Source organism: Haemaphysalis longicornis, unplaced genomic scaffold (assembly GCF_048455015.1).
Source record: "Haemaphysalis longicornis isolate Haplotype H1 unplaced genomic scaffold, Haemaphysalis longicornis Haplotype H1 scaffold_1, whole genome shotgun sequence".
Classification (NCBI taxonomy): Eukaryota; Metazoa; Arthropoda; class Arachnida; order Ixodida; family Ixodidae; genus Haemaphysalis; species Haemaphysalis longicornis.
In genome coordinates, this window is record NW_027526203.1 from 98,610,937 (window position 1) to 98,899,294 (window position 288,358).

The 288,358-nt window shown below is 50.0% G+C and overlaps 3 protein-coding genes across 16 annotated transcripts in view; 1 reads left to right on the forward strand and 2 right to left on the reverse strand.

The window, feature by feature from the left end:
* Positions 1-55,211: 55,211 nt before the first annotated feature.
* Positions 55,212-158,561, reverse strand: LOC144178361 (glycerophosphocholine phosphodiesterase GPCPD1-like). 5 transcript variants are annotated; one of them, XM_077706145.1, is made up of 16 exons: positions 158,248-158,561; positions 147,662-147,701; positions 135,237-135,399; positions 133,189-133,379; positions 121,066-121,223; positions 120,608-120,691; positions 115,156-115,266; positions 94,979-95,141; positions 93,897-94,032; positions 93,056-93,110; positions 81,106-81,198; positions 80,443-80,679; positions 79,143-79,273; positions 77,453-77,588; positions 70,874-71,034; positions 55,212-59,515 (listed from the first exon to the last, which is right to left on the reverse strand). In XM_077706145.1, exons 1-16 carry the CDS (start codon positions 158,263-158,265, stop codon positions 59,338-59,340), a joined length of 2,055 nt encoding a protein of 684 aa, XP_077562271.1. In that variant the 5' UTR covers positions 158,266-158,561; the 3' UTR covers positions 55,212-59,337. The 5 variants fall into 5 exon arrangements, with proteins under 5 accessions (XP_077562271.1, XP_077562294.1, XP_077562285.1 ...); XM_077706168.1 differs by lacking the exon at positions 133,189-133,379 and adding an exon at positions 153,643-153,698 and having other exon boundaries at positions 147,662-147,703; XM_077706159.1 differs by lacking the exon at positions 133,189-133,379.
* On the forward strand, positions 95,467-101,672 carry LOC144174196 (uncharacterized). The gene is made up of 2 exons (XM_077702736.1): positions 95,467-97,173; positions 101,222-101,672. Exons 1-2 carry the CDS (start codon positions 96,521-96,523, stop codon positions 101,670-101,672), a joined length of 1,104 nt encoding a protein of 367 aa, XP_077558862.1. The 5' UTR covers positions 95,467-96,520.
* A 96,295-nt stretch (positions 158,562-254,856) lies between the features above and the next one.
* LOC144178386 (uncharacterized) overlaps positions 254,857-288,358 on the reverse strand; it is a 201,449-nt gene continuing 167,947 nt past the window's right edge. For 2 of the 10 annotated variants that reach the window (XM_077706261.1, XM_077706244.1), the window contains exons 15-17: positions 284,579-284,652; positions 256,377-256,496; positions 254,857-255,204 (exon numbers count right to left, since the gene is read on the reverse strand). In XM_077706261.1, the coding sequence (XP_077562387.1) occupies positions 255,096-255,204; positions 256,377-256,496; positions 284,579-284,652 (303 nt within the window). In that variant the 3' untranslated portion in view covers positions 254,857-255,095. Of the gene's footprint in view, positions 255,205-256,376; positions 256,497-274,553; positions 281,512-284,578; positions 284,653-288,358 lie in introns of those variants that run through there. The other 8 variants (XM_077706236.1, XM_077706227.1, XM_077706209.1 and 5 more) reach the window with 6 other exon arrangements.

Consider the following 288,358-nt stretch of genomic DNA (forward strand, 5'->3'; position numbering starts at 1 on the left):
ACGCCCCACGCCCCCGATACGGCCAGCGCCCTGCTGAGATCGAAGAATACCTCTCCAACACCAACCGAGGACCAGCCCGCTTCAACCGTTCACCGTCGCCCTACCCGTCTCAGTCACCAAACCGCCGCAGCACTGCTGACTTCTCACGTGGAAGGTCCCCCAGCCCACGCGGGGGAAACTAAAAGCAGCAACTTCGGGAGGTAAAGTTGCACAACGGCGGAAAAATGAAAACCCTCCAACGACGCAGCGACTCGCTGAAGACCATCATTCACGACATGCCCTCATCCCGACGACCCGACCTAGCCCTAACGAGACTCCTGAACACGACGACAGCTACACGGCGCGACGCGTACCCGACCTGACCAAGACGTCCGTTGAGAAGACGACGACAACGACGATGCACAGTGCCCGACCATCAACACGTACAAGCAGAGATACGACGCCCCGACGAACCCGCAACTCGAGGACGACTGCATCTGACGTCAAGGTGTCCATCGACGGCTTTGACGTAGTCGCCCTCGTAGACACGGGAGCTGACTATTCGGTAATGAGCGGACCATTTGCGTCTAAACTGAAGAAAGTTATGACCAGATGGGACGGTCCGCACATACGCACAGCAGGAGGCCACCTCGTGACGCCAAGTGGAACGTGCACATCGCGCGTCACCATAGACGGCACAACGTACCCTGCGGCGTTCGTCGTTCTGCCTAACTGCTCCCGCGACGTGATTCTCGGAATGGACTTTTTGACGGACAACGGCGCAATAATTGATCTGCAGACCAAGTCGATAACATTTTCCTCCAATCACTCCACGACGCCGCAGCCGAACCCCGATCACCGTGCTGCTGTCAGGATCGCCGACGATCACATCACCCTGCCACCCCGCGCAAGCTTGATGATCGCCGTCTACTGTGAGGATGCTGCTTCTGACATCGACGCTATCGTAGAGAGTGATCGAAGGTTGCTTCTCGACCGCGGTGTCTCCGTCGCAAGAGGCATTGCGCACTTTAAGCAACGCCAATCTCACGTTTTGGTCACTAATTTCACCGAAGAGTACCAGCATTTAAACAAGGGAGCTGCAATTGCGTTCCTCGAAGAAACGCAAGAAGCAAATGATGTGATCGCAGTCGCCGACTTTGAACGCACACCCGTAGAAACATTCAAGCTCCCGCAGCCATTCGACGTGAATCCGGCGCTACCGCAAGAACAACGGAAAAAATTATTGGCTTTGCTGCGTCGCTATAGCGAATGTTTTTCGTCGAGCGCAAAACTACGTCAGACCCCTCTAGCGAAGCACCGAATAATAACCGAAGATGGAGCCCGACCTACCCGACAGTCACCGTACCGCGTCTCTTCACACGAACGGGAAGCCATCCGGACTCAAGTCGACGACATGCTGAGCGATGACATTATACAGCCATCGAAAAGCCCCTGGGCTGCGCCCGTCGTACTCGTAAAGAAAAAAGACGGCACATTAAGGTTTTGCGTTGACTACCGGCGACTGAACAAAATCACGAAAAAGGACGTGTACCCCCTCCCCCGAATCGACGACGCCCTCGACCACCTCTGCCACGCGAAGTACTTCTCATCGATGGACCTGAAGACCGGCTACTGGCAAATTGAAGTGGACGAGAGAGACCGAGAGAAGACTGCATTTATAACCCCAGACGGCCTATACGAGTTCAAGGTGATGCCGTTTGGGCTGTGCACAGCACCAGCGACGTTTCAAAGAGTCATGGACACTGTGCTAGCTGGCCTTAAGTGGCACACCTGCCTCGTATACCTCGACGACGTAGTGGTATTCGCCCGGACTTTCGACGAACACCTTGCAAGGTTGGAGTCTGTACTCGAGGCCATTCGTACGTCGGGGTTGACGCTGAAGCCTGAAAAGTGCCGTTTCGCATACGGGGAACTCAAGTTCTTGGGCCACGTCGTCAACGCCGCGGGAGTCCTACCTGACCCGGCAAAAACTTCAGCCATTGCGAACTTCCCAAGGCCAAAAGACAAGAAGGGCGTGCGGAGATTTCTGGGCTGTGCGCATACTACCGGCGCTTCGTCGCAAACTTCGCACGCATTGCAGAGCCACTCACGCGCTTGACGAAAGATAGCACCCCTTTCAGCTGGGAAAACGACCAAGAAAAAGCATTCGGCGAGCTGCAAAAACGCCTGCAAAGCCCGCCCGTGCTCGCTCATTTCGACGGAAATGCCGAAACGGAAATGCATACGGACGCCAGTGATATAGGCTTGGGTGCCGTCCTTGTCCAAAAGCAAAGCGGCTGCGAAAGGGTAATCGCCTATGCTAGCCGTGGTCTGTCGAAGGAGGAGAAAAACTATTCTGCCTCTGAGAAAGAGTGCCTGGCTATTATATGGGCGATTTCAAAATTTCGCCCATACGTGTATGGAAGGCCATTCAAGGTTGTAACAGACCACCATGCGCTGTGTTGGCTCGCCAATTTGAAGGACCCCTCTGGCCGTCTTGGGCGGTGGAGCTTGCGCCTGCAGGAGTTCGACGTTACAGTCGTTTATAAATCCGGCAGGAAACACTCCGACGCCGACTGCCTGTCCCGCGCCCCCGTCGAACCACCACCACAAGACTCTGATGAAGACAGCGCGTTCTTCGGGATCGTGACGGAGAGCGACCTAGCCGCCCAGCAGCGTGCCGACCCCGACTTACGCGTCATAATCGAGTGCCTCGAGGGATGCAACGTTGCCGTTCCTAGGACCTTCAAACGCAGTTTACCAGCATTCAGCCTGAGAAACTCCGTCCTTGTGAAGAAGAATTTCAGCCCCGGAACAAGAGCGAATTACCTTCTCGTCATCCCCGCGGACCTTCGTGACGAAATATTGGAAGCGTGCCACGACGACCCGTCTTCCGGACATCTGGGCACAGCCCGCACTATCGGAAAAATCAAGGCGAGGTACTACTGGCCCGGCCTTACCTCTGACGTCACCCACTACGTCCGGAGCTGCCGTGACTGCCAGCGACGAAAAACGCCGCCGACAAGACCCGCCGGACTTCTGCAACCGATCGCCGTCCCATCGAGACCATTTCAACAGATTGGAATGGACCTTTTAGGCCCGTTCCCTACGTCACGATCACAGAACAAGTGGATTGTCGTAGCGACAGACTACATGACGCGCTACGCAGAGACCGCCGCTCTTCCGAGGGGGACTGCACAAGAAGTGGCGAAGTTCTTTATAAGCCAGGTTGTGCTGCGACATGGAGCCCCGGAAGTCCTAATCACAGACCGCGGAACGGCATTTACTGCGGAGCTGATGCAAGGAGTATTACGCTACAGCAACACGGATCACCGAAGAACGACGGCGTACCACCCCCAAACGAACGGACTAACAGAACGTCTGAACAAGACAATCGCAGATATGCTGTCAATGTACGTTGACGTTGAACATAAGACTTGGGACGAAGTGCTCCCGTATGTCACGTTTGCGTACAACACGGCTATCCAGGAGACGACACAGCTGACGCCGTTCGAGCTTGTCTACGGTAGAAGGCCGACTACGATGCTCGACGCCATGCTTCCGCACGTAGAAGACGACGACCTCAACGCCGACGTCCACGGATATCTTCAACGTGCGGAGGAGGCCCGCCAGCTCGCTCGAGTTCGTATAACGGACCAGCAGCTGGTGGATGCGGGCCGCTACAACCTCCGACGCCGAGACGCCGAGTACCAACCAGGGGATCGTGTGTGGGTTTGGACTCCCATCCGACGACGCGGACTCAGTGAGAAGCTCCTGCGACGGTATTTCGGACCCTACCAGATTCTACGACGTGTTGGCCAACTTACCTACGAAGTGATCCCCGATGGTGACTCCGGCACATCACGACGACGCACGCGGCCTGAAGTCGTCCACGTGGTTCGCTTAAAACCTTTCTACGGACGATGACGAACTTTTATTTTCATTTGTTCGGACTGTCGCTTATGTTAGCATCGGGTCGATGCACTCTTAGAGGGGGGGGTAATGCCGCGAACCATACATTGGGTTTGTTTATTTGTGTTTTGCTTTTACCGCCCGGCTGCGCCGGTCTGTGTTATCTCTGCGCCAAGGGAAGCGCGTGTTCCATTCTTTCTTTCTGTGCCGCATGTGTTATCTGTTGTGATAGGGAGAGCATTCCGATCTAACGTGAACAGCCCAGAATAATCTTCTTGGATCTACTATGTTCTCGATGCGAATCGACGTTTCGAGAACCACGCGCGCCAAAAGATAAAAAGCCTGCAGTGCGGACGCCGGGGCATTCGATTCGACGTCACTCGCCTGTGCAAGTCACTTTGTTGACCGCTGCTTCGCCGCCTCTGTATTCTTTTGAGTTGTTAGGGGAGCACAAGTTCGCTCCAATAAACGTGTTTCTCATTCAACACCACTGCATCGTCCTTGTCTTCGTGACAATATTAATGCTGAACTGTAAATGCAATGGGAAAAGTTTGCATTTGAGTACTGCAGTGCTCAATCTCGATGACAAAAAATTAAATTGCTACATCTTCAACTACGGTGATCAGTTTTTCACATTTACACAAAGACGTACGAAGAGTGAAAAAGTACGTGGGTACACTTGCATAAAGCAGCATTTCCTCCTGAGTAGGAAAATAAACTAATTCACTCTGCCAATTAATACAGCGCTTTTCATTGTAATTGGCACCACAGATCTTTTCTCACCACTGGTCTTCACACCATGCACAGGTCTTTTCTTTGCGTTTGGGGTTATCAGCAAATTAACTAACCCTTTTCGCCAAATCCTTTGCACGGTATCAGGTAGCTTCCACAAGCAGCTCTTGCGCCACTGCACTGTTAGTGACCTCTAAGGTACTCACAAGTGTGGCTTGAAACACTGCACTCGATTGCAGTGAATGTATGGGACTCGTTAATAGGGTTCCACCCCGTACGCCTTCGAGCGTCACCTGAAATGGGCTCAATAAAAGTTATCGTTTCTCTCTCTCTCGATTGTAGTGAATACGACAACGACTTTTTCAAATGCAAGGTTCTGGTGACCCATATGGTACAAACTGTAAATGAACATCGTCACATCAGCAATCTCGTGCTTTCGTCTCCAGCGTCGGTAGCGTCGTGCGATCGACGACGCTTTTATGGGGTGGTTTCTCTGATAAATACTCACGACATTGGGATAAATAGTAGGGATCGCAACACTCGTAATTTTAGGTCGGTAACGAGAATTTTTTACGCAGAGCAGTGCGTCGGCGACGCTTCCCGCGTTTACTCCAGAGCTCATTGAGCTCTGGATTACCGCTTTCAATGAGCTCTGGATTACCGCTTTCAGTACTAACAGAAAATTAGTTTTCAAAAAGTGACAACCTCCACCTACAAGGCACAAATAAACACGTGTGCGAACGACGGAATGTAAAGCGCATTTCAAACAAAGTGTACTCGCCTGGTCATGCGCCAACCCCGCTCGTTGCCCGCGCCTCGCTTTCAACAGGCATCGATGATGATGATGATGATTGCTATTGGTTTCCCCTTTGAAGCGGGGTGATGACATGTCATCTTACCAAATAGGCGGGCCCTACCCCACTCTGGTGATTTTCTCGTTCTTCACGAGTTTTAACGAACTCTCATTGCTTCGAGATTTACAAGAGACCATCTGGCACCTAAGCTTCACGTTCGGAGGGCGCTGCGGCGCCCCCCGGCCTCTCCGGTGAGCATCTTGCCAAGTGCACGGCGGTTAGGCTTCGGCCGCCGCGACCGCCTCCGTGCCCAACATCGGGCGAAGATGGAAGCCGGCGCAGCATCAACAGCAGCTACGTCGCTGCCAACAATTGCTATGTCAACTTCAGTGCCTCTCCACCTCTCACCTCTCCACTCCACCTCTCTCCACCTCTCCACTACTTGGAAGTGATCAGATGGACACTATGGCGCAGTCCTCCGAACAGCGGCTAACCTCGGCGCCCCAGGTGATGACTGTGCCGCCTTCTGATCATTGCCCGATGAAAGTAACAGTACAGACACCACGGTCACCGTCAGAGTCTGGGACATCAACCGCTTCCAAAAGGCTACCAGACCCTCCATCTCAGGATGGCAAAAACATCGCCGTCTCACCGGGAGGGAAACGACCTCGTACCAATCCTCGTCCGCCAGAGTCCATATCATCCCAGTCATCATACAAGATGATAATCAAGCCCAAGTGCAACTTCGACATGTCCAGGCTCCCTAATCGCATCATTCAGCGTACCTTGGACGCATACCTTCATGTCAGTGAATTCAAGGGCTTTGCCCTACACCGCCCCACGAACACCATTTCCGTCTGGGTGCACAGTATGGAAGATGTCAGCCTTCTACAACCTCTGCAAACAATTGAGGTCTCTAAAGATCTGACTGTACCGGTGCAGGCCTACCTGTCTTCAGGAACAGACCTCCGACGGTACGTTGTTTCTGGCGTGGATGCTGGAGAAGACCCGGCCACCCTTTTACAAGACCTGAAGTGCTCTACGCACCGCGTGGTTGCTGCCCGTTACCTTGGGAAAGGGCGCTCTTGTCTTGTAACACTAAGTGGACCCTCCGATTCACCGCCTCGCATGTACTACTATGGATGCGTCCTTCACGTTCGCCAGTACCGTCCATCTGCAGTGTACTGTTACAAATGCCTCCGCCCCGGACATATGAAGGCTTCATGCCCGTATACACTGCTGCAGAAGTGGCGGAGACGACGACATCGCAGTTCACTTGTGGACTTTGCAAGACCAACGATCATCCGATTACCTCTCCACTGTGCTCCACCAAGCGCAAGGCTACAGAGCAGATGCGACAACGCCAGACCCTACAACTCGCTACTTCACGTCACCAACAGAATGTCCCCGCAATTGAAGTATCAAATCGTTACGCAGCGCTGTCGACCGACATTACAGAAGAACAATCGTATGAAATTGAGGAACCTCCCAGTCGAAAAACACAACAGGAATTTCTGTCGCACAACAGAAATTTCTGTCGCACAACAGGGATTTCTGTCGCACAACAGGGATTTCTGTTGGGACTACAGGATGGTCTGTCGTGCGACAGAAATTTCTGTAGTACAACTACAGAAAATCTGTCGTACGACAGGCATTTCTGTCGCACGACAGGGATTTCTGTTGGGACTACAGGATGGTCAGTCGTGCGACAGGAATTTCTGTAGTACAACTACAGAAAATCTGTCGTACGACAGGCATTTCTGTCGCACAACAGGAATTTCTGTTGGGAATGCAGGATGGTCTGTTGTGAGACAGGAATCTCTGTAGTAGGACGACAGAATGTCTGTCGTACGACAGAAGTTTATGTAGTACAACACACATATCTATCATGCGACAGGCAATGTGTAGCCCCACTACAAAAACCTTTGTAGTAGAACTACAAAATGTCGGTCGCATGAGAAATTTCTGTTGTACTACAGAAACTTCTGTTGTGCAACACCCTGTAGGCACTACACAAATTTCTGTTGCACCACAGACTGTCCTTCAGCCACTACGACTGGATTCCGTAATTACTATTATTATCTTGCATGCGACCGAACATTTTGTAGTCCCTGCAAATTTTTACAGTCTGAAAGAGAATTTTAGATTCATTGCAAAAGTGTCACACGACAGACCGTTCAGTATTGCTACAAAATCTCTTGCTTACCCTGTCGGCAAACCCCGCGTTTTCCAGCATTAGGAGAGCGGTGGAATACGCCGGAAAGAACGGATTACACTGGAAAACGCAGAGCTGGACAACATCAACGCGGGGACCACATTTTCCATCGAGAGAACGATGTAATACGCTGGAGACAACAGAAAACAGAAAACGCCGCGCTGAACGAGCGGGGTGGTTGCTGGAGAGCATCGAATAACACGGGGCCATGGCCTTTGAGGACAGAGCTTCAGACAGGCCAAACGGGATAGCACGAAGAGGATAGTTAGTGTGGTACCGCTGCTTGGCTGGACACGGGAATGCCGCGCGCCGCTTAAGGGGTGAACTGGTTGTAATCCAGCGCCGCGATCGACGCAGATGCTCCGAAACTTGGTGTTTTCGGCCTGTGCGGTGCAGCGAATTCCCACTTTTATAGCGTGCGCTGCACGAAAACAATGGTGCGTGCGAGTGACGGTCATCTCGTTTAATTGCATCGCAAGCGTCTGTTGTAATGAACGTTTGTTGCATTACTGCCATTAGCATTCCGGTCGTGTTTGAAAAAACCTCGCTACAAATTTGCAATTAACAACGCAACTTAGCACAAATCACTGTAATGTTGCAACATCTAAGCGTAGCCCCATAACCAAAGAAATGGATACATAAAGAACTTGCAAATTCTTTTAATTCTTTGTGGGAATTGCAATTGCATATATTGTACTGCGGACAATCTTTGATAAAAGAATAAGGCAATAAGGGTAGCCCGTCGGCAAAGCGGACGCATAAAGGACAAGCAAGACATGCTTTTTGAAGACGTGGTGTAATAATTGCAGCGCACATTATGACACGTATTTCTGGGTGTAGAGAGCCCCATTGTTTCAATCTGCGTGCTGTTGTTTTATTTTTTTAGCACGCAATTTGTTTATTTCAACGCGAAACATGTGTCCAATCAAGCCTAAATAGTTAAAATACGATTTTAAAAACAGCGAACCAGTTGCCGCTACCTGTGTGAAAAAAAAAAAAAAGAAACGGCGCCAGTGAACTCGTTGCATTACTGAGATGTGTTAAAAAAATAAATGCAGAAAGAAAGAAAACGCGCGCCTTCCCTCTAGCCCGGCCCTTCGGAAGAAGTTCGGGGAAGCATCGTCACCACTGAAGGCATGTCGCGGCGCGACAGCACTCGCGGGACGGGGAGACCCCAATACGAAGAATCGAGAGGGGTGAGGAGGGGTCGCGAAACAACTTCTCGTGATCGGCCGGTTCCCTCCTTACCCTTCCTTTGTTCCCTCCTGCTTTTCGTCTTTCGGTCAAAATTTGGCGGTGGCAGCGTGGCCGAGTGGCTCGTTCACATTTAACATCGGCGCTTTGCCTAGCTGAAGTTACGCCTAACTTTTTGTAAAAACGTGCATCTTATGTCTCCGCGAAGTATCAGCCGCAACATTTGAAGCTTCGGAAGCTGTGCTAAAAGCAAGATCAGTGGTCCGGATTTCAAGCATCTCGAAGTGAGGACTCCTCTAGCCACGACTAACCGTGGTGCTTGGGATTATCGGCACACTGATGTGAGTGAATACGACGAATTTCGCAGGCAGTGTGATCTCGAATGCGTGCGATGTGCTTCGACAATCGACTGAACTTGCAATGACCCCTGCGTGACTTCGGCAGGTATCGGGCGTGCATACTCTTCGAGATAGTGCATCACCACAGAGACGTGTGCTTTTCGCCACAGGATACCCCTCCACGTTTTGCTGTGCGAATGCATTGTCAACGGATCAAGGTTCACCAAGGCAAGCATTCCAGCTAAATATTGACTTTCCATTTTAATTATCTCACGTTCTCTCGAGTTTTGCTGTTTAAATAAATCAGGTTCAAGAAATATTTGTTTGCTTGTGTTTTAATGGTCCTAACTAGTATAAGGAACGAATTTTCGAACGGTTATTGTCCATGCTCGTTTAATAGTTTTTTTTTTCTGTCCGGGAGAATAAATTTGCTTTCATGAACAGATTGAGCGTCATTGACGGAACGCGATGATGGGACGCGATTTGGCCCTGCTTCAGGAGCACGGCCAAATCAGCTGAAAAGTGCCCAAATGAGTCTAGCTAAATTTTGTAGCGCTACTTAGGTGTTCCTGAAGGAAAGACTTCTGTATTTCTTCTTAACAGCTACGCGGGTTTGTAATTACACGGCTATTAAAGAAAAAAGGCCTAGCGCGAGCATCGGCCTCGCTATTCGCTGGAGGCCGCGTTGTCTCCGGCGTGTTCCAGCGTTACGTTCTGCGGCTGCCGCATCCACGAGTTTCCGCGTGTGCAGTGTGCGTGTCTACGAGTTTCCGCGACTATGCATGCATCAGGCATGTGCAATCTGCGTAACATCAAACTTTTGTATTGCATGCATGAATGTACCACTTGTTGCATTGCTTACATTGCCTTTTGGAACAGCTTTCTGAAATCAGTTATTCACTGAAAACAATTTTAAGCTTGTTCCAGAAAGGCAAGAATTCCCCCAAATGCTTATGTTTGTTGGTCATATTTTTATTGAAATTGTTATGCATATCCTGCATACTTCAGGTACTTAATATAAAAAACATCACGGGAAGTAAATTTATTATTCAAAACAAGTTGAAATTCGAGACATGACCCGATTTACTACGAAAACAGACATGACAGGATTTACTACAGACTACAGAACAGGATTTACTACAGACTACATGACAGGATTTACTACAGAATACATGACAGGATTTACGACAAACTACAGGACAGGATTTACTACAGACTACAGGACAGGATTTACTACAGACTACAGGACAGGATTTACTACAGACTACAGGACAGGGTTTACTACAGACTACAGGACAGGATTTACTACAGACTACAGAATGTCCCATTCCCTCACAGGATCATTCTGTCGTATTTTTCTGTTGTGTTTTTCGACTGGGCTGACCCACAGTTCAAACCGACTTACAGTGAAGTCACTCGTACTAAGAGTCGCCCTTCACGCACCCGTATGGACGCGACCCTGACCAAAGAGACTGAAACACTGGACGCGTTAGATCAACGCCTGGCAACACTGAAGGCCGAAATTCAGCGCATCCCGAGAAGACGTGCCATACTGTCTCAGCGACACAACCAGCAGCGCTTACCAACTCCACCTGCCCCACATTCGTCTTTCACGACTTCACCTGCCACACCACCGTCTTTCCCGGTGCACACAAGAGAGACGCCGATGACACCACAGCAGCTCCTGATGTTCGTGTCGAAGCAGCTACAGCATTTGGCTTCGGTGCTCGCGGCTCATCTCTCGCTATGACTAGCACCGCAGGGCCTACACACCTGTCTTGTGTTCTCCAGTGGAACTGTAGGGGCTTAACGGGTAAGCTCGGTGAACTGAAATACCGCATGCGCACTGGCCAATTATCTGCATGGGCCCTCCTGCTACAAGAAACAAACTGAGCTCCGCAATTATCGGAGTTCAATGTACATACGTCGCCAAGCATTCGGGACCGCCGGGGTGTGCGTCCGGACATCCCCCCTGGCAAAGCAATTGTATACTTACGTTCCCACTTGCCACAAGCCCAGGTCCCTCTTCCCGCGTGGTGCACAGCTTGGCAAGAGGTAGCAGCTGTGCGAGTTCGCCTATCCCACTCAGAGGTGATTCTCGTATCATTCACGGCGTCCCAGCTGGAACCTCTCCACAAGAACTACTATCCCATCTCATCTCCACTGGGGCTCCCATCATCAAGGCTCGCATGATGGGCAGCACGGAAACAGCCCTCATCACTTTCGAAGGATCCTTCGTCCCCCGCTACGTTCTGTACTACCAGGCCGAATACCGATGCCACCCAGAACGCCCAAAAGCTCAATTCTGCCAACGGTGCCATAAGATAGGCCACCGCAAGGACGTGTGCACTTTGCCCCCTTCTACAGAGCTCTGCCAGACGTGCTCCGAAGACCTTACCAAGCTTCCGCCCGGCCAAGAGCACGACTGCTACGCCACCTGCCGCAACTGCAAAGGCTCTCATTCCAGCACCTGGGCAGAGTGCCCCGAGAAACTTAAAGCCGACGCCAAGGTCACCCAACAAGCCTACCGCCGCCGACTCGCTACCCGCAAAACAGATAACCAATCACCTCCTGCTTCGCAAGCACCGGACAACCACCGTTCCAGATCCCAGTCTCGCCATCGCCATCCAAACACCATGGTCAGAATCCACCATCAACGACAAAATTCGAAGCACAACGAGACCAGGCCTACCGAACGTCAAGACGCATCGCACTCACCAGCAGCACAGGCCTCGCGACATCAAACCGTGAGCCAGCCACTCTCCCCCTCCCCTTCTCCGCGAGGCCTGAAGCCTGCCTCTACACCTATCACTGCCTCAGCTTCATACCGCGATGCACTTGCCCCAAATGTAGTTACAAATGCAACTGACCAACCCCCTGTACCTATCCCCACCACCATCCAAGATCTCTTCCTCTACATAAGCGCCAAATTTGATGCTCTCGAACGGCGAGTTGGCGCCTTAGAAGAAGCACTAGGTCACTCCTTCCGCAACCCTAACAAACGCGCCCGTTCCCTATCAGCTAGGCCCCGCCCTCGAAATGCAAGCTCCCCCCGTACTGCTCACAAACCATGAACTCGCGGAATCCTTTAATAATCTGGCAATGGAACTGTCGCGGCCTCCGCAAGAAACTTAACTCCCTCAAAGCGTATATCAAAGCTCACGATAACCCCCCCGAAATCATCCTCCTTCAAGAAGCCTATCACGTCCCAGCTGTATCGGGTTACAACACGTATCACACAGGTGACCCCGAAGACCCCCATTCCATTAATCTTGTCACCTTAATAGCGAAACACCTCACGTACACGGCACTTGACAACTCACAGTTTAACACACCCTATTTTCACACTCATGGCATTCTTGTGAAACCGAATCTTCAATCATCTGCTACCCTCAGAGTTGTCAACGTATACCATCACCCGCGGAAACCAACACCTCCTCTTAAATCACTCTTCACCCGCTCTCGCGATCCCCACCAGGACTCACTCATCCTTGGCGACTTCAACTGTCATCATACCATGTGGGGCTATTCATCCATACTTCCACAGGGTCGAAAGCTCGTAGATGCATTTCTCCAAGGCCGTTACTCTCTCCTCAACGACACTTCCTATCCTACGCGTATAGGCAACTCTGTCGAGCGAGATACGAACCCTGACCTTGCATTTTACCAGGGCACTCTCACACCCCTATGGGGGCACCTACAGGAAAACCTCGGGAGCGACCACGCAATCATTTCAATCACTCTCCCCTCTCATAAGTCAGCCCCGAGGTCACAAGCCCGCATTTCGCTCACTAATTGGACAAGGTTTCGCGACGAAAACACTCCCACTCTGGACCCCAGAAATCCTGACGCTTGGCTATCCTCCCTTCGTGAAAACTATAAAAAACACACCAAACTCATTGCTCCCACACTCGCAGCCTCGTACGTAGACCCACATTTGCTTCACATATGGGACGCTCGCCGATCTCTTATGCGGCGCTGGCGCAGAAATAAATCTAACCGCCGTCTTCGGCGCCGCATAAACCTACTCACTCAGGAAGCAGAAGAATATGCCAATCGATTGGCCAGCACGAACTGGTGGACACTCTGCGATTCACTAAACTCCCATATGAGCACAAAGCGCGCTTGGTCCCTCCTTAAAACTCTCATTCAGCCAACACAACGCATGGATCCGATTCCGAAGCTCTTACTTACCACACAAGAGTCCCCTACCGACCTCGCCAAATCTATCCGCAGCTTACTGTTCCCTAATAGCGCAGACCACCCTACAAGCAAACTTCGCGAGCAGTCGTTTCCAGCGTCGCCCATGGACACCGCCTTCACTTTTCAGGAACTACAACGAGCACTGGACTCCCTACACCGCAACACCACCCCCGGCCCGGATAAAATCACGTATAAAATCCTGCGAAATCTTAGCTCAGACTCTCAACAATCTCTCCTCACTCTTTTTAACCATGTCTGGGAGACTGGCACGATCCCTTCATCCTGGAAACATTCTGACATCGTTCTTATCCCCAAACCCGGAAAACCTGCTTCTAAAGACAATCTTAGACCCATTTCGCTTACCTCGTGCGTAGGCAAACTTCTCGAACGCATGGTGCTTACCCGCCTCGAATGGCACATGGAACACAACTGCCCCCTCCCCTACACCCAAACCGGCTTCCGTCACGACATTTCGACACAGGACACACTGCTCCGCATCTCTCAAGATCTTTACGAATTCCCAAGCTCCTCCCAACTTCGCGGCCTCCTAGCCCTCGACATTCACAAAGCATTTGACACAGTTTCACACCAGGCCATCCTCGCTAACCTTGCCCGAACAAACTGCGGGAGCCGAATGTATAACTATATCAAATCCTTTCTCTCAGACCGCACAGCCTCTTTAAGCATCCCGGGATCGTCGGCTCCATCTTTTTATTTAACCTCTGGCACCCCACAGGGCTCAATCCTGTCTCCAACCCTTTTCAACCTGGCACTAGCCCAACTGCCTCCCCTCCTAGACTCTATCCCTCACCTCTCCTACTCCATCTATGCCGATGATATTACCCTCTGGTCCTCCCATGGTAGCCCAGCCCAACTCGAAGAAACCCTCCAAGAAGCATGTGTCGTAATAAACAGCTATGTTCGCACCTTAGGTCTCGCTATCTCCCCTTCCAAATCGGCTCTCATGATCATAACGAACAAGAAAGGCAGAGCCCCTGACCGTGACCTCATCAACATCTCCATTGATAACACCCCAATTCCCAAAACAGACTCACTAAAAATTCTAGGTCTTACTTATCACTACTCCGGTAGTTCCTACCCTACACTTCGAACTATACACTCTCAGATCGAGCAAATGATTCATCTGCTGCACCGCGTCACAAATCGCCACTCTGGCTTACACGAACAACACCTCCTACGTATTATAGATGCTTTTACCATGTCCCGCATACTGTACACAGTGCCATACCTGCATCCCACACCCACCCAACTAACCAAACTAGAGGCAGCTCTCCGTAAGCTCTACCGCATAGCCCTCGGCGTGCCCCGCTACGCTCCTACTAACAATCTTATCGCGACCGGCACATATAACACTATAGAAGAACGTATTCAGATACACAAACAAGCCCAACTTCAGCGCCTTCAGACATCTCACCAGGGTCGGGCACTGTTGCAGACGATGGCCTACCCTACTTCTTCGCTTCCTCCAATCCCCACAACTTCCCCTCCTTGGGCCACGTTCCCTCGCATCCGCATAGAACCCCTACCTAAGAATATGAACCCCTCCAGGCATGCCACCCGCCGCTTTCTACGCTGTAAAGCCCTCGCCAAACGTGTCTCCTTTCTAGAAAAGCAAGGATCAGCGGTATATTTTACAGACGCCAGTCATTTTCCCTCTACGCAAATAGGAACCGCAGCCTTTTTACGCCACTCGTCGTTGGTTTCCGCACAAACGCCTTTTTTCTGCCCGCCAAATGCCACCTCCCTAGAAGAGCACTCCATCGCTCTTGCCATAGAGCATGCTGCTCTCACAACCTCCACCGAACACCCCACTTATATCTTCACAGATTCGCAATCCGCCATCCGAAATTATTTACGCTATACCGTCAACCCCTTTTCTTCTAACTTAGTGACTGACACTCTCAACAGACATCCTTCTCACCTCTTTGTCCTGGTATGGGTACCTGGCCACGCTAACATGGACGGCAACGCAAGAGTAAACGCGCTTTCCCGAGATCTATCCCCGGGTCCGTCTATGATCTGGCCAACCTCATACCATCCTCCTTCCACTCGTCTTCATGATCGCGAGACCCGTAAATTCACTTTACTTTCCTATCGCCTCGCCCGCCAAGTCTACCCTTCTCCAGACCCGCGCCTCACTCGCGCCCAAACCGTTCTTCTCCGCCAGGCTCATACCCGCTCCCTCCCATCTCACCACATTCTACATCGCATTCGCAAGTGCTCCGGTCCCCCAACCTGCCCTTCTTGCGGCGCATACCCCTCTATTCCCCACTCCTACTGGGACTGCCACCCCCCGAAGCTTCCCCCCTCCCTCTCCCGCATCACCTCGTGGGACACTTGGCTGGCTCCCCCGCCCGGAACAGACGTTCGGGCCGCCCAGGAGGCTCTCTGCCTTCATATCCAGAAGATCTCCAAGGGCATTCTGGACTACTATGAAGACAGTGACGTCTCAGGATCCGTCGTTTAGCTGACCTGGACTTAGGTCGGTGACTGGGCAATAAATGTTTTTTCTCTCTCTCTCTCTCGTATCTTATTACGCTCGACCGAGCAGTGGTAATGCCAGTCGAATTCGGTTAGGCTGGCTTTCACATCTCCGCCACAACTTCCCAGGAGTCCCGATTCTGGTGTGTGGAGACTTTAATGCCCCGCATGGATCCTGGGGCTACCCGAGGAACAGCTCTAAGGGTCAGCTGGTTGAAGACACATTTAGGGGGCGAACTTTCAACTCCTAAATGATGTTCTCAGCCCCACTCGTCGGCAAACACACCCTCGCGCACCGTCTTACTCTCCGTACCTTACTTGGTGGCTTGGGCACGGCACGCCCTCATGGCACTTGGAGCTCGACTGCTGGGCGAGTGATCACCATCCAATTTATATTAGGCTTGCTGCAGGACCGGTGCCACAAATTCCTCGACGCTGCCGGGTCATCGATTGGGATGAGTTCAGATTTATTTATTTATTTATTTATTTACATACCCTAAAGGCCCGAATGGGCATTACATAGGGGGGGATACAGTGGGGTTATGATCAAAAGTACAGTACATTTTTCCAGCAGAACATAAATGAAGGCAGAGATGGTGTACATGACTATTGCAAAGTACAATCCAGAAACAACGCCAAACAAAAATACATTACATTGAATGAAAAAAGGGCTTCACGCGAAATACACTTAAAAGAGTAAGCAAAAACAAAAGAGCGCAAACAGTACACTTTACTGGGGGCAAAAAAGATACAGAGAAAAAAAAAAAACACAGCTCTCCCTCGGATCACAGCTCTCCCCCCTCGAACAAGAGACTGATGACCCGATTTCTATCTTACAAAGCGCAGTGCACGCATCAACGCACATCTCTTGGGTAGATGAAGCCCGACCTACGCCTGACCTTCATCTGCTCCGATTGTGGGCCGCCCGCCGTCGCGCGGAACTGACTGCGGCCCGCCAACCGTCATCTGAGAGTGCCAAGATCCACCTTAATCACCTGACAGCCCAAGCGCGAAGACATGAACGACGCCTTTCCAGGGCTCGCTGGATGAATTGGTGTGCTTCACTCGGTCCCTCAACAAACACAGCCTCGATATGGCGCACGTTTCAGGCAATGGAACGAGGCCGCAAGCCGCAGAACCCCTTGGACAATGCTTACCTTGCATCGGGTCTCTCCTTGCAAGAATTTGCGGAGGAGGCAATGAAGGCTTTTTTCCCCAATTATGACACGCCTCCTCCGTCCTTTGGGGGACCTTCACCCCTTCCCCCTGAGGCAGGCCGACCCCTTACCATGGAAGAGGCAGCTGGTCTTGTTTCCCCCTTCACCATGGCGGAATTGTTGGCAGCTATCGACTCAGCAGGAGCACATAAGGCACCGGGCCCCGATGGTATACAGTACGAAGTGTATAAGAACTGCACAGAGAAGTATCTTCAGGTCATACTGACCACTATAAACGAAGCTTGGGCCTCTGGATGCGTACCCACTTTCTGGAAGCACGCAGGAATCATAGGCGTCCCGAAAGCAGTAAAACCACCGGATAGGCTCAGTAATCTACGGCCGATTGCTCTGACGTGTACCTTATGCAAGCTGGCTGAGCGTATGCTAGCATCAAGGCTCACATGGTAGCTTGAGGGCATGGGTTGGTACCATACCTCTCAGATCGGCTTTCGGCCCCACATCGGCGCAGAGGACGGCCTTGAAGCGTTCTCTACTTCCGTACTCATAGGAGGACGCACTTGTCGTATTCGTTCTATTCTTGCCCTAGATGTGAAGAAAGCGTACGACAATCTGTAGGATTGCTTGGTACCAAGCAATCTTACAGATACTGCGATGGCTTGGGTGCCCGGCGCCTGTGGTGTTCTTTATAGAGTCGTTTTTAACACACCGCACATTTTCAATTAGAGTCTCAGGACAGGCGGTTGGCTCCTTTTCAACATGCCGCGGGGTACCACAAGGCTCGGTCCTGGCACCCATACTGTTCAACCTTGCCCTTCTCCCGCTCGCTTGGACAGTAGGGGCATTGAAAGATCTAAAATGCCTCATCTATGCGGATGATATCACGCTCTGGTCGACACTTGCAGACATTGCGGATCAACAACACGCTCTTCAGAGTACTTCAAATACGGTTGACACGTGGTGCAAACGCGTGGGACTCATGCTATCCCGAGATAAGACCATGTTACTTATCGTCGCCAATCGAAGGGCTCGACAAAAACTGCAAAACCGACCCATTTTACTAAATCTTGATGGCGAGCCAGTGACGAAAGTTACTTGTCACCGCATCCTTGGCCTGGACGTTGCGGCCTCCGGCTCGGCTACGCCATGACTCCGGGAAGCTCGCCGGCGCGCCCTTCAACTGCTACATCTAGTTCGCCGGATTTCCAAGAAATCGGGAGGAGCTCGCACAGAGATGGCTCGGCTTCTCGTACGTGCAATCCTGCAGCCACGTATCACGTACCAGGCTCAGTTTCAGTACATGACAAGGGCGGAATGGGATCGTCTAGAGGCCATCAATAGAGAAGCCATGAGGACTATTACCTGCCTTCCTCGCTTAACGCGCATCTCCACACTACAGGAAGAAGCTGGCCTTAACACGATAGATGAGTTGGTTCACCAGCGGCGACAGGCACGATCTCTGAAAACGCAGGTGTACACATCTGTGGCTGCTTTAAGGTGGTATATGGGCCTCCAAACTAACACGCCGCCAGATCCCTCTCCAGAACCCCCTCCTTGGACCCGAATATTAATTACTGACTGCAAGCCTCTGGGTCGGTCAAGCCGTGTTGCGCCGCAACTCTCATCCAGTGCTGGCCAAGATACGTTTTACGTCGACGCCAGTATTTCAGGAAGCCTTATTACCACAGCCGTCGTAAACCCAGCCATGCAGTTTTGTCAAACCTGCCATTACTGCGCCCCTCAGAGGCCCCCGTCAACACTTGCTGAGCTCAAAGCGATTTTCAACGCCTTGACGACTATAGAGCTGCTGAGGCCAGACCAATCGCAACCTGTCAACATCTTTACAGATTCAATGCAAGCAGTCCGAGACCTCCGGAAAGTACTTCATCAAGCGCCCATGTCCCAAACCATCCACGCGAAGGCTGCGGCCCTAAGTTTCAGAGTGAAGATTACTTGGGCCCAGAGGACATCGACCCCTGGACAGCAACAGGCGGATGCGGCGACTCGTATACCTCCAACGACGCATCCACTGTCCTTATTTCCAGTTGACGCAATGTCAAAGTTGGCCACCGACAAAGAAGACCTTCGGCGCTCCACACGTGCACTATTCCACCGTGTGGATCAAACCTCCCTGGTGGGCTCACCCGCCGTGAGGAGGTCGCGCTACGAAGGATTCGCGTCGGGGCTGCTCTTACACCAGCGGTCACCCACACCTGGCCCCCGGATCGACGGGCTCCGTTTGGCCGGACATGTCCATTTTGCACCACGTCGGCATCGACCGCAGACATTCACCATCTTCTGTGGACTTGCCGTGGCCTCTAACGGTCCCGACAGCAAGTACTACATAGTGTGGGACCCAACCCAGGCCGGCCTCCCGACTACAGACGCTGGCTCTTTGGGCCGTACCACCGGAGCCTTTTAGACTTTCTCAGTGAAAACTTCCTGTTTACGTACATTTAAACACACTCGCCTCCACCGTTTTATGCTGCAGAGCAAACTTTCGCCATTAAAAAAAAACTAACATAACCATGCTTTACACTCTTGGTGTAGCGCTGCTTAGGGCAGGCACTAAAGCTTATTACGCCCGAAATACTTTTTTCCCCTGTTACAGGTGGTAACTGTCCTAGGAAATATTCCCCTCTCTGCTTTTCGTCCACCAGCATTCTAATCTTCCCGTCCCCTCGACAGCCTTGAAGTTAACTTCCCCTCTGATACTCTTAAATCCTAGGGCTTCTGGAAGCCCAATATTCCCTTCATGTAGATTTGGATGGATACCCTCACATTCTAACACTATGTGCCGCATAGTTTCTGTTTCTTTTCCGCAGACCACGCATACCCCATCATTTTGTGAATACTTCCCCACAAAACTCTTAGTTCGCAGGCAACCTGCCCTAGCCTCAAAAAGCAAAGCACTGCCCTGGGAATTATCGTAGAAATTTTCCTTTCTGATGTTCAATTTCTCAGACCTGTACATATCTAACGACGTTTTAGCTTCCATTTTTTCCCTCCATTTATTCGTTTCAATCTGCCTTGCCTCTTTTTTGGTTACATTGGCTGTTTTGGATTCTCCACTGTTCTTTCCGTATTTCATCGTTAGCCTTCTGGTCTTTCTTAACCACTGCGTGTCCACGCTTTTCAAGTATAGGTACCTAAAAACCTTTGCAGCCCACCTTCGTTGATCCATTGCCCTCAACCTCATCTCAAAGCCTATTTTACTCTGTGCTTCTCTAACTTCAAACGACGCCCAGCCCATACCTCCCTGAACTGCTTCGTTAGTTGTTTTTCCATGCGCGCCTAAGGCCAAACGTCCTACCGTTCTCTGGTTTACTTCAAGGCCTGATAGAACATCTGATTTTAAGCAGAGTACAGCATTCGCAAACGTGAGACCCGGAACCATTACTCCTTTCCACATTCCTCTTACTACTTCATATCTGTTATACCCCCACAGAGCTCTATGCTTCATTATAGCTGCGTTTCCTTTCCATTACACTTAGTTGCTCCTCGTGGGTTCTTAAGTAGTTATCCCCTTCGTTTATCCACACTCCCAAATATTTATGTTCCTTCACTCTGGGTAATTCGCCATGCTGGATAGACACTGCGTGAGTGGTAGCGTCATTGAAAACCATTATTCCCGATTTTTCTGCACTAAAATTTAACCCGAGGTCGGTGGCTTCCTGGCCGCTAATATTTATTAGCCGCTGCATATCGGTTTGGTTATCAGCTAAAAGAACAATGTCGTCTGCATATAACATTCCCGGAATATGCTGTTGTACCACTTCGCCTTGCAGCATATGGGTTAGGCTAAACCCTACTTGACTTTCCTCCAGTTTCTTTTCTAACCCTGCCATGTAAAGCATGAACAGTATTGGGCTCAAAGGGCATCCCTGTTTCAGTCCCCGATGGATGTTGACCTGCTGGGCGCATTTCTGTCCTTCCCAAGTAAGGTGCACTCTACTGTCTTTATAGATTGCTATAAGGAACTGTACTAACTCGTCATCTAATCCCTGGAGTTCCAGCGTTCTCCACAGCCGTTCTCTGTTTACGTTGTCATATGCCCCTTTAATGTCCAAGAACGTAATCCATAGTGGTCTATTCTCTGCTTTCGCAATTTCAATGCATTGCGTTATCACGAACAAAATGTCATCCAGTCGCCTGTCTTGCCTAAATCCATTCTGCAGTTCCCCAAGTATATCATTTTCTTCCATCCATGCTTGAATTCCTGATTTTATCGCCTGCATTACGAATCTGTACACCACTGACGTTACTGTGAGTGATCTGTATGAATCAATACTGGCTTTGTCTCCTATGCCTTTATATATTAAATTCATCCTACTTTCTAACCAGTCCTCTGGTATTTGTTTGGTTTCTATCACCTTATCTATTGCCCTCATAAACGATTCCTTACTTTTAGGTCCAAGCAGGTTTATCAGTTGCATTGGTATTCCGTCCGGGCCTACTGCTGTCTGGGGGGAAACCTTTTGCTCTGCTTTTTTCCAATCAAGGTTGCTCAAACTTATTTCCCTTTCCGCAGTCTTCTGTGGCGCTGATGTTATCGATGCTGGTTTCCCTATTGTCCTAAACTTCTCACTAATCACTCGATGAATATGCGCCAACGCGTGCTCTCCTTCTAAATGTTCCCCCTCCTCATCAATCAGGAATTTTTGATGGTTATCGTTTTTTGAGCTTAGTGATTTTACATGTTTCCAAAACTTCTTGGATGCGCTTTTGTCCTTCTTCCGTATTTCTGCCATCCATTGTTCGCTTTTCTACTTGATCTTTGCTTGCACCATTTTCTGCACTTCTAGTTTTTTCCCACGGTAGATATCCCATTTCTCCTTCACTACCTTCGGTTCCATACCAGTTCTTTTTGCTTCTCTATGTTCTCTCGACACCTTTCTTCGCTGGTCAATAGCCTCTTTTATTTCCTTATTCCACCAGCTTCTCGGCTTTCTCTTCCCTTTCCATCGGTTTCGTTGCTTTGCTTCATTCATCTTACCCTTTATGAACGCAATCATTTCGTCGTAATCCCAATTTTTGCCTGGGTATTTATTGATGTCATCTTCCACTCTATCAGCGATGATCTTTAACTGCTCATTATTCAAATTAGTTCCTCCTATTGTACCTATTTCTACATTTGTCCGGGTTGCGCCTCCAAAGTGCAAGCTAAACCGCTTGTGGTCTCTTCCTAAGCTGTCCCATTTTCATCTATCCTCATTTTCCGCAGCCTTCCGTATACTGTCTCGGATACTAAACTGTAGTCTATGCTGGACTGTCTGTTACCGCTTTCCCAAGTTATTTGTCCGTCACACTTGCTTTCCGTGTTTACTATTACAAGCCGGTTTTCCTGACATAGATCTATCACTAGAGGACCGTTGTGGTCTGTGTATCCATCCAAACCTTCTATATGGGCATTCATATCTCCAACTATGATTATTTCGCCCGAACCTTTGAACTCGTTTATATCTCTTCTCCAACAGTTTACCATTTACTCATTTTCCTCCCTAGCACTACTTCCGGTCCACAGATACACTACTCCTAACCATGTATTTTTCCCCTCTATGGTGCCTCTAACCCATAGATGCTCTTTACAGCTTTCATGCACTCTCTGCCAGTCGGTCCCTTGTTTAATGAGCATGCCAGCACCTCCCCCTTTCTTCATTCCTGTGGTCCTGTTGCAACCTTCTTAGACATAATTGTCCATGATAGGTGGGGCTTCTAGGTCCCGGAGGTGAGTCTCGGCTAAAGCGTACACGTCTATTCCTTCCCGTTCAAGTTGCTTTTGAATTTCCACCCACTTATCTGGCTTTCTGCCTCTCTGCATATTTATGTAGCTGATTAAATATTTATTGCATTTGTTTTTCCCTTTCCGCTTACGGGGTCTGTTTTTGTCTTTTACAAAATTGTTTGCTCCATTGTTTCCACTTAAATGGCTTCCGTCAACGCTCTCAGTTACGTCTGTAGGTTCTCCGTTTAGCTCTAGGCCTGGCTGCCTCCCAGCGTTGAGTGTGCATGTGTCCCTTGCTTCCCCTTTGTCTCCTAGTTTGCCTTGCTTAGCTGCGCGGGGCCCCCTAAAAAAGCTACCGCTTTCCCACCTAAGCGCCAGCCCACCTGGTTTCCTAGCCTGGGGCCGAAGTGAATCCCGTCCCGCTGAAAAGCTTGCCTATGTCCGATGCTGCTGTTCACGTCTATCACTTCACGCCCAAGTTCCCTGCCGCACCTCACGATCTCGCTGTTAGCAGCGAGCACTGCCCGTTCGGTGTGTACGCCCTGCTTCATCACCTCCGGCACGGTGCAGACTGCAATGAGCACATTTGGGGCTGTCGCCCGCAGGTCTTTTACCCCCTTCGCTATCTCCTGGCCAAGTTTTCCCTCCTCTCCATTTAGAACATCGTTCAGCCCCGCGGCAATCACCACAAGGTTTTTAGCTTTTCTAGACAAGGCCAGCTGCCCCTTCGCTGCAGCCATCACCGTCTGCATCGTTTGACCTGGGAAACACCCCACCAATTCACACGCTTATCCCCCTTTACCCTTTCCACTATGGCAGCGCTGTTCCTCTTCATGTTAGAGTCACCCGCAATGATTACCACTCTATCATCTGCCACGTGCCGCTCTTTACTGGTACCCCGGATATCGACTGGTTTTGCTGTCCTATCTCTCAGCACGTGGGAGTAGCTGTTGCCTTTCGTTGCTTCCACCCCCGGTGTCACCTCGGTGCATGCCTCCGCTTCGCTGCATGGGCCGAGGTGTTCGTCATTTGTTGACGCTCCTTTCTAGCTTCATCTCAGCTGCTTCTAACTTTCCCTCAACGGCCCTCCGTTCATCGCGTTCGTTACTTAGCGCTGCCTCCAGTTCTGCAACCCGCTTAGCTAACCCCGAGTTATCCGCTTCTATGCGCTCTAGCCGCGACACCACTACGCATAACCGACACGTACTTGCCCCTTCGTCTGCCTCGCCGCCATCCCGCTGAAACTCCTCTGCGTCTACGTGCCGCGGACAGCTACCACACTGTACCAGCTTTTTACGCATCATCTCGGCTGAAGAACCCGACACAACGAGGAAGAACCGTGCAGGTAAATACTCAGCTTCGGCTGTCCTCCGCTGTCTCTGCCGTTTCGCTGTCCTTCACTGTAGAAGCACGCTGTTGTCGGAGCCCCGGAAAAGCACGTCCGAACAGGTCGAATGCGCACTGCGCATCGAAGTGCTGACCGGAGCGCCACCCCGGCCACCGCTGCCATGCATGAAACGAAGAATCGCTTTCCCGTCGGCGGCGCAAGCGCGCTGACGCCACCTTCCCCTTCTAGCCATTTAATCCCATTTATTTCCTGTCCTCTAATGTACACACTAAAAAAAAACTAAAAAAAAATCGAGGACAAAACCCGCACCAACAAAGCTATCGCAGGTTTAAACCAATTCAAAATAAATAAAATAGGCACTAGGCCAAAATACTTTTAGAAAAAAGCCGATTCGATGTTGATAAAAAGAAAAAAAAAATCACACTCCACATCCAAAGGCGCTACTGTCTACATCCACACTAAAATAATCCTATACATCACAGCTACTTTTTTAAATCTAACAATATGACAGTGAAGATGCGAAAAAAGTTGAAAAGCGTTATAAAATGAGAACACACAAAAAAATGCGGGCAAAACAGTCCACTATAGCAATGTCATTACAGTGAGTTCCAGAACTATGCAAAATTAGTTGGTACATCAATGACCCTTTTTTCACCACATGGAGACCCATGGACACAACGATCACTCTAAAACAAATCAACCAGAAATAAACCGGCTAGAAGTGACACAAAACCACATAGTTCAAATAAACAGTACTCGGCGGTAAAGTAAAGACTATCGTGCACTACAGTTTGCACCGCTTTTCACATTGTACAGTCATTCACTTTAAATACACTTCACTGCGCTGTCGTGTCTGCATCACTGTGGTCCAAAACTAAAGTTCATCATTCACCAAACCGCACTTAGGTGACGTATGAGCTACTACTAACGCGTATTAGGCCCATGGTACAGTCTCCACAGATCACCGCACTGCCGTATTACACTGCGCAACACATCACCACACAAGTCACGTGACGGCTTATGACTTCGTATCTTGTTGAAGTTTGCTTCCAAAAAGACAGGCGAGGCAGTCAAACTTCAGGTACAGACCTAGCCACGTAGTCCACAAGGTCTGTAAGGATTTTGATTGCAGCGTTGTCATTTAGTAGAGATCTCAGGTGTGGTGGTTCAAGGGAGTGCCTTGTGAGCCTCTGCAATTTGTGGATGTAGGGTCTTGTTTTAACGCAGTCCAGTAAGTAATGAGCCACAGATGAGGCACTGCGTCCACAAAAACACAGGCAATTGTTCTGTAATTGCAGGCGGTAAAAGTAGTGCGGGAAACGTCCATGGCCTGTTAACAATGTAGTCAGTTTCCTGGGGGGCGGGAAACACCTCGGTATATCCAAAACACTCGGGGTCCATCGATACAGTTCTGTACTGCAGTGATTGGTCGACCAGGAGTTCTGCCACACTAAGCGACCAGCTTTTAGTAAAGCAGAACGCACCATGTGCTTAGTGATTTTGCCGTGCACATCTACACCTCGCGTTGCGGCGTGAGTTGCTATTATGTCAACAAGTTCATTTCCCCAGACTCCAGAGTGACTGGGGACGTGGTATATATGTACTGGTACGATGGATGCAAGAGAGCTGATGTTGTCCTTGAGGATTTGGATGCTACTTGAAATGGTGAAAGAGTTGTTCAGGGTCATGAGAAGGGAGAGGCAGTCTGTATATATGTGCAACGGGGAAGTGGGTGTGTTACAGAAGAAATACTGGATTAGTTGGTGCAGGGCTATTGTTTCAGCATTGAAAGAACTAGTGGGGGAAACCAAGCGGAATCTTTGGACGGCTTGTATGGTGTCAAGGTCTGAAAAAACGACAAATGCAGCACCAGCAGACGTGGAAGTGTGGGAGCCATCTGTATACGCATGCAGTCCCGGTCGTGACATGATGTGAGGTACCTGTTGGACGCTCAAGCGCTGGAAGGGAATGCTAGTTCGTCGTGCCGGATGAATTGAAGATAAGTCAATGGGAAAGTCAATTTCAGACGGGTTAACTGTAAGTGTGTGAAACGTAATGGTTTGCTGCCGGTGGAACAGAAGGAATAATCGAGTTTGAATATCCAGGTGAATGCTCAGCGGCAGAACATTTGCAATCACCTCGAGGGCAGCAGTGCGAGTGGTGGTGTATGCTCCTGTAACGGCAAATAAAGGAGATCTCATTAGAGAATGCACACGAGCCTTCAAGCTGTCGTGCTGGTGTGCGTACCACCACGCAGGAGCTGCATATGTTGCCACAGGCAGTACAACGTGTAGATAAAGTTGTCGCAAATGATCTCTGTTCACGTAAGTATGCATTCGGGCAAATTTTGTTAAGGCCGCCGTCATTTTTTCCATACGTTCTTTCAAATAATTTGTATGAGCCACAAATGTCAAGTGACGATCAAACATGACACCTAATATTTTTAGTTCGGTGACGTGCTTAATACTGACCCCGCCCAGTCTCACGGTAGGCTTACGTATTGCTCCTCGCTCACCACGGGATACGAGCAGACAGGCACATTTTGCGGGATTCAGTACCAACTTGACACCTTGACACCATCGATGTACTCTCTTCAACGCCTCCTCCGCAATGCCTTCCAATTGTCTTCTCGTACGACCCTTTATTAGAATTATGGTGTCATCAGCGTATGCCTGTATGTACGCATCTTCTGGCATTTCCAATTTGAGTAAATCATACAGACAGGCATTCCACAGCAAAGGACTCAGTGGAGATCCTTGAGGGCTGCCTTTTGTTGTCATTACCTGTATCTCTCCCGAAAACGTCTTGTAATGAACTGTACGGCCTTTCAAAAACGACGACAGAAGATTGTAAATGTTGGAAGGGCAGTTATGAGTTCGAAAGAAATAAAGCAGAGCAGGATGCCAGATGGAATCAAAAGCCCCTTCAAAGTCGAGAGAGAGGATTAACGCAAGACTTCCCTCATCTCTACACTGCTGCAGCTGTAATCGAAGCGCATATAGAGCAGAAGTGGAGCTTTGTCCTTGAGTAAATCCGTATTGATTGGGGTGGAGGAGTTGCGCCCGGTGCATGAAAAAATAAAGACGTGCATTTAGCATCCGTTCCAAGACTTTGCCAAAAATGGAGGTGATGCAAATTGTCCTATATGATTTTGGTTCTTGCGGAGGACGACCAGGCTTCAGGAGAAAGGTAACCCTGGCTTTCTTCCAGTGCGGTGGAAAGTGGCCGAGGTGTAAAACACCATTAAATATCAAAAGCAAAAACGGAGATGCAAAAAGAAATAACAGTTGCATCATGTAGGTCGTGATACAATCAAGTCCTGCAGCAGCGTTAGGGTTCAAATCTCTGATTGCCTTTTGAAGTTCCGTAATGGTGAAATCATCATCGTGGGTCGGCGTTGCATACGTGTTTCTGGTAACGAATATTCTTAAGGCACGATGAGCGAGCGTGTCATTCTGAGTTAAGTCAGTTGGCAGGAGGCGCTCCAGAAGAAGACCTGCAGACTCCAATGTGTTGGTAGTTAGGTCGTCGTTGGAAGTCAAGAGGGCCGGAAGTGCCGATCGGGAGGAGCATTTTTGAAAAGCAGTGGTGAAAGGGAGGCCGAAGATATTTTTTGTTGAGGCCATTGTGCAATTTCTTCGAATGGCAATTTCTTTAGCTTGCTCTATTCTGCATCTATATCTGGCCAGAGACCTATAATAGATAAAACGGAGATCATTCCTCAATAGCGGATCGCGGCATCTTTGATATCTTCGGCGTAAGTGTGCGAACAGTAGATCTTTCTTTGGCTAGTTCATCAGTCCACCAAATATTGCCGTTAAATTTTGTAGGTGCACGTTCATGTTTTTGTTTTAACCTAAGAAATTTTTTATAGAAACACTCTAAAGTATTGTCGAGTAAGTCCGGGGACGCCACGTGGTGCGGGTTCAAGTCGTTAAGCCAAGGGTCCTCAACAAGCTCTTCCACGAGTCGTCTTGCTCCAGTCTTGGTCAGGCGTTTCTGTCGGGAAAGAGAAGACGATCGAAGGCCAAACTCGATATATCTGTGTTCCGAAAGTGTAGGGGTGTCTCGAACCTTCCAGAAGGTTTCCCTTGTCCAGATAGGTCCAGCAACTAAAGTGATGTCAATCCAGGTATCAGCATATGGCGTTGCGTATGTCGGTATGGAGCTGGAGTCGTTCAAAAGCAGTAAATGCCGAGCGTGAATAAATTTCGCTAGCTCATCTCCACGGCTGTTCAAAACAGTGCCACCCCATAGTGGATTTCTTGAGTTAAAGTCTCCGGCGATTGCAACGTTTACCATAGGATGACTGTCTAAAATTCCTTCTACTGATGTTAATATATAAGAAAGGGGCACCGATGGTGCTGCATAAACTCCTATCAATAGCAACGCCAGCTTGTCAGTTTGCAGCTGCAGAGCCACGATGTATGGTGAGATGGAAATAGGGAACACGTCGAACCTGGGCCGTGGAATAACCACCACACAACGGGGTGTGTGTGGGTGACAAAACATATGCCAGCTTTCTGGTATTCCTGGAATCGTAGATCCACGAGCATATGGATCACACATCACTGTGACGTCAACGTCATTCGATTTTATAAAATCTACAAGATGACCGGTGGCGGCACGGGTGTGGTCAAGGTTCGCTTGAAGGAATATCAATGAAGCCATTTCACAATTTTGAAGGTCCGGGCGTTAAAACAGGAGATAATTAAATGGAAAACTGAAACAGCAATAGCACATTCACAGTGCTTAGTAGGCGAAAAATAACAATACAGAAGGTTTTTGTTATAGGTAAGTGAGTGCAGTTAAATGAGTAATATAATTCCATTGTGATCTTTACGAAGTTGCGGAAGGAGAGTGAGTGGGCGTGGCGTCCTCATAAATTGTTTTTGCACGCAGTCTTGTAATGCGCGAGGCAATAGTAGAACAGCACGGCGCGTTGAACGTGTGATCATGGCGTCTACCCGCCGCGCGGCACTCACGGCATACCACCTTATTTTTATCTGTGAGCGTGCATTCTGCTGCAGAGTGGTTTTCAGCGCAGTAAGGGCAACAGACATGATCCGAAGTACAACGGGTATATACATGACCATACGAACAGCACCGGTTGCAAGCAGCAACATAGAAGTTTTCTTTTATAGAGCAGGAGGTCCAGCCAATAAGGAGACGGTCTCGGTCTTTCAGTAGTTTGTACACAGAAGGGGAAACCTCGATAATGTGTACATTATTGCCAGAACGATCTTTGAAGTAGGTGCGATGTCTAAAGCCTTCTTCAGGTATGTCCAGACCATTGCGAGCGTTAATGTTCGCTCTCAAAATTCCAGGAATGATACTCGGATCCACTCCAGATATTTTGAACTGAGGCATACGGCGGGGCGGGCGAGAAATTCTGAGCGCTGTTTTTAACTGCAAGTGATTCTCGAGTGCCTTTTCCAAGTTATCTATGGAGGTGCGGTCGGCAGACACGACGGTGAGCCCCGATCTTGTAGGGATTAATTTAACTTGTTTTACCCCAATTCCGGAGGGGTCATTACCAAACGTGGACTTGAGGAGTGATATTGTATCAGGCCCGGGATGACCAGACGGCAGAACCGGAGAAAGAAAAAGAACATGACTGGGGTCGTTCATGAATGCGGCGGTCTGCTGCATGTTGCTGGACTGACGAGTGCTGTTTGCCTCTGGAAAGTTAGGACCAACAGACCCACTGCTCCGAGCCGTTTGATCATTTCTGAGAACGTCCACATATGAAACGTGCGGTGGTGTTGGCAAGTGTGAATCCTGGGTCCCACTTTGTTTTGCGTCTGCCACCTGAGTACGTAGTTCTTCAATTCTACCCTCGGCACGAAAGAGCTGTGTAGAGAGAGCGATGACCAAGCTCTGCATATCAAAAAACATTTCCATCACTTTTTCTCGTACCGAGACATTGATCTTATTCCGAGAGTCAGACAAAATGTTCATTAGAATTTTCCCCACTTCGGTGATCTTGTTGATGTGTTCACTGGAAAATTCGGCACCATCGGTGACCAATCTCCCCAGCAGTTGATTGCAGGAAACACGAGAACATGATTGCTCGATGTCAACAGGCGGGGGATTGTCCACAGCATCCTGATGTAGATCATGACTGGGATTGTCCACAGTTAAAAGAGAGTGGTTGGAGTCACGGTCAGCGATTGCAGCTACCGTTGCACTACTCTCTTGGGAATTGACAGAACTTCGGGATGGCACGGATCGAGCCGTCTCCTGTCGCAGAGATTGCATCGTCCGATTCAGATACTCCATGAAGGGTGAACTCTAAAAGAGGGGGCGGAGCAATACTCCTTCGGCGACCAACGACTGTTAAGCCTAACCGGGCCGCACAGCCCTTGCAAACCTAACACGTCTCCAGAATCAGTAGCAAGCGCTCACCCTCTTGTCTCCAGATGTTCATGATCCCGATGCAATGGTCGGAGAAGGTCAGGAACCAGTGGAATGACTTCAAAAGGTCATGACAGCACAGAACGCAAAATTCCGCACCTCTTCTTCATCTGCCTCGGGCCGAAGTCCCTTCTAGCCACCTTAACTTTACCCTAGGCTCTGAAAGGGCGCTCTGGTCGCGAGTTGCGCTGTGTCGGTGGCTGCGGGCGGGACGCTCTGTCCGGCCAACAACAAATCGAGGTCATGACGTCACAGTCAAAAGTCACGTGGCAAAGACGTTTTCGTCACTTCCTGGGACGTGGGCTTTTTTTTTGTTTTTACTTTGATCACGAAGGCATGCACTGCGGTAAGGAGTTTCCCCTGCCGATTAAGGGACTGTAGTTTCACCAGAGTCTTTAATTTTTCAAATTCCTCCAGCGCACACTCTGTCGTTGGAGCAGAGAAAGTCAGGAGAACCGGATGCAGTTTTGACCCATTCTTCGGCTCTTCCGGCTCTTCCGCTCAGTTACTGAACCGAAGAGCCGAAGAACGGCTGCCGCTCTTTTCGAGAGCCACTCTCAGCGAAGCGGATCTTCTGAGGCGCCATTAGGGAACCGCGGCGGCGGCGGCGGTGAATGACAGATCGGGAGGCCGCAATGGCAGCAGTGAACGAACTGCGTCTGTATTTTCAAAGTAAAAGGAAAATACACTCCTGTGACCATATGATTCACCAGTTACATTTGTACGTGCAGCTGTTGTCCCAGTCAGGAACGAGCCGGATCTTCTCAACCGCTCAGTTCCGCGGCGATTCTCGGCTCCCGGCGGTTCTTTGGCAGAGCGGCTCTCCTAAGAACCGACGTTCAGCGGCTGCTCGCTCGATTAGAGAATCGTGCTAGCATGGCTCTGAATGAGTTGTGTCGGCACGTTCCGGTAGAGTTATTATAGGTGTATTCGCCGACCCAGCTGGGTCTTGTGTGCAACTTTCGTGTCATCTATTATCGCTGTCAAAAAGCGGACCCGTCTCGCTTCGAATAAACTGAACAAAGTGCTGTTCACCACCACAATATTAAAATTAGTTTCTTGTACCATGTTTTCCAGAATCATTTTTTCTGGCGTCACAGCTCACTAGTAGAGATCATATTTGTGGGGTTATAAAGTTGACAAAAAATTGCATTTTTTAAATGCAGAGCATTTCTTAGCCTCGCCTCTTCCTGCGTCGGACGGCGTCCACAGCTCCGCGTCCGCAGCAGGTGCGCCTCTCCTCCTTCCCTCCTCTCTCTCAACAGCAGCTGGCGCGCGCATGCGTCGTAGTCAGCCCGTTCGCTCCGTCGCGGTCTCGGCGTAACAGGTGCGTGATAGCAGCGCGGTGGGGTGTGGAAGGGCGCGCGCTGCTTGCGCATGCGCGCTCTCCCCCCCCCGTACTGCTCTCCCTCTACTGCGCGCGCTGCAAATATAAAGCGGCTAGCGGTCGCTCGTGCTTCAGTCACGGCGTTGCTCCTTCCTTCCTTGGTTGACGCTCGCTCCACCCTAACGCGACTTCACTCTTTTCTCTCTACCCCAAACCAACACCAACGCAACTACGACCCAACTACCCACCCTAACGCGACTTTACGCGGCGTTAACGACCCCCAATGCTCTGCATTTGCTCGTGTTCCCCTCGCGGGAAGGCGCGGGAATTTTTTTCTTTATATATCGACCGAGAGTGATTCTGAAATACCACTGACACACAAAAACTTTTGTAATGATGGCAAGGCCAATTCTTTTCAGTACAAATACACTGGATGTTGTTACAAAATTAAGTAATAATTTAGATTATGCATGCTTAACACAGGTTACAGACCTAAATGAACCGCTGAACCGTTCAAATGAACCTGTTCACTTGAGTGAACTGAGCCGTTCTGAGCCGCTCACTGAAGTGAGCCGTTTTGCCCATCTCTAAGTGGAATGCTAGGGTGGAGGAGTTGGAGGGTTATCTGAGGGAGGAGAGAGAAGCGCGGATGGCTCTCGAGGCGCGGGTTGCCGAGCTTGACAAGGCGGGGCAGGCGAAGACTGCTCAGTTGGTGCGCACGGTGGCCGAGCTGGACGAAGTGCGAGAAAAGCAGGCCCAGCTAGAAAAGCGGGTGGAAGAGCTCGCGACTCCGGCGGTAGGAGACGACGCGAGTGCGCGGGCTCAGCACGACGAGCGGCACGCCGGCGAGAACGAAGAGCCACAGGGGGCGAATGATGCTGCGCGCACGAGCGGTGGCCATCAACACAGAGCGGACTCAGGTAGCAAAGAAAGCACCGAGGCGGCGCCGGGAAGTGGTAGATCGCCAGCCAGGTCATTTGCTGCCGTGGCCAACCAGAACAGACACCGAACACCTGCTAAAGAACCGGCTAAAGACGAGACGAGGCGCCAAGTCATTGTTGTTGGTGACTCCAACATGGGCAGGGTGGAGAGGTGATCAAGGGGAGGGTGGGAGACGACGAACGCGTGAAGGTGAGCAAGCTTCCCGGAAAAAGAGTAGGGGAAGTGATGGAACAAGCAAAGGGGCAACTGTGAAGCAGATTGCGAAGGGGGTCAACGAGCTGAGGGCGGTCTCGGAGGATGTGCAGATTGCGGTCTGCACGGTGCCCGAGGTTCAGAGACAAGGGATCCACGTAGAAAGGGCGGTGGTTGCGGCAAACAGGGAGCTTTGGACCCTGGGTAAAACGATGAATTTTGCGGTGGTCAACCTGAACCGCGACCTGTACCGTGCAGGCTGCAACGGGGTGTTTGTGTTCGACGGCATAAACTGCAGTGGCCGTCTAGCTGAGCCTGTAGGGCACCGACTGGCAGCCCGCGCAGTGGCTTTTTTAGGGGGGGGCCCCGAAAGTTGCAAGAAGAAGGCGGACTGAGTGGAGGAGGTAGCGAAAGGCAGGAAGGAGGGGGCACTGATGCACGGCGGCGGATACGTAAAGAAAAGAAAAGGAAAATAAACCGCGGCCAAAACTAAAATTAGTTATATAAACATGCAAGGCGGCCGCAAGCAGGAAAAATGGATTTAGAACAAACCCAACTCGAGAAAAAAGAAATTGACGTGTACGCCGGCCCTGACTGAAACCCACCTGAGTGATATGGAGGAGCCACCAGTGATGGATGACTACGTGTGGGTGGGGTGCAACAGAGCAGCGGGAGAGAGGAAAGATGGGGGCGTGGGCATGTTGATTAGGTGAGGAGGGAATTGGCAAAGGGAGAATCAGGGCAGTAAAGAGCACTTATGGGTTTGTGGAACGGTGGGTGGAAAAAAGACACGGCTGGGAGTGGCCTATCTGTGGACGCCAGATAGAATGACGCCAGAGTACAAAATAAAGAGTGCGTGGACTGCCTATTCAAAGACTTAAATGCCCACGTTGAGGATCTAGATGGATAAACGGACTGCACGGCGCCCTAGTTCTAGATGTGTGTGAAGAACAGCAACTGGCGGGAACATAAATGCGACGGGCAGATAACGTGGCAAAGCGGCAATAGACAGTCTTGCATAGACTCCGAGCACACGTCTCCTGGTCTCAGAGCACACGTACGAGCGACTGAACCAAATGACGATAGATGAAGAAGGAGAAAACAGCCCGGGCAGCGACCACAGACGTATAATCCTGAAATTTGACAGTGGAGGGGCTAGGCAGGAAACACTGGAGGTTGGGCTCCCGAAATTAAGAAAAAAACAGATAGCAGACATCGTCAATAGCATCGAAAATGAATTAGAGGCCCAGCCCACGAAGGTGTGGAAATATGACGAGATTGTACAAAGTAAGAAAAAAAAAACCACTGGAGGGGTAAAAGGAAACCACGACGCTGGTGGGACAAGGAAATTAAACTGGCTATTGAAGGGCGACAACGGGCTTCTAGATTGCACAGAAAGGCAAAACAAATGGGATATCAGGATGAAGAGGTGAAGTTACGGTGGAGCCGGTACCGAGAAAAGAAATTTGAGGTGCAATAACTAGTACAAGCAAAGATTAAAAGTGCGAGTGAGAAATGGGTATAATCGAGGTATACGCAAGAAGGATAAGAGCGCCCCCCCAAAATTCTGGAATCATCTAAACGCATTGGGAACGACGACTAAAGAGGTGCAGACTCAGATACAGGACGGGGACGGTAACGTTCTCCTGGGGGACAGCGCATTAAAATACCTACATCGAGTCATAGCAAATACTTTCGGCCAAACACGCGAGATATCGGCTACCCGGACACATGGGGCCAATAGAAGAGCGACAGATAAATTTAATAACGAGTTTCTGGACTGGAAAAAGGCAGAACACAATGTTCCCAAAAATACGGCAACAGGACTGGATGGAATCCCAATAGAGATTATCAACCATTCGGGACCAGCGGGAAAGGCGCACTTGTATACAGCCGTCGAGCGCGCTATAAAATCAGAGAATTCCCACGCAATAGCACGAAAGCAGAATGAGTTTGATCTATAAGGCAAGGGAGAGAAGGACAAGGCGAGCTCATACCGGCCAATTACAGTCACGTCAGTGCTCTACAGATTAGCTATACAAGCCATCAAATCCGTGTTGTTGAAGTGGGTGGAAAGTAACGGTATTTTAGGGGAACTGCAAAATGGATTTGGGCCGGGTCGGCGCTTATAAGACAATATTTTCGTAATAACCCAGACCATCGAAATTTCGGTAGCACAGGGCAGATCAACATGGCTACTGTTTCTGGACATAAAGGGAGCCTATGACAACGTAGATAGGGGATTGCTGTGGCATATACTGGAAGAAGAGGGGATTGGGTCAGAATTTGTGGGGCTGCTAAGGGCAATATATGAGGATAACAAGGCGCATATTACATGGGAAGGGCGTACAGGCACAGAGCCCGTGTACATTCGAAGAGGTTTAAAACAGGGGTGCCCCCTTTCGCCATTGCTGTTCACACTGTACATTAGAGGAATGGAAAGACGATTGGAGGAGAGTGGAGGCTTTGACTTGTCGTACCGAAGCAATGGAGAGTTAGTGGAGCAACGGATTCCGGGATTGATGTACGCGGACGATATAGTGTTGCTGGCAGATAATGCGGAAGACCTTCAAAAACTGGCCGACATTTGTGGTAATGAGGCAACGTACCTAGGCCTACATTTTAACCCACAGAAATCTGGAGTCATGGTGTTTAACGAGGTAGCTCATACAGCACCACTAAGGATTCAACAGGAAGCCATACCATTAGTAAATAAGTACAAATACTTGGGGATCTGGTGTAATGAAGGAAAAGGCTACCTGAATGCCCATGAATTAAGAACACCTCAAACTGAAAGGGAGACGAAACGCAGCAGTAATGAAACAGAGCACTTTGGGGATATAATAAGTATGAGGTAGTGCGAGGCATCTGGAAAGGGGTAATGGTGCCGGCGCTCATGTTCTCGAATGCCGTATTATGCTTAAAGTCAGATATCCTGTCGGGACTGGAGGTTAACCAAAAGGCAGTCGGCAGATTAGCACTGGGAGCTCACAGTAAGACTACAAATGAGGCGGTACAAGGCGATATGGGTTGGGCTTCATTTGAGGCGAGGGAAGCGCAAAGTAAAATACGTTTTGAGGAGCGGCTTAGACATTTAGACAAGAAGAACTGGGCAGCCAGAGTGCACAGGTACCTGTACCTTAAAAGTGTGGACACCCAATGGCGGAAGAGGACGCGAAAGCTGGCGACTAAATATAACTTGACCGCAGCGAATAAACAAGGGGGGGGCAGTTAAAAAGCAGGTGAAGGAAACAGAGACGCTCATGCGGACAGAGAGGATGGAAAAGAAGGGATCACTGGGAATCGGCAAAGCAAGCAAACAAGAGATCCGGAAAGAGAACTTTTATGACAACAGTAAAGTAGGGGTGTGCGAATATCAAATTTTTCGAATACGAATCAAATACGAATATATATCTTCGAATATAGAATCGATATCGAATATTTAATGCGCTACGTGTCTTTCAAAACCAATTTTTTATTTATTTGTGGACTTTGATGATAATTCTGAATTTATTGCTGGCTTCATTTGAGCGTCTGTGTTTTCCTGCCGTTCGTGCATCTGAATGAACGAAGATAAAAGAAATGGCCGGGACCGGAAAGAGGATCGCTTAGCCGATCCAATGGTACAAAAATGGCCGCGCCCGCTGGCTGGCACCGTTGCGGAGATACAGCGCTCCGAAAATTGCCGTTTTTTCGCCCTTTTGCGCTGACATTTTGACACTGGAGTCAGGAAAAGTATTTTTATGCCACTTTTCGATGGTTTTAGGAGGGAAAACTAATATGTTCCTTTCAAAAATACGATGTTTTGTCGTTTTTTCTGAAGTTGAAAGCCACGTCCCCCCCATTCAAATCAATCCAAATATTCGATAATAGACGATTATTCGAACCCTTTCGAATATTCCAAATGTTTCGAATACATAGTTTTTGAAGCGAATACGAATATGACATATTTAATATTCGAGTAATATTCGAAATTTTCGAATATTCGCACACTCCTACAATAAAGGTAGTGCGTTGCTCTTTGAGGTGCGGGCTGGCTGCTTGAGAACGCGACCTTACATAAGCAAATATTCGTCACAGGATGAGACGTGTGTGGGATGTGCCAGGGATAAACAACCGACCCCATAGTAATAGAATGCCAAAAGATTCAGCCGGATAGAATTGGGGGGAAAGTTCTACTTCCTGAGGCAGTGGGCTTCGCAGTTGATGGAAGCATTAACTGGTCAGCAGTAGGTATCCCCAGAGTCCTTCAATGCTTTACTGGTCACGAAACTGCTCCGTAACTCAATGGGAGAGCTTCATATGCTGCGTTTAGCCGCCGCACGGTGGCGCCACCATCTCACTGAGGTCACTCCTCGGGCGGCGTTGCGCAGGCTCGAACGGCGGACACGCGGCCAGTTGTGTTTGTTTTGTGCGGGAAAAAATGTAACGTGCATCTCGCGCTGTTGTGATGCGACTTAAGTAGTGCAACGACGATGCCGAACACGTGTTGCGTCCCGGGATGTCGTTCCTTGTACAACGATACAACAGAAAATGTTTCCTTGTTCTGTTGACCGAGCGACGGGGAGCTGCGTGAGAAACGGAAGCTCGCCATTCCAAGGCAAGAAACGGGAGATTTCAGCTTCTATTCTAAGTATGTGAGAGTGTGTGATAATGCAATGTGGGTTAGAATGAAAAAGACGACGTACCCTTTTGAGAGCCTCCTGGACAAGGATTGTGCAAGGTTAACTTAACGCCGGATTTTTGTCAGATCAGTCAGGTAGTAGCTGTGCTTTATTACGTGTTTCCAAATTTGTATGACCATTGCGCTCAGGCTCGCATGTAAAAAAAGCTTTGTGATGTCCGTGTGCCTTTACTTTTCATATTTCTACGAACTACCGCTTAGGATTCATTTTGTTTGTTTTGCAACCGCGCGTGGCCGCTTCTGGTTTTTTATCTGGTGTTTCAACCGGAGAGCTCGTTTGCTCTTTTTGACACGCAATATTGTTTGATATAAAAATTGTGTCACCTTCTCACTCTCACTAACTTGATTTTTTGTTTCTTCGACATTGTTCTCGATCCTATTTCCATGGAACTGAAATTATTAACGTTCCGAGAGTAATGCATGCATAGCAAGCGCCACGCAACTCACTTTATCGACGTTCATCTGTGCACGTCACACTGCGGACTGCTTCTTCGACGTTTGTGTTTAATTCTAGTCTTCTGTAGAGCAGGAGCTCGCTTTAATAAACTTCGTTCAGAAAAGCTTTGCGTCGTTCTTGGCTACGTGGCAATATTCTGTTTCCTCCGTGTGCTGGACATCGCAGCGCGAAAAAATAATTTTTTGTACGCTGGACCACGGTCTTTTGTCTCCCTTCGTACTATTGAAATTTTTTGTTGCGTGTGATAAAATCAGTTTTATTGTTCTTTTTTCGCTTCCTTTTTTGCAAGGATTGAAAAGCGTGGAAGCGGATAGACACACGGTGCAACATATATCTCTTCGTGTTTTGATCCCTCGCGTTTCTTCAGCGTTTTTAGATGTTCTCAAGTATGTACCAACTCATCGAAACGGCAATACAATTGGACTATCTCTTTTGGCGTTCTGTGCATTCCAGAGCAATCAACGGATTCATTAAGCGTAGTCTGAACGACGCGTACTTGGTTTCTTTTAGTTTTTTTATTGTATTATCAATATGCCCGCAGTAGTCCGTGAATACGGAGCTACCGTATGTGTGGTATTTGCAACTTTTGCTTTAAGAAAAGAAGCAATAGAGATTTAAAAATCCGTAAACACGACGGCGCAGCGCTTGTGCCAGAGGACGCAGAAGCCGTTGCCGTTCGCGGCCGAAGTCTACGGTAATTTACTTCGAAAAATAAAACCCCATTGAAGGAAGGTGATATACACAATGACTGGACTATTCATCGCTAACTACTACGAAAAAAAGCACACTTAAGCAGCACGCAGACACCAGAAGCAGCGAGCGTTTGCATGCCAAGAGCTGGCCAATATGCCGCACGCGCGGCGGCTGGATGCCCTTCGTGCGGCGGTGGCGCCTGTAGTGGCACCCGCGGTCCCCATATGAAACGAGCGCCGAAGTTTCGTGACCAGTAAAGCATTGAAGGACTCTGGTATCACTAAGCAGCGGCTAGAGTATTGGTGGAAAAAAAGCAGGGAAGTCGATAAAGTGTCATCCCAGCCAGGGGTAGCGGCAGGGCAGAATCAAAATAAATTTAAATTACTAAGATAGGCTAGATGGCGCATGCCGTCACCCTGATTCAAAGGGGAGGCCTTTAATCATTATCATCATCATTAGCAATGTTGGTAGTGCAGCTATCGCCCAGCCTTGCAGTCATGGAGGGAAAAAAAGCTTAGGAGAGGCCCCCAGCTAGAGTGTACTAGAAGTAGAGTGAACTGGCCCGGAGCGGTGCTCCTTTCGCGCAGAAAATACCGGCGGCGCTGTAGTCAACGACAACTGAAAGCGGCGGCTGGCCGCGCGCCCGGCCGCGCGCCCGGCCGTATTGTCCAAGTATTGTCGGCGGCCAGGAAACGCTGCTGCTGTACGCGCGGAGCGCTTGAAGCTTGTTTCGAGGCAACGTTCTTAGACTAAGTAGTCAAAGAACGTTGTTTCGAGGGACGTCCGACTGTTTAAATATACTGTAGATGCAGTGGAATGTGGGTAGCGAAATGAGAAATAAAGGCTGCGGCGCATTTTCCGTTAATTTTGCCTTTTCAGATCGACAACAACAACAAAAAAATACGGTTTTATCGATCCTTTGGTGCAGTATTCGTAGCGGATTGTAAATTAAGTAATTGCAGCGACATTTTCGCTATTACAAATTCCCCAATAAATCTTTTTTGCGTGAAACGGCCTAGTATGGACGAGTTCATGATTGCTTTATGATCCTGTCCTTGTTATGCTGCTGGATGGACATAATTCGTTCACACAAAAAAATGAAAAAAAAAAAAATGAATATGAGGCCTGGAATGATGGCTTTCCAGAAGGTTTTTTCATTGTGGTGTAATTTACGTGAGCTGTTGTTAAGCCGTGAGCAGTGGTCCACTTGTAATAATTTAGGATCAGCGTGGTGTTAATGCATGCTGTCGCCTGACCCAGCAGAAAATGACACACGCAAGCGAATAATTGTTTTAACTTAAGGATTATCTTCGCTGTTAGCCCAGTTGTCCCCGAAAGCTTTTTCTTTGCAACTAATCTCCCAACATTCTATTTTTCGTACCACCTTTAACCTGGTTCAGTCATTGATTGATTGATTGATTGATTGATTGATTGATTGATTGATTGATTGATTGATTGATTGATTGATTGATTGATTTTGATTGATTGATTGATTTATTGATTATGGGGTTTAACGCGCCGACGCTGCACAGAAGATGAGCCGGGCTGTAGTGGAGGGCTCCACGTTAATTTTTTCGACCACCTGAAGATCTTTAACTTGCGCCGAAATCTTGAGCAAAAGGGGATTCCGCGTTTCTCCTCCATCAGAAAAGCGGCTGCCGCAGCCGGGAATCGAAGCCGCGTCCGTGAATTCAACAGCGTAATTCAGCTAAGAAAAGTCGAATCAAAGAAACAGAAATTTTATTCACAAGTATACTCAGAGAACAACTACACGCACATAAAACCAAAGCAAGACATAGATAAGATCATTAGCAAATATATTCATCGCGACAAAAATGAAATATAACGCGGGAAACTATACACAGTCTATTATAAAAGAAAGTTCAAAGTTCAAATAAACGGAACTGGTACTAAATACACATTTCTATTGCATTTTCGACGGCAACGAAAATGAAATGTAACGCAAATAATCATACACAAAATCTATTCAACAAAGAAAAGTACAAGAACGCTAGCATAGAGATTTACCTGGGACAAAAATACTTAGCTTGCATTTTGGGGCAAACCATTTTCAGAACTTCGCATGTAATCACAGGACTTGTTTAGACTTTTTATATAGAAATGCATCCGGGTCATGACGTAGAACCCAACCAAGTTTGCAGTCAAGGTCTCACTGTGCTGGCCGCAACCATACCGTCGAAGGGGAAAACTTCCCCGATACCGAACGTGAAAGATTAACTCGATTTTGGAATCTCGAAATATCTGTCAAATCGAAACTTTTTTCTCTCCGTGCATAATTACCTCCCATAGGCGTTACGCAATTGCCCCCATTTCTCTCGAAACGTTTTTTTTTTTCCTAGGACCACCGATATCTTGAAATCTTGACAGAGAGGACACAAGGCAAAGTTAGCACAGGCAGCTGATAATGTCCCTGTTCGAACGCTTAGCTCCCACTACTACGCGCCAAACGCGGTCGTGAATGGCAAATTTACGCGAAGTACGCGCTGTGCAAAACCGACCTCCCCGTTACCCGAGTGCTGTCTCGCTTACATCGTTTTGAGATAGCTACATGTGGACAACGCAGCTGATCAGGCGGACGACGAGGAGCCTCCAGAGGTGCCTACAACAGAAGAAACAGCAAACATGCAACGTCTGCTTCACAACAAGATAGAAAGTAGCGTTGGCGACCAACAACCGATGTGATGCATTGAGCAGCTTGAGAACGCTTTTTTTGGGATGCAGATGCGAACGCAAAAAAGGCGAGGATCATATAAGTTCTTTCTTTTGCAATATTAAAATTTGTTTTCCCCGCGAAATATTTTCCCTTTATTAGGAAAGCACCTATTTGCAGTGGAGCTATAAGGAGCACCAGCTGTTATTTCAGTGACCTGGCCACAAATTTTTGGGATTCCCCATATCTTAAAATTTTCAGACAATTTTACGACTTTGAGTTAACGGGAGCTGTATATCAAAGCGTTTTCAGAATACGCATCAGGAAATGTGAAAGTATCGTTAGGTGGAAGGCGTCGATAATTTGATGTTGGGTCGTACTAGTTTAAAATTTTCACAAGCGGAATTACAACGTACGACGTTTACTCTATAGCTGCCCAAAGGCGTGGATTCGATTTCCTGCCGCGGCGGCCGCTTTTCTGATGGAAAAGAAAAGCTAGAAACGGCCGTGTGTTCAAGATTTCGGCGCAGGCTAGATATTCCCAGGTGGTCAAAATTAATCCTTAACCCTCCACAACGGCGCCCCTCATCGCCTGTGTAGCGTCGGTGCGTTGAACTTCATAATCGATCAATAAATCAGCTGCCCAGGCGCCGAACACCGCAGCTAACAGCTCAAATCTTGCCGCGCGCAGGCTAGGAGCTGAAGCGGGGAAGCGGCGGCTGTTCAGTGGTTGAGGACAGCAGCGCCGCCGCTATACAGGTTTATTTTCTGCGCGAAAGTCGACCCGGCGGAGCAATGGAGGCCGCCGCTCGGGCCCAGTGTACTAGAAGGGGCAGTGTAGCGGGCGGAGGCGGCGGCGCATACGTACGCCGGCACCGCTGGTGGCGAACGGAGCGGCGGCGCTGCAGTCGTCCAATCTTCCGTTTCGCCCGATCTTCCGAACCGGCGTTTCGCAGCCTTGCTTGTGAATGTGAGCTACTACGGCTCACAAATGGCGCAGAAGCAACGCCTGAATCAGTGATTCGCACCTAGATGCAACACAGGGTACTCCCGAATCAAGCAAGCGCAGAAATTGTGGTTTAAAGCACCCGCTGACTCGGGGAGAAGAAGCGTATGAGAACGCAACCTGCGCAGAAGCGACAGGAGGCTCACGCCGGATTGTGCTATTTGTGAGTTACACTTTGAGAAGGAGTATGTTAATTATCAAGGACTATTGTATGTTCATTGTCAAAGACTGTTCATCATATTAACGGCACAGAGGCGCGTATTGAGCGCGGGAGCCCGACCCTCGCACCGGGCGCTGTTCCAACGATTCTACCGAATGTTCCTCCATGTTTAAGTAAACGCTTGCCTTCAAAAAGAAACGACAAAAAGAGGAAACCCGAAGAGGATGTCCTGCCGTGAAAAAAAAAGGCACTACTGGGTTCTGCAGACGAGCATATGTTGACAAGCCGGCGACAAGTGACGGAGCCGCTGTGACAGGTGCGTCATTGAGTGGAGCGGATTGCCCAACCAGTACGGGACTTTTCATGAGATGCAAGGTGCCCAGGGAGCGTGTTTTACGTCTTGCTCTCACTGGACGCCGGCACAAGGGATGTGACTGTAGAAGAGGCAGTATTTCTTACTGTAAACAGCGACGGTGTTACCACTAGAGAACATTTGTACTACGGAAACTTGCAGCAGAAGCGGCAGTGGTTACGATGCGGGATGTAGAAGCTGCATTAATCAAGCGGACGCACCGCACTTGTGTACAGGTGCAGCTACTGAAGCTTTAAACTGTTAACTAATGGAAGTGAACATTGATTGATTGATTGTGGGGTTTAACGCGCCGACGCAACGCAGGCGATGAGGCGCGCCGTAGTGGAGGGCTCCGGATTAATTTTTACCACCTGGGGATCTTTAACGTGCGCCAAAATCTCGTACGCACGGGCGTTTTTGCTTTTTGCCTCCATCAGAAAAGCGGCTGCCGCGGCCGGGAATCGAACCCGCGACCTCGTGCTCAGCAGCGCAACGCCTTAGCCACTGAGCCACCGCGGCGGGACTGGAAGTGAACATGTTTCGTATCTATTTTCTGTAATTGTAATATGTATGTGAACATTTTTTTTACTATGCATTGTTAACATAACAGTACTATACACAACTTTCGTGATTATTGTGGTGTAAAATTGCGAACATCCTGTCTAAGACATGATTTTTGAATGGAGTATACATATAGTCACTTTGCTATTTGTTTCATTTTGCCAAGCATACTTTCTGCTTCAGTGTTTGTGTTAAATACTTTTTTCTGCCAAGCTCTTGAGAATAAAATGATTTTGTGGATTCATGCAAGACTAACTTCCTTATTCCGTGAATACATGTCCCACGCCCTCATGTGCATAATTGACGATTTCCTGCAGGTCTTACCACTAATTCTTCTGTGCTTTTATCCACGCAATGTTTGGATTCTCCAGGCTGGCCTTAAAAATATGCAACAAACTGTGGGTAGCTTGCGCTGTAAGTGTTTCATTTGATGAAAGAATTAGAATTGCGGGGCTATTATTTGCTTCCAATTTTACGGCTTTTATTACGGCGGATGCAGCTTGGCGCGCTCGGCGCCGTGAATGTTTCAGCGAGCGCTGTGGCTCTCCGGTAGAGGTATATAATTTTTTCGTCGTTGTAACCAGAGAATATAAATAAAACTGTTGAAAGCGGTAATTTTGGAGCGCGCGAAAGCATCGCACGGGCGCGCTCCGCCGTGCACCGCGAATGCTTCGCCCGCCCCATGGCCCGCCCGCTAGGAAGATTGGTTGACCGCAGCGCCGCCGCTACTGGCGACGTTGCGGGAGTCGGGCGGGGAGCGGCGGCCGCTGCACTGCCCCTTCTATACAGCGCCTAGAATATTCCAGGCACTATACCTTCTAGTACACTGTACCCCGGAGCGGTTTTTCGCACTTGACCTCATCCCCACTGCTCTCTGCGCATGCGCCGCGTTGCTATGGCAATGGAGGCGCGTCGCCTGCGTCGTCTGCTTCCTCTCCGCCGCGGCTGCGCTCCGCGGCGCCGAAGTCAAACGGGAGCGCGCGGCACGCCGCTCGTCGATGCGCGCCGTCGGCAACGAGAAGCGTGTAGCCGCGTATGCGATCACGATGGAAACAAAAACAAAAGCAAAACAAAGAAAGAAAAGAAGAAGATTCGAACGCGGAGATCGAGGCATTGGGCACATTTTTCTCAGCCTAGCAATGAACAGCTGATCTCACGATCTCAGTGCTTTCGTCAACTGCAATAGAGAATGCTTCAAACTCGTGGCATCGGTTGATTAATCCTTTTTCAATGTCTCCACTGATCTCGTTAATTCTCTGGGAGACGGTGTTTGGAGAGAGGCTTATTTTCTCGAATGTCTTTTTCATGCTGGGACAGGTAGCATCAGCGACTCCGAGCAGGCACTGCTTCACGAACAGACCTTCAGTGAAGGACTTGGATGATTTGGCGATAAGCTCAGAAATGACGAAGCTTGCCCTTACCGTTTCGTCGCTTGCTTTGGCAGCCTTTTTGAACAGGTTTTGCTGCTTTCCCAACGCCGCCTTCAGTTGAGTCACGGTGTGCTCGCGAACGTTGCCAGTAAGAGCACCATACTTCTCGTGATGGCAAGACATGAAGTGGCGTCGAACATTGTACTCCTTCGGCACAGCCACAGTCTGGTGGCAGACTAAGCACAACACCTTGTCTCTTGATTCCGTGAAGAAATAAGAAAGTTCCCATCGCTCCTGAAAGCACCTCTTCTCGTCTTCCACTTTGCGTTTTGAAGACTGCTTGGACAACGACATTGTGACCCGTTAGACTTCCACAGCAGAAACCTTCGTCGTTTGCAGATCTTTCAAAAAACAACAGGTCAGAAAGACACCTGTCACATTTACGGAGGCGACAGGCGCGTAGGAGCACAATTATGTAGTGCGCTCTATCATGAATGATCTTTAGTAATGATCTCAGGATCAACACCGACAAAACAAAGGCAATTCTATTTCACCCCCGACATAAAAATTTCACATTGCTTCCCATTTATATAGATAATACCGAAATCGAAATAGTAGCGCATTTCCAAACTTTAGGTGTATACTTTTCAGAGCATATGTCCTGGTAAACACATCAGTTACCTAAACGGGAAATTATCAGTTGTGCCTGGCTGTATGCGGAAACAGTACTTTTATTTTCCCATATCTGTTAATATCATTTTATACAATGGTCTCTTTTCATCTCTATTGAATTATGGCGTATTAGTGTGGGGCACTACCACTCTTCAAAACATAGGAAAACTACCCCTTATGCAGAAACGAGTTATCCGAATTGTAAATAAAGTACCTCCGCTATCCCATACAAGTAGTCTGTTTCATGACCTTAAAATTATCAATGTAAAATCCATGTAAGTTATCTCCGAACTGTAATTCAGAAACAGCCAGAAACGTTGGTACAATGGCCGAACTTGCGAAACTACGAAAAAACGTCATTTCTTATGCAACCCGCAGTCCTAGAGCAATGGCAAGTTGACATGTGCCGCACAAATTATGGAAAGCAAATGCTGAAATTTTGCCTCCCTTCAATGCTCAATCGACTTTATTGCGAACATGGAACTGATATTTTTACAGTCTCTTTTAAAGATCTGCGTAACGCGTTTTTGTAGTTGTCTCAGACCTCCCGTATATTTTTTTTTATTGTATTCTGTTTCTCCTTTGTTATCACTGACATTTATATGTTGCTGCAATCCCGGATTAACTATTGTTCTTAGCGTCACACATTATGGAATGCCTTACTGACCTCCTGGTGCACACAAAAATCCTTTCCCTTATCTAGTCACTATAGTACGGTCTCTGTTCTTTGTTGTAGTTTTTTTTTGTTTTACAAAAGTGGCGCTCTGCTTCTGTACGCGAAAAAACATGTAATTGCTTTGTTGCCAATATGAACACGGCCTCCCGTTACTCTCCACTGTGTGCCATGTAGGGGGCACGGACCTCTGTCAAGCCTTTGTATGGCTTTTTGTCTGTGCCTCCAAACATCCTTGATGTTAAAATAAACTGAATTGAATTGAATTGAATTGAATGATTGACTTGGGGCGCCGCTACCTTTCCCAGAACAAGAGTACTGAAAATGTGCTTGGCTGGAAACAGTGGGCGGCGTAGCCTGCGAGGCCTTCTTCAAGCGCTAGTAGAAAAATTCTTCCCTGAAAAACAGGCGCAGCTCATTCAGGCAAACATCAGCTTCTCATCGAGCTACCGCCTCTATCATGAAAGCGTGCCTAGTTACCTGCATGGAAGGCCACCTGCTGTAATAAAGCACGTCATGGAGCGCTTAACAAGGGCGTCAGAGTATAGCAGTGAGGATGTAACATCTGGGACTAAGGAGGGAACTTTTCAGATTAGGTCTGAACGGGGAGAACGTGGTTTCCATGAGGTGGACTTCAACCTCCCAAGTTGTTCCTGCTTGGACTTTAAAAAGTCCAAGCAACCGTGCAAGCATTTCGGCGCAGTATTTTTGTTCGTCGATGGATGGACCTTTCCTCGTCTCCCGGCGGCTTACAGGGACGGACCGTATTTAACTTCCCTCTGTGCCATCAGTACGACATTGTCTGAAATGAACTCGGAAGCTGACTCGCCAAAGGACGGCGAGCAGCAAGTAGCATCAGCTGATGCTGACGGAGGAGATGCTGCCAAAGGCTGTGCATCAGAGTTGCCCAGGGCTTCTCAGAAAACGACGCACCACCTAAAGTCGCAGATAAGAGCTAAGAGCTCCCAAGTTCTGTCCTCTCTTTACTACGTTCACGACCAGACAGCGCTACAGCGCATACTTTCTCTGCTCGGTGAAGCCGAAAACATTGCCAAGGAAAATGTGGCCACAAGCAGTGGAATTGCTATTAGAGGTTCACCTACAAAGGGGTGCTCAGGATTCAAACGGAAGAAAAGAACGGAAGTGTCAGTAGATGGAATGGAAGTGATGGATCTGGCCATGAAGAAGAAGTCCTTGCCTCTCAAGGAACACTGGCTTTCTCGTGGCCGGGTAGGGCAGAAAGCAGAATGTTGAGGGGAGCGTATAAAGCACCCGGTTTGATCCATACCGTTGTTTCAGAGCCAAGAGAAAAAAATTATTTGAATCCTACAGCCCAAGAGAGCCAGAGTTAGGTATATTTTTTCACAGCTTCTAGTAACATACTCCATGTATGCGCATCTGGTCATGGGACGCATTTTTGTCTTTAGCAAAGAATGTATGCTTTGTTTTGCCTGTCCTGTTTTTATTTGATGAATATATTGTTTCTGGGACACGTGTAATCACTCTCATAGATTTACTAGAGGACACAATCTACGCTCTCATTCTGGTTTAGTACACTCTGTTCTGGTTTAGCAATTTCGATTCAGGAGCAGTTTCCTATTTTGATATGTTTTCCTACACTGTGTACCCCATACGTGTATATTCAACAAAACTGGTGTTAATTGTCGCATGTAATAAATATGTCCTGTGTTTTTTTAAATAAATGAATGATTCATGGATCCTGTGCTATAACCAGCCTCCCTTTGTCATTGAAGCATGGCATAATCCATCTCAAACGATCAGGGCCCGAACAAAAGAAATGCTTAAGGGGCCTTGCCGTTTTCTACGCAATGACGGCACGTGTATTATATTTTTTATTATTGCGTAATTTTTGGCACCTTTAAATTCACGATGTAAACACGCCTTGTGCGGTGCATGAACGCGTCTGCTTGAGAGCGTTCGCGTTACTTGCTGCCGAATTCTGCTTTGTGGGGTCTATGAAAGAACCGAAAAACAAACACGGGATGAAGCTTCTTTCATTACGTGGTTCATCTTTCCCGGCCTAATGAAAAAAAAAAAAAAAAACACTGCGCGCGCGGAAGGCTTTCAACCCTGCAGTTGCGCGTAACCTTTGCCCTTTTCATTCGGGTTTTTCATACATAGTTAGTAATGAAAATATTATTTATTTATTTATTTATTTATTTATTTATTTGCTTGTTTGTACAGCAAGCCTCTATTTAGGCCCAGCACAGGAGGGTGAACAGAACAACTTCGACAACAACAAAAAGACTGATCAACACGTACGAGACTAGCATTGTCCCGGACAAAGGAAGCACATCAAATACACAGCTTACAAAAGTTGATAATTTGAGTAAGAAGTTCTGAAACAGGCGCTACAAGGATGGGATGCACAGACAAGGGTGCCGATTGTATCAAGTGACCATCGCAATGAAACCCCATGCTAGCGCCGATTTAGCTTAGCCACAACCAGCGCATTTCGAAATACGACACGAATCGTGAGATCAGCTGTTCATCGCTGGGCTGAGCAAAATGTGCCCAATGCCTAGATCTCCGCGTTCGAATCTTCTTCTTTTCTTTCTGTTCTATTTTTGGTTTGTTTTTGTTTCCATCGCGATCGCATACGCGGCTACACGCTTCTCGTTGCCGACGGCGCGCATCGACGAGCGGCGTGCCGCGCGCTCCCGTTTGACTTCGGCGCCGCGGAGCGCAGCCGCGGCGGAGAGGAAGCAGACATGGAAGCAGACGACGCAGGCGACGCGCCTCCGTTGCCATAGCAACGCAGCGCATGCGCAGAGAGCAGTGGGGGTGAGATCAAGTGCGAAAAAACCGCTCATTGGCAAAAGTGTGGAGGAAGTCACGTGTTTTCGGCGGCCATTGGAAGTGTAACCACCTAGAAAGAATTCCTGCACCTTCGCGAGTTCTCGACATTTGGCAGCCGTGGAAAGTAGGCAAGGCCGATGAAAAAAGGCGCTTTTAAACGGCCCGCCCGCCGTCCGCCAGTCATGGAGGAAAGGCAGCGCCTGCCTTGTCGTCCGATTGCGAAGATGTCTGCTTCGCTTTGCTGCGCTGTGGTCTTGCGGAACTCTAAAAGGATGCTGCGAGTTGCGACAGCTGCGCCGATGTGAATATGTCATTTAATTTCTACTTGCAAGTGCACCTTGTACCGCGTCAAGCTTTTGCTCCGGTCGCGCCGTCCCGTTGTACGCGCGGACACCCGTCAAGTAGATTTTCGGAAAGTGATACACGGTGTGCAGTGCGTAGGCGACTTGCAACCGAACGATTCGCAACTTGCAGTGCGTAGGCGACTTGCAACCGAACGATTCGCAACTGATTTTTTTGGTTATCGCCGGTGCATGTAGTTTGCTAGGCCGGCGATGCGCGGCAGTGCATTTGCAATTGTTACAAGGTAGATTCCCGGTTGATATAATTCCATCGTCCTATTACCTTGGTAGGTGTCCGTCTGTTGACTGGAAGGGTGCTGGATCTGGGATCTGTATCTTTTTTGTGGTCTCGTCTGGATTTCGCTTTTCAACGCTAGTTAGTGTATGAACGTTTTCAGCGCATGAACGTTTTAGTGTATGAACGTTTTCAGCTTATATCACCTTGAATTTATTGACACTGAGACAAGTTGAAACTTGGCGAAAAAAAGTTTATTGACGCCACCCACCCTCTTCTTTTTTTTTTTTTTGCTCGATAAAACGTTTTGCCTCCTCCTCCCCCTCCTTCGCAAAAAGTCTATCGAAGGCACGCGAACAACGGTAAAAACATTCCACATTTTTTTAGCTTGAAATCTGCATGAAGTGCTGCTTACCTATATATATAGAACGGCCGTTTAATTGAATAATCATCTCTGGGATTGCCAGTGAAACTGCAACGCAAACTTGGGCACTCTCCAGTGCGGTAGCCGCACGGCGTTCGCCCACTGTTTGCGGCGTTCTCCATCGCTTGGGAACCTATAAACGGCGGCGATTGCAAACAAAGGATGAATGCACACCAATGTACAGCAATACTAGTCAGCGGAATGATGCATTCACCGGTGGAAAGTGACGCCCAATTCCTTGGGTACCGATCGCGACTTGCAGCCTGGCACCGAGCATTGCGGCATTGTTCGAGCGAGCCGCTTCACAAAACTGCTGCGGCCACACTGAAGGCCGCGTAACCGCGCGTTTAGGTTCACGGTCACGCGCTGCAAAACGGCCTTCTACCTGCCTATCAGCTGATTTCCGCCGGCTCGGCGCTGGCAGATGCAGACGACAAGAGAGGCGATACAGGACGGAGGAGGCGGAAAAGGTGCACCAGGTGCACCGAGAGAGATTCTTCCTCCATGGAGAGAGAGGGAAAAAGAGTCCGCCATTCGACTTACAAAAATGGCGTTTCCGGCTGCGCTGGGTGTGACGTCAGGGCCTCTCCTAAGCTTTTTTTTCCTCCATGCTTTCAGTCCAGTTTTCACCGCCTTGCGCGGGATTTTTTATTTTCCGGTATGGCTTCGATGACGGACGTTCTACGGCATGTTCTATGGACACCTCTAGAACAGCATTGGCGAGTGTCTGCAGCATACTATCCCAGAAAGACACCGTGGCCAGGCAGTAGGCATAGCCTAGGTGCGGCGCCGCGAATCGAGGAGCACTGCATTTGGGGAGCCGGCCGGCTTTCTCCCAAAACCAGTCCTCGCCGTCCCCCCGCAAACCTGTTTCCTGTGCCGCCGTCTCCGTGCACCTGCGGATCGGCGCACTCGTAGAAATGGTGAAAACTACGACGCGGCGAGAGGATGACGACGCGCTGCAGGTGCAGTGCGACCAGTGCCGTAGGTGGGCGTACCTGGATGAAACGGACTTCAGGACTCTCCGGGATGCCCGAGCGCCAGGAAGCTTCGTCTGCAACATGTGCTCCTCCAGCGCTGCTCTGGCCCGTAAAGTGGAGGCCGCGGAGAAGGAGGCAACCGAGCTCAGGAGAGTGGTATATCTGCAAGAACAAGTTCTGCAGTTGGCCGCCCAGCCCCGCCTCTCCGTGGACGCCTCTCCGTTCTGAGGCGGAGGCCGCGATTTCCGAAGAAGGGGACCCGAGTCACAAGGCACCGGATATCCTACAGTCACCGGATCACACATTACGCAGTGGTCGTGCCGATCGGGGGGTGCAACAGGGTGAAGTGACGCCTATGGAAGCTCCCGGCACTCTTGACATCTCTGCTGGGCCTTCTCCTGCGCCGGCCGCAGAAAAACCTGATGGAGATGTAGCGGAAACCCCAGTCGTCGAGCAGCCTGTTCCCCTTGTTCTCCCTGCGCAAGACGACTCGGATACTAGATGCCTGCACTGTTCACAGATAGGCGGCCAAGAGTCGCTGAGCCACAATGATGCCGGTACAAAAATCGATACAGCTCTGTGTCACCCCTGTCACCGGCATCCAAGCAACAGCTGCTGGGAGGAACGCCCTCTTCCCAACAACATCGAGCATCGAGGTCTCATCCAGGCCCTGGCGACAAATGCATCTTCCCTGCTCAGAGTGTCGACCGTGAGGTCATCATTGTCGGGGATGGAAACGTGGGCGCGATTGCGACATCCGTGCAAAGAGTGATCGAGCTGCCTGAAGTGGTGGGGTGTATGTACCGGAAAGGGTACAGCTCAGTGGCAACAGCCATGGAATCCATTGTTAGGTACGACCACAAAGCTCGACCAATCCAGCGACGCTACGTTGTACGTCGGGCTCACCGAAGTGATGAAAGGCCAGCCCGGGCAGGTGACGCGTGCGCTGGATGGCGGCACAGACCGCTCGACCAGGTTGCTGGTATGCTCCATACCTGATGTCACCAATCAGGGCAAAGAGGTACGGGCCGCCGTTCTGCTTCTTGCGCAATGGTGCAAGCGAGCCCGACGTAGGACGTAGGTTCGTCAACCTGAACAAAGGCTGTGGGAAAAAGAGGGCGTGCGCTACAGTCCTCAAGGAATCAGTTTTGTCGATGAAAGGATCTGTGAAGCTACTCAAGGTTTTTTAGGCCATCGACTCCACCGTGGCCACACGACGGCTCAGAAACTGCACTCTTCGCAAGACTCCAAAACGCCGAGGAAGCATCGCAAGTCCCTTGCGTCACCAGTGCAGAGGGCAACGCAAAACGGCCACAGCGTCAACGCACCACCCCACCCACAACATAAGCTGCAGTGAACCCACCGCCGTCGTCGTCGACGCGCACATCGTAGGTGTGTAAAAGCAGGCTTCCTGAATATGAACGGTGCCCGGTGTACCCAGAAATGGGCAGAACTGTATCGCGCTCTTGAGGAGGAAGGCATGTCTGTTTACGCAGTAGCAGAAATGCACCTCCGTGATGAAGAGCAACCACCCATTCAAAAGGACTGGTGCTTGACAGGCCAGAATAGGTCGGGAAATGATCGCAAAGGTAGAGGTGTGGGCTTGCTTGGGCGACGCAGCCTCTGGTGGAAACGTCAAAAGGGGGAGTGCCGTGACCGCCTGTGGGCCTTCGGCGAACTTTTGGGTGTACCTACGGCAGTGTGCGTCCTGTAACTGTCTGTTGTATCAACGCCCCATGCAGCTAACGCGGAACTGCTCGCCTGCGTTTTAAATGATGCAAGAAAATGGGCCAAGAATCAAGAAATAATGATTATAGGCGATTTCAATGGTCACGTAACTGAACTGGATGGATTCACCGATGCAAATGGCAGGTTGCTGCTTCAGTTGGCGGACGACTTGCAGTTAGCAATCGCCAACCTTGGTCAACGCTGTCAAGGGCAACTCACCTGGTGTGCGCATGGCAGTGCTACAACCATTGATTATGCGTTGGTGTCTCCCCGTCTCACTGGCCTTCTCCAAATGTTCTGTATTGACGATCCTGGCGTCAAAGTGGCGTACACAGCCTGGGGAGCGACCACAACCGCCTGCTGCTTCACTTCACACATGGTGGCCAGAGGAGGCGTGACAGCTTTCCACGGGAAACCGTGGGAACTTACCTGCCAGACCGGGCCATCGATACAGTTGCCGCAGAGTTTGAGAACAGCCACAGAAGAAGCGAGGCAGTTACATATGATGACTTTGTGACAGTCCTCCGCTCCATTATGCAGCGGCACATGAGCAGAGTACGCGGATCCAACCAACCAAAGCTGAATCGCTGGTAGGACTGCGAGGTGGAAACCGCGTGGCCAGCGTGTCGCGCTGCAAACCGTGGTTTCACCAGGGTGCAGTCAAAGCAGGCGACAATAACGACTTGGCAACCCTACCTAACGCTCAAACGCGGGGTGCATGCATTAGTGCAGACTAAGCTTGCCGAGAATAACCTGTGCCTGCTGCACCTATGCGGGAAGAGGGAAAGGCTACTTGCCAAAAGTTCTGGCGCTATGTCAAGAGCTTAGACCGAAAAGACGAGCCCCCGCAGCAACTCAGGGCGGGACAACAAGTCCCCAATATCAAAGAGCACTTGAATCAGCACTTCACTCGCTTGTTCGGCTCCATGGATGCTGATTCCACCATTGCCTCACCAAATGAAGCAGCCATGAGTACCGGCCCCTTGTTACCTCTGCAGGAGGTTGTTGATTTAGAAGCATCGCAACTCCGCTGGGCATTCTCCAGCATAACAGTCGACCGTGTCTTGGCTCGACACGGCTCTCGTACGGCCACCGGACCGGATTGTTTGCCAGCGCGACTCTTGAAGTGCTTTGGGCCAGCGACACGAAAACAGCTGGCGGTGCTGTTTACCGGCATTCTGGAGGGTGGACCCATTCCTGAAGAGTGGCATCACGGTCGGCTGACGCTTATACCTAAGCAAGGCGGTCAAGCCGATAACCTGGAGGACTGTCGACCCCTCACAGTAACCAGCGCGATGTACCGCATCTTCATGGGCGCCCTCAAGAAATGGCTGAGCAGGTGGGCCGAGTCCAAACGGCTCCTGACCGAACTTCTGAACGGGTTTCGCCCACGCCATCGTCCAGACGATATCCTGTTCATACTGACGCAGTGTGCCGAAATCGCGATCAACGAGCAGCGCTCTTTAATGTGCTGCTTTTTGGACGTGGAAAAGGTGTACGACACTGTCCCCCATGCCCCTCTTTTCCAGAAACTCAGTCGTCTCGGGCTTCCGGAAACGCTGCTGCGGACGGTCCGACTACTTTACGAGGGTAACACCGGGACAGCGCACTTTGGTCAGACTCAGTCAGACTACACCCCTGTCACAAGGGGCCTCCGTCAAGGCTGTCCGCTCTCTCCGCTTTTGTATGTCCTGTATGCCTCGAGTATTGAGCGGAAACTGCTCCAATGTGGTCTCGGTTTTCGGCTCAGACGCAGCACCACTGGGGCGGACGAGCAATACCGCCTGCCAGGGCTCGCATTTGCCGATGGATTGCAGACCCTGCTGGACATCTGCTTCGCTGAGGTAACACAGCTTGGACTCCGGTTCAGTGCCCAGAAGTCTGCAGTTTTTACCCTCGCGGAAACCAGCGGAGACGCAGCAGTTCCCTCGGTGGGGAAGAAATGAGCATGTGTTCGTCTTACAAATACCTGGGCGTAGTGCTTTCTGCCAGTGCTGCCATGTACTCGCACCATAAGGCAAAGGTTCGCCAGTCTGCCGTTCGTGGCCAGTGCATTCTTTGCCGCCAAAGCCTGTGGGGCTGCAACCGTCTCCTGACAAAAATGGGACGGTGCACTCAACAGACCTCCCCGCTTTTCCTTCTGTGCCATGCAGGCTGATGATAACGGACTGGCACAGAAATGCTCGCACACCAAGCCCTTTGCAGCACTACACATTTCCTTGCCAACTGAGCATTACAAAGCTCAGAAGAAACCTGGACATAGTGAAACTTGAAATTGCAAAACACAGATTCATTTCCCACACATTGCTTTCTTCTTTCTTTTTTTTTTTTTTTGCTGTTGAGCCACAATAATGATAAAGGCTAAGAAAAGCAAAACAAAAAAAATTAGCACTTGTTCAATATTACAATTTATTTACACACCCAGGTATTCCGCAAAAGAAGTACGCTTGGCACACAAACAAGCAGCAAGAGAGCACGAGCTATTTAGGATTAAGAGGATCAAGCTCAGCGTAGCTGAACTACAGGGCTGTTAGCACGTGGTTCCCAATTCTCGGCTAGCACCAACGATTCTGGCCCACTGCCCTCGGAGTACGTCAACCTTGGCCAGTGCTGCAAACGGCCTTGCACAGCCCTGGTTGGACACATGCCAGCAGGAGATCGCAACCTAAACTTGGTGTAGCGCCATCACGCGGTGGCACTGCTGCTGCGGCAGTGTGCATCCCTGCCTTGGTGGCAATGCACTGGGGCACTCCAAAACGGAAGTGCACAGGCAGGCACTAGAGTGCACTTGAGCTGTTGAGCAGGCAGGCACTGGTGCAGCCTTGCTCATTCAGTCCACACAGGAGGGAAGCCCAGGCCTACTGCCAATTGGCGGTGAGATGTTTGAGTGGCTCGGACCCTGGCTCTGACGTCGGCTTAGGGACTCCCTCCCCTGTCGTCTGCTACACCCCGCTTCTGAGGGGTGTAGCACAGTGCCCGTGCTAGAAATCGCCCGCTTTAGTGCATCAAAAAGCGTATTTCTAGCAATTCAGGCATTTTCACTAGCTCCTGACACACATAAATAATTTAAAGCTGTATCCCCCACAAGTTTGCAACATACGAGGAGAGAGAGAACAATTTTCTTAACAGCATCGGTCAGAAGGTCGTGTGTAACTTGTCCTTTCTAGCTTATACGCGAGGTTCAGCGCTCAGAGCTCCTAGATAAGTATTCAAAATGCGTAGGCTTCCATCCAGTATTTTGGGGATGCTCTTATGAAGACTGAACAGTCTCATGCTATGTACCAAGCAGAGGGCCCCTACACGCGCATCGCATAAGCAGGAAATAAAGCGGCTGTCTTCTATTTCTTTCGTTGTTGACTTGTATCAGGGTGATGTTTTTTTTTTTTGCTGTGCCTAACACATTAATTTTTCCACACTCACAAATCTCTTATTAGTAGGTTTTGGGATGTTTGGGAGGATCACAAATATCGTGTGGATAGTTTCTTCAGGCTGTACGGCATCCATTCCCGTCTTCACAAATTCGCTTTCATTATGGCTGCGTGCAAGAAGATGCATATTTTGAGCGCACATTGTTTATTCACACGCAAATAGAATGAGAAGGTTTGTGCTACACCACCGCGATCGCGCTCCAGACAACGTACGTTGTCACTCGAAGGCGGCTTTTGTGCTCCGAATTTCTACCGTAACCATCGTTATCATAACGAGCTGACTCTCAACCAAAACAATTATGACATGATTACGGTGTTGAAGGTGTGATATACTAGCTAACGAACGCAATAAATACTATACGTGCATCGAAATCGAATATTTCCAAACGGCTCTTTATTGGCTTCCACCCCTTCCAGGCGTAAAGAACAAATCCTAGTCTACTCGGGATGGTGTTCTATGATCGAAGAAAATTACTCTTACTCTCTTGTCCTGGACGGAGGACCCTGCCCATTAATCAGTTCGATTTTACTGTTATATGCTCCTCTTGAGCGGAGTTTTCCTATGATGCATACCTGCATATTGGGGAGATAGGGGTGTGGGAAATGTATCGAATTTCCCTCCAGGTCGGAACAAACATAGTGTTACTGCATCTTTACCGTAGACGTTACTCGTTTTGCTCAATAAACCTCCAAACTGGTTAGAAGCCTGGTATAAAACCAGCACGTGCCTATACCAGGGGTGAGACAGCTAAATCAGTTTTGGGAGCAGTTTTTGGAGCAGCAAAATTTCGATTTTGGAGCAGATGAACCTTGATTTGGAGCAGAAGAACGACGTTAATTATGTCACCTTAGGAGCCTAAAAAATCAAATTTTTGGCAACGTGGAGGAGAAAACTGCACTTTGTAATCGGTTTCGAACATGCATAACATTGAAACAACCTTTCAATAAAGTTTTTTCTACCGGTGCATCACAAGGTACGAACTGCACTACCTTTTTACAAACCATTTTTTTTTACTTCTTAGGCTCTGTGCATAGATAGCATGGAGTGCCGTCGAAGATATCGAATTCAAAAACTAAGCAATCGTAAGGCATTTTTATTATCATGTGGATGCCGAAATTATTATTTTTGTAATCCCATACTCGGCCTTAAGCACAAGAGTAGAGAGCCCCGGCAAAACTTGCGCAAAGCGAGGGTCACTGACAGTCGTCGCACCCCACCAGCCCTCCCATTTCGATCCCCAAGGTACACGTTCCCTACGATCGTAATTTGAGTAACGTTGGTGTGTTTAGCCACCTCCCATTGGCAGTAAATTTCACTTCAGATGGAGGAACCATTGGCACTAGCGTGCAACAATAGCTCGTCCCGCTATCGGACACTGCTTGAACATTTTGCGGCGATGTAGCCTGCGCCTCCACTTCGGCAGTGTCGATCGCCCCATTCCTGCGGCTCGCGATCTCGCTGTCACAGGCAGCAATAACTCAGCGTTTTATAACACTGCAATGAGCCCGAAATATCATTTCAAGCACGCAGCGCTCCTCACACTCAAGGCTGAAACATGGCGAATTCGGGGGCACCACATTGTTTTTGGTGAACTCCCGTCTTTCGAGTCGCGCAACTTCCCGCAACAACTCAGACTAAATGCAAACCCAGCCACCTCCATAACCAAAACCACGCCAGAAATCAGCGAAGAGCACTCTTCCTGAACCCCGAGCCACTGCTTCGCCAGGCGGCCACGTTTTCCAATATTCACCACACCAAGATGGCGGTGCCCAGTAATGTCGTTCCGGAGATACGGCGCTCCGAAAATTGCTGTTTTTTCATCAACTTGCACAAGCAGTTTGTCGCCTCCGTACACAGAAGTATTTTTTCAGCAGGAATTTGCAATGGTTTTCGATGGGAAACTTTAAAAATGCACAAAATATTTTAACATGTGCAACCTGACATTGTCATTTTTGAAAAACTGTCTCGGGGACAATTTTATGCCGTTTTTTTATTGAATGATCAATCAATTAAACCTTTACAAACAGCATGACCTTGGGGGTGCTGGAAAATTATGCCACCAGTAAGCATTTTCCCCACTAAAACTCACGGGAGCGTTAAAATCCTTGGCCCTCGGGCTGTTTTGGAGCAGTTTGGCGCAATTTTTGCAATTTTCAAGCTTTTGGAGCAGCATGGCGCAAGAAAACGAATTTGTATCAAAACTGCGCAATATGCGCAGCTGTCTCACCCCTGCTATACACACAGTGGGCTATTGGAACTCAACCTACAGTTTTTGCGGCCCATAGTGCATGTCGGCATACTTTCATGCCATGACAACATAAAGTGATGTGATTCGCAATACTTTCGATCATTCGGCGAGGTTGCAAAAACTTGTTTTCCTTACATATGATTACCGGGAATCGTAATGCCCGCTGCCTACGGTCCCGAAGGCCTGGTATTTGTTTTGGTCTTGCATTTTCGCTGTTGTCGGTTATTAGCAGCTGGCGGCTCCCTTTGTACCAAAGATTGCTGAACACTGAAGCTGACGCTTACTCCGGCTCTTCGCGCTCCGCACAGGGCCAGCTTCACAAAAACTGCAGCGGCCCTGGAAATGTTTTTTCCGGAACAGTATCAAAAACTACACTTTAAATAACGCCTTCAGCTGGTGTATGCGATTTTGAGGCTATCATCATGATAAAAAGTTGCGCACACGCAAAATCTGGTACGAACAAGCATCAGACGTCAACCGAGCGCAAAGACACAGCAGGGAGAGCAAGCCCGAGTGAAGCAGACGACAAAGGCGAGGGTCCCTAAGCCGACGTCACGGAGGCGCTCACCGCCAATCCCCACAGCTTCTGCAAGGCCACCAAACCAGTGCTTGCCTTGCTACAACAAGGAGCAGCCAGCATGGGAGCAATGCTGTGCACAGACAGGCACTGATGGGTGTCAAGCACATGCTGCCACCTCCGCTGCACGGCGATTCAGCAGGGGCAGCGCTGTTCGCAAAAGCCACGACCAGCAGGGGACAAGCAAATGCCAACAGTGGCCACCAGAAGAGGCCTTCGAGACTGATCCGTGGCACTGCCGGTGCGAGCAGCACAGGCCGGCTAGGAGCCCCCCACGCTGCACTGGGCGGCCGCCGGGGAGGCCACCGTGTTCTCGGGCAGGGTCACCCGGGAGCAGCAGCTGTGGCTGGCCTCGAGCAGACCTGCCGCCGAGCCGGGCGGCATGTGGAACACGCTCTCGCTCTCGCTGGGAGTGCCCCGCATGATCAGCACGTCCAGCCTGCAACCAGGTGGCATGCTCAGCTGCACTCGGAGCCCCAGGCTTAGCCCAAGGGAGCCCGGGGCTCCGCAATGTTGTTGGGAGTGCAAGCACTGCGGTCTGTGGATGTTGGTTATGATTTTTTCTCAATATTTGTCAATTTTTACTCACTTACATTACAATTTTAATAGTTAGTACAACTTTAATGGCATCAATTATTAATGGTCTAATTCATTTTATCTGTTATAAAGTTTACATATTTGCATCCTCGCTTACTATGCATTGGCATACACTTTAAAATTGGTTGGAATTTTCAGAAGTACCGAAAACCGTGCACAGACTGCGCAAATGGCAAAACGGGTTTGAAAACTGCGACAAATCAGTTTTCATATTTCTGCATTTGCTCCCGCAGTGAAGCAAACGTGAACTGTCACAGGCGCACAAATGTGATACAGTCGAATTCCGCTACAATGAAATTGACAGGACGTGCAAAAAATCTCGAGGCAAAAATTCGTTAAGGCAAAATCTGCCCCAACACACCACGGAAGGGCAAGAAAAATAGCCCCGTATATTTCGGCATCACTGGCAGCATCATAAAATGTTAAGAAAAATGTGTGACGCGCAATAATGTCGTGTTTATTCGGATAACAAACATACCAATGATTATCTGTTTTTTACCTGCATGCAAAGAGTGCGTTATGGAGGGGGGGGTTGAAGAAATGAAGGCACAGGACATATTGCTGTAGAACGAGGCGTGTCCACCGAGTTGATCACTTGCAGATAGCTGCCAAGCCATCGGAAGCCCCCCTCTCGCTCGTGGCAGAGCGGTGCCATTATCTTATCCTCTGACTGGGCACGGCGGCCACTGACTTTGGCAGGCAAGTCACGCGAGCTTGCATTTAATGTCGCCACTAAGATAGGATGATGCGGGTTCAAGACTAAACACGAAAACATCATCTTTTCTTTGAACTTGGAAGAATTGTAGAAGGAAAACTGCAAGACAGCTGCTCTCACAACACGTACACGACGGCGCCTCGTCAACAGCAGAGCACATTCGTGCAACTTCAACTGGACACAGATCGGCTGTAGCTCCGGCTTGGTGAACCAGGCCTCGTGTAAAGACGGCCAGCCACATCATTGTCACCCGCAAACAATGGCTTCCACCCACGAGTTTGTTTTTGTTTTGGGTGGTGGTGTGGGCGTGCGGCACACGTTCTTGGTGAATCTAAGCATCCATAATGTATAAAAAAGTTAGATACTAGCTGGCGTTATGCTTATTTTATTTTAAAACAAATGTTCAAACCCAGCCCCAATGAGCGGAAATTTCGTTGAAGCGAAAGCAAGAGAGACAAATGGTTCATTGTAGCAAGGGCTCTGTTGCATTGACTTCTACGGCTAATTATGGGGAATTGGAAATATTTCGTTGAAGCGGAAATTTTGTTGAACTGGAGTTCGTTGTAGCACGGTCCGACTGTGCAACTAGACAAGAAAGTAGGCACTAGGTACAAAGCTATTACTGCCGATTGACGAGCTTCATGGCTGGCATGATAAGAGGGCGTTGGGCAGTTGAGGTGGTCAAATGGGGCGAAGGTTGGTGTTCGTTCTGCCGTTCTAGACGTCATCCAAGTGCAGCTCTTTTGTGCACATGCAGGAGGCCTTCTCTGCGTCATTCCCCTGCGCAAAAATGTTCCTATTCGCCTCAGGGATGGCTCTCCTAAAGCAGGCACGAGTAAAGCGGATAGTTGGGCGAGTTGGTTGCTGCTGACTAATGAACTCATACTTCTAGCGAACTAAGCACAGGACGAAGAAAGAAAGAGAAGACGAAACACACAGCGTGTGTTTCGGCTTCTCTTTCTTTCTTCGTCCTGTGCTTAGTTTGCTAGAAGTACGAGTTCATTAGTCAGGCACGAGGGGCACACTTCCCCTGCAGATTCCATGCGCTCCTCAGCGCAGTGAGTCACGCCATAGCGATCACGGCACAATAACCCCCGTGGCCCACTGCTTTATTGCCACTTCGACAGAACTACAACAGTCACAGATAACAGACACAGGCGCCTAGGTTAGTAGGTTAGTGAGTTAGTAGGGCTAGTGGCGCCACCTACACCACATCTCCCCTTCTGGGGAAAACAAACACCTTTTACAGGTTTACAAGTTCAGTCTCTTCGGCGCGATCACGCGTCGGCCTGAGCGTGTACGCCGCGGACTAGGAACACGTGGAGTTCCTGCACTCACAGTTTCTGCACTCGGTGAGCGGTCCACGCAAGGCTCGTCTCGAACAGAAGTCCCCTGCAAACCATTGGAGCCAATAGGGTGGCTGGTTTGCTCTCCGGGTGACAGAGTCCGCCCCGGGGAGCCCTGCTGGCCCCGAAGGGAACGAGATGGCAGCGGCTACGCTGCACTACCCCGTTCGGTGTCGCAACCACGTAGCACCGAGGCCGCTGTCCCGGGCTCAGCAGCTGTGCAGCACACTGCATGTCGGTGACCCAGACGTCCTGAACAGGCCGCAACTCCCGCAACTGCCGAACACCATGGCGGCGGTTGTAGTCTTTCGTCTGTCTCCGCCGAGCAGCAGAATCCCACTCGGCAAAAATCGCCGAGTCAGGCCAGGCTGGTTGCAGCAAGTCCCTTGATTTCATGATTTCAGCAAACAGGTCCGCAACCGCCGGCCCATCAACAGCTGTGCTGGGCAGGAGCCTGTGGATCCGGGAGTGTCACGATACAACAGCAGGGCCATGTGACGATCTGCGTCCTTTCGCCACAGCTCCTTCACCGTACGCACCGCACGTTCCACCTCACCGTTCGACTGCGGGAAAACCGGGCTGCTTGTGCGACGGGTAAAGCCTTCAGCAAACTCCGCAAATTCACGGGGTGAAAATTGTGGCCCATTATCACTTCGAACCACCTCGGACACCCCGAAACGACCCACGACGCTCTTCATGGCGGAGATAACTGCGTTACTCGAAGTTCCACGCAAGGTCCACACTTCCAGGTGGCGGGAATAATAGTCAGCCACGCACAGGAAATCTTGGGCCTTCGAAATGAGTCGGCACCCACTTGCTGCCAAGGAAGCTGTGGGGCAGGGGATTGAATCACAGGCTCGGCCCTTTGCTGCCTCACCGTCGCGCACTGTTGACAGTTTTCCACGAGGTGTGGTGCCGGGAACGTTCTTCTACTGAGCCTGTAGTGTTGGGTAATTTCGTGGAAGGCTCTGAGTGGCGTGGGTTCCAGTGTCTCCTCCGCGGCCTGGTGGGCGAGATCTCGGGCCACGAGATGGGTGTGTTCGTTGCCTCTCATGAAGGAGTGGGCCGGTGTCCACACAATTGCCACCTTCCTGTCCGGCGTCTTGCTTTTCAGGATGCGTAGCGTCACGGGTGACACCCACCCCGACATGAAGCTGCGGCATGCCTCTTGTGAGTCTGTGACAACGGTCGTGGTGTTGGTTTGCGTGAGGGCGAGAGCGATGGCAAGTTCTTCAGTTTCTTTGGCTGTGGCTCTTGGAATGGATGCACTGGTCAAATGCTTACACCTGTCCGTCACCACGGCCACCATGGCTCTTTTACCGTTGTAGTGGGCTGCGTCGGTGTAGGCCGTCGTCGGGACTCGGCAGCAAATCTGATTCAGCGTTTTTGCGCGTGCTTCTCTGCGACCTTGATGGTAGTTCGGGTGCATGTTTCTAGGTATCGGGTGGACTATTATAGGTTTACGCCACGATTCCGGGATCATCTGCGACTGGGGCTGGTCTCGTGGAACCCACTGAAGTTTGGTCACTACACGAACGGGCCGCAGTGTACTGACCAAACTTCAGTGACCGTGCCCTTAGACTTGACAAGTGGCCCTCAATGAGTTCCGATACAGTATTGTACAGCCCCATACGTAGTAACTTCTCTGTGGATGCGCTCATGGGTAATCCAAGGGCTTGCTTAAGTGACTTGCGTATGAGCACGTCGATCTTATCCTGTTCCGTTCTACTCAGGATGACGTATGGAGTCACGTAGGTTATTCGTGAGAAGACGAACGCTTGTATAAGCCTGAGCGTGTCACCCTCTTTCATGCCTCTGTGCCAGTTCGCAACCCTGCGTACCATATGCGTGACCTGCTCGATGGTCTTGGTGAGTTGCTCTACCAAGGCATTGTTCTTGCCGTCCGCCTGGATGAGCAGACCCAGAATCCTGATTGATTTGCTTGGCTTGATGTCGTGCCCATCGAGGGTGATTTGGATGTTGTCGACATCTTTATTTGTTCGGCGTCTCCTCACCACGAGAAGCTCAGACTTCTGTGGCGAGCACGACAGCCTCTCAAGGAACCAAGAAACCACACTCAGACTAATACAGACAAATACGTTTCCACATCCAGTCAGGATGCATCTGTTATTTCCTACACAATTTGACGCACAATGTAAATTCTGTACTAGACCAGGCACTCTATGGCACATAATATGGGAGTGTGTCAAGAACCCAGACCTGCCAGCCCATTTTCCTTCCCCTACCCCGGAGCAGTGGGAGATACTACTGTCCAGCTCCCTCCCTCAAGATCAACTTCTGCTGGTTGAGAGGGCAAGTCGAGCAGGGACGGCACATGGTTACCTGAAATGAGGAACCACCCCACCTTAGTTCAATAAAAAAAGTTTTGTCTCTCTCTCTCTCTCTCCACGAGGTCTTTAATTCTGCGGCTGATTCCTGGCCACCACACGGACTCCCTAGCCCTTGCCTTGGAACGAGCAACACCGAGGTGCCCCTCGTGTATAAGCTGCAAAACTTCCCCCTGAAGTGCAGCTGAGACCACCACCTGGCTACCTCTTAAGAGAACCGACTCAGCGACTGAAAGCTCTCCACGAAATTTCCACGAGGGCGCTAGGTGCGAAAGTAGCCTTGCTTTAGCAGGCCAGCTGTACTCGCAGAAACTGACTAGAGTGGAACACCAACGCTTGATGGCGCTTCATCACTTCCAGGCTAATGGGCAAGCTAGCGCTGACTGCTCTGGCGTAGCATTCCACGTAGTCGGCACCCACTCTTGCGGGACCGCGTAATGGGTCTCTGGACAACGTACACGATCTTGATCTGGGTACATACACGATCTTGAACTGATACCGCATCAGCTTCAGTCGTAGACGCTGCAACCTTGGCGGCAGCAGGTCGACCTCCATTTCCCCTGGCAAAGCCGTAAGTCGTTGATGATCTGTTTCCACAAGAAACTGAAGACCCCTGACAAACTCGTCGAACCTTACGGCCAAGGCCTCCTCCCCGGTCCGGCTGTACCTGTGCTCGGTCGCCACAAGCTCCCGCTCGTCGTTCTCCGTTGGGTGGATCCTGGAGTAGAACTGGCCCGAGCCGAAAGAAGCTGGAATCTGCCGAAACAACCGTTGGTTGCACCGGGTGATAGCAAGCCATGCAGACTTCGGACGCGAGCATCTCTGACTTCTTCGAAAGCACCTTCCTGAGGTGGCCCGGAGATCCAAGCAGCGTTCTTGCACAACAGCTCCCTGATTGGAGCCACGACATTCGACAAATGCGGCAAGAACCTTGCAACATGATTCACCATGCCAAGGAACCTGCGAACAGCTCCAACATCCACCGGCGGCACCATTTTCAGCACGGCCTCTACCTTGGCCGGATCCGGTGAGATACCTTCTGCTGAAACTACAACTCTGAGAGAGCGTACGCTGTCCACCCCAGACTGGCACTTTGTCTTGTTCAAGGTCAGACCCGCTGCCTTCATGCGACCAAGTACCTCCGCCAACCTTTTGTCATGTTCGTCCCGGTTCCGGCCGAACATCAGCACATCGTCAATCATGTTGACCACACCTTTCTGCCCTTCGAGGATGCAAAACATCTGGCGTTGGAAGTACTCCGGCGCCGAGGTTATACCAAATGGGAGTCGGCAAAAACAGTACCGCCCAAACGGCGTGATAAATGTTGTCAACTCTTGGCTACTTTCAGCCATCCGCACTTGGTGAAAACTGGATGTCGCGTCGAGCTTTGAAAATACCTTGGCGTCACCGAGAAGACCTAGTACTTGCTCGACCGTAGGGAGCACATGCCGTTCCTGAAGAACCACTTTGTTCAGTCTTGTCAGATCAACGCACAGTCGGTAGTCTCTTGAAGCCTTTTCAACAACCACCAGGCCGGTACGCCACGGTGTGGGCTTAGTAACCTTCCGTATAACTTGCCTTGTAGACAATTTACCCAGCTCACCCTTCACGACGTCGAGAAGAGGGATTGGAATGCGCCTAGGAACGTTCACGAAATATGGAATGGCTCCCGGCTGCAAGCGGATCTCATACGCCTCTCTGAGTTCACCTAGACCATTAAATATTTGTGGCGCAAAGGTGTTGACGATTAACTGCGTCCCTTGTTTTCCGTCAGCTGATTTGACAACACCGTTCGCAAATTGGACGACACCAAGCTCCTGAATAGCTGGAAACCCGAGAAGGGGTACGTGCTGTGAGCGTACCACGCAGTGCTTCTCTACAGCATAGCGGTCCTTCCACTTCAATGCTGCCCTGAAGATCCCCAAAACAAGTGGCTGCCCCCCTGGGCCCATCAGCTCACCTTCAGGCGGGTCGAGACGTGCAGGAATGCCGGAGAACGTGCTTGGTATCACGGACACTTCCGCACCGCTGTCCACCTTGAACCTGACGGGTGTCCTGCTGAACCTCAACATCGACAAGCTTCGCCTTCGGCTGGCTCAGCGAGCCTACTTCTTACAGCTCAACCGAAGCAACTGACGAACGGCACACCGTTGCACAATGACCCTTCTTGTGGCACTTGTTGCACGAAGCACGTCTCGCTGGCCAGTCGGTACGTGGATGCGCTGGCCTCCCACAGAAGTGGCATGTCCCGCCTGATGTCACAGCAGCAGAACCACCTTTGGTTGCTGCAGGTGCCGCTCGAGGTGGGCGGTTCCTCTTCCCCGACCGCATTTTCGCCGCGTCAACACATACCGGCGTAGACGGGGCACCAATTTCTGCCTCACGCGCAATGCGTTCTTTTTCGGCATCCTCGTTTTGACGCACCTGGAATAGCGCTTCCTCTAGCAATAGCTTCGAGTTTCTACAAAGTTTATCTGACAGGTTGCTATCTGAAAGGCCGACAACGAACCGATCACGCACGAGCCGCTCTTCTATCTCCCGTGACGTATAGTTGCATTGCCGAACCATGCCCCAAAGAGCAGTGCAAAACGCTTCGGCGGACTCGCCAGGCTGCTGTGTTCACCGGTGAAATCTTGCGCTCTCGTACAGCTCGTTTGTCGGGTGGAACTTGTTGGTGACCGCCTGAAAATCCTTCAACTGGTCTTCCTGAACACGAAGCGAGGAAAGGATTTCCCAAGCTCTTGGGCCCATACAGTACAGCAGGGTTCTCACGCATACCTCCGTGGCGGCGACGTCAGTCCTGACGCGAAGCTGCAGTCTTCGAACTGAAGAAGCCAATGTCACCACTCTCCAGGGTTGCCAAAGTCGAAGGGAGGTGGGGGCCGGAGGTTCACCATAGCCGCAGCCGACATTGACTTGGCGTCTTTGTCCATCTTGCTAGCCGAGGAGCGCGCTTATTGAAGCAGGCGGCTTAGATCACTTTACGCCATATCCGCGAAAAGCTAGCCCAGCCCGCAGCCGCGAGCGTGGCATATGCCTCCCTCACTCAAGCCATACTCAACAGATGACAACTGATACCGCACCCCACTTCTGACACCATGTAGTGAGTCACGCCATAGTGATCACGGCCCAATAACCCTCGTGGGCCAATGCCCAGTGCTTTTATTGTCGCTTCGACAGAACTACAACAGCCCACTTCACACAGAATTCGATGGTGAAACGGCACTTTTCTAGCAACGCTAAGCTAGCATTTCGCCCTCGGATATCTCGGCACCCAGAACAGGTGCACCTGCAATTTTTTTTTTTGCTTCTGATACCTAAATGTGGGGAGAATACAACGTTGGAAACATTTTTCAAATGAAGGCTTTGGAAAATTATTATTGTGTTCAATTGACACCCCCTGTGCGCCATTTAAATGACCAAAAATAGCTAAAGAAAAAAAATTCTCCCAACATTGTATTCTTTAGTCATTCGCCTGCCTAGCCATGGGGTAATCACCATTCTGTACGGAGTGGTTATTTGGTAATTGTGGCGCAAAATAATGGCAATCAATTATTATCTAAAAAAAATAATCAACATGCAAAACATCTAATTGCAGAAGTGAAATTGGCACAAAAAACTCCATAATGCTGTGCAGTTTCGTAAAAATTGGTTACTATATAAAAGACCCGTGTAACCCCTTAAAGCCAACATTTGGACAATCAGGCTGGTCAGTGACCTTGTTGATCTTTTTTACGAGTTCTTCTACGGCTTGGTGTGCACCCTGGTGTTCGATTATTTTAGGTTTATACTTCGTGGTGTTTGGAAATTTGTTGCAGGAATAGTCTTTCCTTTCTTGCTATGGAGTGGTCTACAAGCTAGTCATGAATATTTTGTGCAGGTTTCCCACATTTGCATGAGTTTGAGAGTAGAGGGCAGCGCAATGAACGAGACAAAGCGGAGACGAGACAAACACAAGTGCTTGTGTTTGTCTCGTCTCCGCTTCACCTCGTTCATTGCGCTGCTTTCTACTCTCAAAGTTATGTACCAACCGGCTCAAGCTTCGACTCTTCTGTTGCACGAGTTGTGGTCAGTTTTGTTGGTACAGTGTCCGGTGATTGCCTAGCTCGTGCATTTGCAGGAAAGTGCGGTGGCATGAGGTAAATGTTTCTTATCCGCCATTGACGTGTTGTTGCTCCCTGTCCGTGTGCAAGTCAATGTTCCGTCAATTTTCCTACACACCGTTTGCGTACTTGCGATTCAAGAGTCTGGTTACTGGCATGCTGAGTGGCGTTTGATCTGTGGCTTCTAACCGGCCATCGTGCCACCGTTTTACGTCCATCAATCATCGGCCTTTTGGAAATCACTGGACCACACAACCGCCAGCTTGAAAATTTAGCTATAGCTCTCGTAAAAAATTTCATTTCAGTGTAAACGGTCACAAAATGGGGGGATCCTGCCCCTCCTGGAGACATGTCGGGAGGGCGACTGCCATTGCCAGAGTCCCTGGCAGACATTGTCTCCGGCTGTAATAGCAACGATGTCGCCTCCCAAGGTTCCCCAAGGTTCCCCAAGGTCCCTGGCAGACATTGTCTCCGCCTGTAATAGCAACGATGTCGCCTCCCAAGGTTCCCCTTGCTTGCCACCAAACTCACCAAGGAAAAGAATAAACTTCCAGTTCTTGCTGACAAATTAACCAGTCTGCCTTTCCTTTTTCATAACGACTGCTGCAAATCAACAGACTAAGAAAAAGGAAGGACCATTACAGCAACTGTAAGATTCTGCTTGCACACTTACCGGTTGTCACAGACTGCGAGATCGACCAGTGTCACAGTTGCGCAACACAATCAGAAGTAATGCGAAAGTTTGTGAGGCAGAAGCAGCGACAGCGGAAGGAAGCCAAAGCACGTCAGCCAAAGAAGTACAGCGGAACCCCAATAATATGACTTTCATGGGACTGCCCGAAAGCATTGCACGGCCGAGGTGGTGTATGATTGGGGTACGAGTAAATGCGCGACTAGCACACAGTGTCACGCGACAGGTGGGCTAAGAACTTATTTTAAACTTGGCGCGTTCTCACATAATTGATTGATTGTACGGTTTTAATGCGCCGACGCAACGCAGGCGATGAGGCACGCTGCAGTGGAGGGCTCCGGATTAATTTTGACCACCTGGGGATCTTTAAAGTGCGCCAAAATGTCGTACACACGGGCACTTTTGCTTCCCGCCTCCATCAGAAAAGCGGCCGCCGCGGCCGCGACTCAGCAGCACAACGCCTCAGCCACTGAGCCACCGCGGCGGGTCTCGCACCACTTGCGAACCGCTGCTGGTGCCAAGCGGGGCAGGGACGAAGGATCGCCCGAATGAGGGAAGCACAGCCCCCTCGGGTCTGGCGCCAGCCCACCAGCCCTGCGCCTCGCACGCGCGAGATAGGCTGGGAATTGCGAGGGGAAAAGGCGAGGGGGGGGAAACAGCCAAGGCCAAGCGAAACAAACGATAGTACGAGGCGGCGATGGGGAAAGAAAGGAGCGGAGCGACAACGCCACTGCGAAAGACACTGATTAGCAGAGAGAGGGGGAGACAGAGCGGGTGTTCGGTCATCGCCGTGCGGTTGCATCGTACGTGTTCTCACGATCATCGGCTCGAGAGAGCGAGAGAGATGGGAGCTTCAGATTGGCGGTCTGCAGGCCACCTGGACTTTCACTTCTCGCGGTCGGTGCGTTGGCCTTCCGCCAGTACCCATCTGCTTGCTCGCGTCTGTTCAGCAAGCGGTCTGGCCCGCCTGCGGACCTTTGCACATCAAGCAGCACAGAAAGGGGGTTAAGAACGAGGAACTGCCAGGACGAGGCGGCGTAAAAGGTGGGAAAAAGCGCCAGTTTATCCCCACCAGGGTCTGTCGTATGAAGTGGACCTCGTGTATTCGAGCGTTGTATCATCGGGGTTTTTATTGCATTGTTTCTATGGGGAGTTTCCCGGGACCACGGCGATCCGTTGTAAGAAGCAAGTCGACATAAGACTGTGGGACAAATCATTGGGGTTCCACTGTACAAGCATGCAAATAGGAGAGCCAACACAACCCACTCGGCACAAAAAAACCCCCAGCAAGTGCTATGAAGTTCAGTAAAGCTTGGTGTCGGGCGAGTTGGTGCAGCATGCTCTTGAAGGTAAGTTGCGCTTGTTGTGATAACAGAGACGGCCACAGGAAAGCGTTGTTGTCAAAGGGTTGTTTTTTCTTCCTGTGTCCGTCTCCGTTATCATAACAAGTGCAACTTATCTTCAAGAGCAGTGCTATGAAGTACCGTGGGAAACGAACAGAAACAGAAACAGCTTCCCCTGCCCCCAGGTGTTCAGTGTGGGGAATTCTTCCCACTGTTGGCCAGCACTGCAATACAGGCCCGAGCAGAACGGAGAGGGTTCTGGATCTGGACGTGAATAGTGCCTACATAAGCCGCCACACAGCGCCTTGCACTCGGCCCGAGCTGAAAGGCAAAGGTCAGACCAAGCTTCCACAGGGCCTGCAATCTGGCCTAACACAAGGCAACCCGGCAATGCGTCGAAGTCAATGCGCCGACGCTGAGGAACGCTTCTGTCTTTACACATCAGAAGGCACCTAAAAGCTTGGATTGGTTCAGTTGTGCGCAGGGCACGGTTCCACTGTTTTGGACAGCAGCATTCGTGTTTCCCCTCACCCATTATCGTTTGTCCATGTGCACACTCTTCCATTCTAATTTGGTACCGGGCTGTTGCTCTGCCTAGCTGTATCACAGAGCTGACTTATCCTCACTCCACAAGGAGAGAAGGGGGGTCCTCACTTGTCGTAGATGACCCCGTCGACGCCCTTCTGCTTGAGGCTGGCGATGGTCTCGGCGTGGTTGTTGTCCTCGCCCCAGCAAAAGAGGATCAGCTTGTGCTCCTTGACAAAGGCAATGAGGCTCGGCTCCCGCAGGAGCTCCTCCGTGTGCACGTTGATGCCCTGCACCACGACAGGCCATGCAGGGGCCCACTTTCATCACAGGAGACAAAGCATTTGCCCCACATCGCAAGTGCACTGGAAGAGCATTTGGTAAAAACAATGGCAGCCAGCATTGCATTTGTGGCTCCTCCACATAAACAATTATGATGGATATTACTGGAGGGAGTGCAGCAATCGTCAAATTTCCCCACTTATAATGTCACAGAAAACTCGGCTGTTTGCAAACAGGCTATGCTGTGCAACCATTCCAAACACTGCTATGAGGTTTATTTTGCAGCACATTTCTAGAACTTTTTGTGCTCAATTTCGTTCAATGCCTATTATGAAGTCATAATAGGCATGACTTGATTTACTGCTAATGGCATCCCCTTTGTAGTGGGGGGATGGTCACCTCACCCAAAAAGCCAATGAATGTAGAAGAATGAAACGATTGAACCTGGCTTTCCCACAGGACATATATTATTAACAGCAGAGCCGTTTAAAGGGGCCATGCAGACAAAATACAAGTTTGTTTTATTCAAAAGATTTCCTGTTGTATAGCGCTTGTTCGAAAGCAAACGATGCTTTTTCACTCAGGAAATTAATCAATTTAAGTTATTTTGATTCTCCTGCCAAATCATGTGTTTTGATGGCGTCTCCGATGGCATCACAAGAACAGGCCTTCAAGCTAAACCTGGTGTGCGACAACACGGCTGGGCTAAACTGGCGGCATGCGCGAGTTTGTACGGCTTTCGCAAGGGGCCTAGTTCCTGCCTGCGGCCACTGCGAGGGCCCACCCTGCTGACGCGGGTGTCTCCCGCTCCGCGCACAAGCTGTGCACTGCTGCTGCTCTTCTTTCCATTTTTCGCTACAATCCTGGCTACTGGCACATGCAAAAGAGGGGGAAGGGGCAGGGAAGGAAGACAGGCAAAGACACCAACTCCATGCCCATCAACGAATAACGACTGGGGATAATTATTTTTGCATCGCACGCTACGCACCAACCATACGCGGCTTCGATGTATGTCGACAATGTCTCTAAAGAAATTATTGAAATAATTGGAAAATGAGACAGAGCACGGAATCATCCCTATATGTTACTGGCTTTGGCTTTTACTGTTGTCTGCTGTTTTAATCGGCCGCATTTAGGGGGAATCCCCAAAGTGGAGCAGGCTGCTGCGAAGGAGAATTTGACATCCACCTCGGCTACAACGGAAAGCTGTACAGCTTTCCTTGGTAGCCGTACGGCTGCATTGAGGTGGATGTCAAATTCTCCTTCGCTTGTCTTGTTTCATTTACCTTTCTGGTTCTTCAGGTACCCCCGAACTGAAATGCCAAGCACTCAGTTGCTGCGGGCGCCCACCACTGAGTGCAACAGATATAAATCGCAGCAAAATTTCGCTAAATTTTGCTCTCAAAACGTAACTGATTCTTCTTTGCTAGTTTCCGTGTTTCACGTTCGTATGCAGGCTTACAGTGCGTTGCTTAGAAGAGTACTTTAATTGTCATAGGTCACTTCTTACAACTAGCACAGCTGCTGTTAGGAAACCATGCCAAAGAAAAGGCATCGGTGGATAACAATCTGCGACCTAAATGGCACGAGGCAGACTGAAAATGAGTTCGTTTGGGGCGTAAGATGCACAACCTAAGCCAGCTATCAGCCGATCTAACGATAAACGTAAGGCAAGCATTAGCATGTCACAGGCAGCACTGTAACGGCCGAACATTGTTATCATCTTCTTTAAATGTACCTAACTAGAAGTGGGGGGGGGGAGCGGCTACTCTTCCTAGACGACTTGATAATTTCCCTCGCTCTCTGAAGTGAGAAAATATCACCGCATTTTCAGGATCCCAAACAAAAGCCACAAAACAACAAGTTTTATGATAGGAACTATGTAAAAGCCATAGGCATAGACTTGGGGAGGCGGGTGCATCGTCACCCTTTGTCATTGAGGCATTTCTGGAACCACGCAGCGCCAACTGCTTGAGGCTGTAGCTCCGTAAGTGTGCTAATTCTGACCACCAATTCAGGTCCAGCGAATAACACCAACATATGAACATTGCATCAATTTGATAAGTCGTCTCAAACTATGACCGTTTGGTACGAGAGCCATTTCATTCTTCTTGTGCCTACTTTGTTGTGTACGTGCTATCGTGAATTGCGCATTAAATATAATTTTGCCCTGCTCGTTTGACGGACAGAAGTGGCTACGCACATTCGCTCTTAGTTTTCGTAGACATGTCCCCTAATGTTGCTACTGCGTACTTTGTACTGTCGGTCACAAAACAGATCGGACCAAGGGAGCGGTGCGCGATAACTATCGGCGCGATGCCTTCCGGTTGAGCGCCTGCTGTCGAGATAGCTGAGGGCGCATGCGCGCCCTAGTCCTGCCAATGCATGTCAAGCAGCGCTTCGCCTTTCTCGAATGTGGCACCCGGCAGCGCCTTGCGCGTTGGCGAGGTGCATTGTCATAATTCCCCAGACATTATCGGTGGGGCTCAGGTCTGCCCCACACGGAGGCCACCGCAGCTGATGCACCACGTGGTCCTCCAGGAGAGCGCTCACTGCTGGTGCTGTGTGAACAGTGCTTGAAAACACTGGAACACCTCATGGCTTTTCAACAGCGCTTTACTTATCTTCAGCATAACTGTGGATTTCGTTCTGTTTTTCCCAAGCGAAACAGCTGCCCCCGTTGTTTTCAATGCTTGATATCCACCGCAGGCTCGTCACGTATGATGACAACAGGAGGACCGGACAACACATCGCAAAGATGCATGGACGGCGCTGCTGGGCAAGATAAGCGCCTGCTAAATGCGCTCGGAGAACCGCACAAGGCGCCGCGGGGTGCCACATGGGAGAGAAACGAAGTGGTGTGGCCGAGATCGAGAAAGCTAACATGCTTTGAAGACAGGAAGAAGCCGTCGCTTGCGGCATTCCCGTATGTGTGGCATTCCCATGTATGATGCTGTGGCTCACCTCCAAGGGGATGCTCAAGGGTGGACACAAGGGAAAGACAGAGCTGCAAGGAACATCTGCGGAGGACCGGCACAGTGGGGGTAGTATACATGCGGACGGGGAGAGCCGCCAACATAAGGAACCGGGAGCCGTGTCTGCAGGAGGATATCCACGAGTTTCAAGCGGACATTCTGCTATTGGGGGACTTCAATGCCCATCTAGACGGAGTCAGCAGTGGGATGCGCCAGGACTACAATGGCCCCCAGCTGCTGGAGGTTCGGCCTGGCCATCGGAAACCTGCAGTAGAAGTGTGAGGGAGGAACTGCCCGACTTTGCGCGCACGTCGCCAGGCCTATATGACTGCCTGGGGAGGGTGACCACCGACGAAGAGGGACCACAACAGGTTGTTGTTGGAGTATGGGGGCCAACTGACGCCAGAGAGACGACATACCTGCACGCCAAACACACGGTCGCTCACTGGGGAGGAGATGGACATGTTAGGAGCCCAACTGGAAGAGAGACCGACGTCATCCGCAACTGGTGGAGCGGGCTAGCAAGGAGCTGGACAGGAGGAGGCCAAAATGGGGGAAAGGACGGGGTCACACACGCAAGCGTTGGTGGGACCCGAAGGTACGGCAGGCAGTCAGAGAAAGGAAACAGGCTTGCCGCACACGGGAACGCTGGGCAACCTATATGGAGCTGAAAACGAGGGCGCTGAGTTTGATCCAGGACAAAGTCCAGCGGGCTGACCGACAGTTCCTGGAGGAGTGCTCCAAGAAATTTCGGGAGTGAAAGTTCAGGGGCTCCCAGAAACACCTTCCACCCTAGGAGCCGTTATGCCATTAAGTCCCGAATCATCCCATGTCGGTTTGCGGTTTGTGGCGGAATGTGTTACGGAGGGCTTTAGAAGCCGCGGAAGGCCACACACCGATGCCGCACATGGAAGCGGAAGGCGAGGCCGGTGAAACAGATCTAGAGGAGTGGCTAGGCCCTGTGGGAGATGAGGCGGATAATTGCCAAGATGCAAGCAGGTACAGCGCCTGGAGTGGATCCTGTGTCCCTCAGCTGCTACAAGGGAGTTCCTGGAGCGCCGCCCATGAGAAGTGGGCAGAATGGCTCTAGGGTGTCACAGGACGACACCGAACGAAGCAGTACAGGGCGATGCTAGTTGAAACTAGGGAATCTATCGCGAAGCTACACTTCGAAATGCGCTATCGCGAAGACGCTTCGAAATGCCAGTCTGGTCCCTAGGTACACAGGGTGCATAGATACCTCCTCTTCCCTGGGCGGACAACTCGCTGGACGAGGCACCTGGGAAAGCTATCGTTGAAGTACGAGGTGCCGTTGCCTAGTCTGAGCAGGCCAAAGGAGACCAGTGTGAGTGGGAAGGCCACGCGGGAGCGCGTCAAGGTGGTGGAGACCCAGCACTGGCCGGAACAAGCAGCCAGCAAGGCGGCAATGCAAGTGTACATTGCTCGCAAGCAGTCCGTTCGCCAGGAGGGTCTCTGTGGCCTGCGCAGGGGTGCTGAGAACCAGGCACTGGCCAGAGCAGTGTGGACTGCCTACTAGCGCTGGCTGCCCTTTCGGTGGTGCCGAAGAGGAGAATGGGGAAGTGCTGGCGTGCCCACAACCGGCCCAGCCTAGTGGGCCGACTCTTGAGCCGCCGAGCGGACGCCGGCGGGGCTGCGCAGGTGGAGTCGGGGGGAGTGATCGAGCGAACTAAGCGGCGCTAGGAGTGCAGTAAGGAGGACTGACTGACGTGAAGTGCTAGATGGTAAGCTGTGTGGCTAGGAGCATCGTCTAGTGCGCCCGTTTCAAAGGGAGAAGCCGTATCCACATTTAGATCCCCGGCAAGCTCTCTTTGTTGTTTTTCCTAGCGCTGACGGCCCGCGCAGTGCTTTGCATTTGTTTCTGCGTTGTGGTGTGTGGAGCCCATCAAGTGTTTTGGCTCCTCTTCGGCTCCTCTTGCGAGGCAACGTGTCGTGCTCAGTACGAGGCCCTTTTCAAGCAACAAGCTATTTTGATGGCTGACGAAATTGGCACTGCAGCTGCTGCCCGAAAACTTGACGTGAATGAATTGACCACGCGCCAACAACGGCTCCAGCGGAAGCGCCTTTTCAGAAGCGGATCTGACCCAAAAGGTTTCTGTGGTCCTCGCCACAGCCACCATGTCTAATTAAAAAAGTGTGTTGCTAATTTCGTCGCAGAACAGCGCAACCGCCTCATGGTGGTCAGTGTTGAACTGACACAGCCCCAAGCAAGCGATGTCGCTCAGCAGATGGGCATCCCGCAAACCAAGTTCAAAGCATCACAGGTGGGCTTTGTTCGAAGTCAGTCACAGTGTTTAAAAAATAAATATGCTTTCCCATGCTTCTGCTCGCCTCGCGTTCTTGGGTGGTTGTTTCTTTCCCTTATATTTTTGCTTGCCGCAACAAAGTCACCCCTAGCGTTACAATCATGGTTGCGCTGCAATGGAGTAAATACGCTATTTGAGCCCCACCCGCCAGTGCAGGACAGTCCTCTCCCAGAGATTTCCAATCAGTCCTCCGTTACGTGTCCCCAATTTTTCGTACTTTGCCTCTCCACTAGGAAATTATCAACCCACTGCCCCAGTTAACGGCGGAAATGTCAAAAACATAACGAGCCACAGCAGCTCCTCAGCAAGCACCAAAACGGCAATGAATTCCCGCGAGCACTGTTCCCATGCGGTCTAACCTAGTGCAGCCATCTTGGTCTTGTGTTCATTGTGGATTCTTTTGCTTTCGTTTGGCCCTTTGGAATCGAACATTGCGTTAGTACTCACCTCCGTATTCAAAGGTTTCGAATATTCGCACACCCTTAATAAGTACACATTGAAAGAAACGAACACTTGCCCAACTGCCTTTGAAAATACATTTTCCCTTTTGGGCTGTAGAAACTAAGAGAAAGAATCTGTGCTAAGCTGTATAATAAAACAACGAATACTAACACATAAATAGCCCCGCCTTTTCACGTTTTCTACAGCTCCGTGACAACTGCCAGGTGCTTCTCCAAGAGGGCACGACTCAATGGTGGGGTCAGTCAGACATCCCCTGCTCATTTGGACAACATCAGCAACTGCCATGGTCATGCCTTGGATCGGGGCTGGCCCTCACTGCTTCGTGGCAGCCCAGACGCACCCCAACCACTGCAGGGCCGTCCCGATGCCAGCGTGGTTGCGTCACTCTATGCTGTTCCCAACTGTGCTCGCGGCGTCGCTGATTGCAAGCTGCCTGCTCCTCGGGAGTGGCCTCGTCACTGAGGCACCCCCTGCCATGCTGACGCTCCTCCGACGTTACCCCTCCACCTGCACTTCCCGCACTGTGCTGTGCTGCTGCGTGCCGGCCTCTTTTCCAAAGCGTTTTTCTCACGCACGATTCCGTGCACCCCCACACCCTCCTTCCACCTAGTAGCCACACCGAGCCTCGCTGCACGAGGGTGGGAGGAGAGAAGAGCCGCACGGACCAGGATGTGGGTGGAGAGGGCAAAGTAGGTGGCCATGTAGACGGTGGAGGTGCGGGTGTCCAGGTACGGAGGGTACTTCTCCGTCTGGCCCTGGGTCAGGAACAGCAGTGGGTACTTGTTCTGCTTCAGCCGGATCCTGCGAGGGCGTCACGACTAGTTTGGCGCAAACACATAACCTTCACAGCTGACACTGAGCGCAGCGGCAGTTGCAAAAGCAGTTTTGTTCCTTGGGTGGCCTGCAAAGACACACACAACTATGAAAAGTTTCCGCCAATTTTCTTATGCTTGTCCTTGACCCACTCAAGCTGCACCTTGGCTATGAAGGATTGCGGGAGTTTTGTTTTTATGCCTCCATCAGAGAAAGAGCTTTCGCAACACTTTGCTGCTGTGCACAAAATGCTGACATTTGATCACTGATATTTGATCCACTCAGTGTGATTGGGCTCTAGCCATAAACTCGCCTACACCTCTCCACCTCGAAATGGAGTGCTTGCTGTGGCAGCAGGCATTAGGAGTGGATGCCACTGGCCTCCATCCCTGCCACCCCTTGGCCAGCCAGAACCCCCTAGAGGAAGCACCGTATTCACTCGCGTAATGAACCACTGTTTTTCCAGAAAATTCGGCATGAATTATGCGGGAAAAAATTGCAAAAGTAAATTCCACGCAATAAAGTTGCTAAGAGCCTTACCATTTTCAGAGTCAGAGCCTTAACATACCAGAGTCAGAGCCTTACCATTTTCGTAAAAACACCTGGGTGATTATGTAATGGAATTTTTTTTTTATTCTGAACATGCCAGTGGCCCCCTACTTGCCATGGAGCTGTCTTCCTCACTGAAATCGCTTGCGGCTTCACATTCGTAGTCGGCCCACAGCGCACCATCTTCCGTGCCGTCAAGGCACTCCAAAACTTCTTTTCTCACACCCGGAAACTTCCCTTTTTCGAGTTCACAAAACACACGGCAATCCTTCTTCACCGAGCAAAAATCTTGTTTTCGCCCTTAGCGTACGCGCAGTGGGTCAACACTGAAGTGCCGCCCAGCCGCGCGGTTTCCATGTGCATCAACGCATGCTCCACACCACCTTCAGTTTAAAACCGGCTGTGCAGCCCATGTAGTGGCCAATCTTACAGCGTGCACCAGGAACACAAAAAAAGGTCGGAACACAGCTGAACAACACCACCAGGGAGCATCATGGCGAAGTCGCGGAACAGCAAGAGCAGGGGAGTGCAAAGTACGTTTAGTGCATTGTTCGCACGCCGCCAAAACCAGCCGGAACGGCAAAGAGCAGGGAAGGAGTGCGGAGTGCGTTTTGCACTTTGTTCGCACGCCGCAACGTTTTTATGGCGCAAGGTTTGTTTTGTGTTCAGCAGGTGGCGCACCGCAAGCGTGCAATTTTTGAATTGTGAGCCACAGCATTCCCGCTCACGCCTCCGGCTAGTGTTGAGATTTATTTTTGTTGGAATGTGTTTTTAGAATTTCTGCGTGTACTGTGGCGTGATATCAAGTTACTGCAATTGTCTACAGCATCAGCAACCATGCCGAGATAAAAACATATCCCCGCTGCATTTTTTATTCAAAGTGACAAAAAAGAAAATTGTCAAGAAGAAAAGTGGGGGGAGGGTTCATTCCGCAAGTGGGTTCATTATGTGAGTAAATACGGTACTGGTGAAGGCAAGGAGGTGCTGACGCACATGATGCAGATGTCCGGGTGGAAGCAGGAGAGGATGATGTAGCGCTTGCCGCTGCAGTCCAGCAGCGTGCGCAGGATTATGTCCACGTACTGGTTCAGGTCAAAGTTCAGGTCCACCTCCCACGTGCCGTCCTGCAGAGGAGGACCGTTGCTCGAAGGGTGGCTCATGAAGTGCACTGCATGAGGCTTCGCACAGGCGTTCTCTTATTCTATACACCGCATGTGCGTGACTCTAATGCCTTAACATCTGCGTGTGCATCACAATTGGGCTCAAAAGCGAAATCAGCTGCAAAGCGACTTGCAGCATCACCATGCACACCAACTCTGGCCAAAATCCAATTCAATCCAATTCAATCCAATTTAACACATTCCATCAACTACATGCGCATAAATACTGGTGTATTTTGGCCAGGTGCTTGACATGCTGATGCTGCTGCTATTAGCGCCACGTTTTGGTTGTTATAACTCTGCCCCTATGAAGCATCTTTGAAACAAGCGGACTCGTGCACAGGGCTTTCTGCGGACTTGTGCGCAATAGGCGTAAACAAGGGGCAGCTCTCGGTATGCACGGCTCGGAAGACCTCGTTTTATGAGCCCTGCTCTGTGCACCTGTGCTGCTGTACAAAATGGCGACTTTTGTCCGCGAGCATCGTGCAACAGCTCTACGAATGAACGCCCCCCGATGCTTGCTGGCCACCTGCACAGACTGGCTTTCGCTACGGTCTGCACACGAGTGTCCCATGCTGTGTGCTCGCTGCACGGTGACATGGTCTTGTGAGTGTTTAGGAAGTGCTGCATAAGCAATTCCCTGGACTGCACCCAGGATGACTTTCTGTGCGACAGCCAGCGAGAAGCAGTTGTATGACATTTCAGACAACCCTAATGAGCAATCTGAGCTAAAACAAGTTATGGTCTCGATAAAACAATGTTGTGTACTGATTTTTTTTTTCTTTTTGCATTTTTCGGCTACAAGGCAAGGGGGTCGACCTATATTCCTATATGGTTAAGAGAGTAATTACGAGCGGCACGCCTTCTTCTTTGGTACCACGCCTCTTTTCCACACCCAGGTGATGAACGCGCGCGCCAAAAATCACATCTTTGTCGCAAAAATGAAAACAAAGCCGATTTTGAAAGGGCGTTTTCTGAGCTAAGCCCAAATAGCTTTGCTTGTTCCACAAACGGCTGCAACGCCATGCAAAGGGGCTCCCCGGGTACCATTCAAACTGAACGATTGTGAATAGGCCCGGTCACGAAGGAGTCCGCTCTGGTGCGCGTCGCCACTGCATTGCGGGAAAGCCCACCCGAAACTGCATGGGGCACTTGATCTCGACGTTGAAGCCGATGGTGGGCTCGACCGCCTCGAGCACGTGCTGCAGGGTCGGGAAGGGCTGGTTGTCCTCCCGGTCGTCCTCGTGGAAGTCGTACTGGTGGCTCTCGTGCACGGCGGGCGACAGCTTGAGCCGCTGCAGCTGCGCCACCGTCAGGTCCTTCACGGCCAGCTGCAGCTTCTCCTCCTCCCCCTGCAGCGGCGACTTGCGCTGCACAGCGGGGGACTGCTTGCACCACACGCACGTCTCCCGAACAGGGTCAAAGGAGCAGCAAACATGCAGGCTAGGAAAGAAAGCTTTGGCTTGTGTTATCGCAGTGCAATCGGGATGCTGGCGAAGACAGATCCCTCCAGCTAAGGCCACACCACGGATTTCGACAGACTTGAAAAATGGCTCTTGGGAACGAAGTGGACGCTCGAAACTGATCAGCTATGAATGGCCACTCGAGCTCTTTGCTGAGAGAAAAGTTGAAATTGCCCGCAAGCTAGAGTGCAGCATTCGTTGCCGTTCAAAGAGTACAGAACCGAAGGCACATTCCAATAGGCCGCGTTACAAGGCAACTGGTTTTGTACGACACTCCCCCGTATTGGTGGTGTACCCGAGTGAATAACGAAAGTCGCATGTGGCCGCAGATACCTTCTTCATGCAGATGCAAATGTGGTAGTCGTGGTAGATGACGGGGACCTTGTCCTTGGAGAGCTGCACGTCCAGCTCCACCATGTCTGCCCCCTGGAGGAGGAGGAGGCAAACAGAGGTGTGCAGAAGGAACTCAATCAGAAGCCACGAGCGGCAGGCACAGAGACAGACTGATTTGAGAAGCTGTACACCTAGTTTGGTTCAATCTCGGATTCCATAAGAACTGGACAATTCCAGTGCACGTCAGCCCAGCAATCGCAGACAACTTTACTTTGTGAGTGGGGTCAGGTCCCCTTGAAAGTAGCACAAGTGGTACGAGTTTTGTCCCTGAAAGGCTGGCTTCCTGCTCACCTATTCAGGCACAAACCTCCTCTGCGAGACGGCCAACGCTGACGGAAGGCCCCACATTTGTTCCAACATTACATTGCTGTTCTGCCTCAGACACAGCTTCAGCCTTGCTTGTAGAGACTGGAATGACATGTGCCCCAGCACTGGTGCACTTTTACACAACTCCCCATGGGCTTGCCAAGTAGTGTGCAGTTGAGCACCTTCCGCCAATTTCCGCACCGCCTCACCTTTCGGCATCAGTTCCCCTGGCAAGCCTGCTTTTGCACCCATACTGTCGATTGAACCGCAAAATGGGCAAGTGTTTGCCGGTGTTTTGCCAGTAACTGACTAAGTACTCATAGTAAGTGGCCACCAGACCTGTCAGTACAAGCTGGAAGTACGCCTGGTACATACTCCAATGTGCCAGGGTTGTAGTTGTCTTCCACAGCCACTACACTGCATGGTGGAGTTTTGCAGCCTTACCTTCCACTAACGGTGGCCTGAATCGGACTCCCCCCCACATTGATTGTCAAAGATTTCACAGGTTTTCTTTTCGGCAAAGAGTGGAAATTTAGGACGATAGCGAAAGTGAAGAACATGTGACGTGTCTGGGCTGAGTTGCGAGCACAACAGAGACTGAAGTGCCTCCAACCGCAGCAAAGTCATTGTGAATGACTGATGGCAGCACAGAACAAATTACTGTTGCCACAGTGTTTAGAAACTACTATTTTCAAATTGCCCCAATTTTCCACACTACCGCTTTAGTGAAAATTGTGATACCTTATGAAAAATTGGCCTCACATGCAGGGACCAATGCATGGTAGCTGGAAACTTGAAGCCACTAACAAAGGGATAAATAAAATATTACACATTAGATGTGTAGAAGTACGGATGGCCAAGTGGAAGGAAGTGACTACCGCGAACACGAGCAGGCCATCAGGCCCGCGAAAGACATGAGAACATGCCGAGCCGTTTGCCCAGAACGAACTGTCTTTATTTTCACAAACCGGCCGCTCGCCGCTGTGCCAGGCATGCACGGCTGAACACAAAACTATCAGTGCCGCGTGGGGGCGCTGCACATGAGCTAACATTGTAACACTCCTCCCTTCTTAGGAGGAAGACTATGGGGGATACCTATTCACTGGTTTCTTAGTCCTCGTGCCACATCGCAACTTCAGTGCGCTAGGCGTAGGCACGACAGAGTCGCTGTTCACCAGCACACCCCGTTGAGCACAGTCCCGTCGCTGTCCACGGCACAGCTACTCCCAGAGAAGCTATTTCCAGGTGGCTGTTCCTGATGCGGCACTTCCGGAACAGCTGGTGCATGGAGAGGTGGCGGCTCCAGCTGTGGTGGAGCTGCAGCGATAGCACTTTCAGGAGAGGTCAGAAGTGTTTCGATCTGCACAAGGCGTAAGTGGTCGCTGTGTCGGTTCCCCAAGGTGCCATCTTCAAAACGGACATGGGCTGATGACGGAGTGACGTCCACAGCTCAATCCCGAGCCACGGCTAGAGCACGGAGGGGTTTGTAACCAGAGCGGACTGACAGAATCGTGGTCTTCACGGGCCCCAATATGTTTGTAGTACCGTAAAGTACGTTGTTGGGCTAGTTGGTCGATCGTTATAAACAGATGTATAGCGCAAAAAAGACGAAGAACAAAGAATGCACGAGGACGAAGCTCTACGTCCTCGTGCATTCTTTGTCCTTCGTCTTTTTTGCGCTATACATTTGTTAATTGTAGTACCGCCCCTGGGGACGATGCGAAAAAAAAAAGAATGAACCCGGGCTCAAGCCCGAGCCACGGCTAGAGCACGGAGAGGTTTGTAACCAGAGCGAACTGACAGATCCGCAGCCTTTACGGGCCCCAATATGTTTGTCGTACCATAAAGTACGTTGTTGGGCTAGTTGGTCGATCGTTATTAACAGATGTATAGCGCAAAAAAGACGAAGAACAAAGAATGCACGAGGACGAAGCTCTACGTCCTCGTGCATTCTTTGTCCTTCGTCTTTTTTGCGCTATACATCTGGTAATTGTAGTACCGCCCCAGGGGACGATGTTAAAAAAAAAGAATGAACCTGGGCTCAAGCCCGCGCCACGGCTAGAGCACGGAGAGGTTTGTAACCAGACCAAACTGACAGATCCGCAGCCTTTACGGGCCCCAATATGTTTGTAGTACCGTAAAGTACGTTGTTGGGCTAGTTGGTCGATCATTATTAACAGATGTATAGCGCAAAAAAGACGAAGGGCAAAGAATGCACGAGGACAAAGCGCTACGTCCTCGTGCATTCTGTCCTTCGTCTTTTTTGCGCTATACATTTGGTAATTGTAGTACTGCCCCTGGGGACGATGCGAAAAAAAAGAATGAACCCGGGCTCAAGCCCGAGCCACGGCTAGAGCACGGAGAGGTTTGTAACCAGAGCGAACTGACAGATCCGCAGCCTTTACGGGCCCCAATATGTTTGTAGTACCGTAAAGTACGTTGTTGGGCTAGTTGGTCGATCATTATTAACAGATGTATAGCGCAAAAAAGACGAAGGACAAAGAATGCACGAGGACGAAGTGCTACGTCCTCGTGCATTCTGTCTTTCGTCTTTTTTGCGCTATACATCTGTTAATTGTAGTACCGCCCCTGGGGACGATGCGAAAAAAAAGAATGAACCCGGGCTCAAGCCCGAGCCACGGCTAGAGCACGGAGAGGTTTGTAACCAGAGCGAACTGACAGATCCGCAGCCTTTACGGGCCCCAATATGTTTGTAGTACCGTAAAGTACGTTGTTGGGCTAGTTGGTCGATCATTATTAACAGATGTATAGCGCAAAAAAGACGAAGGACAAAGAATGCACGAGGACGAAGTGCTACGTCCTCGTGCATTCTGTCTTTCGTCTTTTTTGCGCTATACATCTGTTAATTGTAGTACCGCCCCTGGGGACGATGCGAAAAAAAAGAATGAACCCGGGCTCAAGCCCGAGCCACGGCTAGAGCACGGAGAGGTTTGTAACCAGAGCGAACTGACAGATCCGCAGCCTTTACGGGCCCCAATATGTTTGTAGTACCGTAAAGTACGTTGTTTGGCTAGTTGGTCGATCATTAACAGATGTATAGCGCAAAAAAGACGAAGGACAAAGAATGCACGAGGACGAAGCGCTATGTCCTCGTGCATTCTTTGTCCTTCGTCTTTTTTGCGCTATACATTTGGTAATTGTAGTACTGCCCCTGGGGACGATGCGAAAAAAAAGAATGAACCCGGGCTCAAGCCCGAGCCACGGCTAGAGCACGGAGAGGTTTGTAACCAGAGCGAACTGACAGATCCGCAGCCTTTACGGGCCCCAATATGTTTGTAGTACCGTAAAGTACGTTGTTGGGCTAGTTGGTCGATCATTAACAGATGTATAGCGCAAAAAAGACGAAGGACAAAGAATGCACGAGGACAAAGCGCTACGTCCTCGTGCATTCTGTCCTTCGTCTTTTTTGCGCTATACATTTGGTAATTGTAGTACTGCCCCTGGGGACGATGCGAAAAAAAAGAATGAACCCGGGCTCAAGCCCGAGCCACGGCTAGAGCACGGAGAGGTTTGTAACCAGAGCGAACTGACAGATCCGCAGCCTTTACGGGCCCCAATATGTTTGTAGTACCGTAAAGTACGTTGTTGGGCTAGTTGGTCGATCATTATTAACAGATGTATAGCGCAAAAAAGACGAAGGACAAAGAATGCACGAGGACGAAGTGCTACGTCCTCGTGCATTCTGTCTTTCGTCTTTTTTGCGCTATACATCTGTTAATTGTAGTACCGCCCCTGGGGACGATGCGAAAAAAAAGAATGAACCCGGGCTCAAGCCCGAGCCACGGCTAGAGCACGGAGAGGTTTGTAACCAGAGCGAACTGACAGATCCGCAGCCTTTACGGGCCCCAATATGTTTGTAGTACCGTAAAGTACGTTGTTTGGCTAGTTGGTCGATCATTAACAGATGTATAGCGCAAAAAAGACGAAGGGCAAAGAATGCACGAGGACAAAGCGCTACGTCCTCGTGCATTCTGTCCTTCGTCTTTTTTGCGCTATACATTTGGTAATTGTAGTACTGCCCCTGGGGACGATGCGAAAAAAAAGAATGAACCCGGGCTCAAGCCCGAGCCACGGCTAGAGCACGGAGAGGTTTGTAACCAGAGCGAACTGACAGATCCGCAGCCTTTACGGGCCCCAATATGTTTGTAGTACCGTAAAGTACGTTGTTGGGCTAGTTGGTCGATCATTAACAGATGTATAGCGCAAAAAAGACGAAGGACAAAGAATGCACGAGGACAAAGCGCTACGTCCTCGTGCATTCTGTCCTTCGTCTTTTTTGCGCTATACATTTGGTAATTGTAGTACTGCCCCTGGGGACGATGCGAAAAAAAAGAATGAACCCGGGCTCAAGCCCGAGCCACGGCTAGAGCACGGAGAGGTTTGTAACCAGAGCGAACTGACAGATCCGCAGCCTTTACGGGCCCCAATATGTTTGTAGTACCGTAAAGTACGTTGTTGGGCTAGTTGGTCGATCATTATTAACAGATGTATAGCGCAAAAAAGACGAAGGACAAAGAATGCACGAGGACGAAGTGCTACGTCCTCGTGCATTCTGTCTTTCGTCTTTTTTGCGCTATACATCTGTTAATTGTAGTACCGCCCCTGGGGACGATGCGAAAAAAAAGAATGAACCCGGGCTCAAGCCCGAGCCACGGCTAGAGCACGGAGAGGTTTGTAACCAGAGCGAACTGACAGATCCGCAGCCTTTACGGGCCCCAATATGTTTGTAGTACCGTAAAGTACGTTGTTGGGCTAGTTGGTCGATCATTATTAACAGATGTATAGCGCAAAAAAGACGAAGGACAAAGAATGCACGAGGACGAAGTGCTACGTCCTCGTGCATTCTGTCTTTCGTCTTTTTTGCGCTATACATCTGTTAATTGTAGTACCGCCCCTGGGGACGATGCGAAAAAAAAGAATGAACCCGGGCTCAAGCCCGAGCCACGGCTAGAGCACGGAGAGGTTTGTAACCAGAGCGAACTGACAGATCCGCAGCCTTTACGGGCCCCAATATGTTTGTAGTACCGTAAAGTACGTTGTTTGGCTAGTTGGTCGATCATTAACAGATGTATAGCGCAAAAAAGACGAAGGACAAAGAATGCACGAGGACGAAGCGCTATGTCCTCGTGCATTCTTTGTCCTTCGTCTTTTTTGCGCTATACATCTGTTAATTGTAGTACCGCCCCTGGGGACGATGCGGAAAAAAAAGAATGAACCCGGGCTCAATCCCGAGCCACGGCTAGAGCACGGAGAGGTTTGTAACCAGAGCAAACTGACAGATCCGCAGCCTTTACGGGCCCCAATATGTTTGTAGTGTAAAGTACGTTGTTGGGCTAGTTGGTCGATCATTAAAGGAGCCATGAAGAGAAAACAAAAGTTTGTTTTATTCGAAAGATTAGGTGTTTTTAATAGTACCCCAAGCGCTTTCCCGGAAGCAAATGATGCTTTATTCACTGAGAAATAAGGCAATTTAAGCCAAAATTTTAAATCTCCCGCTAAAATTGCACATTTCGTCACGTGAACAATGGCATCATACGAGCCGGTCCATGAAATAGATACTTAATATGTCGACTCCATATAGCACCCACACGCGGGAGTCGACCGAGACGGCGGCCATTTTAAAAATACTAGTAAAACCTAGTGCACCCACAGCCCTAGTCATGGAATCGCCTGATCCGGAGAACAAAACTCTCGCCGAGGAGCTCGGGCTTGCATTTAACAACCTCACACTACTTGAACGCTCAATGCTTCTAAGTGCACGAGCGGCAAGAGTTGTGGGATACGCGGTGGACGGGAAAGCGACCATTCCGCGATAGCCACAACAGACGAACGCCCAGCCGTCGGCACCGCTGCCTCGTCAGCCCCCGTCGCGACGGACGAATACAGACTGGTACGTATGTGCCGTATTTTCAATTTCAGTAGCAGTATCGCTTATGCCAGTTGGCCGGTATCGTGTATGGAAAGCCGTTCGCTCGAGCTCTCTGCTCCGACCTGAAAGATTCGAGCGTCAATGCGCGGTGTGTACGGCAATTGTTTTCCCCAAGGTCAGAGCGCTTTTGACGAAGTCGGCGACGAGCGCCAGCATGTCCGGGTCCCTGCCGTAATCACTTCCTCGGAAATGAAGCAAGCACACTCGTACTTCCTTTAGCTCTTTTTCTCCGTTTGCAAAGTTCACAAAACGTAGCCACTTGCTTCGCCGAGGTTCGTCGTTGGGCAGCACATGAAAGAAGATCTCACCAGTGGGGATGTCGCACTCCCTCGACGATTTGCCCGTACTACATGGGCATTTCAAAACACAGCAACGAAATTTCATTGTAAAGTACTCGAACAAACTGAAGTTTTCAGTGGTTGTAAACTGTAAACGAGCTCGTAACGACAGCAGCAAGCCAACACGACCTCCATACCGAAACCTGTGCGACGAGTGGCACTATCTCGTTGCTGCTCTGTGTTCCTTACTCCCCTTGTTTCTATTTTTACCTTTGCTAGTTGGCGATATGACGGCCAACCTCCTGTGAAGGGATTACGATACCAAGCAAGGTCGCGGCTGTGCGTGCTTTTACGGTTCGTTGGCCCCGAAGAGCCTTGTACCCGAAAATTCGTCTGCGCGACGGTGGCGACGGCGAGATGTCGAGTTCAGCTGGCGGTAGTTTCGTACGCATTGGCATACACGCTTGCGTGTTCGTTCGGAACTTCAACCGTTTACTCCACCGTTCTTTGTCATAAAAAGAATGCGCAGTATGTTTCACGGGCATTTAGCTCGCTATGCAAACTGTAAGCCCTGCCTAACATGCGTTTGCTTTTGCCGGCCTCCACCAATCGCAGAGCATTCTCGAGTGACATCATAGGTTCTGTTGCGGAAAATGAGCTGGTGGGTCGCATGGTCATTTCCTTTTTTCCTAATTATGTAGCTTATTTGAGCGAAGTTTGCGTTATAAGTGGTGTCGTTATGGTTCTAACGAGGCAATCTTTCGAATGAACCAAACTTGTGTTTTCTCTTCATGGCTCCTTTAACAGATGTATAGCGCAAAAAAGACGAAGGACAAAGAATGCACGAGGACGAAGCGCTACGTCCTCGTGCATTCTTTGTCCTTCGTCTTTTTTGCGCTATACATCTGTTAATTGTAGTACTGCCCCTGGGGACGATGCGAAAAAAAGAATGAACCCAGGCTCAAGCCCGCGCCACGACTAGAGCACGGAGAGGTTTGTAACCAGAGCGAACTGACAGATCCGCAGCCTTTACGGGCCCCAATATGTTTGTAGTACCGCCCCTGGGGACGATGCGAAAAAAAAGAATGAACCCGGGTCAATCCCGAGCCACGGCTAGAGCATGTAGAGGTTTGTAACCAGAGCAAACTGACAGATCCGCAGCCTTTACGGGCCCCAATATGTTTGTAGTACCATAAAGTACGTTGTTGGGCTAGTTGGTCGATCATTAACAGATGTATAGCGCAAAAAAGACGAAGGACAAAGAATGCACGAGGACGAAGCGCTATGTCCTCGTGCATTCTTTGTCCTTCGTCTTTTTTGCGCTATACATCTGTTAATTGTAGTACCGCCCCTGGGGACGATGCGAAAAAAAAGAATGAACCCGGGCTCAAGCCCGCGCCACGGCTAGAGCACGGAGAGGTTTGTAACTAGAGCGAACTGACAGATCCGCAGCCTTTACGGGCCCCAATATGTTTGTAGTACCGCCCCTGGGGGCGATGTGAAAAAAAAGAGAATGAACCCGGGCTCAAGCCTGAGGAACGGCTAGAGCACGGAGGGGTTTGTAACCAGAGCGGACTGACAGAACCTTGGTCTTCACGGGCCCCAATATGTTTGTAGTACCGCCCCTGGGGACAAAGCGAAAAAAAAGAACGAACCCGGGCTTAAGCCCAAGCCGTGGCTTGAGCGCAGAGGGGTACAATTTGCAATCAGAGCGGACTGACAGATCCGCAGCCTTTACGGGCCCCAATATGTTTGTAGTACCGTAAAGTACGTTGTTGGGCTAGTTGGTCGATCATTATTAACAGATGTATAGTGCAAAAAAGACGAAGGACAAAGAATGCACGAGGACGAAGCGCTACGTCCTCGTGCATTCTTTGTCCTTCGTCTTTTTTGCGCTATACATCTGTTAATTGTAGTACCGCCCCTGGGGACGATGCGAAAAAAAAAAGAATGAACCCGGGCTCAAGCCCACGCCACGGCTAGAGCACGGAGAGGTTTGTAACCAGAGCGAACTGACAGATCCGCAGCCTTTACGGGCCCCAATATGTTTGTAGTACCGCCCCTGGGGGCGATGTGAAAAAAAAAGAATGAACCCGGGCTCAAGCCTGAGGAACAGCTAGAGCACGGAGGGGTTTGTAACCAGAGCGGACTGACAGAACCGTGGTCTTCACGGGCCCCAATATGTTTGTAGTACCGCCCCTGGGGACAAAGCGAAAAAAAAGAACGAACCCGGGCTCAAGCCCAAGCCGTGGCTTGAGCGCAGAGGGGTACAATTTGCAATCAGAGCGGACTGACAGATCCGCAGCCTTTACGGGCCCCGATATGTTTGTAGTACCGCCCCTGGGGACGATGCGAAAAAAAAGAACGAACCCGGGCTCAAGCCCAAGCCGTGGCTTGAGCGCAGAGGGGTACAATTTGCAATCAGAGCGGACTGACAGATCCGCAGCCTTTACGGGCCCCGATATGTTTGTAGTACCGCCCCTGGGGACGATGCGAAAAAAAAGAACGAACCCGGGCTCAAGCCCAAGCCGTGGCTTGAGCGCAGAGGGGTACAATTTGCAATCAGAGCGGACTGACAGATCCGCAGCCTTTACGGGCCCCGATATGTTTGTAGTACCGCCCCTGGGGACGATGCGAAAAAAAAGAACGAACCCGGGCTCAAGCCCAAGCCGTGGCTTGAGCGCAGAGGGGTACAATTTGCAATCAGAGCGGACTGACAGATCCGCAGCCTTTACGGGCCCCGATATGTTTGTAGTACCGCCCCTGGGGACGATGCGAAAAAAAAGAACGAACCCGGGCTCAAGCCCAAGCCGTGGCTTGAGCGCAGAGGGGTACAATTTGCAATCAGAGCGGACTGACAGATCCGCAGCCTTTACGGGCCCCGATATGTTTGTAGTACCGCCCCTGGGGACGATGCGAAAAAAAAGAACGAACCCGGGCTCAAGCCCAAGCCGTGGCTTGAGCGCAGAGGGGTACAATTTGCAATCAGAGCGGACTGACAGATCCGCAGCCTTTACGGGCCCCGATATGTTTGTAGTACCGCCCCTGGGGACGATGCGAAAAAAAAGAACGAACCCGGGCTCAAGCCCAAGCCGTGGCTTGAGCGCAGAGGGGTACAATTTGCAATCAGAGCGGACTGACAGATCCGCAGCCTTTACGGGCCCCGATATGTTTGTAGTACCGCCCCTGGGGACGATGCGAAAAAAAAGAACGAACCCGGGCTCAAGCCCAAGCCGTGGCTTGAGCGCAGAGGGGTACAATTTGCAATCAGAGCGGACTGACAGATCCGCAGCCTTTACGGGCCCCGATATGTTTGTAGTACCGCCCCTGGGGACGATGCGAAAAAAAAGAACGAACCCGGGCTCAAGCCCAAGCCGTGGCTTGAGCGCAGAGGGGTACAATTTGCAATCAGAGCGGACTGACAGATCCGCAGCCTTTACGGGCCCCGATATGTTTGTAGTACCGCCCCTGGGGACGATGCGAAAAAAAAGAACGAACCCGGGCTCAAGCCCAAGCCGTGGCTTGAGCGCAGAGGGGTACAATTTGCAATCAGAGCGGACTGACAGATCCGCAGCCTTTACGGGCCCCGATATGTTTGTAGTACCGCCCCTGGGGACGATGCGAAAAAAAAGAACGAACCCGGGCTCAAGCCCAAGCCGTGGCTTGAGCGCAGAGGGGTACAATTTGCAATCAGAGCGGACTGACAGATCCGCAGCCTTTACGGGCCCCGATATGTTTGTAGTACCGCCCCTGGGGACGATGCGAAAAAAAAGAACGAACCCGGGCTCAAGCCCAAGCCGTGGCTTGAGCGCAGAGGGGTACAATTTGCAATCAGAGCGGACTGACAGATCCGCAGCCTTTACGGGCCCCGATATGTTTGTAGTACCGCCCCTGGGGACGATGCGAAAAAAAAGAACGAACCCGGGCTCAAGCCCAAGCCGTGGCTTGAGCGCAGAGGGGTTTGTAACCAGAGCGGACTGACAGACCCGCGGCCTCTACAGGCCCCAATATGTTTGCAGTACCCGCGATTGTATAATGTGAGCTAATCAACACAGCCACTGCTGGAACCGGCATGCATGCCTCTTTCGTACCAGCGAATGTGATGAAAATAAAACAAAGTAAAACCGTTAATGTTGCTGTTAATGTTGATAATGTAACAGTATCAAGTTTAAGGACTCTGCCATTGTGGCTTGCTTTTTACCATTTGAATGCTCAAATTAATTGTTTTGTAATCCCAGGCTGCGTTGCACGAACGAGTGTAGTCACGCCAACAGTTGAGCAACTTCAAGCTAACAGTCGCATAGCCCCACCAGCCTACCTATTTCAATCCCCGAGGCACACATTCACCCCATAGTCATTTGAGTAGCGTTACCATGTTTAGCCACCGTAGATTTTGCCATTAAATTTCACTTCACATACATCAATTGTTATTGCTCAAGCGCTATGGTAACCATGCAGTCCTGCAGCTATTGGGCGCTGCCTGAACAGGTCACGGCACTGCAGCGCAGCCCGCGATTTTCGTGCCGACTGTTTCGTTCCCAAGGCTCGCGATCTCACTTCGAAACACAGCAACAACTCAGCGTTTTGTAACACTGCGACGAGCCAAAAAGTTCACTTCACGAACCATGATTATAGACGCGCGCACCGCGTTTCGCTATCAAGGACAAACCACGCTGAAGTCGTGGGCCTCACATTTCAATGAACTTTCCAGCCGCGCAACTTCCCGTAATCTGGCACCAATCTCAAACCTTATCCCCGTGTTAACGTCACTGTTCAGAGCCACAACAGATAGAATGAATAGACTGGAACCCAGCTGATAGCGTAAAATAAACCAGGAAAATTATCGGCGATGCGCACTGAGCGCCTGATGCACGCAGCTGCAGCCGGATCAGGCGGCGGCCATGTTTGTTGCCACAGCAGTGCCCACTCGGGAAGGCCATTTCAGCGAACCAGGACGGAAAGCCAGTCGCGTTTTAGGAGCTACTGTTTGCTTCATTTCAGTCTCTCTATACGTGCTCTTTCTGCGTTTGCAATTGACCGATGATAACAGCTGTGACTGGGATGCGGGAGGCCTTCCTCCCCGCTCAAACTGCCATGAGCATCAAAATACGTGCTTTTCAGGCTGTTCTGGAGCAGGTTGGCGCAATTTTCCCAATTTTTATGCTTTTGGAGCCGCTTGGCGCAGGAAAATGGCATTGGATCAACAATGTGTAATATGCGCAGCTGTCTCACCCCTGCATGACGGTGCACTTCACTGGCCCTGTCATGCACACAGAAGAGGGACGTGAAAGTGGCAACGGAAGACATATAAGGAGGAGGCGGCTTGTGGCGCAATTTGAGAAAGAGGGTGACTCACGTGCTTTGCTGCATAGTTGAACGAGGCCACGGTGTTCTCCAAGACATTCTCGACCCTGGGAGAAGAAAAAAGGACAACGGGCCCCAGCAGCTTTGGAGAACACCAGCTAGGCATCCCCCCTTGGACCAATCTCGATACCACTGGGCCTCAAACCATTGTGTCCACGCAGCTTCGGTAGGACGACTTGGGAGGACACTGCTTTGGGTTTGCCTCAGTGCACAGCTCACACTGCACTTTAGGAGCACACAAAGATCACCTTCCGTTTCAGTAGTGCTGTGTTTCAAGAATAATGTGCTGTGCTGCGAATGAAAATTCTCTACACTGCCAAAATACAGGTTCACTGTCATCGTGCCGTTCAAGCTCAGACCACGCACCGAAAGCAGACTTTGAAGAGCCTGCTTAAAAGCAGCGTATGGGTGCTTGTCTTGTACGCGCAAAACGTGTTGTAAGTCATGTCCCTCTGGATATTGCTCTGGTCAATTTCTCTAACGGCAGGTGACAGAAGACAAATTCTAAGGTTTCAATCCAGTTGGCTATAGCCATTGTGTAGGGGTTGTTGAGAGATGCCTCGAGTCCATTGGCATGTGCCCAGCTGCAAAAAGAAAGGCATGGAAACTGATTACGAGTAAATTTGTAGTCTTTGCTGAGGATAAGGCTATATGGGTGAGCCACGACCTTTACAGTGTGTGTGTGCTGGTGCTGTTACGCAAGTTTGCTGCTCTTTGTTTCATGCAAATGCGCTCTCCCTTCCAGCTCAATCCCGAAGCAATGGCTGCTCCGCACCTGCTCGACTACGAGTGCAATTTCAGCATCCCCTCAAAGCGCGGTCTGCCAGGCTCACTTGTCGGTGCGGCGTGCGTTTCCTGAGCCCCTGTGGCCCACGTCCAGACCCCGGTTGGTCTTCTTCCAGAACTTGGAGTAGGTCTCGCGGCAGTTGCACGAGTAGCCGGCCAGGGGCCGCACGATCAGGTATGACACTGCACCACAGCACAAAGCGCACCACTTGAGTGGCAACAAAAAGGGAACTGTTCCATTCCTACTGGCACAGAACTTAAGAACTGCCTGTGTCGCTGCTCATCCACTCACTCATCCACAGCCCGTGTCCTCTCAGGCAGCGATGTTTGCTGCCTGAGAGAATAGGCGGCACCTCGCCAGTCTGCAGGACGTTTATGGGACCTTCAGACAATGCCACCGAGAAGGCACTCTTACAAAGTAGGCACCCTTTAAAATAACACCAAGGAAAACAGGCTTCCCAGTCTGTCCACGATCTGTTCTCAGAAGGCCGGGGAAGAGGCTGTTTGCCACAATCACGCTGACGGTGTATGTCCACTCTTCTGGGAAAGCCGCCCCTACCCCCCGAAAATAAACGCCAAAATATAAAGCTAATGGTAGCCAGTGCGCACACTTTGCTGCCAACACACGCTCACTGTTGCACAACATCTAGCAGCAGAAAATTCCCAACCTCCACATTATTTTCTCAAGTGGCAAAAAAATTAGCTGTGTCCGGTTACTGACATGAATAAACAGAAAGGGCATGCAAACATTGGAAACTTTCAAATTTCGAAGCAGTAACATGATATCTCATTCCACTTTGAATTGGGTAGCACTATTTTAAAACTTGAGAATAATGTTTGCAAGTATTTCGAAGTGCAAAAATTGTAATAGGCAGTTGTTCAAATAATTTTGGGATGCATGAAATTATGCCGTGTTAGAAACGAGAAATGCCCCCTAAAACACAAAGTATATTATTTGTGACGAGCTAGTAGTAGTTGGGCACCACCCTTTGAACGTTTATAATTTGCCCCCACCAACATGCGCCTGGCTTCCTCTGGCAATGGGCTTTTCCGCAGTGCAAACGCAGCCAAATGGTGCTAGGGAGTGCCTCTGACCACTGGGCGGCAGCAGTGCTCCTGTGGCACCCACCCTGCAGCTGCCCCACGGGCTGGTGCCGGTTGCCGGTGATGGGCACGGTGCAGGTGCCAAAGGTCTCCTTCAGGTTGCCTGGCAGGATGTAGCTGAAGCCCACGTGCTCGGGAATGCTCGCCTCCTCGGTCGCCCGGTGCACGTAGAAGTCCACCATGTACGCCTGCGCACACGAGTCCACTCACTACTCGGCAGCAGCTCACACTGCTGGCTGCACAAAGGAAGAGACGGGCAGAAATTGTGCGCGTCAGTTCCGCACTCTGCGCTGTACGCAAACTGGCGGAGGGGTTTTCCAAGGGCGCACAAATGACACAGCTGCTGTGGAAACAGAACGGGCGCTTGGCCGCAATGAACATGGAAGGCACCGGCGGTGGGAGAACACCCAGAAGTGTCACCCCCTTCATGGAGTGGGTTTCCTCTTCTGTACAGAGAAAGTTTGCCTACTGAGAAGTGAAAAATGCACGTGGCTGTCGAAATGATTTCTTTCTGCTGCAACACGGTCGGTTCTGCTGATGAGAGGCTGTTGGCCAAATCTGCAGGATGCCCCATAGCCGAAGGCATGCTACCCAGAGGAAGAGCGGTGGCACAAGACCGGACAAAGGGGAAAAGTAAACCTGCACGGCAAAACCTGCCTCCGTTTCCCGGCCGCTGGCACGTGGGCCCACCTGGGGTGGGCAGCAGCAGCAGGTGCTGGCAGCTTCTCGATGCTGGAGAACACATTCCACCGGGCACCTCCAATTCTGTTCTGGCGGGAAACGAGAGGCGCTTCCCACCAGCGAGCGTTTCAGCGAGGCTGCGACACCCGTGGTGGCCACGTTGCGCTACAATGCAGGCGTCTCCACCTGGACCACCAAAGAGCCCCGGCTGGTCTAGATTAACTGGCAGCCCTCAACCAGCATGCCAGTTTTTGCGTCAAGAAATTGGACTGAACCTATGGGCCCATCCCTGCAGCCACTTTTGGAAAGCAGTCCACTGTAAATCTTGAGAGCCACAGCCAGCAAATTGCACGGCTCCATACAGCCACACGGTGTAATGCCGAGCGAAGGGCACAAATTCATCAGCCGCTGGTGTGACAAGCAGAAGGGAAAACCATCGCGGTGCGGCCGTCTCCCTCCCTCCGCAGCAAATGTCCTCGTCATGGCTTTCACTCGGCTGCCGAGTGGGCACAAGTGATGCGCGCTCCACCTGAAGACGAGGCGTGCCACACAGAACAGGGCCCGGAGCAAACACCCCCTCTCTGATCAGAGTGCAGCCTTCAAAAGCCGCTCTTCCCGACTGGCAGAAAACAAAAAAGAAAGGCCTGACGATTACGATACTCCCTGTTGTGGTGACACCTGGTTTCAGCCAGCTGTCTGGTGGCGCCCCCCTTGACGGGGGACACAGGGGGGGCGTGCCCGAATAAAGTACTTCTTTTTGTGACGCTGACGGCTGCGGTGGCGTCTGCTCTGGCCCCGACGAAAACGGCGTCGGGGTCAACAAAACCCACAACATGGTGTCAGAAGTGGTCGAATAGACGCCTTCACTTATCCAGAAGAAGAAATTATGGCCGACGGGCAACAGACTCCTGAATGCAAGTGGCTCGGGATTTCGCTTCAGCAACCCAACGCGCTCGACTTCACCAATGCTGCGTCTTGGCCAACGTGGAAAACACATTACGAGGACTACGCAGCGGTCTCGGGAGTATGCCACGCCTCTGCTGAAGTGCAAGTACGCTCACTTTTGTACTGTATGGGCCCCGAAAGTCGACCCCTGCTCGACACTTTCTCGCTTTCTGCGGACGAGCTGCTCTCCTACGAGACCGTCGTCAAGCGTTTTACCGAACACTTCGTGCACCTGGCTAACGAGCTCTACGAGTCCTCTCGCTTTCATAAGCACACTCAGGAACCGGGCGAAAGTGTTGACGCTTATTACACAGAATTATGCAGACTTGTGAAGCGCTGCAACTACCCGTCTGTTCAAGTCGAAGAGCGCCTCGTGTGGGATAGGTTCGTGGTCGGCCTCAGAGATGCTCGCCTCTCGGAGCAGTTGTGCCGTAATTCCAAGTTGTCGCTGAAGGAAGCTTGGACTCAGGCGCGGCAGTGGGAAGGCGCCAAGAAAGAAAAAACGGCAAAAGGAACTGTTGAAGGATTTTCGCCAGTCGAACTAGACGCAGCCAAAGCTCACAAAGTGCTGCGACGTCCGGAGGTCAGGCAGCGGTATGCGCCGCTCAAGACAGAACTCCCCGGCGCTGCTACTTGTTCTTTCTGCGGCCGTTTACCACATCCTCGCTCAAAATGCCCAGCCCGTGCGTCCCTCTGCAATCATTGCCGAAAGAAAGGACATTTTGCAGCAAAGCAAAAGCGGCCAAGCTCGCCCCTATCCACTTGCATACGGTCGTCGCACCCGAGCACGCCAAGTACGTGGATGTCACGGTAGACAATTATACGGCCTCTTTCAAGGTGGACTCTGGTGTTGAAGTCTTGGCAGTGCCAGCTGATTTCCCTGCAGTACCCCTTCAGCTCGACAAAGTGGACAACTTGTTGACTGGTCCAGGAGGGCAACCGCTTCATGTACTGGGATCGTACGTCGCCCAGCTCTTGTGGCAAGGGAAAGGATGTGAACAGCGACTCTATGTGGTGCAGTCACTCACAACTCCACTACTGGGTTTCCCCGCGCTGCAGGCACTGGAGGTCGTTAAATTTCTTGGAGACGTAGCGACTCCCCCTTTGAAGCATCACGCGGAACTGTTAAAGGGCCTCGGCACACTGAAAGAAGAGTACCAAATCAGACTGAAACCTGACGCCGTACCATTTTCACTCAGTGCACCTAGACGTGTCCCCATCCCACTGCAAGGGGTGGTTCAACAAGAACTTGACAGAATGGAGGCCGAAGGGGTCATTCGTCGGATAGATAAGCCAACACCTTGGTGTGCAGGACTCGTAGCAGTTCCAAAAGCTTCGGGTGGTTACCGACTTTGTGTTGACCTGACTCGTCTGAATGAGTTTGTGCTTCGAGAACGCCACATATTGCCAACCGTCGAGCAAGTTCTTGGTCTGATAGGCGACGCAAAAGTTTTTTCTAAGCTGGACGCTACAGCAGGGTTTCACCAGGTCAAGCTTGCTCCAGAGTCTCAAGAGTTGACAACATTTGTAACGCCTTTTGGTCGGTACTGTTTTCGTCGCCTGCGGTTCGGTATCACATCGGCTCCTGAATATTTTCAGAAAACGGTGGCAAGGATCCTCGAGGGCCAAGAAGGTGTTGCAAATATGATTGACGACATCCTTGTCTTCGGTCGCGACAAGGAAAAGCACGATGCCCGTTTGGAGCAAGTCCTCTGTCGTCTCTCCAAAGCCGGAATAACTCTAAATCGAGACAAGTGCTGCTCTGGTGTATCCGAAGTGCCTTTCCTGGGTGTGATTGTCTCAGCCGATGGCATCAGACCCGATCCGGAAAAGCTGGAGGCTATCAAGACTCTTGAAGCACCCAAGGACATCGCCAAACTTCGCAGACTTCTCGGGATGGTGAACCACCTAGCTAGGTTCCTCCCTAACACCTCCGAGATTACAGCACCCCTTCGTGCGCTTCTGAGCAAGAAAACAGCCTGGTCCTGGCACCACGAACAAGAGTCAGCCTTCAGCAAGATTAAGCAACAGATGGTATCAGATAGGTGCATGGCTAAATATCACCCCTCCTACGCCACCACGATTTCGGCGGATGCCAGTTCTTTCGGTCTCGGAGCAGTCTTACTTCAAACGCAGCCTTCAGGAGAACGTAGACCCGTGGCTTTTGCTTCTCGCTCCATGACTGCCACGGAACAGAGGTATAGTCAGACAGAGAAAGAAGCTCTGCCGGCGACATGGCCAATGCGCAGGTTCGATGAGTTCGTACGGGGCATTAACTTTGCCATGGAAACGAATCATCAACCACTAGTTACTCTGTTTAGCAAAATGGAACTGGATATGCTCCCTCCTCGTGTTCAAAGACTGCGCCTCAAGCTCATGCACTACCAGTTCACCATGCAGTATGTTCCAGGCAAACTACTAGCAACTGCTGATGCTCTCTCAAGGATACCACCGAAGGTTTCCTCTCCCCTTGACTCCGTGGAGTTGTTTGCTACAGAAGTTGTTAGCAACGCATCCTCAACTTTGCCATTCAATCCGGATGACATCAAGAGAGCCCAAAGCACGGATGGCGAGTATCCCAGAAGTTGTGAGATGGTATCCCAGAAGTTGTGAGACCAGATAACGGGCCACCCTTTTCTTCCCATGAGCTCAAGAGGTTTGCAGACTCCTATGGGTTCACCACTGTGACCAGCAGCCCGAACTTTCCTCAGTCAAACGCAGAGGCTGAAAGGATGGTCTGCACAGTGAAGGAACTGCTTGTCAAATCGAGTGACGCACATCTAGCTTTACTCAGCTACAGAGATACCCCGGGCGTGAATGGCTTCAGCCCAGCTCAACTCCTAATAGGGAGGCAACTCACAACTCACTTACCGAAGATGAAACAGTTGCTGCAACCGTCCTGGCCTGCTAGAGACACAGTGGCCACAAGTGATGCATCTTACAAGATGAAAAGTGAGTGCAACTTCAACCAGCACAATCAAGCCAGGCCACTGCCTCTGCTGGAGGCGGGAGAACGAGTGTGGGTTCGACCTGAAGGAGTTCGAGCTACACTTAAATCTCGTTATAGCGAAGCGGTTTATAACAAAATAACGGATATAACGAAATAGTTGCAATTCCCCTTGAAAGTCACCATAGAAGCCCATGTGTTTAAAACTGCGTTTTAACGAATAAAAAATTTGCTGATCAAGGGATATAACGAACAACTTTTGTTCCAAACTGGCAATAACCACCCGCTTTGCGAAAAACATATCGATTTTTAGAAAAGCGCGGCCCCATTTTTTGCATCCGATGCGGCATTTTAAACCTACCGCGGCAGCGCCACCCCATGCGGCGACGCTCCAAGCCAAGCCAAGCTTTTACTAACGGTCTGTTGCACACGGCACGCCGTGGCACGCTGCGCTGCTTCTCGCTTGCTTTGTGTATGCACGCACGGGAAGCAGCAGCGGTAGCAGTGGTAGGCGTAGGACGCTCCGCCGGTTCGCTTTCTACATCCAGTTGTGTGGCGTGTTTCACGAGAGAACAATGAGCGACAGCAGCAGTGGATGTAAGCGTAAACGCAAAGTTATCGCTCTCGACCAAAAGGCAGCCATAATTCGAGCGGTGGCAGCAGGGACTAAAAAAACGCAAGTGGCCAAGGACTTTGGAATCGCGCCGAGCACCCTCTTCACCATTCTCGGCAGCAAAGAAGCCATCACGGGCGCTGTCGCACGCGGTGTTAAAGGTAGCTGAAAGAAGCTGCGGTCTCCTGCTTTTGAAGCCGTCGAAGAGGCTCTCTTCAAATGGTTTTTAGATGCAAGGGCGTCGAATTTGCCCGTGAGTGGGGCACTCCTCCAGAGGAAAGCGATCGACTTCGCTTGTATTTTGGGCTGCGACAACTTTGTTTCAAGCGACGGCTGGCTACAAAGATTTAAGGAACGCCGCGATATCGTCGGCTGAGCCGTCACGGGTGAGTCCCGATCTGTCGACGAAGAGACGGCTACGGCATGGGTGCAAGCCAACGTTGGACCCGCGTTCGGAAGTACGGAGAACAAAACGTGTTCAACGCTGACGAGACAGCGCTCTTTTACCAAATGTTGCCGCAGAGGACTCTGTCCTTGAAGGGAGAGCTGTGTCGTGGTGGTAAACACAGCAAAGTCCGCGTCAGCGTGCTCCTGTGCACGAACATGGATGGATCGGAGAAGATCCCCCCTTTGGTGATAGGGAAAAGCACATCGCCGAGGTGCTTTAATGGAAAGAGGCGACTTCAACTCCAGTACCTTGCTAACAAGAAGGCCTGGATGACACGGGACGTTTTTGCGGGGTGGCTGTGTGATTGGGACGAGAAGTTGAAGAGGTAGAATCGCAAGATATGCCTTTTCTTAGATAACTGTTCGGCCCATCACACAGGTGTGGCGCTTGAAAACATCGAACTTCAGTTCTTGCCCCCCAACTGCACAGCGGTGATACAGCCTCTCGATCAAGGCGTCATGTCCTTGAAGGCTGGTTATAGAAAGCGGGTTATAGACCGACTCCTTCTAAACATGCACCTGAAAGGCGACACTAAGATCGATTTGTACATGGCGATAGAAATGCTTCACGCAGCATGGATGAGCGTTACTGCCAGCACCGTCGCCAACTGTTTTCGCCGTGCATTTGCTGCCAGCGAAAGCAGTTGTGACAGCGACGAGTCAGCTGACCGAGTTGGCGCCCCCGATGACACTTCTGCATCGAACAAAGCCGTGGCGTCGTGGAGCGCACTCATTGATTCCGGTGTCGTGCGTGGAGGCGAAACCTTCTGCGACTACGTGAGCATGGATTCCGACGTTGTGGCCACGGAGGAACTAGCGGACAGTGACTACGTGCTTGGCGCTGCTCGGCCGCAAGAAGGAAGCGATGACGAGTGTGACGAGGACGACGACTCTACACCCTGCGCGGACGACGTGCCAACATCTTCCCAGGCGCTGGACGCAGTGGATCTGCTGCGCCGCTACTTCGGCGGGCACGAAGACGGCGAAGACGGCCTCGACATAGCTGATGCTGCGAAGAGGGCCGTCCTTCGGTTAAGGAAGATGAATCAGCGCAGCATAACGGATTTTTTCACGCCATCTACGTAAAAGGGTACGTGGTATGCGGCGAGTAAATAAAAATCAGTTTCTGCGTGTCTGATTCCAGTTTCTTGCTGCTTTCCGTGCAGCACTTTACTGCGCGGTCGCGACCGCTACGGTAGCTGATGCATTCTCGGTGACCTACCTTTGTCTGCATGCCGTCGCGTACGGTAATCAGTATTACAATTAGTCAGTGGCTATAACGAACTAATGGTTATAACGAAAAAAAATCGGCGCCCGTTTGACTTCGTTATAACGAGATTTAAGTGTACGGTGTTAAGTGAGGGCCAACGACCTCGCTGTTATATTGTAGAGACTGATCAAGGTGCAGTCCTGCAGCGTAATCGGCGACACCTGTCGGGGTACTCACAGCCGAATCAAACAGACCCTGGAATTCCTATGGACACAATGCAGGGTGCTTCTGCAAATCCAACGGTGGAGATACCGAACGCTGCACCGAACGTAGCAAGAGAGAGAGAAAAGACTTCATTGAATAGAAACGGTTTGGTAGCGTCATCCGGGCCAGCCCTAGGAGCTTCAGGTCGGGCATCCGGCGCTCGGCCCCAAGGGGTTCGCGCCGCCTACCCTCTGCCTCTCCAGGGCCTCCCAGACGCACTGGACGACTAATTTGAGTGTTGTAGTCTGACGAGGTGATGGCTCTTCGCACTGTTACTGGTAGCTGTCGGATGCTTGAGGGTGCAGGGTCTTGGGGTGCGCACTGTAGTATGTGGGCCAGCGTGCCGCGAGTGGCACGGCAGACGGTACACTCGGATGTCTCGTAGATTGCGGGGGCTATGTGGCGGCCCAGTACTGGTGTGAGCACAGAGTCTGTTTGTATTTGACGATAGAGGGTCCCCTCGTTTCGAGTGAGGTTGGGGTGTGGGGCCGGGAACCGTCTCCTGGTGTCTCGGTACCACTGTAGTATGGTGCCATAGTCTTCTAATGGTGTAGGTAGCGAGTAGGGCGCATCTTCATGGGATCTCCGTCCGGGATTCAAGGGCGTGGGGGGAGACCACTCCTGGGGAGCCGCCGGACTGGTGAGTTCGCGAGCGGCCCGGTCCGCAGTGATGTTGCGGTTGCGGGCGCGGTCTACCTCGAGGGCCTGCTCCTCGTGTGCCAGGAACCATTGCAGTCTCAAGGGGCGGGTGTTAGAGCCTGGAGCGTTGCTGAGAATTCGTGCCGCGATTGCCGCGACAGCGTTGCTACCGTAGTTGCGTATGGCCGATTTCGAGTCACTGAGGATGACTGCGCAGCCAGGGTCGGTTGCGGCGAGTGCGATGGCGATTTCTTCTGCTTGCGCCGGTGTGCTTGCTCGGAAGCTGGCTGCGGTGACTGTGATGCCCGTGGTCGCTGTCACGACCGCTGCCGCGTACTGCCCGGGTCTGGCGTGGTATGCGGCCACGTCTACGTATCGTGCACTCTCGTCAATGGCTTACAGTCTCCTGAGGGCTCTAGCCCGGGCTTTCCTGCGAGGGTCGTAGATGCCCGGGTGCATGTTCTTCGGAATGGGCACGATGTGCAGGCGGCGAATGAAGACCGGGGGTAGGGGTTGTGCTTGCGGTGGGGGATCGTAGAGAGGGCGGAGTCCTGCTTTGTCGAGGATGTGGCGACCGGTGGGCGTGCTTGAGAGGCGATTTAGCTGGTTCATGCGTTGGGCTTCAGCAATCTCGGCGAGTGTGTTGTGCACACCCAGCTCAAGGAGGCGGTCCGTTCTAGTGCATCTGTACAGTCCTAAGCCCTCGCGGTATGCCTGGCGGAGGGCCGCGTCTATGCGTTGGGTCTCCGCCGCCGTCCAGTTGTGGTAGGCCGCGACATGTGCAACGTGACTGACCACGAACGCTTCGACTAGCCGTAGTGCACTGGCCTCCGGCATCCCAGCGTGGCGTGTGGCGACTTTGCGGATGAGCGTCATTGCTGCAGTGATCTTGCGTAAAAGCTGTTGCACCATGTGCGAGTTGGTGCCGTTAGCTTGTATGTGCATGCCAAGCAGGCGCAGCGTGTCTTTTCGTGGTATGGCGCTCCCGTCCGCCGTGTGTAGGTTGATGTTGGGCTGGACTCTGTAGCGAGTGCGGCTCGGTGCTATGACCAGCAGTTCCGATTTCGTCAGCGAGCACCTAAGTCCCGTCCCGTCGAGACTGCATTCTACTGCTTGCACCACCTGTTGCAGAGCTTCCTCGATCTGACCGCCGCTTCCGTGGACGGCCCATATGGTGATGTCATCGGCGTAGAGGTTGTAGTTAACGCTCGGGATTCTGTCGAGGGCCGCAGCGACTCTCGTCATTACCAGGTTGAAGAGGAGGGGGGATATGACCGAGCCTTGCGGTGTGCCTGTGCTGCCTTGCCTCTTAGTCGGGAGTTCCAGGTCCCCCGCGTGGATGGTGACCGTTCGATCCGACAGGAAGGCTTTAACGTACGCGAAGGTCCTTTCTCCTATGTTGAGTGCCGAGATCATAGCAACAGACGTCGGCAGGGACCATCGAGATGATGGTGTTATGAGAACACGTAGTGGTCGCCGTGTAGTTCCACCAGCCCGTCTGAACTTGTAAAGCTACACAAGTTCTTGAAGGAAGGAGGTGTTGTGGTGTCACCTGGTTTCAGCCAGCTGTCTGGTGGCGCCGCCCATGACGGGGGACTCAGGGGGGCGTGCCCAAATAAAGTACTTCTTATTATGACGCTGACGGCTGCGGTGGTGTCTGCTCTGGCCCCGGCGAAAACAGCGTCAGGGTCAACAAAACCCACAACACTCCCAAAGATGAAATTTGTGCGCAGCGCAAACTGCAGTCTTCTCGGTCAAGGCGCACAGCCGCTGTGCCTCAGGAAGTAATCGCGTGACCAGCAAATGCGCGGTGGCGTGTGCCACTCTGCCATTACCTCGCAGAGCCTGTTGGTGTAAATTGTGTTTGAACCTCACATGCACATGTCACGTGGTTCGAATGAGCCACGCAATGAGGAGGACGAAGGACCGACGAACATGCATGCTGGGCTTTTTGTGAACTTGAAAGAACAAGACTTTCACGGATGCCTGGTAGGGCGCATGTCTGGCCCTCCCCCTCACACTTTTGCGACACTCTCCTCCCCCGTTCTCCATCAGTCTTCCCATCGTTCACTTGGTTGCACTCCCAAACCACAGCAGCAGCCGCCAAAGTGCTGCGCAAGAGAGGAGCTCCCCTCCCTCCTTTCTCATGCCCTGGGGCCTGCAAACAAGTAAGGTGCTACATCCAATGTTCGTACAGGATTTTAGGGACAAGAATTCAAGGATATTCAAGGACTTTCAAGGTCCTGCCAACTAACGTTTCACTACTTTTTTCACATGCTAAACGTTTGCTTCTTTACATCTCTAAAAATTACCCCAAGAAAAATCTCTTTGAAACAGTTCCACCCTTTAGAAGTGGACAAGTTTACCCCCACCCACAGCAATACTGAGGGAGCTTTACAAAAGTCACGCCATCTTAACTTTTTTGAGCTCTGCAAATGCTCTTAATACAAAGTCTGAAACAGCGAGGAACATAACTTAATGCCCCCTGCCATTCTCATTCCCCAAATTCTGTGTTCACTAAGGGGGTGATTGACAACCTCCACTGGCTCTGCCCACCATCACACCCGTCAAAATAAAATATTCCAGTAAAGCTTAGGAGCTCGATGCACTTTGTTGTCACATTCACATGCTTATCTGGGCTCATTGTTATTTCACCCTGGAGTGTCAGCACCATTCGTTTTCGAAACGTAGTGGGGCACAGCTATGGCAGGGCACAGCAACGGCAAGATATTGTTACGGGGAAGGTATTGTATTAACCAAAGGTATTTACAAGGGGGAGCCAGAGCAGAGTGTCCAGAGTCACGCACGAACCAAGTCGAGAGCGATCGTCGTCGACTTCCTCTTCTAGCTGCTGAGCTCTCATCAGACCCTCTCTCCAGCAGACACTGACGCATACCCGTCGGCTCAGTACATAGCCGAACATCCCCGTCACATAGCCCCCCGGCCGGGAAAGCACCGACTCGGTGCTGACTAAGGTGTTGCGTCCAAGCTGGGAGAATTGTAGGGCTTCAGCCGCAGTACATGCACGATGTCGGTCTTCGGTGTGGAAGACGATGTGGACGCTGCAACAGGACTGATCTCATACGTCACATCGGTGACCTGCTGGAGGACCTTGTAAGGGCCATGATAAGGCGGAAGAAGCTTTTCAGAGAGGCCCACGCGGCGAGAAGGAGACCATAACAATACGAGCGTTCCAGGAGGATAATAGACGTTGCGGTGCTTAAGGTCATAACGTGTTTTCTGCGAAACCTGGGAGGCCGAAAGGCGGGCGCGGGCGACCTCACGGGCTAGAGTTGCTCGAGAAATAGCGTCGAATGCATATTCGGTTGGTGGAGTGATCGATGAGGGCATCAAGGTGTCAAGCGGAAAAATGGGCTCACGTCCATAGAGGAGATAAAAGGGTGAAAAACCAGCCGTATCGTGGTGCGAGGAGTTGTACGCAAAAGTCACATACGGCAACGTCAAGTCCCAATATTTGTGATCCGCGGAGACATACATAGACAGCATGTCCGTAAGGGTGCGGTTAAAACGTTCCGTAAGTCCATTGGTTTGGGGATGGTAAGAAGTGGTGAGCTTGTGTGTCGTTGAACTCAAACAAAGGAGATCAGCGACCACTTTGGATAAAAAGTATCGTCCCCGGTCGGTGAGAAGTTGACGTGGAGCGCCATGGTGTAAAATGACGTCGTGAAGGAGGAAGTCAGCGGCATCAGTCGCACAACTTGTAGGTAGCGCCCGCGTAATAGCAAAACGGGTAGCATAGTCCATTGCCACGGCAATCCACTTGTTCCCGGAGGTTGAGAAAGGGAAGGGACCAAGGAGGTCCATCTCTACACGGTAGAACGGTTCGCTCGGCACGTCGAGGGACTGTAAGGGACCAGCCGGTGCCGTTGTTAACCTTTTTCGTCGCTGGCAGGCGTCACAAGCACTGACGTAGCGTTGAACCGACCTATATAGGCCAGGCCAGAAGAAGCGCCGCCTGACGCGGTCATAGGTGCGTGTCATCCCCGAACATCCCCGTCACAATATATAAAATGCATAACAGGATGAGGCAATGCAGAAAGCAGTATAAAAAATTGGACGGGGACCTGTACTGATTTCTGCCTCGTCCGATGCAGGGATTTTGTTCCGTATGAGCCAATGTGTAAAGCAGCATGCCTGTCCTCCCAAGCTCACTTTTAATTGTAAAAGCTGTATGTATACAGCAGCACTACTGCACCCCAAGCTGGCTTTAAATTGTAAAAATCATGTTCGGGGTGGGGAGTGTGCAGGGCCTCACTGATATAAGCCACGAAAACCCGGTCACGTAATCGGGTCTCCTCCCTGTTGAGCAAAGAAATCAAGGGTTTTTAACTCTTTCGCTACCCCGCCTATCAAAATCGATCAATTTGATCGATACTTTGGGAGCGCCTTTTCATAGCGTTCCAGGCGTTTCTCGAACAAGTAAAGCTGTTCAGAGTTAGATCAGAAAATGGCCTTTCAAAATCAGTTTTGTTTTCATTTGTGCAACGGAAACGTGATTTTTGACACGCTTTTGAAACACCTCGGTGTGGAAAAGGGGCGTGGTCATCGCGCGTCACTGCTACCAACGAAGAATGCGTGCCACTCGTAATTACTCTGCATCAGCGTTTGTTTTTTGCTATCAGGGCGTGAATGGTGAACTAGGAAACGATTTTCAATCGTCAGGTTCACGCTCTGACAGTAATAATCCCAGAAATCTGCTGAAAATGTCAAGCAGTGCCTGGTTGCAAAGCTACTTTATGATTTTAGGCAGTTTTATTGCCTTTGCGCACGTTGTTCTAACTTCTGTGGTAGTTCTATTTACCCCAGGACCATTCACAAACAGTTTACAACAATTTCGGTTTCGTTTCTGTATCGCGAAATTCATATTTAGCGCAACTACGCAGTTACCCAACTTCAAGGCTACCTGCCATGGTGCCTGGAGCGTCCGCGACTGATCCTCAAACAAAGCACGCCGCTCCTGATTTCCCTCCACTCTAACCCGATTTCTGCCATAAGAACTTCAGATGCAAGTCAAAAGATCACACCCAGTCGCCAGATATCTGTTCCGCCGAGGACAGCGCTTCAAACCGGCCTTACACTTCCAGCTGTTCGCCTTCCAGTTTTGTTTCCATGCGAGGGTATATTCGGGTGTCTAATGTTGCTGCTTAGTTGAACTGTCTATTCGGACGGAGTCTCCAATAAGTTTTTCTACCGTTTCATTTGAAAAATGTTAGGTGGCGCTGCAATAGAGGAGGCTCGTTGTGCTGATCTTTTTCATCCCGCAACTGCTACTCGACCAAAGATCGCAGGGCACGATTCTAGCGCATCGTACCTCATTTTTGCGAGCAAGGCTACAACTGCGAGTAGGAAGATGATAATAAAGCTCAGCTTTATGTTTTGAGAGATAACTGACCACGAACGACAACAAGCATCAGCCACGGCGTTCCGTTTTCAACTTCATGCATGTTTTTTTCCGCATCGCGTGCTTGTCCCAAATATTGTGCTCGCTGTAAATGCAAAGTCAGTCATTGACAAGGTGTTTTTACATTATGTGGGGGCAAATTGGTGCCTCTGATAATGTCAAACCGCCAGATTTATTCCAGGGAACCACCCGAAATTGCACATTTTGAATTGGAGGTTGGGCTTCACCGCATGACACGAGCACCGTGCGTGCTAATATTTTTTTTTATATCTGACAAACTGTTCGGCGCAAGTCGACATTTTTTCTGGGGCGAGTTTTTCAAATGTTTCTATACAAAATGTATATTCTAATTTTTTTCTACTACCGGTGTTTTGATATACACAACTCCTTTTTTATCGTTTTTTTCGACAGCTTGACAAAAATTTTGATTTTGATATTTTTTTTTCATAACTATGATATATAGAAACTTTTAAAAACTGGTGTTATTGGAAAGGCCGTTAATTAATCTGCATTTTGTGTCCATGTAATTGGCGCCTAAACAATTTTTTAGCAGGAAAAAAAAAATGTTTTCTTGGACCCCTAAAAATTGGTCAATTTTCCTGCGGTAGCGAAGAGTTAAGGAGAAGGGAAAAATTCCCGGCTTTCAAGGCCCTTGAATATGCAATTTTCAATTTCAAGGGTTTTCAAGGACCTGCACGAACCCTGTACATCCTGCCTCTTCCGTTGCCACCACGAACATGTGCCAACACTGCCCAGGGAACACAGTGCAGATATCATTTTCCCCCCATCTAGCCCTTCATAGCCACGGCATCAGCAGCCAAGGGAGCACAGCAGTGCACGAAAATGGGTGGCGTATCACTCCCCTCGCAGCTCTGCAGGGAGAGAGCATGGCACAACGTCCCTTTTCTGGCATGGCCACTGTGCGGGCAAACTGCGCTGCTCATGCTCTTGAAAATGCCTCAGGTAACACTCGTCTTCTAACATAACTTCCAATTACCTTCCAGAACAATAGTTTTCATGGGAAATACCACTTGTCAATTGCAGCCACAGCTCGCATTTTTTCTGAAAATGGCGCAAAGCAGCGCAAGTGCTGAACCTTTGAAAACCGAGCTGAAGAAATCCCCAAAGAAAGCAGCACCTGCTTCATCGTGTGGCAATGACACGAGACCGAGCTGCCTTTCCTCAATGGAGGCCTCAAAAGAAAGTGGTCTTTACCCCGCCTCCCCAGCTCCGATGGATGGCTGCACAAGATAAACTGAACTGTGGGGCCCACTGGCAGTACCGGGAAATAAAAAAGGCCACCTTTCCTCGACTGCACGGTGAAGCTGAAATTCACGGCTACCAGTCACAACCCCACCTTGACATCTGCACAGTCACTCTGATGCCACAAGTTCCCAGAGAGAAAAAAGGGGTGCCAGTACGAATTGCCATATGGGCCAAGGCCTAGGAAACGGACTTCTCTGGAATAACAACGTCGATAGGCAGCGCTTGTGCAGCATGTAGACGCCAGGATTGGTCGTTCTGGTGTGGTCTTCCAAGGCTTTGCTAACAATGGGCCTCGAGCTGGCTGTGTTTGCAAACATGCAACACTGAAGCGTTTCACAGTGCCTGAAGCACGAGGCTCACGTGCCATATGTTCTAAGTGTTCCGATAAGTGACCATTTCAACAATGGATGACACACACCCAAAAATAGCACTACCCCTTCACAATTTTAAGTGCCACCACTCGTATGCAAATTTTCGCAGCACTGTCCTGACCAGACGAAGAAATAAATACGCGCAAGAGATGATGTTATTCTACTAAAGCAAATACGCATACTACGCAAAGCAACCAGCTGAATTCACATTCTGCAGCGAACGGTAGCTTTGTTTTTCGGTTCACAGTTCTTCCAACTACCACACCAAGTGCTACCCATTCAAAAACATCGCTTATCTCTCACCACATAAAAGTCAAGCCCAATTTTAAAACAATCTCGGGCATGCCCTCACAGCGTGGTGGTACACCATCCCCACTTGGCACCCACTCACTGGTCCTGTCCTGAAACTACCAACACCTCAATCTTGTTTCGGGGTAAAAAAAATCATGATTTCTCTTGAAAAAAAAAACAAAAGAAAAGGTTGATTTCTTGCTTTCACTTGCTGTGCAACCTTTAATTACTCATCCGTCATAAATAAAACTGAAAATAAAATATGCACAAGAAGTCAGTAACAAGAACACGTCGACAAAAAATGGTGGTCTGTCGATTTCAGCTACCTTTGAGTCACTTCGACACCCGCCAGTGTAGCAGCTACGGTATTTTCGTGCATATACACCATTTTCCATAAGCAGCCGGAAAAGGAGGAAAATACTCTCAAACCAGTTCTTTCAGCGGCCGACCAGCGTTGCCTGTGCGCGCTGGGCTGCTAACATCACTCGGCGCGGTGTGCTCCGCTGCGTATTTCAGGAGTATTTAGCACCGTGTGCTTAGTTTTTGCGGAACTTCCAACTGTTCTAGTCAATGCTGCGATGCCGTTCAAGGCGCAAATGTCGCTTGGTCAGCACTGCACGGTGGTGGGTTATTGAACAACCAGAGAAAGCGAGAAACAGTCGCTGACAGCACGCATGTGCACGACACTGCCTGGAGAAAATACAGAGCGGTTGCGGCGTGTTTTTGCTGCATTGCTTCCCGACGCATACCGAATTGAGATATCGGTGGATGCCATTGATAAATTGCAATGACTTTGTACCAGCGACCAACTCCAGGGTTTGTTGGGTGCACTTGGACGGCAAGCAGACGGAGCAAAATCCATTTATCATACGCAAAGCTGCGACAGGGAACGGAACCCCCTGAAATGTTAGAAGCAACTTTATCCTTTACAATACCGCATTGATTGAGTGGTTGATTGATTAATTGATTCATTATAGTGTTTAACGCCCCGACGCTTCATGGGTGATCAGGCGCGCCGTAGTGGAGGGCTCCGCGTTAATTTTGACCACGTGGGGATCTTTCACGAGCGCCGATACAATATACAACATTACAATAACTTCTAGTTCCTTGTAGTCAATTTTAAATACCATATATTGCTTGGTCATTACACCCGATTGGCATTAAACAATCCCCTTTTCATCTAATCTAACCTTTAAAATCACGGCGTTTTGTTTACTTTTTTTAAGGCTGACGCATTACACTGCCAAACGATATGAAAGGATAACTTTTTCCATCGCACACTGCTGGTTGATAGCAGGATAAGCAGGCAGCACAATGTGGAAACACAGCTCGAGATACGTGTGAACGCTGCATTTGGAAAATGCTCAACCTGTTCACAACGCGGTCAAAGGAAAAGCTTCTAGCCCTTTTGCGTTGTCACGGAATTTACAGTATTACAATTACAAAACAGTTACTGCTGGTCGCGTAAAGCATTTGTGGTGCAAGCAGCGGTTTAATTGCACTGCAATGTCAACAGTGTAGCAATCGCCTCGTCCATCGCGAGCACGGATCACCGTGACCCACATATGCTGTGCGCGCTCCGCATTCGACGTCCGCGCTTCCGTAAACATGACCAATCGGTGAACATAACAAGCACGGTGGCATTTAAAACATGTATTTACTCCCCGATAGCGATTTCTATGTCAGTCGGTGCCATACCGGTACGTTTGCATCGCGGAACTGCGGAGCACCACCACACCACCACAACACACATTACACTTGGCTGATTAGCATGCAGTATTTCGTATACATCGTCAAGATTTTTAAGAAGGCCTCTACAGTTCCATTGAATTATGTTTTCTCTTCCCATTATTTAGTGTGAGAGCTACTGGAGTGTGTGTGTTTGTTTATGTGTCGTCTTTCGGGGCTGTGACTCTCGCCTTTTTTGGCTTGTCAGGAGGCTTTGGCGTCGGGACGCGTTCCTTGCGGTGCACCGCAGGCAAGAACGGCACGACGTCCATCTCATCGTCCGATGTCCTGGGTGTGCCCGTCGAACCGGGCTCCCCGGACTTGGCCCCCCTTCGGGGGCCCTTCGTATGACCCGCCACCGCCGCAGGTGTCGGGGGCACCAGAAGTGGCACGGGCGGTGCGGTGGCGGTGGAAGCCGGTGCGGGGCCCGTGGTGTCCATGGCACTCTCCAACGCACTGGAGGACGGGGAGGCAGAGACGGGAGCGGCACCGGTCCCGACGGAAGAGGTTGCCACCACAACCGCTGCTGCCTCAGCAAGCGGCGTGGTGGCGGGTTGGGCTGCCAGAGGCAACCCAGGGGGGGGGGCGGAAGAGGGACCAGGTCAGACTCGCTGAACTGGGTCCCTGTGGAAACCAGACGCCGCTCCGCCCCCCGGCGAGCTGTGTCGGCGTACCTCCCCAGAGGGAAAGAGGCGAACCTCTTCCGCGCCTCTGGGAAGGTGATGTTTTCAGTGATTTTGAGGTTTATTATTTTCTTTTCCATCTGGAACCTTTCACACGTGCGGGAGTACGCAGCATGAGGTCCATGACAGTTGCTGCACATTAATTGTTGAGCCTGGCAGTTATCTGTATCATGCTCTTGAGATGAACATTTTGCACACGTTGTTTTGCCACGACAGGAGGTGGTGCCATGCCCGAACCGTTGGCACTTGAAACAGCGCCGCGGGTTCGGGATGTAAGGCCGGACAGAACAATGAATGAAACCCGCTTTGATGGATTCGGGGAGTGTGGAACGGTCAAATGTCAAGATTATATGCTTTGTCATGATTTGCTTATCATCTCGCCGCATGGTGCTGCGCCTCACTGCCGTCACGCCCTCGCCTTTCAGACCTTCGAGCAGATCGGCTTCCGTCTCATTTATCAGATCTGGCTCAGAAATCACACCCTGAGAGCTATTGAGGCTTCAGTGGGGTGTGACTCTGATGTCCAGATCTGCCATGCGATTCTGGGTAAGGAGGCTTGTGGCTTGCTGGTGAGTGTTCACCTCGACCAGAACTTCACCGGTTCTCAGTTTCTTGGCTTGGAAAGACTTGCTAAGGATGCCTTCAAGGAATTTGGTGATAAGGAACACTGACTGGGAGGAGATAGGATTTGACTTGTCAAGAGATTCAACAATCAAGAAGCGCGGATGGTTATCTGGCTTTTGGGATGCAATTGTTGGCAAGGGTGGGAATGCAGCTTCGGTGCGGCCCCTTTTCGGGGGCCGATCACGTTTGGGAGGGGGTTTGGAAAATGCCATATGATACATTGGAAAGCAGGGAGACGGGGTACTTTCTTCTTTAACCTTACCCTGGTAGTCAAAGAGGTCCCGGAGCTCCCTGCCTGGTGAACAGACAGGGAGCCCATCCGCCGGAGCTTGACCTGGGCTCCGACGGCCACCGTTCGTGGTTTCTAACCCTTCACCTATAAACACATCGCCACGGTTGGATCCAGCTTATGTTTGGGGGCTCGGGGTCCGCGGTATCGCCAGTACCGTCACCAAGATTGCTCAAGGTGCCCCGTGCGGGGGGAACGGCAAAACTTATCTCCAAAAGAATGGCATTTGTATTGGTTCATGCATCGCGCCCGCATTAAGTAACTTTTATTTAGCTCGAAAATGTAGGGTTTTAGCAGACCGACTCAAGACAGCCATGTCAGCAGACATCTTTAGATTCGTTGATGACTACCTAGTAGAGTTTCCATGTGACAAAAAAAGCACTAATACTTTGATGCAACAACTCCTAACAATTTTTAATGACTGCTTGAGGCCTCTAGTTGTAACCCATGAACTAACCGTTGAAGGATGTATGCGTTTTCTCGATGTTCACCTTTCTTTTAATCATGAGCACATTCGTTGGAAATACGAACCTCGAGGCAAGAAGTTGCTTCTTGCGTGTGACTCGGTGCATTCGAAACTGGTTAAAAAAGGAATTGTGAATCTGTGCCTGAAAAATTCACTTGTTAAGTCATGCGTTCATATGATACGCTCTTGTTTCATGGATCTGGTTAATCGCCTAATTAAGGCAGGTTATCCTACATATCTATCAACGTCCGTTGCCGAAGGTACGTTGAAGAAAATTAAGGCTAGGCAAAAAAATGATCGGAATAACAAAAGGAAAGGGAAGGTTGCAGTATTGCCATACATACATATGGTGTCGCATAATCTAAAAAGAACTGCCAAGCGTGCCGATGTGAGTGTTGTTTTTTCTGCTCCTGATAAACTTTCGAGACTTTGTAGACACGTTAATAGTGATACCTCTAGTTCTCCAGTTTGTAGGAAGAAGCACCAACGAGAGTTCATCCCATGTGCCACAAACACAGTTTACAGCATCCCTTTATTGTGTGGCAGAGAATATATCGGGCAAACGGGGAGATGTGTTAACGATAGGCTAAAGGAACACAGTTACAATGTGGAAAAGAGCAAAAGCGGTCATCTAGGAGTACATTGTAGAGACTGTTTTGGGTGCGAGCCTACCTTCAGTAGTACCGCAATATTGTGTAGAAATAAGCATAAACTGATGAGGGAAATTATTGAGGCCCATAAAATAGCAAAAAAAGAAGAAAAGTGTGTACGCGTCCCTTTTGTCGCGCTACCAGCAAAAGAAATCATTTATCTAGACGGTGTGCAAGCACATGGCGGTAGTGATGTCGTGGCGGATTTGTTATTTTGTTTCCACATGTTATGCGTCGATTTCTTTTTTGCCTTGATTTCTGCTGTATTTATACACCAGACATCACAGCAATAAACTTCAGCTTGTGTGTCGTGCTCTCCCTATTGTCCTTGTTTCTTGTTTGCACTGTGAATTCAAAATCTGAAAATATGCAAACCTTTCCAATCGCACTAACCCATTTGGGGCGGAATTAAGTGTCGTGTTATCCGCTTCGACACCACACCTCTAGTGATGACACACATTAGTGGGGCCACAGACTGCCCAGAGCCCTTCTTTTGCCTCCCAGCAGCATGCTTTTTTTCGGTGCAGGTCATATGTGGCTATAGTTACGAGAACTGAAGCCCCCGGGCAGAGTTGTGCTGTCCCCTCTCAGTAGTGGTGCCAGCAATATTGCAGGGAAGCGGCACAAAAGGGAACTGCCAGGCGAGGTGGAAGGGGAGGCACTCACAATGTTGGAGGGATCCATGACCTGTGCTTGAAAGATGACGAAGTCGTTGGGCACATAGAGATTCCCAAACTGACTCTGCTTCTTGAACTCGTAGTCTCCTTCTTTCATGACCTGCAAACAGGTGAATAAAAACTGCTAAAAAGTAACCCCAGGAGGAAGGGCCTGGAGGCATGAGCCCAAATGTAAACAAACAAACAAGCAAAACCCCAAATGCAACTGGTGTTGAAACGGTCGCCAGTCCACAGATGAAGGTTCAGAGGCCTCCCACCCGCCGGTGCAGGTTGCCAGCCAGGAAACTACCAGCCGCCTTACACTGACAGCAATTCTGTACTCGTTGCTTGGGTTTACTGCTTCTCTGCTAAATACTAATGCTGTGTTCGGGGTGGTTGCTTTACAGCGCTCTTGGAGCACTCTGAAAACCAGCTCTTCATTCGGGCAGTCAAAGTCGAGCGCTGGAAGCACGTTCGAGTGGTCGTCTCGGAGCACCATCCTCTTCCGGACTCTGAAGTGGGAACGCCGCCGAGTTCTGGAGGCAATGGGTCACGTGACACCGGCCGCCACCACCATCACCCGCAGTCTGCCGAGCTGGACAATTCCTGCCACTTCGCTGTCACCACACCGACGCCTAGCAAGTTGATTGTTGTTGAAGCGTTTAGTGGGGCATGACGTTTTGGCTTTACTACGGACGCAGTGAAGCAGCCGCAGATGCCACCAGCACATCGCCGCTGGCTGCAAAGCGGCGCAGGTGGCTCGAGCAACCACTCGTTACCGCCCTCCCAAAAGACCTTCATGCTGCAAATAAAGTTCCGCATGCCCGAAAGTAACCGATAGTGCAGCTGGAAATGGCAGTGCAAATCGTAATTTGGGCCCATTAAGAAAGTGGCCATCTGCTATCGCAGTAAGCCTAGGAGGCCCACTCGGCTGCTCACAACGCAATTGCACGTGTGTGAAAACGGCACCACCGGAGCGCTTCGCCTCGCCTACTGGCACGAGTGGAAGGCCCCTCCTACTGCCATGGTCACCTGCTGCTCCGAAATTGAGTACGCGTTCAGTTGGGGAGCCACGTCTCTCGCTCGGAGTGGGAGGTGCCTACGCATCCGAGTGCTCCGAGCCAGAGGATCAGAACGACTCGAATACAGTAAAATCTCGATGATACCAATCTCGCGGGACCACGAAAAATATTCGTATCATCCGAAATTCGTATGAACCAACACAGACTAAAAATAAGCCCTAAAAGAAGATTTCGTTTCTTTCTTGACTTTTCTTTCGCGCAAAAAAATTCTTGACGTTTTTCTGCTTTTTTTTTTTTAACCTTTATGTCGACAAGCGGTTCTTTCTGGACCTTCTTCTCCTCACTCGCCGTGCCCAAGCTCACTATGCGCTACACTGAACCGCATGGCGCGTTTTTGCACGCGATTCATGCGCGTCGGCGCTGCGCGCATGCCCGCGTCAGTGATTCCGCACCCGTGGCCGCCTGTTTCTCGGTCAGAAAATGACGCGCGCGGCAGTGGGTGGAGCCTGACGACTTGCGCCATTTAGCGTCACTGAATAAAGATTATTTAGCGGCTCTAGCGCCAATGGCAGGCGCGCGCCTCATGGCGGCAGTTTAGAAGCGCTTGAGACAGCCGGCTGACTTGGCTGGAGATGTTTAGGCTTAGCACCCCGGCAGATATTTCATGGGTGCTTTCACTAGTGGGGCGGATGATGTTTTATAGCACCGTTTTCACCCACATTATTACCTCATTTATTGTGCAAGAAACTCCGTGTGTGCTTTGAGCGGCATTTATAGAGCGGTTTGAAGCGATCGCTCGAGCGCCCCGCACCACTTCGCGACCGAAGCTGCCGCCATGCTGCCGCGGCCGGCCGCACCCCACCCAGCGTGCGGGTGGTTTTGCAGCGGCGTCAGCGCGCCTGTGGAGTGCGCGGCGCGTTTTCACGAGCAGAAAACAAAACCCTGGCCGTTCCTGTAGAACAAGCGACAAAGAGGGGAGAGAGATGCGTCGCCGTCGCTTGCTCACTTGGCAGTCGGGCGCCTCGCCGGCTCGTTGTATCATCCGCCGGACCGCGCAGGTCCGTTCGTAAGAGCCGAAATTTTTCTCATCGCAAACAATGCAATTTCGCCGGGACTTATCAGAAATTCGTATCATCCCGAAATTCGTATCACCCAGAATCGTATTATCAAGATTCCACTGTACAGCATAAGCTTTAAAGTCAAAACAGCAGCAACGTCAACGCTCACTGCCAGGCCCCCAGGTCTTAACCGGCCAGCTGTCTAAAACGGCTGCTCGTGCTGCAGTCGAGTCCACTTATAACAATACCATTTATAATATATCGGATACAACGATGTGCAATGATGGCACCATCCACTTTTGTATGCGTTCTATGGTACAATAAAGCGCTTATTACGATGCTCCACTGCAACAGGATTGAATCCTGTTACAGCTTGCGCCCGAAATGGGAGAGGCTGCCGGCTCTCCGCGCTGGCAGCCTCTTTCATCACCGTTCATCACCGTTGCCTCTTTCATCACTCTTTCATCACCGTTGCACTCTTCAAGTGCAACGTTTTGGTTAATAGTTTCGAATGAAAGTGACTATTTTCAATGGGAGCAAATAATCTGCAATTTTCAATATGAAAGCTGGAATTTGCAGTTATGCTTCAGCAACTATAGCTCATAACAAAAAAAAAAATGATAAAGAAGCTGCAAGGCCACTCAAGACGTCATTTGTCTTCACCCCCACAGGACAAGAGAAGCCTGTCGCACCACGTGCAGGGCTCAAAACTATCCCTTTGCAACACGGTGCGTATAATCGTGCATGCGACTTTTAACTATTTCGTTACCGCGGGAAATTGGCCAATTTTTAAGGGTCTAACAAAACATTTTTTTGCGTTGTACATATTGGTTAGGCACACATTGCAGTGACATAAAATGCAGATTATTCCACGCGCTTTCCAACGACACCAGTTTTAATAATGTTTTCCTAAATAATGATTGCGAAAAAAATTATTGAATTCGAAATTTCTGTCCACGCGTCGAAGAAAATAAGAAAATGTAAGTTGTGTACAATAAACCACCAGTAGTAGAAAAAATTGAGAATATACATTTTGTAGGTAGACATTTCAAAAACCCGTCCTAGAAAAAAAATTGAGTTGCGCAGTACAATTTGTGAGATATAAAAGAAAATGTTAGCCCGCATGGTGCCCGTGCCATGTGGTGAAGCCCAACCACTATTTCAAATTTTGCTATTTTGGATGGTTCTCTAGAAGAAATCTGGTGGTTTGACATTATTAAGGGCCCAAATTAGCCTCCATGTGATGTAAAAACACCTTGTCAATGATTATGACCGGCACAATATTGAAGGCAAGCAAGCGATGTGAAAAAATCCACTTGGAGTTGAGAACCAAACTATTTGGTGGATGTTTGTTGACGTTCTGATGATCACTTATGAGTCAGAACTTTCATTTGCAGTTTATTATCATGTTCTGACTCACTATGGTAGCCTTGCTTGCAGGAATAAGGTACGATGCACTAGAATCATGCCCAACAAGCTTTCACCACCAAGCCGACATCGGGCTTTGAAACGAGATCAGCACTCCGAACCTACTACATTGCAGCGCCACCTAACAATTTCGAAGAGAAACAAATACAAGGCTGTTGGAGACTCTGTCAGAATAGACAGTACTACTAAGAAGCGACACTAGACCTCCGGAAATACCCTCGTATGAAGCCGAAACTGGCCGGTGAACAGCTGGCGGTGTTCAAGGCCGATTGGAAGCGTTCTCCTCGTCTGAACTGACACCCGACGACTTGGTGTTATCGTTTGACTTTCAGCGGAAGCTCTTATCGCAGAAGCAAGGCGTAGATAAAGTGGAAGCGCGAGCGGCATGCTTGTTTGAGGAGCAGTAGCGGGCAACGGAGGCGCCATGGCAAATGAGCGTGTAGTTCTGTAACTGCGTAGTAGCGACAAATATGAATTTTGCAATGCAAAAACGAAACCGAAACTTCTGGAAACTGGTTGAAAATGGCAGGCACACTTGCTAGACATGCGGGGGACCATCAGAAATAAGCTTTGGGAGAATAAAGCTGCCCTTTGTCCGAACCAAAGATCATTAGTGAATAGCTGGGGCCATTTTCAAGTAATTATCACCTCTCAACACTGTCGGACTACAAAGCTGACCGCATTATTTGGTATTTGACTTGCTGGGAGCCTTTTGACAAAAAAAAATAATATGGTAATGCAGCCTAGCGACGATCTGCATGCTTTTTTCTCAAGGGCAGCAGCCACGCCCCCTTCCTCAAAAACACACGCACCTCAGTTCACAAAAAACGCCGTCAAAAATCTCAATGTCGCCGGAGCGGGAAAATTTAAACTGATTCTAAAAGGGCAGTGCCTAGAGTAACCACTGACCGCATTAGGTGCACGAGAAATGACTACAACATGTCGAAATAGGCAATATAAATCATCGATCACCGGTGATCGATTTGAATAGGCGTGGTAACGAAAGAGTTAAGAGCATTTTTGCGAGTTACAGTCGTCATCACCCCCACTTGAACTGCTCAGCTACCATTCGCATTTCCCGCTCTACGGAACGGTGCAGCCAACTCGTGAATGCCGCGCCTTTGCCATCCACTAATGCGTTACCAAAACAAGGTGGACGGCCTCGGCGTTCTACGGCGCGTTAAGTGGGTGTTCTCGGTGTTACCTTTTCTGTCTAGTTAAGATGTTTATTAAAGCAAAACTGAAGCTGTTACCTGAATATGTAAGGACTACAGACCACAATATTATGTATACGTTTTCTACTGTAGCAATGGTTAGGAAACGGTGGTGACGTTTACAATGGTGTGTTTGCAATTTGGACACGACCTAATTTGGACACGAACTACTCACGAGATCGAGTTGTTTGTGGTTTTTAAGTGAAATTTCGGTTATCAAAAGCGTACACAGGCAATCACAAATTTTTCTGACGGCTACATCCTAATCCGTGTCGCACAGGGCTATGCAAGGACATTTTGATCGGTCACAGCACCTTGGGGTGACCAAGTGTCCGAGAAAGACGCCTTTCAGCGCAAGCTCAGAGCTCGGGGTCCTCCTCGGGGCAGAGACAAAGAGCTAGTCGCCACCGCCAGCTCGTCGACAGTTCCGTGCCGCCCACGCCCACCCAGGAAGCCGATGCTCTGCACAGTGCCCCTCCCCTGCCCTGCTGCCCTGCCATGCTCCCCAAGCAACGCAAGAAGGCCTGTCAAGGAAGAAAGTAATACTGTGCAGGGGAATTCTGCAACATGGAAATGGGCAGTTGTTTGGTTTGTCGCGAGTTCCACTCAATGGGAACTTGCCGCCCTATTTCCGGAACCAATAAACTCAAAGTACTCCACGGCTGCGATGTTTGCCTACAACTCTCTTCCAGTCAGAGGGAGACCGGTGAACAGGCTGCCAAAAGCTCCTCTGTACTCACAGCTATTTCGATGACCGGCCACTTGACACACTCGAAGTCCGAGATGTTGCTGTGCTGGTCGCTCTCTTCACCCACTTGTGCCGCCTTTTGGAAAAAGAAAAATAACCCACGCAGTTTATTTCCGTGAAACGCTTCTCAGACAACCTAAAGTCAGCACTATGGCTTAAACCCTTGGCGCACTCAGGTATAAAACCAACAAATAAAAGGGCCTTAAGTGTACACCTACCCGGTAATCAAATACTAAACGCATTGCACAGACGTGAGCAGCAGGCCCACTAATGCCACAAATGGCACAGCAACAGCACACAGCCAATGCTGGCACTACACATAGGAACTTGTGCTGGTAAGAGCCGAGCTTGCTCTCCTCAGTGCCTGCCCCCCAGGAGGGGCCTCGAGCGCAACAACAGAGAGGGCCCCTCCGGGCATGCCCCTCGAAGCCCAGGAAGCAGCCCACTTACGTCGCTGTGGCGCACCGAGAGGTCGATGGGCGTCACCCGGTAGGAGATGGGCAGGGACTTGTACTTGCGCTTCCACATCACTATCGCGTCCTCAAACAGCTTCAGGTGCACCACAGACTCCGCCGTGAGCCAGCCAGGTTCCACCTTGTCCTCGCCATCTGGAAAAACCCGGCTGGTACGGACCTCGTTCCCAGGCATGCCCATCTCCTCGCCTGGCGCTTACACCAGACATCTTTTCCCGGTCCCAGCTTGGGGCGAATGGGTCTTTTCCCTTGCTCTGCAGATGTTTCAGGATCCCACTCCTTCGCTTACACTGACACCACACCAAGTGCCCCATTGCGCAGTCACTTGCACAGCCATGACTGCACAGTCACATTTTCTGCCCCCACTCATTCAGAGGCTCGCATCGAAGGCTGCCTTGGGTCTTAAAAGCAAGCACGTCTACTAGCCCTCCTTCACCCAACGAGAAGGCCCCGCCACGTGCAGGCCTATTGGCGCTGCGGACTGGGAGTGCCAATGGCAGGCCGGACCGCTTCAACACATTGCACGCACACAGTGCCAAGCTAGAGTTATCCAGACAGCCGAACAAGGAAAACCCTTTTGAAAAACCTGAACACAACACACGAGACAATGCAATACAGTGAAAATTTTCAACATACAGGTATGGCAGTGAGCCCAAAAACATTACAGCCGGGCACTAAGACGTTGTTAAAGAAATGTAATGATTTTACTCGTAGTGCGAGGAGCCCGTAGTGCCCTCTCTTGCAGCTGGCACACACCAGGCTCTAATAGTGCTGTCACTAGATGTCTGCGTGCCTGTCCACAGCCATGTCTACACGCAGGGCCCTTGTGCGAAGCCCCTCATTTCCCTAAGCCTCCAAGTGCCCATCCAGAGCCTCGCAATAGGAGCACGCGCCAGTTCATAAGCACAGCTGCACACAACACTGTGAAAAACTCACAAACTACAAAAACATCACACAAAGTAGGATTTCCTAGAAAAGCGTTGACTCATCACATATATTCTCCGCTGCACCCAAGTGTGGCAGAAAAAAATTGGCCAGGGAAAGCGCACATGCAAGAAGCATCGCCCAGGGCAGGCACTGTTCCCCAGTACAGCACACTCTCTTTGATGCCACGCCTGTCCTGCCTGTCCTGCTGAACAGGCAGGACAGGCTCGTGGGAACAGCCCAGCAGTGCAAGCAACACGTGCCACATATTGTTGGTTCACGCTGTGATGGAGGCCTGCTCTGCTATATATAAGAGCCAGGACGACAAGGCCTGCAGGCTGTAGCTCCACTTTAGTTTTCTAATTACCAGGGTGTCTTCCTCAAAATTGGCTATCCTCAAACTCCCTGAGGTCTTCCTCGAGTGCTTTTGCTGAATTCTCTGATGTTGCATTTCAATGGTAGAGCCGAGGCGGTCACCGTGCTCCACCGCGGAGCGCGCTGACTCCGCAAACAGCAGCCACTCCGAAGCTGCCTTTGGAACGCAGCCGCTCCCACCGAAGCAAAGTGCCGAACCATGACAGGAACAGGAAATCCCCAGCATCCTTTGCGTCGCGCCTTCCCGAAATCCTGGTTCCTGCGGGCACGTTCATCTCGCGCTGCGCGGCGACGTTGGCGACGTCACGCGGCAAAAGTCAGCGCCCTAGTGAGTTCAGCCGACTGCGCCGATTTCAGCGGAGCAACTTTTCTTGCTCCACGGAGCGATCTCGGCTGCGACGGCGCTCCCAATCTGCCATTGGAACAGGATTTGGTTGCTCCCGATCTGCCATTGGAACGCGTCTGCTCCAGACAGAGCAGAAAAGTTGCTACAAAAGTGCTGCGGATCTGCCATTGGAATTCAACATGAGTGACACAGAGCTTTGACTTAGGCCTTGACCCCATGTTGCCTCTCCAATAAGCATGCTAAAGATAGAGCAATATAACACGGGCCGCCCAAGAGCTCACGTGTGAGCCATACTAAGTGTGCTCCTGGCACTAAGCCTGTTGTTCCCTTCTCACTCCGACGTGCTTCGCAGTGCTCCTTCCGGAGCACCGTCCCGGTGTAGAGCCACAGCAAAAGTTGCGCGAAGCGAGGCGACAGTCGTCGCACCCCACCAGCCCTCCCGTTTCAGTTCCGAAGGTGCACGTTAACTGTGGTCGTAATTTGAGGAACGATGGTACGTTTACCCGCCTCCCTCTTGGCATTACATTTCCCGTCAGATAGATGAACCATTATTACTAGCGTGCAATAATACCCCGTCCCGCTATCGAACACTGCTTGAACATTTTGCGGCGATGTAGCCTGCGCCGCTGCTTCTGCAGTGTCGATCATCCCATTGCCGCCGTTCGCAAGCTCGCTGTGAAAGGCAGCAATACCTCAGCGTTTCATAACACCGCAATGAGTCCGAAATTTCACTTCAAGCACACGCTGGCCGGGGTGATTCGTGGGCACCCCGTCGTTTTTGATGAACTCCCGTCTTTCGAGTCCCGCAATGTACCCACAACAGATCAAAGAAGTAAATGTAAACCCAGCTACCCCCCCAACTAAAACCAAGGTAGAAATCGGCGAAGAGCACTCTGCCTGAACTTCAAGCAACTGCTTCGCCCGGCGGCCACGTTTTCACATCTTCCCCACACCAAGATGGCGGCGCCCAGTAATGTCGTTCCGGAGGTGGCGCACCAAAAATTGCAGTTTTTTTTCATCAACTTGCACAGGTAGTTTGACACCTCAGTTCACACAAGTATTTTTTCTACAGGGCTTTGCAATGGTTTTCGATGGGAAAACTGTAAAAACGCACAGAATATAACATGTGCAACCCGACATTGAGACTTTCGAAAAAACTATCTCGGGGGCAATTTTATGCCGGTTTTTTATTGAATGATCAATCAATTGAACCTTTACAAACACCATCACATTGGGGGTGCTGGAAAATAATGCCGTCAGCTAGCATTTTCCCCCACTGAAACTGACGGGAGCGTTAAAATCCTTGACTCTCAGACTGTTTCGGAGCAGTTTGGCGCAATTTTTGCAATCTTCAAGCTTTTGGAGCATCCTGGCGCAGGAAAACAAATTTGATTCAAATCTGCGCAATATGTGCAGCTGTCTCACCCCTGCCATCTGTCAGTACAATTTCTCAAGCATGCTTTAGTAACTATAGCCTGTACGAAAATAAAAGGCTCGTTTCAAGGTTTTGAAAATTTTTTTTACAGCAAAAAAACAAGCACAACGAAGCGCTGCTGGAGACCACATGGGGTCACCTCGAGCCAACTGCAACTGTTTCAGTGCATATATTGTGTCCCAATTGATGCAGCCACACCTATTTCTTAGGGCTTACGCCATCGTCTTGCAACTGCACAGAGATTGTACAAAGCGCAGCGACACACCTCAAGCGGAACTGCTTGGCTTAACACAAAATCGGCACCCATGAGACCATATATTCTGACAAGCTGAGATCAACACATTTCTCACTGGAAAAAATGTGAGCAGCACTTACACGTTCATGGCAGTGTATAGGGCCATAAGCAAGGGAGGCAAAATTAGCCTGATTTTGAGACCCTTTCATCTCCACAGCGCAAAAATAACGGGACAAAGGCAGGAGGGGACAGGCACGGGTTCAGCGCTTGTCCCCCGTTTTCCTCCCATCTTTGTTCCACTATTTTTGCACTGTGAAGATGAACTTGTACCAACCAGCCTGGTTTTCTACGTTATTTTAGGTGGCATGCTCCACATCTAGCACTTCCTTGTGGGTTCGTTTCCCATTTTGAAAACGCACTTGCACTGCAGATGCGCTGCACAAGAATCCGGAAACTGCACGCCCTGAGGGCATGTCAACACAAATATGAACTTGTAAAAAAGTTGAGTCTGAGTTAGGGCCCGATAACAAGCCCAAGTGATAACACATGCCCGTGGGCAGCTTGCCGAGTGCCCCAGAGTCAGTGCCTCCGTGTCGAGGAAACGCTACCTCGGTGTATAGGACCGTTAGGTTAGACCAACACTGCGAGCATAACATTGCTTGACGCTTTCCCGTGGGGGCAGTAGAGCATGTCCACCGGTGCGCTCCACATCATGGATCGGCGAAGAAACTAGGCCTCCTAGGGGCCCCAAACATGGAGGCGTAGAGCAACCACCTTGCGAGCAAACCCGATTATTTAAATAGTTCATGTAGTGTTCGTGAAGCGGAGCTGCCTGGTGGACAGCAGCAGGAAAGTGACTGTTTTGCCATTTTCAGCAGATGTGACAGGCAGTGTGACAGAGCATTGCTTAGACAAGCTCATCATTTTTTCCGTGTGCCATCATGAAAACACATGACAGGCTTTAAAAAAAAACGGGGACTCGGCAGCTGGGCTATCTCATCTAGGGAGTGCTGACAAGGGCAGTTTGAGCACAACCCCGTTATCAGGACGCCATGCGAAAAGAGAAGCACAGAGAAAAAAGAACAGTGGCATTCTTTTTGCATTCTGACCGGCTGCCCTGTCTAGATAAGAAAGCCCAGCTGCATACTGACATAGTCACCGAGCGCCCGGTTTGCTCAAGTTGATCTTTTAGGCATATGATGTACCTTCTCTTCATGATGGGACATCTAGCTCCTCTACGAGAGAAGCAGTGTCGGCACAATGCCAAGGAGCATCTTCCTCTTGCCTTTTGGCCGCACGCCACTGAAGCGCGGGAAAGCCGCAATCGGAAAATGCCCGTGCCTGCCTTCCAGCTGAGTGTGAGACAGGCAAGAGAGCCAAGCCTGCACCACAAAAGTATCGCAGGGCCTGCCTTCCAACTATGAAACGCATCCCAAACTTATTCACAATTTATTGTTTTTTTTTAATTTCATTTACAGAATACTGCCGGCCCATTTAGGGCCCCAGCAGGAGAGGCAAGAATGTAGCACTGCACACAGCTGTACATCAGCAAGAACAATAAAAAGATACATCAGTAGAAGACATGGGTCACGGTTCAATACGATCAAGAGATTCTACAGAGCCGGTTAATGACAGAGGCAGGCAGTTCCAGTCGTTTATGGTTCGAGGAAAGTATGAGTACTTGAAAATGTTAGTTCTGGCGAAATACGGTGTTAATGAACGAGCCTGCCGATGCCGTGTTGGTCTTGTCAAGGGTGCAAGGGTATGCAATGAGTGTATATTTCATGAAAGTGACGTTTTCTTTCTATGTTGCACATCTCGCATTCAATAAGGATATGAAGAACTGAGAGCTGCATATGGTGCCTACATTGAACTAGGACTGATTAGTAAGTGAAAACATGGTTCCCTGCTTATAAGAGACATCTCATATAAGAGACAGAGACTGCTCCCCGGTAAGTGTCTCTTATAAAGGGGTTCAACTGTAATGTGTTCAAGCACTTTGCAAGATGAAGACGTTATAGAAATTGGACGATAGTTCGGCACCAAATCTTTGTCGCCCTTTTTGTGCGCCGGAGCAATGCATCCCCCTTTCCAATCACGAGGCAAGCGGCCGGAACGGATGGAAGCGCGGAAAATGATTACAGTAGAATCTCGATGATACGATTCTGGGTGATACGAATTTCGGGATGATACGAATTTCTGAAAAGTCCCGGCAAAATTGCATTGTTTGCAATGGGAAAAATTTCGGCTGTTACGAACGGACCTGCGCGGCCCGGCGGATGATACGAACGAGCCGGCGAGGCGCCCGACTGCCGAACAAGCAAGTGACGGCTCTCTCTCCCCATTTGTCACTCTTTTTTCTCCAGAAACGGCCGGGCTGTTGTTTTCTGCTCGCGAAAACGCGCCCCGCACGCCCCATGCGCGCCGCGAAACGATGATGATGATGATGATTAGTGGCTTTCCCTTTAATTCGGGGCGTCGGTTGTCAGCAACCGACTTGCCTGTTTTATTACGTTTACTTGCCCTACTCCCAGCTAACCTATAGATTTGCTTCCTCCCTCCCATCTCTCCCTCTTTTCTGTTTTAAACTCATCGCCCCCACCCCCCTTATTTTCTCCCCTCGCTGTTCTAAATTCTCGTCCGCATGATTACTCCGCCTGCGTACCCATCCCTTCCCTACTTTTCCTCCACCACCACTCCAGTCGCCTCTTCGTCACCTCTATGGCCTTAAAGTTGAGGTTCCCCCTCGCCCCAAATCCCAAAGCCTCCGCCAGCGTCGTTTCCCCCTCACCCCACGGTGGCCGTATCTCTGTGCAGCTCCTGACAATATGGTCTATAGTTTCCCGATCACTGCCGCAGCATGCACATGTTTCATCCTGCTGCCTGTAGCTACCCGTGTATACCCGGGTTCTTAGGCACCCTGCCCGTGCCTCGAAGAGCAACGCACTGCCTCTCGTATTGCCATATAATCCCTCCTTAATTTCCCGTTTCTCTGCCCTATAAGTCTCCAGGGTTTTTTTCGCTTCCATTCTCTGTGCCCACTTCGTCGTCTCTGCTGCCTTTACCTGCTTTTTAACTGTTGTGTAAACCCCGCTTTCCCCTACCGACTTTCGAGACAGCCCGCTGGCTCTGCCCGAGATGTCACAAAGCAGTCTCTTGCACTTCCGATAACCAATTCCGATAACCTCTCGCACGCTGCGCGCGCCGCGGCCGGCGGCGGCAACATGGCGGCGGCTTCAGCCGCGAAGTGGCACGGCCGCTTGAGCGACTGCTTCTAGCCGCTCTTTAAAATGCCGCTCAAGGCAGACACGAAGTTTCTTGTGCAGTAAAGGAGCTGATAACGTTGGCGAAAACGGTACTATAAAACACCATCCGCGCCGCTAGTGAAAGCGCCCATAAAATATCTGCCGGAGTGCTAAGCCTAAACATCTTGGGCGGAGCCAGCGGGCTGTCTCGAGCGTTTCGCAAGTCGTCAGCGTCTTTTTCTGACCGAGGTAGGAGGTACCGCGGGCGCGAAATCGTCAATGTGGCCGTGAAAATACAGCGCGCGCAAAGCCGAGGCGTGCGAATCGCGTGCAAAAACGCAACATGCGGTTCACGCTTGACTGTTGCGGCGTGTAGCGAGCTTGGACACCGGGAGTGAGGAGACAAGCGCGAAGCTATAGGCGAAGCGTTACGCACGCCAGAAAGGACTGCTTTGTGACGTGGGGGTTTAAAAAGAGCAGAAAAAATCACGGATTTGTTCACGCGAAAGTAAGAAAAGAAATAAACGAAAAATTTTTTCAGCGCTCAATTTTTTGGTCTGTGTTGGTTCATACGAATTTCGGATGATACGAATATTTTTCGCAGTCCCGCAAGATTTGTATCATCGAGATTCTACTCTACCGTCGTAAAAATGTGTTGGAAATTTGATCAGGATCAGTCGAAGATTTGGTTTTCAAATTCAGGAGCAACGAAACAATACCGGGTAAAGATACAATATCTGGAACGTCGTCATTACTACGACAAACTTGGTGCAGTGGCACGTTAGAGGCGGAAAAAACGTTTTGGAAGTACAAATTGAAATGATTGGCAATCGTTTTCTTGTCGACAATAGTTGCTCCTTCGTGTGTTATTTGCTCAACACTATTGGGCTTTTTGCTCAAAAAGTTCCAAAATTTTTTGTGGGGCAGACCTAATAAAGTTGGGTAGAGTATCCTGAACGTATGTACATTTAGCAATCCTCACAGCCTCGTTCAGCGTGTCGTGGGCAGAAAGAATAGCATTGCGTGGAGCACCCTTGCGTTTAAGGGGAGACGCGGGTCTTGGAATCCCGAAATTTGGCCAAAAAATCGATTTTTAGAAATCGCCATTTTCGGAAAGTAGAGCTATTTTTCTACCGGTTAGCAAAATATCCAGACCCAGGAGTACGTATTTGAGCCATAATATCAATTTATAGCACCGACGCCCGCTAAAATCGGCCAAGATTCGACGCGAAAATAGCATTTTTTCGACGACTCGCCCCTCGGGTTCTACATGCCCCACGGCGTCCATCTTGGTCTCATTCGAAAGCGCGTCTTTTCGTTTTCAATTCCCCGCCAGAACCACTCCGTTTCGTCCATTGGTTGCGAGTAAAACCGGGGTAGAAAAGAGACGGAACGCGCCGCCCAATTGGCTACTGACTGCACGTGACCGCAGGGCGCAACCTCATTGGCTGGGCGCCGTGGGTCGTCTGCTCGGCACTCTCATCACAGTGCAACGGCTCATGTATTCATCTATGCGAGGACCGGCAAAAGCCCCGCATGGCGTAAAAATAAAGTAAATATGTCTATCGATAACTGAAAGGAAGAACTAGCAGTATTAAAAGCGCCTGGAGTACGATTTTCTGCGTGTCTGACGACGACTTTTCGCGAGAACGGCGCCGAGACGGAGGTAGGCTTAGCGCCCCCGCGGGCTGCCGAGACGATAGCGTAGCGATATGATTACGCCTGCGGGGGCACTAAGTTGCGTCTATATTTCGATCAGCAGCAAATAGAAAGAAAAGAAATGATAAAGTGGAGGATGCCGCACGCCGACGTCGCAAGGGAAGTGTGTTCATTCTGTTATCAACGATGCCGCGGCGGGTCGGCCCGCACTCCGGCGCGCGCTTCCTTGTCGGCAGGTTACCATATAGATGAGCGATTTGGGAATTATAAATGCTCGCACTGAGCACAATGTGCGTTAGTGACGTGATATACGAGTAGATTAGACCGAAAACGTGGTTACCCCACCTAGCCAAGCACATGCACGTTACAGAACAGTGGCGGGCATTCCGTTACCAGCCCCTTCGCTGCAACTCATTTCACGCGATGCAAATCCGATTTGATTGCTACAAATGAAGCAGTAACATAACAAAATAAACGTTTACAACTGTGGTGCACGATCGGCACCTCAGCCCTAGTCGCCAATGAGTGACGGCGCGCTGCCAACAGCATAAAAATTGAAGCAACGTTCTGGCTTTGCTTTTGTTCAGTTTTTCTGCCAGGTGCCATCTGTAGACAGAGGATTTCATAATTTTCCCACCAACGGATTTCAGCAAACTTGGTATGCTCTTGTTGAGCGAAAAGCGAGCTACATTCTAGAACCTTTCTTTTTTTCATATGCTCAATAGATAAAACTGTCACTTGTAGTAAAACTTCAACTGCGATTTTCTCAGCTTCCCTTTTTTTGCATATGTGCCTAGCCTTACAGGGGTTTTGAGGTAGTTTTTTTCAAAGGATTTCTACAAGTGTTATACCGTTGAATTCGGGATAAAATGAACTGCATGCTGAAGCTATTTTAATTGGCTCATTTTGCCTCAAATAAATGTTATGAGTTATAATTAGAGGTCATTAAGTTTTCAGAAAACTGTACTTGGCATAATTTTATTAATTTTATCCAATCAACTATCTTTACAGGAATATAAATAGCTTCAGCATGCATGGCAGGTCTTAAGCTACACATCCATACCATTTATTTTAAGAAAAATTTAATAAAAAGTTCCTTAAAGGCCCGTAAGAAATTACTTAATTAGGCTTTAGTGTTTTCTTTATAACTCAAAAAATAATTATACCACTTGAAAACTAATTACATATTTGAAATGAGGAAGACAAAACACATATGCACAGTGATTTTCATTATCACAGACCAATTAATAAAAAAGTTCATTTCAAGACCCACGTCTCCCCTTAAGCCGCTTTAGTTTCCTTTTCATGTGCAAGACATTTTGCATGAACCAAGGATTTGATTGTTCCACAATACTTCGGGGTCAGTTCCCTGAAATCTGCTGAGGGACAGATCGAGGTGGTCTAGAACACTCTTGTCATTTGCACACGAAAAATCTTTCACAGTGGTTGATTTGGCATGGTGCGTAGTGCAAACAGCCTGCACGGGACAAGAAAAACAAACTATGTCGTGATCCGAAAGGCCAGGATTGACCGTTACAGAAAAAAGTTCAATTGATCTCGTTATAAAAACCAGGTCAAGCAAGGATGCACATGCGCCTTGCACCCGGGTCAGTTGGGGAACAATTTAATGTATGTTTTGGCTTACCATAATATCAAATAGGTACGACGCATGCTCATAGTTTTTCATATTCGGAAAGGGAGAGCTTCAACCTACACCTGATAAGTTGAAATCGCCTGTTAGTATTGCCTTATCGTGCCTGCACGTGTTCATGTAATCGTAAAGTGACTGAAAGAAATCGGGTGGTGAATCAGGTGCACGATAAACTGCAAGAACTGCAAATGATCGTCCCCAAAAAGAAATTTTTATAATGACACTTTCGTGGTCTTAAATCTGACATAATAGAAAAGATTTCATGGTATGTCTGACAAAGATAGCAACACTGCCTCCTCTAGAAGCCCTATCTCGGCGATAGGCCCGATTTGACGGCGGAAATATGCCGCAACCAAGTTTCTGTTAGAACAACCACGTTTGGATTGTAGCCTAAGATTAATGTTTCTAGTTTCTGTGCTTTGTTGATGATACTATGAGCGTTCAAGTTTATCAACAGGAGTCACGAGACAAGCTGGATTGGGTGGGTGGCTTTTTTGGCTGGCGATTTTACCCTAATGTTCTTTGCATCGTACCATTTGTACGTGTGTCGGTCTGCATGAAGTTTGTCGTAATTGAGGGTTAGTTTCTTGCCCTGATCTTTTTCAGACTTCGCGCTCTCCCACAAAAGCTTCCTTTTCCTAAGAGTCCCTTTCGAATAGTCGTTTTGTATTGATATGTCAGATCCTTTGAGTCTGTACGCATTTTTAAAGATTTTTTCCTTCCCGTTGTAGTCCTGAAAGAACACGACAACTGGACGTTGGTTGCCATGCTTGCCAATTCTATGAATTCGACCTACGGAATGACCCAGTACTTGAAGTTTATTGGCAAAAAGATCAGTTCAAACGTCCTTCTTTGAAGTTTCGGTGGTTTATGCCAAAAACAACAAGATTTGAACGCCTACTTCTGTCTTCTATGTCAGTAATTTTTTTTTTTTAAGAAAGTCAAGCTTGCGTTCAACACTATCTACCTTGTCTACCCTTTTTTGATTGATTCGCGCAGACAAGTCGGTCAGTAATCTTTGCATGCCATTCTGCTGAGTTCGTAAAGCAGCCACTTCCAAAGTCAACACCTTCTGGCCCTCCAAAGTTTGCTTAAACATTTCATGAGCACTATCATCCGCAAACAAACTGTCGGAATTATCCAATGGGGGCCCGGGATTCATCTCAACGTCACCGCACACAAGCAGCTTGCACAAACAATATACATCATAGGCACTTCCGTGGGCACGGCAGAACCAGAAGACCACGAGCGTCACTTTTGATAAAGCAATAATAATCGCCAACCTGCACAAAGTAGGTGAAAAGCTTGTAAGGCAACATGCCGGAAATTGGTCCGCCGTGAGCCAACTGCAGCGATGGCTCAGAGGTGCACCACTCGCCTCGTATGCGGGAGGTACTGGGTTCGAATCCTGGTACCGCCGGGCACCCACCGGTTTCTTTAACGGGTACAGGCATCCCTGGTCAAGTGCGGACCCTTAAAAGGGGAATCCCCGCCTGGAAAGCTGCCGTTACCCTTGCCCCTGACCCTTGTTTATCTGGCCATCATGCCGCGTTGCGCCACTGCCGGGGGGGAAAGAGTCTGGCGGAGGTGGTGGCGAGTTGAGCGACCACCGTGGCTGTGGAAGGCACCATGTGCATTCGTGCGCCTGGGTGGTGCCAAGCACCTGCCGGTAAAATAGGCACAAGTGATTCCCCGGCCTGGCGTTCGGCCCTTGTGTGTGACTGCAACGATTGGGAAGGTCACCCGGCTTGCACGGGAAATCGCCCCTACGGAAAGGGGCGGCTGCAAAGATGCAGGAACTTTTTTTTTCCCCTAATATTCGACTCGAAGCTGAATTGAATTTTGTGTTGTTCGCTCCAATACCCAAACAGTTCGAATATTGGCGAACCCCTACTGATTTTCCCTGAGGGATGTATACAAGTTTCCAGAGTTTTCCTTGAGCCCTTCCAGATTATTCAACATCCCTGAAAATTCCCAGCCTTTCCGGTTCGTAGACACCCTGACAATGGGCTCATTTGCCCTTGCTCCCCCCCATCTTTCGGATAAGCTAAGGCCCGTAAACCTTAGGCCATCGGAAATTACGTTTCCCTGTTTTGTTTTAGCTCGCACAGAAAAGCCTGGAAGAGGAAGATAGCCCTGTAACAAACCCAGGAAGTGGGCCTCTTTTAGTCGGCGCCAGACTAGAGTGTTTGCCCTTCTCAAAACAAAGGTGCCGTCAAAGGGTGCGCACCATAGTTGCCAAACATGTCGATGGCAGAGTCCCGGCCTATGGTCAGCTCATTGGCAGTGAGTGAGCGCGGATGCATGACCGTCTCCCAGCGCCGCACGATGATGTGGCCGTTCTCGAGCAGAATGCCCACCAGGTAGCGGAACTCGAGCGTCTGGTGCACGGGCACGCACACCTGGACGCCCCACACTTTCCTGCAGGAGGAGAACGCAGGCATGCTCGGGGCACTTCCCACCACCCTGCTGCAGTGCCCGCCATGGCCAGAACCGCTTCGCAGCAGGCAGAGGAGAAGGGGCGCCCCAGGGCACAGGTCGAGCACCACCCACTACATGCTCTCCCGAGAGCTCTAGTCACTACGTGCTCTGGAGCACTGAACTCACAGTTTATTAGGAACAGTGTGACACGAACACGACCTGCGGAAGTCAGATACACAGCACTTGATCTTTCCATGAGCCTTCTGAAGAGCAACGTTTTGGGGACTCCACTAACGTTCATATACAGCCACTAGCGTACGATATATTTTTGCCTTTATTAGGGGGAAGGTTAAGTGTGTGTGTGTGGGGGGGTGGGGGGCTGGATTGTACTTTTTAGCCAAAAAATATGAATTGTGCCCCGTATTTTCCGGTGTATAAGTCACGGTTTTTTCTGAAATTTTTGTTGGTGCGTCTTATCTACCGGTGCAACTTATGTATGGAAAAAACCCGGTACGTGGCGGCCGCGCGTGGTCTGCGCCCGAAAAGGTGCCTGTGTGCTGCGTGATGTCAGCGCACGTTAAGAGACACAGCTCTATGGTCTAAATGAATGAATTATTTGTTAGCGAGCCGGAGGAAGAAGGCATCGATGGCTTTGCCTAAACGCCGTCTGTAAGCACATGCCATCTGTGTGTATCAATACACCATTTTTGATAAGTTAGTTCTGTCTAGACTTCGGACGGTAGATGCACGTGTCTAGCACTGCTTACCGGGGGATGCGTCCACAAGCGGCGGCCGCCGCAACCATGTACTTTCGCCGCACTTCTAAAGAACTGATCCTCTATGAGTTTACCCGATTAAAAAACACGTTTTGTACACCACTGCTTCTTATACACTGGTGCGAATTATATACGTTTTTCTTTGGAAAAACTGTCGTTCTGAGGGGGTGCGACTTATACAAAAGTGCAACTTATACACAGGAAAATACGGTATATATACTGACACATAATTAAGCGGGCCAGGATCAGCACTAGGCCCTCAAGTAGTGTCAAAGGAGTAGCGACTTTAAATTTGTGTTTTTTTGCTTTCTCAGACTGCTGTGTCCATACTACCCTATAAGATACAATGCACGAAGAGTGGCCAACATATTGCCGACTGTGAATTACAGCGCCATTCATTGCATAACTTTTGGTTTCGGCTGATGAGAGCCCGGGAGGGATCCCTAGGGCTACCCGGCATCCCATTTTGTCGTCCAAGCAAGCCGGCTTCCTTGTCATTGGCATCCAGGGCACGACCGACCACATTTCCCCCCGCCTACACTGAAACTAGATCGCCACACTCAACCCGACTCCCCAAGCCCCACCAAAATTTTCTTTGCATTTGTGCCATGCTTGTTGGCTTCCTCGCTGAGAGGGAAGGGGCAGTTTGATTGGCTGGTAGCTTCAATGTCACACACCGCCACAAGCGAATTGGACGTCGGACAGCAGCTGAGCCGTGCCATTTCCAGGCCTTGTGGCAGTAATACTTACTCAAAATTGCTCCCAAGCGACGTTTGACGCCTATAATCGCAGGAAGGCGTCTTGGCTCTTTGACGAAGTAAGTATATCAGTTTCTGGTAGTAAAAATTTGGTGTCCCCGCTCCTTTAAAACAAGAGGCAGTTTTCTCTGCAACCTCAAGGCTGGCGAAAGGCAGACTGAGTGCATGGTCAATGGACAGTGGGACCAACTGGCAGTAATGCAACCAGGTTACACGCTAATGCCACTGCCGCCAATGCCTCCCAGCTTCTGCCAGAACGCACTGACTACCCCTTGAAGAGGCCCGTCAGAGCGAGGCAGAGGCAGCAGGAGCAGGCCACTCACATGGCGGGGTCCTCCAAGTGCATCTCCAGTGCGTGCGACACCTGCCAGTCACCCAGCTGCGGGCTGCTGCCGCACACAAAGACCGTCTCGCCGTGCACAGTGTCCGCTTGCACCCGCAGGTGCAACGCCCGCCGCACCCCCGAGGGAGCCTCCGTTCTCGGGCCTGAAACACACACCGCCGAGGGCAGCACCAACGTCAAGCAGAGGCGTGCTGGTCAAGGACCTTCCGCTCGAAACGCATCACGTCCGCCCCACTATCGAGGCATTCTGTTATGCATCTCCTGAGGAGGGCACCTAGCGTCAGCTGACCATACTAATAAAAAAAAGAAACCCTGACAACAGCACTCTGTTAGAGACCCAAGTTCCTGATAGGCAATGTTTATGTGCACATTCTGTGTGGTCACCTTTCGTGCATACTAGCTGCGCATTAACTACTATAAGTGGGGCTACTATATGTGGGATCAAACGTACTTGCAAAATTTCGAGGTTGACCTACTGAGATTTGGACAACACTGGCCCGGTGTTATCTCGGACACAGTGTACGTAAAATGTGCCAGTTCAAGGCACCTGGGCTACGAGACATGCTGCCGTGGAGGGCTCAATCGTGGCCGCCTCCACTGCAGAGCCTGGGATCAGCAGCACAACGGTGCGCACAATGTGCCAGCTGTCAGGAAGGCACTGCAGCAGCTCGACTGAGAATGCCTCCCCCCCACATTGGAGCACAGAGAACGCCCAGCCTTCAGAGGGGTGCGACAACTCTGCTGTTGCACAATTGGGAGCATGCTCAGCGGATAGCGGTGCTAGACTTGCGCTCGCTAGTCACTTCTGCCAATCGCAAAGGCCAGTCCGTGCCCACCGAGTTCCCACACGAACAACAAGAAGAACAACAGAATGGGCAAATTACGAAAGTTTTCCTAACGGGCGCAACAACGTTAGCCGCAGCACGTACCACAGCCGCTTATAAACGAGACCCATCGTTATTTCTTTCGTCATAGCCACACCGCGTCCGGGTTGACCTGTTCGCTTTGCTGTCTGTGTACGCCTCAGTGGCCGACTCCACACATGCAAGCTGCCGTTTCAGCTACAAATTTGCTTTTTTTCACCAAACACACACAATCATCGTTCTCACTCGGTCAGCGCCTCTCCCTCTGCTGTTGCACGGAGACTTCACGAGCACATTCATCCTTGGTGCTTGTTTTCAAGACAGTCTGCAACTGTCTCACAAGCAACCATCCGATAAGTATTTATGATGATGACTGTGCATTTCGCAGTCTGGGTGTGCATTTTCTAAAATGAAGGTGCATTTCCCTGTCAGAGGGAGGGAGAAGGAAACCATGCGGGAGGAAAACGGCGGATGTTAACCGCCCTATGACCACCCCAGGAAAAAATGCTGGCCTTAGAATTTGCATGACATATTCGTCAGCAAATCTGCCGCACAAGAGAAACACGATCGAATATTCCTGGCCCCGTGCACTTGTGCTAGGATGGCCACCTGTCGGGTTTTTGACTGGCCTGACCGGTTTTTTTAAGTGCAATGCACTTCTTAAGCGACCCTGAATCACTCGTCCACCGTCCGTCCACCGCAGCTCAGCAACAGGTGTTATCGCGTCCTCCTCGCCCCTAGCAACGGCGCGGAGCGGAGGGAGAGCGTGTGTAGCAACGGCGCGATGACGTACTGCGCTCGCCTGATGTCGCACGCTCTCGCATTTCACCGCGCGAGGTGCGGCGCAGTTCAGTCTAGCGCGCGCCTCCGTCGAGGTCGGTCGCCGGTTCCGCAGTCTAGATGGATTCTTGTGAATGCCAGAGTTGATCACAAGGGGGTGATAATGTAACTAAGAGGCGAATGACAACACAGTTCAACATAGCCCCCCTCATAGCATCAACCGTGCATTCGCACTTCCCCATGCTCCCCCTCGGGGAAATGCGGGTGAATTTTTAGACAGTGAGCCGGTTGCCAGTCCAAACTTAAAACCAGCCGTCATTCGCCGGTTTTTTGCCACTGTGCTGCAATTATTGCTTTTGCATTTCGTTTTGCATTTCGTTTTTTGCATCTACGACTCGATCTGGATCAAATTCTTGACAGCGGTTAAACAGAAGCGAATGCTTTCTCTGCTCCCTGCTGCCACGAGTCTTTGGCGTGATGGGGGTTAAGGTGGAGCTCTGTGTGGGGCAAAACCTGGAGCACAGCTGTGCAGACCTCATGCACACGGTGAGGGTCATTCATCCGAGCCGCTAAGTCAAGCTCTGAATATGCACACAAGTTCCACAAATGGGAGAAGGAGAGCGCACAGAATCTTAGCTTTGCTCGTTCTGCACTCTTGGTGTATTGTATAGCATTGCGGCCGTATGTATACAGTTAAACCTGGATGATGTAGCGAACCTCATGCAACGAATTCCTGGATTTAACCAAGTTTTTATATTCCCCATTGAAACCCATGTGTTCGTGAGCTCTATGTAACGAAGGCGTTGCGACGGTTAACCCGGATGTAACGAATTCGGTACACTGATTATCCCTTGTTTTTTGCACTTTTTCCGAAAAATCAGCCCGAGAAAGGCACTAATTTGGCGAACTTCACCCGCGCCGCAAACTGCTGTGCGTTTTCAATGTCAGTGCGGTGCCAGTTAGGTGCTAGGCCTGCCTGTCGGCCTGTAGTTGCGAGTATCCACTGCTACCTGTGGTGCTGGTTCGTCGGTGATTAGTTCTGCTGCCAGAAAACAAAAACTTTTCTTTTCCAGACGAGCTGGCAATTTTAAATGCCGTCCCTGCCGGCGAGAATGAAGAACGTCGCCACTCGGTACGGTATCCCAGCAAGCTCATTCTCAGCCACTTTGAGGGCCGCAAAGAGTGCCAAGTTCGCGAAAGGGCACCCTTGCAGCATTAGTTTGGTGGGCTAAGGCACCAAAAAGTGTCAAAAGGCAAGAATTATACACAAGTTACGATGGTGAATACGGGTGTAAGTGACCCGTGCAATGCACGGGTCACTTTGCATTCTTTGCAGTGCCCTGTAGTAAGTTCGTGGGAAAGCTGCAGGCGCAAATCACCTACATTTTCACTGCGGAATAAATCCCTGAAGGGCGAGTTCACCATTGCATACTTTTCAGCGTTCGTTTGGTGCATTCAGATGCAAAGAAGAGCTTTTACTGGACAAAGTATGTGCGCTCATTTCCCAGTGCGGCACATTCAGAGCAATAACCAAAACCTCAGTCACTTTCAGAACAAAGATTATGTTGATTTCTCTCCAAGAAAACTTGAACTTACAAAACAGCGCAAATGACGAGGACCAAAAAAGAAGGCACAGACATGCACAGCGCTTGTCTGTGCCTTCTTTCTTAGTCCTCGTCATTTGCGCTGTTTTGTAAGTTCAGAATGAACCAACTGGCCCCACTCGAAACGCTAATCTAAGAAAACATTCTTCTGTCTGGGAAAGGTGGCAACCCCAACCTGTGCACAGAAAAAAAGAGACGGCAGCAGGAGGAAGAGGGGAAAGACAGGGAAGGTTGCAACTGGGCATCTGGGACCCAGGGTGCGTTCTGGTGGCATCCCAGGCTGTTTACGCGGCTCATTTACTGTCGCAGGGCTCGCCTGCGATACACAAAAGTGATGTGGGAAAGCCAACTTTAGCGAGAGCAGGTAAATGTGCAGTACTGGACTGGGGTGGAGGGCTGTACAGTCGGCCTCACCCCTGTACGCACATGCACTGCAGGAAAGACTTTTCGAGGGACAAGTCAGTACTCCAGGGACCCCACATTCACAATGCCACACGTTACAGACAGGGGGAAGTGGCAGCCTGAGAACGCCTGCGCCTACTGTAATCCGGTGCCGCGCGTCACAGGTAACTGCGATGTGGCATTGTGTTCGCTCGAAACACATCTCTGGATTGTTTTGAAGTTGAATAAAATGTATGCGTCAAACACGGGCATTCAGCTGAGGGCGTTCTGTGTGATTGCACGATAGAAGTTCCAGGGGGCTTCAACGCTTTCTTTATGGAACGTACTCCGGTAAGAGAATATCCATGTCGTGTTAAGGCCGTGTTGCATTCAATACAAACGGTTAAGCGTTTGTTTACACTTGTTTGGATAGTCGTAAAATGTCCAAGCACTCCGGCACTTCACTGGCAGATCAGCCGGCAAGCCGACGCTGAGCAGACGACACATCTCTTTGCCAGAAGTGCGTGAAAAATCCGCCCAATAGCAGGATGTCTACCTCATGACGCACCCCTGGGAATCGATGACGTAGACATGTGAAGATGGCGGCGTCTAAAAACACGCAGGGAAGGGTGAGAAAAGGGCGACAAACTTTGCAACAAAAGTGCGAGCTTTCCGCTGCGCGTAAAAGAGTAATACTTGGCACAGATGACGTTGACGACCCAATCTAACGATTGCGCTAGTTCATTTAGTGTGCTCAAAATGCCTTTCAGGGCCCCTTTAATGGAGGAAGAGGCTACCTGAATGCCCATGAAGAACACCTCAAACTGAAAGGGAGACGAAACGCAGCAGTAATGAAACAGAGCACTTTGGGGATACAATAAGTATGAGGTAGTGCGAGGCATCTGGAAAGGGTGCCGGCGCTCACGTTCTCTAATGCCGTATTATGCTTAAAGTCAGATATCCTGTCGGGACTGGAGGTAAACCAAAAGGCAGTCGGCAGATTAGCACTGGGAGCTCACATGAGGCGGTACAGGTGATACGGGTTGGGCTTCATTTGAGGCGAGGGAAGCGCAAAGTAAAATACGTTTTGAGGAGTGGCTTAGACATTTAGACGAGAAGAACTGGGCAGCCAGAGTGCACAGGTACCTGTACCTTAAAAGTGTGGACACCCAATGGCGGAAGAGGACGCGAAAGCTGGCGACTAAATATAACTTGACCACAGCGAATAAACAAGGAAGGGCAGTTAAAAAGCAGGTGAAGGAAACAGAGACGCTCATGTGGACAGAGAGGATGGAAAAGAAGGGATCACTGGGAATCGGCAAAGCAAGCAAACAAGAGATCCGGAAAGAGAACTTTTATGACAACAATAAAGGTAGTGCGTTGCTCTTTGAGGCGCGGGCTGGCTGCTTGAGAACACGACCTTAGATGAGCAAATATTCGTCACAGGATGAGACGTGTGGGATGTGGCAGGGATAAAGAAACAATCGACCACATAGTATAGAATGCCAAAAGATTCAGCCGGATAGAATTGGGGGGAAAGTCCTACTTCTTGAGGCACTGGGCTTCGCAGTTGATGGAAACATTAACTGGTCAGCAGTAGGTATCACTAAGCAGCGGCTGTAGTATTGGTGGAAAAAAAGGAGGGAAGTCAATAAAGTGTCATCCCAGCCAGGGGTAGTGCCAGGGCAGAATTAAAAAGAAATCCGAGTATAGGGTTAACTAAATTTAAATGACTAAGATAGGCTAGATGGCGCATGCCGTCACCCCGATTCAAAGGGGAGGCCTTTGATCATCATCTGCGCTTCCGGCCAGTGCTAGCCTTCTCTGCCTCCTCCAGCCGCGCAGCGCGAGATGAACACGCCCGCGGTTAAGGCCACCTTACCGCGGTGGGAACCAGACGATTTCGGTATGGTCCCTAGAAAGATTTACTAGTCTGCCGTCCGGCGGCCGCGAAGGGGTTTCCACCGTGATGCCTGCAGCGGCGGCGCTGCAGGCATTCGGAGCGCGGCCGGCCACTGCCGGTGTGGGGAGCAGTGCGGCGCTCATCGCTCCGCCGTGCTGCCTGCTGGGCGCTTTCAGCCGATTTCAACTGCGGGTTTCCGTCCTCTCTTCGTTTCTGTCTACAAGGCAAATAAATTGGTTCCTACGAATACAATGAGTTGTTTGCCGAAGCATAAATTATGGGAGAACGTTTTCGCGTATTATGAACGATCGAGCCAAACCAGGGAAGCGTGTGGCTGCGTTCTATCCTCTCTGTCCTCTTCCGGGCAAAAGACGACACTTACTCTGGGGCATCGGAAACACTGCCGGCACGGCATGTTTTGCTAGCTTCGGCACATCAAGCTAAATTTCGACTACGTTACCTAACAAAGAAGCGTTTTTGTGTGTCCCCCCGCCGTACACTGCCACGGATATATATCGTAAACGCGTGAAATAATTTGCGTGGTGTGTGAAAACTCCGCAAATTCTTTTGTGGCCCTTTGGAACCGTTCTGACTTCTCGCTGTTTGCGAGTCAAATATATGCTTTGAAGCTTGAACGGGATCTGACCAATTCGCATCGTTCATTACGCCCCATCGCACGTCGAACGCTGCCGCCTCAGTTGAGAATATCTGTTAAATGTATTGCCAAATAAAAATATTACGTGCGCACACATGCATGCCCACGATGTCTTTTTTTTTTTTTGCACTTTCAGCCAACAGCCACAAACTGTGGTACTATCAAACCTTTCATTTTGAACACCTCTAATTTTTGTGAATTCCACGATTTGGGAAATTCACTAGCTTGAGGCGCACGCGGAACTTATTTTTAATAAAATCAGGATGCCAAACAGTAACTGCGCTTGCATTCTTCATTGCACAAGGCTTTTTTTGTTTGTTTTTTGCCGTCGTAAGTTGCCGCTGTGCCTTATCACCGTAGCCGGATGTTTCTCCGTGCGGCACAAGTAGGGCGTTACTGGGAATATTTTGAACATGGCGTGAGCCGTTCCCGTGATTTTGTGGACTTAATATGCTTATAAACGACTCCAGTGACGACAAACAAACTGCGTGAGACAAGGCAGACGATATCACACATTCATAGCAAACCCCCTTCAAAATGCACGCGCACTGACGTCACGGGTCCGGCGCTTTGGTGGAGTGATACACTACATGAGGTAGTGCCGTTCTTGAGTTGTAACCGAGTATAGCAAATGTTATAGGGACCATAATTTCGGGAAGGCGCGACGCAAAGGATGCTGGGGACTTTGCGTCGCCAGATGCTTAGGCACTTTGCTCCGGCGGGAGCGGCTGCGTTCCAAAGGCAGCTTAGGAGTACCTTCTCTTCGCGGAGTCGGCGCACTCCGCGGTGGAGCACGGTGACTGCTCCGGATCTGCCATTGGAATTCAACATGATGCACATGCGTAGCTCTCGTCCAGATTGTCTGCGGGTGGACAAATCAACGGAGCGGATTTTGTTGGGCCATAATTTAGCTACGCATCAATTTAGGCAGCTTCCATTTATGCTTGCTCGCGCTTTCCTGTCCACTTTGGCCTAGAAAAATGTAAAAAAAAAATCGGGAAGCAACCTAAAACGCGTGCCATGAAGCCAAAATTGGATTGTCATGGATTGTTCTCTTCTGACATCGTGAACGACCTTGTGCAGGGAGCAAAAAACTGCGATCTAATTAAGAAATACGATCTGTCAAGTCAACAAGCTCTAGTTTTTAAACACAGAAGATCCTGAGCTTCAAGACCGAAGTGGACATGTCGACCAGCATGCGCAACGACCCCTATGACAATTCATGAAACATTTATGCATATTGCCGCGAACCATGTATGGGTTTGTTTATTTATTGCTTTTACTGCCGGGCCACGCCCGGCTGTGTTATCTGCGTGCCAAACGAAGCGTGTCTTCCATTCTTTACTTGTATGCCGCACGGGCTATCACATTCACTTTGTTGACTGCTGCTTCGCCGCCCGTGTAGTATTTGAGTTGTTAGGGGAGCACAAGTTCGCTCCAATAAACGTGTTTTTCTTGAAGACCACTGCGTCGTCTTATATATTACGAGCTATTTCTCCGCTTGACTAACATAATTCTGAGCCAGGAGTGCGTCAGTGTGCTCGCCGTATGCATGCCGCATTTTCCATCAAAGCAAACGCTTATTACACCAATGATGAACTTCGGATATAATGAACAAATTCGGCGTGACGGTCAAGTTCGTTATTAGTGGGCCTGACTGTATTTTGTTTTGCAAGTCCCAAGTTCGAATCCCCAAAAGTGCACTTTTTTAAGTTAATTTATTTGATTTTGGGCAATGTTTTCCATACTGAGTTCACTATTTTTGCGCTGTAACGTTCCTCCACGACAGTGTTCGCAGAGCCTGTGCAGACTGACACTGACATGCTGGCGAGTTCTAGTGAGCGTGGTGTTGCCATAAGCGCCGACTGCTTGCGAGCACAGTCCGGAATCAGCCGACCCTTGTCCTGGTGCGAACACGCCTCTTTCGATACAGGCACGAGCCAGCCAGGCATGAGCCAGCGCGGAGGGTCTTCATCCACTGCGTACGCCATGGCTAGCGATAGTTATGATTCCAAGCCGTGCTGGTAGGCTTATGTGACGCATTTTGCAGCCGACATCATGGCAGAAGCACAGTATGCCGATTACTGAGATATCGAGAATGCCCATCCAACGATCACGTCGCATGCCAAGCATGTTGTTTCACGGAACCGAAACCGAAACTGGTTTGAATTCTTATCTTGGACATTGTCCAATCAAGTATCACCTTGTATATGACGCCACTGCTGTTAATTGGTGCGGCAGCCGCAAAGTGCGCATGGCAGTTTTTCTTCTTTCAGGCTTTATAACACAAATACCGCCTTATCACCCGACGCTTTATAAAATAAATACCACCTCATCGCCCAGATAAACGATGAAAAGTTTGTTTGAGCCAGTCTACGCAGCGCAAGCAATAACGGGAGCTTGAAAATTCACTTCAGTGTCCTTTTAAATGATGTAGGTGCCTACGCTTAAAAACCACCTGGTGGTATACAATACAACCCTTTTGGTGGTTCACACATTACCCAGTTGCATGTTTCTCACAGCTGCCGAGTACGACTAGTAAGAGTGGTCTGCACTTCCTTTTGTTGCGTTACCTGAACAACAGAACGCCCTTCTACTCTGTGATGACCAGAGGAGCTGGGCGCAGTCCAAGGAGTGCATGAAACAAAGCATCCACGACTGGGCACGCTTCCTCCTGGCTGAGTGAAACTTGGAAGGACCGGGGTTTTATGCCAGCGGACAGACATGCCAGCTGCCCACGTCCCTCCCGCAGAAGCCCACGCATTGGCAGCAGGTGGGAATTCCACAGCATTCACAACTTCACCATGAACTACGCAACCCTGAAAAGTAGGTGAAGCGCTCAATAGTGTTAGAGAGCCATCTTAGTGGCCAATTGTTTTGCAGTGGCGTAGACAAAACAAGAGTAGAGCCATTTTCTGTAATCATACTCCTTCCATAGACAGCCATGCACTGTTAGCTGGCACGAATTCTGTAACGTTAACTTCACGGTCAACTAACAAATTATGACACGTAAAGGAAACCTGCTGTAATGATAAAGTTGTCCTGGCGGCTGAATTTCAGTACATTTTGCAAGGTAGCCAATTAGATTGAGAGCTACAGAGCATTCACCAGAAAGTTGGCTTTGCCACAAGATTCAATTTTGACGTCTACACACCGTCAGTGCATGCAGTTTTGGTCAGAGCCTAGCCTACAATAGCTCCTTTGTAAAAATAAAAGTTCTTTAGAACCATTGGCAACCTGTTACGATGTGTAAACAGCATGGCATTACTTGTTGCTGAGCGTGTTGCGGCGTGGTGAACTGGCAGTGAACTGGCATAGCAAAAGAGTGGCTGCTTCAGCCCTCCCTGCTTAATGGAAATAAGCTTCGCGCTACAAGGACGGGACGAAAGAAGAGGACACACCGCACAGCGCACACTAACAAACTGTGCAGATTCCACGCACATATGTACTACTATCGCGTAGACATGTGGAACCAAGAAAAGTTTAAAAAATAATAAAAAAAAATAAAATAAAAACCACACCTTCACCATGACACATGCCGTCTCAACCAGATTATACGCCATCAAGAAACGCGATTTCCTTGCCCAACAGCGATATTGAAGCAGCACTAATGCGCGCACAATTTCCCGCCCCTCCATTATCTCCCGCGTGAGCGCGTCACGGCTCCTAGCGAGCACCTTTGTTTCTTCAAAAAATGGAATGCACCTGCAGTCACGGCAATGAGTGCCAAGATGCCCGCTTATCGCGTTGCTAACATTATTTTTCTGCTCATGGAGCCTATCATTAATACATCTGCCAGTTTGGCCGATATATGTATACCTTTTTTGCAGTGCAACGGAATCAGGTACACCACTCCCTCCGTGCAGGCAACGAACTTCCTTTGGTGCTTCGTGCGGCACCCATTCTCTTCTTTTCCAGCGGCGATGACCTGTCGACAAAGCTTTGCAAGCTTGTCGGGTGCAGCAAAAGCCACATTCATCCCTGCACGTCGAGCGATACGCTTGAGGTTGTGGCTCAGCTGGTGGATGTACGGAATCACCGCAATCTTTCGTTTGTCCTCGGGATTCTCGTCACCTGCTGGCCTCGTGTCTTGCTCTGCCAGCTTAGCCTCTTTGAGTACCTTTTCGGCTACTGACACAACCAGGTGTGTGGGGTAGCTGGAACTCGATAGTCGCTCAGCTTGCTGAGCCAGGCTAGCCGTCATCATAAGCGGGCATGATTTTGATAATGCATTCCTGACGCACAGGGTAGCAATGGCTCTCTTGACAAGCTTGGAGTGAGAAGACCCAAAAGGAAGGAGTGGTTTGTTCGCCCTAGGAGCGCAAGACCAGCAGACGTGGTTGCTGGTGAAATGAAGGTCCAGTTCTAAAAACCTGATGTGGGCTTCGTGCTTGAAGCCGTTGCTAGTAATAAGCAACGGCTTCAGGTGCTCGCTAAAAAACGAAATGACACGCTCTGCGGGGGCTTCCAGGCTCTGGGCTACACAGTCTAAAACAACAAGGTAATCGTCGACGTATCGGAATACTTTTAACACTTTCGAATCATCCAGATGCTCATTAGTTTTTCTGTCCAGTTTTGCGAGGTACAAGTCACTAAGTACTGGCGCTATACACGACCCAATGCATATGCCGTTCCTCTGAATGAAAGTCCTATCGTCAAAACACACATAAGTGGACCTAAGGTACACGGACAGGAGCTCTAAAAACCCCCCGGCAGACACGCCTGCGTTGTTTAAGAACGCAACACCGCATTTGTCAATACATTCCTGCACACAAATAAGCAGTTCGTCATGGGGTAGAGAGTAGAACAGGTCTTTTACGTCTATTGAGCAAGCGGCAAAGCTCCGGTCCGAATTTTGTTTAAGGTAGTCAGTAAGGGAATTAGAGTTTTGAATCCGAAACGGGTCGTCTACAGTTAAAATAGCCAGTTTATCATGTGAGTATCTGGCAACCAGTTTTTGCCAAGTGCCAATTTCTGAAACGATCGCTCGAAACAGCTGGTCCAACTTGTGCGTTTTGACACTAAAAAAAAAATCACCGCAATCGGGAAGATTGCGGTGATTCCGTACATCCACCAGCTGAACCACAACCTCAAGCGTATCACTCCACGTGCAGGGACGAATGTGGCTTTTTCTGCGCCCGACAAGCTTGCAAAGCTTTGTCGACAGGTCATCGCCGCTGGAAAAGAAGAGAATGGGTGCCGCACGAAGCACCAAAGGAAGTTCGTTGCCTGCACGGAGGGAGTGGTGTACCTGATTCCGTTGCACTGCAAAAAAGGTATACATATATCGGCCAAACTGGCAGATGTATTAATGATAGGCTCCATGAGCAGAAAAATAATGTTAGCAACGCGATAAGCGGGCATCTTGGCACTCATTGCCGTGACTGCAGGTGCGTTCCATTTTTTGAAGAAACAAAGGTGCTCGCTAGGAGCCGTGACGCGCTCACGCGGGAGATAATGGAGGGGCGGGAAATTGTGCGCGCATTAGTGTTGCTTCAATATCGCTGTTGGGCAAGGAAATCGCGTTTCTTGATGGCGTATAATCTGGTTGAGACGGCATGTGTCATGGTGAAGGTGTGGTTTTTATTTTTTTTTTTTTTTTTATTATTTTTTAAACTTTTCTTGGTTCCACATGTCTACGCGATAGTAGTACATATGTGCGTGGAATCTGCACAGTTTGTTAGTGTGCGCTGTGCGGTGTGTCCTCTTCTTTCGTCCCGTCCTTGTAGCGCGAAGCTTATTTCCATTATGTCAGACCAACTAGCCCGTCAGGATGCTTTAATGAGCCTCTCTGCTTGTCTGCGTGGTTACGCACACAGCCCAACAGTGCATGCCAGTGCACTGCACAGGCAAACGTGAAAGCCCGTGCCATCTTTGTGGGCCTGAGCCAGGCTTGGGGCCCGGGCCATTCTCGGGCTTGGTGTGGGCAGCCAACAACCGGTTATCCTCGGGTATTGAAAACTCTGTTGCCGCTTGGTGCAGTTTCGAGCTAACAATACCACTCTTGTGTACTTTTTTTTTTCATATTATATGCAGTGCAGTTGACCGGAATGAGCAACTTCCTCTGCCGCCGTGTTTTAGCCGCCAGTGACGTGTACACACAAACATGACGAACACTTCGGTCCCCAGCTGCATTACGATGCCCGAAGCAGAAAATGAGGCACAACCAGGAATGGCGTGAAACTGCACCGGAAAGGCCAACAAAGTGCATCCGCTCACCCTCTTCGGCAGACAGCAGGTCATGCAGAACGGCCTCCTCCTGAAAGGACCACAAAAGCATCACCCACAGCAGCCACCAAACAAGCACAGGGGCCATTGTGCGCCAAGCCACACCCCCTGTGAGGCAAGCACGACTCCCAATTGGAAGGGACTCCAGGCTGTAGTGTGTGGGTCAGCTGACAACAACATCACCACATCCTGCTATTTGTGACACTCAAAGTTGGAATTCGTGCGCCAAGTGATCGGGGGCCATGGCGCGTGCGATGTTTAGGGGAACTGGAATTTGTTCATTACTTCTATGCTTATTGCAGCCTGGTGGTAATGTGGAAAGTCACCAGTCAACTCGACGTCCATCCTTAGATGCTCGGGACACGGAACGATGGCCCCCCAGACGCGCGCACCTGGACGGCTGCGAAGCACTGCGAAGCCCACATGTTGGCATCACTCACAGCTGTACACATCACATGCGCTACTTTCCATTCGAGTCAGAGATAAAGTGTGGTGTGCATGCGATGTGAACAGCTGAGTGATGTCAACAAGCCAACTTTGCAGCGCTTAGCAGGCATTGAGCCCCAGGTGTGCTTGTCCACAGGACTGTTGTTCCGAGCCCCTACTTCTGCAGGAATTTTTGTAAATCTAAGGATGAAACTCTGGTCAACTGATGAAACTGCACACTTTCCACCTTACAATCCTTACAATTTTATAATTATTGCACCTAAGTGCAATAATTGTAACAAGGTAATTAACAAGGTGTAGTTAATTATTCCCCTTAACACAACTTGGGAACCTGTTTTTACAGCACCCGCTATGAGCCCTGATCACTTGGTGCAAGAATCCAAATTTTACTTCCAAAAGCCTGCCTTTTAAAATTACTTAGTCTTCCGTAAAACACCCTGAATTCTATAGCCACTTATTTGCGACACACGTAACATGCTATGTGCAGCAAACGTATCAAGATCACTTTGTTACTTTTGCAGAAATCTACAAAACATGCTAGATAATAATTGCAAATGGCCTTATCAGACACCTGTTAGCACAGAGTTTGAACTGATTTTTTCTGTCCAGTCTCCTTTTCGTCTAACTTAGTAACTTGCTAAAATCAGTGCAAAAAAGAGCCCCACAAGTACTCTCGCACAACTATCGTCACTTAAAAAGTACGTGATCCATAAAACATGACCTTTCATTACAGCCTCCCAACATCTGACAGACTTTCTCGTCCTTGCCTCATGAATACATTTACAAATCAAAGCCACCCCCAATCCAACCCAAAAAAATGTCAAAGCCGCGGTGGTCCACCCAGCAAAGTGTTTCACGCATCTTTGGGGGGAAAAAAATCACTCCATTCTTGGGTGCGGTCTCATGCCATCGTGCTCTGGGATGTCATGAAACTTCCTGTAAAGAATTTATCAACCTTTTTCAAAAAGAATTTATCAATTTTTTTTTCTTTGACTGGTGATGTTTGATTGATTTTTACCCTTTGCACGGTTTCTGTTGCCTAATCTGTAATATATTGGGGTTTAACGCGCCGACGCAACGCAGGCGATGAGGCGCGCCGTAGTGGAGGGCTCCAGATTAATTTTGACCACCTGGGGATCTTTACCGTGCGCCGAAATCTCGCACACACGGGCGTTTTTGCTTTTCGCCTCCATCAGAAAAGCGGCCGCCGCGGCCAGGAATAATCTGTAATATAGAGCCCTTTTTTCCAACATGTTGTTCACTTGCCCATATCCTTTTTGTTCCGATGTGTTCCATTTCGCTTCATGCTCTGTGGCAGACCATGTAAGGTAACTCTAAATGAATAAACTGTCAACTGAAGGGAAGGCACAAAACACACCTTCACATCAAAAGAGCACAAATATGCTGCCCCTGTTTAAAAAATTCTGAATTGGCCGAGTACATGACAACTTAGGCAGACTGTGAAAAAAATTGCTGGCCAGAATACATAAACAGGTGCCAGCTGTTTCTAGACAGCTCATTTTATGTATTAGGTGAGCAGAGACCCACTAGGCAAGAAATGCTGCGGAACATGCATTTCCAACAGAAGGGCAGAAAAAGTGGGCAACCAAACTGCAGCAACAAAGACGTCTACGAAAAAAATGGTTTATCTGCAAGATCCAATGTGAAATCATAGTGGCAGGCTCTTTCTCTAGAGCCCACTAACACGACCTCTGGGGGTGAGCAATCTCCTCCCCAATGCTGTGTCATCCGCACCGACCACTGGGCATGGGCAAGCAGCGATGGAGCGAACAGGGCTCAGACCGTTCTTTTTGATTACACAGGTTAGTCCTTCCTGCTCCTTGAGTTCGACGCGCACTAGTAACCGGTGTTTGCTGCTTGTCCCATGCCCAAATACGCTCGTATTGTTGGCTTGTGATTGTGTTCGAGTGACCAAGTTGCTACTTATGTGTGGTGATGTGGAGCAAAATCCCAGTCCTCCAAGCGATAGTTCCGATGAAGGAAATGGGAGTAACAATGAGGTGCTAGCTGCCATAAAATCCCTCGCTCGAACCATGGAATCAAGGCACTTAGAAGTGATTTCCTCCCTGAATGAAGTTAAAGCTAGCCAAAAACTGCTTGAAGAACGAGTCTCAAATATTAACACCAGGCTAGCTGCGGTCGAGTTAAAGGTAAGCTCGCTGGAAAGCCTTCCTGCTCCAACCGATATTCAACGCCTTGTTGCAGAAACTGTTAGTAGCGAGAATGCCGCCATTCAGTCCCGCTTGGATGATCACGAGGATAGGTCTCGACAGGATAATCTTATTTTTCATGGAATAACTGACACGCCCGCCGAGACATGGTCCCAAACAGAAGAAAAAGTGCGGGCTATTCTCGCGAAAACATTTTCCCCGCAGCTGAATGACAAAGGCATCGCGCGAGCACATAGGCTAGGCGGTTACGTCGTGAACAAGTGCCGCCCTGTGGTTGTTAATTTTGCTGCGTTCAAAACTAGGGATAAAGTTCTGTCCCAGCGATCCAAACTGAAAGGCAGTGGTGTAACCTTGCAAGAGGATTTTTGCAAGTCAACGAGGCTTTCAAGGAAAAAGCTGCTTGAATTCGGTAACGCGTGTGGACAGAAATTTAACCTAAAGTACAACAAGCTTTACATTAACAAAAGGTGTTATGTATATGTTGCGCAAACTGACAGTGTATGTGAAGTGACACCTTTGAACATGCCCGGCACCACGGCCGATATCGCATTCTCGTCTGCGACTGGCGATGATGCATGTACTTCTGCCGCTGTACCTCCCTCTTCTGCCACTGTACCACCCTCATCATTGTCCTAGGAAACTTCGGCTGTTCACGCACGACGAAAACATGACTATTCATTTTTTTTCACCAACATTAGAAGTATTGTAAATAAACGTGATTCTTTGACTGCCTTGATAGACACTTGCTCAGCCGACGTAGTCATATTAACTGAAACGTGGCTTTCCAGTAAAGTGGCCAACTGCGAGTTGTTTACTTGCAAAAAAGAATACAACGTGTACAGAAGTGACCGATGCGAGCGTATCGGCGGAGGAACCCTGATTGCGGTATCAAATGACCCGGTATCATATTCCATCCCTGTCACCGTCCCCGCCTCTTTCGAATTCGTCTCAGTTAGCATCACTGTGAACCACAGAGACGCAGTGTTCTGCGCATGTTATCATGCACCTAACGCCGCAGATACCTTTTCTGCTGACCTATTTGACTGTTTGAGCAAAATTACTATGAGGTATCCTAGCGCTCCAATTTTTCTTTTGGGAGACTTTAATTTTCCCGCAATCTCATGGGAAGACCAGCCTGTAGTAACCAATGGTTCCTCGGAATGTCTGGAATTTCTTGACTTGTGTAACACATTCCATCTGTCACAAATTGTAACAACACCTACGCGCGTAACCACTTCCTCAGCCAATGTGCTAGACCCTAGAGCTAACCTGATTTTGTCTCTTCCCTAACTGTTTTGCCCGGTTTAAGCGACCACGCGGTTATACACTTCAGCATTTCTTCCACTCTACCCCGTCCGCTTAAGTGTTACAAAACAATGAGGGACTACAGTAAGGCTAATTTTGACGCAATTAACTCGGAGCTCGCGAACTTTGTCGATTCATATTTTCCGCAATTCTGGGAGCGTAGCATTGATGATAATTGGTGCTTATTCAAAGATATAGTTAAAAAACTAACAGATAAGTATATCCCACTGCGTCGGTTGGCCCAGCACAAGTCGCCGTGGTTTAACCCATCGCTTAAACGGCTTCTTAATAAAAAAAAAGCGCATCTTTCGCAGCTACAAGCATTCCAGGTCGAGCAACAGACTATCCTCTTATCTCTCCGCAGCTTCAGAATACAAACGCGCTCTCTCAAGCGCGAAACACACGTTTTTTACGCAAACACTTCCTGATCTATTAAACACTAATCCACGGAAATTTTGGAACGTGATTACCATGCGCCGAACCAATGACGTACAATTAAGACTACCCGATGATACACCTGTACCCTCTCACCAATGTTGCACCGTCCTAAATAACACATTCTCCCTGCCGTTTACAGATTCTACACCAACAATATTCCTTTCTTATTGCACCACACCATTTGAACAAATGAATGATATTACAATCGAATCAGGAGGCATTGCTAAACTTATTCGTAAGGCCAAGCTCTCATTCTCCTCGGGTGTCGATGCAATTAACTACAAGTTTCTAAAAAGCACTGAAGCATACTCATCCATTATCTTGTCATACATATTCTCACAGTCTTTACGAAGTGGCGTCCTTCCTTCAGACTGGGGTATCGGCAAGGTGGTCCCAGTGCACAAGTCTGGTGTTGTTCATTCTCCCTTTAACTACAGACCAATTAGCCTCACTTCTGTTCCCTGTAAACTCCTCGAACATATAATCTATACTAATCTTATTAGTTTCCTCGAATCAAATTTCTTCTTTTCACCATACCAACACGGATTTCATAAATATCATTCCTGTGAGACCCAATTAATAGCCTTTACCAATGACCTTCTTTCGGCGTTAGGTCACTCGTTGCTAATTGACTGCATCTTCATCGATTTTGCGAAAGCTTTTGACACCGTATCCCATCAACTTCTTCTCTTTAAGCTGAGCAAACTTAACCTAGACGCGAGCATACTTAAATGGATTGAGTACTTCCTACATAACCGTACCCAATATGTCAGTGTAAATGGTTACCAATCCAACCTTCACCCAGTGACGTCCGGTGTGCCACAGGGGCCAGTTTAGCCCCTCTCCTGTTTCTCATATATATTAATGATCTTCCTGAATCTGTTTCCTCTTCCATACGGCTGTTCGCTGATGATTGCATAATATATCGACAAATTACTAACCAATCCGATGTCTCTTGCCTTCAATCTGACCTTAACAATATATCTGCATGGTGTGACCGCTGGATGATGAAACTTAATACTTCCAAGTGCAAATCAATGAGAATTTCACGGAAGACTAATCTTCATGACCCCGCTTATTCTCTGAATGACTTGCCTTTATCCCCCATCAAGAGTTACAAATACCTTGGTGTCTACATTACTAATGACCTCAACTGGCACACTCACATTCAGCACATAACCAACAATGCCAACCGGACGCTCGGTTTTATTCGTCGAAACTTTTCTCTCGCCCCTACCGCATTAAAATTGTTGCTTTATAAAACGCTAGTGCGGTCAAAAGTAGAATACGCATCATCAGTTTGGGATACGCCAACTAACACGCTCATTTCCACACTCGAATCACTCCAGAATCGCGCAGCACGACTTATACTTTCAAATTATTCCCGTTTAGCTAGTGTCACACAAATGAAATCTTCATTACATCTTCCAGATCTTTCGTCCCGCCGACAACTATCTCGTTTATCACTCTTTCATAAAATTTTTTATACCAATGCAATCCTAAAAGAAAGTCTTTTCACTCGTCCCAGCTACCTATCATCTCGCATAGACCACGATTTGAAAGTTGGCATACCCCAATGCAGGACTAACCTTTTTATGATTCTTTTGTACCCAGAACCAGCAGGGACTGGAACCACCTTCCGGCCTCTGTTGTATCAATCACAGATCATTCTTTTCAAAAACGCACTTCTTGGCTGTATAACTTGAGATTGTTTGCCATTTTCATCCATTTCTTGCTTGTTACTTGATTATTATTATTTTTGTACTTTGTACCCTGTCCTCTCTGTAACGCCTGAATGGCCCTGAGAGTATGTAAATAAATAAAAGGGAGAGGAGTGCTCTTCAGCTGACAGCAAGAGATCCCAGCAAAACAGCTGGGCTGTAAAAATTCTCCAAGTGGCAAAGGATAGCACATTTAAGCTACAAGACCTGATGGAGGCGAAAAGCAAAAACGCCCGTGTGTACGATATTTCGGCGCACGTTAAAGATCCCCAGGTGGTCCAAATTAATCCGGAGCCCTTCACTATGGCGCGCCTCATCGCCTGCGTTGCGTTAAACCCTACAATCAATCAATCATTCATTCACGCTATAAGAATCCACTGGAGGTGGTTGGGCAGCTCTTTTACACCCTTTAAGTTATGCCTCTCATGCATGGTCAATTACAGTGGGGTGGATGGCGTGCCTATGGAAAAAATTTTCTGGGCCCATTTGCAAGGCTGCTACGTGGCAGGAACAGACAAATGTGCACAACTCTACCTGGTATCCTTGACAGTGAGGGAAAGCCGTTGCACGCGCAGCCTTCCTTCTCTCAGTACATGCCATAATTCCTGGCCCAAACGTCATTCGACTCAAATTAGTGTCTTCGAATGCCATTCATAATCCGCCGTGCTGCCATAAAATTTCGACGGCATCTGAAAGCTTTAACAATCGCTCGCCGTGCTGCATGGCACTGCTGCTGTCGAGTTCTGTTTTTATACAAGAATGCAACAATCAAATTTAGCAGCAGTCTCTGCCAGAAAAATGATATCATATTATAAATAACATAAGCTTTGACACAGTTTTTGCTTAATTCTGAATCGCAATCGAGGTTTTTTGTGCTTTCTGGCCACACTGGTTTGTCACTTGCTGGCACTGGTGTTGAGGGTATTGCACCTTGATGCCATGATTTAGGCGAATGAGAAGTAAACAAAATCCCACAATTAGGAATAGTATTTTGTCAAGTTCATGCTGACTTGAAACGCTGGGCGCAAGAGTGCTCGAAATGGCATTCGAGAGCCCCAAATGTCCCTCTGGCTGCTCATTTGACGTGAATGTCATTTGAGCCGAATGGCATTTCAAAACACAGTGGAGCAGCACATTTTCGCATTTGAGTCGAATGACATTTGGTTCAAATGCCTTAGCTTCCCCTGTGACCAAAAAATCCCGAAAGAAGCAGTTAATTGCAGACTACAAAGGGGCTAACTTCGAAGCGATAAACTCCGGGCTTGCTCACTTCCTTGAGAACTTTCAAAGCATCCACTTAACCCACTCTGTCAACGCTAACTGGGAGCTTTTCAAGACTACGCTGATTAACCTTAAAAATAGGTACATACCCTCCATACTCATTACCACAGATTCCAACAACCCATGGTTTAACAAACACCTCAAAGCCCTGCTTAACCGGAAGAAACGTCTTTATAGGCGAGCCGAGTCTAACAACAACCCTGAGGCATGGGATAAATACTACATTAGTTCCAAACAGTACCTCAACGAAGTGGCTGCTGCTAAGCGCCAATTTTTCTCCACAGACCTGCTCTCAATGCTCCAAACTAATCCCAACAAATTTTGGCGTACCCTGTCCTCAAAATCTCAACCCAGCCAAACCGAACTAGTCAATTCAGATGGTAATCCTGTAAGTCCAGACCAGTGTGCCTCAACATTTAATAACTATTTCGCGTCGGTTTTTGCGGACCATCCTACCACTCCCGCCCTACCATTCTCGCATCCTTCGCCCCAGCCAATGCCTGAAATACTAATCTCTCCTGAGGGCATATCTCAATTGATCAACTCTCTCAGGCTCTACTCCTCTGCCGGTTGTGACCTTATCAATAGCAAACTACTTAAAGGCACCATAGAATTGTCTAGCGAGATCCTCTGCATAATATTCACTCAATCATTAAAAACAGGTGACATACCAGACGACTGGAAAAAAGCCCAAATTATTCCTACATTCAAGACCGGTGATCGTGCAATGCCCTCCAATTATCGTCCGATTTCACTGACATGCATACCATGCAAGCTACTTGAGCATATCATAGCCACTAGTATTATGACTCACCTAGACTCTATTAACTTCTTTTACCCGCATCAACATGGCTTCTGCAAACTACTACCTTGCGAAACCCAGCTAGCAGAGTTCACCCACGACGTTCTCCACGAAATGGATAACTACCACCAATCAATCAATCAAGTGGATGCTATCTTTCTGGACTTCGCCAAAGCATTTGACCGTGTCCCACATGATCTACTAGTAGCTAAGCTATCCGTCCTGGGTCTCCCCCCTAACCTTATCTCTTGGATCGAACAGTTCTTAGAAAACAGGAAGCAATTCACCACCGCCAATAACTGCCACTCTCCACTCGCAGATGTTTTGTCAGGTGTCCCCCAGGGTGCCTGTCTATCCCCTCTCCTCTTCCTTATCTACATCAATGACCTTCCACGTAACATACTAACAAAATTAAGGCTTTTTGCGGACGACTGCGTTGTTTATTCGGCCATCCACAGCCCGGAAGAGTCCGAAAACCTCCAGCAAGACCTCAATACGATTTCATCTTGGTGCGACTCCTCACTCATGCCTTTAAATCTAGCTAAATGCAGGCTATTGTCATTCACACGCAAAAAAAGCCTTTCTTCTTACCCCTACAAAAAAATTAATTCTGTTCCTGTCGACCGGACCTCAACTTACAAATATCTCGGTGTTCACATGACCTCCTCTCTGTCCTGGACTAAACATGTGGAAACAATCTGCGCAGACGCCTCCCAGGCTCTCCGCTACTTACGTAGGAACTTAAAATCGGCATCTCTGGACATAAAAAAACTAGCTTACCTTACATTCATCAGACCCAAGCTCGAATACGCTTCTTCCATTTGGAACCCTTCACAAGCCAACCTTACAAACAAATTAGAAGCTGTCAGAACCGAGCTGCCCGCTTTATATGTAATCAATATTCTGACAACATTAGTGTGAGTGCCCTTAAACCCTCATTATCCCTCCCTTCGCTAGCTTCGCGTCGAACCATCTCCCGCCTTTGCTTACTCCATTTTCTTTTACCACCCACGGCTGAGGCACCCTTTGCTAAAACCTCCTCCGAGAACGGCATCCCGCCTAAACCACAGTCACCCAATAGAGCGCGTCGCTGGTCGCACTTCAGCTATGAATAACTCCTTTTTCCCACATTCTATTATACTTTGGAACAAGTTGCCTAACGAAATCGCTACCTGTTCAAACCGCACAACCTTTCGCGATAAACTTAATCGCTACGTACAGTAATTCCCTTCTCTATTTTATCGCTCGCCAATCACCCCCACTCCAGCATCCAAAATTATGTACTCCATAAATTATTCTTCTGTTGCTCCATCTTGTAAACGAATGCATATGTGTCTGCCCTGCTGCCCCAGCTCCTCTTTTATTGTATATGCTGGCCTTTGTATAAGCTTACTCTGTCTTTCAGCTTGCCTCAGTGTACCCTGTACATAGATTTTTTGTTATTTTTTTTTCTTTTGAAATTTTGTAACAAGTTTTGCTGTGCCGTGAATTCTCCGGTGTTCACTGTGTACTTTATTCAACCTGTTATTATTGCCCCCCCCCCCCCCCCCCCCCCCTTATGTAATGCCTTCGGGCTTTTAAAATGACAATAAATGAAATGATATTCGGACGCTAGTGTAGCAGGGGCTCTCTGCGGAACACAATAAAAGTATGCAAAGTAGGAACATCCTGGTCCCGTGCATGCAGCTTTCGGCACTTCTCTTCTGGCCAATCCTGGCGTCCTTATGTGGCGTAATTTGGTCTGTAGAAAAGAGAGGTGCACTAGTGCACAAAATTGGGTCAGCGTACAGACAAGCCCAAAGGAAGCAAGCAACCAACCAGGCTTCGTTTAAACACACATGAAATGAAGAATTTCAACCCACACTGCGAGCGTGTGAGCACGGCTCCTCTTCACAAAGGAATGCAGAACAACTTCACTACTGCTCACTTGTACTACCTCACGAATACTTGCATCGATTTCCCAACTCAAGTCCTATTTTCAGATCGCGCTTCCCAAAATGTGTACTACATGAAAGCACATAGGCCGCACACAAGATGCCGTTCTCGTGCGAGCCTCGCGTTCTACACATAAACCGATGTGTATATTTCGCGTTCTTGCGCATACGCGCTGCTTTCCCGGCGTGCCGAAGAAAAAGAGAAGGCGCCTTTTCGTTCCCTTGTCTATTCTTCTTGCTATCCCCTAAAAATAAGGCCCTCTGCATCTGAAACCCCACGACCGGAACATATCTAGCAGCAGATTTTATTTCAAACTGGCCCACCTCGTGTGAGCTCGAATGCACGCCGAACAGAGACCTACACACGGCTGCAGACAGCAAGCCGCTACCAATGTGGAAGTTCACGAAGGCTCTGACGTAGCAAGCCACACTTTCGCGTGAATGATGTGCCACTTACCGCGTACAGGCAGTCCATTTCAGCCCAAACGTCTGTGCTTTTACGGGCGCGAAGACCGCTCTGTTCAGATGGACGAGGGGTTCAATCCGTTCCACTGGTTGCGTAAAACAGCCTCAGCCAGCGCGAGAGGAAGATCTCGCACGCTGGATGCAAAGCATTGCAAACGAAGAGGGCACGGCTGAATGGGAATAGAGCGAAGACAGCGCACGACGACGTTGAAAAGTGAAAACAATGAAGGATGCGAATACACAGCTTCCAGCCGTGTACCGAAGCGCGAATGACGAACCGGGCCAGCTGGGCCCCACGCACCTGCACGCACCCCTATTCGCACGCCCCGTGGGAACAATTTTTATTTTTAGTTCGCACGCTGCGTGCCAACAATTTTTATTTCTACAGGTTTTCCCGCTCAATTTAATCCATTCGCCAGCCAATTTAATCCAACCGCCATCTAATATAATCCAAACTCCATCGAATTTCATCCAAACGCCATCGAATTTAATCCAGGCGCCATCGAATTTAATCCAAGTGCCAACCAATTTAATCCAAGTGCCAACCAATTTAATCCAGCTGTTGGAAGGTTGTTCAGACTCCAGAGGTGTTTTGTGCGGAATTAGGCGAGCTTTGCGGGCTTTGATGCGCGTGGTGGGTTGAAAACGTGGTGTTCTTAATGGACATTTACTAACATCCACAGATCAGGAGAGCGGTCTATTTTGGTCCGTAAATGGCGTGTGGTGATCGTCTGCGAGATCGTCAGAAGTGTCGTCTGCTCGCGTATTGTTACCTTAGCAGATTCGCCAGCGCATTTTTACGCGAGCAGACGACACTTCTTTTGCCAGCAGGCGATATTTCTGACGATCTCGCAGACGATATTATAATTCGGAAATATTGCTTAACACTGCATAAAAACATTGAATTATTGAAAATCAAAATGCAAAGGACATTTATGTACTGTGTCTTTATCAAAGGAAATTGTGAAGGAGTGTTACGCGAAGATGAGACGGTACTTCTGACGCAGAGTTACTGGATATAGACTACTCTGCTTCTGACGTGTGATCGACGGCACTGTTGCAGACGATCAGCTCGTTAACGGTCTGCGCGTGTTGGAAAATGTATATTGAGCTGTTCGCATAAGACATTTTGCCCATAATGGATCAAGAAACACCACGTTTTCACGACACCACTCGCAACAAAGTCCGCAAAGCTGTGCCTCTCCTGAACATTCTTGTGGTACCTGGATTAATTTTGTTGGCGAAGGAATTAGTGGTTGGCGCTTGAATTAAATATTCAATGGGCATTTGGATTAACCTGAGCCGGAAAACCTGTAGTTGCAGTCATGGAGGAAGAAAAAGTTAGGAGACGGCGCCGCCGGAGAAACGTGAAGCCTATACATAAAAAGTAAAATCGAAGTCGGCCCAGGCGTCACTGCATCACGTGACCCCACCGCACCGCCTCTGTATGGGCCGCCGCGCTCTTCAATTTCGTCTGCTCGAAACTGCTCTGCGGCCCGTTGTCGCGAAGCCTGCTATATGTTGGTGTTTTTTTCCCACGGCTTTTGTCTTCCGCACGTACGCGGCACTCCTGCCCGCACACGGGCATGAGATCGCCGAGCAGACAAATGCAGGAAGGACGGGGAACAGCTACCGCCAACGAAACACGAGAGATGCCCCGGAGTCGGAGACCGCCGCTGCCGCCGGCCCACCCGACCTTGGAGGGCCGACTGCGGCGGCTTGAGAAAGGGAAACGGCGGAGGGAGCGGCTTCAACGGACCTGGGCTTGCGAAGGCTAGCTGCGTGACGTCATGCCGTCTCCTAACTTTTTTTTCCTCCGTGGTTGCAGTCACCTGACGTTCAGGAACGGTGGACGAGCCCTACTGCGCATGCGCCAACTAACAAAACAAATAACTTTTTTTTGCCGGACGTGACGTCATGGTTTTAAAAAAAATGGCGGCTGTTGTACGGTTACTTCGCTGCGATCTTCTCGCCGTAATTTTTGTCTGCTGTTGCTGCGGTGCATAGGTGTTCGGCTTGCGATTGTGATAAGGGCGCTCTCGAAAAACTTCTGGAGAGCACTCACGGTGGCGTGCAGCGTGTGATTGAGACACTGAGTGTGTGCGGCCGCCTTATTTGCGCGTAGTGCGTTACGACGGTGAACACGGGCGTTCTGCATCAGTTGTGCCGCCTCGATTTGCGAGAGTGATGAGTGCGCTCGCGACAAGCTTCTGCGCTGCATTTCATTAGAGCACCGTGTTGAGGCCGCTGGGCGTTTCGTCTCCGACGTGCGAGTGCGCGTATGCCTTCAACTTCAAACGGCGGTGCTATCATGGCCAGCCGCGAACGATCGTTCGCACGAAACTCTTGTCGCTCACCACACGGTCATTGACTAAGAAATATCAAGACAAGACTATTGCGACCGGCCAGCCACGAACGATCGTTCGCACGAAACTCTTGTCGCTCACCACACGGTCGTTGACTAAGAATTAACAAGACAAGACTATTGCGACCTACAAAGGTGATTCCTGCGCGTCGCTTTGGTTCGTCGAATCCCGTGTCTTGTAATCTCTCCGGGGCTGCATATTCTTGTTAAATCATTGCAGAGGACTCTTGGCGCGCAGAAATGAAAAGTTTGTAATTATCCACGTTAGCTTCGTTGATCTCCAGAGGGTTGCTTTCCTGACGAGCGTATTGATGCGTATATCGCGGTATGGGAGCTGTACAAATGTGTTGACGGATGTGGAGGGGCACACTTTGTAGCTGTTCTTGGGGCGCTGGATATACGAGGAGTTTAAGGGTGTCTCGTCTGGTAGGTGGTTGAGGCGGGAGGTTTGGGAGTGATGGTAAGCTTCGTGCAGTTTATCTAAGGTATTATGTACTTCCAGTTCGACCAACTTGCATGTGGGTGTCGAGAGGGCACTGTTCGGTCTGTGAAAATATTTATTTCGCCCACCACCATATTTGGTGCCCGTTTGTCATTCTGCTATCAGCCTTCGTCGTGTTCTGCTTGTTCCTACAAGTTTGATAACCGTAGCGGGACCCCGCACGACATGCGGCAGTGGGCCAAATTAACATTCTCAAATGCAATTTCCATAACACTGTTGGACACGAATTCTTGTAACTTTGTTCCTCCTGTGGCTACACAGCCCGTCACCATGATGCACAGCATGTACTAAAAGTCACATGCTTTGTTGTTCCTATTTCAATGTATGTTAATGGTAGATAGGGCAGACAAGCCCCCAACAGGCGGTGGTGGGAGCATGCCGCATTGCTGACGACTGGAACAGAAACCGATTTGGTGCTCCACTCCAAGACTCAATGCACGCCAGGTGGCTGCATGCCAGAATTTGATACGACGAGAGTGCTGAAGTTGTATGGCACAAAACAGGAACGAGAAATCTTTGAGGCCTATGTGATAAATGTGGGAGACAGATGCACTATACAATACTGAATAATTAGTGTGAAGTGTGCAGCAGCTGTGATTGCTTTTTACATGTGGTGTTAAACCAGTGTCATATGAGGGTTTTGTTTACTTTGTAATCACTCTCAGAGGGAAATGAAGCTTCGTTGACGAAGCTCATTCCTGTCCCTATCCTTTCCTTTAGTCATGCCTGACATTTGACCAAAATTTCCACGATGAAGTCTCAACTAGCCTGCGTAGCCACCTTCATTCAGTTCACTGTTTTGATGCATATTTAAGCACAAAACCCTGGGACGTCTGCCGTTAATCACTCATAAGAAACCCTTGATGCCCGCCACACTCACCACTACCACTTCCACAACTTTGCAAAAAACAGATGCAAGCACAGCCATGACAGATTTCACCGTGCTTCCCAGTAAGCATGTCCCTTTATCAAGGAGGATGCATCACACCTCAAATACACTACAACGCATACAAAAGCTAGTGATCATCTACCTCATCAGGACATCACGCCTTTCTACAAGGGAATGAGGCGGCACGCACTGCTGCCCTCAAATTTACTAGCCACGGATTCGTAGAAAGCAGAAAAGACCTGCCAGATTCCCTCACCAACCTCTAAGTCCAAAGCCGTTGTACAGATGTCTACAAACCCACACATACTACAACACAACATATTACCCAACACAAGCCCCTATGAATGCCCACCCTGTAAAGGAAGGAAGGAGAGAGAACAAACACTTATTTCTAAGTCCAGGTCCTAATTTGAAAGTTCAATTTACCGGATCCACGTAGTACTCCTGAATGCCTGGTCCTAATTTGAAAGTTCAATTCACCGGATCCACACAGTACTCCTGAATGCCTGTGCGGATCCGGTGCACGTGTTTGTAGAGAGCTTCCTGGGCAGCCTGGATGTTCACTGTCGGCGGGGGAGACAGCCAGAGCTCCCAGGAAGTGATGAAAGTGAGGGATTGGGTAAGAGATGGTGGGGTGAAGTCCCGATTAGAATGAGGGATGGATGGGTAGGAAGAACACCTGGGGTAGGAAGGATGGCCAGGGCACCGATAGATGTGGTGAAGAATGTGATGGGAGGGGAGTGAAGAGGTTTGAGCCTGTCGAATGAGGTACGCAGCCTCACGAGTTAGACGGGAACTGGGGGGTGGGTACAGGGTGCGTGATAGACGTTGGGCGTGTAATTGGTAATGGCGGGAAGCGCGGTGTTGAGTACGAACCGTCGGCGGGTGGTACAAGAACCCGGGAAGGGTACTCGGGTGAGCGCGTCTGCTAAGGCGTTTCCGCACATGCCAGGAACCCAAACCGGTGTGAAGCGTGGCCGAGGATTCGATTCAAGTCCCGGAGTGACGAAATCAGTGGTGTGTGGGTGGGTCTCGTGGTTAGCGAAATTACGAAGGGCTGACTGACAGTCGGAGAAGATATATACTGGCGTGGTGGTAGGAACAGTATGAGTAGCGTGCTCTATTGCAAGGGCAATGGCGTATTCTTTGAGGGAGGTCGAATCCGGTGGAGAAAGAAAGGAAAGCATAGCAGTGTCTAAAGAAGGGAGTAGGAGAAATGAAGCCATACCCGTTGAGTTTGAGGGGATGTAGGAGATAGTACAGGGAAGACAGAGAGGTTAACCATCCAATCAACTGCACCCAATGCTTATCAGTGATTTCAAATAAATGCATCAAACTTGCATAATGAACACCTTATGGCATTTTTAACTTTCATTCATGAAATTATTTGTATAAACTTATTGTACACTTACACTGAAGTGACCAGGCAGTATATTTGAAGGTGTGTGAACATTCGCAACTTAGAATACTGTGCGAGTACTTTTTGATATTCGATTTGCAGCTCTGTTTCAAATATTTGAAATTTACAAATAGTAGAGGAACGAATGTTTGCTCTATCTGAAGACGTGCAAACTTTCAAGCTTCACTACATGGTAAGACCTTGCGGGTTGGTTTTTCTGCATGACACCGAAGCCGTGCCAAAAGCCTAATGCAGAAGCCTTGCACCAAGCAAGTGTTTGCTAACTGTGGTGTATGTTAGGTCAAGTGCAACACTACGAAAGCAAAACTTATAATCTAGAATAGGTTTCCTATAAATATAATAGCAGAAGTGAGAAATAAAACGTTATTGCTGGTTTGTTGGTGAGGTCCCACCGGCAACTAGCATGCCCAGCCTCCTTTCAATCATTGAGGAGAGTGGGGGGCTGCTGCCTATCATATTAAATATACCTAATATGCTTACTGTGTTCACAGTATTTTGAGGAACCCATATTTCTTTATGGCAATGTATGCAAAATTCTTGTTGCACTGGTTTGCATGTCTATGTTTTATTTTCTCTGCTACATTAAATTTTTTTTATGTCAAGCGCAAGTGCCTGAACAGAGATGTGTCTAGTTCTGACTGCCTAAGCTGTCTTTTTTGGTGTAGTTATGTTTTATACACTCTAGAAACACCAAAACAAAGATAGTGTGGTTTGAAAATATTCAATTCGCAGCCAGCTGTTACTATTCCTATTCAAAAATATTTTATTGAATTCACAGCCAAGTTTAACTTGTATTCAATTCACAAATGCCAAGTTGGTAATCACACACCTTTAAATATTATACAAAAGGTAAGTTGTCATTTGTAGTGACAAAAAACACTCAGCTGCAGTGGCGTCGCTAAGGGGGGGCCGGGGGTCCCTGGGCCCCGGGTACCAGCCCCTCGATAAAGGAGGGGGGAGTTCAACTTGAGCCCCTACAATGTGTAATGCTGACGTCGAAAACTGGAAGACAACTGTAACGAGACCACAGCTTTGGGCTGTTCAATTTACGTCCCCACTGGTCTATTCAAATTTGTTTCCTGGTACAATGGAAGAAAGCGAGGAGAATTTTGGCATCCAGGAATGTCACGGTAGTCGAGGATGGGTGCGGCTTGAGGAGTTAATTGGCTGCAGGGTGAGCGGAGGTGAACAAGGAACGATTCCTAGAGAGGGGATGCGTCGGTATATGACTGTGACGCTCGGAGGGGTGTAGCGAGCGAGCTTGCTTTTCAATGGGACAACAGGGGCCTAACAAAGCCACGTCCAGGACCACTGTTGGGGCGGCGGACGAGATCAGTAGGGGGGAGGAGTGAAGGGGGAAGCATCCAAGCCTACGAGACTTTGGTCATGTGTCCTCGGCGGTTATTTATGTGGCTTTTTTTACGCACATGAGATGTTGTGTACGGGTCATGGTGAATGTTTAGCATTTTCTGTAGTCTTCGCAGTGACGCGTCCGGTTGTCATATTTTCAGAAGGAAACCAAGGTGAAAATGACCTGAAAAAATAAATATGGGGAAGACTGAATCTTGAGGAAGCGGGGACTGATAATTAAAACGAAATGAAAGTAAGTGTGAAACATGCAATGAAGGTTGGTGCGGGGGAGCTAACTGTACAAATTAAGCCTGTGTTGGGAGGAGGGGCGCCAGTGGAAGAGGAGAGGTGGGAGCTCAGGTGTCCAACATTAGGTGAGACAAATGGGTTGTCGCGATTTCCCGTTGGTTGCACCCGATTCCTTCAGTGCTTGCACTAACCAACCAATTCGCGATTTAAGCAATTGCGAAGGATCTGATATCGGGTGTTGATAGCTCATATTTTTTGTCGTTGACCTTCCTTCATCGTGCCAAGCGACACAGCCAGCACATGGCAATTGTACGAAGGTGGCATTATATGGAAGGGGCATATCCCATGCAGCCTTGTGTAATTAAACTAATAGAACAACGGACAAGTAGCTTGTCGAACAAATTATGCAAGAAATAGAACAGTTATGTAGGCATTTATTTTATTTACCTAACTTTTAATCAGGTCAATCTACGTTTTTTTATTTCATTCCCCTGTAAGTTAAGAGCAATATAAATGAGCATCTGCGTTGCGAACATAAATAAAGCGGACAGCCGTGTGTTCATTTTCTTTCCATATTATCATGGCTTTCGTGTGGCCGTCCGAAGGAGTTTTAAGTGAAGAAATATTTGAAGCGGATGACCTTAATATTTTGCTCTGGTAGGTTCATCTTTCAAGGTGGAGGGTGAGAAAAAAAAGGACAGGACAACGAAATTAAGTGCATAACAAAAAGATAAACACCAGGTACGTCACCCACTTTCTATCATTAGGCACTCGATCCGCTGAGTGCTCCCATCCCGGAATATGGTCGGGAGACCCCACGATAATTGAGGTGGGAGTGAGGGGCAGTTTCTGTGTTAGTGAAAGCATTCTGCTGAGTGCTTTGTGTACATTACTAGAAAAAAAATGTTGAAGACTGTGCGGCAAAGGACAGGACGCCCGGTGTCGTATGCAAGATTTTTCAGCTGAGTGCCCCTCCCCATGCATTGGGGAGGAAAAATCTACTGGAACGACTCAGACAGCACAACGACGACGTCCGGCTGCAAAACATCAGACCGCAAAAGAGACTTCAGTGAAACGCTCCAGAAGCGTGACCAACTGGAGGAAAAGATGCAAAGAACATAAATCCTTCCCTCCGAACCCTCCCACTTGTGTACATGCGGGCACCGTGCTCCACAGCGAGGCGCTTTGTGAGTGACCGGCGCTACAACGCGACCCCAGTCACCCCTGAAGGAAGAGGGAATCGAGATGGGTCCCAAACGTCTTGTTCTTGGTTATTACTTTTGGTTGGAGAGGGCGATATTATTTCCTCAGCTACTGGGAAAAGGTTGTTTCACCTAGGATCTGTCTTGGACTAGTTGACTGTACGACGTCAATGAAATCGTTGTCACCAACACATCGGGATAGACGCGACCAAACGGTTTTGAGCCAGAGTGTGGCGCTGATACACTTGGGCCCGTACGAATCTGATATTTTACTCAAGAGTTCTTTCTTTATCGCTTCGTAACCTCCTTCGATTCAGATTTCCTCCATTTGCTGGTGGCTGCTTCACTGGTAAGCCCGAACCTCACATTTTATACTTTATACTGTGTTCGTTTTCCCAAGACGCCAATGTCAATTAACGTATTTGCAAGTGTGTGGTGGAATCTTTTTACAACGTACGAAAGGAAACGACAACATTGTCGCAGACAAACATCCACACGACTAGCCGTGCACTAGCCACTTAGACGACTCGTGTACGGCCAGTCGTCTCTTTCAACGCTAAATGTTCCCTTTCTATCTGCTTCCATTCTCAGTAATTACATAACCATAGAAATAAAGAGACCCGACAATGTATCTATTTCAAACGTACTGAAATTCTCACTCAGAGAAATTTCCAGCAGTTGCATGCTGCCACAGAGGCTGCCTTTAGTGACAAACGGGCAGGCGCAGGCGGTTTTTCCGAATTTATGGGGCGGCCGTTTCTTTCACATTTTATACCACTTTTTCTGCACAATACTTGAAAATAGCTTTTTTTTAAGTCCGGCTGTTTATTTGCTGGGACAACTTCTATTTCTCCCCCAGCCTTCTTTCACCAGGCTCCGCCTGTGGTCCTTCAAGCATAATTTGTTCAAGGTGTGTTCCTAGACACAGGAAAATTGATGCGAATGAAGCGACTATTTGTCTTGCATGTGTTGCCTTTAAACAGCCCTATCATTGCTGGCCACCCTCCTCCAGGCCCGCGGGACGTCTGCATGATTTAGTCGTCACAGCGGGCTGCAAAGCTTTCCGAACGCCTGTGGCGACCACCTTATAGTGTCGTTTTCTGACAAGGCCCGAGACTCTCTCACACCTCCATTGCTCTTGCAGGCATCCATTCACTTGGTATCGACTGTAGATGTGGTACTCCCACACTGCCGCATATCAGCCTTCACTTTTCCCCTACCCTACTTTGGTTTGGCGCATTACACCCTGTGCTGCCGCAAGTAGCTCTTGGCCACTCCTTTCTCGGCTGCTAATGGTGTTTTCATGCTCACGAGTGACACACCATGATGCTCCTTACTGTTAGGATTTTTATCGATGTCTAATTCACTGAAAAGGTCGGTGTTGTGTATCAAGATCTGCACCAGAGTCGTCGTCTGGGGTTCTCTAAACCAAGCTCGTGTAGCTATTATTGCCTAAATAACACACGGCTTCTTATCTTGCTGCTTACTTTTCTAATATATTGCCAGTTCATTATAAATAACTACAGATCAAGTATCCTGTGGCTTCATTTCGCATCGCATGTCGCATATTATGCATGCTTGCATTGACGTTTCGAAGCCCATGCATTCAGTAGCTGTAAAAAGTTTTTTTTACATTGGTATCCAAATGAAAGACACAAAATTTGTCGCGACCAATCGCTCTTGTCACACAATGAGGGCAATGCCAAGTGACAAGAGTGACAGAAATCGCTTTTGGTAACTCCAGTCCCAAGTGTGAACCAGCCTTCATATGCTAACAATAGAAGACATTAATATTATCAATAATAACAATAACACTAGTTTTATTATTAATAATTGTTTTGTATATGTGAGGGGGAGACAAATTTTCTGGGCCCCGGGTGCAAGTTTACCGAGCAACGCCACTGCTCAGCTGCCATTGCCACACTTCTGGAGAGAGAAAACTGACAAGCAAAACCTCATCCCTGACTAATTTCAGTTTTAAGTTGTAGTGGTACTGTTCGACAAGCAATAACTTATTTGCGGTAAGATTGCTGCAGACAAGTCCTCAGTCACGCTAAACACAGAAGAAATGAACTTGAAAGCATTGCACATCATAAGATCTGTTCCTAAAAGTACCAACTGAAGTACCTTCGGCATGTGACAGCACACATCAAGGACATATTGAGTGAACTGTCCAGCATCTGTTGAATGCATGGCATTATACCAGCTTGAACGTGCCTTAGAAGGGGTAATTTTAAAAACGGTAACTTGAGAGGGCCCACGGAAAAAAAATGCTTGGCACCAGGGCTAAGTGCAACTAGTTAATATTTTCTCATTCACTACTTGAAGCCTGGATGTGTATTATTAAGGCTTGGTTCCTACAGCTGGTAACAACAACAAAAAAAACCTTTGTCCTGTGCGCAGCCCTACCTCCCACCGGGCTGCATGTCCTATTATCAGCTGGCTTAAGGTTTCAGACCAATAAAATGATTAGCAGACAGATTATGGTAGTTATTACACCTTCGCAAAGGCGAACATTACCTGCCTGCCTCACGACTCCGAACACACAATTATACCTTCGCACAGGTTAACTCCGTTGTACTGGAACAAAAACACAACCCTGTGGTCTACGTAGAAGTGGTCTACGTTTGCAGTGGCTAGCTTGGTTACGATGGGAGTGGTCATGCGCCATCCCAGTGCCCTCGTCTGACCGGCGTTGCTGCCTCTCGCCACGGCACGTAGGCGGTGAAACGTCCAGCGGCCTCAACACGGCGCACTAATAAAACACAGTGCAGAAGTTCGACGGGAACGCACTCATCACTCGTAAATGTCAGGTCAGGTCAGGTCAGGTGTTGCAGTCCATGGAGGAAGAAAAAGTTAGGAGACGGCGCCGCCGGAGAAACGTGAAGCCTATACATAAAAAGTAAAATCGAAGTCGGCCCAGGCGTCACTGCACCACGTGACCCCACCGCACCGCTTCTGTATGGGCCGCCGCGCTCTTCAATTTCGTCTGCTCGAAACTGCTCTGCGGCCCGTTGTCGCGAAGCCTGCTATATGTTGTTTTTTTTTTCCCCACGGCTTTTGTCTTCCGCACGTACGCGGCACTCCTGCCCGCACACGGGCATGAGATCGCCGAGCAGACAAATGCAGGAAGGACGGGGAACAGCTACCGCCAACGAAACACGAGAGATGCCCCGGAGTCGGAGACCGCCGCCGCCGCCGGCCCACCCGACCTTGGAGGGCCGACTGCGGCGGCTTGAGAAAGGGAAACGGCGGAGGGAACGGCTTCAACGGACCTGGGCTTGCGAAGGCTAGCTGCGTGACGTAATGCCGTCTCCTAACTTTTTTTTCCCTCCATGTTGCAGTCAGACTTGTTGAAGATCATCATCAGCGGATCTCCCGTACAAGAGCGCTCAATAGAAGTGAGGAAGAAGACGCCTTGCCTCGTGGAGCGTGCAACCATCATCAGCTATAGCTTTTCTGCTGTTCCTTTCTCATTAAACCTACGCTGTGTAGACGTCTTGCGGTCTCTAGATAGTGCCGTGACCAGGATACAACTCCCCGCAACCCAGAGAAGACAACCTGCCATCGAGCAGCAGCGAAGACAACGGCGGAGGAGCAGCGAAGCAGCCTGGAGAAGACGAGAAGATCGCAGCAGGCCGAACACCCACGGAGCCAACGGATCCTCAAACGTAAGCGGAATTTCCACTTCAGAAAAGAAAAATGAGCAAGGAAGTAGTCACGAAGAAGAGAAGGGCGTTGCGAACGCAAGTGACGCAGCTAATTGATGCGGCGGAGGCTCAAATGCAGCAACGAGCCGACAGAGAGCATCTGATTGCCACGCAAGCCCAGATAAAGGCTATCATCAAGCCTAACGAAGTGCAACGAGCAGATGGAAGGTTATATAACGGATGGAGGAAAGTGAATTCCAGAGAGTGATAGAATACGACTTGAAACTTGCAGCCATCGCTTCAAAGATCGAGACCTATTTAAAGGAGGCTACGGAAGGCATGCTGTCAGCTCAAGCGCAAGCACAGAGAATCGGATCGGCGAGTCATGCAACGCACGGTGCGCAAGACTCCACGGAGCTTGTGAAGCTGCCGAAATTAGAAATGATTAAGTTCAGTGGAAATTCCCTTGAATGGACTAGATTTTGGACGCAATATGAATCAGCAGTTCACTTGAGGCCTAATATGAGCAATGGACAGAAGTTCAACTACCTCATGTCGACACTAACCGGCAAAGCAGTCGCAGCGATTGAATTCGTTCTCGGCCGAAAGTAACTATGAACAAGCTATCAAGATTCTAAAAGAGACATTTGGGAGACCTGAGCAGTTGGTGGACCTGCACATGAAAGAGCTGTTACGACTCGACAAGGTACCATCAGTCTATCATACGGAAGCCCTGCGAAAGCTTTTCCAAAAGGTGCAGATACACACACTGGCACTACAGGCTCTCGGAGTGAACACAGAGTGCTACGCCCCAATGTTGATGCCAGGACTATGCCAGCAGACCTTTTGATCCATTACAAGACAAAGGAGGCACCTGAAAACAGGTCGACGGCTAACAGCGAAGAAACGTCACCAACGGGAAAGAAAAGTGCCGACGCGCTGCAACGAATGATAGAATTTCTACGGGAACAGGTGTGCTTACGCGAGGAAGCTCAGCGGGAGTAGGAGACAGCAGGTACGGGACCTAAACAGGAGAACAAAAAACCGTACAGCACGACCGCTAGTTTCTACAGCTCTGCACACAAGGCCTGCTTGTTCTGCAAGAAAACTAACCACCTGACTGAAGACTGCACGCGAAGCCTACCTATGCAAGAGAAAAAGAAGCTGCTAACCGAAAACAGATCATGCTTCAGATGAACTCGACCAAATCATACGGCGAGGATTTGCAAAGCAAGTGTGTTTTGCAAGAGATGCAAAGGCCGCCATGCAACATCAATATGCAAGAGAAAAGACGACAAAAATAGACAGGAATCAACCACAGTACAGCAAACAGCAAAAACGTCCCTGATGCAATCAGTGGGGAACCCGACTAGAAACTGCGTGTTGCTGCCGACAGCAACAGCTTGGGTACAAGGAGACGCATCAGAATCCATCTGTCGAGTACTGCTTGACAGTGGTAGTCAAAGGACATTCATTAGAACATCTCTGGCGGAAAAGATCGGAGCAAAAACTCTAAGGCAAGAAAAGCTAAGAATTGGATCCTTTGGAGGGAACGAAAAATTTCAATGCATGGACGTCGTGAAGGTGATGTTAAAGAGTCGAGAAAAGGAGTCAGTTATAGCTGTCGAAGCCCTTAAAATAGGGAGCATCTCACACAGCCATCTCCCAGCCATAGAGTTAAAGCTCCCAGCACCCGACAGAAACATCAGAGACAAGATGCGGGAAATCAAGCTAAAATTGGCGGACGACGAATTTGAAACTAAGGACGTTGGGACAACCGGACTTCTCATCGGTTCAGATTACTACTGGGAGTTCGGCACGGGAAAAATACGACATATCGAGAACCGACTGGTCGCAGCCGAGACCACACTTGGCTGGATAGTGCATGGACCAGTCAGCGACAGTAGGATCAGACTGAAAGAGGCACAGGCGGTGATGGTACTCGAGATTGAGGCAAGTAGCGTGGAGTTGAACACGGAGCTGGAAAGATTTGGGAGCTTGGAAGCCATCGGCATCGAAGCAAGTAGCCAGATGGACAAAGGTAGCATGGTTGCCCAAGAGTTCGAAGAGCAGGTGTTGAAAGAAAATGGACGCTTTAAGGTGAACGCGCCGTGGAAGGAAAACATCATCAGGAAAACCAATAATGACACTGCAACGGAGAACCTCGTCCAGCTGACAAACAGGTCAAACAAGAAAGAAAAGATACGCGACGGAACAAACCAACGCAGTTGCGGGTTTGTGCAGGAGGAAGAAAACCCCGCAGACATGCTCACACGCGGAATCAGCGCAAAGTCTCTAATAGAGTCAAAAACGTGGTGGCAGGGTCCGAGCTTCATCAAATCCGAAGGACAGCGTCTGAGCAGCGAAGACAACGTGAACATCAACACTAAGGCCGAGCGAGGGACGGTACATTGCAAGGAACTTGCAGCAGAGCCAGCAGCACCATCAATACTCAACATAGAAAGCTATGGCTCTTACAACAAGCTACTACGGGTGACAGCCTGGATGTTTCGTTTTATTGAAAATACAAAAGGGAGACGTATAAAAGGCGCACTAACAGCAGAGGAAATAACAAAGGCCGAGGAGTACTGGATTAAGGAAACTCAGAAGTGTTTCAAGCCTTTCCTAACCAACATAGGCAGCAGTGAGAACGGAGGTTTTCAGCTGAATGGAAAGGAAGTGTACTTGGACGACGCAGACATCATACGACACAAAGGGCGACTACAGTTCAGCGCTTTAAAAAATCGCCACGTCATAGTACTCCCAAAGGAGGCACGATTTATACCGAGCTTCTAATGCGGCACGTTCATATCTTGGTGCTGCACGGTGGTGTTCAGGAGACTCTCACAAGACTTCGTACCAAATTCTGGGTCGTACAAGGACGGCAGGCGGTGAAGCGGATCATCAACAAATGCATAACATGCAAAAGACACAACGCAAGACACGTAGAACAGCCAGTACCTCCACTGCCAGCGGATCAGGTAAACGAAGCGAAACCATTCGAAGTTATTGGAGTAGACTTCACCGGACTCCCAGAGGTCATATACTCCGACAATGCCAAGACCTTCAAACGAGCCGAAAGGGACATTAACAGATCGCTTGAAGCATTAATGAATAATCCAGTGACCAGTTTCACCAGTATGCACAAGATCAAGTGGAAGGCCATTGCGGAGTGTGCACCTTGGTGGGGCGGTTTCTATGAACGCCTCATACGAAGCATGAAAACATCCATACGCAAAGTAATTGCCAAGAGAATCACATCTCTTGGGGAGCTACGGACTGTGCTAACAGAGGTGGAAGGAGCTCTAAACAATCGTCCACTGACATACGTATACGGCGAGCCCGACGAGCCACTTCCATTAACACCAGCGGAAATAATTGGCGGCAAGCTGCAGATATGACTCCCCGGGCAAGCAACACAGCCGCGACATTGAAGATGCATGGAGAAGCCGTTGTCGCATCACGCAAGAGTGGTGGGCGAGGTGGCACGATGAATACTTAAAGGAGCTTGGATCAACGGTACGAGCCAGCGCTGCAAGCAGCCAACAGTTATCGGAAGGCGACGTCGTACTGGTCGTACTCATCAAAGACAAAGGCCCCAGGACATTTTGGAGGATGTGCCGTATAGAACGGACGTATAGCGGTAGCGATGGAAGAATAAGATCATGTCTTCTGCGGACAAGCGGCAAGGAGTTGCTACGAAGGTCAACGAAACATATATATCCGCTTGAAAACTGCTTCAAATGAGGGCGCCATTGAGCCATTTTCGGCGGGCGGGAACCTGTTGAAGATCATCATCAGCAGATCTCCCGTACAAGGCTCAACAGAAGTGAGGAAGAAGACGCCTTGCCTCGTGGAGCGTGTAACCATCATCATCTAGCTTTTCTGCTGTTCCTTTCTCATTAAACCTACGCTGTGTAGACGTCCTGCGGTCTCTCGTTACTAAAGGCTTGAGAGCGGTAAATAATCACTTAGACATCTCATCACTTTTAAGTGCGAATGCACTTCTTAAGCGACCCTGAATCACGCGTCCACCGCCGTCCGTCCATCCGCACCACATACCCACTTAGGGCGATTGGCCAAGAAGAGTTCCTAATTTCTTTAGCACATACCCACTTAGGGCGATTGGCCAAGAAGAATTCTTTCGCATCACCCGTGCATTCCCACTTCCCCATCGACGACTGCTGCTTCGCCAGGAGCGGAAGTCGGGGCGAGTACTGCGGCGTCTACCTCGTCGGTCACGTCTACGCGAACCTCGTGTCGCACGCCGTGTCCACCTCGCCGGTCAGGGACGAGTCGCCGTACATTGCCGTCTACACCGACGCGTACTCGGGCGACGGAATCGTGGTCGTCACCCTCTACCTCGCGCCAAACATCTCGCGCGACGACGTCGTCGAATACGTGGACGCGGCGATGGAGAGTGTGGCCAGGCGCGTAAAGCCCTCGGACCCGGTCGTGGTTGTTGGGGACTTTAACGTGGACGTGCGAAAGGGCGGCGAGTGGTTGATGGAATACATGCTCGCCAACCACTCCATGACGTGCCTACCGCTAGAGGCTCCCACCACCATCAACGGCAGCTACATCGACTTGGCCTTTGCGAGGAACTGTGTGATACGCGCGGTCTTGCAACAACTCTTGACCGTACATTTCAGTGACCACAAGGCGGTCATAATGACCGTCAACTACAACGACAACACCAACAAGTGCTGAATAAAGAATACTGTCGTTTCACTTTACTTGCGTGTGTGTGTGATCTCCTCGAACATACACTTTAATTCACCAAGATTTCCAGAGAACGACTAACGGGGTGTGTGAATCCCCACTTGATCACGCGGGGGTGTAAAATGCAACTAAGGGGCGAATGCCAACACAGTTCAACATAACTCCCCCTCATAGCATCACCCGTGCATTCGCACTTCCCCATGCTCCCCTTCGGGGAAATGCGGGTAAATTTTTTACCCCCCCCCCCCGATTCTGCCGTTACCGGTTATGGCCTAACGGATATGAAATAAGCCCCTTTGATTTACTCGTTTTCATGACACACGATCCGCACATCTTATAAAATTGCATGTGGTCATAACAGCTATACGACTCGACCATGTGAAATTCTTTATTTAGTGGGTCTTTCACATTATAGCACACAAGGAACAAGTGAACAGTCTTACGACACCTCGCGATATCTCGAGGTGTAATATGTAGCGATCGTACTGACATATTCTCCATGTTAATGGCAGCGCGAACAAACGAAAAGTTGTGTCTGTCATACGTTGCACATTCAACGCGAGTGATGCACTCTACAATGACCTCTTTCGCGGCGTTGAGAAGCATGGATCCGAGCGCCGGTGTTGTTTTTTTGTCACACCTGCTGGCGCGTTCAAGAGCGCCTGTCGATGTTCGTCTAGCCAGGTAGGCCTTGACATTGAACTTGAACTTCGAAAACACCTCTTCAGTTGGATTGAAGAAAGGGCTGTAGGGCGGTAGTCTTTGGATCGTGTGTTGGCTCACGGCCAAAGCCGCCACTTCCGCCCGTCGATGGGCTGGAGCATTGTCAAAAATAAAGACCGCCTCGCTGTCGGGGTCCTGTTCATGTGCTTGCTGCGACGCTTCTTCAAGGAATTCGTTGAAGCCTGCCCAGTGTACTTTGTCGGCGATACTCCAGTGGACGATGCCGTTGGCCGACATACAGAGGAACCCCTCTGGTGCCCGTCACAAGTTTTACGGCCGGAGCACCTCTCTTCGCTCTTGCAAAACTCCGCGCACACCAGACATTAAAATTGGTCTCATCAATGTAGTAGCGTGACACCGTCGTGCCATCGTTTTGCAGCCATTCTGCGTACTCCCGGCGCTTCGCCTTGACTTCCGGGCTGTTTCTCTTAATGGTCTGAGGGTGGCCAACTTCAGGGAATAGCCGTGGCCATCTAACAACCGGTCGATACTGGAGAAACTAATCGCAAGGTCTTGCATGGTTTCGGCGAGGGCAGACCGAATCTGAGAAAGCGTGAAAGATGGGTTATTGTCAACAATCTCGGTCAGCGCGTGTACAATGGTAACGTCGAACTTCTTTGACGAACCGCTACGTTTTCTTGCGGTGCTGCGGTCCGTTGCTGCAATGGATCTAGCCGTTGAACTTGTTAGGATCGGCCTGGGAAAACTTCCTCGCAAGCTCTAGAGCACCTACGGTGTGCGTGGATGAATCACCCAGAGGCACGAGGAGGCAAGATACGCTGGCGCCAACGGCGGCGGCGGCGGCGGTTTCAAGTGGCGGCTTCTATATCCTCGGTTCGCCGGACGCTGCGGGCCACTTCTTTCCTTCATACACGTATGAAAGAAGCGTCCACCGAAAGGAAGCTGCAGTTTCAAGTGCCGAAGCTCTTCGGTTTCCAACCGTCGGCGAGAGCAGGAGGTCACTCGTCTTTACGTGCTGGGAGCCGAGTTGAAATTCCGTTCTCACGGGGCCTCCAAAATGAAGACTTGCGCGAAGTGGTGCAACTCCGGCACAAGACACGATCGATTACGTGGATATTCACTCTTTCCATCGACCGAGTGGTCCGTGTGCATCAGCCACGCCTCATGTCGTGGGCGGTACATCAAGTTTCGTCCACTGCCCACCTGATTGGACAACCTGTGTGAAGCTAAATTCCCTAGCCAGGGATCTGGGGAATACGAACTCTATTTAAACGACTGTATTCGTGTTATTCTTGTTCTCCTGTCTCGACTGTCATCATGTAGAATAAACCTCCTGTACAGTTTCCTCCTAAGCAGTCATCTCGAGTCTCTAGTCCGACACCATGCCGAGCCGGGACCTGCGGGCAGGAACGAGTCAGACAACCCAAGGGCCCCTCATCTCTGACACCTTCTTGACGTTTATGCCAAGTGTCTCAGCGAGAAGTTTTAAGTCGCCACCGTGCCGATAAACCTCAACTATCCGGGCTCTGTCTACATTTGAAACTGAGTTGTACTTCCTCTTTCCTTCACCGGGCGCTTTCTTCGGTCTTCCTAGGGACATTTTCCAACACCCGCAGGCCAGGACAGCGTTCTTTTTACTCCGTCGGTGCCGTGTGGTGATCGTCTACGAGTTTCTTAGACGTATCGTCTGTTCCGGTATTGTTACGCCACCCGACTTGCCAGCGTAGTGTAACTCGCGTCAGAATTATCGTCTGCTCCTTGCGTAACAATGCTTTAAGACTTTTCGTTGGTAAAAACTCAGTAATGCTTTTATGCAGCGGTAAGCAATATTTCCGAATTATAATATCGTCTGCGAGATCGTCAGAAATATCGCCTGCTGGTGACAGAAGTGTCCTCTGCTCGCGTAAAAATACGCTGGCAAATCTGCTGGGGTAACAAATACGCCAGCAGACGACGCTTCTGACGATCTCGCAGACGATCACCCCACGCCACCTACGGATCAAACGAGACCGCTCTCCCGATCTGCGGATGTTAGTCAATGTCCATTAAGCTACGCGCATATGATATTTCGCACGTAAGACATCAAGGAACACCACGTTTCCATCACACCACGCGCATCAAAGCCCGCAAAGCTCGCCTAATGCCGCAAAAAACACCCCTGAACAACCTTCCAACAGCTGGATTAAATTGGTTGGCACTTAGATTAAATTCGCTGGCACCTGGATTAAATTCAATGGCGTTTGGATTAAATTAGATGGCACTTGAATTAAATTGTGTGGCGATTGGATTAAATTGAGCGGGAAAACGCAACTGAACGGGAGAGGAGGAATACACGTCCAGCGGTCCAGCCAGTTCACTGTTCAGCCAGCCATCCAAGAGCCATGTGTGTGGAAATGAGGGAGGCCTCGTGTTTGTGCTGCCACAGGTGCTACAGGGAGGAAAAGAACAATTATTTGTAGTTGGCCCTCAACGTGTAAGTATTAGTTAATTGTATCGGCGCCTTTGTGAGTGTATTGCAACGCTACTTGTGATACATTCAAGCAGTGCTCAGAGATCTGTCTCAGTTTGGCGGGTGGATTTGTGACGACGGCGAACGGTACCGATGTTTGTTGTCCCGCGAAAGTTTGTGTCGTCTCAAGTAAGTGTGCGTTCGTGCTACGTGCCCAGGGAGAGAGAGAGAGAACAAACTTTATTGAGCATTCTAGAGCCGTTTAGGCGCTTGATGGGGTGGTGCCCTCTTCTCGGGCCCCATATGTTTCCAGGTACTCCTGGCCTCTGGTGATCAGCGCAATCTGTTCTTCCAGGGCAGGGCTGGACAACATGGTCTTCTATCGCTCAGGGTTGGTGTGAGGGGAGGGGGGAAGGGGAGGGGGGTGAACTTGGGAAAATTGCACTCTCCTATTATGTGTTGGAGTGTGCCCAGTTGTCTGCAGTTGGGAGATTCTTTCTCGTATCTATCTGGGTAGAACTTGTTCAGGAGATAAGGGTGGGGGAAGGGCCCGGCTTGGACTTGTCTATATATGACTTGCTGCGTTCTGCTTAAAGAATGGTGTGGTTTAGGATATCACTTCCTCCAGTCTTTATAGTGACTGACTATGTCCTTGTAGCTCGTTATGGGTTGCGGTTCCTGCCCCTCTGCCCGGCTGATTAGTTCTCGGGCCTGTTGGTGGGCAAATTCATTGCCCTCCACTGAAGAGTGGGCTGGCACCCATATTAGCTCTATTTTGTGACTTGGTGGTACTTTTTTTGGAGGATTCTCACTGCCTTATAAGAAACTCATCCTTTTCTGAAGTTCCTACGCTTTTTGGGAGTCCGTGACTATTTTCGTCGCTTTTGGTTGGCTCAACGCAACGGCAATTGCTATTTCTTCAGCTTCCTCTGGGCTTGGTGTGATGACTGAGGCACACGTGATGAGCTCGTCCCTTCCTGTTACTGCAATCGTTGCTCTCATTGAGTGCTTGGGAAGTGAGGCGTCTGTGTACGCCACTCCTGCTTCTTTAATTAGAAACTCGTTTAGGGTCTTGGCTCTGGCCTGTCGTCTTCCTTCGTTTCTGTCCAGCTGCTTCATGTTTTGAGGTAATGGTTTGCTATCTACTGTCTCGACCCATGCGGGCGGTATAGGGCCTTTGTTTTGACGATAAGCTTCTTGCCATCCTAGTTTAGCTAGGACGGCTCTTCCCGCTTTTGTTTGGCTCAGTCGCACCATTTGGTTTGATAGGTGCGCTTCGATCAGTTCGGAGACCGTATTATGCTTGGCCATCCCCAGTAGCTTCTCCGTGGATGAGTGTATGGGAATGCCCAGCGCGAGCTTCGTAGCTTTCCTAATAACAGTGTCCAGTTGGTCCCTTTCGTTTTTCAAAAGCTGTAGGTAGACAGCCGAGTAGATGATTCTTGAAATCACGAAGGCTTGGACAAGCCTGAGGGATTCCTCTTCTTTGAGTCCTCTTCTCTTATTTGTGATCCTTCTAATCATGTTCATGATTTGTTCGGATGTGCTCTTGAGTTTTTTGAGTGCGGTTCGGGCTTTACCATTCTCCTGTATTATTAGGCCAAGGATCTTGACGTGAGTCGTGGGCGTGATGCTGCAGTCGTCTATAACTTTTCTTATGTTTCTCTTGTATTCTTTTTAAGTCTTGTCTGTATCACTAATAGCTCTGATTTTTGCGGTGAGCAGCAGAGACCGCAGGTGCTTGCATATTTCTGGACTGTGTCCGCCGCCCTTTGAAGGGTTTCCTCCATCCACCCTTCTGAGCCTGCTTGCGCTGTCCAGATCGTAATGTCGTCCGCATAAAAGGCATGATCTATTCCTTCTATTTTCCCTAGTAATGCTGGTAAAGGTAGAAGAGCCAGGATGAAAAGCAGCGGTGATAGAACAGACCCTTTCGGAGTTCCCCCGTCCCCTTGTGCTATAGGCTGTGACTTCTCCTCCCCAATCTTGATTATAGCAGTCCTGTTGCTGAGGAAGTCTTTGACGTAACTGTAGATTCTTTCCCCGCAGTCCGTGTTATTCAGACTGCGAAGAATGCTCTCGTGCGTCACATTGTCAAAGGCTCCCTTGAGGTCCAGGGCTAGTATTGCCCTCGGGGTCTGGTTCTTGACCTTTTTGATGACTAATTCACTTAGTTGCAGGAGGACATCCTGGGTGCCCAGGTGTTCCCTGAAACCGTACATGGACGACGGCATCTGATCAGTGGAATCAAGGTGTCTCTGCAGCCTTTTCAGGATCATGCGCTCGACCACTTTTCCCACACATGACGTCAGGGAGATGGGCCTTATGTTATCGACGTGTGGAGTCTTGCCTGGCTTCGGTATGAACCATACCTCTGCTTCCTTCCATTCCTTGGGCAGTGACCCCTCGTTCCAGGCCTTGTTTATATATCCTAAAAGCTCACTTCGACTCCAGTCGCTGAGATTCCTCAGCAGTTTGTAGGTAATGGCGTCCTTCCCTGGGGCGCTGGCTTGGTTGTTCTCATCGATCGCTGTTATCAGCTCCCGATCGGTGAAGGGTTTGTCCAAGTCCGGGTTTTCCTTTCCCTCGTATCCGGGTATCGGTGCTCCCCACTTTTCCGTTTTCAAATACTTGTCTTTAAGCACTTCCCCCAGGCGTTTGCTGTCTCCTTTAAAATTATTCAGCGTGCGTGTGAGATTTCGGTTGCTCGCACTTTTGGTGTTCAGAGGGTCAATGAGGTGCCGTAGGAGGCTCCATGTTTTCCTCGCAGACAGGGTTCCCTGGAGCCCGTCGCACATCCTTAACCAATTTTCTTTACAGAGCTGGGCTGCGTATTCTGCAGCCTGCCTATTGAGCTCGTGTATGCGCTTTCGTAGCTTTCTCTTACGCCTTTGCCGCTTCCATCTCTTCGTTAGTGAATGTCTCGCCTCCCAAATGTGAGCCAGCTTGCTGTCCACGTATGGGGTTTGTATTGTGGTGTCTATTTTCTGGGTGCATTCCTCCACCCAGTGCAGGTGTTTTTTGGCCCAGTCTTGGTAGTCCCCAGTCCCCTGACCGTCTTCGTATTTAATCTCCGTTCTTCTCCTGAGGCGATCCCAGTCGGTGATCCTGGCCTGTCCTAGTTTAGCCCTGAAGTTTTGCCCCCTTATCTTCAAGGAGATGATGTCATGGTCTGATCCGAGGTTAGTGTCTAGATTGGCCCAGGTGACGTACAGGTCTCCTATCAGAAGTGATAGGTCCGGCGTGGTATCTCTGGCCGTGCTCGTGCCCATCCTGGTGGGGGTCTTCAGTTCGTTTAGTATCGTTACGTTATGTTGTTCTATAGCGTTCATGAGGTGCTTGCCCCTTCTCGACTGGAATCGGTATCCCCACTGCGTGTGCGGGGCGTTAAAATCGCCTAATATCAGCGTCGGTCTTGCTTTTGCTGCTCGGATGCAATCTAGCATGGTGCCTTCGATGTCCACGTCCTTTTTAGATGGTCGACAGTAGGCATTTAATATGAATATGTTTTTGCTGCTGCCTATATCCCTGCTGTGAATTTCGACTAGCACGTGTTCGCGCCCTCTTTGGGTTGTCATGTGTTGTGTTGCCGCTACGTTTTTTGTAATCAAGGTCGCCGTGCTCTTTTCACTTGGGTCCGTATACGTAATGTACCCTGCCAATTTGGGCCTCTCGTGTGTATATTGCAGTACTATAACATCTCGTTTCTGTTCGAGTGTTTCAATGTATAGATGAAGCTCGCTTAATTTGTTCTTTATACCCCTGCAATTCCATTGATAAATCGTTGTCAAGCTTTGCTTGTTTCTATTCTTCTTCATCGTCATGGGTGGTGTTACCTTTCGCGGGATTAGTTCCATGGTGCGGTTTGCTGTGGAGCGCGCTCTTGTGTGACTTCCTCATTAGTAGTGTCGCGTGTTTGAGCTTTGCATCGAAAGTCGACATTCTTGAGGACACTTGGTTATACTTGGCTTCTAAGTTATCTAGTCTTGACGTGAGGTTTCCCATTTGCTCAGTAAGAATTCCCATTGATTGTTGGTCTCAGCCTGTTGATTTGAAATTTGAGACAGCATGTTCATGATGGTTTGCAGGGTAGGTTCTGGTTGCTGTGGTATAGTCAGATGCGTTGCTCGGGACGGAGCCAGTTCTATCCTATCGGCCTCCATTGCCTCCGCTTGCGGTAGTTCAGGGAGATGGGTGTCTCTCTTAGCTACTTTTCCCTTGGTACTATCCTCAGATTTCTCGGTTCTGTCGCGTGCCTCTATGCGCTCCATGAGCGCTTTAATCTGTTGGTTTTGTTGCGCTATAAGCTTCTTTAGCTCGGCACATTCTTTTCTAAGTTCAGAGCTGTGGTGACCGGTCCCGCGAAAATAGCGCGCGGCAGTCAGGACACAACAGCCGCTGTCGGGGGCGTAAGCACTCTGACCCATAGGTCCCGCGCTCTACCTTTATTGGCACTCTCGTCGCGGCATCTCGTGGATGTACATGGAAGTTCCTCCGTGTATTGCTCCAAGGTGGCGCCAGTTACCACACTTTCCCCCTTAACACAGCAGTTTTAACAGAAGTTTAGGTTTAAGGAGAACCCCCACGCACAGGAACAGTTAGTCACGGAGAATACCGAAGCACAGGACGGCGTTCCCTGGTGCTCCGACGAAGCCGTGGTGTGGGAGGAGACGAGGCGCACTCTGTGCGCGGTGCACCTATGTCCCTGGCCTCCAGTGGGAAGGACGCACCGGAGGGACGCACTTGTTCAGTCAAACTTGGCACCGCGTTGGGATAGACACTGTCCTCGGTGTTCCCATGGAGTTGACGACGGCGGTACTTGTAGCTCGGTGCCTTCAGTGCCAGAGCCACAAAGGCTGTGCCGGCCTGGTATCGGCTGGGATTGCCTTACGTGATCCAGGTGGCGGGTCCATTGTCGCCCATCATCCAACTGCAGCTCCGTCTGGGAATTGTGTTGCCTGGTGACTGTGGCAGGCATCCAGCTCGGACCTGGACGAAAATTCCTGGCGAATACCCTGCCTCCTGGTTGTGCTTGCTTTCTTCATAGGCTGACTTTTGCCGCTCCCATCTTCGCTTACGCACGACGTATGGGGTCTTATATCGGGCCTTGCATACTTTGTCTGCTGTGAGGTGGTCTCCTCCGCATAGGCTGCACTTTGGCTTACAGTCGTGGTTGTGGTCTTCTCCCGGGTTCTGGATTCCGCAGCCGCGGCAGATACAGTTCGTCGGATTTGGGCAAACGTCCATTCTGTGGCCCACGCGGCCATATTGAAAGTACTTGTCAATTTGCTTTCTGTACAGTGAGCATTCCACCAGCAGGTTGCCGTACTTGACGTAATTTGGCACTTTCCCGCCGCTGAAGGCTATGACGACTGACAACGTTTTGCCGATTCTGTTGGCTTGCAGGGCTGTCGGGTTAAATTCATGGACGATAAAGTCGTTTATCTCTTGGGCCGAATCCGTGAGGGGGACACCTCTGATGACTCCTTTCACTGTTCCGTGAGGTGCCGATACGTATGCACTAATGTCGTGCTCGGTGCCGTAGACCGTGAGCTTCGACACTGCTAAGGCAGCTAAGGTGGCTAGAATGGGGAGGTGTGAGTGCCGGTGGCGGAAACGTGACTCCCCAGCGCGCGGATGCCACGGGCGGCGCTGTTGACCAAGGCGCGGTAGGGCGCGGTAAGGCGCGCGGCTGGAATTGGCGCACCGCCAGTATCGCGTTAGCTGCATTTCTATCATCAAGGTGAAAACTAACCCGTTGCGGTATCGTGCGCTTTCTGGAAGAGTAAAAGAACGAATATTTATCACTAAAATTTTTTTGTCAGCCCATTTCATTACACCCGTGAAATGTAGTTTTACGGGCCCAGTTCGCATTGCAGTTTCAAAAGCGTTTGCGCATTACGTGAAGTGGTTCTATTAAAAAAAAAAACTTGGGGTTGTATAATATGCACTGACACCACCCTCTACACGGGCGCCATGCATTTCGCCTTCCTCAGAATACAGCCGCCGTCTTCCAGATCGGCACTACCATAGAGCCTGCAGTTAACTGAAGACGTCCCAACGGACACTGCAGCGCTTTCTGCTACCCGGCCGTAACAAACCGGCAGCCCGCACGCAGTTTTCCCGCTCACAGCAGAAATTATAGTTTGCATTAAAGCAACACATCTGGTCTCGTCATGAAATCGTTTATTTACAATGTAAAAAAAACGGTTTATTTGCGGGTGAAGAAGATGCACACTATATTTGGAGGTGGTGAAGAAACTAAAAAAAAAGCATTTCCCGGTGAAAAGAAAACAACAAGTATTCAGTGGGGAATAACTATTTGCAGGTGAAGAAACAAAAAAAAATCTTTACAGTGAAGAAACAAAAAGAAGTTAGAAGTAGGAAAAAAACTAGGAAAACAAACTACTAACAGGTAATGAAAAAATAAAAAGTACTTACAGCGGATGAGGAAACAAAGTATATTTACAGGGGGAAAATAAAAAGATTAAAGCGGAGCTGTTGTACAAGCCGTAAGTTCGCCGTTGCAGGAAAAAGATACAAAGAAAATGCCGAGCCCTCGTGAGCGCGTGCCTCGCGGCGACCACTGAGCGCCTTCGGTACGCGCGGTGGCTTTGATAATAATAATAATAAAAACAGCGCTGTCGTCAAGCGCTACCGCCCATGTAAAAATAGATAAAAACTTTATCGCAATGTCAAACTTAAAAGACCCTGTTGGGAGAGGTCACGGGACCGCCGCATAAGCCATAATGGATAATTGGACAGATGGATTGGAGTGTGCCCCTCCTTCCCGAGACGACTTGCAGATCCCGCCACCGCTGCATGAGAGCATAGTCGAAGTCTGCCATGCTGAGGATGACTTTGCATCTATTACTCGCGGCGAAGAAGACGACTTCTTCAATGCATATGACGACGAATTACTAGCTCCGCAACTATGCAAATAAACAATGATAATGAAACTTAACTATGGGTCCTGCAATGCCCACCTACAAGAGCTTCGCCATTCAAGTACTGCGCGTAAATGCAAGCTTCCCTTAATTTTTTTACAGGTGAAGAATTAAAAAAAAAAAACAAGATATTGTGAAATTCAGCCTACATCACGCAAGGCTTCACCGCATTCAGTTTCTTCTAAATACCTTGATGGTTCACACCTTAAGTTAACGTGTATCCTCGTAATGCAATAAAACCGTACAACAGTTGCCGTCAGGGCAGCAGAATGCCCTGGGCAGGCAATCTGCGGCACATCACCCGTTGACTAGCGAATTTCTGCCGCCGCTTTAGCATGCAAACGTGTTACGCTGAATGCGCGAGTTAGCTTGTTTTCTCCGTTTGCTCCGTCTTCTTTGCTGTCGACTGCATCGCGCCAAGAATGGGAGAACGACGCGAGACGGTCCACAACGCACGACGAAGCTGGCCGCGGCAAGGGCAGGGCGAGCGCGGGCAAGACTGCGCGGCCGGCTGCGGCTACCGCGCCGGCCGCGGTAACTCTACCGCGCCTCGACAGGCAGCGCCACATTTTCCCTGGTGTCATCGGTGCGCAAGGGAGTCACGCGCGGCCGAAGAACATGGAGGAAAGAAAAGTTTAGGAGCATGGAGGAATTCTTTCCTCCATGTTTAGGAGGGAGCGTCACGTGACTATCGTGAAGCCTAGTCATAAAAAATAAAAAGGAAAGACTGATGGGAGATGCCCTGCCTCACGTGATAGGCAAGCGGTAGTTCTTTGCGCCTCACGCGGCCGCCCCCCTGCCCGCGCTATGCCAGCTATGCTGCGTCGTTCCGTTTGGTTGCCGGGCCGTCCGGGTATCCGGGTTTCGGCGACGAGTCCCCGTCCGGGCGTTGCGCGCAGCGCTGCCTGCAACCCTAAGCCGCGAATATACTCCGACTTTCCCGGCGCACGGGAGCGCGGCCGTGCGGTCGGCGACGTCACGTCTGCTAGACTACGCTAGCAGAAATTTCTACCAGTGTACACTCCAGCTTTGCCGGCGTACCGCAGCCAGCTTAGCTTCCGGCTGGCGCATGCGCAGATGGTTTTGCGATTAGTGCGCCAGCTGTCGTGGAATGCGCGAAACGCTCGGCCTAGAACAGAGGCGCGCATTTTTTTTTTTGTGCCTCCGTTAACCCGGCCGTGTGCCGCGCTTTTGCAACAGTGCGCCCTGAGTTCCATTGTTTGAACCTTTCTCCGTGTCTTTTTTCTGTCTGTCCGTGTATTTTCGCGCGCTTGTGTACTGACCATGGCTTGGGCGTACCCTGCGTGCCATAAATTGGCCCTGGCATTACTGGTTCGTCGGCTGCGGCGTAAGCGGAAGCGGTTGATGTATATCCGCGAAATGTTTGACCAACGCCACATATAAGCTCCATTCGATTCAGAAGGGGTGCACGGCACCGTTGCAGAGGAAGTTCTGTGGTGCCGGTGCAGTGCAGCAGCGTGGTTCCGCGGTGCCGTGCATCACGGTTGCACCGTCAGTAGCGCCCCTGCGTGTTTACAATCGAGCGAGGTGCAGGCATAGTCATCTGCTAATCATCCTCGCCTGTTGTCCTCTAAAACTGGATGTTTGCGGCCATCTAGGTTGCGTCGTACGCATCAGCGGCGACGCTAAGTTTGTCCCACGAATCTTCGAGCTCGACGGACATTTTCACGCGGTCGCCGCAACTGCCGGTAGCCCCCTGCCAACCCGCAACGCCCAAACGCTCACGGCACCGAATCGCTGCACCTCCTCCGTAGCAGGTGCAGCGGTTCTCTGCACCGCGGCGGCACCGCTGCAGCACGAACGACGCGGTGCAAGGCACCATTCCTGCACCTGCAGCGGCGAATCGAGCGCTTTGGTGCAGCGCACCGTGCAACGGTGCAGGCGTTGCAGGGAATCCCGTCTGAATCGAATGGAGCTATAGTCGCGGTAGCCAATCCGTTTTGTCATAAACACAGGGGTGCCGCCGTATGGCTTCGATAAGGGACTCCACCACGGCATTGGAGACGTCGCTATGGTTCGAAGCTTCCATTGCGCACTTGTCGAGCGGTCGGGCACAACCAAAAAAACATCCCCCTCGCGAGGGGCACGATGAAATGCAGAGCATTTCTGCGGGGGGCGCGCCTGCAAGTCGTATGGATTACGTATTGGTTGTTGTTGTTGTAATTGTTGTCTTCCAGCGTAGACATTGTCGATGAAGTCGATGGTGAAACGTGCCGTGAACCCCCTGCCGCGGCTATGACGCAACGTGGAGCGGCTATGACGCAACGTGGCGCGGCTATGACGCAACACAATCCAACACAATCCACTTTAATCTAATGCAATCCAAATCCAAGCCAATCGAATCCAATCCAATGCCCCTCGCGAGAGAGTGTTATAGCGCCGAAATCGCCACCACGCGAACGCGTGATGCTGACGTCACGATCACGCCACAGATGTTAGCGACCGCAGCGCGCGCGAACGACATATGTGGTTTAAGCGCGAACCGACCGCGGCGAGAGAGCGCGATGCGAGCGCCCCACCTGTTCTTGCGCGCGAACCTAACGCGGCGAGAGAGGGTGTTGCGCACGTCCCCACCTGTTGTGCGCCCGAACCGAACGCGGCGAGAGAGGGCGTTGCGAGCGGAGAGAAGGCGAGGAGGACGCGGGGGAGAGGGCGCACCTCTGGCCGACGGTTGAATGAGTCAAGGATATAAGGCACGTTCGTAACCATCCGTTCTGTGTCGGCTTTGTGGCTCAGTTGGTAGAGTACCGTGCACCTTGCGTTCCGCCCGCAGAGTCGTAGGATCGAAACCTGGCGCCGGCAAGTATTATTTTCTTATATAGTGTAGGGGGAGCGATGCGGACGCGGACTACGGACGCCAACGTGGGTGACATCGTGAGTTACTGAAATGCTCTGCATTTACTGAAGTTACTGAAGTTACTCTGCATTTACTGAGTTACTGAAATGCTCTGCAGCGCTGTGTCCGTTTCTTCTTCCTTTTGTGTCCTGTTTTATTTGCGCTGTTACCAAGCAAGACAATGTACCAACTCGCCCAGTCGTCTGTTTTGGCTGCATTTAAAAGAGCGCGCCGAGAGAACCGTCGAGCAAACGGACGCGCGCGGGCGCTGTACGGGTTGTCCGGACGGGTTGGCGAGGTGCATGACGGGATACGGAGCCGCCGGCGGCCCGACGCAGCCCGACGTTTCCCGCGTGGAATAGAGACATGTCCTATCCCGACGCCCGTGCCGCGGAACCGCGCCGAACTCCGTCCGACACGCCGGCGGTTATCTGACGCCGGAGTGTAGAGGTATAGCGCCTGGAATATATTCTAGGCACTGTAATAGAGGGACCGGCATTCGCCGACGTAGCGTAACCGTGCCGCGCGCGCGCGTGCCTACGCTACGTCGGAGTATAAACGCGCCAAACACCGAATGACTTGAGGTCAGTAAGGATCCCATAACGCCAAGCGGTGTCATAGGCCTTTTCGAGGTCGAAAAACACAGTTAAACAGAACTGTTTATGCACGAAGGCATCCTTAATATACAATTCAAGAGCTACGAGTTGATCATTTGTGGATCGCCCCGCCCTGAAGCCTGCCTGGCAGCTCTCGAGAAGGCCGTTATACTCCAAAAAGTACACGAGCCTCCGGTTTATCATCTTCTCGAGAAGCTTGCACTGGCAGCTGGTCAGGGCAATGGGTCGATAGCTAGCGGGAGAAGAAGGGTCCGTCCCTTCTTTCAAGAATGCTATAACTATGGCATCCCTCCAAGACCTTGTGCCCCGAAAGCCATATCTTGTTGAAAAGGTGAAGAAGTGTTACAAGAGTGTCTGTGCGTAAGTTCTGTATCATTGTATATGTAATGTTGCCTGGGCCTGGAGCTGAGGGTTCACACGTGCTCAGAGCACCCCTCAGCTCATGAAGCGTGAACTCGGAGTTATAAGAGGTGGCTGACCTGTCATTGTCATGTAAAGGCTTCTTTTCGGCCACGAGTTTGTGTTTCATGAAGGTGTTTGTGTAGTGTGCTGAACTGGAAACGTGTTGGAAGTGTTGTGCGAGTGTGTCAGCCTGGTCTTCGAGTGTGTTCCCTGTTGTACTGACCAAAGGCAGGCTGTGTGTTTGATGTCCCTTGAGTTTGCGTATTCGTGTCCATACTTTCCGTGTGTCTGTGTAGGAGTTTATTGATGTTATGAATGTACGCCAACTCTCTCGTTTTGCCTCACGGCGGACACGTTTTCCGAACGCCTTGGCCCGTTTGAACAAGAGGAGGTTACTCGACGTGGGGTACCGACGAAGGATACCCCACGCCTTGTTCTGGGCCTCTCGCGCCCGCCTACAGTCCTCATTCCACCACGGCCTCCGCTGGTTGCGCGGGGCAACAGAGGCGTGGGGAATGGACCTTTCGGCGGCGTCGAGGATGTGCGCCGTGAGCAGTTGGGTAGCTTCTTCAACGTGTAGGTGTGTTATGGACATGTAGTGTAGTTTGGATGTCTCTGTAAATGTATTCCAGTTAGCTCTTGCTTCATTAAACCTTTTATGGGAAGATGGACTGCTCGGGCCTGTACCTATATGCGTTAATGAAGTGGGGAAATGGTCACTACCATATGGGTCTGTGCCTACACCCCATTCAAGACATGGAAAGAGAATTGCAGAACCAATAGCCAAGTCAAGATGTGAGTATGTGTTGTGACCTGTGTTATGGTATGTAGGCTGTTTCTTGTTGAAAAGGCATGCTCCAGAGGATGTTAAAAACTTCTCTATCAGGCGACCTCGGGCATCCGTGCGAGAAGAGCCCCAAAGACAGTTGTGAGCATTAAGGTCGCCTGTAAGGATGTATGGTTCGGGCAGCTGGTCAACCAGCGCCTCGAAGTCAGAGCTCGTAAGTGCTACATCAGGAGGAATGTATATGGAGCATACCGTTATCAACCTATTAAATATTATTGTGCGGACGGCTACAGCCTCAAGGACGGTGTTCAAGGTGACAGGGTGGCATGCTAAGGATTTGCGGGCAATTATGGCCACACCGCCAGAAGAGTGTGTGCAGCCATCCCTGTCTTTCCTGTATACCAGGTAACTATTCAAGAAATTTGTGTGTTTGGAATTCAGGTGTGTTTCCTGGACACACATTAAACTTGGCTGGTTGGCATGCAGAATCTCATGCACGTCGTCAAGATTATTCAGAAGGCCTCTGCAGTTCCATTGAACTATGTTTTCTCTTCCCATTATGATGTGTTAGAGCTACTGAAGTGTGATTATTTATGTAGGGTCTTTCGGGGCTTGCACTCTTGGGAGGGGCTTTTTTGCCTTCTCTACTGACCTGGACGTCGCGGCCCGTTCCTTCCGTTGCGATGAAAGCCGGAAGGGCTCGACGTCCATGTCGTCATCTGAAGGCAAGGGGGTGCCCAGCGGACTGGGCCCCCTTGACGTGCGAAAGGGTGTTCTTTGCCTGCGCTGCCAGTGCCGAAGGCGTGGGGAGCACCACAGGTGGCACAGGCAGTGAGGCGGGGGAGGGGGTCGCTGCGACTGCCTCCGTCTCCATCTCCGTGCCCTTGCGTGTGCTTTGGGCCGGTGGAGAGGAAGCAGTGGATGCAGCGGCATCCCCAACAGACGTTGTTGCCACCACAGCCGCTGCTGGGTGAGCGAGCGGTGCGGAGGCGGGTTGGGCTGCCATAGGCAACCCAGGGGGGGGCGGGGGCGGGACCAAGTCCGACTCGCGGTACTGGGTCCCCGCCGAAACCAAACACCGCTCCGCCCCCCGGCGAGCTGCGTCGGCGTACCTGCCCAGAGGGAAGGAGGCGAACCTCTTTCGCGCCTCTGGGAAGGTGATGTTTTCGGTTATCTTAAGGTTAATGATTTTTTTTTTCAAGATGAAACTTTTCACAAGCGCGAGAGTATGCTGCGTGTGGACCCTGGCAATTCGGGCATGTGAGGTTGGTTGCAGTGCAGTTGTCGGATAGATGATCGTGCTGGGCGCATTTGGCACATGTTGTTCTGCCTCGACAGGAGTTGGTACCATGCCCGAACCTCTGGCACTTGAAACAGCGCCTCGGGTTCGGGATGTACGGCCGGACAGAACAACGGATGAAACCTGCGTTGACATGCTCGGGCAGTGTGCAGCGGTCGAAAGTCAGGATCAGATGTTTGGTGGCTATTTCTTTGTTCTCTCTCCTGATGACGATGCGCCTTACTGCTGTCACGCCTGGTTCTTTTAGGCCTTCGAGCAGATCAGTCTCTGTCTCGGTTAGGAGATCTGCCTCAGAGATCACACCTTGACAACTGTTGAGGCTGCGGTGGGGTGTGATACTGATCTCCCGATCTGCCATGCAGGTTTGTTTCAGGAGGATTGTGGATTGCTGCTGGGTTTTAGCTTCAACTAGCACTTCACCAGTTCTGAGCTTTTTGGCGTCATATGTTTTGCCGATGATACATTCAAGGTATTTAGAAACAAGAAATACAGATTGAGAGGAAACCGGCTTCGATTTGTCCACAGATTCAATGATCAAAAAACGAGGGTAGTTATCTGGCTTTGGGAGCGAGATAGAAGGCAAAGAAGGAAAAGATACTTCGGTGCGGCCCCTATTAGGGGGCCGATCACGTCTGCACGTCTGGGGGGGGGGGGGGGGTTCGATTTATCCATATGGCATAGGAAAAAGCAGGGAGACGGGGGTACTTTCTTCTTTGACCTTACCCTGGTAGTCAAAGAGGTCCCGGAGCTCCCTGCCTGGTGAACAGACAGGGAGCCCATCCGCCGGAGCTTGACCTGGGCTCCGACGGCCACCGTTCGTGGTTTCTAACCCTCCACCGATAAACACATCGCCACGGTTGGATCCAGCTTATATTTGGGGGCTCGGGGTCCGCGGTATCGCCAGTACCGTCACCAAGATTACTCAAGGTGCCCCGTGCGGGGGGAATAATGGTTTTCAATGACGCTACCACCGACGTAGTGTCTATCCAGCAAGGCGAATTACCTAGAGTGAAGGAATATAAATATTTGGGAGTGTGGATAAACGAAGGGGATAACTACTTAAGTACTCACGAGGAGCAACTTAAGGTTAAGGGAAAGCGAAACGCAGCTATAATGAAGCATAGAGCTCTGTGGGGTTATAACAAATATGAACTAGTAAGAGGAATGTGGAAAGGAGTAATGGTTCCGGGTCTCACGTTTGCGAATGCTGTACTCTGCTTAAAATCAGACGTTCTATCATGCCTTGAAGTAAACCAGAGAACGGTAGGACGTTTGGCCTTAGGCGCGCATGGAAAAACAACTAACGAAGCAGTTCAGGGAGATATGGGCTGGGCGTCGTTTGAAGTTAGAGAAGCTCAGAGTAAAATATGCTTTGAGATGAGGTTGAGGGCAATGGATCAACGAAGGTGGGCAGCTAAGGTTTTTAGGTACCTATACTTGAAAAGCGTGGACACGCAGTGGTTAAGAAAGACTAGAAGGCTAACGATGAAATACGGAAAGAACAGTGGGGAATCCAAAACAGCCAAGGTAACCAAAAAAGAGGCAAGGCAGATTGAAACGAATAAATGGAGGGAAAAAATGGAAGCTAAAACGTCGTTAGAGATGTACAGGGCTGAGAAGATGAGCATCAGAATGGAAAATTTCTACGATAATTCCCAGGGCAGTGCTTTGCTTTTTGAGGATAGAGCAGGTTGCCTGCGAACTAAGAGTTTTGTGGGGAAGTATTCACAAAATGATGGGGTATGCGTGGTCTGCTGAAAAGAAACAGAAACTATGCGGCACATCGTGTTAGAATGTGAGGGTATCCATCCAAATCTACATGAAGGGAATATTGGGCTTTCAGAAGCCCTAGGATTTAAGGGTATCACAGAGGAAGTTAACTTCAAGGCTGTCGAGGGGACGAAAAGAAGATTAGAATGCTGGTGGACGAAAAGCAGAGAGGGGAATATTGCCTAGGACAGTTACCACCTGTAACAGAAAAAAAAAGTATTTTGTGCCTAATAAGCTTTTTGTGCCTGCCCTAAGCAGCGCTAGTATTGAACCAAAAGTGTAAAACATAGGTATATTAGTCCTTTTTGGTAAGATGACATGTCATCACCCCGATACAAAGGGGAAACCAATAGAAATCATCATCATCATCATCAAGAAACAGTGCGTACGGTCCACTCTCCTAGCTGCTAAGCATTTTTCAAACTTTGCGATGAGAACTAGCGCTAGGTACATTTCCTCCGTTATTTCATCGCCGATTTAAACCCATATGCATTTACCCTGAAGCTAACGGCCGGGCTCCTGGAGCAGCACCAGTATGCGCTCAAATTAGCGCGCTGTAATGACGTTGCGGTAGTTTTGCTCTGTGAGCATACTGCGCTTCAATTCGAATTAATTTTCGTAGCGTAGGAGAATTTTCACATACGTTATTATTACGTCAGCTTTCTTTTCTGAGTACCCAAGCATAATCTCTACGTAATGCAAGAAGTGTAATGCCTTGTATCTGCACAAATAATGCGTAATTCACGCAGTTAGAACAATTAATAATTATGATATTCAAGATGTAGATTGTTGGTTAAAAACAGCAAAGAAAAGAAGAAAATGTGAAATGGAAAAGCGGTGTTTGAATGCTTACGCATTATTAGGCAATTTTTGGAATTTCTGTACAATTTCGCTTTTTTCTTTTGTGTCCGGGCAAAAGTTTAGCTTGCCGAGCTCGCCACCTATTTTTTTTTAATTTTTTGTCGGACCGTACATCCCATCTGCTCTCCTTAATTTTTTTCTAGGCTACAGGGAACAAGTAAAAATATCAGGTAGAAACTGGAATCCCTTTTCAGTCAACTGAAAAGGGATATATATATATATATATATATATATATATATATATATATATATATATAAATAGGGTTTGGAAATGAGGGGCTCGTTAGGAAATACAGAAAGAAATGCCGGCAGTCTACAACGCCAAAGAAGGCATAGGGGAATAGTTAGACTATTTTTTAGCGTTAGTGACGTTACATTATTTTTTTTATTAATTACGCCCACGCCTTTCGATTAGATCTCGAATGCCTTAACAATTGGTAAGGCATTCGAGATCTAATCAAAAGGCGTGGGTTCGGTCCCCACTCTGGGCGCGTTTTTCTTTCTTTCTCACGTAATTAATTAAACAAAATAATGTAACGTCACTAACGGTAAAAAAGTCTGTGCCTTCTTTGGCGTTGTCTATAGACTGCCGGCATTTCTTTCTGTAAATATAAATATATATATATATATATATATATATATATATATATATATATATATATATATGATATATATATATATATATATATATGTATATATCAAGGTTGCAGTCGTCATTGCCAGTGCTATTCGGCTTTTATCGAAATATTTTAATAGGGCCGAATGACGTGTGCTTGTCACGTTTCTTTGATACATTGATAAATAAGCGAAAATACAAGTCGAGAAAAAATCCGCCGTTTTTCCGGGAGCGGGACTCGAACCCACATCTCCGCATAACCGGTGCGGTGCGTTCGCCATTACGCTATCCCCCAGCGGCTTCTCTCTCGGCTTTAAAGTGGGGGTTTATATTTACAAGAGCTCTGAGGCGGGTCAACTAGCGCCGCCCCTCGACTACCGCGGGAGACGTAGAACGTCTTCTTTCCCAGCGGCCGCCACGTAGACCGTGGTCGGAGGTCGGGGTTAGCAATTGGCATATCCGAACTGCTGGAGCCAGTGCCTCGTAATGCATGTAGCAGAACGGAAAGATACGGGACGAGGGACTCGGTAAAGATACATATCAAGGTTGCAGTCGTCATTGCCAGTGCTATTCGGCTTTTTTCGAAATATTTTAATAGGGCCGAATGACGTGTGCTTGTCACGTTTCTTTGATACATTGATAAATAAGCGAAAATATAAGACGAGGAGGAGGAGGAAAAAACTTTATTTGTCTCATCCGTTGAGTGCAGTCACTCCGGAGCAGTGAGGGGTGTCCTCAGTCCAGGACTCCCTGGCTGTAGCCGGCCTTCCGGGCCCTATTCACCAGCCGAAGCTGGGAGCAGGGGTCGGAGCTGGTCAGCGCCGCCGCCCACTGTGAAGGGGTAGGGTTGGGATTGGGAGGGAGGTCTGGGATGTTCGGGCATTCCCACACTATGTGGTATAGTGTTCCTGATGTGGGGCAGAAGATGCACTGAGGGGAGAATTGGGTGGGGAATATTTTGTGCCAGAGCGTGTTGTGGGGAAAGGTGTTAGTTTGAAGCTGACGAAGTATAATTCCTTCCTCTTTGGTCAGTTGCTTATGTGGGGGAGGAAACTGTTGGCGGGATAGTCGGTAGTGAGAGAGGATGTCGTTGTATGTTAGCAGGGGTTGGGGCGTATAGTTAGGGGGGGTGGTTGGCATAGGGTTGTGGCTGTCCGCAATGGCCCGGTGTACTGCTTCTCGAGCCGCGGTATGCGCCGCTTCATTGCCGACTACGCCTGAATGACTTGGTGCCCAGATAATGCAGAGGTCAGGTAGGCGAGTTTTGGTTTTAAGAATACTGAGGGTTGCTGGGGAGAGAGTGCCTCGCAGAAAGTTGCGGCAAGCCTCTTGAGAATCGGTCAGTATCGTAACGTAGTCGCTCTGTGTTGTGGTGGCTGCCACGGCTATTGCTGCTTCCTCTGCAATGGCGGTGTCCGTGGTGAGGACAGTGGCTGTGGCTACGGTCTGAAGTGTACTATTTACGACTGAAATCGCATAGGCGTTTTTGGTGATGTAGGGAGAGGCATCTGTGTACAGCACCTCCTTTTGATTTTGAAATTGTGCCTGAAGATAGTTGGCGCGGGCCCTTCGTCTTCCAATGTGATAAGTAGGATGCATATTTCTAGGAATTGGGGTAACGCGGATGTGCTTCCGTATAGACAGTGGAACACGTACTCTGCATCTGGAGACCGGAGGCGGTGGATATCCAAGGCGCACTAGGGTCGCACGTCCAGCATTAGTGAGTTGAAGCCGTTGGAGTTGTGAAGTGCGTTGTGCCTCACAGAGCTCTTCCCAGGTGTTGTGTAAGCCCAGTTGCAACAGCTTGGCGTTCGATGTGCATGTAGGAAGTCCGAGGGCCGTCTTGTATGTTTGTCGGATAAGAATATTTAGCTTTCGCCGTTCGGCTGGCTTGAGGGACAGGTAAGGCGTACCGTACGTAACACGGCTGATAAGCACGGCTTGAATGAGTCGGATGAGGTCTGGTTCTTTCAGTCCGGTCCGTTTGTGCGTGATACGGCGAATTAATTGGGTTATATGAGTCATGGTGCGTTGAAGTTGTAGGATTGTATGGGAGCCCGATCCGTCCTTTGGGATGGTGAGTCCCAGTATGCGCAAGTGGGTAACAGTTGGAATGGGGAAGTTTTGAATATGGAGTTTAGGGTCTGGTACTGGGGAGATTCTTCTGTTCTTTGTGCGTTGTTGAAGGGTAAGGAGGGCCGATTTCTCTGGTGCGCATGTAAGACCGCGCTCCTGTAAGTACCTGCATGTATAATCAACAGCTGTTTGAAGGGCTTCTTGCTGGTCTCCGATGGATCCTGTGGTAGTCCATAAAGTTAAATCATCTGCGTACAAAGCATGCTTCAGGTCCGGTATGGCAGAGAGTTGCGCAGATAGATCTTTGATAGCGATGTTGAAAAGGAGTGGGGAAATGACAGACCCCTGTGGGGTACCACGTGGAATAGCGGTAAACTTAGGTGAGCGTAGGTGTCCAAGTCCCACTGTCGCCGTGTGCTCTGTTAGAAACGCCTTAACGTAGTTGTAGGTGTTCGAACCGAGGTTGAGCGTGGCGAGGCCTTGTAGGATGGCGTCGTGAGTGACGTTATCGAATGCTCCTTTGATATCCAAAGCAAGAATGCAGTATTTGTGATTTTTAGGAATACGAAGGATGATGTCTTCCTTTAGCTGAAGTAGAATATCTTGAGTGGACAGATGTGGTCTAAAGCCGTACATGGTATTTGGTAGTAATGCGTTGTCTTCTATATAGTCAGTCAAGCGAGTGTGAACCAAATGTTCCATGAGCTTACCGACGCACGAGGTAAGAGAAATAGGACGTAGGTTTGAAAGGGAGACGGATTTCTGAGGTTTTGGAATAAGTGTGATGTCGGCATGGCGCCACTGTGGTGGGAGCGTGCCGCGGGCCCAGTGGTCATTGATGTATTGGAGGAGATTCTCAAGAGCCAAGTCGTTCAGATTGCGGAGGAGCTTATTGGGGATGTGGTCGTGTCCCGGCGTAGTGTTGCGGATGAGTTTACTCAGTTCGGCTTCGAGTTCTTGCATGGTGAAGGGTGTGTCAAGGGCGGCATTGTGGCTGCCCGAGTACACCGGATATTGAGGAGAAGGTTGTGACGGGTCACGTGCGAATTTCTTTTCTAAGGTGTCAATTAATTCTTGCTCGGTGCCTGGGTGGTTGTGTATAAGGCGGTGTATGCGCTGTTCAGTGGCCGATTTTGTCTCTTTCGTTCCCATTAGGGAGCGTATTAGGTGCCATGTTTTACGGGTGCCCAAAGTTCCCTGCAAGCGATCGCAGAATTGCATCCAGTTGTGTTGGCTCAAGGATTGTGCATATTCTTCAGCTTGCCGTGTAAGGTGCGCAATGCGTAATTTAAACTTCCGATTTGTCTTGTTGCGCTTCCAACGCTTCATGAGGCTGTTTCTCGCAGTCCACAAGTTGTTGAGGCGTTGGTCGACGGCTGGATAGTCGGTGGTGAGAGGGAATTCTTTAGAGTGGGCTTTCAGTACATCCGAAAGAGCGGCCGTCCATCTATCGAGGTCTTTAATTTCTTCCGCGGGTAAATGTTCGCGAAGGGCTTTCCAGTCCGTGAGTCGGGCTGTGCCTATGCGAGAAGGGGCAATACCTTGGATAGTTATGGATATAATGTGGTGGTCGCTACCAAAAGTGTCAGGGAGGCATTGCCATGTGAATTCCGTCACGTTGCGAACAAAAGTGAGGTCTGGCGTAGTATCCCTTGATACACTGTTGCCTATCCTGGTGGGAGTGTTCGGGAGGTTGCAGAGCGTAAGCCGGTGTCGATTCATAGCGTCCCATACGATGGTGCCTTTGCGGGCATTACGGGGGTAGCCCCAGGCCATATGCGGAGCATTAAAATCTCCAGTGATCACAAGCTGGTGGTGTTTAGCGAGGGAAAGTACTTGTTTTAAAAGGGAGGGGAAGTCGGCCAGAGTGAGCTGAGGGGGACTATAGACGTTTAGCACAAAAATACTGCGGTCACCCTTTCGAGTTGGTAGTATTTCCACGAGGATACAATCGATGGTGGATGTCAAGGCATGAGCACGTGCTGGGCAGTATATCGGTTGTGGACGAGCGTAGCTGTGCGTATGGATGAGTCGTTTTGGAAGGTATTGTAGTCTCGAAGGGTCGGGTGCTGTGCGTCAGCTTCTTGAAGGGTAATGACGGCTGGGAGGTGTTGCGATGTATATGGTTGGAGGGAGGCTTTCTTTTTACGGAATGATCGACAGTTCCAGTGCCATATTGTGAGGGGTTGAGTAGGCGCGTGGAGTTTACGTGGAGAGCGTGGAGGAGGCATCGTCGTCCATAATGGCGTCAGCGTGAATTCTGACTGGAACAGTAGTTTAAGGTCGGCAATGGAAGAAGTAAGGGCTGCCAGAGGTGAGGTAGAGGGAAGCGGGTCGGCTGGTGGGGGGGACTGCTGTGTATGGTGGGTGCTTGTGTTAAGTAGTGTTCGCAACTCTGATATTTGTTCTTGAAGTAGGGTTATTTGACGTTCATTGTCAACTATTTGCGCTTTCAACTGGGCGTTTTCACGGATTAAGGCGTCTAACTGTGTAGTTGGTGCTGTTTCCTGATGGGGATCAAGGGGTGGGAAGTCGGCTGTAGTGGGAGGAGGGGGGGCGGCGACGCATGACCAGCTCACCTGTGGTTTCCGTTGGGAATCCGGTTTCAGAGGTGGGGGTCTTCTGGTGGTGGAGAGGGCGGGATGCCGAAGTTCTTGTGTTTGCTGACGGATGCGCACGTGTGCGGGGGGTGGAGGTGGTCGTAGTTTGCGGCGGCACTCTTTGCTGGCAGTAAGGTGTTCTAGTCCGCAGAGCTTGCACTGGGGCGGCAAGGGTGGTCGGGAGCAGGATCCGGTGTGTGGCACTGGGGGCAGATGCTCGGGCGGGGAGAGGGGCACACATCGGAGCGGTGTCCGAGTTCACCACAGCGCACACAGCACTGATAGGTGTTGCGGTAGGGTTTGCAGCGAACAAGTGTTCCGTAGACACGCACGTAGAAAGGCACGTGGGGGCCGTCGAAGGTGATGGTCGCCGTGTCGGACATACCGAGCATGCGAGCTTCCAGTATCTGGGGTCCTGTTGTTGTGATGAGTGTGAGGAGCTGCTCGGGAGAGGTGCCGGGATCTATGCCTTGTATGACGCCACGACAAGTGCCCGGGGGGTGCTTAAGATACGTCGTGATTTCGTAGTCGGTGGTGCCCAAATGAATGCTGGTAAGTTTGCGTAGTGCGTCTGCGCAGACTTCGTGGGGTGTGCTGAGCGTGATGAGGTTCTGAGCGGGTTGTGGAAACGTGATGACGTCTGAGCAGAAGACCTGTATAGGAATGTTGCTTGCTTGCTGAATACTGGTGGCCAACTGTCGGGCTGTCCAGGCGTCGACTCGCAGGCCGCCTCGAGGTCGAATGATGATCTTGTAGTCGTTTGCGGGCAGCTTTGGGAGTGTTGGCTTGCGCGGGGCGGGAGTAGCTGGAAGCGGTTGATCGGCTTGCGGGAGTCTCTTGCGTTGATGGCGGGCATGGAGCACTTGTTGCCACGGGTCATAGCGCGGGAGTGTGCGTCCACTGGCGGGATCATGCGTTGGTTGCATTTGGTTCGATTCATCCATGGCGCGTGGAGGCGTGCACGAGGAGTAGAACGCTGCCGATGTGAATCGCGACGTGCCCGGGGGCACGCGCAGCCGCTGCGCGCACTGCCAGGAACAGGTTAGGGTTAACAGCGTTCCCCCACCTCAAATCTTGAAGCGCTGGTTGCGGTCCACTGGATGCACAGACTGGGTCATGGGTGGTATCGGCGAATAGCTGGTGACGCTACAAACACCTTCGTAGTAAATTTGCTGCGGTGGCGGTTGTCGTTTCGGAGCCAAGGAGTCCAAAAGCGGGAGCACATGCGAGGTGACTGTGCGCTGCGCAGCCCCCTGGTGGCCAAGTCGAGAAAAAATCCGCCGTTTTTCCGGGAGCGGGACTCGAACCCACATCTCCGCATAACCGGTGCGGTGCGTTCCGGTAATGCGGAGATGTGGGTTCGAGTCCCGCTCCCGGAAAAACGGCGGATTTTTTCTCGACTTATATTTTCGCTTATTTATCAATGTGCGGTGCGTTCCGGTAATGCGGAGATGTGGGTTCGAGCCCGCTCCCGGAAAAGCGGCGGATTTTTTCTCGACTTACATTTTCGCTTATTTATCAATGTATCAAAGAAACGTGACAAGCACACGTCATTCGGCCCTATTAAAATATTTCGAAAAAAGCCGAATAGCACTGGCAATGACGACTGCAACCTTGATATGTATCTTTACCGAGTCCCTCGTCCCGTATCTTTCCGTTCTGCTACATGCATTACGAGGCACTGGCTCCAGCAGTTCGGATATGCTAATTGCTAACCCCGACCTCCGACCACGGTCTACGTGGCGGCCGCTGGGAAAGAAGACGTTCTACGTCTCCCGCGGTAGTCGAGGGGCGGCGCTAGTTGACCCGCCTCAGAGCTCTTGTAAATATAAACCCCCGCTTTAAAGTCGAGAGAGAAGCCGCTGCGGGATAGCGTAATGGCGAACTCACCACGCCGGTTATGCGGAGATGTGGGTTCGAGTCCCGCTCCAGGAAAAACGGCGGATTTTTTCTCGACCTATAGTTTCGCTTATTTATCAATGTATCAAAGAAACGTGACAAGCACACGTCATTCGGCCCTATTAAAATATTTCGAAAAAAGCCGAATAGCACTGGCAATGACGACTGCAACCTTGATATGTATCTTTACCGAGTCCCTCGTCCCGTATCTTTCCGTTCTGCTATACAGGGTGTCCCAGCTATCATGCACCAAGATTTAAAAAAAGAGTAATTGTGTAACTCGAAGAAAACCTAGTGGGTAATGTTTGCAGTACTGTGGAGAAGCGGACAGTATTTTTTTCGTAAATGAGACTTAATTAATTAGTTGTAATTAATTATCTAACTCGCGAATTACTGTCCTAATCACTAAAGTGTCAATGAGGCACTTGTAGGTACCCACGAGGGGCATCTAACTGCGGTATTTTCAGCGACGAACTAATTGCGTACACATTTATTCTGACTGATAAAGAAAACCCGCGAAATATGAAAAATACCACGTGACGGCGCGTCCGCGCGCATAGTAAAGCAACGCCCTCAAACAAGCTGCCTCTGAATTAGCCAGAATGAAATAAACAAAAGAAAGAAAGAAGAAATCGCCACCGAGTTTGTGCCTTATCTGCACACGCGCCTTATCAAGGTGATGCGCGGTCTCTTCGGGCGGGTAACACCGGAAGCAGTTGCTTTCAATCAGCTTATTTGGGGACGCTGCTTTACAATGCGCGCGGATGCGTCGTCACGTGGTATTTTTCATATTTCGCGGGTTTTCTTTATCAGTTAGAATAAATGAGTACGCAATTATTTCGTCGCTGAAAATACCGCAGTTAGATGCCCCTCGTCGATACCTACAAATGCCTCATTGACACTTCTGTGATTAGGACAGTAATTATCGAGTTAGATAATTAATTACAAATAATTAGTTAAGTCTCATTAACGAAAAAATTAGTCACCGCTTCTTCACAGTACTGCAAACATTATCCAACAGGTTTTGTTCGAGTTACTCCTTTACTCTTTTTTAAAAACCTGGTGCATGATAGCTGGGACACCCTGTATATATATATATATATATATATATATATATATATATATATATATATATATATATATATATATATATATATATATATATATATATATATATTTACTGTCAGAATAAAAAGGGCCGACATAGCTATGATATTAGTATTACTTTATAACTAAACAACGTGTAATCAAGTCATGTGTGCCGTGAGATTAATACGAATTGTGGTGTTTTATTTAGTACACGAGGAAAAACCTACATAAAAGTTAGTTATGTCTTAAAAATTGAGAAGTGTTAGCACTCCTAAATAACAGCGCCGTCACAAAAACATTGTTTCTGTTTGTCCGAAATTTTAATATATTCTCTGCAGTCGCAGCTTGCAGACAAAACGTAAATCTCTGCCGGGCGTGAGGTCACAAAAAGCATGCCGGACGATATAAGATACAACGACACAGCAATGCGAGACAGAAGGCACACTATCAACGCGTAATGCCGCTGCTGCGAACGGAATTTAACTTCCATCATGACCAAATTAAGCTCGGCCGCCGCTAATCGTGTTTGTCTTTTAACAGGCGTAACATTAGTGCTGGTAAATGCCTTATGTGGAGCGTGGAACGCCGATGATAAGCCCGCACTTCGAAATAAGCGGCCCGAAAGCCGGTGTCCCGCGGGCCGCGCTCACCGCAACCAGTCCCGGAACGGTGGCGCCGCGGTGGCAGTATTTGGCTCTAGGCGCACTCACGCCGCATTGGAGGCACGCGGCAGGCCGCACGTCAGTGCGCCTTTCATCCAGCGGCCGTGATAATACCACAGAGGTGAAGGCTCTGGAAGCTGAGGTGGTTCCGGAGCGTTATATTTTCTGCGGATTGGTTACGATTGCGCTGTAACCCGTTCAAGCCTTACGATGTTTTCTTTTTGTTCCTTTACAACAAAACCCGTTTAGTACCTGTTTAGAGGGATAAACTTTATTAAATCCTGAGACTCAAGAGGAGAGCTTAGTTTACCTCACTGACAGGCCTGAAGTGTTTGACGCCTGCTTGGTTTTTGTTCTTGACGTGTCTTAGATTCACCGGATTCACGTTTTCTGGCATTTGTTGGTGTCACGTTTAGCCCGTTCTACATGGTGCGGATGTCGCCAGCGAATTCACAACTGCGACGCCGCTCGTGCGGCAAAACGAACTATTTTCATATTTTCAGTGCTGCGACGAATTGCCAAATGCCAAGCGGCATTCACGGTAGAAGTTCGACTGTTTCAAACATCTGGCAATTTGCCAAAACAACAAGAATAGATCGTTTTGTCGCACGAACGACGCCGCAGTTGTGAATTCGCTGGCGAAATTCGCACCATGTAGAAAGTCTTTTGGCGCCAAGTATTTGTTAATTTGCTTGTATAACTCATCCGAACAAGTCTGCCGCATTTAGTGAAGTTTTTACTTATGCACACGGTCTGTCGTTAGGTACGGAATATTTGTTTGCACGTTGGCTTCGTAAAGTCTAGTCCAACCGAATGGCACAGAATCGCGATGCAACTTGCATTTGTGAATTGGAAGTGCATGGTTCGCGCAGGAAGCCATACAGTAAGAGTGACTAAGTTGCTAAGACTTTTTTGGTCGTGATCTCATACAGTACATTCGTCCACTATAATCCATTGGTATTCCTCAGCCACTCAGCGTTTCCCCCTCAAAATATCTTGTGTTCTATCCAAAAACAAACTACAGAACTTTTAAGGCCATTAAGGGATTGTCACGATTTAGCTCCGTGTTCGTGAACATGTGAGGGTAGGGGTACCCTCCAGCCGAGAGACGACATGCAGCGTGCTGGTGGTGACGGTGACTGACCCCCGAGCAGCCGTGCTCGGCGGTGTTTATTGCCCGGCCACACACAATGTTGCCCACCGAGCCTGGTGGGGCCACTGAACCTAGCGGCCAACAAATATCAGGGATGGGGGGCGCCACACACTAGTCACACCCCTCACCCCCAAGTTTCTTTGTCCTACGCAAACACAAAACACCTGTCCCCCCGGCGAGTAACGGTCTGGCGGTCTCCGTAGTCTCGCACTCCGCCGGAGCACAGGTGTCGAGGCCGTTGTGGCAGCATTAGGTGCTGCCTGTGTCACACTAGCACCAGCTGTCAGCCTTCCCGGTGTCGAAGGACTTGCGCGTGGCGCCACAGTGGCGCGGGTAGCACCAGCCCCTGGTGCTGTGCTGGCAGCGGTCGGTGGAGCTGGCTCCCCTTGAAGGAGTCCAGGCTGAGACAGTGCAGCGGGCCCGTGACCAGGCAGTCCGGCTGCGCCAGCAGGGGCGCCAGCACCTGCTCGGGCGCGTACGGGTCCCCGCACACCATGCACAGCATCAGCCGCCGGTCCGGCCGGGGCCCCGCGACCGCGGGCAGCGCCTGGTAGATGTGCAGCCGCTCGATGCTCTCCACCAGCGCGCACAGCGCCTGCTCCAGCCGCACGGGGTCCAGGCCGCCGCCGTCGTCCACGAAGGGGCACTGCAGGCTCTTGGCCCGGTTGACGACCTCCTCGCCAAGAAGTCCCCCTGGCCCGCAAACACCATGACCAGGGGCAGGCCGTGGAAGGGCAGCCGGTCCTCCTGCTCCAGGTTGGCCAGCAGGGTCTTCTCGAGGCTCCCGCGGATGTACTCCAGCCCCGGCTGGCTGGCGTACACGCACAGGCAGCCGTGGGGCAGGGGCTCCGTGCGGAACGAGTTGTGCGGCAGGCCCACGTCGCCGTCGATGATCCTGAAGTCTAGCGCGTACTGGGCCTTGTCGTCGAGCCGGAAACCCTGCGGGAGCACCTGCCGCATAGCCTGCGCCACCTGCTGGGCGCTGCCCCCGGCATCCAGCACCACCAGGTGCAGCAGGCGGTCGTTGGCACCCAGCACCCCGCCGCCGTTGGTGCCGGCCTCTCGCCGGTGCAGCAGCTGCTCGATGACGCCGTCCATGCAGTCGGGCTGGACGGGGCAGTGCTCCCTCTGGCACCTCAATGCTTGCCCCCGTGCCGGTGAATGTCCCCACCTCGGGCTGGAACAGGGCCTCGAACTTGGCCAGGAGGCTCGGGCCGTCTGCCACTGCATGCACTGCTTCCTGGTACTCCGGCAGCCTCACGCCCAACGCCTGGATCCAGTTCCGGCCCAGCAGCGTCGGTGACGGCCCCTTGGTCAGGTACAGGGGAAGGGTGGCCTCCCTGTCGCCAAGGCGGACGCTGACCTGGGCTTGACCCTCGACTTGGGCGAGCTGTCCGGAGTAGCTGCGCAGCATGACGCGCGACGCCTCGACGGCCACGCCAGGGAAGGTGCGCTTGAAGGCTTTCCCGGCCATGACCGACACACTGGCCCCTGTGTCCAGCTCCATGGAGATGGGGCGCCCGCAGACTTCGACGGTCAGCCAGTATGGTGGCACCGGCGGTTGCACTGTGGCCGCGTGCCACATGTCGAAAATCTGCGGGTCTTCGGCCACGACGTGAAGCCTAGCCGCTGCACCCGAAGCTGCTGCCGCACGCCCCCGCCGCCTACCCTTGCGCCGACTCTCTTGGCCGTGGGCTGGCGCGGAACCTGTGCTCGACGCCGGCTGCTGCTTCCGTCCGTCCGCCGTCGTCCCCCCTCGGCACGCCCGAGCCATGTGCCCAGTTCTTCCGCACGCAAAGCACTCCGCTTGCGCGAACTGGCACTGGGAGGGGGGGTGGTCACCACCGCAGCGACTGCACCTGCCATGCCGTGCCGCCATCTTGTTCACCGCCGCCTCCGCCGACGGCGAGCCGGCCGCACGTGCTAGCTCGCCCGCGTCCTTAGCCGCAGCCTCCATCGCCAGCGCTGCCTTCACGGCGTCGTCCAGCGAGGGGTCGGGAAGCTCCAGGAGTCGCGTCTGCATGGCGGGGTCGTTGATGCCGCAGACGAAACGGTCCCGGAGCAGCGAGTCGAGCAGCCGCTCGCCAACCCTCGCAGCGCTGCGACGAACTGCCCGAGCGTCTCTCCGTCTCGGCGGCTCCGGTTATTGAAGCGAAAACGCTCCATTAACGTCGACGGAGCCGGGCTGTAGTGCGAGCGTAGCGTAGCGAGCTGCTCTCCCAGCGACTAGTCGTGCGGCGTGGCCGGCTTGAGCAGGTCGAGCAGGAGAGCGAAGACGCGGGTCCCGCAGCTGGCCAGGAAGATGTCGCGCTGTTTCGCCTCGGGTGTGTCGTTTGCCCGGAAAAACACGCCGACTTGCTCCTCGTAGACCGGCCAGGCGAACCCTTCACCCTCGAACGGCTCGAGCCTCCCGTACAGCGGCATGGCGTAATGGCGGCTGGCTTGAGGGGGCGGTGTCTCGGCGTTCTCGGTGGCGGCGTTCACGGTGGCTTCGGGCGCTCCGCGGGCTTCTTCCCTCGTCGCCAGTGTCACGATTTAGACCCGCGTTCGTGAACCTGGGAGGGTGGGGGTACCCTCCAGCCGAGAGACGACATGCAGCGTGCTGGTGGTGACGGTGACTTACCCCCGAGCAGCCGTGCTCGGCGGTGTTTATTGCCCGGCCACACACAATGTTGCCCACCGAGCCTGGTGGGGCCACTGAACCTAGCGGCCAACAACTATCAGGGATGGGGGGCGCCACACACTTGTCACAGGGATGATGGTAGCTACGGGCTGCATGCAGTCGCCGGCAGTCTCCTAAAGCTTGCAGCACAGGGGCAGGCATATCAGCTAAGCGTTGCCTTGACACATTGCCGCTGTTATCCATGCTTGGCTTCAAGGGAGTTGTAAGTGTGACTGTTGCTTCATTTAGATGGTTTTATTCAGGTTGGAGTTAGGCGGACAGAATAATTGCTGTTGGTATTTAGTAAATGTAAAGCCAAATATTCTGCCTTTTTCGTTGTGTTTATATTTTCTGCATTGCACCTGGAAATTTTCAGCAGCGATATACCAACTTACACAAAAATCGATTCTTTTGCCGGAGGAAGCTAGTTTCTGATTACGACTAACTTCTGGGTAAAGTTGGGGTGCATAAAACATTTTTTTGCCTACCATACACCAAAGAAAAATGCTTGCTGTGAAATGTCTTGAATCTGCAGGTTGCCTGAGGGCCAACCACCACGAAGTGTCGCACCATGCAACCAACGTTGTGATCAAGCGATGGCTCATTGGGGCTCAAGACTGGGAAGTCGCAGCCATAGGCGCCAACAAAAGGTGCAAGAACAAGACAGATCTGCTACGCCTTCGTGGAGTCTCGGCTTGGCGGGCGTGGGCCCATTCATTTCAAAGTTGCACAAATAAACATGCTAAACGGAAAGTTTTGTTCATCATTTACTTGGGTCCACTGCATGATTGCATTCACCAGCTACCAGTCCGGCCTTGGTAAAAAAAGAAAAAAAAAGAAATTATTATTGGTAGTATATTATACTAGCCACCAAAAAGAAGTGCCATGGTGGTGCCGATGAAGAACCGACGGCCATCCGCCATCGGAACAAATGCGGCCCTGCTGTGGCCCGAGGTTGGTCGGGTTGGCCAATGAGGTAGGCCCAACGTTTGGGGCCATAGGTTGGCCTTCCGGAGGCCAGTGTCAATCCCCATGGTTGGCCCAACCTATTTTGCCGATCCCGGGCCAACGTCGATCAGGTTGGCCAACGCCTGATGGCCCACGATTGGGCCAAGCAAATTTGGTTGCTTAGGGGATCCGGCAAATTGCCAGAATTGCCGGCAATTTGTGCAGTCGAGAATAGGGGCCTAGGTGTGGTAGTTTAGGGCCCTATTCTCGACTGCACATGGGGCCTTGGCCCTGCACAAATTGCCGGCAATTCTGGCAATATGCGGAAAGTCTTTTCTGATTGGCTTTCAATTTTGGTCACGTGCTTTCGGTTGACTAGCATCCTCGATTAACCGCATAGGTGCACACCGGGGCACACCGGTGCGCTTTTTCATCCTCGATAAACCGCACCGGTGTGCACCGTCCGTCCTCGATAAACCGGGGCGCACCGTCGCGGGGCAATTTTAAATGCAGAGCATTTCTTAGCCTCGCCTGTTCCTGCGTCGGACGGTGTCAACAGTTCCGCGTCCGCAGCAGGTGCGCCTCTCCTTCCCTCCTCTCTCTCAACAGCAGCTGGCGCGCGCATGCGTCGTAGTCAGCCCGTTCGCTCCGTCGCGGTCTCGGCGTAACAGGTGCGTGATAGCAGCGCGGTGGGGCGTGGAAGGGCGCGCGCTGCTTGCGCATGCGCTCTCTCCCCCCCGTACTGCTCTCCCTCTACTGCGCGCGCTGCAAATATAGCGGCTAGCGGTCGCTCGTGTTTCAGTCACTGCGTTGCTCCTTCCTTCCTTGGTTGACGCTCGTGCCCACGTTTGCTCGTGTCTGCTACTCCAGCATCACGGAAGAAGCGATGGAAGCAACACTGCCTTCAATCAGTACTGAGGCCCCAATGCTCTGCATTTACTCGTGTTCCCCTCGCGGGAAGGCGCGGGAACTTTTTTTTTGGTTGCACCGTCGCGCACCGAGAGAGTCGACGGTGCGCCGGGGTGCAATCCCGAGATGCATCGCGGACGACGCCGGCGAAGGGGCTTCCTCCGCCGTCTGCTGCAGCGACGGCGCATCGCCGCACTCGTGTCAAGGCGGAAGGAGCTGTATATTGTTGCTGAAAAGGATGGCGTGCTTGTGAATTCATCGGGCAACGATGCGACAGGCTCCTAACGGGCGGTAACAACGGCCAGAGATTGTAAATGAGGACGCGAACTTCGTGTACTTCAAAGATGCATTGCCAGACAGTTGGGGATTGACATTCGTTTCGTTCAATCAAATTATCATGAACTGTCATAGGAGTGCCTAGACGATGAAGACCTACTTGTTTTGCTGTAACGGAAGGGCGGAACAAAACAGGCGCTCGCATTATGGCTCAAACGAAGATGAGTGGCAGCTTGTGTAGGGAAGCGGTGGCGGTACGTTGTTCCGCATGTGTGACGGATTTAAGTTGTGCGTATACATATAATCATTGACCTTCATTAAATACCACTTTCTAATAGCGCTGTGTCTCATTACAGTGTTGTATTGCTACTTGTAAAAGTTTTTATGAGTTGATTTCACAGATTAAGAGATGGCGCCTGGGTAGAACCGCCCCGTTTGTCCTCGACCAACGCTCCGGGCAGTCAGTATATTATCTCTATGCTCCGGGCCGGTACGCACCGTCGTGGGGCGCCGTGCACCGCGCCCGTTTTGGGGGCAACACCGGTGCGTGTTTATCGAGGACGCTAAAAGCGGTTGTGTGTGCTGTCGTCATTTTGACGTTTCATGTCGTTTACGGACACCAGTTCTAAAGTTTGCCTTATTTCTCGTTACTAAAGGCGCAGAATTCTTGGCCGGCAATGAAAAACCAGACTAAAAAAAAACCAGACTAAATGCAGCGCACATGACAACGTAAGCCTGTCTTTGCTATTATTATACTGTTTGTAATACACACCCCCTCTGTGATTGCCTGAGAAGGCATGACGTAACTTAAACAGTTAGCGGGAATGATCACGTCATGCATTGGCAACTTCAGCCTGCGTAAAAGTGACGTAATGCTACGTTGTCACGATTTAGACCCGCGTTCGTGAACCTGTGAGGGTAGGGGTACCCTCCAGCCGAGAGACGACATGCAGCGTGCTGGTGGTGACGGTGACTGACCCCCGAGCAGCCGTGCTCGGCGGTGTTTATTGCCCGGCCACACACAAGGTTGCCCACCGAGCCTGGTGGGGCCACTGAACTTAGCGGCCAACGAATATCAGGGATGGGGGGCGCCACACACTTGTCACACCCCTCACCCCCAAGTTTGTTTGTCCTACACAAACACCAAACACCTGTCACCCCGGCGAGTAACGGTTCTGCGGTCTCCGCTGTCTCACTCCGCCGGAGCACAGGTGTGGAAACCGTTGTGGCAGCATTAGGTGCTGCCCGGGTCACACTCGCACCAGCTGTCGGCCTTGCAGGTGGCCCCGGGCTTGCAGGTGGCGCCACAGTTGCGCAAGTAGCACCAGCCCCTGGTGCTGTGCTGGCAGCGGTCGTTGTGGTTGGCTCCCCTGCCTGCTGGCTTCCTGAAGGGGTGGCTGGGGTCGCCAGGCGAGGCCTCACATGGTCAGCGTGCCGGTGCCACGCGGTCCCGTCCGACATGCGAACGAGCAGTGACGATGCACTGGCAGGAGAGACCACGTGCCCGGCAGACCAGCGTGGACCAGGCCGGAAGTTCCTGGCGAAGACCGGAGTCCCAGACTCCGGCAACAGCCCAGGACGGCAACCTCGGTCAGCCGCCAGCTTCTGCTTCAGCTGCTTCAGGAGCGCTGTGGACCGGAGGTCTGGGTGTAACACGTCCAACGGTGTCTTCACCATCCGGCCCAACAGGAGCTCACAGGGGGCACGGCCCGTGACGTCGTGGGGTGTGGTCCGGTACTGGAAGAGGAACCGGGCAACCTGTGTCCGGAAATCCCCAGCCTGGCTCTTCTTGAGCTTGTCTTTCACTGTTTGCACCACCCGCTCGGCAGCACCATTCGACGCAGGGTGGTACGGCGGAACCATCATCCGACGGATTCCGTTCTTCGTCAGCCAGGCCAGGTACTTCTCGCTGGCGAAAGCGGGACCGTTGTCGGACACGATGACGCCCGGCAACCCCTGGGCTGCGAAGACTTGCCGCAGCGCCGCAATGGTTGCTCCTGCCGAGGGAGTGGTGACCGGCAGCACCTCCACCCACATGGAAAAGGCGTCCACCACCACCAGGAAGTAGTGGCCCTTGAAAGGGCCTCCGAAGTCGACGTGCAGGCGGGACCAGGGTCTCTCCGGGAACGGCCAGGGGGTGATCTCCACATGGCGCGAGGCTCGCTGGTTCTCCTGGCAGACTTGGCAGCTCTGCACCATGTGAGCAATGTCCTGGTCCAGGCCAGGCCACCAAACGTGGGACCGGGTCACCATCTTGGTCTTCTCCACGCCTGGATGACCCGCGTGCAGCAACTGCAGGACCCTGGACCGCAGGCTCTGCGGAATCACCACCCTGGAGCCCCACAGCAGGCAGCCCTGCTGCAGGCTCAGCTCGCCGGCTTTGTGGCTGTACGTCCGCTCAGCCAACTCCTCCCCTCGGGACACCGCCTTGACCACCTGCGACAGGACTGGGTCCCGGCTGGTTGCCTGCGACACTGCCGATCTGGACAGCACCTCCGGGTAAGCGTGCTCCAGCATGAACACTTCGGCAGGTTCAGGAACTGCAGCAGGCACCTCCGGCAGGGGCAGTCGGCTCAGGGCGTCATCAGGTGCCAGGTCCTTTCCCGGACGGTAGACCAGCGGGTAGCTGTAGGCCGCGAGCCTCAAGGCCCAGCGCACCACTCGAGGCGATGCCTGCACTGGAACCGCCTTGTCAGGCCCCAGCAGTCCCAGCAGCGGCTTGTGGTCCGTGACCGCCTCAAACTTCCGGCCCCACAGGTACTGGTGGAAGCGCTCGACCCCGAACATGAGGGCCAGGCCTTTTTTGTCCAGCTGGCTGTAACGCTGCTCTGCCGCATGAAGCCGACGGGACGCAAACGATACAGGGCGTTCCTGGCCATCCTTCTCCCGGTGGGCCAGGACGGCTCCCACGCCGTACGGTGACGCATCTACGGTCAGGACGACAGGCTTGGCCGGATCGAAATGCACCAGCACCGGAGCCTTGGTGATGAGCTCCTTGCTGCGCTGGAAGGCCAAGTCCTGCTCCTTCTCCCAGGCCCACTGCTGTCCATCTCGAAGCAGAAGATGCAGCGGCTGCAGATGCGATGACAGGTTCGGCAGGAAGCTCCTGTAGAAGTTTACCAGGCCCAGGTAGCTCTGCAGCTCCTTCTTGTTCTGGGGCTTGGGCGCCTTGAGCACCGCCTCAACCTTGTGGGGTGCCGGGGCTAGGCCTGCCTGGGAAATGATATGGCCCAGGTACTCAACGCTGGGGGCCAAGAACACGCACTTCTCCAGCTTGAGCTTCAGCCCAGCATCCTGCAGTCGCGCCAGGACGTTGTGTAGGTTCTGCAGGTGGTCTTCGTCGTCGGTACCGGTCACCAGGATGTCGTCCAAGTACACCGCCACGTGCCTCATGCCCCTGAACAGGTTGTCCATCTCTCTCTGGAAAATGGCAGGAGCTGAGGCCACGCCGAACGGTAGGCGCGTGTACTGGAAGAGTCCCAGCGTTGTCGAAATGGTGACATACTTCCGGGACGACTCCTGGAGCACCAGCTGCTGGTATGCATCTCTGAGGTCGAGCTTGGTGAACTTCTGTCCCCCGGACAGCGCCGAACAGAGATCTTCAATGCGTGGCAGCGGGTACTTCTCGACCGTAGCGACGGGATTGATGGTGACCTTGAAGTCCCCGCAGATCCTTACACTGCCGTCTTGCTTCAGGACTGGCACGATGGGAGCAACCCACTCCGAAGATTTGACGGGCACCAGGATCTCGTCTCGCTGCAGCCGTTGCAGCTCCTGGGTGACCCCGTCCTTCAAGGCGAATGGCAGCGGCCGCGGCTTGAAAAACCGGGGCTTGGCTCCCTCTGGGACATGTATGCTTGCCGCCGTGCCGGTGAATGTGCCCACCCCGGGCTGGAACAGGGCCTTGAACTTGGTCAGGAGGCTCGGGACGTCTTCCACCGCACACACTGCTTCCTGGTACTCAGGCAGCCGCAAGCCCAAAGCCTGGATCCAGTTCCGGCCCAGCAGCGTCGGTGACGACCCCTTGGTCAAGTACAGGGGCAGGGTGGCCTCCCTGTCGCCAAGGCGGACGCTGACCTGGGCTTGACCCTCGACTTGGGCGAGCTGTCCGGAGTAGCTGCGCAGCATGACGCCCGACGCCTCGACGGCCACGCCAGGGAAGGTGCGCTTGAAGGCTTTCCCGGCCATGACCGACACACTGGCCCCTGTGTCCAGCTCCATGGGAATGGGGCGCCCGCAGACTTCGACGGTCAGCATGTATGGTGGCACCGACGGCGGCACTGTGCCTAACGAAACTTAGCGGCCAACGAATATCAGGGATGGGGGGCGCCACACACTTGTCACATACGTAACAGCTTGAAAATGGCGGCTGTTTTTGTCGCAAAATACAAGCAAAATAGGGCAAAAAATTGCCCCGGCGTTCGGCCGGCCTCGCGAAACGTCCGCCAATTTGCAGCAGGCGCAGTTTCGCATGCACGCTGTAAACGTTGGTTTAAAGCATGTTTCTTACCGAAACAAATTATAGTTTCAACTGCTTCCAAGTCAGCGATCATGGAGCATACAAATACCGTGCAGTATTTTGCTTTTATGTTTGGCAATAAAATAAAAATTATTTGTTTGGCGTAACCGTAACATAAGAGGGCAGTACAAGCCTCTCCGTGACAAAGAGAACCCAAATGCATGGCATTTGTCCATATTTGTCCTAGTAAGCTGTTGGGTCACATGATCTAACTCAAGAGAAAAATAACAAAGAAAAGTGACTGTTTGGTTCATTACAGCGCTGATTAAAGTCGACCTTGACCCGCCGCGGTGGCTTCGGTCACATGATCTAACTCAAGAGAAAAATAACAAAGAAAAGTGACTGTTTGGTTCATTACAGCGCTGATTAAAGTCGACCTTGACCCGCCGCGGTGGCTCAGTGGCTAAGGCGTTGCGCTGCTGAGCACGAGGTCGCGGGCCCGTGTGTACGAGATTTCGGCGCACGATAAAGATCCCCAGGTGGTCAAAATTAATCCGGAGCCCTCCAGTACGGCGCGCCTCATCGCCTTTGCGTCGGCGCGTTAAACCCCACGATCAATCAAAGTCGACCTTGACGAATGAGTGAATCGGCGACATCGGTGCGCTCCGCGGTTATCAGACGCGTAGCGCTTCGCTGCTCTTATGTGTCAGTGAAGCAATGGTCGCGGCCGTCTTTTTCTGTGATCACGCCATAAACATGTAACGTAGCAGCAGACGATGGCGTGGCGGCGGTGGCGACAGGGAAGGTGATAACGCAACAAAGCTTGCATTGAAGCAGAGAGCCCAGCTATGTTACTAAAAGCGATTGAAAGAAATAAATAGATACGGTACAAAAATGTGTGATGTTCTTTAGCTCGACATCCGCCTTTCGCTCGCTTTTGGATCAATGTTACTCGATCGCCTTGTGGTGTTAACGCCAATTTTGACCTCTAGAAATGCGTTAGATGCGAACGCATCTCATTCACTCGCCTTGTCCCTGCATCCATCCGGCGTTGTCGGCGTCCACCCCTCCCCCATTCTCCTCGCCGCGCCAGCTGCGCTCTCCGCGGCTCACCCCCCCTCCACTCCGATAGCAAACACTCTCTCGCGAGGGGCATTGGATTGGATTCGATTGGATTGGATAAAAGTGGATTGTGTTGCGTCATAGCCGCGGCAGACGCACTGGCGCCGGCGCGTCCCCTCACTGTTATGCGCGCTATAAAACGCGGTGCCTGCGCCGCTCCGCTCCATCGCTCCAGCGCCGTTCCTCCGCTGTCCAACGCTGCAACGTGAACCCCCTATGCGTCGCATCCACACAGGGGTTCCCGCGAGGGGAGGTGGGAGTTTTTTTCTTATTAGCCTCAGCTACCGTCCTAATTTTTATAATAAAGTACATGCCAAGTGTTTTTATATCTTTCTTGCACAATATTTGATACCTTGGTTGCGATCTTCATGAGTGACTCGTCAAATGCGATCTTCATGAGTGACGTGCTTACGCAAAAAAAAAAAAACATGGGCGAATTGCCGGCAATTTGAGAGCACAGCTTCGCCGCTGCGACATTCCAAAGAAAACACAATAAAAACAACGTGAGTTTACTCTCGCTACCATACCACTGCCCTGTGGTGATCCCTGCGCCCTCAAGCGTACTTTCTTTCTTTCTTTTTTTCTTTCTCCCGTGATGGCGGCTCTGTTGTAGCGTATGTGCGGTCGTCGTTTTTCAGCAGCGGCGGATCGCCAGCGATGCGACATTGTCGCTGGGTTGCTCTCAGTGTGGCTAACTGAGCCTCCATGCCCAGAATCAACGGCAGCGTTCATGTAAACAGACCCAGTGAAGTAGCTTTGGTGATTCTGCCTGCGTCAGGGGCGTTTGTTCTGCTAAAACATTTGATTTCAGGTTCCGAATACGCCAACGGCAGCTTAAAAAAAACAACAAAAAGAAACGTCGCGCCCGGGGAGAATTGAACTTCCCACCTCCACAACGTGAAGCCAGATTCTACCTATCGTCTAACCCAACAGATGGCGCATTCGTGCAAAATAGACCGTTTCTTTAAGGCAGCATCTGGAACCCCGCATGGGGCAGGAGATTGAGCCCCCTCGCAACGGCTCCTGCCCCGCGTGACGTCATAAATACGTCATAGTGACGTCGTATTAACAGCATTTGTTATTGGGTAAGTCTCGTGCTGCTAGGGTTTCGACAGACCCTAGCAGTCATTCAGGCATTACGGAACCAGGGGGTAGATGAGCATAATGTAAGAATACTAGACGATATCTATAATGGGTCTACAGCTACCATCATCCTCCATAGGGAGAGCAGTAAAATACCTATAAAGAAGGGTGTCAGACAAGGAGACACAATCTCTCCAATGTTATTCACGGCATGCTTACAAGAAGTATTCAGAACGTTGGATTGGGAACAGGTGGGAGTAAGGGTTAATGGAGAATACCTCAGTAACCTCAGATTCGCTGATGACGTTGCCTTGCTAAGTAACTCGGGGGACGAATTGCAAAGCATGCTTTCCGCACTGGGCGAACAGAGTAGAACCGTGGGCCTGAAAATTAATATGCAGAAAATGATCAATATTAATATGCTCAATGATCAATGATTAATATGCAGAAAGAAATGATCAATAACCTCGGGACAGCACAGCAGTTTAAGATAGATAGCGAGGCAGTGGAAGTGGTAAGCGAATATATATACATAGGCCAAGTTGTGACCCCAGATCCCAACTATGAGGCAGAGAGAATTAGAAGGATCAGAATGGGGTGGGGTGCATATGGCAGACATTCTCAGATAATGAGTAGCAGCCTACCATTGTCGTTGAAGAAGAAAGTGTATGACAGCTGCATCTTACCGGTACTCACCTACGGGGCAGAAACTTGGAGGCTCACTAAGAGGGTTCAACTTAAATTGAGAACGACTCAGCGGGCAATGGAGCGGAAAATGATAGGTGTAACATTAAGGGACAAGAAGAGAGCGGAGTGGGTCAGTGAGCAAACTGGTGTTAAAGACATATTAGTAGAAATTAAGAAGAAGAAATGGACGTGGGCAGGGCACGTAATGCGAAGGCAAGATAACCGCTGGTCATTAAGGGTAACAGAGTGGATCCCTAGAGAAGGCAAGCGCTGTAGGGGGCGGCAGAAAGTTAGATGGGCAGATGAGATCAAGAAGTTTGCGGGGATAAATTGGTCACAGTTGGCACAGGACCGAGGTAATTGGAGAATAATGGGAGAGGCCTTTGCCCTGCAGTGGGCGTAGACAGGCTGGTGATGATGATGATGATGAAGAAGTCTCGTGCCCCGCGCGGGGTACGAGATCTAGCCCCCTCGCGGTGGCTCCTGCCCCGCAGAAGTGACGTAAACTAAAGTAGTCACGTGACTTCCTGTGACGTCACTATTTTTTTTTTGCACAATCGAGGATGATGTTTGACGGCGTGTGCGCGCCATGTGGGATTCCGGCCTTGGCTCCAACCGCAAGCCTGCGCAACGTTACGTTACGTCCTTATCCTCCCTGTTCTGTGTTATCGCCTTGCACAGTGGCTGCCTCGCGGCGCTTTTTTCTTGTTGGGAGGATTGTTTGCAATTATTTGTTGAGTATTTTTCGCGAACTTGCTGCTGCTAGTCTTGGTAAGCCTAACGCATCCTATTTTGGCAAGCTGCTTCGCCCTGCTTTTTTCCGTGCTCCTTTTGTTGCCGTTAAATATGTTGATGATGATGATATCTGGATTTTAATGGTGCAAGGCCAGCTAAGGGCAAAGAGCGCCAAACAAAAGTGATTTCATGACAGCGATGTGAAAGTAAAAGTAGAGGGTTTCAATAAACATACACAAAACAAAACAAGCTAATGAAGATGACTGGTGTAAAGGGCCAGGTTGTCATGATGCATGATAAGAGATGAGATGTAAAAAATTGACATCGGTGAGAAACTTAAAAACAAGCTTTGTGGAAAACATCGGCTCGTCTCCTAGAAAGTACAATGGGTGAAACGGAACGTGTTGTCTGTATAGTTGTGGGAAGTGTTTGCGTCGTGTTGTGTCAAGTGCCTTGCATTGGATGAGTACATGGATTACGGATAGGCCCTCTCCACACCTGCTGCACATGGGTCTTGGAGACCCAGTGAGCAAGTGCGAGTGTGTTGCATGTGTGTGGCCTATCCGTAACCTTGCTAGGGTCACTTCGGTGTGTCTGTTGTGTGAGTCAGTTGTGTATCGTCCCAAGTGTGGCTTTATTACATGTAGCTTGTTGTCTGACTGTCCACTCCAGTGTGTTTGCCATGTTTTACGTAGGTGTTGTCTGATGACTGGCTTCATGTCAGTGTACGGTACTGTTGCTATGTCTAGAGTGTTTCTCAGTGCAGCAGCAGCGGCCATTTCATCAGCAAACTCATTGCCCGCGATGCCAGCGTGGCCTGGAACCCAGCAGATGGTAACATTCAGACCTGACGCATACGCTGACATCAAAGATTTAAAAACCAGATTGACAATGTAATTTTTGGAAGACCTTTGGGATGATAATGTGCGCACGACGCTTAGTGAATCCGTAAAAATGATGGAGTTTGCGATATTATGTTCATTGATGTGATTTAAAACAAGGAGTATACCATATGCCTCCGCTGTAAAAATGCTAGAATTCACATTCATGGATTTACAAGCACTGAAATTGGGTCCGTGTGCAGCACAAGACACCGCAATGGATGTTTTTGAAGCATCAGTAAAAAATTCTGTTGCCCCATATTTCGCCTGGAGATGCATGAAATGCTGCAAAACGGCAGTTGTGGGCACCGTGTTTTTCTTAAATTGCGTAAAGGACAAATCACACAATACAGGACGAAGATGCCATGGGGCTATAGAATCAATGAGAGATGTTGTAAAAGTGTCTAAAAACGAGACAGAAAGTTCAGAGGCTTTCTCCCTCGCCCTGAGCGAGAAAGGCGCAGAAATAGATGGGCGATTTAAAAACAGTTGGGATGTAGATGTATCGTTCATTATAGACTTAATGGGATGGTGAGACATTGATGAAACTTTATAAGCATATAGCAAATCGACATACTCGCGCTGGTACCCCAGGCACCATCTGTCACACTCGACGTACAGACTTTGCACGGGGCTAGTCCGGAAAGCACCAGACGCAAGTCGAAGGCCCAAGTGCTGCACTGGGTCGAGCATTTTCAAAGCAGTTTCCCTTCCTGAACCATACAAAACACTCCCATAGTCTAACCTCGAGCCTACCAGGCTGGTAAACACTCGCAGCAGCAGTTGTTTGTCAGCACCGTACGAGTGATGCGACAAGACCTTTAGAATATTCAGTGTTTTAATACATTTTTGTTTTAGTTGTTTGATATGGGGGATAAAGGAAAGTTTTTCATCAAGGACTATACCTAGGAACTTGTGTTCTTTTTTGACCGGTATCGAGACACCATTCAGTTTGATGTCTGGATCTGGCCTGATCTCACGCCTTTTGGAGAACACAACACAAGTGCTCTTAACTGGGTTTAGCTTAAAACCGTTCTGATCAGCCCAGCCCGCTAGCTTATTAACACCAAGCTGGACTTGGCGTTCGCAAATTGACATATTACACGATTTAAAAGATATTTGGACATCATCTACATACATGGTACAGGAAATGGTTCGTGGCAACGCCTTTCGAAGTGAGTTCATCTTGACTATGAACAACGTACAACTCAAAACGCCACCTTGAGGCACACCATTTTCCTGCACAAAAACATTTGAAAGGGCAGTACCAACTTTTACACGAAAGGTTCGTTCTGCCAGGTAGCTATAAAGAGTGTTAAACATATGGCCCGAAACACCGAATGATTTCAGGTCTCTAAGTATCCCGTATCGCCAAGCAGTGTCGTAGGCTTTCTCAAGATCAAAAAAAAGACCGTAGCACAAAACTGTTTGTGGACAAAGGCATCCTTTATATACGACTCAAGGGCGACGAGTTGGTCGTTTGTGGATCGCCCCACCCTGAAGCCGGCCTGGCAGCTCTCGAGAAGACCATTATATTCTAAGAAGTACACGAGTCTCCTGGTAATCATCTTCTCGAGAAGCTTGCACAGGCAGCTTGTGAGGGCGATGGATCGGTAACTGGCGGGAGAAGACGGGTCCTTACCCTCCTTCAAGAACGCCACTACAATAGCCTCCCTCCAAGATTTCGTAATGTGCCCCGAAAGCCATATGTTGTTGTATAAGTGTAGGAGTGTTTCAAGAGTATCTGGGTGTAGGTGTTGTATCATTGTGTATGTAATCTGATCTGCGCCTGGAGCTGAAGGTTTACATGTGCTCAGGGCAGCCTTCAGCTCATAGAGAGTAAATTCAGAGTTGTAACCAGATTTTGACCTGTTATTATCATGTAAGGACTTCTTTTCACAAGTGGTTTTATGTCTCAGGAAAGTGTTTGTGTAGTGTGCAGAGCTGGAAACGTGTTGAAAGTGTTGTGCAAGTGTGTTAGCCTGGTCTTCCAGTGTGTCCCCTGTTGTACTAACCAGGGGCAGGCTGTGTGTCTGTTGTCCTTTTAGTTTTCGTATTCGTGTCCAGACTTTGTGTGTGTCTGTGTACGAGTTAATAGATGTAAGGAAGGTGCGCCAACTCTCTCGTTTTGCCTCACGGCGCACACGTTTTCCTAACGCTACAGTGTCTAGGCACTATACTAACGCCTTGGCCCGTTTGAACAAAATAAGGTTGCCCGACGTGGGGTACCGTCGAAGGATACCCCACGCCTTGTTCTGGGCCTCTCGCGCCCGCCTACAGTCCTCATTCCACCACAGCCTCCTCTGATTGCGCGGAGCACCAGAGGCGTGGGGAATGGACTTCTCAGCGGCGTCGAGGATGTGCGCCGTGAGGAGTTGGGTAGCTTCTTCAATGTGTAGGTGTTCAATGGATGTGTGGTGTAGTTTAGATGTTTCTGTGAATGTACTCCAGTTCACTCTATCTTCATTGAACCTGTTATGGGAAGATGGACTGCTCGGGCCTTTACCTAAGTATGTTAATGTGGTTGGGAAGTGGTCACTGCCATATGGGTTAGTGCCAACGTCCCATTTTAGAGATGGAAAGAGTACTGCAGAGCCAATCGCCAAATCGAGGTGTGAATAACTGTTGTGTCCTATATTATGGTATGTAGGCTTGTTTGTATTGAATAGACATGCTCCCGAAGATGTTAGATATTTTTCGATAAGGCGACCTCGGGCATCTGTGCGAGCAGAGCCCCAAAGAGAGTTATGTGCGTTGAGGTCGCCTAAAAGAATGAACGGTGTGGGTAGCTGATCCATAAGGCACTCGAAATCCGAGCTCAAGAGCTGGAAATCAGGAGGGATGTAAACTGAGCATAGAGTTATTAGCCTATTGAAAATTATGGTACGAATGGCAACAGCCTCAAGGACGGTCTGTAACAGGATAGAATGACACGCCAAGGACTTTCGGGCAATGATGGCCACACCCCCGGAAGATGTACCACCCCCAACCCTGTCCTTCCTAAATACCTGGTAACTATTTCAAAAAGTTTGTATGTCTGGAATTTAAGTGTGTTTCTTGTACACACATGACACTTGGCTGATTGGAATGCAGTAACTCATAAACATCATCAAGATTTTTAAGAAGGCCTCTGCAGTTCCATTGCATGATATTTTCTCTTCCCATTATTGAAGTTTAGATCTACTGGAGTATGTGTGTATTTACGTGTCGGCTTTCGGGGCTTGTACTCTTGGAAGGGGCTTTTTCATTTTGTCTACTGACCTGGACGCCGGAGCCCGTTCCTTCCTCTGTGGTGCATGCCGGAACGGCTCGACGTCTAGGTCCTCATCTGAGGGCAAGGGGGTGCCCAGCGGACTGGGCCCCCTAGACTTGGACTGGGCACCCTTTGCGGTGCCCTTCGTTTTGGCCGCGACCGCCGAGGGCGTCAGGAGCGCCCCGGGTGGCACAGGCGGTGCGGCGGAGGTGGGAACTGCTGCGGTTTCCTCCAGCTCCATCTCCTCCGGGCCCTCGCAGGCGCTTCGGGCCGGTGGAGAGGAGGAAACAGTGGGTGCAGCAGCATCCCCACGAGACGTGGTTGCCACCACAGCCGCTGCTGGCTCAGCGAGCGGTGCGGAGGCGGGTTGGGCTGCCCGAGCCAACCCAGGGGGGGGGGGCGGGACCAAGTCCGACTCGCGGTACTGGGTCCCCGCCGAAACAAGACGCCGCTCCGCCCCCCGGCGAGCTGCGTCGGCGTACCTCCCCAGGGGGAAAGAGGCGAACCTCTTTCGCGCCTCGGGGAAGGAGATGTTCTCGGTTACTTTTACGTGGATTATCTTCTTCTCCTGGTGAAACTTCTCACAGCTGCGGGATCATGCCGCGTGCGGCCCCTGACAGTTTGCGCAGGTGAAGGTGGTGGAGTCACACTTTTCAGTGGGGTGGTCGTGTGCGGCGCATTTTGCGCAGGTCTGTTTGCCGCGGCAAGAAGTCGTAGCGTGCCCGAACCGCTGGCACTTGCAGCAGCGGCGCGGGTTAGGTATGTACGGACGTACACCACACCTAATGAAACCAGCATTGATGTTCTCAGGAAGTTTTGAACTGCTGAATGTTAAGACTACGTGCTTTGTTGGTATTTCTACATTGTCGCGACGGATGGTGATTCTCCTGACAGCTGTTACGCCCTGATCCTTCAGGCCTTCCAGAAGGTCGGCCTCTGTTTCACTTAGCAGATCTGGCTGAGATATCACCCCCTGCGAGCTGTTGAGGCTGCGGTGGGGTGTGACAGTGATGTCCAGATCTGCCATGCGGGTTTGGGTCAGGAGATTTGTGGCTTGCTGCTGCGTCTTGACTTCAACCAACACTTCGCCTGTTCGTAGTTTTTTCGCCTCGAAAGATTTGCCAATGATTCCTTCAAGGAACTTGGAGACGAGGAATACAGATTGGGAGGAGATAGGATTTGACTTGTCAAGAGATTCAACAATCAAGAAGCGCGGATGGTTATCTGGCTTTTGGGATGCAATTGTTGGCAAGGGTGGGAATGAAGCTTCGGTGCGGCCCCTTTTCGGGGGCCGATCACGTTTGGGGGGGGGGGGTTGGAAAATGCCATATGATACATTGGAAAGCAGGGAGACGGGGGTACTTTCTTCTTTGACCTTACCCTGGTAGCCAAAGAGGTCCCGGAGCTCCCTGCCTGGTGAACAGACAGGGAGCCCATCCGCCGGAGCTTGACCTGGGCTCCGACGGCCACCGTTCGTGGTTTCTAACCCTCCACCTATAAACACATTGCCACGGTTGGATCCAGCGTATGTTTGGGGGCTCGGGGTCCGCGGTATCGCCAGTACCGTCACCAAGATTGCTCAAGGTGCCCCGTGCGGGGCGTTAAATATGTTGCTAGCTTCATATTGTCTTGGAGTTCGCGTGCCATCGGCTTTATGCTCCTTCATTCGTTGTCTACTTGTTCCGATCGCTACTTGCATTCCAAGCCTTGTATTTTGATTCTGACGTAAAATGTGCGGATCAGTTTTCCAGCGCTTTGCGCCGTGACTGACGAGGTAGCTGACTTTGATGGCGTGATAGCGCGAGCGACGCAGTGTCAGCGGCGTCAGTGTGCACGAATCAAGTATCGTCAGGTAGCGCAGGGCATCGTCGAACACAATCCGTCCTGGCATGTAGCCTGTTCTGCAATTTTTCTCGCGGGGCACTGCAACAAACCTTACTACCCCGCGGAAACGATCCGTGCACGCTGCATGCAGGGAGCGCAGCTCCACTTTCGTGGGTGGCCTGGTGAATGGGAGAGCCCAGCAGCCGCCCGTCCATGGGCAGCATAGGTACTCAAGCTATCACTGAAACCAGCCGCTCACTGGCTGGCTTCCTGTGCAAGGAGGCTCAAACTCCAAATGTGCAAGTTCGGGAGAAGTCAAGCCGATAAGATCGCCGTTTGTGCCAAGCTTGACACTTGTGTTAAATAGTGCTTTCAAGTTTGGTGTGCTCAAGGTAAACAAGTGACACGTGTTGTTCATCTATGTTTCTCGAATTTGTTGAATAATACTATTGTGCTTTCATGATATGCAAGACTTCAAATGAGCAGCGAATTCTAAGCAATCTCTAGGCAGCTATTATTGAATGCACCGGAAACGTTTTGTCTACCTTGAAATTTTCTAATAGGGTACGTGGAACTGCCAGCTAGCAAGTTTAATGAAAGGTTGTTATCTGCTCAATTATACGCCTCGAGCGCGGCCTGTAGGGGCTAAGGTCCCTGAAAGAACTAAGGTAGCGCCAACTGCTCCCTCCTTCTCCGCTGCCCTCCTCTTTTTTCTCTCCCCTCACCCGCGGCGCCGCCGTCCCTTTAACTCCGCGGCGGGGCCGCCATATTTGTTGGCCACTTGAGAGCAGACGCCCTCGCTACGCTTCAGGGCGCTCGCTGCAGTTTGCTCTTGTTTTCGCGCCGAAATCGCTCTTTGGTAGCATTTATAGGATTTCTAGAGCCCCGTTTTACCAACAGGCACTGAGTGATAGTGTTTTGTTTTATATTTTTGTCTACAAGGGGATATTTGCGGGGCGGATGCCACTGGCGCATACGCACAGCGCGGTTTTTGTTTACGTGTGCGGCATTCTGTAACACCTCAGGATAGCTCGTGAATGCGAAAGGATCGAGCGTGGACATTTCAAACTGCTCTGTTACGGTAGTTCCGTTCTTGCATTCGCGTGACTGTGGTCGTGCAATCACTGCACAGAGGTCTTGCGCACGGTTCGCGGCAGTATACAGTGCGCTTCATTCGCAAATGCCGTAGTTCGAGCGCTGCGCTGGCGTCCTTGCGATAATTGTGTATCCTCAGCGGCGTTCACTCTGCGCCCGCTTTTACTAACGACCTACAGCCTACCTTAATTACGCGCAGTTTAGAGTGCTTTGCCGTTTTTGTAGAAATGTTTCCTTCACCTTCATGTCGTTATAGGCTGCTGTGAGTAGACTAAAAACATACACATGCTGTTGTGCGTGTGTGCACGTACATCGACGTGAAAAGCCCCTGCTTCCCCGACTTCGCAGCCGGATACACTAAACTACACTCGCGGCCGTACGTTCATGTGCGAACCTAGTGAAAAACGCGCAGACTTATAATTCTGGGAATACGCGCCAGAGAAGACTGCGATCAATCGATCGAGTAAACTGAAATTACAGTCCCTCTAGGTACAAATTATGTAACTAGTTACTGCAGTTAATTAATCATGCAATACGTTTTTTCACCGGGCGCGGTCGTTTACAGCCGTTATTAATGGAGGCGCCTGGACAGAATTGTTTCGTGCTGGTATATATTCTGGCAGATTTGTACATTGCACTAACACAGGGATACACCCGAAAGAAATTCGAAAGAGGACCAATGTCACGATGATTATAAAGAGAAAACAATAAATCACAAAAATGAATTGGTGCCAGCAAATAGATATTTTATTGGAACAAACGTCCGTAATGACGTCGTGCAGGTGGCTTGTGCTGCTGACGTGGCTTCCCGTGAGAAAAAATGTTGGGAGTGGCATTTGGGTTTAGTTTTTTTCACGCCAAGCTTCTCCAATATCCGTTGCTCAAATTGATCCGTGAAATAATCCTATTGAGAAGGGAAAAGAAATGTCGCCACCGAGTTTGAGATGCGCCACAAACACTCCGCAAATATAGGCAATAATGCATTGCAGAAGGGAGTTAGTGACTGTTCTACCGTAGCATGGTCAAATTCGTGTTCGCGCATCTGCTCAGTGCCGCGTCCGCTCAACTCGCTACACTAAACCCGTTTAGCAAGCGCTTTGCTGGACAAAAATACGTCTGCTGAAAATAATATAGTCGCCCAGTGTGTTTTGGTTCAAATCGCAATGACTGGATACGCTGCGCCATTGACTACTAAGATGAAGTAAGCGCGCACACTGCAAATGTACGGCATCACGTGTAATGCAAACGTAAGTCGTAATTAACGTTCCTCTGTGCATACACGGAAGAAAGGGCGTACAGCCGTTACGGTGCGAATATGCATTTGAAGTGCTCATTCAAACGTTCGCGAATTTAATAAAGCGATAACAGAAATTGCGCATCAAACGTACGTCAACGGCGCGGTCACTATATTAGCTGACCTTAAATTGTTTTACCTAGCCGCAATTTTTCTTTTCTCGCAACAGCCTCAATTTGCGCCGCACCGACCAAGCCCATATTACGCAGCAAATCACTCCGATGTCATAACAACGGGATTATAATACCACCCGGGTAGCTAACACACAAAACATGACTTCACGCCAAAAAGAGCGTACACGCACTCTGAACGCACACGATACATGGTCAGACGCAAGCTGCCGTCGGCCAAAACAAGCATGAATTCAGGTGAACAATTCTCGCGTCACGAAACCCTTACGACAACTGACTGAACATGCTACGCCGCTGATATTGATGCTGGAAGTTAAGCGCGCACATGACAAATACACGGCCTCTTATCCAAACCAAAGCTTACGACGGGACGAACTCGGCGCTGCGCGCAATGCCTACTCAGAACAAAGCGTGGACGACGGTCGCGAAGGGAATACGCATTTCTTCGTAAGCGACCGCTCAAGCTCGCGCAGAATTTAACAGAGCAAGAACAAGCATTCAGAAACTTACCTCGCAAAAGAGTGATGGTAGCGTCGGCCTGAAGTATGCCCGTTCAAATCTATGCAACCAAACTTTTCTCCTTTCTGCGTCGCGTTTCCCGGACGGAATAACGAAGTCTTGTGCCCTGCCTGACGATATTCGCGCTGCCTAAGGCACAACACATCGACACCGAGAAGCAACCTAAAACGACACCGGTGCGACATTTTTTCGAAGCGAGCAGCTAATTCCGGTACTGAAGCACGGTGGCGACGGTGGCTCGGAAGCCAGCAATGGCGTCGCAGCGGCGGCGTTGCGCAATGTCCCAGCCGGCGAGGCATCGGCGAGGCGACCCGGCGGCGGAGCAAAAAAAACAAAACCACGTGACTTTTCCCTTGGCCAATGGCGCGCGGCGTTCGCCGGCGAAAAAGAAAATGGCAAAAAACGAAGCAAGAGAGGAGCGCGGGCGAGGGCGAAAGGCGGCGAGATCTAAAGATGGCGCTACCTTAGTAATTTTAGGGACCTTAGTAGGGGCGCCACTGAAATCCCCCTAGCGGCCCGTTTCGAAAGCAGGCGCGGGAGTCGGCGTGTCGGCGTCCCGCTCCCCAGTGCCGCCGCTGCTTTTGCGGCACGTACACGACTGAGATTTACCGTTTGCGGGAGTTTGTAATCCATGTTTATGTGGAGCAGTCACTCTGTTCGCAAATGAGGTGTGTTTTCGAGAGTGTAAATGTTTCTGACGCGATCTTACTGTGGTACTTTTACGCTAGTGTGGTGCGGTTACGCTTATCGGGCTCCAAGCGTCCAGGAATCTTTGTTCATGTCTCCAACCACTGAAATAGAAGTTCAAGAAATATACAAAAATCTCAGACTTAGCAAGGCTCAGGATATCGATGGTTTTCAAATTCAGCCATTCAAATATGTGATCGACCTACTAGCCCCTGTGTTGGCTTTCATTTATAACCTTTCACTAGGTACTGGGATTTTTCCGAGACAAATGCAGATTGCGAAATGTGTTGCCATACATAAAGGGGGAAGCATTTCTGATTTTTCAAATTATAGACCAGTTTCGATCCTTCCAGTATTATCAAAAGGCTTAGAAAAGATCATTTACATCCGAATGAACAATTTCTTATCCAAGCACTCCGTGCTTTCAGAGTGTCAGTTCGGTTTTCGGAAATGCAGGTCAACAGAGACTGCCCTGCTGAAACAAAAAGAAACAATAATTAAGGCATTTGAGGCAAAGCATCTTGCTCTCGGGATATATATAGATTTTTCAAAGGCATTTGATGTAATTAATCACACAATTTTGTTGGACAAACTTTTTCATTACGGCATCAGAGGCTCGGTCGCTAGTCTTATACGATCATACTTGGGATACCGCCGTCAAGTAGTAGCTCACAATAACATCTTCTCAGACATGCAACCAATTTTGTCTGGTGTACCACAAGGCAGTATTTTAGGCCCTTTGCTGTTCCTATTATATATTAATGATATCTTTTATAGTTCATTGCCAGGTAACATGATAGCATAAGCGGATGATATCACCATGATAGTTTCGCAGAGCACAGAATCAACATTGTCAGTATATGGCAATCAATTTCTCGAATACCTTCGACAATGGTGCGAAAAAAATTACTTAAGAATAAATACCAACAAGACAAAAGCTGTAATATATCGAGCGAAAAACAAAATTATACGTGATACTATTCAACTGGTGTATGGAAATATAGTTATTGATATTGTTTCAAACATAAAGTCCTTAGGCGTAGTCTTTTCAGAAACACTCAGCTGGGATCTGCAAATCAACCAAATACGCAATAAAATGAATAAAATAAACGGTGTAATATGTAAACACAGGTACTCTCTTCCAACGAGAGTGAAGCTAGTTATATACAATGCTTTTTTGCTTCCAGCCATAACATACTGTCATACCGTGTGGGGAACAACAACAAAGAAAAATATTCAAAAGTTACTTGCAGCACAAAAACGAACAGTTAGACTAATTGTAAATATACCATGGTATGCACATACAGAAGGCTACTTCAGACAATATCATTTAATTAAAGTTAATACCTTATACGCCTGTAGATTGTTAGTTATGTATAAGAATGCAATATCAAGAAACAATGAATCATTTATTTCCATGCCTCAACTCACACGCCATGCCACTTCTTACAACGTACGCCAGCGCCTGGCGTGGTTCCTGCCTTTTTTCCGTACTAACTATCGACTACAGTCCGTGTGCTATATTTTACCATTGTATCTAAATTGCCTTGAAAGTAATAACATCTGCCTCGAAAAAACTTCAAAGAAAAAATTGTATACGGTTCTTTACCTGTTCGAATCACTGTGAATTGTGTTGATGATACTGCATTAAATGGTTTGTCAAGCAGCAAACTGCGCGAATAGCAAACGCCTTGTGCTGTGTTTTAGAATTGTATTTTGGGTTTTATGCTGTGCCTTTTAAGATATGTGCTATGGTTTTTATGCCTGTGTTTATTTTATTTTGTTTGTTCTCGTGCAAGTGTGTTTTGTGATTTTATTTTATCCTTCTGAGCGACCAACATATTACGTAGACATTGAAATTGTGCTTTGGCCAATGTACGAAGCGAAATGTATATGAAATAAGCTGTCGGGTTGGGCGTACGGGGTCTTCAAGCTGCGTTGTTTGCAGCTTTTTCCCATGCGTCCTCTCTCTACTGTACCACAGCGAGAGAGAAATAAAGTTTCTATTCTATTCTACTTTCGGTCTGTATAAGCGCCAGGTGTGTGTCACAGGCCAGCGTCGCGGAACCGGCGTGTGATGGCCGACTGTACACTCTTAGTCGCGTCCCGGATGGCGTCCTATTTATATGCGGTGGGCATCCTCAATACCGTGATATAAGAGGCCCTGACAGACTTCTTTTCCGTGACAAAACCTCAGGTGGTTACAGCACGCTTATATTCTGCGCCAACGACCCGTGTCACGGCTATAAACTAGCGGAAAACCTGACGCCAGGAAATAAATGAAAAGAGGGGGGCAGTCATGAAGCTCTGAGCGATATGTGTGGCTTGCGGCGCATGCGCGTATTCCCAATCACGCAATGGCCCGCGACCTTCCTTTGCGGTGGCCGACGACGAGCGCCCGGGGACGCGGTGAAAGCCGAAAAACACAAAAAAAAAAAATCTTGCGCGCACATGCGCAGTAGGAGTGGAAAAAAGTTCGCGCGTGGCGAGCGGTGGTCTGGTGATTTGTCTTTACCGCGCGTGCGCAGTATGGAGTAATTTCAGCGTGGGGCAAGTTGGGGTCCCGCGCTTTGACTCTTGCTCTGTATAGTTCATACTTAATTCCGAGCGTTCACACTTTATTGACCACGTTCGCTTCCGCTAACATCAAATGTGTGCTTCGAGGTCGGTGTAACAGTGGAAGCAACTGCGAATGCGATGGGTTTATTAGGGCCACCGGGAACGCAAGCCAAGCAGCGGTGCCATGTCAAGCCGGCTGGTGTGTGTATTACGGGCATAGCCCGGTTGAACACGAGCGGATAGGTAAGTCCCTGGATTTCTTTTTTCTTTTTCGATGGATGGGGGAGCGCAGATTATAAGAATTTGTGTTTGCGGACAATATAGCAAGGGCCACGAAATTATGCCTTTTGCGTCATCGTAAGCAGCTCGCGCCAAAACCGTTCTCCGATACCCGGGATCGTACGATAAATTTGACGTGCTTTATAGAGAGGATTCGGTTTCCCAGTGCGTAGGCCGTTTTGGGATCCAGGAGAAAAATGAAAACGCTTGCACATGTGAGGTACTTCCGTTTTGTAATGAGTATACCGTGGTGCCATAAGGAATTTGCATTTTTACACGCGTCCCATTGTCGAGGTCAAGCCACATAAAACGCAGTTTGAATTTTGTATTTTTCAATATTCTATGGCCACTGCTTGTCATTTTCGGTAGGCGTAGCAAAACGTTAGGTAACGTTTTTTCGTAACTAGGTTTTCGCGTCGTCGTTTCGGCTAGTGAATTTTCTGGCACGTTGAGTAGTCTGGATCCTGTGCCGATTTGGAAACTTCCTTATGGTGCGTTTAAGTGGTAAAGTTTTCACACGAAGCAACATTCATGAGTAACACCAGTCCCCATCTTGTTGTGTTCGGCACGGCTGTCGTCTGTCTGAAGTGCCAACTCGCGGTTTGCAGAAACATGATAGCATTGGCAGCGCAAACGCGCCGCGGCGCCGGCGTAGCGGTTGCTCAAAGCGGTGGCTTCTAATGTTGTTACAACGCCTTCTGTAAAGGCGTTATACTGGAGGCTATGGTTGTTACAGATGCGCTGGCTGTTGCTCGGTGCGCGCAGTTTACCTATGCTTTAGCAAAAAATATTGCTAGCAGTTCTGTTCGATTTTTCATAATGTTTGGCGCCATACTATTGCTGGAAATTGTTTCATAAAAAGAAACTATGGCACATTACCTCCCGTGTGTAACAGCGAACAGTTTTTTTGCGACGTCCAGTTGACGTGCCGGCGTCAAATAAAATTATGGCAAAGTTTTCTCGCACGCCTTTGGATTAAAAAACCGCTCGGCCTTCCTATGTACATGATGAAAACGTCCTTTTGGAGGGCGTCTGAATCTAACGCAGTAAGAAAGAAATAATTGCCTAAACGACAGCGATGCACCTGTCTGATTTATGGTATTTTCACATATCTGCTAAGGCGTTGGTGATACTTCTGCTGCGCCCCTTCAGGCTATACTGTTTTGCCGCCGACAAATAACACCACAATTTTGTACCTGGTCACTTTTTCAACTGCTGTTTCTTTTCTTCACGCAGTGCCAACACACCAGAATGCTACCCAGAATGCTACCACATTTCAGTGCGACGAAATTCCGGAAGCAGCAGCTCCCGGGCCAAATATTGCTTGGGGGATTTTACAAAGGCCTTCTACATCATCGGAAGTGGTGTACCTGGACCATCATTTGAAGCGCGGAGAAAGTACTTTTTCTTTGTTTGGTAATATATTACATTAGGTCATGAGATACCCGTCAGCTTTAGGCCAAACGTTTGGCGTTATACAGTCAGGAGCCTGCAAAAAAGATGAGTTTCCTCCCTGTTCAGCAAGCTGCTGAAAATTCCATAAATTAAAGCAATAATTTTTTCTTGACAGGTCCTTATTTGCTCTTCCACAAAAGAATATTTTCATTTGTGTGTTCCACAATTGCAATCTGCTAATATTTGTATTTTTTATTTTAGTATAAGTATTTCGTGTTCATATTTGTATTTTTGATATGAAATAAAAAGAAAACATTGTTCCTTCGGCATGGTGTCATTAATGTAATTTTCATCTCACACTTGTGCTTGCTCATGAATTCGAGAATGACAAAATACTTAAAATTTACATACCCAACTCAGCTCTCTGTTTATGTCCCAAGCTTGTATAAGTAGACTATCACTTAAAGATCCGGTTAGGTTTAAGGTATACAGATACTTGCTTTACAGCTTTGCTTGCAACATGGCCTTATAAATATATCGATTTTTTTTTTACTTCGGGGTATGTGCATTGAGACCTGATAGATCAGGTGGCAAAACACTGAGATTATAAAGGCAAAACCTCATTGCATGACAACTGAGGTTATGAAGATGTTCCAGAAGTGCACAAATCACAAATGTGTTAGTGCAATTGCAGCCATTGTAACCCACTTATTGGTGGCATTGTTTTATACGGTCTAACCTTCAGATGCACAAGTGTGCGTTCATGACCGAGTGCTATGGTTTTGGTAAACGGCCTTGAAAATGTTGAAAATGCTGAACCGCGACCTTGCGCTTCCGCGTAAAATAATATAACTCCTGAATAACAGAAGCGTGAATGAAATGAGGCCACTTAAAAAAATTGCAGAAATTAAGAGAATTGTCTGCTAATGCCCAGCATTCTTATGCCGCTTCTCTTGAGTGTGAGTCTTTTAGAGCCAAATTTCTCTTTGTGCAGTTATCTCCATTTACCCTATTATAACGATCACAGGTAATATTTGCGCCAAATCTGCATTTTTTGTAAATTAAGGGTGTTACACGGCTCACCATTTTCCGTATTTTTTATATTTTTCTTGGTTTTTAGTTTTGCAAAATTATGTTCGGCCAATTATCTCGATCTACCCTATGATAACGATTACAAGTGGAATTTTCGCGAAATCTGGATTATTGTGGAAATGCAGGCCGTTATACTGTTTGCCAGTTTCCGTCATTTTTTATTACTTTTCTTAATTTTTGGTTTCTCAAAATTTGTTTCGACCAATGATCTTTATTTCCGATATTATAACGATTAAAGGTGGAATTTCCGCGAAAACTGCATTTTTCTGGAAATGCAGGCCGTTACAAGTTACATGGCCTAGCGCCCATCCGGTCTGCGCGAGAAAACGCTAAGATATTCTTTGTGTGCTCGTGATTACCAGTTCTTCAGGCGACGCAGCAATTCTGCAGGTGTCGGGACACAATGTTATATAGAGTGAGTAATTTATTATTGATTCATTACATTACCAGAGACGTAAATTACTAGCGCCCCCTATTACAAAAATAAAGGTGAAGGCATGTAACCACACCATCAGAAGAGCTAAGACGAGCAGAAAAAATTCAGTGCACCATTTCATGCTTGGTATACTTGCCCCTCGTTACCAGACATCTCTTATGTTCAGCGCACGACAGTGTACCTTAAGTGCTAGTTATTTGCATGCATTGTCATAGGGGGCACTTTCCGGCAATGTCCAAGTATACTTTTGGTAAGAAGGCCGAAGAACTGTTATCAATTCCGTTTGCATCGACGGAATAAATCACCGCATGGCGCATCATACTGTTGAATCGGGCACACACCATGACAAAAGGTTTCCGCTCGTACAAATGTACTTAAAGCCCCCAAACCGTAGTATTATGCCTCTTTGGTAGAGTGATTAAAAAACGGTGGTCTAAAGAAAGTCACTCGCCGCCAAATGTGTTATTTAAGACTCCTGCTTGACGCGCAACAGCATGCAGAATACTTATACGCCCATGTTTGCTCTCCCCAGCAACCCGTGGGTTGTGGCGCAGTGGTTATGATACCCGCCTCTTCATGTGTTGTAGTAGACACAGGTTCGATTCTCCGTAGGGTTGCGTGTGTGTGCCTATGTGCACTTTGTGTGTCGCGTATGATGTAACATGTGTTAGAGCGTTCGTCACGGGATTCTGACGTTGGCCTGGCAATGCGAACGAAAAAAAAAACGGATAAACTGAATTCTGGCCGAGTGCCTTGTTTTTTCTTTTTTTATGTGAAAAGCAACAAGGCCGCTTATTTGAGGGGCCGTTTGATTTGGGGGCCGCTTCGTAAGCGGGAATAGATTAGCATAACGGGCCGCGTAGAAAAATTACGGCCAGTGGCCTGCCGAACACACGGCCCGGTGTTTAGGTGGCCCGCTGGTTAAGCGGCCCTCAATACGGCCGCTTAAACGCGGGGCCGCGTGTTCGGTGGGCCGCGTGTTTGGCGGGCCGCTTGCGCGTGAGGCCGCCTGAACCGCCGCTTTATAAGCGGCTTTAAAATGACGCGGCGACCCGCCTGCATGCGGGTCGTATAACCAGGAATTGACTAAGAGTGTAGTTACACTGACCTGAATTTACTAGCAGTGTCTCTGTAACCACCGGTTCCTCAGATGTTCATGCTACGGCTATATACTACGATTTAAATTGGTCTTGTGCGCTTACATAATCAGCGGGGCACTCATACCTGACAGCACGCCAGTTACGTTTGCCAATTTATCACCTTAAGCACCTCAGATATTGATCACCACCATTTACAAGCCAGTCTGTGCTAATTTCTGGAATATTCAACAAAAGTACGATGGACAATGCATAATTATACTCGGGCATCAGCACACGACAAAGTCTTCTTGTCGTGAGGTGAGCGCCCGCAATCATACATCTGCTCCTCTGCGAGCAGCGCGTAGATGGGCTTAGAATATAATCCGCGTCCGCGACTAATGCTTCTTCGAAATATCATCATATGGCACAGGTAGCCAGCAGAATAAAGCAGAAACTGAAATCAGAGGGCCTTATCACATACCACTCTCTTCCTACGACACCTTTCATCGCTTGTTGAACAGCCTACCCCGTATACTTCGAAAAATGCGGCCGCCGTACGTATGATCAGCTGTTCGTTGAAGTAGAAAAACAAAAGGAAAGTAAACGCGAGATTTGTGTGTGTGTGTGATTACTAAAACGTTCATTGCTTGATTCCGCTCCGCATTTGTACACAGCGTCCCCCTCCTCCCCCTCCGCCCCCCCCCCCCTCACCAACGATGTCTCGCGAAATAGCAGTGCATTTCACGTATAGTTGGTCTAGTGAACCCTACCTGGCTTAAGTTTCGACAAACGTCTTTAGCATGTCAGAAGCTGCACTGTTTTTTTTATTTCCGTTAGAGAATTATGCGTCTTAATTCCGCACGTGCACAGCATTTATTTTTCCGTGGTTTCATTAACTTGCCTTGGTGTGTGGGCACATACTTAACGACGCACAGCTAGGCTTGGAATATACTTAACATTTTCGCATTGTTTATATGCTTATAAAAGGCATAAGTTATTGTCCGGAATTGGGTAATCACATCCCCGAAACATATGTTTCTGCGACGTATATATTCGAAACGAAGCCGCATTCGTTGTCGACGCTGCAAAGCCAACCTTTCATTGTGCCAGTATCAGGTCTAAACGAGGTGACAGTAGAATTCATTTGTGCCTGATGCTTTGGAGGTGACAGGGGTGATATGTTGCTACCGTCGGCGACGCCCGGAAGAGCGCCGACGAAGCGCGCAGCACCGCGTCCATCGCGTCTCCGGGTAGCTCTTGCAGGCGATCGCGTACTCTACGAAGACACAGCTGCTTTTTAAGTGACCTATACGTACTCTTTGCCTATAGACGTCACCATAACAAGTTTTTTTCAGGGCGCGGAAAGGGGAAAAGAAGCGAAGCAGAACCTAAACACTGTACGCGGCCCTATCATCCACGCAGCGCAAATCCCGTCAACGCCGCGGAGAAGCGGCGGCAGGCGGCGCAGCGATCGCGAAGCTCGAGGCGTATAGTAAAGAGGTAGCAAGGGATAGATGGATAGCCCTCCCTCCTCACCAGCTGATCGTCTGGCAGCGTCTCATAACTTCGTTCACAATTACCGCATGGATTTTATTTCCCTAACCTTTGTCCCGGTGCCTTCTGCCTTCTTCAATCCGGTTATTCAACAAAACTTCATCCTGCATCTGTTCTGATTATGTATTTTGGTACGGTAGTTTTTTTGTTTACTCGTGTTTGGCTAGGAAGTCAACATAACCAATAGTACTTTCATGCCCACTCAGTTGGATGGCCAGTAATGGTCAGAGCTTCTCTCGAAGGCTTACAGTGGATTCACGAATTCTGATTGGCTGTGACATCAATGTACCCATCCGGAGCACCCTGTGGAATTCAACTTGACGTTAATACTTGTGTTCACAGCTGGTAATTGTCTGCTCTGTGTTTGGGGGAGGGGGTGAACAGTAAAAGTTTCTAATTGCAAAGAGATATTTCATGTTCTTTTGCTTTTTAACTCTGTGCTGTGTAAAAAACTGTTTCGGCTAATTGCTTTTAAGCGACTGCTTAGTCGTAAGGGCCATAATAGTGTCCCATATTTTGTTTGCAACGATGCATACTCAGCAGAGCCCAACTGCTAGAAAGCACATTCTCTGGTGTTGGTAATTAGCTTGAAGAAAAAAAAGGGCACTGAAACTATTTTTTAAGCTAACAAGCCTAAAAAACAGTTTATGGAGCACATCAATGAGGGCATGGTTCTTGTACAGCTTGACATTACCCTCTCCCGAGAGTACTTAATACCTTGTGAAGGAACTGGAGCCAAGGACACCGGACGTGAATGTCTTTATTGGTATTTGTGAATATTGCAGTACAGCTGAAAGCTATATGTATCCTGGAAGGCTTCAACAATAAAATGACTCCAATGAACGTACTTCTGCTTTGGTGTCAATGGGCAGCATGTGAGCATTGATAAGTGCTTCGCTGTTGACATTTTTGTTACACAAAAACAGGATTGATCAGGCACTGTAGCAAGTCTTCATGAAAAAACACGGGAAAGAAACTGGACAAAAAAGGTGCGAACACATGGACACTGTTCATCACAGCACCTTTCCAGCACCTTTCCTTGTACTTCAGTACTGTTATTGTCGCTGTATTTTTCCCCAAAATATAAATCGACTCTCCCAGATTCACACCTTCAGACAGAAAGCAAACCTGGTGTTTGTCAATGACAAGTGATTCTACCAAACTTCCATGGCTGTGAAAAAAGTCAGTGAGTAGCTCTACTTTCTCTGCACAGCCTGTGGTGTGAAGTTCCTTTTCCAAACAAAACGCAAGGGTTTCTTGGCACAATACACGGAAAAAGTGTCAAATAAGCAAGTGATGCCTTCTAGCACTACACTACAGTCCTGCAGGAAAGCCAAACAACCAAGTGATCTTTTTGCTTGAGTGCAAAGCTCTGCAGAGAAGCCGAGAAAGATTCCTTTTTTGTTGACACCAAAGTCTAGCTGGCCAGTAGCTGGCTGGCAAGTGGGCATTTGTTTAGTGACCACTGTTTAGGAGCACAGTAGGCAGGCTGTTACAGAGGCTACAAAGAAAAAAAATACAAGGTTCGTTCATTAAAAAGACTTCTTTGCCCAAAAAACAAATGACATTTACAAATGAAGTTTACAAATTTTATTGTAAACTTCAAACAAATAAGATAGTACAGAAAATGTGCAGAGCAGTGGAAGTTCCATACACACTTTCCAACTATTTCTCTATGACATCACAGAATCTTGTTTGTGCAATTGACAGCCACCAACCGAACCCACCGTAAAAAAGGCATAACTGGGCAATTGCAGTGGGGCCTCCATTCCGTTTGATCGTATCACTTGAGTGCTAACGTACAGTTAACACACAGATAACTGCATTTACAGTGCACGTCCATATGACGTCACTCGTGCCCATATTACACCAATGCAGTTTAAAATTGGGATGTTTTTCACCATTTCTTTTGGTTAAACTCGCACCATTACAGCCTTGACCTTTGCCTATCAATTACATTTGCAGTGTGCTCGCTGCTTATACCCATGGACACAAACAATCCGCTGAGGCTTTCACGTTCCTGGCACCTTTGACGTTGACTATTGAGCCTGCATAGAACCCATGGGTTTTCATATGCTGGAGACATGATAGTTGGCCCTTCCTGTTACCGTCTGTACAGCTTAATTCTTCTCTGACCCTATCGGCTGGGTGTCCTGAATTAGGTCCCCTTGCATAAGGGGGACTCGGTAAAATCTGGCCAACATAGCATATACTACCACATATACAGAGACGTGAAGGTTATGCAAATTATAGTGTACCTTTTGGAGGACCAAGGTCCTAATTTGTCGTAGCAACGTGTGTGCCAATGTGAGGAGCTGAATGCATGATGGAAACTACCCAGCCACAATCTGGGCCACGGGATACGAGACTGCCAATGTTCTCACTGTTTCACATCCTTTGTATCGCAGATGTATTTCTGCCACATTTTACTGTAGTGAAATGGCTCACCACTACAGCTGCAATAATTTCTTCTGAAAAATCTTTCCAAGCGCTGAATACCATGCATTTATGATGCAAGACGCTCATGATCACCAGACTTTTCCGCGCACAAAACGTATTTCGGGTAAACAATTTTAAGCCATAATTCAATCCACTCGAAAATATATACAAAAAGCACGACAAACTGCCGATTTTCGGGTCTTCGTTACTAATCTCCTTGTTATGAATGGGCCGAGGACCACGCAGGCAGGCAATAGACGAACACTGTTTAACACGTCGAAGTCTATATTCAACAGGATGGAGGACAAGCACAGGATGTGAGCGTAGTAGAAGTCGGGACGTAACAGACAGGATGGGTTTGGGTCACACGTACACACAGTCCACAGTTCAAAGATACACAAAATAACGTCGCAGTTCAAAAGGTCCGGGAGCAATGCCCAATAGGGCAGTCAGCTCACTCTCAGTCGCGACGCGTTCCTAGCCACTTCAACAGCAGGAACGGCAGCGCCCAACAGCCGGAATGGCGCGTCAGCAGTCGGCGCACCAGCACCTCAATGACGGCGCCCAGACGAGCTCTCGAGCCTTGGCGGAGGGTAGCGGGGTCCCGTCTAAGGTGACCCAGGCGTCCCACGGGGTAGTTCCCACAGACCGCGCCCTGTTCCGCCGCTTGGCTTCCAGCCGTTGCCGTTCCAGCCTCCGCGATCACTTGTTGTTGTTGCTCCTTTAGTTATGGCACATACCCAATCAGGGGATCGGCCAATCAACAGAGGATGGATAAAATGAATTGAATTCTTATCTAATCACGAGACGTTTAGGAAAGATAATTTAGACCGGGTGGAAAAATTTTTGAGAAAAAAGGAAAAAAAATCCTGAAAAATCAAAGCGAGGGTGACCAATCGCAATCATAAAGAGAATCGTTTTGAATTTTTAATGTAGCGCAGGAGGGCAGAGCATACATTCCGGCGGCAGAACCCCGTTTCGGATGCCCCGAACGATAGAATAGCCGGCACTGTTAGGGATATCCCCAAACTGTAAAGCGGCACCTCCAGGGACTGACGTCTCAATCGGGAAAAACGTCGGCATGTCAAAAGGTAGTGATCTACAGTCTCGTCTTCGTTGCAATAGCTGCACAGAGCTGTTGGCGCCATACGAGACCTGTGCAAATACCTATTTAACTTGGGTACTCGACAACGTAACCACCTCTAAGTTGCGTGAAGGGCACCATTCAGGTTTCCATGAGAATTTAAGATGATTGAAATCCCTTAATGATAATAAAACCGATTCTTGCTGTACTTGGAGTTTCAGCATCCTACGGTACCTAGCTGCTGTTATTAATGGTGTCGGCTCTACGACGTCTACAACAGGCCCAGAAAGAGCTATACCCTTGCTAGAGAGTCGATCACTTCCGCGCCGCTCCTCTACCTCGTCATCGTCGCTGTCGTTCTGCTGGCTCACTTTCGCGGCCAATCACTCTAGTGGCCATTCATCACACTCCTTAAAGGGGAAACTACTGTGCTGGGTTGTACGCGGTACATGTGTGGGGACACCAATGATTACCTTTTCTAGCTATCCGTGGTTTGCACTTGTAATGCGCACATGCGACCAGTCAAATATCAGTGGCCGCGTCTAGCCTACGTCCTGCGCACTGTACGTTCCGCGCTGCTGTCATTTTGAAAACACACTGCGATTTCAGGCCACCCATTTAAGCATTCTGAACTTGCCGTGGTGCTAACTGTTGATAGCAGATGCCGCCGCGCGGACATGCCGCAGCAGGCTCACACATAAAACTCTATGGGCTCACATAATCAAGCTCGGACGGTGTCTTTTCTTGCGTGGGACGTGGGTTGTTCGAACGGGGCCACTCGGCTACGCGATGTCGTCTAGCGCAGGTAGACGACATCGTCACAGGTCAGCATTACTCGAGAGCGGATATCGCTACCGTGTGGAAAGGCTGGCTTGGTCCCCGCATACGGCAACGTTCTCGCACATTCTGATAGTGCTTCTAACTCTGCCAACTCTGCTTTATCCAACGTTACTAGATTATTTTTATCTACGTTGTCGACTCAAGAAATTCAGGCATTCAGGGTTTTCGGATACGCCACACCGCCAGCAGCGGCAGCATCGGCGGCTCCCGCAAGAACGAACAAAAGAATTCTTTTATAAAACGTCTAGCAAATGAGTAGCTTTCTAATTTTTTATTAAAATGTAAAAAAAATGTGCTTTTTAATTCTACTACGCAATATAATAACAATTGCTGTTAATATGACGTCACTATGACGTATTTATGACGTCATGCGGGGCAGGAGCCGTTGCGAGGGGGCTCAATCTCGTGCCCCACGCGGGGTTCCAGACGCTGCCTTCTTTAAAAAACACAAAGGAACAGGAAAGCCTGCGATTCAAACTTTTTTAGCTGGGGACAAGTTTTTAAATATTGTTTTTCATTTCGCATACAGGCAAAAGTATGTTGCCAAGCTACTCTATGCCATGGTTGCCAGCATTATTTTTGGGAGGGACACATACGGCTCGTAGATCTAAAAATGTCGATTTAAAAAGTTCTAGGGCGTTATCAGCAAAACCGTTTCTCGTCGAGGTGCTTTAAGTGATGCCCTTTCATTTGGGATAGAGAATATATACTCGACAAAAATCGGTTGTCTGTCCCTTTAAAATGGATGTTACACCGAACGGTTGCTGTTGAAACTTTCTGGGAGGTATCTCTTGATAAAAAGGAAGCATTCTACATAGTTATCTCATCTTTGAAATTTCGTGTCAGTACTCCTTTTACGGTGGGTACCTCGGTACGTGTGCTTTTGAGAAAATCACTTACGTACGAGTTCGATTACCGTGTGGCCCCGGAAACGTCGCGGCAGTTTACACTTCCTTTCTGTAACTACAGCTTTGTGCCTTCGGTTTTTATGAGTGACAGCATGAGAGCCGAAGCGGAACTCGCGCGTTTGTAGTGGTCAATTTATCAAAAGCAAAAGTATTAATTCAACCACCCGATAGCCGAAGCTACAAACCATCCCCCATCCCCTCCCCATTTTACCACCTGCGTGGAATAAAGGCTGGCACCGTTAGTTAAAAAATGTGACAGTGTTGACGTCAGCCGGTGTTTTTTAATGCTTAAGCATTCTTTGCAGAGTACCTCAAAAAATCGATGTGTTATGCCTTGTGAAAAACCAAAAACACGTGACTAGTTGCCTCAAATAGAAGTCCATCAGCCCGAGTCCTCCAGCACAGACGCATTTCCGACACGCTGGAAGCAAAAAGGATTTCGAGAGCATGGAGGTGCAAAATTAAAAAAGAAAAATCATCCAGCCCTCCGTTTAACGTTGACGATGGTCGAACGTGAAGCTTTCTTCGTGCGAAATAGAATGGGGAAGGGTCAAAGACGCTGCGATCAAAAGACCAAACCGTGTGCTGGTCATTTTCAATTGCTTAACTAGTCAACGTTTAAATCCAGAAGGCAACCAAGGAAACACTCACGCAAAAGCTTTGCGATAAACCATCGTTGTCGTTAGACGGAGGAGTGCATGCTTTTTCAAGCGTAGGTGGCAGCTTGCAAAACTAGGCTGCAGCATTCAGTTGTGAAACTGAGGGCAGATTTCTGGCGCCCACCTGTCTCTCATCCTTCAGCCACGCAGTAATTGTTTTTCGAAAAACCAGTAACCAACTATCCAGCAACCATTGAAAATCTCATTACAGACATAAAGCAATGCTTTTACACTACAAGCAATAGCGTTCTACTGTCATATCCGCGCATTTCGCCAGATTCGCTTGCAACGTATGCGTAGTCAAGCTGCGGTATTTATTCTGTAACCGATGCACGATGGCTGTAGTAAACATATTTCTGTGACATTTAACACAATTATATCGTAATTAATGAAGTTACGTAGCGTCGTTTATCATAATTTTTGTTTTGAAGTAGACCTTAGAAGGCATGCCCCCCAACTTTGTCTTTCTGATGATGATGGTTGGTGTTTGATGGCCAACAAGGGTAAAGAGCGCAAGAGAAGTTATTTAATGGTTGATGAGACAGTAAATAAAAAACCTGTTAGTAGAAGTGACGCAAAACAAAAGACAATGGAGATGGCTGGTGTATAGGGCCAGGATGATTACATGTGATATGACAAGAGCTGCAGAAATTTTGCCTCAGCTAAAAACTAAAGAACACGTTGGCTAGAAAACATTGGTTCGTCGGCTTTAGTATGATGGGTGCAGTGGAATGTGTCGTCTGTGTGATTCAGGGAAATGTTTGTGTCAAGTGCCTTGCATGTGATTAGTATGTAGACTATGAATAGGTCCCTTCCACACATGCTACACATGGGTCGCGAAGATCCAGTGAGCAGGTGGGAGTGCGCTACATGTGTGTGGCCTATCCGCAGCCTAGCCAGGGCGACTTCAGTGTATCTGTTGTGCGAGTCAGTTGTGTAGCGTCCCAATAGTGGTTTTATTACGTGTAGTTTGTTGTCTGTTTGTTGACTCCAGTGTAGTTGCCATGTGTTACGAAGGTGTCGTCTGATGTGTGTCTTTAGGTCGGTGTAAGGTACTGTTGTTATGTCAACTGTGGCCATGAGAGCAGCAGCACCAGTTATTTCATCAGCGGTCTCATTGCCAGGGATCCCAGTGACCTGGTACCCAGCATATAGTTATTTCTAAATTTGAACCATATGCAGTCATTATAACCTTTAGAACATTGATTACATAGTTTTTAGACGACCTTCCTGATGACAGTGCCTGCACAACGCTTAGAGAATCTGTGTACACGATGGACTTGGGAATTTTATGTGCGATGATGTGATTTGAAACTAGTAAGATGCCATACGCTCCTGCCGTGTAAATACTGCTATGAAAATTCATTGTTTTAGCAACGCTAAAATTTGGTCCGTGTGCAGTGCAGGAGACAGCAGAAGTTTTCGACGCGTCGCTGAAGAATTGCACTACTGGGTGCCATATTTTTTTCTAGTTGCGTGAATGACAGGTCGCATGATATAAGACGAAGATACCGTGGTGGAATGAAATTATGGATGGGCGTCTTCTGTGTGTCTGAAAGGGAGACATTGAGTGCAGAAGCCTCCTCCCTCACTCTGAGAGAAAAGGGTAAGGAAATGGATGGCCTATTTAAAAAGAATTGCAAGTTTGATGTATTGTTCATGATGGGATTAAAAGGATGGTTGGTCAGACACAATCTTAGATGCATACAGCAGGTCAACATACTCCCGCTGATGCCCTAGGCACCATTTGTCGCACTCGACATAAAGACTTTTGACTGGGCTAGTGTGGAAAGCGCCGCATGAGAGGCGAAGGCCAAGATGCAGCACTGGGTCGAGCATTTTCAGTGCTGTTTTTGTAGCTGACCCTCTTCCGTAGTCAAGCCGATACCGCACTAAGGCTGTGTAAAGGCGCAGCAAGAGTTGTTTGTCGGCCCCATAAGATTGATGTGAGAGGACCTTAAGAATGTTCATTGTTTTTAAGCATTTGCATTTAAGCTGTTTGATATGCGGAATGAATGTAAGCATTTTGTCGAATAAAATACCTGAAACTTGTGCTCGTTGTTCACAGGAATCGACACACCGTTAAGAGTGATGTATGGGTCCGGGTCGACCCTACACCTCCTGGAGAACAGAACACAAGTGCTCTTTGCAGGATTAAGATTAAAACCATTCTTGTCTGCCCAGCCGGCAGATTTCTTGATGCCGAGCTGGACTTGACATTCGCAGATTGACATATTACATGATTTAAAGGAAATCTGGATGTCATCTACATACATAAAATAAGAGATTGTAGGTGGCAATGCCTTTCCAAGAGAGTTCATCTTAACTATGAAAAGAGTACAGCTCAACACTCCACCCTGCGGCATGCCATTTACTTGCACATGAACCTTTGACAGTGCTACTACTACTATGTATATTTTATTGGCGCAAGGGCGTCTGAGGCCAAAGAGCGCCAAGACAATGTTTGTTTTGTCACATTTGTTAAAATGCCATGGCGATGATTGTGATGTACTTGATTAAAATAGTGTATATATGGGTGTAAAGGGCCCTTATTCTAAGAAGCGAAGATGAATAAGATGAGAGGTAACAGTGACGATGTTTATGTGTGTGCTGGGAGCGCCATAACATAACAGGGATGGCGGTGACGTCCCTGGCACGTTATGAAAACGCTCAGAACCACCCTCACTATTTGCATTGGCGTTGCGCTGCTGAGCACGAGGTCGCGGGTTCGATTCCCGGCCGCGGCGGCCGCTTTTCTGATGGAGGCGAAAAGCAAAAACGCCCGTGTATACGAGATTTCGGCGCACGTTAAAGATCCCCAGGTGGTCAAAATTAACCCGGAGCCCTCCACTACGGCGCGCCTCATCGCCTGCGTTGCGTCGGCGCGTTAAACCCTTCAATCAATCAATTATTTGCATTGGGTGGCCCTGATGTCACACATGGTATGAGATGAGTGCTAAAAATCCAATGTCAGCGAGATAGGCGAGAAAGGCGTTCACTTCTAATCGAGGGTTGATCAGATAAAAACAAGGATGGGTGTAAGGGTATCGTGTAGGTGTATAGTTCTGGGAAGTGTCGTTTCCTTGCGTCATGGTATGCCAAGCATTCAATCAATACATGGAGGACTGTAAGTCTTCGTCCGCATTTCTCACAAGATGGTGGTGGGGTTCCGTTTAAAAGATGAGTGTGTAGCGTGTGTGTGACCTATTCTTAATCTGCATATTGATATTTCTGTGAACCTGTTCCTTTTCTCTGTGTTGTATTTCCCTGTGTGGTTTTATAATGTGCAGTTTGTTTTCGATTTGTGTGTCCCACTGTACCTGCCAGCGCCTCCGAAGCATACTGCGAACTAGTGGTTTCATGTCTAGGTAGGGCACATGCGGGATATCTACAACACTGCGGAGAGCCGCCACAGCAGCATTCTGGTCAGCAATTTCATTGCCCGAAATTCCGCTGTGCCCAGGTACCCAGCACACTACTACAGTCAATTTTAGAGCGTAAGCAGACATTATGGATTTGATAAGACGGTTTAAAATAATGTTTCTCGTTGGTTTTCCTGAATGGAGAGCTAATACTACACTCAGGGAGTCTGTAAAAATAATGGAACTGTGTATTCTGGTATCTGTAATGTGTTCCACAGTGGTTAAAATGCCGTGTGCCTCAGCTGTAAAAATACTGGTATTTTTGTTCATTGTCTTTGTGATAGCAAAGTTTGGGCCATGTGCAGCGCATGACACAGAATGGGCGGACTTGGAGGCATCTGTGTAAAACGTTGTGTAGGGATATTTGTGTCGTAGGTGTAGGAAGTGCTGCAAGATGAGTTCTCTTGGTGCAGTTCTTTTGTTAATGGCTCTAAAAGATAAATCACAAGAAATCGGGGACATTTCCCAGGGAGCAACAAGGTCTGTGATCGAAGTTTCGTAAGTCTCGCTAAAAGAAACCCCAAGCTCTTCAGCATGCACTTTCACTCTCAACGAAAAAGGCATAGATATAGAGGGCCGACTGAGAAACGCGTGCATGGCAGAGGTGTCATTGACAATAAACGAAGAAGGGTGATTTTTTATGGATGTTGCCTTCATGGCATACAGTAGATCTGTGTATAAGCGCTGGTCTTCCAGGCACCACTGGTCACATTCCACATATAGGCTTTGTGCAGGACTCGTTCGGAAGGCTCCTGACGAAAGGCGAAGCCCAAGGTGCAGAACAGGGTCAAGCATTTTTAAAGAGGTTTTCGAAGCTGACCCGTATACTACGCTCCCATAGTCCAACCGCGACTTCACTAAACTGTTGTAGAGACGCAGCAGGCACATCTTATCTGCGCCGTATGAGTGGTGGGATAGGACTTTTAGGATATTCATTGCCTTTATACATTTTATTTTGAGTCGCTTTATATGTGGAATAAATGACAGCTTTTCATCTAGCACAATCCCTAAAAATTTGTGTTTCTTCTTCACAGGCACAGCCACTCCACTGAGGTGGACGGTGGGCTCAGGGTGAATACCACGCCTCTTGGAAAATAAGACACATGTGCTCTTTTGAGGATTTAGCTTAAAGCCATTTTCGTCGGCCCATTTTACAAGCCTGTTTGTGGCAAGTTGTGACTGCCGTTCACAGATAGACAGGTTACAGGACCGGAAACTGATATGAACATCATCCACGTAAATGGAGTAAAAAATGGTACGGGGCAGAGCTTTTCCAAGTGTGTTCATCTTAGCTATAAAAAGTGTGCAACTAAGTACTCCACCCTGAGGAACGCCATTTTCTTGCATATACAGCGCGGATACTGCAGCCCCGACCCTCACTCTGAATGTTCGTTCAGACAAATAGCTTTCAAGGGCATTAAGCATATTCCCACAAATTCCAAAAGATTTCAGGTCTCGCAGGATGCCATAGCGCCAGGCAGTGTCATATGCTTTTTCTAGATCAAAAAATATGGACATACAAAACTGTTTGTTAACAAAGGCATTTTTCACATAGGATTCAAAAGCGACAAGTTGGTCTGTTGTTGATCTGCCCGACCGAAAACCTGCCTGGCAGCTGTCCAGAATACCATTGTATTCCAGGAAGTATAGTAACCTTCTGTTGATCATTTTTTCGAACAGCTTGCACAAGCAGCTGGTCAGGGCAATTGGACGATAACTTGAAACACAGGATGCATCCTTTCCCTCTTTCAGCAGTGGCACAACAATAGCCTGTTTCCATTCCTTAGGAAAGTGCCCAGCACGCCATATTCTGTTAAATAAAAACAGGAGAGTATTGATTGTGTCTGTATGAAGGCGTTTGATCATGCCGTACGTAATGTTATCTGCACCTGGCGCCGAAGGCTTGCAACCAGCCAACGCAGTCATGAGCTCGTGAAGGGAGAATGGAGAGTTATAGGAGTCGTTTGATTGCTTGTGGTCACGTATGGACTTCCGCTCAGCTGACTTTTTGTAGTGTATAAATGTGCTTGTGTAATGTGAAGAGCTTGAGACGTGTTCGAAGTATTGTGCCAACGCGTTTGCCTGGTCCTCTAAGGTGCCACCAGTGGTGTCAACAAGGGGTAAGCCATGTGTGCTTTGTCCATTTAGTTTTCTTATCCTGTTCCAAACCTTTCTTGTATCGGTGAAAAAATTTATTGAAGTTAAGAAGGACCTCCAGCTATTGTTTTTGGCCTGACGGCGAATGCGCCTTCCCATGGCTTGTGCGCTTGAACGCTACAAGGTTGTCCGCAGTGGGGTACCTGCGAAGAATGCCCCACGCCTTGTTCTGTGCCTGGCGTGCTTGTCGACACTCTTCATTCCACCAGGGCCGCCTTAGGTTACTTGTGTTACCAGAAGTCTGGGGAATGAAGTTCTCTGCAGCGTCAAGGATATGTGCCGTGACAAGGCTACAAGCTTCATGAATACCCAAGTGTTCTATGGAACTGTATGTGAGTTGAGATTTCTGCTTAAATTTCTCCCAGTCTGCAGCGGTTTCTTTAAACCTTTTAGTTGAGGTGGGAGTGTAAGGGTCTCTGTCTAGGCATCTCAAGAATACTGGGAAATGGTCACTTCCCAGCGGGTTTTTCTCCACCTGCCACTCAACGAGTGGAAAAAGAACAGCAGAACCGATTGCCAAGTCTATGTGTGAGTACGTGTTGTGTGTAATGTTATAATATGTGGGCTGTTTTTTGTTGATCAAACACGCACCAGATGATACTAGGAAATGTTCAATCAAGCGGCCGCGAGCGTCAGTTCGCCCAGAACCCCAGAGTTTGTTGTGTGCATTTAGGTCTCCAACTAAGATAAATGGTTCAGGAAGTTCATTTACCAACGACTCAAATTCTGAGGTAGACAATTGATGATCCGGGGGAATGTATAAGGAACATATTGTAATCAGCCGACCAAAAATGATCACGCGGACAGCAACTGCCTCAAGGCTGGTGAGTAGTCTAATGGACTGGGATGGAATGGATTTTCGCATCACAATGGCAACCCCACCAGATGAATGAGCAAAGGCATCTCTATCTTTCCTGAAGACAGTGTATTGTTTAAGAAAGTTACTTTGCTTGGGATTCAGGTGTGTCTCTTGAAGGCAAACAATACTGGATTGATGTTTATAAAGGAGTTCATATACATCATCCAAGTTTTTTATGAGACCCCTACAGTTCCATTGAACAATGTTTTCAACAGCTATTATGGATTAAAGATAATAAAGATGTAGTTGAGAAGTTGCCTATTTTGGTTCATGTCAGTGTCTTGTTTAGGGCCTGTTGTACTGAGGTGGTTTTTTCCCACGGCCAAAAGTGCTGCGGCGCTCATTTTGCGCCTGCTGGGCAGGTTGAGATGCCGAGGTGTCCATGTCCTCGTCTGACAAATCAGGCGGCACCGACATGGTGACCTTTGACAGTGCAGAACCAACTCTCACACGAAAGGTTCTCTCCTACATATAACTACAAAGGATGTTCAACATGTTGCCCGAAACACTGATTGATTTCAGGTCACTAAGGATGCCGTACCACCAGGCGGTGTCATAGGCTTTCTCGATATTGAAACACCGTAAGGCAAAACTGTTTATTCACGGAGGCATCCTTGATATATGATTCAAGAGCGGCAAGTTGGTCGTTCGTAGATCGCCCCACCCTGAAGCCTGCCTGGAAGCTCTCGAGAAGACCGTTGTACTCCAAGAAGTACACGAGTCTTCTGTGATCATCTTCTCGAGAAGCTTGCACAGGCAGCTTCTCGAGTGTACGAGTTTATTGACGTTATGAATGAGCGCCAACTATCTCGTTTTGCCTCACGGCGCACCCATTTACCAAATGCTTTTGCCCGTTTGAACAGCAGGAGGTTACCCGACGTGGTGTACCGACGAAGGATACCCCACGCCTTGTTCCACCACGCCCTCCTCTGTTTGCGCGGGGCACCAGAGGCGTGGGGAATGGACTTCTCGGAGGCGTCGAGAATGTGCGCCGTGAGGAGTCGAGCGGCTTCATCTACGTGTAGGCATAGTGTAGTATGTTGTCATTGTTGTATAGTGTAGTTTGGATGTCTCTATAAATGTATTCAAGTTAGCTCTTGCTTCATTGAGCCTGTTCTGGGAAGATGGACTATATCTTGGGAAGAAGGACTATATATGGCCTATATATTGCCGTGACCCGCCGCGGTGGCTCAGTGGCTAAGGCGTTGCGCTGCTGAGCACGAGGTCGCGGGTTCGATTCCCGGCCGCGGCGGCCGCTTTTCTGATGGAGGCGAAAAGCGATAACGCCCGTGTGTACGAGATTTCGGCGCACGTTAAAGATCCCCAGGTGGTCAAAATTAATCCGGAGCCCTCCACTACGGCGCGCCTCATCGCCTGCGTTGCGTCGGCGCGTTAAACCCTACAATCAATCAATCAATCAAATCTATATATTGCCGCGAACCATACATTGGGTTTGTTTATTTGTGTTTTGCTTTTTCCGCCCGGCTGCGCCGGTCTGTGTTATCTCTGCGCCAAGGGAAGCGCGTGTTCCATTCTTTCTTTCTGTGCCGCATGTGTTATCTGTTGTGATAGGGAGAGCATTCCGATCTAACGTGAACAGCCCAGAATAATCTTCTTGGATCTACTATGTTCTCGATGCGAATCGACGTTTCGAGAACCACGCGCGCCAAAAGATAAAAAGCGTGCAGTGCGGACGCCGGGGCATTCGATTCGACGACACTCGCCTGTGCAAGTCACTTTGTTGACCGCTGCTTCGCCGCCTCTGTATTCTTTTGAGTTGTTAGGGGAGCACAAGTTCGCTCCAATAAACGTGTTTCTCATTCAACACAACTGCATCGTCCTTGTCTTCGTGACATCTGGTGGAGGTGCTGGGTACGCACCCTTCATGCCCACTACAACCTCGAAAAGCCGCCAAGCCAGTCCAACAAGAGCCAGCCCCCGCCTGCAAGATTTACCGCCCGAGTTCGGTTTGATGCCAGAAGGGCCCAAGAAAAGGAACGCTGCAACCAACACCATGGTGCAAGAAACAACGTCGCCAATCGTCCTGCAGCAGCCCCGGGAACCGCCATCGTTCCGAGGAGCCCCCGCAGAAGACCCAGAAGAATGGTTGGAGAAACTGGAGCGCGTCCGGAAATTCAACAGGTGGGACGACGCAGAAACGTTCCGGCACGTTTTCTTTTACTTGGAAGATTCGGCTCGCACTTGGTTCGAGAACCACGAGAGCTCCTTGACAAACTGGGCTCAGTTCAAAAGCGAGTTTACTAAGACCTTCACTACCGTCGTGCGGAAAGAAAGAGCCGCCCTTTTGTTGGAAACGCGCACGCAACACCCCAACGAAGGTGTCGTGATCTTCGTTGAGGAGATGAAGCAGCTATTTCGCCGCGCGGACCCCGAAATGACGGAAGAAAAGAAGTTGCGCTTCTTAATGCGCGGAGTGAAGGAGGAACTGTTTGCTGGACTTGTCCGAAATCCGCCCAAAACCGTCGCCGAATTCGTGACCGAAGCCAGCACCATTGAGAAAGCCCTCGAAATGCGTGCTAAGCAGTATGACCGCAACTTTGTTGGCGCGGCCAATGCGAACGACTTTGGCAGCACGCGGATCCCGGCCGACAGCCTACGCGAGACTATCCGCGCAATAGTGAGAGAGGAGCTGCGGAAACTTCTCCCAACGCCGCCGCAGCCCCAAGTCGCTTCCCTCACCGACGTGATTAGAGAAGAAGTGCAACAAGCGTTGGGAACTTCTACGCCATCCGAGGTACCCCGAGAGCCACAAGCTATGACATACTCCGCGGCTGTTCGTCGACCCCGCCCTGCTCCAACACGCCGTCAAGAGGCCCCGCCGTACCGCCGCCCACTGTCACCCGCCCGACCCCCGGTAGCCCGAAACCAGACGCCGAGGAAGACGGACGTATGGCGAACTCCCGATAACCGTCCTCTGTGCTACCACTGCGGAGAGGCCGACCACATTTACCGTCGCTGCCCATACAAGAGACTCGGACTGCGTGGTTTCTCCGTCGACGCACCTCGCCCTCTCCCTGGCCAACGACCACGTGAGATCGACGAGTATCTATCTGAAACCAGCCGTGGCCCAGCGCGTTTCAACCGTTCGCCGTCGCCCTACCCCTACCAATCGCCGAACCGCCGTAGCAACGCTGACTTCGCCCGTGGAAGGTCCCCCAGCCCACGCGGGGGAAACTAAAGGCGGCAACTTCTGGAGGTGAAGTTGCTCTACGGCGAAAAACTAGAAACCCTCCAACGACGCAAGGACGCGCTGAAGACAGTGATTCACGACATGCCCTCATCCCGACGACCCGACCTAACCCTGACGAGACTCCCGAACACGACGACAGCTACACGGCGCGACGCGTACCCGACCTGACCGAGACGTCCGTTGAGAAGACGACGACAACGACGATGCACAGTGCCCGACCATCAACACGTACAAGCAGAGATACGACGCCCCGACGAACCCGGAACTCGAGGACGACTGCATCTGACGTCAAGGTGTCCATCGACGGCTTTGACGTAGTCGCCCTCGTAGACACGGGAGCTGACTATTCGGTAATGAGCGGACCATTTGCGTCTAAACTGAAGAAAGTTATGACCAGATGGGACGGTCCGCACATACGCACAGCAGGAGGCCACCTCGTGACGCCAAGTGGAACGTGCACATCGCGCGTCACCATAGACGGCACAACGTACCCTGCGGCGTTCGTCGTTCTGCCTAACTGCTCCCGCGACGTGATTCTCGGAATGGACTTTTTGACGGACAACGGCGCAATAATTGATCTGCAGACCAAGTCGATAACATTTTCCTCCAATCACTCCACGACGCCGCAGCCGAACCCCGATCACCGTGCTGCTGTCAGGATCGCCGACGATCACATCACCCTGCCACCCCGCGCAAGCTTGATGATCGCCGTCTACTGTGAGGATGCTGCTTCTGACATCGACGCTATCGTAGAGAGTGATCGAAGGTTGCTTCTCGACCGCGGTGTCTCCGTCGCAAGAGGCATTGCGCACTTTAAGCAACGCCAATCTCACGTTTTGGTCGCTAATTTCACCGAAGAGTACCAGCATTTAAACAAGGGAGCTGCAATTGCGTTCCTCGAAGAAACGCAAGAAGCAAGTGATGTGATCGCAGTCGCAGACTTTGAACGCACACCCGTAGAAACATTCAAGCTCCCGCAGCCATTCGACGTGAATCCGGCGCTACCGCAAGAACAACGGAAAAAATTATTGGCTTTGCTGCGTCGCTATAGCGAATGTTTTTCGTCGAGCGCAAAACTACGTCAGACCCCTCTAGCGAAGCACCGAATAATAACCGAAGATGGAGCCCGACCTACCCGACAGTCACCGTACCGCGTCTCTTCACACGAACGGGAAGCCATCCGGACTCAAGTCGACGACATGCTGAGCGATGACATTATACAGCCATCGAAAAGCCCCTGGGCTGCGCCCGTCGTACTCGTAAAGAAAAAAGACGGCACATTAAGGTTTTGCGTTGACTACCGGCGACTGAACAAAATCACGAAAAAGGACGTGTACCCCCTCCCCCGAATCGACGACGCCCTCGACCACCTCTGCCACGCGAAGTACTTCTCATCGATGGACCTGAAGACCGGCTACTGGCAAATTGAAGTGGACGAGAGAGACCGAGAGAAGACTGCATTTATAACCCCAGACGGCCTATACGAGTTCAAGGTGATGCCGTTTGGGCTGTGCACAGCACCAGCGACGTTTCAAAGAGTCATGGACACTGTGCTAGCTGGCCTTAAGTGGCACACCTGCCTCGTATACCTCGACGACGTAGTGGTATTCGCCCGGACTTTCGACGAACACCTCGCAAGGTTGGAGTCTGTACTCGAGGCCATTCGTACGTCGGGGTTGACGCTGAAGCCTGAAAAGTGCCGTTTCGCATACGGGGAACTCAAGTTCTTGGGCCACGTCGTCAACGCCGCGGGAGTCCTACCTGACCCGGCAAGAACTTCAGCCATTGCGAACTTCCCAAGGCCGAAAGACAAGAAGGGCGTGCGGAGATTTCTCGGGCTGTGCGCATACTACCGGCGCTTCGTCGCAAACTTCGCACGCATTGCAGAGCCACTCACGCGCTTGACGAAAGATAGCACCCCTTTCAGCTGGGAAAACGACCAAGAAAAAGCATTCGGCGAGCTGCAAAAACGCCTGCAAAGCCCGCCCGTGCTCGCTCATTTCGACGGAAATGCCGAAACGGAAATGCATACGGACGCCAGTGATATAGGCTTGGGTGCCGTCCTTGTCCAAAAGCAAAGCGGCTGCGAAAGGGTAATCGCCTATGCTAGCCGTGGTCTGTCGAAGGAGGAGAAAAACTATTCTGCCTCTGAGAAAGAGTGCCTGGCTATTATATGGGCGATTTCAAAATTTCGCCCATACGTGTATGGAAGGCCATTCAAGGTTGTAACAGACCACCATGCGCTGTGTTGGCTCGCCAATTTGAAGGACCCCTCTGGCCGTCTTGGGCGGTGGAGCTTGCGCCTGCAGGAGTTCGACGTTACAGTCGTTTATAAATCCGGCAGGAAACACTCCGACGCCGACTGCCTGTCCCGCGCCCCCGTAGACCCACCACCATAAGACTCTGATGAAGACAGCGCGTTCTTCGAGATCGTGACAGAGAGCGACCTAGCCGCCCAGCAGCGTGCCGACCCCGACTTACGCGTCATAATCGAGTACCTCGAGGGATGCAACGTTGCCGTTCCTAGGACCTTCAAACGCAGCTTACCAGCATTCAGCCTGAGAAACTCCGTCCTTGTGAAGAAGAATTTCAGCCCCGGAACAAGAGCGAATTACCTTCTCGTCATCCCCGCGGACCTTCGTGACGAAATTTTGGAAGCGTGCCACGACGACCCGTCTTCCGGACATCTGGGCACAGCCCGCACTATTGGAAAAATCAAGGCGAGGTACTACTGGCCCGGCCTTACCTCTGACGTCACCCACTACGTCCGGAGCTGCCGTGACTGCCAGCGACGAAAAACGCCGCCGACAAGACCCGCCGGACTTCTGCAACCGATCGCCGTCCCATCGAGACCATTTCAACAGATTGGAATGGACCTTTTAGGCCCGTTCCCTACGTCACGATCACAGAACAAGTGGATTGTCGTAGCGACAGACTACATGACGCGCTACGCAGAGACCGCCGCTCTTCCGAGGGGGACTGCACAAGAAGTGGCGAAGTTCTTTATAAGCCAAGTTGTGCTGCGACATGGAGCCCCGGAAGTCCTAATCACAGACCGCGGAACGGCATTTACTGCGGAGCTGATGCAAGGAGTATTACGCTACAGCAACACGGATCACCGAAGAACGACGGCGTACCACCCCCAAACGAACGGACTAACAGAACGTCTGAACAAGACAATCGCAGATATGCTGTCAATGTACGTTGACGTTGAACATAAGACTTGGGACGAAGTGCTCCCGTATGTCACGTTTGCGTACAACACGGCTATCCAGGAGACGACACAGCTGACGCCGTTCGAGCTTGTATACGGTAGAAGGCCGACTACGATGCTCGACGCCATGCTTCCGCACGTAGAAGACGACGACCTCAACGCCGACGTCCACGGATATCTTCAACGTGCGGAGGAGGCCCGCCAGCTCGCTCGAGTTCGTATAACGGACCAGCAGCTGGTGGATGCGGGCCGCTACAACCTCCGACGCCGAGACGCCGAGTACCAACCAGGGGATCGTGTGTGGGTTTGGACTCCCATCCGACGACGCGGACTCAGCGAGAAGCTCCTGCGACGGTATTTCGGACCCTACCAGATTCTACGACGTGTTGGCCAACTTACCTACGAAGTGATCCCCGATGGTGACTCCGGCACATCACGACGACGCACGCGGCCTGAAGTCGTCCACGTGGTTCGCTTAAAACCTTTCTACGGACGATGACGAACTTTTATTTTTGTTCGGACTGTCGCTTATGTTAGCATCGGGTCGATGCACTCTTAGAGGGGGGGGGGGGTAATGCCGCGAACCATACATTGGGTTTGTTTATTTGTGTTTTGCTTTTTCCGCCCGGTTGCGCCGGTCTGTGTTATCTCTGCGCCAAGGGAAGCGCGTGTTCCATTCTTTCTTTCTGTGCCGCATGTGTTATCTGTTGTGATAGGGAGAGCATTCCGATCTAACGTGAACAGCCCAGAATAATCTTCTTGGATCTACTATGTTCTCGATGCGAATCGACGTTTCGAGAACCACGCGCGCCAAAAGATAAAAAGCCTGGAGTGCGGACGCCGGGGCATTCGATTCGACGACACTCGCCTGTGCAAGTCACTTTGTTGACCGCTGCTTCGCCGCCTCTGTATTCTTTTGAGTTGTTAGGGGAGCACAAGTTCGCTCCAATAAACGTGTTTCTCATTCAACACAACTGCATCGTCCTTGTCTTCGTGACAATATGTTAGTGGAGTAGGGAAGCGGTCACTGCCCACACCCCACTCGAGACAAAGAAATTGAACCGCAGAGCCAATAGCCAAGTCAAGAGATGAGGGTGTGTTGTGTCCTATGTTATAGTATGTAGGCTGTTTCTTGTTAAAAAGGCATGCTCCCAAGGATGTTAAAAACTTCTCTATCAGGCGACCTCGGGCATCCTTGCGAGAAGAGCCCCAAAGAGAATTATGTGCATTAAGGTCGCCTGTGAGGATGTATGGTTCGGGCAGCTGGTCAACCAGCGCCTCAAATTCGGAGCTCGAAAGTGCGAAATTGGGAGGAATGTAAATGGAGCATACCGTTATCAACCTATTAAATATTATTGTGTGAATTGCTACAGCCTTAAGAGTGATAGGGTAGCATGCTGAGGATTGTGTGCAGCCATCCCTATTTTTTCTGAATACCATATAGTATAAGAAATTTGTGTGATTGGAATTCAGATGTTTCTTGTACACACATTACACTTGGCTGATTAGCATGCAGGATCTCGTACACATCGTCAAGATTATTAAGAAGGCTTCTGCAGTTCTATTGAACAATACTTTCTCTTCCCATTATGAACTGTTCAAACATGTAGGCACAGCACGCATCTGTGCCCAGTGACTGTGCAGTGCACCACCCTTCTGCCAGGCTCCGAGATGCTGCCACAGGCTGTGCAAACTGGCAGGGCAGCTAGATGCTACTTTGAGAACGCAACGACCCAGGCGGGAGGATTTTATTGGCCAAAGAAAAAAGGCACCCTGCGTGATCACAACCACTTTGTACAAAGCACCGTGTGGGGAAAACTTGCACAGGAAGCAGTTGGCAACAAGTGCACACAGCACTGGCAGGGGGACAGAAAAGAACAAGCGCCTTCCACATGGAGCCAGTGTCCACTTTGCACGTAGCACCGGGAGGAGGAGAGTAAGAAAAAAGGGAGGGCCGGTGATGGAAGACTTCACTTCTTGGCTGTCAAGACGGGCTTCGAGCCAATGGCGTCAATGGTGCTGTATCCCACGCTCTGGTGCATGTAGCACAGTTGCTCCACTCCGCGGCGGAGCTGCACACTGGGCGAACAAACATTGCACACAGGGTTACAAGGAACAAGGGAACAAGCACAAGTAGGTGGCGAAAGGTCAAGCGGGGAATGATTTACACTCAAGCTGCGTCGTGCAAACACCTTATACCCTCAAAATTGGAGTGAACATGTTACACTCGACTGAGCTTCCCACTGAATAGTGCTGTCTGAAAACTTGCCATATCGAAGCAAGTAATACGGTGTTTACAACAAGTATTGATTACGAAATAACAGCGCGACTGAGAGAACGATAGAACGATGGGACAAGTGTTCTCTCGTCCATCATCATCTCAGTCACGCTCTAATCAATACGCACCAACTTGCCCAACAGCTTGTTTTACTACAAGTATGCACACAGACACTTCTTACAACGAGCACGGATAGAGATAACTCTGCCTGTGGTGCCAAAAACACACACGAAGAGTATTTTTTGCAGTGAGTTGGTCATCGGACACTCCACACTCTGCCGACCTCCGTGAGTAATGGCGACAGGGGAGCCAGAGGAAGGGGCCTCCGGAGGGCATTCCCACCCTCTCCCAGTAACGGTATCAACGTCGTCGGCGGATGTCCCTGCTTGCACAGAAACCACGAATTGCAGGTTCCGTGAAGGGCCTTTCATTCGCAATATAAGCATAAAAAAAGAGCTGAGAACAAAGTTGGCTCAGGTTAGTGATAATAAACATATGCATGGTCGGCCAACAAGCCTTGCCATTGGCTTCTTGTCAAAAAAGCTGCATTTCGTGTCTGGGAGTGCGAAGGGAGACAAGTTTGGCTCTTTTTGCTCAGCTACATACAGGAGAAAAAACAATCCCTGCAGGGGCCCCAGCTAAAAAAAACCATTGGAAGTCCAGTTGGCCCCGTCGAAAACAATTGAACTATTTGAAAGTGCAGTTGGTTCCAAGTAGTTCAATTTTGTTTTCAACGGGTCCATTTGGGCTTCCAATGGTTTCGGCTGGGCGGAACCCAAGGAATTCTTAACATGTGCACCGAAATGTGAGAGCATCACTCTCCCTTAGAGTTCTGTTGCTCTGTACAGGCACAGCTTTCTGATCACAGCTAGGTTCTCACACAATCAGCTTAGTAATGCTATCGCATTTATAATAATAAAAGAGAGAGAGAGGAGAGAGAATATTATGGGTTGTAAAAAAAAGTTTTGCGCACCATTTGACCAGAAAACCGGGGCCTATGGCGGTACGCAGCACAGCGTTCTTACACAGAGCATTGACCATGGCAGCTTGAGTGCGACCACGTCTTCCATAACAGCTGCACACAACAGTTGCACTGTGGAATTCAAACAAGGCGTAAACTTGTGTATTCATGTTTTATACCCCTGTCAAACGTGCCTGTTTAAGTGCACTTACGCCGAGTGCACTCGGGCTCCCCGAATAACACTTTGGCTGCGCGCTGCTAAATGGGAAAACAAAGTGCCCTTGGCCATGATATCAGTGACGATAGCTGGTGTAAATATTCTGCAATATTACTTGAAATTTCCCCTCTTTATCCCGTGAGAAACCACGTAAACATACTGCTGCGTTTACATAGCAATTGGTGCCTGCCTCGCACAAGTCCACAAAAAACTGAGTCGGGACGGCGACTGAACACCGGCGCCGATACCTTCACTGTTATTCACTGCAGAGCGAATCGCAGCTGCATTATCTTTTGAGGGAAATTATCTGAAAGCGTGGAATATAACAGAGAAGGCTGAAACGGGAACACAACCACAGGGTCACTAGAAACAGCCTACGAGAATGCCTCAGAGAACGTCCGCCTGGAGCAAAACCCCACCAGGCGGCGCTGGCACGTTGTTGAGAGGAATGTTATTTTCTTGTTTTTCATCTCTACTTCTCTTTTTGTATAAACGCTCGCTGTTCTATGCTATTTATCTCGATTTTCGGAATCTGCTAATGAGATTGCTCACTATAATAGGCGAGCCGGCCCCGCTATCGGGAACACACTCAGCTTAAAGTGCGTTCCGTGGAACGTGTCATTCGCGTTTCCCATTTAGCTGCGCCTGAATGTGTTCAATAATTGGCTCGTGTTCTGTTGACATAGCAGTTATCACTGAAACTTGGTTGTCTGCGAAAATACAGAACAGTGAAATTCTGGATCGTGAAAAGGCATACACCATATACCGATATGACTGCGATTTTCGATCAGGCAGAGGTGTGATGATTGCGGTTAATAATTCCCTTGTTTCGAATTCTGTTGCTATTGTATCGCCTTTTGTGACAAGTGTGTGGCGCCCCCCATCCCTGATATTCGTTGGCCGCGAAGTTCAGTGGCCCCACCAGGCTCGGTGGGCAACCTTGGGTGTGGCCGGGCAATAAACACCGCCGAGCACGGCTGCTCGGGGGTCAGTCACCGTCACCACCAGCACGCTGCATGTCGTCTCTCGGCTGGAGGGTACCCCTACCCTCCCAGGTTCACGAACGCGGGTGTAAATCGTGACACTGGCGACGAGGGAAGAAGCCCGCGGAGCGGCCGAAGCCACCGTGAACGCCGCCTCCGAGAACGCCGAGACACCGCCCCCTCAAGCCAGCCGCCCTTACGCCATGCCGCTGTACGGGAGGCTCGAGCCGTTCGAGGGTGAAGGGTCCGCCTGGCCGGTCTACGAGGAGCAAGTCGGCGTGTTTTTCCGGGCGAACGAGACACCCGAGGCAAAACAGCGCGACATCTTCCTGGCCAGCTGCGGGACCCGCGTCTTCGCTCTCCTGCTCGACCTGCTCAAGCCGGCAACGCCGCACGACAAGTCGCTGGGTGAGCTGCTCGCTACGCTACGCTCGCACTACAGCCCGGCTCCGTCGACGTTAATGGAGCGTTTTCGCTTCAATAACCGGAGCCGCCGAGACGGAGAGACGCTCGGGCAGTTCGTCGCAGCGCTGCGAGGGTTGGCGAGCGGCTGCGCCTTCGGGCAGCAGCTCGACTCGCTGCTCCGGGACCGTTTCGTCTGCGGCATCAACGACCCCGCCATGCAGACGCGACTCCTGGAGCTTCCCGACCCCTCGCTGGACGACGCCGTGAAGGCAGCGCTGGCGATGGAGGCTGCGGCCAAGGACGCGGGCGAGCTAGCGCGTGTGGCCGGCTCACCGTCGGCGGAGGCGGCGGTGAACAAGATGGCGGCACGGCATGGCAGGTGCGTTCGCTGCGGTGGTGACCACCCCCCCCTCCCAGTGCCAGTTCGCGCAAGCGGAGTGCTTTGCGTGCGGAAGAACTGGGCACATTGCTCGGGCGTGCCGAGGGGGGACGACGGCGGACGGACGGAAGCAGCAGCCGGGGTCGAGCACAGGTTCCGCGCCAGCCCACGGCCGAGGGAGTCGGCGCAAGGGTAGGCGGCGGGGGCGTGCGGCAGCAGCTTCGGGTGCAGCGGCTAGGCTTCACGCCGTGGCCGAAGACCCGCAGATTTTCGACATGTGGCACGCGGCCACAGTGCAGCCGCCGGTGCCACCAAACTGGCTGACTGTCGAAGTCTGCGGGCGCCCCATCTCCATGGAGCTGGACACAGGGGCCAGTGTGTCGGTCATGGCCGGGAAAGCCTTCAAGCGCACCTTCCCTGGCGTGGCCGTCGAGGCGTCGGGCGTCATGCTGCGCAGCTACTCCGGACAGCTCGCCCAAGTCGAGGGTCAAGCCCAAGTCAGCGTCCGCCTTGGCGACAGGGAGGCCACCCTTCCCCTGTACCTGACCAAGGGGCCGTCACCGACGCTGCTGGGCCGGAACTGGATCCTGGCGTTGGGCGTGAGGCTGCCGGAGTACCAGGAAGCAGTGCATGCAGTGTTAGATAGCCCGAGCCTCCTGACCAAGTCGGAGGCCCTGTTCCAGCCCGAGGTGGGGACATTCACCGGCACGGCGGCAAGCATTGAGGTGCCAGAGGGAGCACTGCCCTGTCCAGCCCGACTGCATGGACGGTTTCATCGAGCAGCTGCTGCACCGGCGAGATGCCGGCACCAACGGCCGCCTGCTGCACCTGGTGGTGCTGGGTGCCAGGGCCAGCGCCCAGCACGTGGCGCAGGCTATGCGGCAGGTGCTCCCGCAGGGTTTCCGGCTCGACGACAAGGTCCAGTACGCGCTGGACTTCAGGATCATCGACGGTGACGTGGGCCTGCCGCACAACTCTTTCCGCACGGAGCCCCTGCCCCAGGGCTGCCTGTGCGTGTACGCCAGCCAGCTGGGGCTGGAGTACATCCGCGAGAGCCTCGAGAAGACCCTGCTGGCCAACCTGGAGCAGGAGGACCGGCTGCCCTTCCACGGCCTGCCCCTGGTCATGGTGTTTGCGGGTGAGGGGGACTTCCTGGCGAGGAGGTCGTCAACCGGGCCAAGAGCCTGCAGTGCCCCTTCGTGGACGACGGCGGCGGCCTGGACCCCGTGCGGCTGGAGCAGGCGCTGTGCGCGCTGGTGGAGAGCATCGAGCGGCTGCACATCTACCAGGCGCTGCCCGCGGTCGCGGGGCCCCGGCCGGACCTGCGGCTGATGCTGTGCGGGGACCCGTACGCGCCCGAGCAGGTGCTGGCGCAGCTGGGCTGCTTGACCACGGGCCCGCTGCACTGCCTCAGCCTGGACTCCTTCAAGGGGAGCCAGCTTCACCGACCGCTGCCAGCACAGCACCAGGGGCTGGTGCTACTCGCGCCACTGTGGCGCCACGTGCAAGTCTTTCGACACCGGGAAGGCTGACAGCTGGTGCGAGTGTGACACAGGCGGCACCTAATGCTGCCACAACGGCCTCGACACCTGTGCTCCGGCGGAGTGAGAGACTGCGGAGACCTCCGGACCGGTACTCGCCGGGGGGACAGGTGTTTTGTGTTTGTGTAGGACAAACAAACTTGGGGGTGAGGGGTGTGACAAGTGTGTGGCGCCCCCCATCCCTGATATTCGTTGGCCGCTAAGTTCAGTGGCCCCACCAGGCTCGGTGGGCAACCTTGGGTGTGACCGGGCAATAAACACCGCCGAGCACGGCTGCTCGGGGGTCAGTCACCGTCACCACCAGCACGCTGCATGTCGTCTCTCGGCTGGAGGGTACCCCTACCCTCCCAGGTTCACGAACGCGGGTGTAAATCGTGACACCTTTAAAAGGTGTTTGTGATCATGTTATTCTAGCCCGCCGCGAATTTTTTGTGCCTGTTATCGGTCATCGGCTGCCTCGACATCATTTTGTGAAGACCTACAAGACCTATTAAACAGCTTATGGTCTGATTCCCTAAAGCTCCACTATTATTCTTTGGAGATTTCAACTTACCACACATCGAACGGCACAAGGACTCTATTACTGTTAGACAAAATGCATCCAAGTGCACACATTTCTTAAGCGTTTGCCACGATTTCAACCTCACCCAACTTGTTCATAGGCTTACGCGTACTACAGCCACATGCGCAAACACCTTAGATCTTGTTCTTACTAATATACCTGACCTGGTTTCTCCTATCAGTACCTTCCTGGAATTAGTGACCACTCGATACTTCATTTCACCTTTAAAGCCCAAATCCCTTCTAAAAGGCATACAAAATTTATACAAGATTTTGGCAGAGCCGATATTGCGTCACTGACCAACGAACTAGAAGCCTTTAAAGGAGCCATGAAGAGAAAACACAAGTTTGGTTCGTTCGAAAGATTGCCTCATTAGAACCATAACGACACCACTTATAACGCAAAATTCGCTCAAATAAGCTACATAATTAGGAAAAAAGGAAATGACCATGCGACCCACCAGCTCATTTTCCGCAACAGAACCTATGATGTCACTCGAGAATGCTCTGCGATTGGCGGAGGCCGGCAAAAGCAAACGCATGTTAGGCAGGGCTTACAGTTTGCATAGCGAGCTAAATGCCCGTGAAACATACTGCACATTCTTTTTACGACAAAGAACGGTGGAGTAAACGGTTGAAGTTCCGAACGAACACGCAAGCGTGTATGCCAATGCGTACGAAACTACCGCCAGCCGAACTCGACATCTCGCCGTCGCCACCGTCGCGCAGACGAATTTTCGGGTTCAAGGCTCTTCGGGGCCAACGAACCGTCCCAGCACGCACAGCCGCGACCTTGCTTGGTATCGTAATCCCTTCACAGGAGGTTAGCCGTCATATCGCCAACCAGCAAAGGTAAAAATAGAAACAAGGGGAGTAAGGAACACAGAGCAGCAAGGAGATAGTGCCATTCGTCGCACAGGTTTCGGTATGGAGGTCGTGTTGGCTTGCTGCTGTCGTTACGAGCTCGTTTACAGTTTACAACCACTGAAAACTTCAGTTTGTTCGAGTACTTTACAATGAAATTTCGTTGCAGTGTTTTGAAATGCCCATGTAGTACGGGCAAATCGTCGAGGGAGTGCGACATCCCCGCCGGTGAGATCTCCTTTCATGTGCTGCCCAACGACGAACCTCGGCGAAGCAAGTGTATACGTTTTGTGAACTTTGCAAACGGAGGAGAAAAAGAGCTAAAGGAAGTACGAGTGTGCTCGCTTCATTTCCGAGGAAGTGATTACGGCAGGGACTGGCGCTCGTCGCCGACTTCGTCAAATCGCCATCAAAGCGCTCTGACCTTGGGGAAAAAAATTGCCGTACACACCGCGCATTGACGCTCGAATCTTTCTGGTCGGAGCAGAGAGCTCGAGCGAACGGCTTTCCATACACGACACCGGCCAACTGGCATAAGCGATACTGCTACTGAAATTGAAAATACGGCACATACGTACCAGTCTGTATTCGTCCGTCGCGACGGGGCTGACGAGGCAGCGGTGCCGACGGCTGGGCGTTCGTCTGTTGTGGCTATCGCGGAATGGCCGCTTTCCCGTCCACCGCGTATCCCACAACTCTTGTCGCTCGTGCACTTAGAAGCATTGAGCGTTCAAGTGGTGTGAGGTTGTTAAATGCAAGCCCGAGCTCCTCGGCGAGAGTTTTGTTCTCCGGATCAGGCGATTCCATGACTAGGGCTGCGGGTGCACTAGGTTTTACTAGTATTTTTAAAATGGCCGCCGTCTCGGTCGACTCCCGCGTGTGGGTGCTATATGGAGTTAACATACTAAGTATCTGTTTCATGGACCGGCTCGTATGACGCCATTGTTCACGTGACGAAATGTGCAATTTTAGCGGGAGATTTAAAATACCTTCCAAAGTTTTGGGAACGATCACTTGATGAAAATTGGTCAATTTTTAAAAACAAGTTCTACACTTGAGTGCCATGTTGGTTAACGACGAGTAACTTCTAATCCCCGCTCCCCCTGGTTTAGCGCAACACCAAAACAATTGCGTAACGAATTAAAGGAACGCATTTTCCGTCGCGCCAAACTAACCCCCGATAAATGGTCTGCGTATCGTCAAATGAATGCAGAATGTAATATGGCAATCGCAAATACTAAACATAGATTTTTTGACCCCACGCTTCCCTCCCTTTTTAAAGACAAACTAAAAAATTGTGGAGCATTATTAGTGGTGCGCAAAATAGACAAATTACAACAACTGAGCCTAACGATGTGGTTGTTGCGCCTGACAAGTGTTGTGCCGTTTTAAATAATGCGTTTGCCTCTTTTTTTAATTAGTGTGTTCCCACCTGTTTTGGGAACCTGTTTTGGGAACTGTTAGTTTCCCACAGATGGAGCCAATTATTATAGACTGTGGTGGTGTGAGTAAATTAATTATTAATTTGACAGTTTCCTCAACCACAGGCCCGGACATGATCAATTCTCAAGATGTTGAAATGTACGGGGTTGTTTACGCCCATAATCCTTGCTCTTATTTTTGAACAATCATTGCTCTCTTGTACATTGCCGAGCGATTGGAAGACGGGAAAGGTGGTTCCGGCTCATAAATCAGGCAATATTCACTCGGCCGATAACTACTGCCCCATTTCTTTAACATCAATGTCTTGCAAACTTTTAGAGCACATCCTGTATTCCAACCTTATTGCATTCCTCGAAACCAACTCCTTTTTAATGTGTCCCAGAATGGTTTCAGGCGGATGTTCTCTGGCGAAACCCAACTAATATCTTTTACCAATGATTTGTGTACTAACGCTGACATTGGAGCAGACACCGATTGCACCTTTCTCGACTTCTCTAAAGCACTCGACAGCGTTTCTCATGACCTATTAATTCTTAAACTGAGCCAGCTTAACATAGATGAGAACATTCTTAGATGGATCAGAGACTTCTTCTCAAACCGGAAACAATACGTAACAGCTAACAATTAGCCATCTGATACTAGTGCAGTTAAATCACGAGTTCCAAGGCTCGGTACTGGGGGCCCTCGTCAATTAAGCTTTTTGCGGACGATTGTGTAGTCTATCATAAAATTACTTAACCCAAGTGACGTCCACAGACTTCAAGATCTTAACAACGTGTCCAGCTGGTGTGATAAATGGCTGACACTAAACGTTAACAAGGCAAACAATGCGTGTAACTAGGCAAAGCAAAGAACAGATTTCAAACCTGTATTTCCTTAACTCACCCTTATTGCCTGTTAACATGTACAAATACCTCGGTCTACATATCTCAAACAACTTAACCTGGAATGCACACGTTGACTATGTAGCTAACAATGCCAATCGCATGCTTGGTTCTGCACCTAGCTCGCTTAAATTAACTTTGTACAAAACGCTAGTCTGTTCGAAGCTAAAGTATACACGGCTGCGCCGTCTCGGACGCTCCTCAAACTTCCCTCGTCACAGCCTTGGAAACAGTACAAAACCTAGCAGCTCGCTTTATTCTGCCAAATTATTACCGACACGCCAGCGTAAGAACGATGAAGGCATCCCTCCACCTTCCTGGCCTTTCACTGCGTCACCTCTGCACATTTCATAAAATTTTCTACCACAACCTCACTCTGAAACAAGCACTTTTCACTCGTCCCTCGTAGATATCTTCTCGATGTGACCATGTGCATAAAGTAGGCGTACCGACAAGCCGGACTAACATGTATCGCGATTCCTTCATTCCTACAACCAGAAATGACAGGAACCACCTTCCTGCCTCCATCGTTGATATACGGGATTTTCTTAGATTCAAGATTGCTGCACAAAATGCCCTGAATTGATAAATTGACAATGTGCTCTTTTTTTCTGTACGTACCACCTTTGTACCACTCCTTTCTGTAAAGCATCCGGGCCTTGAAAGTATTCGAAATAAATTGTAGCGAAGTGCTATTTTTTTCTGTACGTATCACCTTTGTACCACTCCTTTCTGTAAAGCCTCCGGGCCTTGAAAGTATTCGAAATAAATTGTAGCGAAGACTACAGGACATTCCCTAACAACGCCATTGCCGTGCACCATCGTGGATCATCATCACTGCTATGCTTTTGGCACACCTCATCTATCATCATCAGAAGGAGCTTCTGAAGAAGAGGTTCAGCTAGCTCGGCATCACCCCTTGGCTTTCTGATTGCTTCCTCGGAGTTCAGCTCTCCTGAGCAGCAATAAACCTCTTTACAATTTGGTAAGGTGCGGAGTCCCTGTAATGACCCTGGATCTTCGCAGTTGGACCATCCCTACGGCCATGCCTGACCCGCACCGGGCATCGACACCTGGTCGGAGTTCAAGACGCGCTTTTTGGGAGCTTTTGGCCGTCCCGCCGTGCGCAAACTGCGCGCAGAGCAACGCTTGCGCACTCGTGCGCAGAAAACTGGTGAAACTTTTACCAGTTACATCGAGGACGCTCTGGACCTCTGCAGGCGTGTCGATCCATCCATGGCCGAAGCTGATAAAATCAAGCACGTCATGAAAGGTATAGACGACGATGTCTTTCAGATGCTCTTGGCGAGGGACCCACGTTCGATTGCCGACGTAGTAAACCTCTGCAAGAATTTCGACGAGCTTCGGAGGCAGTGAAGCCTCACGCGGCGGCCTTCAGCTCCTGATGACATTATAGCGAGTTTGACAGGTGACCCCGAAAGCCCTTCCTTCTTGTCGCGCATAAAGAAACTTGTCCGCGAGGAAGTCATTCGTCAGCTTTCTCTGCTGCCTTGCATTGCCGAGACTCCGTCCCCAGTTGTGCCGACACTTGGGAGGGTGATTCCGAAGCAAGTAGCTGAAGCCCTGCCGCGTACTGCCGTTGTGGATCCTCCTCACATGACTGCGATAACTACGCCGACGACGTATGCAGAAACTATCGTCGGGTTGCCCCCTGCGCCGATTATGACGTGTACTGAAACCATGGGAGTCTCTCCACGTCAGGCCGCACCATCTTATCAGCGCCCGGTACTACCGATGACCCCATTTCCTCCAGGTCGACCTCCTCCCCAGTTTAACAATGGCTGGCGAACGTGGGACAACCGCCCAATTTGTTTCCTTTGCCATTATGCCGGATATGTCGCGAAATATTGCCGCCGCCGCCCACCACCATTAACTGCTGTTCTCTGACCGCCGACTTATGGTTTTTCCAACCGGCCGCCTGTCCCACACGACATCTCCGACAAATATCGCTTCAGTCCCTCACCTGATGACAACCGCGCTTCTGGGAATCGTCGCTCGTCGTCTCCGCGTCGCGGCTCCACTTCTCCGATGCGTCGACGACAACCCGCTTCCGATGAGGAAAACTAGCAACCGCAGTTCCCGATCGAGGCAAGAACTGCGTTACGATCGAACTGTTCACGGCCTCGTTTTTCTCCCCTGAACGTTATTGACATATTAGTCGAAGGCAGACGTACACAGGCGTTAGTGGATACAGGCGCTGCTGTGTCGGTGATCAGTGAAGATTTTTGTTGGATGATCAGAAATGTAATGACGCCGCTGGGTGGCTTCCCGCTGCGTACTGCGAGCGCGCAACACATTCAAGCCTTGGGGGCGTGCACAGCTCGTGTCACCATCCAAGGCCTCTTGTACATAACCGAACTTATCGTGCTTCCTTCGTGTTCCCATGACGTTATTCTGGGCTGGGACTTCCTCGCTCGCCACAACGACGTCAATGACTGTGCGCGTGCGGAGCTTGAATTTACTTCGCCCTGTGACGCGTACAGTGACAATATGACCACCGCTAAACTTGTCGTCAGCGAGGACACTACCATTCCGCCGCAGTGCTCCGTTTCCGTGCTTCTGGGGCTGTGCTTCTCATACTGACGCCACTGTGCTCTTTACGCCATCTCTGTGCTCTTCAGCCGCCGCAGGCGTCTTCGACTGCTGTCCGCTCTCTTATCGACCCACGCTGGTGCTAGCCGCATGCTGGTTACAAATTTGTACTCGCATCCGTTATCTTTGCTGCAAGTGAAACGCTCGGCTGGATTGACGCTGTTGATCAGAATGTCGTAGTTGACGTGCCCGATGATCCACCTCACCTTGATATTCTGGAGTTGAGCCCAGTGTGAGTAGAAGACGTACGTATGCTACTCCGACCTATTTAGTAAGGCCATCGACAACGACCTCACCCCAACCAAACGAGCTAAACTGCTGGCACTTCATCGATTTCTATCGTCATTTGACTGCATGAAAGACTCGCTCAGCCGAACATCAGCTGTGGAACACAACATAGAGCTCTGGCTCGCACCCACCGCTACGACAATGATCCTATCGTGTTTCACCAAAAGAGCGTCGCATTATTGATGTCCATGTGGATGACATGCTCTAACGCGACGTTATTCGGCCCTCAAACAGTCCCTGGGCGTCACCAGTTCTAGTGACGAAGAAGGATGGACCTATACGCTTTTGCGTCGACTATCGCCGCCTCAACAAGATGACCAGGAAGGACGTTAATTCCTCTACCGCGTATTGCCGACGCACTTGACTGCCTACAGGGAGCTGAGTACTTCTCGTCGCTCGACTTGCGTTCGGGATACTGGCAGGTGCCTATGGCAAAGGCTGATCGCGCGAAGAAGGCCTTTATAACACCCGACGGAATCTACGAGTTTACCGTCATGCCGCTCGGCCTTTGCAATGCACCTGCCACTTTCGAGCACATGAGGGACATTTTGCGCGGACTAAAATTAAAGACATGCCTCTGCTATTCGGATGACGTAATTTTTTCGCCAGATTTCGACACCCATTTACGGCGTCTGGAACAAGTTCTGACCTGTCTTGCCGGTGCAAAGCTGCAACTAAACCACAAGAAATGCCACTTTGCCGCACGGCAGTTAACTATACTGGGTCACGTTGTCTCGAAGGACGGTGTTCTCCCTGACGCGTCTAAGCTCAAGACTGTTGCTGAGTTCCCTAAGCCGACCTCTATGAAGGCACTTCGAAACTTCCCAGGCCTTTGCTCCTACTTTCGTCGCTTCGTCCGCAACTTTGCCACCGTTGTTGCGCCATTGACGCAGCTACTCAGTAATGCTTCCACCGATATCTCTGCTAGGACCCCTGAGTGTGAAAAGGCATTCGCGACGTTGCGGCGACTTCTTACGTCACCTCCTATTCTCCGACATTTTGATCCTGACGCACCTACGGAGGTCCACATTGATGCCAGCGAGGTCGACCTTGGCGTTCTACTGGCCCAGCGAAAGTCAGGCTTTGATGAATACGTCGTTGCTTACGCCAGCCGCACCCTTACCCGAGCCGAATCCAACTATTCCGTGACAAAGAAGGAGTGCTTGGCCATTGTTTGGGCGCTGGAGAAGTTCAGGCCCTATTTGTACGGTCGTCCTTTCGACGTGGTCACAGACCACCACGCACTTTGTTGGCTGTCCACACTAAAAGATCCGTCAGGACGGCTCGCCCATTGGGCTCTGCGGCTCCAGGAGTACGACATAAGGGTTGTATATCAATTCGGCCGCAAACACTCCGATGCGGATGCCCTCTCCCGTTCTCCAATGCCAGTGTGCCACGACTCGTCATGCCTCCGTACTGACGACGCTGACATGTCACCGCTTTCTTTCTCCGACATGCGAACAGAGCAGCGCAGAGACCCCTGGGTTGTTTCCCTCATCTCTTTGCTTTCTGGCATTTCACCTCCTCACGTATCTAGGGCTCTGCGCAGGCAAGCTTCGCACTTCACAATTCGCGACGAGTTGCTGTATCGCCGTAACAGGGGTGAGACAGCCCGAAGAGATTTGGGAGCAGTTTTCGGAGCAGCAAAATTTTGATTTTGGAGCAGAAGAATCTTGATTTGGAGCAGTTAGGGACATTTAATACATTGTCTTGTGAGATTAAAAAATCATAATTTCAGCAATTTGAAGGGTCAAGTACACATTCCAATCAGTTTTGAATACACAGAACACTGAAAGAGCCTTGCGTGAAATAATTTTTTAAGAGTATCACAAAGTTCTAACTGCACTACCTTCTTCCTAACTAGTGATATTGTGTTGCAGCTGTATTTTTATTATTTATTTATTTATTAACATACCTACATTCACCAAAAGGCATTGTGTAGGGTGGCGTGATACAGGAAAATAAACACAAAGAATCACACGCACGGCATAATGGTAACAAGGAAAAAAAAATCCAAAGAAAAACCAGCGCAAACAAGAGACGACAGTGACACACTAAAAAAAAAAAAACACGTTTTAGATTATGTGACCATGCTAAAATGCTGCCAGGGCTTCGCATACAGAGATTATACTGGACACAACGGATAAATGCAGATAACAGCAGTGCACTAAAAAAGAGCAAAAATATCCATTCAACACTGACAACAAACAACACTCACAACAAACTGCCGCTAACATTATCAAATTTAAGGGCTCTGCAATTGTGGCGTGTTTTTTTACCGTTTCAATGCTAAAATTATTATTTTTGTAATCCCAGGCTGCGTTTTACGAACGAGTGTAGTCACGGCAACAGCTGAGCAACTTCGAGCTAACGGTCGCATAGCCCAACCAGCATACCCGTTTCAGTCCCCGGGGCGCACGTTTACCCCATGGTCATTTGAGTAGCGTTACTGTTTAGCCACCTAGATTTTGGCATTAAATTTCACTTCGCATACATCAAGTGTTATTAGTCGCGTGCTATGGCAAACATGCAGTCCTGCAGCTATTGGGCGCTGCCTGAACAGGTCGCGGCGCCGCAGCAAAGCCTGCAACTTTCGTGTCGACCGTTCCATTCCCGAGGCTCGCGATCGCGCTTCGAAGCACAGCAACACCTCAGCATTTTATAACACCACAACGAGCCAAAAAGTTCACTTCACGAACCCGACTATAGATGCACGCACCGCGTTTCGCACTCAAGGACAAACCACGCCGAAGTCGTAGGCCCCACATTCCAATGAACTTTTTTTCGAGCTGCGCAACTTCTCGTAATCTCGCACCAATCTCAAACCATATCCCCGCGTTAACGTCACTGTTCAGAGCCAAAACTGATAGAATGAATAGAGCTGGAACCCAGCTGATAGCGTAAAACAAACCATGGAAAATATCGGCGATGCGCACTGAGCGCGTGAAGTAGGCAGTAGCAGGCGTATCAGGCGGCGGCTCTGTTTGTAGCCACAGCAATGCCCAATCAGGAAGGCCGTTTCAGCAAACCCGGACGGAAAGCCAATCGTGTTTTAGAAGCTATCGTTTGCTTCATTTCAGTCTTTCTATTTTTGCCATTTCTGTGTTTGCAATTGACCGACAATAAAAGCGGTGACCGGGATGCGGGTGGCTTTCGTCCCCGCCGGAATTGACATGAGCATCAAACTCCCTGCCTTTCAGGCTCTTGGAGGCATTTGGCACAATTTTCCCAATTTTCATGCTTTTGGAGCAGCTTGGAGCAGGAAAATGGAATTGTATCAAAAAGGCGCAATATGCGCCGCTGTCTCACTCCTGCCGCAACTATACGGCAATGAAAGACGGAAATGGCTGCTTGTCATTCCTCGTCATCTACGCATCGACATTTGTGATACTCTTCATGCCGATCCGACATGTGGCCACGCAGGAGTGCTAAAAACGTACCAACATATTCGCCTGCACTATTATTGGCGCGGCATGTTACGACCTGCCAAAGCCGCAAGTCACCGCCGTCCCGTTCTACTGGTCCGCTGCAGCTGCTTCCTTGCCCAGCGAAACCATTTTATCGTGTAGGCATGGACCTGTATGGGCCTTTGCCCTACACAGCCGCCGGGAATGGATGGGTCATTGTTGCGGTCGACCATTTCACGCGCTACGCTGAAACCGCTGCACTGCCTACCGCCACAGCACTAGATGTCCCCTCCTTTCTCTTACGTCGCTTCATATTGCACCACGGAGCTCCTCGAGAGCTCCTCAGTGACCGAGGACGCATCTTCTTATCCGATGCTGTCGCGAAGCTCCTCACCGAGTGCCGTATTATCCACCGCACAACTGCGTACCACCCGCAGACTAATGGCCTCACTGAGCGTTTTAACCGAACTCTTGGAGACATGCTGTCCATGTACGTCTCCTCGGACCACGATGACTGGGACCTTGTGCTCCCCTTGTGCTCCCTCCCCTACGGCCATACAGACTACAATGGGCTTCTCCCACTTCTACCTACTCTACAGACGAGAACCATCATGCACTTTCGACACCGTGCTTCCTTATCGTCCGGATGTCTCGGAGTGCAACCCAGCATCAGATGCTGCCAAACACGCGGAAGAGTGCCAACAACTCGCGAGAACCTTCACAGCTGAAGACCAGTGGCCGCAAAAATCTCGCCACGACGACACAGCTGTAGCACCGACTTATTCACCAGGGACAATGGTTTGGCTATGGATTCCTTCGACCACCCCGGGATTGTCTACAAAGTTTCTCGCCAAGTATCATGGCCCCTACCGCGTCTTGGAGCGTACGTCTCTAGTCAACTATACATCGTTGAGCCTATGGCCCTCTCTACGTATCTTCGCCGCCATGGGCGTGAGACTGTTCACGCACAGAGCTTAAAACCCTATCACGAGCCTCTGGTTTCATCTGCTCCGTAATTTGCCAGGATGTCTTCTTCCACGGGGGAAAATTGTAGTGAAGAATACAGGGCATTCCCTAGCAACGCCATTGCCGTGCACCATCGCGAATCATCATCACTGCCATGCTTTTGGCACACGTAATTTATCATCATCAGAAGGAGCTTCTGAAGAAGAGGTTCAGCTGGCTTGGCATCACCCCTTGGCTTTCTGACTGCTTCCTCGGTGTTCAGCTCTCCCGAGCAGCAATAAACCCCTTCACAGAATAAATAAACGCCATTTTACCCGAGTGCACTCAGTGGAAGTGCACCTAAATAGGCACATTTGACAGGGGTATTACTCTGAAAACGTTTTTGGGGCATTTTAAACAGTGATACTCAATTTGAAACTGAATCATTAACTCTGATATTCAAGTTTAGAATATCCGCACGCAGACCCTTGATTGAGGTGCCTTAGCAGATGGTAGTCGGCACATATTCTCCAATTACTACACACGAGCCAAATGCTCCATTGGCACGCATGCTGCGTTCACTTGCTTTTTTCTGGCAATGGACAAAAATGAAATTGAACAAAATTCGGCCAGATAAAGATTAATCTATCTTTAACAATCCCGCAATGGATGCTTCTGAAGTATAAAGAATGGTTTCATAACTGAAAACCAATCAGGTTGTGGCTGGTTCATTGAACGCTTCCGATTTCCGTGTTCAGTTCAAGTTGGGTGAGAGGCCCCCAGCAAGAAATGCTGTCGCACGCCTGCAGCGACTGCACCGACCCACTGCCATGCGAGGTGGGTCACCACCGGTGGGCAACACGAGCCAGAACCACCACACCCTTCAGCTTTAAGAAATGCCAGTCTCCAGCAGTGCACTGCATAGCGACATGGCAGCACTGCACAGCGATGGATCGATAGGCAGGACAAGAACACAACTGTAGGGCGTGAGCACACAGTGTACGCTGTCAGACCAACAGGTTCTGAAGTGTTGCTTTCGCGAAGGTAATCTGCAGCATCCCCACCTCACGTACCAGACTATAGCGGAACGAGTGTTGTGCGCCCACAACTGCAGTGAAGATGGCCCTGAATGCCACCACCACATTTGAGGGGGTCCCAATAATTCCTTTCCTATTTTTGGATCAGTCTTTAATGTTAAACTCCACTGTCTAGGGTAATTTTTTATGCTGATTTCAAATCTGTAATTAGTTTTTTGATAGCTGCAGCAGTTCAAAAAAATTCGCCCCAATCAACCCTGTGAATGCAGTTGGAAAGCAAAGCTGTAAATGGCTCCCACAACGATTACCCACGCGAAGTAACTTAAATTTACTCACGTCGCTCTACAAATAGTGAAACCAGAGAGAAGTGAAATGCACTTAACCACAACCTTTATTACTTAAAAAAGATATTCTTGGTAAGGTTAAGTCAATGCATGATGCATGAACGTTGGTTCGTTGAGTTGTGTTGGAAACTCTGAGTTTGATTGATTGATTTATTGTAGGGTTTAACACGACGACGCAACGCAGGCGATGAGGCGCGACGTAGTGGAGGGCATCGGATTAATTTTGATCACCTGGGGATCTTTACCGTGCGCCGAAATCTCGTACACACGGGCATTTTTGCTTTTCGCCTCCATCAGTTTGAGTTGAGTTGAAACTCTTTTTTTATTAAATTAAAGGAAGCTCAAACCTGGTGTTAAACGATCTCACATCTCCGTCTGTGCCACCGCGGACGGAGACAGCGAGATGGGCGGCAGAGACGGAAGGAGGATAAGGAGGAAGGAGGAGAAGGAGGAGTAAAGCAAGGAGGAGGATGAGGAGAGGGAGGAGGAAATGCTTCCCATTTCTGAACGGCCCAGAGTGCGGCCCAAGGGAGTGGTTTCTTCTTCACTGGAGCCCATATGCAGTCCGGCCCGCCTGTACTGTGTCCACCAGCTGAAGCTGGGTAAGCAGAGAGGGGCTCGACAGCAGCATCTCCCATTGCTCTGTTTGGGTAGTTGACAGGAAGAGAGGAGGGTGCTGAGGGCTAAAATCGCATACCCCGATTATGTGGCGGAGTGTTCCTACTTCTGAGCAAAATTCACATTCAGCGTCGTAGCGATATGGGTGCATTAAGTGAAGACGCGTCGGGTCTGGGAAGGAACCAGATTGTATGAGCCGTAGGGTAGTTTGTTGTTCTCTGGAAAGGTCAGGGTAAGGCGAAGGTTGGGTCTGTCTCTGAAGGAGATAATGCTGGGTTATCTCCATAAACGGGACAAGCGGGTTACTGTCCTCGTGCAGCTCCATAGCACGGGGGGTGAAAGCGCAGGCTTGTTGGTGGGCGTATTCGTTGGCCCCCAAAGAAGCGCGAGCGGGTGTCCAGATGAGCTGAATGGAACCGTTTCGGGAGTGGTTTTTTAGCACACGCAGTGCAGGTCGAGACACCCAACCCGAGAGGCAGAAAAAGCGATGGCTGCCTCTTCTGTTGCCGTCATCTCTTGGGTCTTGAGTAAGCACACGCAAGGAGGTTGGTTCTGGAGGTAGCCTTGATGATGGCGTTCTGCTTCCCTCGATGTTGGAAGGGGTCTGTGTAGATAACTGCATGATCCCCACCGAAGATGGTGTTAAGCGCTTGAGCCCGTGATGGTCGGCGACCCTCGTCATGTGAGGGGTTCATTTTATAAGAAAAGGGACCATATTTAGTTCTTGTCGCCAAAATTCTGGGAGTACATCAAGCGGACTTCATCAAGCGGGAGTACATCAAGCGGACTTCACCGGGAGTACATCAAGCCCAGCCAATCTGGTGAAGGATGCGGCGATGCGCCGCAGTTCTTCTCAATCGAAGCTTCTGGTTAGAAATATGGCCCTCTATCAGCTGTTCTACCGTGTTGCGGAGCCCCGTGGTAAGCAGCCTCTTTGTGGACGCACTCATGGGAAGAGAAATGGCCTGCTCAACCGCCTTTTTAATGATTACATAAAGCATATTTAGGTCCTCCTTGCCGAGAAGAAGACAGGGGGGGGGGGGGGTTGACGTAAGTGATTCTCGAGAGGACAAAGGCTTGAAATTATCGAAAGGCATCGGATTCCTTGAGGCCTCGCTTCTTGGTGGCAACTCGCCTGATCCTGTGTATGATTTGATATATGAAGTTTTTGAGGCGCTTCAAGGATACGTCACACTTAGTGTTTGCCTGGAGGTGTAGGCCCACGATCTTGATGCTGGGGCTTGTAGTGATGGCCTGGCCATCAAGGCTATTTGATTGTGTTTCTTGATGTGTCATTTGGCGTGAGGGCGGACGACAAGGAGCTGTGATTTTTACGTGAACACTGGAGCTCACAGGCTTTAGCGTGTTCGCGTACAAGTGAGATGCATATGCGTTGGTGTGAGTTTTCTTAATTTTTATTATATCTCCCAGCGCATGCGTAAGGCGCGCACACGGCCGCTACACGTGCCATGGTCTTAGCGCACACTGGCACGAGAGGTCGCGTGACGCTATCACGTGGCATTCAGCGATAATGCAGGGGGTGAAGCCGCAGATGTGCTTGGTGAATGCACCACCTGTCTTTTCAGTCGCCGCGTGGGCGCGTAGCTAAATCGGTAAGACAACGGGCTCTCGCTTTGTTATTCTACTAGTTCCAGGTTCGATTGAAAGCGGTCATCGAATTTCCGCCGCAATGGTAGGCCTAGTAACTTCAGGCAGCTCAGCCGTTCAGCTCCGGCGGCGGCGCAGTCGAAACAACGCCCCACCGGCCTCCGCAGTGTTTTGACGTCCGCACAAAGCGGTGAGGTCATGCCGGGATTCTGTCACATGCGCCTTTCGGGATGAAAGCGCAGGAATTTGAAGCAAATGATTTTCAGGCCATTCAATGCAATTAATTATCGAGCGCTGAAGTATTTAAAGTGCTGTTTCGGGTGAGCCATGAAGACAAAATGCAAGTTTGTCTTATACGAAAGATTTCGTGTTTTATAGTGCCCCCAGCGCTTGTCCGAATGCGAACGATGCTTTATTCACTGAAAAATTAATCAATTTAGGTAAAAATTTTGATTTTCCCGCTCAATCGTGCGTTTTCGTGGTCCCAAATGACATCCCAGGACCCGAGCGCTCTGCAGCCTAGGGTCCCTTGATTCACGCATCCGCCGTACAGGGTGGAGACACGTATGCGCTGGCGCCGCCATTTGGTCCACTCGCTCGCTGCCGAAACAAGTCATTGTATCAAAACCGCGCTAAAATTATCGCAGCAACGGGGTTAACTGACGAAGTTTGAACCATCTTATCTGTTTCGCGTTGCTGGGTCTCGTGGGAAACGAGAACAACGCGTTGTGCACGTTGACCCAACTGCAGCGGCACGGGACCGTTCAAAGGGTGTCTCCACGCTGTACGTTGGCGCTGGCACTGAGGTACTCGCGCGTTTGTTTACGTTACTGAACCCAGATGGCGCCACCATACCGTGGCGTGTCGTTTTCTGCCTTTTTTTCGTTCTGGGAGAAAATGGTTTTGTGAAACATAGTGCTCGCTCGACAAATATGTTCACTTAAGACACCGTCGCGTCAATCAATCGGCCAGTGTCCTCTGAGACAACCCCAAAGCCCCGCAGTTCTGTGCAGCTAAACAAGCATAGTGCGCGCAGTACCAACAACAGCAGTACGAAGCGGTACTTCTATGTTTACATGTGCTTTAGTAACTTACACTTACCACCATCCTTACGGCTTTAAAAAGAATGTGCCCTAAATTTAAGCGCAAATAGCTCGTTCGGCAAGCTTGTAAGCTCTGCCAAATTTGCGTTTACTTTCACCGGCCTCCGCCAATCGCAGAACTGGCTCGAATGACATCATAAGCCGCGTTTACATGAATGCGACAGAATGCGATAGCAGGGCGTCAAATTTCCTAGCGCATCACAAATAATGCGATGCGCTAGCGTTTACATGTAGCGCATTACCCCTGGTGCGATGGTGGCGCCATACGGTGTCGCACATCGAAGGTAAAGCAGCGTTTCTGGCGCTTCCAAAGCTTCCGGAACGGCTGGTTCTGTTCTTTTTTCACGACTCGCATTTTCTGGCATTTTACACTCGATTTAGACGTTTTTAAATGCAAAGCTGCGTTTGCAGGGCTTACTTTTCTTGTCGACATAATTTTTAATGCGATGCGCTCGCGTTTACATGCACTTCGAAAGTCGACTTACGCGTCTCAATCCACCCCGGTCTGGCGCATTTATGCGACGCGCTTTCCTAGCGCATTAGCCCCGTTTACATGGATGCGATGCGATGCGCCACTTGTCGCATTCATGTAAACGCGGCTATAGGTTCTGTTGCGGGAAATGAGCTAGTGGGTCGCATGGCCATTCCCTTTTTTCCTAATTATGTAGCTTATTTGAGCGAAGTTTACGTTAAAAGGGGTGTCAGTATGATTCTAACGAGGCAATCTTTTGAATGAACCAAACTTGTGTTTTCTCTTCATGGCTCCTTTAAGCATCGATAAAAGCAATAAAAGTGGAACATAAAATTTTCGTGTCAGTACTCCTTTTTAACACTGCGGCGAATATTCGATTGCCACACTCGCAAGTGGCGCAGATGACGATTTTTAATGCAATTTGCCATCACATCATTACCCCCTTTCTCGCATGTGTAGCTTTCTTTGCGCCTTGAGGAGTGATAGCAAGCCATTGCTCGAGCTACCTGCGGCGGCCTGCGCCACTTCGCGGCCGCCGCTCGCCCCGCGACCGTGCTGGTGGTATACGCGACTCTTTCAGTGCGCCTGTCGTTTGCGCGGCGCATTTTTGCATCCAATAAAAAGCAATGAAAATAGAGCGCCTGTAACCGCTCTAGAACTTGAGTCGCGACCAGCTGCCCGACGAGCAGATGAAATCCCGCCGCCTCCGCCGCCAATCATCAGATCGTTTGTAGCTCGCGAGCAGAAGCTCCGACCTCCGATCGGAGCGGGGCACCGGAGAGAAGCCGTGACGTAGGGGTCACGTGGCACGAACTCCTAGAAGCCAAACGGCGGATTTCTCCGTCGTGTGAATAACCCTTGGATTCACACGACGGAGGAACAGGCGCGCGGAGGCGGACGGATATGCGACGTCAACAGCACGTGATCGGATTATCCGGCCTGGCGGCGCATCCACACGTGCGGAGCTACGCGGAGTGACTAGCAGACGACAGCGCCGAGGAACAGCTTCCATTCCCCGCCGAGGGCCACCGCCGTCGAGCGAAAACATGCGGAGGCATTTTCTTTCGCGGAGCCCCCGCGGGCTATCCCCACCGAGGGGCGGAGCCTAAAACCGGTCACGTGAGCGGGTCCCGCGGGCCAAAAAGAGAGGGTTTCTCTGTCGTGTGAATACCGCTTTAGGAGTGCGCGCCACGGCTGTTGCACTTCCTTCGTCTTTGAGTTCGCGCTGGTTTTATCCCAGAATGTGTTTCCAAGTTCCAATTAGCCCAGCTTGCAACCCTCGATCCTGGACCCAAGTATCTAGTATAAACGTTGGGCGGACCGGCCGGCTGCTCCAAGCGCATGTCTCCCCACCCACTGCCTCGCGCGCCGTTCTCTTTCCGCGGAAGCGCCTGCATCGCGTCCGCGGCCAATTTTTGGGCGGCTGACAAGATCAGTATACGTAGGGGTTTTAGCAGAAACTGTCGCGGAATTGGCGGTGCTATGGCAGCCCTGCTGTCGAGATAGGCGACTGTGCTATCCGTCCAACAGTCGCATTCTCCGTGTGAGCGAAGGAGCTGGCCGAGCGGAAGTCCACCTGCGGTGACGTCATGATCCCTGTCGGATTTCTCCGCTGAAAGGCTCCGTTATGGTGGCTAGAAGGGGTCCGTCGTGTGAAGCTCGCCGAGTGAGTAATCTCGTGAACAGAAGTAAAAAAATCGAGAAAAATAACATAAAACTGCGAGCGTTTAGATGATAATAAGAAATGTTAACAGTTAAATATAGATATATTGCGTATTTACTTTAACAAAAACAGAAGCAGCGACGAAAAACAAGAAAATAACCTCTCTCACTCAACGACGCGCCAGCGCCGCCTGGTGGGGTTTTGCTCCATGGCGTTAGCTCTCTGCGGCGTTCTCGTAGGTGGTTTCTTGCAGCCCTGTGATTGCGTTCGCGCTTTAGACTTTTCTGTTATATTCTTTCAGATAATTTCCCCCAAACTATAATGCTGGTGCTATTCGCTGTGCAGTGAATAACTGGAGATATCAGCGCCGGTGTTCAGTCGCCGTCCCAACTCTGTTTTTTGTGCACTTCTGCGAGCAGGCGATTTCGATTTTTAACAATGCCAACACAACAAAATGTTTACATTGTTTCTCACGTGATATAGAGAGGGAATTTCAGGTTGTCTTGCGGAATATTTGCGTCGGCTATCATCACTGACATCGCGGCCAACGGCACTTTCGCGACCAAACTGTCATTCGGGTAGCCTGAGTGCACTCGGTGGAAGTGCACTTAAATAGGCACGTTTGACAGGGGTAGTTTCATACTCGTTACGGGGCTGTATGAAAATTTAGACTTGCCAAGAACTAAATATACGACACCGTTGCTAAAGATCTACTCCAGGGGGTGATGCCATTTTTATTCATTTGGAAGCACTTTACCAGGACGCAATTATGCACTTTCTATGAACATTCTTTTCTAATTAGCAGCCAGTGCTACACCTCAATGTAATTTTCATGGCGGTGCAAGAGTAATAAAAAATAGCACCACCCCCCCATCATTTCAATGCGAATAAAATGATACTACCCTTGTCATTTTTGCTCAAATACAGTGTAGACAATTTAGAACGTAATCTCTTATGGTGTGGGACCAGCTACAAAGCGGGTTTTTGTGACCACCAGTCTGCCTCCCATAAAACTCAATGCATAAGCATACCACTTAATACAAGGTTGCCCGATGCACAATACCATTTATAGTGCAGCTCTTTGGTGGGTCCGCTGATCGACATTCAGGTGAAGCTGGGCATCGTTTTATGGTTGCAAAACAGAAAAAAAAGATAGAGCAGCCATCCCACGCAGCAGCGCTCCCTGCTCTTCGCTAACTGAGACCAGAGTCCTTCAATGCTTTACTGAAGGACTCTGCTTAGACGCAGAAAGGAAAAAAAAAAATCGGCACCTCTTAGTTCGCGTGTTGAGCCCCCACGCACGCGGTAAGTTGTTTCTTTTAGAAGGTTCGCAGATTAGCAACCCCCCTTTCTATTTCCCAACATCTAACGCTAGCCGGCCTAGTGGCGAGCGAATGCGGGACGTTTTCAACAGCTGTACGTGGTGCTATCGGCATCGCCAATGCAAGGCGGGGTGAACAAAACCCGCCTCTGGGGCATCCATCCTTTCAGACCCTCACGCTCGGGGTTAGCAAAAAGGTGCGGCAGCATCTGAGTGTGGCACGAGATAAACACTGTGCCTCTACTTTCAGGTGCCATTAGTTTGAGCGATGATAAACAAGGAATAAGTGAAGCGTGCGTTGCTACGTGGTTGCATTTGCCTCTTTTGTTTATAGCGGGCATTTTTGCGGCTCCCTCGACCTATGTTATTAGTGGCCTGCACTGTATAACACCGAAAAAAACACCCGTGAGGCTGAGTACGGTGTGCAAAAACATCCTACTGGGAAAAACACATTTGAAGTTTCAAAGAAGAGTAGCTTTTGCTGAAGTGAATCTACAGCAACACAAATCACACTGTTTTGTAGCTCTGTGTTTTGTGAGCATGGCCATATACATGTGCGACTGCACACTCAAGATAATAGCCCACTGGCCACCGAACCGGCATAAGAAACTTTATTTGCAATGTTGTGTGTCTGCTTCAGCACACAGCAAGCAAAATAGCACTTGAATAGCATAGTACAATTTCTGCCGAGAAATTGCCGCTGCTCTCTACTGAAACTGCCCTACAGCAGACCAGGACGAGCCCCTTGCTGGTTTGTGTCACTTTGCAAGCCGTGTTTTTGTCGACTGGCTGTCCATGCGCTTCCTCCAGCCGGATGTCTTTTTCGAGGAGCACCTCCCAGGAGCACCTCGAGGAGACGCCCCAGGCCCAGTTTCTCCGCATTGCTCCCTGGTTGAAGCCCTTTCAACGCTGTGCAATTAGGCGTGCTGTGTTTTTGAAACTTGCCGCCAAATCACCGAGCTTTCACTGGTGTTTTGTGTGATCCCGTCACCGCACCTTTCCAGAAGGGATACCTCGCACTGAAAGTCGGGCAGGCTGTGGCGCTCGCTATTGGCCCCGGTAAACTTGCACAGCGACCCGGGCCTTCAGGGCAGAGCCGGAGTGTTTGGTCAGTGGATGGCACATGCGTGCTTGCGACTGCGAAGGGCATGACCACAGTAGGAGGCGATCCTGCCCTCACCACCAAGTGGCTCACCATGGGCGTTTTTTGTTTTGTCGATTAGGCGGCGTTTATGCGCGATTTATGCAGTCTTTTTTTGCCACCTTGACGCAGCCGCAGACGGCACTTCTACTGAGGGCGCGGTACGTTTTGAAGTCCCTATATGAAAGAATGATCGTATATCGAAGCATCTGCTTCTCAAGTGACCACTGGAATAATTGCAACGCTGCTCCTACTTCCCTTTGGCCAGCCACACAGGTGCATGATCAACGAGCCAGGCAGCTGATCCTTCGTCGTTTTCCTTAGGTCCCGCGGTGCCCCCCAGGCAAAAGTTCGACAAGACAACGCGGTCTCTTACTAAGCCTGTACACATTCAATAATGCAACCAACACACATATGTGAACTGTGCCTGCGGGTCAACCAGGTACTGTCATAGATCATGTCGACTTTGTCGGGTGCATTGCCAAACTCTGCGCACAAGTCCTCGACGCAAGCAACACTAGCAGCTTCGCATTCAACGGCAGTTGCACATCAGGCTTTCTGCATTGTCTTCATCTAGCTTTGGTAAGCTTTGTGGTGAAGGAGGCCTCAATGAAAAACATTCATGGCGGCAAAAAAGTCTGACAGAGCTGTTGATCGCTTTCATGGCACGCAAATCGACTTCAAACGGCCTTATGCGGACCTCACTATCACCGGCTACTCTTGGGGACGTTCCTCAGGGAAGTCACAGTCACTGCCCACAAGCACAAGCCCACAGTTCTTTATTCCATTCGAAAAAGTCATGCTTTTTGCGCCGATGATTGAGAATTCGGTGCGGTTTTCTTTGCCGTCGTTGTTCGTCTCAACATCCAGTAGCTTGAAATTCCGTTCCGTCGCGCCCTGCGATGCCAAGGTCTCCTTCAAGTCCGCCACATTTCTAGTGCGCTTGGCCATGTCCTCGGCACTGACACGGTCTTGAATGTTGCTGGAAGTGCCAGATGATGACCCAATGATGGGAATATCTGAGAAGGTGCTGCAGCTAAGACCAGGCGAGAGCACCACCGCTGACACCACTCCGGCTACAACAGGTAGTCGTGGCAGCACGCCGTCATCGGAATGAACTGCCTCGGTCGCATCAGGAGGTCTTGGCAGCCCGATATCGTTCGCTTTCTTTTGTTGCGTGTTCCATGCGTGCTTTCCTTTCTTGCTGTACGCTTGATGTCCCTTGTTTAGCCGACGGTCTCCGTGCACGCCTCCCTTAGCGTTGGAGCAAAAAGCAGGCGAACACCACACACAACATCCATTGCGGCGACCTATGGACAGCAAGAAACGGAGAGTGGCCTTGGCCTTGCCAGCCAATGGGAAGCGCGAGATCGGGGGCCTGCCTTGGGAGCGCGCACTTTTGCGAATCGGCAGTCCGGAAGTGGCTTTCAGAAAAGCGGCGAGAGCTGTCGTTCTCTTAAGGCGATGCCATATTGAGGGGCACAAAATGAGCTGAAAGAAATGAGCTTCAAAACGAGGCAAAGATGGCGGCGATCGGCTGGCTGCTTCGCCGTCGGCGCACATGGGAAGTTTGACCAAATATTCCATGTTGCCGAGCGTTTCGCGACTCCCATGGCGTTTTGAAATGAGATTTTATCTTACTTTACCGATCGAATTCAGCGTTGAAATTTTCATGACATGGGCGCAAACATTCGAAAAATGCATTTTTCTCAAAACAACTTTTTGGCCATCTTTGACCATTATAAGCCCTGCGTCCCCCCTTAAAGGGGTCCTGAAATGCCTTCCGCCGATGCATGGATGTACATGTAACCAAATAAAGCAATGTATTAGCAGTCTCCTCCTGCAAGAATTTTGTTAAAGCGATGAGTATTAGCTGAGAAATCGTAAATCAAAAACCGCGCATAATCGTCGCGCCGTATTTCCTCCTCCTTTCAACTGTTTCTTCGCTGTTGGCCTCCCCTCCCATGATGCTCCGCTCCTCAACGGTGACGTACTTCCTCTATTGCGCTCCCACAGACTGCCGTCTGCTACGCGCCAGCTCTTTCGGCTTTTTCATCTTTGTAGACACCATGGACACTCCTCTAAAGGCTGGAAAAGCGAACGAAAGACCTGGCCGCATGTGTGCGGCCTGGCCTTGCCCTTTCGCGGTGTACGTAGCTGCCGTTGGTATCGGCGGCGAACTCGCAGCCGCGCGGGGAGAATCGTGCGCTCGTTCCCTTTGGTGCACCGCGCACTGTTTATCCAAAAAGCGCGGTCTCAGATGTGGCCCCGCTGGTGCCGGGTGTTATTTTGCGGTGGTTGTAATTCCTACTACCGGCGGCACGTGAAAAAAGACATTTTCAACCGACACAGAACCCGTTCACAAAACGCGCCGGATCGGATCGCTTTATCAGCGGCGACGAACGGGAAGGCGCAGAGCAAACCAACGCCGCACTCGATCAGCGAGAACCCGTGTTCTGGCAAGCTGCACCCATGTTTTGCATTCAACACTGACGGGAAAGCGTTTGTTTGCACTTGTTTGGATAGTCGTAAAATGTCCAAACACTCCGGCACTCCGCTAGCAGATCAGCCGGCGAGACATTTCGGAAAACATTTGACAGATGGCGCCGTATGCATTAGTGTGTCGCTACGCAAAACTGATGAGACGCTCTACTAAAACAAACTCCCCTCGCGGTGTTTACGTAGCGGGACGCAAAAATTTAGCGTTTAGCGTATGCAAAGGCCACAAACGCTGTACTAAAACTCTATTAGCAGCAAAATAGCGTGCGTATGTGAGACCGCTTGCGTTTACAAAGCTGCACGCCGAGCGCGTACGTTTCAAACCTAGTGACATCGTTTAAATACACTGGCAAGCACAGTGTAACGTAGTCAGATATCAACCGTATGCTCAGGCGACAAGCAAGAGCTTGTTTTATGTGGGGCGGAGATTGCGCATTAAGGCTCGTTCGCACTTGCGACGAAAGCGAGTGAAAGCGGCAGGAATTCCGTCGCTTTGTCGCGCGACGATCGTTTTTGTCGAATGGTCGGGACAAATTTTCGTCGCGCGACAGAATTCCCGTCGCTTTCGCTCGCTTTCGTCGCAAGCGGGAATGGAAAGTTCTGCCGCTGCCGTCTGCTACGCAGCTCGGAGGTAACCGCGTGATCTGCTCGGGCCGGACGAACGCGCACACTCCCGTACGGCAGCGCCCCAAGCGGCAGCCGTCCGCGTACATCGCTCCCGGCGTCCGCCTGGAGCCCGCCCTCGGCACAGTAGCCAGTATATTTGAAAGGCACTATAATGGAGGAGATTTTTTGCTTCCGATGAACCTAGTTCTTTGCCCCTGTGTTTTTAAATACGTGAAGTGGTTAGCACGTCGTCCTCACGCAGCTCTGTATCGTCGTAGCATCGCTGATTGTCCGAACGAAACTTGCAGCTAAGCCAATGCAGCGACCGAAGCTGTGTGTGTGTGTGTGCATCGCCTCCTGTGTGTTGTGGACGCCTTCGTTTCGCGATGAAATGCGATATTGTACTTCTGCGGGTGGATAGTGCTTCCCATGGTCTGGATTATCTTTCTCGAACGACGTACCACTCAACCTCGCATGGGGTATGTGTATTGTGCCTGGCTAAAAGCCTTCTCGCTTGCGCGCCAGAGTTGTGACTTGCTGTTCGTCCCCGCAAACCGGGTGTAAGGTGAGTGCCGAATTTACGACGGGCAGGAGGAAGCAACCCATCGTCTGTCAATCGCGGTTCAGACTTGAAAACGCATATTGTGACGGTGCGTTCGTTCGAAACGCATCTCTGGATTGTTTTGAAGTTGAATAAAATGTACGCGTCAAACCCGGGCATTCGGCTCAGGGCGTTCTCTGCGATTGCACCAAAGAAGTGCCACGGGGCTTTCTTTATGGTACGTACTCACGTAAGATAAAATCCATGTCGTGTTATGGCCGTGTTGCATTCAATACAAACGGTTAAGCATTTGTTTACACTTGTTTCGTTTGTCGTAAAATGTCAAAGCACTCCGGCACTCCGCTGGCAGATCAGCCGGCGAGCCGACGCTGAGCAGACGACACATCTCTTTGCCGGAAGTGCGTGAAAAAGCCGCCCAATAGCAGGATTTCTACCTCGTGACGAACATCAGGGAATCGATGATGTAGACATGTGAAGATGGCGGCGTCCAAAAACACGAAGGAAAGGGTGAGAAAAGGGCGACAAACTTTGCAACAAAAGTGTGAGCTTTCCGCTGCGCGTAAAAGAGTAATACTTGGCACAGGTGACGTTGACGACCCAATCTAACGATTGCGCTAGTTCATTTAGTGTGCTCAAAATGCCTTTCAGGGCCCCTTTAAAGCATGAAAAACTGGATGGTTCGGAGGGGGGGGTAAACAGAAACTACGTACTCGTGAGCTGGATCAGCGAAATACAGCGCCATTTCCTCAGGGGTGGTGTCTGTGCCCCTGATTGGCTCCCGCCCCTGAAAATGCAGAAGAAAGACCAGAGTGGAGTCGTTAGCCCCCACAGAAGTCAGGCACAAGGTTGTAGCAGAGAAAGCGAGTTCTGCTGGCCAATCTAGTACTTTGCCGGCAGAAGCGTGCCGTCCCCGAACGCACCTACCAGCCCATGCAGTGCCGCGCTGTCAGTGAACCTCCCCAACTCACGTGCCACGTGATTCAGAGAGAAAGAACTAAGCGCTGCAGGCTGAGCAATGGCAGTGGGTAAGTTCTGCTCCCTCGCCTTCCTTTCAGCCGACCCTGTAGGGGTGCCAGACACTGGGGAAGCTGAGCCTCAGCAAAGTACGTTATTGGGCTAGTTGGTTGATCATTATTAACAGATGTATAGCGCAAAAAAGACGATGGACAAAGAATGCACGAGGACAAAGCACGAGGACGAAACACCTATGCTGTTCCCATAGCGCTTCGTCCTCGTGCATTCTTTGTCCTTCGTCTCTTTTGCGCCATACATCTGTTAATAATCCGCCTCAGCCTCAGCACACCGACAGCACAGAGTGCGCTGCACAACTGAGGCGCTTGGCACCTCCCTCCGCTGTGGGAGCTGTGTGGGAGCTGCCAAACACGATCAGCCGTGGCTCTCCCTCGTAACCGAAGTCGCTACGCGACGTTCGAAGGAGAGCACTGCCTCAGCGAACGCACACAGCATGATTAAACTGGCACCTCTGCCAACGTTCCAGGTGTAACCATTGGTGAAGAAACAGTGACAACACAATGCTGCGTCAAAAGCACGGAACACAAGGTGACGCCGCACCTTGGCTGCACCGTGACCTTTGCACACGTAGAAAGGAGGAGGGCCTTCAGGCAGTGAAAGAACCAAATGCCCACTTGTATACCAAAGCCACAAATGCTCGAAGCTCACGTCGTTGAAAAGCATTTTGTGTAAAGTGTGCATTGAGCCTGACAGCCCACTTACAGTGAACCCTCCAATAACAAAACCACCAGGGAAAGCAAAAAAAAAAAAAAAAAAAAAAAAATCACTTGTGTGGGAATTTCGTTGCTGCGAAATGAAACATAAACGACAGGAAAATCGTCCGCAAACCAAAAATTTATCTCCGAAGGTCGGTTAATGTTACTTTGCGAGCTTTAGCTTGCAGCAACTTCACAGCTCCAGCTCTCACACTATAAGAAGTGGTCCATTGCTAGACGTGCTTGCCAAGAACGACCGAATCATCCAACGCATCCAAGACAGCCTGCGGGTTCGCCTTCTCTGCACGTTTTTCCCCTTGTACCTGGGCACCGAGCATGTCCGAGCATTCCAGCTTGTTCTGTTGAACTTAGCCAGAGAGTGGCACCTATGCTGTTCCCAAAGCTACAGTGAAACGAAACCAAGAGAGCGCCGCTTTGTTGATGTCCGGAAAGGCCACAGCCACAGCCCGCAGCTGCAGGCAGTCCCACGCATGTCGGCGCTATTCTCCTCTCCACCTGGGCCACTGAGTTGGGCAGTGATGGCTGCCTCATCTTGTAGCCATAAAAACTTCCGGTTTAGGGCTGGCGGAGGCGTCTTAGTGAGCGCAAACCTGCTGATCGTCACACACACAATGAACGCTAGCGTGGCCCATGCCAAAGCTGCGCAGTGAGTCACCACGTGTCGCCTCCTGTTGGCGCCGCTGCCTCCACAGCCACCTGCAGCACGGTCATTTTTGTAAACAAATCCAGGGAAATTCCGGTGGTACGAATGCGATTGATATGAATTTCGCTCTGATATAAATTTTCAAAATTCCCCAACCAAAATGCATTGCATACACCGTAAAAATTTTAGATGATCCGTACATATTTATCACTCTGGTGCAGGTGATACGAACGCGTGAGCTGCGAGCAGCCACCCATGGCGGGGACAAGAGGAGGGCGTCTTGGTGCGGCCTTGGTTGTGCGTGGGCACAAGAGCATTATGGCATTAGTACTAGGGTTGTGCGGGTACAGAATACCTAGTAACTTTCGAATCGAATATCGAATCAAATTAACAAAAAAAGATGAATATCGAATCGAATATCGAATTTTTTTTTACAGGCCTTGATTTTTCGATGGGAATCAGCTTGAATAAAACTAACACAAAAGGAAGAGGGAGATGCACGACACACTGCTAACTATCAACTGAAATTTTACTGAAGGAAACAGATATATACATACAGAAAAACACGAAAAATATGAAAAATTTTGTTCACGTCAGTCAGTGGTATGACTAGCGAAGATCGTTGTGCAGAAACTCTTTTTCGGTATGTGACAGGGCCACAGACAGCACACTGACGCCGCTATCTCCAGCTTCGTCTATCGCCAATGCTTCGACTATTTCTCGTCCGATCCTACTTCTCTTCCTTCCGGTAACTGCGATTTTGTGCACGTAGGCTTCACAGTGGCAGTCTCGAACGTGGGTAGCAAGGTGGCCGGAAGGGGTTGCTTGGAGCGAAGCAGCATGCTCTCAGGCCCTGTCGTTCAGGCAACGGCACGTTTGTCCGATGTAGACGGACCGGCACCTCAGGAAATTTTGTAGACCACATTTTTGCTGCAATCTGCGTACCTTGTCCGGTGTTTTTTGTCCCAAACTGCCAATGGCGCGCACCTGTTCACCTGACGGCACATGCCGTCGTGTAACTTTCTCCAAATCATGTAACTTTCTCCAAAACGAGAAAGTTTTGGAATCATGTACAGGAACTAAGTGTTGTGGTGTCACCTGGTTTCAGCCAGCTGTCTGGTGGCGCCGCCCGTGACAAGGGACACAGGGGGGCGTGCCCGAATAAAGTACTTCTTGTTGTGACGCTGACGGCTGCGGTGGTGTCTGCTCCGGCCCCGACGAAAACAGCGTCGGGGTCAACATAAAACACAACACTAAGGAAAAAGACCAAAGAAGTACAACGTCATGTCATAAACGGCGAAGGCCAGGTACTAAAAGGGGAAGAGGCGGTATTTCACATACGCGCAATGATGCAAGAGAAGTTCAGAAGAACGAAGAGAGGGCTACAGCATTTAGGGAGTGGGACAACTGAGGTGCGTACAGATAGAGAGATAAAGTTGGAGAATCTAAACTGGAAAAAAGCCAAAGAAAATGTTCCAGCTAATACGGAAACAGGGACGGATGAAATTGATGATTGTGGGGTTTAACGCGCCGACGCAACGCAGGCGATGAGGCGCGCCGTAGTGGAGGGCTCCGTATCAATTTTGACCACCTGGGGATCTTTATCGTGCGCCGAAATCTCGTACACACGGGCGTTTTTGCTTTTCGCCTCCACCAGAAAAGCGGCCGCTGCGGCCGGGAATCGAACCCGCGACCTCGTGCTCAGCAGTGCAACGCCTTAGCCACTGAGCCACCGTGGCGGGTGACGGATGAAATTCCTATACGGCTGGTCAACCTACTGGGTCCAAAAGGCAAGGCACAACTGATTCTAGCAATCGAAAAAGTGATAAAAACTAAGCAAGTACCGGACAATTGGCATAAGAGCAGGATGAAGAAGATATATAAAGTAGGGGCGTGCGAATATCAATTTTTCAATTTCGAAGCGAATTCGAATAATAAAAACAAAGTTCGAATCGAATCGAATATTTTTCGAATACGAATACTTACTGTTTTTTGTAAAATTAATGTTTTCACCATCTAGAGACACAAAAACTGCAACTTTATTGCACAACAAATCACACAAAGTAAAATTAGGAATTACACAATACCATTGCACTCAA

What these genes read in the sequence shown, in the direction of transcription:
- LOC144174196 (XM_077702736.1), top strand. Translation starts at nt 96,521, where the DNA reads ATGGCCGACGGGCAACAGACTCCTGAATGCAAGTGGCTCGGGATTTCG. An exon ending in CGTCCGGAGGTCAGGCAGCG is followed by an intron (nt 97,174 to 101,221) that starts GTATGCGCCGCT and finishes ATTTGCTGCCAG; the next exon opens with CGAAAGCAGTTGTGACAGCG.
- LOC144178361 (XM_077706145.1), bottom strand. An exon ending in CGACATGTTTGGCAACTATG is followed by an intron (nt 121,224 to 133,188) that starts GTGCGCACCCTT and finishes GGGTTTTTCCAG; the next exon opens with ATGGCGAGGACAAGGTGGAA. An exon ending in TCAACTATGCAGCAAAGCAC is followed by an intron (nt 81,199 to 93,055) that starts GTGAGTCACCCT and finishes CTCCTCCTCCAG; the next exon opens with GGGGCAGACATGGTGGAGCT.